This window comes from Perissodus microlepis, chromosome 6 (genome assembly GCF_051167445.1).
Source record: "Perissodus microlepis isolate ML-2025 ecotype Zambia chromosome 6, ASM5116744v1, whole genome shotgun sequence".
In the NCBI taxonomy this organism is placed as follows: domain Eukaryota; kingdom Metazoa; phylum Chordata; class Actinopteri; order Cichliformes; family Cichlidae; genus Perissodus; species Perissodus microlepis.
In genome coordinates this window covers 28648744-28879147 of record NC_140466.1, presented here as the reverse complement: position 1 = coordinate 28879147, position 230404 = coordinate 28648744, and the positions used below count along the sequence as shown (strand labels likewise).

The window sequence follows — 230404 nt, the reverse complement described above, 5'->3', positions numbered from 1 at the left end:
TAAAGATGTCAGATATTTGTAGTGAAGTTAAATGTGCCAATTTCCACTTAGAAGCAGTGGAGAAGAAGCCACAAATGTGATGGAAAGACCAAATAAAATAAAATAAAGTACAAATTCCTCACATTTGTACTTAAATGCTGTACTGTAGTAATTGTACTTAATATCATCTGGCAAAAATGACCCAACAACCTCAATGCAAACATCACAGTTTCTGAACAACTGAATGATCTACTTGACGCCTGAAACTACATTGAAAACACACATGACATATTTATATTTTAACAATCGAAAGTTCACATGTAGAAACACTTCACACCGAAGCAGTTTCTTGCAGAGCGGACTGTTTATTTTGAATGTTATTTTAATTTTATTATTTTCCATTACTCCGTGTAATGACTTGATTTATCCAACCAATGTAAGAGCAGACCTTCAGAGAAGTAGCAGGTCCGGTACAGGCATGTTCATAACCACCAACAAGCACACCATGAATCTTGTTGTTTTTGGCTATCACTCCACCACCAGAATCACCCTGAGAGCGAAAACATAAATTATATGTTTGTTCCAAAACATCTGATAATGATACAGATAAAATGTTGGCAGCATGGCAACTCACCTGACATGTGTCCACTCGAGGTTCTTTGTAACACATCGTGTTTCCATTTGGCCATAAGAATGCTGAATTACATGGAGTGAGGTTAAGCTCACACTCAACAACATACATCTTTGCACACTGGAGATGAGGCGGTGTACCAGGGACTAGAGAAAAAAATGTAAAAAACAAAAGCTACTGCGTGTTTCATGCAAGGAAATCAGACATGAAACATGCTTTGCCTCATTTCTGGAACAAAATGTGTTCTTTAAAAGAAGCTGAGCAGCATTTAAAAAGGAGGGAAATTGACAGTATATCCACAATAAAATGAAATAAATACTTTATGTCATCACAGTTTTCAAATAAAATGAAAATGTAACTATAACAGGCACACAAGAAAAATTAAAATATTATATAAACTAGAAAATTGTGAAATAATCAAAACAATACTGGTCTTACGTTTGTGGTAGGTTGCATTGACTGTATAACCACCAAAGCCTGCAATCTGAATGACACGCAGCCTACAAATAAAAAAAAAAAAAATAGTACATATCCATGTTTTGTGAGCACAAAATAAATCATCTGAATGGAGTCTGCAGGCTGGGTATTTCCAGTTCACTCTAAGTCAGCTAATCTAACTTTGCAGATTCAAACATTTTATTAAAACATTACATTTCCTTCCATTTCCTCATGCTCATGTTTTATTGTCAGTTATTATAGATCATGGATGTACCTCCTAAGCAGGTACCTAAAATCAAAACCAGAACCCTTTGCTCAATATTCAAGTCTTAGTTACATTATTGTTAATAAAGAAGCATTGCAGTCACTAATGGGGGTTTGTAACTTCAAAAGCATGATGACATTTTTTTCATAGACTACAGATGTTGCTACATTTTTTTTGCTCTTCCTGGATGTTTAAAAAAAACAACCAACTAAACAAGAGAAATACATATTATGTCAACATATTAAGGACTTCCAGAATTCAAACTTTACACTTAAAAAGTTACTCAAAACTCACTTTTTGCGACGTGTACATTTAGGTAAGTCAACAGGCTTAATCTTATTCTCTGGTGGGTCGATTTTCAGAAGCATGATGTCATGTTTTCCTGTTTGGTCCTCAAAGATTTTGTGATCAGTAATTGTCACCATTCTTCCTGGACGTGGATGAATTCCTACATATGCAGACATAGTCCTAAACAATGGAAATGGTAAAAGAACAAAATACCAGTAATGATTTTTGTCTCTGGACTGTTTTTTTTAAATATGTGAAACAGTCATTTCTCACCATCCAGGTTGATCTTTCCAGCAGTGAGCTGCAGTTAGAACCCACTCACTGTGGATCAGAGAGCCGCCACAAAGAGAATCATGTGTTTCATTAGTTGCAGTTATTTTTACGTGATACAAACGATCATTTTTCTCACAGCTATGGTCGTGAAAGATTCTCTTGTGCAAATCCACCTCTGTGCACACCGTGAAACCTGAGAGAAGAGTAATATACTTACAGATGGTTGGCTTACCACCTGAACAACATATTGTCTTAGCCAGGAGCCAGTTATTATGGTTGTAACCAGCAACATGGCCAGAAAAATGTACTAATAAAATTCACACTCTGAGACATTCTGAAAAATTTACAAAAACCTTGAGGCTGTTTTCCTGCCTTAGTGAACAAAGATATGAAATGCTATTTGATTTTGAGTAAGCTCAAAATGAAGTTCATTGTTCTGTGACATACAGCTGTCTTACAGCCTTAAAACTTTTTGTGTGGGCCTCTTTTAGTGGTCACTTATTGCACTCTTAGTTGTTAATACTCAATATTCAGTTTTTACCCATGCAGGTTAATCAGTCATGTTTGCATGGTTGTAAAATAAAAATATTCATTGTTAATTATTGATAATAAATAAGTACATAACCTAAGAAGTTGTTTCACATCCTCCTGGATCATATCTTGATATTGTTACCTTTTTAATAATAGCACAACTTTAATCAATTGAATTCTTTCACCTCAGGTGTCTATTTCCAAATCCACTCTAAGCTTCTTCAGAGCGGTTGGTGATGTGTCCAGGTGGCAAAGACCTTAAGGTCGGATTTGTGATATTTGGCTGTATAAATTAAAATATGCATACTATGTGATGTGATTCCAGAGAGATTCAGATGGTGCAAGAGGAGATTTAATGGTTCATTACCTGGACACAATTTAAACTACCATTTATCACAACTAGCTTGTAGCAGTATTTCTCTCTTTCTCTTTCTTTTCCACACATGCATGAGCGTGCAGTGGCATATGAGCACCTACAGAGTTAGTTTTTCGAATATATTTCAAATATGGACCCAAATTCAGAACTCAGGAGACAAAGGATGAACTCAAAGATCAGCTTCAATGCAGTAGCAAAAAATACAAAAACACAGTGGCAGGGCAGCAGGAGGGAAACTGGATACTAGCAAAACCAGGGAAACATTGAGGAAGGAAACAATACAGAGAGGGAGGACACAGCAACCAATTAAGACAAACTGAGGGAGTAAATACACAAGGAGCTCAGGACAAACAGGAGACACCTGGGAGGACAGCTGAACCTCAATAAGAAAATGAGACAAGCGACGTAAAACTTAATAAAAACCACAAGAGACAACAGACTAACAAAATAAGTAACTTGGTGTGCAAGAACAGAAACACAGACGTGACACAGAACGCAGGACAATGGAGGAAAATAAACTCACTGAACTATTTTTAATTACAAATTACAAAAGGAGATAGTCTGAGAAATAAGCTCGAAGCTACAAAATTCAAAGTAACCAGAACAAACTAAGCATAAAGATGAAAAGTGAAAATTTAAATCACAAATAAACTAAGAAACAAATTGAAACTATTTAATAATAACAGTAGTATCTAGGGCTACGTCCACACGTACCCGGGTATTTTTGAAAACGCAGATTTTTCTTTGCGTTTGCACCTTTCGTTACGTAAACGGCGTTTTCGGTCACTGAAAACTGAGATTTTTAAAAACTCCAGCCAGGGTGGATATTTTTGAAAACTCCGTTTTTGCGTTTACGTGTGGACGAGAAAAACGGAGAAAACGCAGCGTCAAAGGTGTGCGCATTTTTTGACGTCACACTGTGCGCCAGGTTATTGTTTCGGTGAAATGAATTTCTACAATGGCGGACTTACACAAAATACCATTACTGTTAATTTTACTCTCTGCAGTGTTTAAATGCTTACACAGTTACTGTCCCTCCACACATAGGACTCAGTTCTGCTTCTATGCGCCATCTTTGTTTACTCTTTCCCACCCAGGCTGACTTCTGATTGGCCAACATTTCTACACGGATAGGAATATAGCGCCATCTGCTGCTTTGGCATGTTCCTAGCAGCATTTTCCTTCGTTTTTGTGGACAGGATTTTTTTAAAAAACGAAAAATCTCCATTTTCAAAAATACCCGTGTACGTGTGGACGTAGCCTTGTTTTGTGTTTCTAGCTTCTAGGGATTCTAGAAATGGAAAAATGTACTTGATGGAAGGGAAGAGCAGTCATGCTGTCAAAATGTAAAGTAAAACATGAGTTGAATCTATCAATTTACACACTTTTCTTATTTGCCTTTCCATCATACTGTGTCATAATGTGCTATTTCTTCTCTGCTGTGCTGAATTTCACAATAGAAGACGACCATTTGGCAGCCACTGTGCAGAGCTGTGGCCCAACTCCAAATGTAACCAGAGCTCTTATCCATCCATTTAGTGGGTTTATCAGCAGTGATCAGTCCCATAGATATGGGCTAGTAGGGCCTTCTACACCTGCTAGTCAGTTCAGAAGGTTGTTATCATCCATTCAGATGGAGGATCACTAACAGGAGGATGGAAAGACTCCAGAATCCATTCTCACTGATCTCCGGTGGATACGGCAATGTTTACAAGTGAGATGATTTAAATGGACAGCATTTATAGAGTGACTATAAAAAGTCAGCGACTGTCAGTAATCACTCAGTCAGTGTTGGGAAAGTTACCTTTAAAATGTATTCCACTACAAATGACAGAATACATGCCCCAAACTGTAGTTTGTAATGTATCCCATTAAGTTACTCATTGTGAGTAACGTATTCTGAATACTTTCAATTACTTAATATATTAAAAGTCTAAAGAGCTCGGAAAGAAAAGCGTCTGGACTTCTTTAAGCTGCTTGAAAACGTTTCACCTCTCATCCGAGAACATCTTCAAGCAACTTAAAGAGGTCCAGACGCTTTTCTTTCCAAGCTCTTTACACTACGATGACCTGATGACTGAGAACCTTCACAGACTTAATATATTGTCATGCTTTTTACAACTACATGAATGTAGCGATCACATCCTGCAAATTCTTGTTTGTTTTTCTCTACTAATTGGCTGTTAAGCCCAAATCTCCCTGAATAGACAATATATTTACTGTAGAGGAGCAAAGACTTATGTTAACATAAGTTAACATAAGATGTTAAGATAAGATTTGATGTTAGCTTGGTGGTGAGTAGCCTTCAGTAATAATAAAAATATCACACAGCAGTAGTACATCCTAGATACTGACGGTAGTTTCAGTAGGCTAACGTTAGTTTTTAAAAACAAACTTACTTCCAGATGTTTCTTTAGGTTGGAGGTGGAGTCTTTGATGCTGAGAGCAGCTTGGTTGCTAGGAAACAGAGTTTGCATTGCAGGGTCAGATTTCGCCCATCCTTTTCTTCTTTAAATGTGAAGTGGTGTTGGAATTTCCAAGTAAGAAATGCATTCCTGCCCTGCTGCTGGCTCTGTTGTGCTGGCTCCGGGTCCATTGTGTAACTGACGGCATCAACATTAACAGTACATTCGAGCCTCTTATTACGTATTTTATTTGGGTTTCCGGCAATGCGTTTAATGACCAAAATTAAAGATGGGATATCCTAACATATGAAACAGAAAATGACCGCTGTGTAATCCATTTATTTCAGTAACTGTATCCTAATTATCACCTATTTAAATGGTAACTGTGACGAAGTGGTTACTCATATTTTGTATTTTACATACGTAACACCTGTACATGTATTACTCCCCAACACTGCACTCAATAATGTTAATGTGGTTGTGTTGAGTAATACTGCGAGTGCTGATATAAGAGCTTTGAGATGCATTTGTAGATATCACTACGTGTTTTACAGTCTTTGTGGTGCTAGCTTAAAGTTACGGTGTAAGGGTTAGCTTATATTGTGGTAAAGCGGTTACTATTTAAATGGTGTCTAGACAGAAATATTAACTCCTGTTATGACTAAGTTGCTAAGTTACTAGTTAATGAAGTTACCAGTAACATGGTTAATCGCATCCACAGATTCACAGTAAATATCCCGATTAGCTTCAATGGATCTATAATAAATTTCTAATAGTTCTAGCGCTTCATTTAAACTGTATGATACTCATACTTACCCAGAGTCAGTGTAAAATAAAATTCTACCTGTGTGAACAAAGTCTGGCTCCTTTAATCCTGCATGACAAACTTCAGGATGCAGGTTTATTGACCCACTTTCCTGCTGGCACACCTGTGACACCTGGGAGTCAGCTAGAAACTTACAGGAATGTTTACATCATGCAAAGACTGATAGACTCTGTAATACTGTAAATGATCAGTAACTTAGGTTAATACTAAACATTTGTGCCTCTCTGTCTGTGCTGAACCATTTATAATCAGGTTTTGAGTCAGGCTGCATTGAGTGTGGGACTTAAAAGCATTAGGCTTGAAGATGGTATGAAAATCTCTACTTACCTTCTACACTATATTTTTGTTACTGATTTATTAATACATTTTACATTGGGTTTTTTTGTTTATCAGTAGAGAGAACACAGATTTCAGAGGCGCAAAGAGAAGCACTGTTGCTTCATACTTAATACTTTAAAGCTGCATTAGGGGAAGACAAGAAGCAGAAGTACTTCCAGGTACAGCCGCAGTGAGGGAGCAGACACCTTACACTGAGTTCAGAGAAGTCAGAATTTCAAAAAGCGTCTGAAACAGCTCAGGTTCGGAAAGAAGCCTTTTATGTTGGGTGTTATAAAAAATATACACATATTTATAAATACATTTTATAATAACAACTATAATATTATTATAAATAGTAGTTATTCTCTTATTATTATAAATAAATATCAAACATTTCAGTTGATTTTCTATCACATATATTGTGTTAGCCCTGTGATAAACTGGCAGCCTGTCCTGCTTTTGCCCTGTGGCAGCTGGGATAGGCTTCAACCTCCCACTGTCACGATCCTGGGTCTTTTGACCCAGCGTTTTAAGTTTTAGTTAATTTTTGATGTTTATGGTTTATTTTTAAGTTCATTAGGTTATCTAAGCTCATTTGTTTATTTAGATTCCCCTTGTGTCTTCTACCCCTGTGTTTTAGTCTCCCTTTGCCCTTTATGTGTTTCATGCTGCGTGTCTTATGTTATCAAGTTTATATTGTCTTGTCTGCGTCTCATGTTTCCTGTTTTATTTTGAAGGTCTGTGTCCTATGTCAGTGTAGTCAGCTTTGCTTCCTTTGTCTCGTTATGTCAGAGTAGTGTCAGCTGTTTCCCCATGTGTTTCCACTTCCCCATAATCACCCTTGTGTGTATTTATTCTGTGTGTGTCTGTTCATTCTTTGTCAGGTCGTCTGTTGTTCCATGTCTCCAGGATTTTCCATGTTTATGGTTTTTGCAACGTTCAAGTTTTTTTTCTTTGCCTTTTGTGTTTAGCATTTAGTTTTCCCAGTTTAGTTCTTATTAGGTTCTTTCTTGTGTGCATCTGCCTTTTGTTTTTGTACTCTTTTATCAGCCACATTAAACGGCTCGCTTTTAACTTGACCGTGTTTTACCCAGCAGACATTTATTTCAGTGACTGTTTTGAATTTAACGGACTTTGGATTATTTCCTGTGCAGGGAAGCAGCAGGAGGGGAAGGAGGCTATTTGGGCTCAGATGACCCGGATAGCCACGGCTAACCCAAGGTTTCTGGATTTTTTTGCCTGATGATTTAAAGAACTTTGTTACTGCCTCAACCTCAGTAGTAATATAAAGGCACTTTTTTAACAAGTTCAGGAGCATTTCACTTTTCTTTTGTGCTCTGAAAGACACAGAGGCTAGTAGTTTTTAAAACAGAGTACCACAAACAACATGTATCCCTTTAGAAATAAACTTTTCTTGAGATACTTCTAAAAACCACATATTCTTAAGTAGCCACAATAGCACTGTATCGACCCCCCCAATGTTCTAATGTTCCTTTAATGCAACCTATAATTGTCTAGTAGCCACACAAACGCACTGCAACAGTAAGACTTGATGATTAGACAGAGGGGGTTACACGTAGGGCCCCAACAGTCAGCAAAACAAGTCATAAAACAATAAAAGCTGCATACTTATCAAGAGCATCCCAGCACACACATCCCAACTGTAGTTCCATAGTTTCCACCTTTTTTCTTTACAAACTGCTCTTTTCATCTCTCCATGTCAGAGGTCAACTGAAACCAAGTCCACCCATATAAAAACACCCCATCAGACACACAGTATTTTCCTCAGCACTTCACAACTTTCGCAAGGTATATTGTTTTAACTTTTTTTTTCGGACCCCAGACACAGCGGTGTGAGGTAGTTGGCACACAATTTGGCCATGTAGAAAGCATCGTTTGTTTGGAACGCGTCATCATTCATAAGAGTTTAATTTAATCTAACCTCATTTTACGAATCTACGTGGCTCCTCATCACTCGCCGATTCATCATTTTATTTAAATATCTGAATTTTCAGAATGGTGATCCAAGCGGGACACAGAGGCTGCTAGTTTTAACGCACCAGAATGCCGCAAATATAAATAAAAGCCTGACTATCCCGAGAGCCTAGCCGCAGCGACACTTTTCTTTCAAATGGATGCCTGCAGGTGTGTTGGAGTCGACTTTGCTACCCGCACAGAGCGTTTCTGACAGTCGGGCGCTGCTTATGCAATAAAGAAAAACAACAATACAGCATGTTTCTCTGCTCCAAGACATCCGCGGTCCTTTCACACGGTAAGCATGTCTGTTATACCCAGCGCATAAATGTCTGCATGTCAGCGCTGATTATTCAAACCCTGTTTAAAATGTGACACGTTTGTTGTCCAAAAACATTTCCTCTAAATTTGCAAAGTTACTGATTTAAAATCTGCTCTAAGAAATATTTCCTGTGATCTAAAATTTGGCACATTTATATTTGTGTCTGGCAACAACAGCAGCAAATGTGCTGTACAGCTGATTCTTTTGAGGGTGTAGCGCCTTCAAAGGTTGACGTAGGCACCATGTAGAGTTATAAAACGGGGTTTATTCTGGTCTCGACGACCCGGGAGAACTGCTCAAAGAAGAAAACGATTTTTTTTTAAAACATCACATCAAAATGCATTCTTCTACTTTGTGTAAATCAATCACAACGTAATTAATCACAGAAAATAAAACATTTAAAGAACACAAACAAAGTAAGCTGACCTCCAGGAGGGGCTAAATAGTCCTTTATGGCCTTACTATCTTTTTCTAACTTATTTCTTGCACTTATTTAATTTTGAACATTACTTTTTCCATGTGTGGAGCTAACCATGTGTGCTAGCAAAAAAGGGGCTGGGTGGAGACCCAAAAATGCAACCAACTCTACATTCCACTGTTCATCACCAGATGGTGCAAAAGCGCACGATCCAGACATAAAGCATCAAATCCAAAAGTCCTTTACAGAGGGTTTTTATCATTATCATTATTATTATTTATTATTTAACTAACTTTTTAAATGTTTCACACATTAAACATTAATGCATGAATGGGTGTGTATTTTAAAATGAAATACTTACAGAAGACATTGTTAATTATTAACAGCTTAATTATTGTGCTTTGTATATGATACATGTATATATAGTACATGCAGTATGACAGGAACACAGAGGTTTAGTGCCAGACTTCACATAAAAAGTATCAACTATGTTAGGATCCATGATTATCATGTGTGGTGTTAGTTTACATTAGTGGCTCCTCTCATGAAGGTGTGTGGATCTCTCACCTCTCTCCAAATTGTGGTTGTGTGTTTGATGCTGAAACAGATGAAGACTGCTGATTGGCTGAAGTAGGGTACAATATATATTTTTGGTTTTTGGTTTGGGCAGTGCTCACTGCTACATTAAATAAACTGCTGCTCGTGTGTGTTTGTAGGTTCTCAGTCATCCAGGTCATGGTTGTCTAAGGAGCCTGGAAACACTTCAGCCACCTGGAAATACCCAGCCTGCAGAGTACATCATATGATTTATTGATTTATTTTGTGTTCATGTCACATGGATGGATGTGAAATTAATTTATGATTGTTTTGTTTTTTTTGTCTGTTTCTAGAGGAGACGTCGTTCAGGTTGCAGGACTTGGTGGTTTTAGAGTAAATGCCACCGGCCACACACGTGAAGACAAAAGGGGACAGAGCCTTTCAGTCTGTTGCACCAAGGCTGTGGAACAGTTTACCACTACATTTACGTTTGCTTGACTCTGTGGATTCTTTTAAAAAACAGTTAAAAACTCTTCTGTTCAAACAAGCCTTTTGTTGATCTACATATTTTATATTTTTTACATTATTTACATTTGATCTTTTACATTGTATATAATGTCTATTGATTTTATTGTTTATTTTAATATTTTAATATTTGTGTACAGCACTTTGTGATTGTCTGTCTGTGAAAAGCGCTTAATAAATAAAGTTTACTTACTTACTTACTTACTTACTTACGTAAGACCATATTTTGTTTGATTATTTCACAGTTAATGCTAGAATCTGATTTCGGTTTCTGTGACTGTTTTATACTTACATTTATGGTTTTTGTTTAATACTGTATGAAAAACAAGTTTTTTTTCTTTTTGTAAATTTTGGAGTAGATATACTGTGTGCCAAGTTCCTTGTTTAAAAATCATTTTTTTACATAAAAAAAGACGAAACATCATTCTACTCAAAATTTTAGCTTTTGAAAGATTATGAATAACTTTTGTTCTTTTCCTTTTTCTCTAGTCCCTGATGAACCACCTAATCTTCAGTGTGCAGACATGTGTGTTGCTGACTGTGAGCCTACCAGATACTCTCAGTGTACTGCATATGTGCCATATAACAACAGGCTGTGACTGGAAGAACATCAAGTAGATGCATGTGGGGTTAGTTGACTGCTAATATTACTGTATATCATCTGTGTATGTTTTAGATATTTTGGGGAAAAATTGGGTTAGGGTTAGGGTTAGCACAAACTACATTTCTCTTCTCTCAGGGTGATTCTGGTGGTGGAGTGATTTACAACAACATGATTTATGGTGTAATCAGTTCTGGTTTTGAACGTGTCTGTACTGGACCAGCTGTTACTGTGAATGTTTGTTCTGACATGAGCTGGATAAATCAGAAAATTGCTCAAAATAATGGAAAATAACTGAATGAAAATAACATCCAGAATAAACAGTCATCTCTACATGAAACTTGTGTGCTGTGTGTTGTTTTTACTCTAGAATATCTTCATGTTAACTGCAAATTGTGAACCTTTTTCTTTGGTCTAAAATATTGTGTCAGATTTGCAGCTTGTGTGTGTTTGAATGTGGTGTCAGGTGTGTAGCAGCTCATCCTGTTGTTCAGAAACTCTCAGACTCACACTGTGAAGATGCAGAAAGGCTTTCTGATCAGACATGCCACCAATCAGCTGCAGGTCCTGAACATGATAAACTTCATAAATCTGAGCTGATTGTTGGGGGTGGAAATGTTTACATGGAGGCTGTTGGCTCATTGGTGTCAGATGAACTTTTTTTCAATCACTGCACTGAGGGCATTAAAATAAATACAGTAACCATCAAAATAAGTTTTGTTGATAAAATACATTTCTTGAAACCGTCCATTGTATTGTCCGAACTCTAAACACTGAATCCAATTTTCAAACTAAAAGCAGTGCTTTCAAAAGTTACACTAAAACAAAAAACCTACGAGAACAAAAAATAAACAAAATAAAATTCTAGTACATAGTGACATATGTGTTTTATTTCTCATAACACATCATTTCCATCTTGTCTTCAGTCCTGCATTTTTATACTTCTAAGACCAAAATGAAAACTAAACTCTTCATATTCACAAACACTATTTGTTTCAGGATTTCATCATGATTAATTTTCCATATGAGGCAGTGCTTTCAAATTACTTTTGAAGTAGTACAGAGAAATTACTCTTCTCCTCTTCTTTTAAATTGCATCAATATTTTCCAACTGAGCAGTAAAAGGACACAGAACTCAAACATGAAGCATCAACGTGATGTTTAGATGTCGATTAATATTACAATAAGACACTAAAGTAACTCGCTTTGAACACTTCAGTTTTCTCTCTTGATGCCGCTGTTTGTTTCCTCCTCCACTTGTATTTTTCTGCACTTCAGTGAATGTGCATAGCGCCCTCTGTTGTATGTTTGGGAGAACTGCACTGCATTGTCATCAAATGAAACTGTGCAGAGGTGGAAAATGAGCAAAGGAAGCACATCAACTGAAGAAGCTTCTTGGATCAGAAGTTAAACATCATCCAGAACCTTAAAGAAGTAAAGTCGCTTTCTTTCCAGGCTCCTTAGACAACCATGATCTGGATGACTGAGAACCTACAAACACACATGAGCAGCAGTTTATTTAATGTGGACCTGAGCGGTGCCCAAACCAACAACCAAACAATTTTTATTGAACCCTACTTCAGCCAATCAGCAGTCTTTATCTCTTTCAGCATCAAACACAAACCACACCTTGAAGAGAGGTGACAAATCCACAAACACCTTCAAATGTAAACACACATCACACATGATGAACATGGATCCTAACATAGTTGATACTTTTTTTGTAAAGCCTGATACTAAATGTCTGTATTTTATTTTAAAATACACATTCATTCATGCATTAATGAATTAATGACTCCAATACAAAACATTAAAAAAGTTAATTATGTAATTTAAAAAAAAACCCTCAAAAGAATCAGCTGTACAGCACATTAGCTGCTGTTGTTATCAGACACAAATACAAATGTGCCAAATTTTAGATCACAGGAAATATTTCTTAGAGCAGATTTTAAATAAATGGAGACATAAAGGAGGCTGGCTGAAGTGAATAAATAAAGCACTTTGGAGACTCTTGATGCGGTCTGTCTTCACAGATCGAGGCCTGTGTCTTGTTAAACCTCTGTGCACATCTGTCTGTGGAGGCGGGATCAGGGAAAAGAAGTTGCTACATGAAATTCGGATCTTCAGCTGGACTAATGTTGAGTGTAGCTGGATGTATGAGCATCTTTCAGGACTGTACAAATCCACAACTATGCATTACTTATAAACAGCTTACAGGGAGTGCAGAATTATTAGGCAAGTTGTATTTTTGAGGAATAATTTTATTATTGAACAACAACCATGTTCTCAATGAACCCAAAAAACTCATTAATATCAAAGCTGAATGTTTTTGGAAGTAGTTTTTAGTTTGTTTTTAGTTTTAGCTATTTTAGGGGGATATCTGTGTGTGCAGGTGACTATTACTGTGCATAATTATTAGGCAACTTAACAAAAAACAAATATATACCCATTTCAATTATTTATTTTTACCAGTGAAACCAATATAACATCTCCACATTCACAAATATACATTTCTGACATTCAAAAACAAAACAAAAACAAATCAGCGACCAATATAGCCACCTGTCTTTGAAAGGACACTCAAAAGCCTGCCATCCATGGATTCTGTCAGTGTTTTGATCTGTTCACCATCAACATTGCGTGCAGCAGCAACCACAGCCTCCCAGACACTGTTCAGAGAGGTGTACTGTTTTCCCTCCTTGTAAATCTCACATTTGATGATGGACCACAGGTTCTCAATGGGGTTCAGATCAGGTGAACAAGGAGGCCATGTCATTAGTTTTTCTTCTTTTATACCCTTTCTTGCCAGCCACGCTGTGGAGTACTTGGACGCGTGTGATGGAGCATTGTCCTGCATGAAAATCATGTTTTTCTTGAAGGATGCAGGCTTCTTCCTGTACCACTGCTTGAAGAAGGTGTCTTCCAGAAACTGGCAGTAGGACTGGGAGTTGAGCTTGACTCCATCCTCAACCCGAAAAGGCCCCACAAGCTCATCTTTGATGATACCAGCCCAAACCAGTACTCCACCTCCACCTTGCTGGCGTCTGAGTCGGACTGGAGCTCTCTGCCCTTTACCAATCCAGCCACGGGCCCATCCATCTGGCCCATCAAGACTCACTCTCATTTCATCAGTCTATAAAACCTTAGAAAAACCAGTCTTGAGATATTTCTTGGCCCAGTCTTGACGTTTCAGCTTGTGTGTCTTGTTCAGTGGTGGTCGTCTTTCAGCCTTTCTTACCTTGGCCATGTCTCTGAGTATTGCACACCTTGTGCTTTTGGGCACTCCAGTGATGTTGCAGCTTTGAAATATGGCCAAACTGGTGGCAAGTGGCATCTTGGCAGCTGCACGCTTGACTTTTCTCAGTTCATGGGCAGTTATTTTGCGCCTTGGTTTTTCCACACGCTTCTTGCGACCCTGTTGACTATTTTGAATGAAACGCTTGATTGTTCGATGATCACGCTTCAGAAGCTTTGCAATTTTGAGACTGCTGCATCCCTCTGCAAGATATCTCACTATTTTTGACTTTTCTGAGCCTGTCAAGTCCTTCTTTTGACCCATTTTGCCAAAGGAAAGGACGTTGCCTAATAATTATGCACACCTGATATAGGGTGTTGATGTCATTAGACCACACCCCTTCTCATTACAGCGATGCACATCACCTAATATACTTAATTGGTAGTAGGCTTTCGAGCCTATACAGCTTCGAGTAAGACAACATGCATGAAGAGGATGAAGTGGACAAAATACTCATTTGCCTAATAATTCTGCACTCCCTGTATTTTCTGCACATTCCAGCACATAAAATATATATTTTTTGTGTTTACACTCAGTCTTTCAAATAGATGCAAGTAAAACACAGCAGAAAATAAATAAAGTCAAAGACTAGCGGTCCTTTTGCTCTATTTTCACCTGTAAAGCAGGAGTAGGGTAGGCGGAGGTTTATCCTGGTGCAGGTGTGCCGCAGCGGTCAGTGGAAGAATCTGCGAGTTTCTCTGTGAATTTCCCATTACGTCATAGCGCACTCAGTGCTTGCTTGGAAGTTTAGGGGGTTTTTTTCGCTGTAAAAAGAAGTTTTCTTCCCATGTACAATGCTAATGGACGCTAATGTTTTTGTCACTTTTTATGGAATCAAGCTTAAAGTAAGGTCAGTACTTCCACGCTTTAAACGCTGCAGGCTCATACTCTCTCCTGCACTCCATATATGATCCATTGTTGATCTGCACACAGCTGTTGTCACAAACGTCACACATCACTGTCATGAGACATTCTCGCAAAAAATCACGGTTTTAGTAACGCAGCGTTCCTACGGGAAAGTAACGGTAATCTAATTACCGTTTTTGCAATAGTAATCCCTTACTTTACTCGTTACTTGAAAAAAGTAATCTGATTACAGTAACCCGTAACGCGTTGCTGCCCATCTCTGATGTTTACACACAAAGCTGATTCAGGTAATGCCAAACACGTGAGTGACACTAGGAGCAATTAAAGTCCAAGGGCACCTGTGGGTGTATGAAAAACAACTGAAGAAAGGAGTGAAACAGGGAAAACAATCAGAGCCGTGATAATAAACGTGACACATTTACCCAGAATGAAGACAGACTTTATATCTAGTGATTGCAGAACCAGCAGTACATCACTGATAACGCCTCTGTTACCTAAACATTTATTATTAAATTTGGCATCCATTCATCCATTCTCTTCTGCTTATCCTCATCAGTGTCGCAGGGCTGAGGGATGGAGCGTATCCGAGGTGCCATGGGGGTACAGTTGGGGCACAGGTCGCCAGTCTGTTTATTATTTAATTATATTGTTAATTGCGTTAGTTATTTAATTTTTTTTTTTTTCAATAAATAGATTTGGCAATGAAGATAAAAATATACATGGTCCAAATCATTTTTGATATTTGAACCAAATGTGCATGTGTGGCATCTCTGTTGTTGGAATTTTGTGGTTTGGGGGCTGACAGCCCTCTTTCTCTTACACATATACAGTTACATCTATTGTTAAGAGGGCACATAATCTCAAACAGCTTCTCAGCATTGACAAGGAAGTTATACCAAGGACACTTCCTTAATCCTGGGTCCAAAAAGCCATTGTTGGTTTATTTAACGATCCTTATCTTTGTTGATTTGTAGCATGTGTATCCATCTTATTCTTTAAAAGCTGTGCTTCTCTGTCTGTTTTTAAACAAGTCTTGTTGGCTCATTGTCCTGCTTTTGTCTGAATTGCATTACTGACAGAGGAACAGCAACTTCAACAGCATTTGGAAAAGGTAGAAACATTTTTTAATGGTACACAAAGTTATTGTTAACTTTATTTTAATAAGACAGACAGAGATACAGTGTTTAAAGAAAGCCTCCCCTTTTATTTGTTTATGTATGTGTTCTTGCATTTCAATTTAGTGATTTTTTTCTTATCTTCTTTTAATTCAAGATCATTTTACATGTGAGTCAAGTCAATATGAAAAATGTTGACTTGAGTCAACTAACAATACTTTATTGACTACAGCTTCTCACACAAGATACTACAGTATATGATATTGAAACCATATTACAAAAGAGAAACTGCACATAAAATTGTGTGTGAGCACAACATTTTAATAAAAAGGAAAATTACATTTTTGAGCAGTGATGATTAAAACAAATTTCAGAAATCTCTGCCATGGAAAAACTGTGAAAGAGGTATCCAGATTTTTTTTTAAAAAAGGAGACTATCTTAATGAATGTTTTTAAATACAGGTAAGGAATCCCAGAGAGTTGATTCTGTTCATCCAGTCACAGAATTTTAAGTGGGAAAAACATTTCCTCACCCATCGAGTCTCAGCTGACTGCAGGTTTACTCAAGCTTATAATATTATGCAAATCACACTGTTGTGTCCTGTACTGTTTATAAGGTTGGGGAAACCTGCAGTCAGGTGAGGCTGCATAATAATAAATAATGCAATTCATTTTTTCAGATCATCATGTCTTACTGGGATGTGACAGGGCCAGAAATTCAACAATTGTAACTATTTATGACTTACAGACCGTATTTTCCGCACTATAAGGCACACGTAAAATCCTTTAATTTTCCCTGTTCCTTGTTCCTTACATCCAGTGTGCCTTATATATGAATTGTGGTTGTGCTTACCGATTTTATGTGGTACACGGCTCTCAAAAATCTGTCAAAAAAAGTTTTAGAACAACTTTGGTAAGCTTCGAAGCGGCACCGTTCGATGGATTGTCGAAGCATTACTGCTAATATAGTCAGGAGCCTTGCGGAGTAATCAGGGTAAAAGTCAAACGAACACTGCTGCATCACTGAGAGTTAAAAACTGTCCAAATTCTTTCATCTTTAATAAAGTGATCAGCGTTGCTGTTTTACCAGGTGTAACAATTAAGTTTAACATCCAGGCATCCATGAAAACAGAATTTATTAAATTTAACCGAGTTAGAAGTTAACAGGAAGTTAGCTCGCTAGTTCCACCTAAACATGATATGCCATGTTCTGACTGAGAGATTTCTGAAAAAATTAAAACGTACAGCTCTGCTATCACTTCCAACATAAACGAAGACAGAAAACGAAACAGCAGTGACTTTTGTAGGGCTACTGAAGTTGGACTAGCTGGTATATAATGATGTGCTACGTGATCGCTAGCGACACAGCTATGTTAGCATAACATAAACACAGTGAAGCTGGAGCATGAACGCTAACTTATTTCCACTCTATAAAAGTTAACACCAGGGTTCCCGATGGTTAGAGACAAACGCAATCGCATGGCAGTATGCTGTAAACGCACCAAACTTCCGTCAGGAGAACAACTGAGACAATCCATCCACAATATGAGGTTAGTCATTAATATACTGCAAAAACATGGGAATAGAGCAGCTGCCAGACAATTCAACAGTAATGAATCAACGGTATGGAAGTGGAGGAAGCAAGAAGAATGAGTTGAGTAAACTTATCTGACTCTTTTGTTTCGCTTAATGCGCCTTATAATCCGATGCACATTATGGTCTGAAAAATAGGGGAGTTCCTTGATCATTAATATGCAAATTGTCAGTGGTTGATCAACAATCCACGGTTGTCCTTCTCTCCTGGAACGGCTGGAGCTTTCTATAGGCGCCTTCCCAGCTTTGACAAATGTCCAGCTGGGATAACCACATTTACTCCGGGCCTTCTTGATGTGATATTCTTCTGCTTCCCTGGCCACTGTGTCTGTGGGAATGGCGTTCGCTCTCTGTTGTAGCGTCCTGATGACACCCAGTTTATGCTCCAGTGGATGATGAGAGTCAAACCTTAAATACTGATCCGTATGTGTAGGTTTACGGTACAATGAGTTTTGATCAGTGGTCGTTGATCAATGGTCATGACAATTTGCATATTAATGATCAAGGAACTGACCTCCCAGCCAATTGTTCCTTTAGCGGTGCTAGTTTCAGTCATTATACAAATGTACTGTTTATAAGATTGGGGAAACCTGCAGTCAGCTGAGACTGAAGAAGTTGGATGAGTGACGACACGTTTCTCCCTCTGACAACGCTAGGTCCAGATGAATAGAATCGAACTTTGGGGATTTACTTACCTGGATGATTGAGCATGCATCAAGAAATTGAAAATGCATTTATTTCCTACTGGAATATTTTGGGGAATTAAACAAAATAATTTCTCTACAGCTCACTGGTCGAAGCATACACCAACCAGAACAGCATCGACTGGAAGGTAGGAAACATGTTGAGTGAAACATGCAAATCATATTATTATCACTGCAAACTGTTGATGTAGTCCTGTAATAATTTCTAGCTCCATGTTTAAAAGAGGATCCCATGACTGAACATTGTAAGGACAATATTTAAAAGAACAAAAAGAAGCGAAATTACCAGGCAACTACAGTAGAGCCCTACAAACATCATACATACGTGCTTGCACCCTTCCATTTATTGAGGAAGATCAACCCCATGCTTGCTTTAATACACAATTCAAAATAAGAAAGAATCACCTGCAATAACATGCACACACCATGCACTGTAATACACAGGCTAGATATAGTCGGGCTCACCTCTACGCATGGCTTGGGCTCTGGAACCAGTCTCCTGGAGAGGGGCTGGACTCTGTCTCAGTCTGCAGTTGCCCCTGGTGAGAGGCGGCGGGCTGGGGTGGGTATTCCAATATCCCCTCGGCTTGCTGCCGGTACGTTGGGGTTCTTCCCGGTGGATGAGAGGGTTTGTTCCCTGCACCTTAGGGTTGTGGAACAGGTCCTGACTGTCATCTGCGCTTATGCGCCGAGTGGCAGTTCAGAGTACCCAGCCTTCTTAGAGTCCCTGGGTGGGGTGCTGGAAGGTGCTCCACCTGGAGACTCTGTTGTCCTGCTGGGAGACTTCAATGCTCATGTGGGTAATGACAGCGAGACCTGGAGGGGCGTGATTGGGAGGAACGGCCTCCCTGATCTGAACCCGAGCGATGTTTTGTTATTGGACTTCTGTGCAAATCACAGTTTGGCCATAACGAACCTTGTTCGAACATAAGAGTGTCCATAAGTGCACGTGGCACCAGGACGCTCTAGGCCGCAGGTCGATGATCGATTTTGTAATCGTATCACCAGACCTGCGACCATATGTTCTGGACACTCGGGTAAAGAGAGGGGCTGAGCTGTCAACTGATCACCACCTGGTGGTGAGTTTGATCAGGTGGCAGGGGAGGACGCTGGACAGACCCTGTGCACCTAAACGTGTAGTGAGGGTGTGCTGGGAACGTCTAGCAGAGGCCCCAGTCCATGAGATCTTCAACGCATACCTCCGGCAGAGCTTCAACAGCATTCCAAGGGAGACTGGGGACATTGAGTCCGAATGGACCATGTTCAGCGTCTCCATTGCCGAAGCTGCTGCATTGACCTGCGGCCGCAAGGTGGTTGGTGCCTGCTGTGGTAGTAATCCCTGAACCAAATGAAGGTTGCCACCAGGCAGGAGGCAGGCGGGAGGAGTTCGGAGAGGCCATGGAAAAAGACTTTCGGACTGCCCTGGACTGGCAGACCGGGGTGGTGGTCCCCATCTTTAAGAAGGGGGACCGGATGGTGTGTTCCAACTACAGGGGGATCAAACTCCTCAGCCTCCCTGGGAAAGTCTATGCCAGGGTGCTGGAAAGGAGAGTTCGTCTGCTAGTCGAACCTCGGATACAGGAGGAACAATGCGGTTTTCGTCCTGGTCGCGGAACACTGGACCAGCTCTTTATCCTCTCAAGGATACTTGAGGGTGCATGGGAGTTTGCCCAACCAGTCTACGTGTGTGACAAAGTGGATGAGCAGTTGCAATGGTCTCCATTTGTCCCATATGTGTTGACCTTTTTTTTAAATAATAAAATGGGCTCTGGATACATTAAAGTACTATCTAATGGGTGATGAGTTTGTTTTGGAAACTGACCATCGTGCATTACAATGGATGAACAGAATGAAAGACTCTAATGCCAGAATCACTAGATGGTATCTGTCCCTACAGCCATTTTGCTTTAGAATCCAGTATAGACCAGGGCATAAGAATGTGGTGGCTGATTTTCTGTCGCCTTCCATGGAGGAGTGAGTGCCTTAAGGGGGGGAGTGTGACAAAGTGGATGAGCAGTTGCAATGGTCTCCATTTGTCCCATATGTGTTGACCTTTTTTTTGCACATTATACACATTATTCTGTTTCTATTTATTCGCTATGATTTGCTATTTGTCAAGTAACATTGCTTCACTCACTATCCCGGGTTTGTTTGTGTAAGCGTTCTGTTGCCGGCAAATCGAACATTCTGCAAATTACGGCAAATACTCAGTTACATGTTTCTTTATATTTTATTAAGTTATAGATTCAGTCTTCATGAGGGTTAGGTGTGGGGAAACGCCCGCCTGGCATTTCCTCATTTTAAAATCCTGATGATGTCACACATGACATCAGCAGGTCAAACCAAGTGGAGGGGTTTCTTTTTCCATAGAGATGCTTCGTTTTTTTTGTGTTAAGGTTTAAATGGATTTGTTGAATGTATTTCTGTTCATTAATATTGCCATTTAGTTGTGTAAATGTGCATATTAGAAGTGTGAAGAAGTTTTGTGTTTTTAGATCATCTGTGTAGAGTTTTAGATCCCTCAGTTTGAGTGAGTGGTACTGGCTGGGCAATTGAAGGGAAATTGATGGCCCTATTTAAAGCCAGTCTCTACCAGATGCAGCGGAGAGGAGAGTTGAGCCGTGTTACCAGATCCATGTTCTGTTGAGTTTTGTTAATAGAGTTGATTTGGGGGGAAGTTTTGTTAAGTTACACATTAAATTAAGTTCACTGTAAATAAATTGCTCACCTCTGGAAATCTGAAATGTCTGCGTAGTCTGCTTCCACCTTCCTTGACGTTGGTGTCTAACTACCCCACAAAATGTTTTGTGGACTTGGAGAAGGCATTCGACTGTGTCCCTCAGGGTGTCCTGTGGGAGGTGCTGCGGGAGTATGGGGTGTCTGGCCCATTGCTACGGGCCATTCGATCCCTATACAACCGTTGCAAGTGCTTGGTTCGCATTGCCGGCAATAAGTCGGACTCGTTCCCGGTGGGTGATGGGCTCCGCCAGGGCTGCCGTTTGTCACCGATTCTGTTCATAATTTTTATGGACAGGATTTCTAGGCGCAGCCAAGTGGCGGAGGACTTTCACTTCGGTAGCCTCAGAATCTCATCTCTGCTTTTCACAGATGATGTGGTCCTGTTGGCTTCATCGGGTGATGGCCTCCAGCTCGCACTGGAACTGTTCGCAGCCGAGTGTGAAGCAGCGGGAATGAGGATCAGCACCTCCACATCTGAGGCTATGGTTCTCAGCCGGAAAAAGGTGGAGTGCCCACTCCGGGTCGGGGATGAGTTCCTGCCCCAAGTGGAGGAGTTCAAGTATCTCGGGGTCTTGTTCGCGAGTGATGGGAGAAGGGAGCCGGAGATCGACAGACGGATTGGGGCTGCAGCTGCAGTAATGCAGACGCTGCACCGGTCCGTCGTGGTGAAGAGGGAGCTGAGTGTAAAAGCGAAGCTCTCAATTTACCGGTCGATCTACATCCCTACCCTCACCTATGGCCATGAGCTGTGGGTAGTGACCGAAAGAACGAGATCGCGGATACAAGCGGCGGAAATGAGCTTCCTCCGAAGGGTGGCTGGCCTCTCCCTTAGAGATAGGGTGAGACGTTCAGCCATCCGGGAGGGGCTCAGAGTACAGCCGCTGCTCCTCCACATCGAAAGGAGCCAGCTGAGGTGGTTCGGGCATCTGACAAGGATGCCTCCTGGGTGAGGTGTTCCGGGCATGTCCCACCGGGAGGAGGCCCCGGGGCAGACCCAGGACACGCTGGAGAGATTATATCTCTCGGCTGGCTTGGAACGCCTTCGTGTTACCCCGGATAAGCTGGAGGAGGTGGCTGGGGAGAGGGAGGGCTGGGGAGAGGGAGGTCTGGGCTTCTCTGCTTAGGCTGCTGCCCCCGCAACCCGGCCCCGGATAAAGTGGATGAAGATGGATGAATGGGCATTGTAAAAGGATCTTTACATTTTTTATTTATTTATTTTTTTAAATCCACATTTCTTGTCAAGTGTTTCACTTGAGTCCTTAAAGTGAGATTAGTACTTCTTCCAGTTTTTCACAACAATTAACAATTCAAATGTTGTGACCATGCAGGGTTTGGATATGGACAGCAAGCTGAGCATTCTCATAACCTTGTGATCAGCAAGTAGTTTGCTCCTTGATAAATACCTAAATAAATAACAAAGATATGTTATTTATCTTATACTAAACCTTCATATAGCCCCTCGTACACAGCCAAAACATTGAACCTACATTCTATCTGAGGGTCAGTAGATGGTGATAGCAGTTGTTGCAGTGGTCCTGTAGAAGTCTATAGGAAAATGGGTTTCTATCTTGACCTCTGTAAATACCTTTCTGTCGAGCTTATCTGCTCGGTCACTAATTTTTTGTCACATTTAATAATAATAATAAAAAGAAAGTAAGTCTACTTTATAAATCTTGGCCATACTGTACCTTAAAATAGAGGATTATCCATGGTATGAAACTACACACTCAGGCATTTTCACTGAGAAAGCTGGATATTTTCTCTGTTTCAGACCACTCTCTGTAACCCCTAGAGATCATTTTATGGGGAAACAATTTCTAAATTACACCGTCTGGCATCAACATGCCATATTCAAAGTTACTTAAACTTCAGCAGGATGATCATGTCTACGTGCCTAAATGTACTCCGTTGCTACCATTAGACTGGCTTATTATATATTTGCATTATTGAGCAGCTGAAAAGGGGGAAAATATTTTAATAACATGCATGCTTAATGATCTTCGTGTTTACATCTACAAACACGGTATACTACTTCAAACACAACACTAAGTCTCTCTTGAGAGTCTCTTCATGAGACTTTGTCTGTGTAATGTTTTTACAGTTTGAAAATGAATAGCCTGACTACTTAAAGGTTTGGATATTAATTGAAATTTTAAGCCTAGGTAGTGATGGAACATGTTTTATAGTGGATAACATAACTTGGTGTATGTACACACTAAGAGTTTACAAATAAAAAAATACAAATATGCAAAAGGAAGTTGATTTATAGGTAATGTATTTGATTTCACTGCTGAAAAAAACTAGTAAAAGATTTCAGGTATGTTTACACACAAAGCTGATTCAGGTAATGCCAAACACGTGAGTGACACTAGGAGCAATTAAAGTCCAAGGGCACCTGTGGGTGTATGAAAAACAACTGAAGAAAGGAGTGAAACAGCGAAAACAATCAGAGCAGCGATAACAAACGTGACACATTTACCCAGAATGAAGACAGACTTTATATCTAGTGGCTGCAGAACCAACAGTGCATGTCTGCGGGTACATAAAAAACACTTTTAAAGAGTTAACCCACACACAACAACACATAAATTGACCCTTTGGTTTGTGTTGACAGTAGTGTTAAAACAAACCCTGGAGAAAAATAGGACATGCAGTGGGCTCGTATCAGGCAGAATTGATAACACCTCTGTTACCGTAAACATTTGTTAATAAATTTGGCATCCATTCATCCATTCTCTTCTGCTTATCCTCATCAGGGTCATCAGGGTTGGGGCTGGCGCGTCCATAGAGGTAGAGGTGGGGCACACCCCGGACAGATCATTAGTCTGTTTATTATTATATTATTATTCACATTATTTATTTAATTATTAATTAAACAAATAGATTTCTCAATTAAGATAAAAAAATACACATGGCCCTAGTACTTGTTGAGATTTGAACCAAATCTGCCTGTATGGCATCTCTGTTGGTGGGATTTTGTTTATCTCTTACACATACACAGTTAATGTATAGTTAAGTGGGCACATTATCTCAAACAGCTTCTCTGCATTGACAATGAAGTTAGTCTAAGGACACTTCCTTAATCCTGGGTCCAATAAGTCATTGTTGGTTAATTTATTACTATGCTAATCTTTGTTGTTTTGGAGCACATGCGCCCATCTTATTTTTTAAAAGCTGTGCTCCTCAGTTTCATTTTTAACAAATCTTGTTAGTTTGTTGTCCTGCTTTTGTCTGTTGACCAGAATGAAAGGAGTATCTAGTGCAGAACCGACACTGGAGAAAAATGTGACATGCAGTGGGCTCCTATCAGGCTGAACTGATAACACGTCTGTTATCATAAACATTTGTTAATAAATTTGGCATCCGTTAATCCATTCACTTCTGTGTATTCTTATCAGGGACACGAGGGTGGGGGCTGGAGTGGATCCGAGCTGCCATAGGGCGAGCGGTGGGGAAAACTCGGGACAGGTCATCAGGCCGTTTATTATTTAATTATATTATTAATTAAATTTTTTATTTAATTATTAATTAAATAAGTAGATTTGGCAATGAAATTAAAAAGATACTTGACTCCAATAATTGTTGAGATTTCTACCAAACTGCATGTATGGCATCTCTGTTGTGGTTTGGGGGCTGACAGCCTTCTTTCTCTTACACGTACACAGTTAATGTATAGTTAAGAGGGCACATAATCTCAAACAGCTTCGCTGCATTGACAATGAAGTTAGTCCAAGGACACTTCCTTAATCCTGGGTCCAATAAGTCATTGGTGGTGAATTTATTATGATGCTTATCTTTGTTGATTTGAGCACGTGCACCCATCTTATTCTTTAAAAGCTGTGCGCCTCAGTCAGTTTTTGAACAAATCTTTTTGGCTCATTGTTGTGCTTTTGTCTGATTTGCGTCGTTGACAGAGAACTGCAACTTTTTGGAAAAGGTAGAAACATTTTTTTAAATGCTACACAAAGTTATTGTTCATTTTATTTTAATAAGTCAGAGATTTAAGATTCAAAGAAAAAAAGAGCACAATACAGCAGAGAGCATGAATACGTTTAGAAGCCGACAGCTTAAAGACTCAGTTTATTCTTGGAACATGTTTATACTTGTATATGTGTGTGTCTGTATGTATGTGTGTGTATGTTTATACTTTTTTTTCTTATTGTGTCTTCTTTTAAGTCAAGATCATTTTACATGTGAAATGTATTTTTAGGTATAATCCTTAGACGTAAACAAATTCCACCAGTACCACCAGTACTGGTATAAGTATTCCAGCTTCTCAGACGAGTTGGAATCAAGCACCGTGTTGTGAGAAATCACATCAGATGTGATGCCAGTGCACACAAAAGTGTTTTTCTCCAAATAACACGGTGTGTGAACAAAACATTTTAATGGCAAAGGAAAATGCCATTTTTTGAGCAGTGAGTAACTAAACAACTACAGCAAATTGCAGAAATATTCTGCCAGAGGTATTCAGAGTTAAAACAATAAACTATATATTTCAGAGAGTTGATTCTGTTCATCTAGTCACAGAATTTTAAGTGGGAGAAACATTTTCTCACCCATCCAGTCTCAGCTGACCGCAGGTTTATCCAAGCTTATAATATTATGCAAATCGTTAATTCACACACTGTTGTGACCTGTACTGTTTATTATGGGGCGCCGTTTGTAAAGAGAAACATGCTGAATATAATATATATAATATATTTAAATCTAAATGTTAAATGTTAAATCTAAATATTATATTTAAATCCAAATGTTAAATCTAAACGTTAAATCTAAATGTTAAATGTTAAATCTAAATGTTTAGGCTAACATGCAAATTTATTGTACGGATCAACGGAAATACCAAAATAAAAGCTTTCCGAAAACCTCCGGTGCAAAAGTGTGCCGGTAGTGGTCAGACACGTTCTCACTCCCTAAGCCTAATATTTTAGGCTAGGTCAACATTTTATGCTTTCGGGTATCCAACACGTTCCTAAATGACGGCATCGGAAAAAGGAGAGCACATGAGAACCGCTTGGACTCAATCTACACATGTTCGTTCGTTTTCTGAAAATCGCTTTGGAAAACACTATTTTACGTCATTTAACTGCTAGTTAAGATTAGGAATAAGGTTATGGTTAGGGATAAGGTTAGGTTTAGGGCTGGAACACATGGCTGGAACGTCTATTACGGTGGGACCGTCATTCCACTGGAATTCAGCCATAACCCGGCGCGGACCATGAGAAAGCACGTCCAGCGATTTAGCTGAAAACATCGGAAGATCCGTTTTGTCGGCCGTCCAAAGGTTCAGCAGTAGTGCACTCTCAGCAGCTGCAGTCTCCACTTCACAATCGCTGCAGCACATGTCCAGCAAAATCGCTGGACATGCTCGTAGGCAAGAAGTGAAGCAGCTCATCGCGGGGAGAAGTGAGGGGGAAAGCAGACACAATCTGACCACTACCGGCACACTTTTGCACCGGAGGTTTTCGGAAAGCTTTTATTTTGGTATTTCCTTTGATCCGTACAATAAATTTGCATGTTAGCCTAAATATTTAGTTTTCTGTAACATTTAGATTTAACATTTAACATTTACATTTAAATATAATATTTAGATTTAACATTTAGATTTAACATTTAACATTTAGATTTAACATTTAACATTTGATGAAAAGTTACAAATATTTTACTAAATGTTGTAAAAAAAATTACTCGAAAAAACATGTTTTTGTAAGGTTTTGAGCTAAATGTGGAAAAATGTTGCCGTTAATTTCAGCATGTTTCACTATACAAACGGCGCCCCATAGTTTGGGTTGGCGAAACCTGCAGTCAGGTGAGGCTGCATGTTTGCAAACATTTGGTGTTCTTTACTTTACTGAGAATCACCTGCTGTTGAAATGATGATTGCTTATGTCTTTATCTCTCTCTCTCTCTCTCTTTTTCACTGCAGCTATGCTGTCTTATTCAACCCCACCTCCTCTCTACCTGAGCCTCCTTATCTTTCTGTCCTGCAACTCCGCTGTTCTTTCCTGTCAGACTGGAAACTACGTCCAGTGCAAGGCTGCTCCTTTTATACCAGGTCACAACCTGGTGGGGGAGGGATTTGATGTGGTCACTCTGCGACGAAAGGGAGCCTACATGATTGATGTGAATACCTACCTCACCCCAAGTGAAACATGTACTCTCTGCTCCAACCCGCTTCAAGGCAACGTGCTGCAAAAAGTAAATAAAGATGCAACAACAAGGAGCCATTTGACAGTGGCACACACTTTATGTGTACATGTTCATGATCTGTCTTCATTTTCAGCTGCCAGTCTCTGCAGTGGACTGGCGTGCATTCAGCCGATGCAATGCCGATATTTACAGCAGTGCCCACAGCTCTGTTAGGTATAGTTTTATTACATTTTTATCATTGTTTAAAATTAGTGCATGCTTTCCAAAGAGAAATGTGCACAGTTAAATTGTGTTGTTTATACTCAGGCTCAACTGGGAACGCATCTGTTACCATGAAAAACAGTTGTGACAACTGAGTATCTTGTGGCTCAGCCATTGACTCTTTATCTAAAGATTTCCATCTGATTAAACTCATTCAGTCTTTGGCAATGATGAAATGAAAAGTCACGCTAATTTAATAGTAAGCATTTTGATTGCTAAACACCTTCTCTGGCCTAAACTCTCTTCATCATATTATTCACAGCTGAAAGTCTAATTACAATAACAGGTGTTCATCTGTAAATACTAACTTTCAAATTTTACAGTGATCGTTTACTTTGAATTGTATTCACAGCTCTTTGGTTGACACTTACACCTCCCAGGACAGTGCTGACTGGAAGGTAGGGCACATTTTACTATACTAATGATATATTTTACCTGCATCTTGGTGCAGTAATCACGCCTTCACAAGACTGCCACCTTGTGACCAAAAATGAAATGTACCTTTTGGCATCAAATTCAGAATCAATGTTCTGAAAAGAAATCAACGAAGTACACATTTACTCTCATACACTTCAACATCTCAAGACAATATTTATTTGACCCAAGTAGGAAAATTACATAATAAATTACACAATAAATTTATATTATGTTCAAACATGAGGCCATGTTTGAACATAAATTAGGATCTGGACAAATACATCACAAAATGTCTCAGTACTGGCGAGCTAAAATGTGAATAAAATGAAACACTTCTGTAAAGTCCCGTATTTGACTACACATTAATCATTTGTCTCATTTATTATAACAGGTTGGCCTAAATTTAGAGAAGTTTGTGGCTGCTAGCCTGGATGTGGGAGGAACGCAATCCACTGCCTATAACTTTGCTTCAGAAAGGACCAAAGAGGACCGCCACACCTTCAGCACACACAGGGTCACCTGCAACCATTACAGGTAGGCTGTGAATAACTCAGAATACTCACATAAATTCAGGTTATTCTGTAATCGTGGTTTGAAAAGCTTCTGTTGAGATCATTTACTAATCTGTCTCTTGTGTCCAGTTACCGAGTATCAGACAGACCACCTCTCAGCTCTGAGTTCAGTTCGGCTGTAGCTAAGCTACCAGGTTTCTACAACAGCTTCACCAGAGCTCAGTACAGTCAGCTCATACACACCTATGGCACACACTACATCCGCCAGGTTAAAACACACACACGGTGAATTACCTTATTTAAAAGTAATTTAAAAATTTTTTATAACAACAACTTTGCACCACATTGCAGGTTCACCTTGGTGGTCGACTGAGGCGAGTCATAGCTGCACGAACCTGTCTGTCCTCACTAAACGGACTCACCTCAAATCAGGTACATACATAAAGTTCATTATTTATACAATGCAAAATCACAACAATAGTTGCCTCAAGGCACCGGCTATTTTTGTGCAGAACTAACTAAACAGTGTAATAATATAACAATAAAAATAATAAGTACATTATAATACAAACTTTTCTTTAGTCAACTTTTAATTGTAATAAATATTCTCAGCTTGAATCTGTTAAGCAGAAGATGAGCAGACAAAAAGAAGGAAAATAAAAACATAGCTCTATTTTCTGTTTTCTACATTGTAGAGGGTGACTTTGCCTCTAAACAGGAAAATGAGCACAGTCAGATTCAGCAGGTGGGGGAACCCTAAAATAAGTTGTCGTGGCTCAGCATAGGGAAAAGAATCACAATTTTTATTGTGGGATCCAGCAGATTTTTTTAGTGTACAGGCTGTGATCAGTTTACCTGCGGCTCTGAGATTTATTACTCTTTGTGAATGTACACAACTGAATTCAAAATGTCAGCGGATATTTCATGAGTTGTCTTGGCTGATTTCCATCCTCTACTATGACAGTACACTATTTATATACTCAATGTAACCATGAGCACCATATCCACTGTGCACCAGTCACACACTGGTCTTTACTTTTAACCAGGTGTGTCCAACTCCAGGCCTCAAGGGCCGGTGTCCTGCAGGTTTTAGATGAGTCCTTGATCCAACACAGCTGATTTAAAAGGCTAAATGACCTCCTCAACATGTCTTGAAGTTCTCCAGAGGCCTGGCAATGAACTAATCATTTGATTCGGGTGTGCTGACCCAGGGTGAGATCTAAAACCTGCAGGACACCGGCCCTTGAGGCGGCCTGGACAGCCCTGTTTTAAACCCATCACAGTACAGCAAACTAACCTGTTTATCCCGCACTAAACTGCAGAGTGTTTTCATGCAGTCTTTAAATAATACCATTAATCTACCTCAGTTTGTTTGCAGCACGCTTCACAATATGAAAAAACATATTTTCAAATGTACAGACCCAATATCAGATTTACAAATATGACAACTTGTAAGGACACGTAACTTTAAATTTCCAGTTTGTCAAGCGTCACTTAGCAGTCCTTACCTTTAAATCTAACTTTTCTTCTTCCTCTCCTGTCCTGCCTTTTTTATCTTTCTCCATCTCTGAGTGTTGTGCCAAAAAACAAACAAAAAACAAACAAACCAAAACTAAAATAAAAACCACTCTAACTCCTGACGATGGCACACGGTTTTGCCTCTTTCATCTCTTTTTTTGGAACATGGTGATTAATACAGGATTGAATTTCATGTGTTACAGTTCAGGCTCAAGTCTGTTTGATGTTTGAAAGCTTGCATTGATGTAAAATAATAACTCTCCTGAAATATATCAAACAATATATCTGTTTTGAAAATGTACGGAGTAGAAAGTACAGATATTTGTTGACATTTTCTTTCCCTTCTTGTCCTGCAGGTCCACTCCTGTTTATCGCTGGGTTTCTCTGTTGGCTTGGGAAAGTTGCAACTATCTGGAAACAGAGACTCTTGCAACAAGGTCCTTCAAAACCAGGGTCTCTCTGTTACATACGTCTCTGGACTCCACCAACACTACACAGAGGTGGTAGGAGGCAATGGTTGGTTGGGAGAGTTTGCACTCACACATAATAACTCCCTTGGCTATCTAACTTGGCTGAAGACACTGAAGGATCACCCAGATGTTGTTTCCTACTCCCTTCGGCCAATCTACGAGCTGATGACAAATTATACACAAAAGGCAGGGATGAAAGCTGCCATTGAGCAGTACTTAGAGGACAATGCTGTGAAAAAATCACCCAGTGAGCCAAACTTTTGTTCAAACATTCCTAATCTGGCTTCCAACTGCTGTCCTCTGCAAGCCTGGAGGGGGACGCTAAAGGTTACCATTTTGCGAGCCTGGGACCTGAAAGGAGATCCAACTGGCCAGACTGAGGGGTGAATAGACTCTGGTCAGGGATTCAAATTTGGAGGTGGTATATCAAATAGACTTAATAATTCTTCTGTTGCTCTTCTTTCTTTGTTTCTACATACAGCTATGTAAAAATGTGGTTTGGCTCCATCTATAAGCAGACTCATTGGATTCGGTCAAACAATCCCCAGTGGAACGTGAATTATGATCTGGGCAAGGTCAGTAAAACCTTACTATGGATAATCATAAGTCTTTTGGGCTTACAGTCAGCAGAGTTAATTTACTTTTCAAACCTAAAAAAAAGATTGTTGTGGTTTGTCCCAATCAAAGCCATAATTGCCAAAGAAGGGTTGATACTTTTGTACCTAAACTGACAGCAAAAGGATTACCTTACATTAACCCAAATAACCAAACTATACTACCAAACTTATAGTTTCAAGTTTTAGTGGCTGTAAAACCTGTAAAACTGCTGTAACAACAAATTCCGTGATACAGTGTACACAATGACTTGGCAAGCAATAAAAGTAATATCAGCTATGTAGTGGTTTTGGACACATTTGCTACAGTTTTTACTATAATACTAAAATGCTGAAGGTAAATGAGCACAACACTTCTGCAATACTTACAACCCGCTCATTTTGTTAAAAGGCACCATGTGGATCCTGCCTTAAATGTCTTCTGCTGCAATAAGTTGATCTTGCTGATAAGGCGTTTTTCATGATTTATCATTTTATTTGGGAAGTGCCCAGATTTCAATAGATTTTGGGAAAACAATCAAGTATTCCACTATTCACAGAGCCATTCTTCAGCTAACCATAACTATATAGGTACTTGTTTCTAGGTGGTTTTACAGCCAAACAAAAATAATTCTGGGGATGGGCCTATAAAAGTCATCAATAAACTGATTAAATCTGTCAAGGAGACAGATTTAAGAGGAAAAAAACTGATATATGTGTGCCCCCCAGGAATTCACCAGTGTGTCTCTATCACAGATTAATTTTAAATCATTTTAAAGTTTCCAATCTGAATTTAAATGTAAAATATGATTTTAAAAAATATTTTATGAATTTGTCCAATTGTCCTTATTACTGTTTATGATTCACAAACCTAAAATAAAAACTGGAAGGATAAAAATTAAAACTCTTGTTTGATTGATTTTCTTATGAAGGTGGACACACACTCTGGTTTGAAGGTTGAAGTTTGGGACAAGGACGTAACGTATGATGACCGTCTGGGATCATGTTTCAAGTATCTTCAGCAGGGGACACACACAATTTCCTGTCCAGCTAAAAGAGGAGGTTTTGAGGTCCGGTACACTCTGACATGTGACCCTCATCTGGCTGGAGACCGGTGTAATCATTACAAACCATCTGCAAAATAACAAATGTATTTTGAGTTAATTAATGTAAAAATTCATGTGACTCATCAGTTTATGGATTTATTTTGCTACCACTAAGAGATAACTGTATTCAGTTTTTAGCCTTTATATAAGCTAAAGTTCAGGGCTGTATCCATATATTAATATTTTTAAATGATAGAAAAATCATACTTTTTTGGTTTTCAGTAGTTTTTAATTATAAATAATTACACACACACTGAATCAGCTGCTGTGTATTTCTACTAATATGTGAGTCTAATTTCAGTTGTGTAAAAATGATCAAATCCTTCTTGTGTCACTTCTGATTCAAATAAAGCCTGTCAAAAACATGTTCTTTGGGTCCTTAAAGGGGACACCTCTATTATAAGAGGTACCTCTAGATATATAATTCTTATTATCTGCCAGTATTAAACAAGTAAAAATATTCAGTCTCAGATAAGCTTCGGATATCCCACTTCTACTGTGGCCAGTACAATCTTGTTTCCAAACATGCGGAAAAGAGTTCACCACTCTGTCAAAAACTGGTTGAGTACAGAGTTCAACTATTTAGGATTAATGGTGTTTAAACCTGTGGATGCAAATATAACTGAGATCCAGAAACCTCTGCTGGGTTATTTCTTATTTAAAACGGGAACTGGTGAACTGAAAAATGGTCTGAATAACATGGATTTGAAATACATTTTGGCAGGTCTGCACAAAAACAAAAAAGGAGCCTTGGCCTTTTAATTAAAAGAGCTCTAATAAATCATGACAATTTTATAAATAAAGCAAGCTATATTCAGAATGCTTTATTTGGATTCTTGCAAATAAGAATCCAAATTGGCCAGAGGTGGCCCACACATGGGCCAGCACAAGGCCAGATGCAGACACACTGGTGGTCCTGACAGCTGACGAATTCTCCTTCGTCAGCCATCATGGCATCTTCTGCCCCTCCTTTGCAGGGAAGATGGAGGCCCCGTTGTCATTGTCGCACCACATCCCGGCTCATTCCTGTGGCTTCATCGGAGTCAGCTGACATCGGGTTGGCAACCTTGGACTCTGCAGTGAGTAGAACGGACTCTGCCATTTCAGTGAATTCTGTCACAAAGGACTTGAGGTTGGTGACTGTTACTCCCGTGCCTACTGGGACTATCAAGACTGCAGACAGTATTATTGATTCCACAGGGGTTAATGACTTAAAGATTCCCGAATTTTCTAAGAATAAAATTTTCCAGACCTCTCCAGGTGTTACATCTAGCATTTCCAGGCCAGCTGTTGTGTTTGTTTCTGGTGCAGCTGCCACGTAAGATGTGTGTTCAGAGCCAGGGATAATAAAGAAACATGTTTAGTTCCTGAGTCAGATCTTAGGTTGGAATAACTATGTTTCTAAGGAGCTAAACAATGATATGGCGGCTCCTATTGCTACTACTCTCATTGCATTCTTTGTTCATGAGCCAGCCAAACTGTACCCAACTTATTGCATGAATGACTCAATCCCCTAAAAGATTGTTTGCTGTGCTGAACAAAAAGCATTGTCAAGGATGGCTAATTTTACACCTGAACCTATGCTCTCTAAGGAGCTCCCCAGTCGTTTTGAGACCACAGCTTTACCCGTGGTTACTCCTGAGTCATCTCCTCTGTGTATTTCTGTGCCTGCTCTCAGGGTGGCAGTGCTCCGGCCTTTCCCTGCACCCATTCCAGCGCCTCGGGTGAGGGTGGCTGGGATTCTGCTGGTGCCTGCTCCTATCCCCAAGCCAGCTGAGCCTTCACCGGTCCCTGGACCCTTATCTGTTCTTTGGGTGGGGACAGCAGACGCCCAGCCTTTGCCTGTGCCTGTCCCGAGAGAGAGGGCAACTGTGACCCAGCTTGCTCCTGCACACATACTTACTCCTCGGGTGGGAGTGGCTGGCGCCCGATTTGTCCAGGCACCCAAGCCGGTTTCTGGGGTGAGGCCAGCCAGAACACAGTCGAACTCCACACCCGTACCAATCCCTGGGGTGAGAGCAGCTGGTGTACAGCAGGTGCCAGCACCCATTCCTGCGTTAGGAGAGTCCAACCAGCGCCCAGCCACATCATCCTGCTTGCCCCAAAATCTTTCATTTTAGGGGCTCAAAAGTAATTGGGCAAATTAAATAACTGAAAATAAATGTTCGTTTCTAATACTTTGTTGGCAATGACAGCCTGAAGTCTTGAACTCATGGAGATCACAATATGCTGGATTCCCTCCCTCTTAATGCTCTGCCAGGCAGCTTTCTGGGTTGGCTGTATGTTTTAGGTTATTTTAGGTTATTATCCATCTGCATTATGAAATGGCCATTAAAAACCATGTCCAATATATCATTATAATTGGAATATGTTTTAGTAAATAGGTTAAAAAAAACTTGCATCAATGTCCAAATATAGACCCTACTGTAACTGTATCCTTATCTACTCTTTTTTTTTTTTGTCTAAAATATTTCAGTTTCTTTGAGTTCAGCAATGCTCCCCTCTTAATCTCATCTCTACCTGAGCCTCATCCTCTTTTTGTCATACCACTCCCCTGTTCTCTCCGGTCAGATTGGTAACTACAGCCAGGGTTAGTCTGTTCCCTCTGTACCAGGACACAACCTGTGGGGAAGGGTTTGATTTTGTCGCCCTGCATCAAAAGGGAGCCTACATGATTGATGTGAAGACCTACCTAAACTCGAACACCTGTATTCTCTGCTCTGATGCTCCTCAAGGCAACAAGCTGCAAAATCTAAAGAAAAGGTTTAGTTAGCAGCAACTTAAACTGTAGCACATACTTTATGTATACTTCATTTTTAGCTGCCTGTGTCTCTAGTGGACTGGCGTGGATTCAGCCGATGCAAGACTTATATTTACAGCGGTGCCCACACCTCTGTGAGATATACCACTATATGATATTATAACTATTGAAAGAGTTATAGCATCCAAGGGTTTTTGTAAGGTCTCAGAGAACATCTTGGGGATCAGTTAGTGTCTCACGATGACAACTGGCATCTAAGTAAAGATTAAATGTTATTTTTTTTATCCTAAGACAAACTATGTAATTTTCATTGGACATCTCAGCAAATTGCACTGCACTTTCCTCTGAGTTATTGATTCTGTCACTAGTTTGCTAAAATTAATGTAAGTCTATATGCCGCAACCAACCAGCCAACCAACCAGATAACGTCCAGTTCCGTACTGAAAAAAGATGGTGCTAAATATGTTTTTAAATTTTTAATTTTAAGCACTTAAATCCAGTTTCACAGACAGTGTTACATCTATGTCAGATTTTGAGATCAGGACTTAATGGTGTACATTTCCTTTATACTCTTAAGGCTTAAAAGGAACATGAAATGCTACAAATATTGTCAGAGCAGCTATGGACTTATGTTATGTTATATTATATGTATTGTATATGTATTTTTGGTGTTGCTGCCACTACTCTGTGTGTGTGTGTGTGTGTGTGTGTGTGTGTGTGTGTGTGTAGGGATGCCGGTGTTTCTGCGAACACCGATTTGCGGGCGCCTTCAGGCCTGGTGGGTGTGGCCCTGGTGGCGGACTGGCCACACCCGAAGCCACACACCTGCTGCTGATCAGGGCTCGTCGGGGGAGCTACTTAGGAGAGCCTTGGAGCTCCCACCGACGCGGGATCATTGCGTGAGACTCCACGTTAGTCACCCAGTTTAGGTTTAGTTGTTTAGTGCATGCCTGCTATTGTTAAGTGTCCTGACAGCTGCCGCTATTGTTTCCCGCAGGAGGAGCGTGGGAGGCCCGAAGGGCAGCGAGCACCGGGAGTGCAGACACGGAGCAGAGAGCACAAGGAGGACACGACAAGAGAGTCTCGGGAAACACGGGGATTTATTGTTGTTTTGCACCATACACTGTAAATAAACGCACTGTTCGCACACAGAGCACCGCGCCTGGGTCCTCCTTCCTCACTTCTCCACGGTTGGCCATCGCCGACCATGACAAATATAAAGGCTAGATTGAACTTTGCTAAAAAAAAAAAAAAAATGTAAAAGAGTCAGCACACTTCTGGAAAAACATTGTTTGGACAAATGATACCAAGATCAACCTTCACCAGAATGATGGCAAGAAAAAAGTATGGAGAAGACGTGGAACAGCTCATGATCCAAAGCACTCCATATCATCGGTTAAAAAAAAGGCAGAGGCAGTGTGATGCCTTGGACGTGCAAAGCTGCCACTGGCACTGGGACACTAGTGTTTATTGATGATGTTACACAGGACAGAAGCAGCTAAATGTATTCTAAGGTGTTTCGAGACATACTGCCCGCCTAGAGTCAAATTGATTTTGTAAATGCATTTCATAATACAGATGGATAATGACCCAAAACATATAGCCAAAACTACCTAGGAGTTTATTAAAGCCAAGAAGTGCAATATTTTTGAATTGCCAAGTCAGTCAACTGATCTTAATTCAGTGGTTCCCAAACTTTTTTTGCTAGGCCCCCCTTTGTTTTACAAGAAAATCTTCTGTCCAAACCTGTCCATTATGTCCATTATGCTAGGCTCTGCACCAAGGGGCACGCCCCCTACTTTGGGAACCACTGTTTTAATCCAATTGAGCATGCATTTCACTTGTTGAAGACTAAATTTGAGACAGAAAAGCCCACAAACAAACGACAACTGAAAGCCGCTACAGTAAAGGCCTTGCAGAGCATTAAAAAACAGGAAACCCAGCATCTGGTGATGTCTGTGAGTTCAAGACTTCAGGTTGTCATTGCCAGCAAAGGGTTTTCAACCAAGTATTAGAAATGAAGATTTTATTTTCAGTTATTTAATTTGTCCAATTACTTCTGAGCCCCTGAAATGAAGAGATTGCGCTAAAAAAGGCTTCAATTCCTCACATTTTTATGCAGTCTCTTTGTTTCATATATGAAATTAAAGCTGAAAGTCAGTACTTAAACTGGATCTGAGTTGTTTCATTTAAAATTCACTGTGGTAATTTACAGAACCAAAATTAGAAAAAAGTTGTCTCTGTCCAAATATTTGTGACCTAACCATGTATAGGTAAGTTCTGAAAACTGCGCAACTGCTTATCGTATCTCTTCAGGTCTAAAAGGTTAATCCTTGAAAGTCTCATGCACCATAGGTTCGGTGAGATGAAGTGAGGGGAGATAAGAGATTTACAGTCTCCTGAGTTATACTGTAAACATTATCCCATCTCCACCAGACCAAATCTATCACTGTCACGCTGTCACTCTACGTGTATGTATGCATGTGTGATGTGTGAGGGACATTGGTATGCCTGAGCAAATGAGTCAGATAGGGTGTTAACTGTGCTGTCAATGACCCTAAGATTATAATCTCCCAATCCCAACCCCATATACTGAAATCACTACCACATATGGGCAAATAACTGGTAAAATGCAATAGTGAAATCCACTTCTGCAATATTCCTGTGTGTCATGAAATAAATTAGCTCAATTAATTATTTTGTTAATTTTCCAGTGTACAAACATACATGGGTATTTTACACATGTTGTGATTGGGATACATGGACCAATTCTCAGGAAACCTCATGGCAAAGCAATTCTACTGTAGACTGAATGGATTTATTAAATGTGCTTCCTAGTGGATGAATAACAAATACATAAAAGCAAATATTTCAGCTGGTTTCATACTCATACTGGCCTTGTGTATCAGCACTATTGCAATAATTCTGACAGATAAAGAAAAAGGCTTATTGAACATTGAACTATCCTCAGCTTGATAACACTGACTGTGCATAGGTTAGTTTAGTGGAACTTGTCCACCCCGTTATGTCAGAGCCCAGAACAATTTTCTGCATGCACCACACCCAGTGGATGAAACTGAACCAATCAGCAGGAGCTGTGCACAAAGTTCTCCTTTTATGGAGAGAGACTGCAGAACGGACCCTGATAAAATCCTGCAATTTACTGCCCTTTATTGCAGTCAAGTTCAGGTACTAAATCCTATGGGAGTGCAGCCCTGAGTCAGAGTTCACCTACACTGAAAACCTTTCCTCACACAGGTAAGACAACTGCAGATACCACTGAATGTCTTTTACTTATATTTTAAATACTCTCAAATTGTAAACATCACATTTCAAACAAGTAGTATCTTTTAATCCCATTACTTAAATTTCTTACTTAAGTTGAACCGATCATTAGAAACCATTTGTTATGTATAATGTTCTTGTTATGATGTCTTGATGTTTGCTCAATCATCCAGGTAAGTAAATCTCCAAAAGTTGATTCTGTTCATCTGGACGTAGCGTTTTGTGGGAGAAACGTTTCGTCACTCATCCAAGTGATTTCTTCAGTCTCAGCTGACTGCAGGTTTCCCCAATCTTATAAACAGTACATTTGCATAATGACTTCAATGGGCTGGTTTCAGTCATTCCAAGAGGATGCCATCTGTAGTTTGTAGAAATGTATTGACTAAGGAGTTGGAAAGAAAGCGTCCAGACTTCTTCAAGTTTCTAGAAGACATTCTACCTTTGATCCAAGAGGCTTCTTCGGTTCTAAAACTTACCTATCCCCTTGCCAGTCCAACTTTTCCCCTAAGAATTGCCTTAGTTTTTTTTTGGTTTTTTGTGAAATAGATTCAACAACGTACTCTTCAGAGAGATTCTGGGGGATACTGACTTAACAGGATTATACAGTTCACACCTAGACCCTATTTAAAATATCTTGAAAAAAAAAAAAACTGAACATGTCCACATCTGTCTTTGGATTGGAGGAAGCCGAAGAAGAACCTGAAGGGAAGCCACACAGGCACAGGAAGAATATGTAAACTCCCCACGGAAAGGCTGGTTTGGAACAAAGATCTTCACTGTGAAATGCCAGTGCTTTGTGTTGTTTATGCTACATTAAATGCCACAGCACAAAATTGAGACTCATCACAGCGGCCACTGGCTTTCCGATCTTCTGTTGTCCAACTAATAGGAGTTGCAGCTAGTGTGGTCTTTGTCTTTGTTGCCATCATATCAACTTGAAGGATTTTGGCTATGTGCCTCAAACATTAGGCATCAACAAGGCATTTTCACCCAAAGAATTGCAGCTCACATTATATTTTCTCTTTTTCAGATCACTTACTGTAAATCCTAGAGATGATTGTGTGAAAAGTATTCTTAACAGCCTTGTATAGCAATGGGCAGACTGAGCACTGGGTTTCGACTGAACCCTCTGCCAGCGATGTCAGATGATAAAACATACCACATGGAAAACACTACAGCTTAACAGCTGATCTAAAAATCCTTTCCTCCCTTCTTATTCCCTTCATACAGAAAATGGAAGACGAAATTGCCGCCCTCGTTGTTGACAACGGATCTGGAATGTGCAAAGCTGGCTTTGCAGGAGATGATGCTCCACGTGCTGTGTTCCCCTCCATTGTTGGACGCCCCAGGCATCAGGTACATATTCCTTAATAAACCTCACATACCTTGTAACCTTTTCATAACTGCTGACCTTTTCATAATCGCACTGCTCTTTGCATTCCTAGGGTGTAATGGTTGGTATGGGCCAGAAGGACAGCTATGTTGGTGACGAGGCACAGAGCAAAAGAGGAATCCTGACCCTCAAGTACCCCATTGAGCACGGAATTGTCAACAACTGGGATGACATGGAGAAGATCTGGCATCACACCTTCTACAATGAGCTGAGAGTTGCCCCTGAGGAGCATCCAGTCCTGCTCACAGAGGCCCCCCTGAACCCCAAGTCAAACAGGGAAAAGATGACGCAGGTAACAAGAGCTGACACCTTGACGAACTTCCCCCTAAGTCAGGAAACTGTTGAGCTGCAGTGCCCAACAACAGGAAACTGTGTTGCCACTCGGGTGTTTCTTCCCCTGCTCAATCTGTCTTTCCTCATCCTCCTTCAACCCTCCAGGTTTTTTCTCCAGGTGTCTGCATGAAAAAAAAAAGAAGAATAGAGCAGGTTGCGGCACTTTAACTTGTAGAGTCAGTGTAACAAAGGAGTTTTGTAATAAATTGCTTTTCTATAAAGTAATTTTACTATTAAAATTCAACCCAGTGTGCTGTTCTTTCTATACGACTGAACTAACACATGGAAACTTATTTCAGATTACTCTGACTCTTAGTTTCACTGATCATCTCTTTTCTCCTGCTCTCCTTGCAGATCATGTTTGAGACCTTCAACACTCCTGCCATGTATGTGGCCATCCAGGCAGTGCTGTCCCTGTACGCCTCTGGTCGTACCACTGGTATTGTCATGGACTCCGGTGACGGTGTCTCCCACACTGTGCCCATCTATGAAGGCTACGCTCTGCCCCATGCCATTGTCAGGTTGGACCTGGCTGGCAGGGACCTCACAGACTACCTCATGAAAATCCTGACTGAGAGAGGCCACAGCTTTACCACCACAGGTGAGAAAATGGACACAGTCAAGGAAAGATGGTTTACACCAGGAAAAAAAAACAGAAAAGCCTAAATGTAATGCGTTTTCTTGTCTCACAGCTGAGCGTGAGATTGTGCGTGACATCAAGGAGAAGCTGTGCTATGTTGCCCTGGACTTTGAGCAGGAGATGGGAACTGCTGCCTCCTCTTCATCCCTGGAGAAGAGCTATGAGCTGCCTGATGGACAGGTCATCACTATTGGGAATGAGAGGTTCCGTTGCCCAGAGGCTCTCTTCCAGCCCTCATTCCTTGGTAAGCAGCATCAGCTTTAAGACGGATTTCTGTGATTTGTTAAGCAGTTGTAGCTGAGTGATCACTAATGTTCCAACTCTCCACAGGTATGGAGGCCTGTGGTATCCATGAAACTACCTATAACAGCATCATGAAGTGCGATGTTGACATCCGTAAGGACCTGTACGCCAACACTGTGCTGTCTGGAGGTACCACCATGTATCCTGGCATTGCTGACCGCATGCAGAAGGAGATCACTTCCCTGGCACCCAGCACCATGAAGATCAAGGTAAAATTCTTGTTGCTCAATCCTCAGTCTGTGATTTTTAAATGTGGAGTGTTTTCATTGCTGACAACTCTACTTCTGCCCTTGCAGATTATTGCTCCCCCAGAGAGGAAGTACTCTGTATGGATTGGAGGCTCCATCCTGGCTTCTCTGTCCACCTTCCAGCAGATGTGGATCAGCAAGCAGGAGTACGATGAGTCCGGCCCCAGCATCGTCCACAGAAAGTGCTTCTAAACAGACTGCCCCCACCCCACCACCACCACCACCACCAAAACACACACTGCAAGAAAAACAAATGACTGGCTCTGCATACATGCCTATAGCACCAAACTGGTGCATGCCTAGCCGATACCTTTTCCATTTTTCCATCACTTTGGCTATGGCACCATGCTTTCTGATGGGGAGAAACTCTGCAGGAAGCATAGAGCATCCCAGGCAGTGTGAATTTGTACTTAGTTTTTCTGTAACAAACTCTTTTTCACTTGAATGTATTTCAAAAATAAGAAATGTTTCCAAAAAATACTGGAAATTATCAGTAAATTAGTAAATCTATAAATCCAACATGAAATATTATGGCTTCTTCTTCTTCTAAAACATTGAAATTCAGCAATTTCAGCTTCATGAAGATGTATCTGCCAAGATTTTTGTATTAAAATGGTTTAGCAAAATTGACAGAAAAGATTATCAGTTTTGTGATATTTTTCTTTAGTTTAGTTTTTTGTTAGCTTTTTTTGTTTTTGGTCTCACTTGCTTTACTTATTGAATGTGTTTATTATTTATTTTTATATCTATAGATATTTTACTTCTTGGTCATTGCCAACTGCACTGTTTTCTCACAGCACGACCGTCGGTGGTATACTTGGACTGGTAGCCAGGGAGGCTGCAGCACTTGATGAACTGAGTTGACTGAGCATTTGTCCGAAAAGATGAATGCACAGTCAACTCTAACTGAAACAGAAAAATAAAGAAAGGAAGCAAAACAAGAGAAATGTGTCCAACTGTCAAAGGAGGCAAAAGTACAGGCAGCTATATATATATATAAGCTGCTAGATGAAAAAAATACTGAAGCTACTAATAGCTAACGAACTTCTTGAACTTCTTTACTCAAGTAAAAGTGATAAAGTCCAGGCTCTAAAATGAACTCAGAATAAGAAAGTAAAAAGCATCTGTTAGAAGAAGCTCTTTTGGTGAAGAGATAGCCGTTAGTATAGCTATTAATATAAAAATACCAATAATATTAGTACATGGGAATGAAAACTTTTCTTTTTACTTTGCCTCCACAGCTAAACAGAAAAATCGGATGAGTCCGGGGTTAAAGGGGTATTCAACTTAAACCCTAAAACCGATTTTAGGGTTTAAGTGGGAACCCTAAAATCGGTTTTATTGGCTCATTGTGGGGAAAAGAATCACAACTCACAATACTTTACACTGAGGGCTCCAGCAGATTTCCTTAGTGTTCGAGCTGTGATCAGCTGCTGCTGCGAATAGGTTTACTGCTCTTTATGGATTTACACAACTGAATTCAACGAGATGCAACACAATATTTCACAAAATGTTTTCCCTGATTTTCGTTCCCTACACTGACAGTATACTGCTTATGATGAGATGAGATAGCCTTTATTTGTCAGTTGCAGGTCTTTTGCCCACAACCGAGATGACAGACCTTGCCGACCGTACAAACAATACACAAACATCACATTGGGGAGACAGGTCACGCTAGGTAGCGAGGAAAAAACATCGAAATGTGTAACACAAAAGGATAATACAGGAATGCACAGATATCAACACACCATAGCACAATAAACACAGACAGCAACATGGGAAAGTGTTCCAGTGTGTACATCTGATCTGGGACCGCTGCAATCTTCGACTGCGCCTCCAGCTGACCCGATGTCCACATCAGAGGGGAGGTAAGCGTTGGAGGTGGCGTTGGATCCGGGGTAGGGAGGGTGATGCGTCAGTGAGTGCTTATCAGTATCAGTATATGTATGTGTGTGCGTGTCCATAGTTCAGCTGAGACAGTGTCCTTTGCCCTGCCAGGCTAAGTAAACAGTCTTCCAGCCAACCCAGGTGGCCTTGTAGGGAATGGGAAGGAACAGACTCAACACAGTCGTTATCAGGGAGTTTTTGTTCGGCTCCAGCCTTGAGCCCACAGCTGGCGCCGAAGGGGTAGCCGGATTATGATGGTAATTTTTCTTTTGCAACAACTCATGAGAATTTCAAAGCTGTTCTTTAACACTCCAACACTGGTCTCTCAATCTCCCGTTGGAGAACCGCGAGCTTGCCCATGATGGTATCAAACTTGCGTTCCGTGGTCTTGTCATTCTTTTGCTCAGAGAGCCGATTCTGAGACCTCACGACTGCAGTGAGCTGTTCCACGATGTAATCCAACTTTCGCTCAAAGGTATTATTTTGAGCAGGCCTCTCCTTGATGTAACCCAATATACGCTCAGAGGTGTTATTCACGGCAGCTGTAAGCGTCTCCAAAGTCTTAACCATGCTGCTTTCAATGAGCCCGTTCTGAGAAGTCACGCCTCGTCCCATCGTTTCAATCCCAGCGGGCAGCCTTGGGGGGGTTTGAACAGCCGGTTCCGCTTTTTTTAATTATCCGATAAGCCAGGGCCAAGCCAGCTCCGATCAGCAAGAACCCTGTTATCATGGTTCCGAATAGGTAGATATCTTCAGCGTCCTCGATTGACAGTCCCGCCAGGCACACAATCCTCCATGTCTGCCACCCGTCCATTGTGTATCCGGCAGGGAAAGTCCCTCCAGGGCACTCGGGCTCTCCCGAGCCCAGACTTCTCATTGAGAAAAGGGTGTCAATAGCATTCAGAGACCAGTTGATCAAATCCATAATTCTCTTTAGGTTTTAGAAACAGACTGTGAGAGAGTGTTCCAGGGAAAGTAATACAAAAAAAACACAAGACTAGACAAGGACATAAGAACTAACCAGGGAAGATAAGGGAGAGGTGAGGAGAAAAAGTGCGTCCGCCTCCTCCGAGAGCCAAAAGGTCTTCGTATTATTATAGTATAAATCTTCAATTTAGTGAATGAATCTAAGTGTCTCATCAGTTTAAATTAACAATTAATCTCTGCTGCTCTGCACTTGATGTAACCTAACTGTGACCATTAACAGAGCCACTGTGCACCAGTCCCTACCTTGATGCTAAAGTACTGGGAACACAGCTTTTGAACAAAACGCTATTCCCGATTGTTAGGGGCCATTTTAGCGCCTTAGTGTAGTGCTGTAAATTATTAAATGAAATAAAAAAAAATTTCCAGTAAAGTTAAAAAGTATTTTTACTTGATAATTTCCAGCCTCTGGCGTCTATGTATGTGTGTTGGAGAAGCCATTGTGGCAGGAACATGGACCAAAAGGATTAAATCTGAGTAGCCTACAAAGTCAGACAAAGTTAGAACTGTTCTTTTCGCTACACCTACTGCACACAAACAAACTAAGGCCTCCAGCTACTGAGTTCAGTTAGACAGAGAAATATGCCACTGGACGTGGTCATTTCCCATCCTCCAGGGACAAAACGGATGTCATGTAACCCCCCCCCTTTCATCTACTGTCGGGGTGAATGGTTAATATGAAAATACTTTGGGCTATGACACCTTCCCCTTCTCACCCTCCGGCCCGAGTCAAACAGTTTCAGTTCCTGGCTTTTCAGATCAATCATTAAACCAATGTACTGTGGCCCCACACTGAAAACACCTTTCATTATTTCTCCCTCTACGTTCTCTGCCTCAGAAACTCAGAAAAAGACATTCAAGCTTGACACTGAGACTGCAGAGACAAGAGTATGGGGCATAGAGGCTTGATAACTAAACCTAAAGACTAGATAACAAAACTAAGAAGACCTGAGAAAACAAATATTAAACAGAGGGATCTCAATCATAATAACCAGAACTTGGAACAGAATCTTAACTTCACAATATTAAATAAACAGAATCAAAAGTCCAAACACATAAAAACTGTGTCACAGACCCAGGACCATGACATCTTAGTATTTTCATAACATTTTCATCTTGCAGAACTAACCAGTTTTTGATTTAAGGGGCATCTATCCATCCTGCAGTCTGAGATGTTGTAAGCTGCTGTGCTGTGACTGCTGTGACAGGAGGTTAATCTGGTTTCTATCTTGCTTTTGACACTTAAACACTGAGACACTTGATTAGTAACAATTTTTTGGCCCTGCGTGTCCCTACTTTCTTTTATAAATGTACCAATATAGCACGGACAGTCGTAACACCAGTATTAATACAGAAAGAAAACTGCTTTTTTATACTTATTGTGTGCATATAAACTTTGTCTCATCAGCTCTAGGGAACTTTATTATCACAGTCTTATAGGCACCTGCTTGATAACAAAGACATAATGCCTCATGACCTTGCAGCTTACAGTAATTTGTTTGTCATTGCACACACAATCAGGTTACAAGAAGGCTACAATCATATACCATTAGTATACAAAAGGTTAAGTGTGTTGAAATACAAGTTTTCCACTACAATGTTCATGTGTTCATGTGTAATAAATTGATAACAGGGGTAATAGCTTTATTTTGATACCAAACATAGGTATGTATGGGAAATTGCACAACTGTTAATCATATCTCATTCAGGCCTACAAGATTAATGAGTCCTTGAAAATCACATGCGCCATAGGTTAGGTGAAGAGAGGTGATGGGAGATAAGAAATTTATAGTCTCATTACAATCATGCTGTAAACATTAGCCCCCCTAAGTCGGACCACATGCATTTCTGGCACAGAGTCCCATGTGGTCTGTGCCCCCAGTGCATGTGGCCCCAAGACCCAGTGTCCTGGTATCTGCAAATGAGCAACAGGTAAATGCACTGGTGAAATCACATTTATCCCATTAATTAAATTATATAAATTAATTATTCTGTTAGGTTTCCAGTGCACAAATATGCAAGGGTATGTTATATGAGTATGTTATATGAATAATGGACATAATCAGGATTTATTGGCCCCATTCACAATACTTATAATGCCTATCAAAGTTATGCACACTGCGATAATTTGGACAGATGATAAAAATAGGATTTATTGAACACTGCCCGACCCCAGATAGTTAACACTGACAGTACATAGGTTAGTTTACTGGAACTTCTCTCCCCGTCATGCCAAAGTGCAGAACCAGTGACTGTATATGCCATACCCAGTGGATGTGTATGAGCCACTCAGAGTAACTCATGTGAAAAGTTCTGCTCTTATGGAGAGGGGCTGCAGCAGTCCTCCTACACTGAATACGCTCCCTCACACAGGTAAGACAAGTGCTAAATGCCAATGGAAGTTTTTCTCATGCATAAAATGTTTTCATTTGACATCTTTGTATTTTAAACACCAGGAAGTGGTTTTTTTTTTTTCACTATTTAAGTTAAAAGATCAGGTTTTCTATAAGTCCTCATTTTAGTTGAAATAACCACTTAAATCATACTTGTTATACCTTGACAGCTTTCGTAGAAATGTGTTGGTAGCTATGCGTAGACCACCTCTTGCCTTCAGAACTGCCTTAATTCTTCCTACATGATTCAAGCTCCAGACTTTACCGGAGGCAGGATACACCCTAGAGAGTTCAGCTGTCTCTCACAGGGTTGGCAAAGAAAGACAGACAGACATCCACATCACATTCACATCTACAGCCAATTAAGAATAACCTAATGATGAAGCCTCATCTGTTATTGGACTGTGGGAGGAGGCCAGACTACCCGCAGAGAACCCACGATTGCACAAGGAGAACTTTCAGTCTCCACAAAGAAAGGCCCAGGACCTTCTTACTGTGAAGCAACAGGTCATCATGATGCAAGTCTCCTGTTCCAGAACATCTCAAAGGTGCCGTCTTGGATTCAGATCTGGAACTGTGAAGGTCATTTGAGTACCAGTAACAGTTTGAGATGTTTTGAGCTTCGTGACATGGTGAGGGATCCTGCTGGAAGCAGCCATAAGAAGATGAGTATACAGTGGCTATAAAGGGACACGGTTTAACAAAAACTCTCAAGCAGACTTTGGTGTTTAAATGATGCTCGGCTGATACCCAGTGTACCAAGAAAATATCCCCAGGACCATTATACCACTACCAGCCTGAACCACTGAAACAAGAAAGGGTGCATCTGTACTTTCATGCAAACACACTACTACCAGTGAAATGTCACACCAGAAAGGTTGCCGGTTCGAGCCCCGGCTCGGACAGTCTCGGTCGTTGTGTCCTTGGGCAAGACACTTCACCTACCCCCTACTGGTGATGGCCAGAGGGGCCGATGGCGTAATATGGCAGCCTCGCCTCTGTCAGTGTAAAGTGCTTTGAGGGGTCCCGAAAAGCGCTATAGAAATGCAATCCATTATTATATGTGAGGGGGCAAACTCCTCAAGATGGGTGGTGGCCATTTAGAAGTCGGCCATCTTGGATACAACTTTTGTTTTTTCAATAGGAAGAGGGCCATGTGACACATCAAACTTATTGGTAATGTCACAAGAAAAACAATGGTGTGCTTGGTTTCAACGTAACTTTATTCTTTCATGAGTTATTTACAAGTTTCTGACCACTTATAAAATGTGTTCAATGTGCTGCCCATTGTGTTGGATTGTCAATGCAACCCTCTTCTCCCACTCTTCACACACTGATAGCAACACCGCAGGAGAAATGCCAGCACAGGCATCCAGTATCCGTAGTTTCAGGTGCTGCGCATCTCGTATCTTCACACCATAGACAATTGCCTTCAGATGACCCCAAAGATAAAAGTCTAAGGGGGTCAGATCGGGAGACCTTGGGGGCCATTCAACTGGCCCACGACGACCAATCCACTTTCCAGGAAACTGTTCATCTAGGAACGCTCGGACCTGGCACCCATAATGTGGTGGTGCACCATCTTGCTGGAAAAACTCAGGGAACATGCCAGCTTCAGTGCATAAAGAGGGAAACACATCAACATGTAGCAATTTCAAATATCCAGTGGCCTTGAGGTTTCCATTGATGAAGAATGGACCCACTATCGTTGTACCCCATATACCACACCAAACCATCACTTTTGTTGTGCCAACAGTCTTGGAGGGATCCATCCAATGTGGGTTAGTGTCAGACCAATAGCGGTGGTTTTGTTTGTTAACTTCACCATTCACATAAAAGTTTGCCTCATCACTGAACAAAATCTTCTGCGTGAACTGAGGGTCCTGTTCCAATTTTTGTTTTGCCCATTCTGCAAATTCTGTGCGCCGATCTGGGTCATCCTCGTTGAGATGCTGCAGTAGCTGGAGTTTGTAAGGGTGCCATTTGTGAGTAGCTAATATCCGCCGAAGGGATGTTCGATTAATGCCACTCTCCAGTGACATGCGGCGAGTGCTACACTGTGGGCTCTTGCTGAATGAAGCTAGGACAGCTGCTGATGTTTCTTCATTAGTGACAGTTTTCTTGCGTCCACATTTTGGCAAATCCAACACTGAACCAGTTTCACGAAACTTAGTAAGCAGTTTGCTAACTGTAGCATGGGAGATGGGTGGTCTTCTAAATGGCCACCATGGTCACCACCCATCTTGAGGAGTTTGCCCCCTCACATATACTAATGTGCCACAAACAGGACTTTAATATCGCCAACTATTCCCATTTTATTATGGTGTATCCATATAAATGGCCCACCCTGTATATATATATATACATATATATGTTGGGGAGCTCTGCTGTCAGATGAACATCCAGATGAACACAATCAACTAATCAACTACCTGGCACTCAGCACCTATTCTCCCCTACCCTCTATTACACTTACAGTTATAGGTAACTTTAACTGTAAATAACTTTGATTATAGTATAAATTAAAATCAGATGAGTCGTATCAGTATTTCCAGATTTTGACAAGAAACTATACAATAATTTTAACACAACATACTGTAGAACTGAAAATGTAACTTATCTTGAACCAAGGTTTAGGTCATTCATATTTGGTAGACCTGCCAAATTTTGGTGGAGATCAGGACAATTTCTGGAAAGTAAAATCTTTAGTGTTTTTATTTTTTACTTAAATTATCACCTTCAATCCAAATTCTGTTCAAGCCTATCTGGTATGGCCTCTGTTAATCAGAGGATCATGTTACCTTTGTGTGAGGGGTTCTAGTGTTAACAAGCACTTAAACACTTATACCTAACAAAGTAGCTGGTGAGTGGATTTTTGATGGTATGTAATAACTACGGTCATCGATGTTTTCAGTTTTGTAGTCTAACAAATCAGTATGTGTGGAAAAGTTTTCTTCCTTACAGTTAGCATCTGCTTTGGCAAGGCCTGCAGTGCTGGCTGATGACTGCAGGTCCAACTAATTTTGTAGAAGGAACAAGTAAAATTAACATTTTTGCTGTCATTGGACCTATGAAGAAAATTGTCATTTAAGGTCACTTAACACTGAACACTGCGCCACTGCGACATCCAGCATTCGTTCTCTATAACAACAAGACTTTTTATCCAGGCTATCTGCTAGATTTAACCCAGATTACTGCTTAACATCAAGTCTAAAAATCCTCTATTACCTTTTTTTTTTCCTTCAGAAAATGGAAGACGAAATTGTTGCCGTTGTCATAGATAATGGGTCCGGTATGTGCAAAGTTGGCTTTGCAGAAAATGATGCTCCACATGCTGTGTTCCCCTCCATTGTTGGACGCCCCAGACATCAGGTATTCCATCACATATTCCTCAAGAGTACTTTATAAACCTCAAATATCCTGTAAATTTTGTAACAATTGTTTTTTTCTTTGTTGCCCAGGGTGTAATGATTGGTATGAGCCACAAAGACAGCTTTGTGGGTGACAGGGCACAGAGCAAAAGAGGAATCCTGACTCTCAAGTACCCCATTGAGCACGGTATTGTTACCAACTGGGATGACATAGAGATGCTCTGGCATCACATGTTTTACAATGAGCTGAGAGTTTCCCCTGAGGACCACCCAGTCCTCCTCATAGAGGCCCCCCTGAACCCCAAGATAAACAGGGAAATGATGGCACAGGTAATGAGGGCTGACACCAGTTTCCTCCTACTTCTTCAACCTACCTTAAACTATTTTTTTTTTTTTTTTTTTGCCTTTGCAGATGCTTTGGGTTTCTATCTTTGCACTGTGATGCATCAGGAATGATGACCTGCAGCATGGGCGCTGCTGTTTATAAATTAGACCCATCAGACTTTAGCTGAAGTAGAAAACAAATGTTTAACTACACTGGTGTCTGCGTGAAGTAACTGTTAATAGCAGTGCAAATTACTGCACTCAGACTTATACAGTCAGTATAGCAAAAGAGTCATTTTATTACAGTATTCATGCTGTTGTTTCTGTATGACTAAACACATATGGTACATTTCATCTCAGACCACATTTTCTATTCAACCATCTCCTATGATGAATTTTATGATTTTAGATTTTATGGTGCAAAAATTAGATTTATTTATATGATTGTTGTGAAAATTTATCTTCATATATCAACTACTTTTCAAGCTGCACTACCCGTCAAAAGAACGCGCCAATTTTTCCAGTTTTTTATTGAAAATTATGTAGTTTAGTGTCTCATTGCACTCTGAAATGAAAGCTACAAATAAGCAATTGCAGTTAAAAATAAATCATGGAATCAATTTATAGACCAAAATGTATTCTTAACTTTTGACTTATCAAAGTAGCCACCTTTAGCAGATATAGCAGCTGAACATGTGGCATTCTTTCTACAACAGAAATCAAATACTGTTCAGAAAGTTCTTCCCATATCTTTTGCAAAAGTACCGATAAATGTGTGGCACTTGTAGGTGGCTTTCTTTCACTCTTCGGTCCAGTTTATCCCAAACCAGCTCAAGAGGGTTTAAGTCTGGAGACTGTGCTGGAGACCATGTTTTCAAGCTTAGCATCTTGTTCTTTTTTCCTGAGGGAGTTCTGGCATAACTTGGACTTAAGCTTACTGTAGGATGAACCCATGACCAACTAGGTGCATAGCAGAGGGTATTGCATAGTGCTACAGAATGCTGTGGTAGTCATTTTGGTTAGGATGCCTCTTACTCTATACAAGTCATCGACCCTGGATCCAGCTAAACAGCCCCAGAACATCCCACTTCCTCCTCCATGTTTGACAGTTGATGCCACACACTGTGGAATCATCCTTTCACCTACTCAACGGTGTACAAAGATTCTGTGTGATGAACCAAAGATTTCAAATTTATTAGTAGCACCAGCTTTCAAGGCTTGATCAACCTCCGTTGCTGCAAACTTATGGGCTCAAAATGTGGTCATAAATATTTTGTACTTGTAAAAAAGATTTGTATGCGTAAAAAAGATTTGTGTGTGTGTAAAAAAGATTTGTGTGTGTAAAAAGAATTTGTGTGTGCGTAAAAAAGATTTGTGTGTGCGTAAAAAAGATTTGTATGTGGACTTAGCCAAAAAAAACCCTGCAAGTTACAAGTACGAATTTTGACCCTATTTTTCTTCCTTTCATCTGATTGGTCAATGTCATGTCAATCACAAATGTAACAATCCAATCAGAGAACAGATGGGTTTGGCTGTCGGAGGGGCGCTTTTTTGAATTTCAGAACAATTATTATGAATTATTATATGTTGCACACTTGGATTAAAAGGAATTGAAACCAGTGTAGCTTCGTGAGTCCGCCTTTATCTTCTGTACATATATAGACATGGTTCATGGTTACACGTTTGCACACAGTCTCACACAGCTCTTGTTGGGCACACTGCATTATGGTGAGTGGCCTGGCATATTTACGCCCGCTAGAGCTGCTCATTTCAGGAGATACTGCCCCTTGTGGTGTAACGGAGGAATAACTACCCTTCCAGCACTATGTCTCATTAGAGACTGGGGCACACATTATTTTACAACAAATAAAGAAAATAACATATTTGAACAATCAGAACATTTTAACCAAACATTGTAAATAAAAGATTTTGGGGAAGGGGGGTCTTGTTTTTGTCAGTGATGCCTTGCTTACTCTTACATATAAACGTTAACATTTTCCACCATACAATATATGCAAATTGGAGATAGTTGAGGACAATAATTGTTTGGTTGGAGACAGAATGACCAATATGAGCTTATTTCAGAGTACTTTGGCTTTTAGTTTCACTGATGACCTCTTTTCTCCTGCTCTCCTGCAGGCCATGTTTGAGACCTTCAACACTCCTGCCATGTATGTGGCCATCCAGGCAGTGCTGTCCCTGTACGCCTCTGGTCGTACCACTGGTATTGTCACGGACTCCGGTGACGGTGTGACCCACACTGTGCCCATCTATGAAGGCTACGCTCTGCCCCATGCCATCCTCAGATTGGACCTGGCTGGCAGGGACCTCACAGACTACCTTGGTAAAATCCTCACTGAGAGGGGCCACAACTTTACCACCACAGGTGAGCACATGGACACAGTCAAGAGAAGATGTGTAAAACTAGGAAAAAATTTAAAAATCACAATAAAAAGTTGGGGGTTTTCTTGTCTCACAGCTGAGTGTGAGATTGTGCGTGACATTAAGGAGACTCTGTGCTATGTTGCACTGGACTTTGAGAGAGAGATTGAAAGAGCTGCCTGCTCTTCGTCATTGGATAAGAAGTATGAGCTGCCTGATGGACAGGTCATCACTATGGGAATGAGAGGTTCCGTTGCCCAGAGGCTCTCTTCCAGCCCTCATTCCTTGGTAAGCAGCGTCAGCTTTAAGACAGATTTCTGTGATTTGTAAAAAGTAGTCCTTAGCAAGGCTAACCTTAACCCCAAACTTTCCAACTCTCCACAGGTATGGAGTCTTGTGGTATCCATGTAACTACCTTTAACAGCATCATGAAGTGTGACGTTGACATCCGTAAGGACCTGTACGCCAACATTGTGCTGTCTGGAGGTACCACCATGTATCCAAGCATTGCTGACCGCATGCAGAAGGAGATGACTTCACTGGCACCCAAAAACCTAAAAATCAAGGTAAAGTTATTGCTTCTTATGTACTCTTTCATACTCACTCTTTTTTTAAAGGTGCTTCACTTTCACACGAACAAGGTAATTAACACTGTGCTGAATTTGTATGTCTGGCAGAATGTAAGTGCACTTCCTAAAAGTCTTCATTGCTGAACCCTCTTCATCTCTGCCCTTGCAGATTATTGCTCCCCCAGAGAGGAAGTACTCTGTATGGATTGGAGGCTCCATCCTGGCTTCTCTGTCCACCTTCCAGGACATTATTAATCCTTTATTTATCCAGGTAAAAAATCTCATTGAGATTAAAAATCTCATTTCCAAGAGAGACCTGGCATCATGGCAACAAAAGTCACATACCACATAGGTATATAACATTTAAAACAAATACAATATCCCATACAAACATAATGTGGATCAGCAAGCAGGAGTACGATGAGTCCAGCGCCAGCATCGTCCACAGAAAGTGCTTCTAGATAGACTGCCCTCAACCTACCAAAGCACACACTGCTACAAACCCCATAGTGACTGGCTCTGCATGCATGTCTACATCACCAGAATGATGTATGCCGAGCCTACACCTCTTCCATTTTTAATTCATCACTCTGGGTATGGTACCATGCACCCTGATGGGGAGAAATTCTTCCGCCTGAATTTATTTCCAAAATTAAGCCCATTGATATTGGAAAAGTTTGTATGATAACACTCAGTACATTAGTAAATTTATAAATCAAGCAAAATTCTATTACTTTTTTTGTTCTGCCTAATTTGCACAACTTCTGTTTTTTGCTTCACTATTACTTTATTATTACACATATGCTTTCACACTAATGCTCTTATTAACTATGAGTGTTCTTCCCAGTGAAATCTGGAAAATCTACATCTTACAGATTGAACAATTTTATAATATAGTGAAATACAGAGATTGGGTTAAGCTTCGTGAAGATGTATTTGACAAATTTTGGGGTGTAAAACACAACACTGAACACTGATTGAAAGTAGAGAGGCATTTCCTCTGAATACTTTGCTAGTTTTATTCATAGCCATCTGCTACAATGAATGGAGGGAAAGACTTTATCTTATTTTTCTGCAAATATTGATTTATAAAGATGAATTAATAGCACAATGTTAAGGTAAAAGCCATGCCCTAATGACTTAATTTTGTTTTCTGTATTAGTATTTTTTTATCAGCAGACTTTTCTTTTTCTTAGAGATGCACTGTATTTAGGTGATTAATGAGGGTTTCTTTTATTTTAATGCAAATAATTAATGCAAATATTTGTAAATGATGATCATTTTGTCTTTTGTCTGTGTCTGTTTACATTTCTGTAATAAAAACATCTTTGTCAATAAAATCAGTGAATAACTTTAAGTAAATAATCATGATCTCAGTATTGGACAAAATATTCATGATTGCCATTTTGGTAATCAAGTGCAAGCATCAGTGGTGCTCAGCATGTAGAAATATAGGTGACCAGCTAAATAAAGCTCGCTTTTCGTTCAAACACAACTCTACTCTCCGCATCTGCATCTGAGTTGTGAAATCAACACAATCGGAGCACCCCGCCGTGACACTATAGATAAATGTATAATTGCTATTTTGAGTGGCTGTAGCTCAGGTGGTAGAGCAGGTCACCTACTAACCAGAAGATTGGTGATTCTATATCTGTCTTTAAAAAAATTTAATGTCTGCCTTAAGCATTTATACTAATTAAGCTATGCAGAATACAGATACACCATTTATCTATTCTTTTTATACTGCTCATCTGGAGCTGGGCTTCAGCAGCCTAAAAAGAGAAATTCATGCCTCCTACCTCTCAGCCACCTCCTCCTGCTGATCACTGAGACATTCCCAAGCAGATCTGTAACCTCTCCAGTCCCGGGTCTACTCTGGGGCCACGTCCCAGCCTCACACCAGGTTATTTTTTTTCAGGTAATGTTTTTTGTTTGTATCAAATGTTCCAAAAGGCATCGTCAGCATTGGGATTATTAGCAGAAATTAGACGTGGCATGCTCTAGTTGGCTCAAGCTTCTTGTGTCAGACAGTCTCCAGTCTTCAGATAGATTAGTTGTAAAGAAGAAAAAATAAATAAGTCATGGTATAGATGTTTTAAAGGCAGAAACTATCCATACAGGCCAAAAACTTTTTTGTGCCATGTAAATGTATGTGAAAGCATATAAATATGCTTTAAAATACTGTTGAGTTGGACAGTTTCACCTGTTTGTCTGTGGGGATTGTCTGCCCTCAGGTGGCCACTATGGGAATTGAAGGAAGTCGTTTGGGCCAGATTGAAGTCTTTGTTTGGATCATGGAGACAGGTAACTCATTTGCCACCATTTGATGTTTTAACAACAGAAATGTTACCCTTATAATTATTGTTGAAATGAACTATGCAGTTGTCTGAGTGATGTAACAAGTGCAGTAGGCAGTGTACTGTATGTGTGTGTGTGTTTTTTCTCTTTTAAACAGATGCTCTGATAAACCTCACTTGTTGTCACTTTTTACTAGGAAAGAAGAGCATGTTAAAGACTTCAGCTCAATCAGTTAAACATATGGTGTTGTTAAAGCTTATAAAGTTACCAAGAAGTCCCTTGAAATCTTTGCAAAATAAAACACTTGGCTATGGAAGGACTGGGATCATAGAAGAGGGGGACATACTTTTTGGCTGTCACAGCCTGATAAAATGTGTAACACTGAAGTAAGACAGAGAGTGGTTACAAAGAGGAGATGGATTTTGGTACACTATAGGTCCAACCACAAACCTCCAGAAGATAACGAAGGTGCGCAAAACAGTTACGTAACAAAACAGTTATATAACTAAAACGTATTTTTCTCTTTAGTGTTATAATTTTGTTTACCAATTTCCATTATATTAAAGGAAGATCGGAATTATTTATCTAGCAGACAATCATTTGCATTAGTAACTTGAACTACATAAATAAAAGATATTTTACTGATTTTGCTTGAAATTGATATTAAAATGTATTCACTTTACTTTCAAAACGATACAATAGCGGGGTTTTCCAACATTCTAGGTTTATGCAACGAACATAGATCAGTAATGAGCAGCACACCGACGAATGAAAAGAAACTATCTGCTTTGGAGTCGCGCGTTCCTTTGCAGAACACAACAAAGTTGCGGTTCCTCGTGAGCGCGCCTTAGGGGACTGGGATACAATTATTGTCAGAGGTACTGCTTTGGCCTAATACCTATTAAAACTACACCTAACAGAGCCACACCTGTGCAGCTATATTTACAGAATACAGTCAGAACATTTCCTGCAAAAGATAACTTATACAGCTGAGATTTTATATTAAAAGGTTATATGGAGACAAAACATTAAACTGTGGAGCATTCCATTGGCATTTCAGTTTGCCAGAATTTTTTTCATTACAGAGCAGAGCCTGCATTTTAACCACGTGGACCGAGAAATATGAACACGTCTCACATATGTCACTGATCGTGCTGTTCATGTAGAAAGAAAGAAAGAAAGAAAGAAAGAAAGAAAGAAAGAAAGAAAGAAAGAAAGAAAGAAAGAAAGAAATTAGTCACATGGGTTACTCTGTCACGGTGACAGAACGAATAGAAGTGTTTAGGTAGTTCAGTAGTATTTTGTAAGTATGTTTCGTTTTATAAATACAGAATACAGATCGTGTTCAAAATAAGACACCGGATTCAAAATAGATGATACAGTGTGTGTGTGTGTGTGTGTGCGAGTGTGTGTGTGTGTGTGTGTGTGTGTGTGTGTGTGTGTGTGTGTGTGTGTGTGTGTGTGTGTGTGTGTGTGTTAAAGCTGAATAATTACATTTAAAAGCCAAATACAAAAAAAAAATTCCAGTTTCCAGTGGACCAAGCAGATTAAAATGAGTCATTTCTCCCCTCCTGTTTTTTAAGTTAAATATCATGGTCAGCACTGACAGCTGTTCCTAGTTCCTGATCTGCTGCATTAAAATTAAGTCTGTGTTCTTTATTTTCCTTTGCGATGTTGAAATGCTGGTGCTAGAGGTCGTTTGATAACGAACGTGCTTAACTCAAGCTGAACAGCTCATCTGACTCTCTTAGGTGCAAATGTAATGATAACATGCTGGAATAGGGCCTGCTATTCTGTGTCGTGAAGTCTACGTTTCGGTGTTTTGTAACTCCCCGTTTTATTTTGATAGCATCTTGTCTCATGTGCGCTATATTTCGTTTTCCTTCCACTGTCTTGTCTTACCTTATTGGTTTCATCTGTGTCCCCTGGCGTTGCCTGGTCTTTTCCTGATTGCCATGTGTGTATTTTGGCTGTAGCCTCTGTCTCTGCTCAGTTCTCTGCGGCGTTTGTCCGCACTTGTTGTACCTTGAGAATTTTTTGTTTGTTTGTTTGTTTGTTTTTTGCGGTTTAGACGGACTTTTGTTACCGGCTGTTCTTTGGATTATCTGCTCTCCTAAATAAAGGTTCGTTTTTTGCTTATTTTACTCTGTTTCACTATTTTACTGGGTTTTTTTTAGTCTGTTTTGGGGCCATGTTCTTCCACAACACAATAGACTTGCAAGGTTCTTGTGCATGCTCTCAGCATATAGCTCTGCACACCTGCGCACAGATCTAAAGACGGGTTGTGTAGTTGTGGTCGTTTGTTGCAGCTGTTTGAAATCTCTTTTGTCCCTGGAGCAGAGACGGTACATAAATTTGTTTCATGCTCTAAGGTTTCACTGAACCCGATACTATGATGCCAGTTCAACATACAGGATAGTTTTCCATTACCTGGATTGACTTTCCCTGACATTGGAAATTGGGATGAGCAGTTACACGAAGCTGGTTATTAGTTCGCCAAATTAACCCAGGGTGTCTCCTGCGCGTTCACATGAAATGGTGCTGTTGGCAGTATCTGACCAATCTAAAATGGCTGTTTCACAGATCATATGTATTTTTTGCCCCACAGTAAACAATTTCTGTGAGTGCCACCAACAATTAAATGGTGATTAAAATTTAAGAAAATAATAAATAAATAATAAATATTTAGTAAAATATCACGCTGTAAAAAGGACAAAAGATGAATTCTGCGTCAAACTGTTAATCTGGTGATTTAGGGCACAAAAATAAACATTTTAATGCAGTTAATTCTTATTATTGTCACTGAGTGCGTGCTCAGTGCTGCTTTTTCCCCTAAGGCGATGTCTGCACATTAGAGCTCTGAAACTTTAAACTGGCATTTAAACATTTAAGCCTACTCTACTTAAATGTTTAAATGGACTGTGCCAAAGTCTAATAACGCAAAACGCTTTAATTTGTCGCAGACCAAATGGAAATATATTTTATTGATTGGACAGGTGTTCTTAGTGCTGTTCTGCAATCCCAGTAGAAAGAAAGAAAAACAATGAATACATGCACATTCCCGTGATAATTCGATACGCAGTTTGCGCCTCATTTGGTGGTTTGAGTATGGTACAGCTTAACAAGCTGCACAACACATTCTCCTTGCAGAGTGGCGCACTTTAAAAAAACGAAGTGAAGACTCAGTGAAAACGTGGCTCTTCCAACCGATTTAAAACCGAAACTCTCGTATTGTTCTGCGATACTACAATCTATCCAATACCAAGTAAATACAAGTATTGCCAGTACTACCGATACGTTTAACTTATAAAGGCAGAGTGTAGAGAGAGTTCATCAATTTGCTAAATTCTGAACAAATTTTAATGAACACTGAATCACTGTGATTTTTACTTTCCGCAATAATCCGTGAACACAACAAGACACACCTTTCAGCTTTTTCATGTATTTTGAAACACTTTGTTGTTCTTGGGTTTTATTGGAGACCTGGAAGATAAATGTGTCTGGCTTTAAAGCACTTTGGGTCAGTTTATGTTGTTTAAATGTGTTCCATGATAAAATAACCTGACAGTCAACACAAAAAGGTGAGTATATTCACATCAACATTTTTCATAGTTCATGTTAAAGGTATATTATTTCATTTCCAATAAAATAATGTTTTCAACACAAATAGCTGGGCTGAATATATTATCTGAATATAGTCTATAAGTAATCATATTACTGTAGCAGGCTTTATGTTGCTGGTTCACCCAACACAACACAGAGGTGTTCAGTTTGTAGCAAATCCATTTTAATATTCCTTCAAATTTCAGCCATCACTTCACTTCACTCTCCACACACACACACACACACACACCATCTTGGTCCTGACATTCTAATGTTTTAAATGACAGGGGAGGCAAGTAAGATTAGCCAAATAACCACAGCTGCGTTAACCAGCCTCCCCCCAGCACTGCCCCTTAACCAACTGTACCCCCCACTGCCACTGCCAATATATGAACTACCTGGTTATAATTTCCCTCTGTGACAGTGGGCTCTGTCTCTGTGCGAGGGATCTGGGTCTGTCTTAACGATTTCCTTCATCCTCTCTTCATTTCTTTTGCTGCTTTTCTAGGACAAAGTTGTGTTGTTCATAGTCTTTCATATCTTTATATAAGTTCATAGGATTGCCAAAGTAGAAAACATCCTTCTAGCAGGCATCGTTGTTTGCAGTGTTTCGATTTACAGCTGTAAAGTAGCTCTATATATTGTTCCAATTTCTCACTTACTGCAGCTTGCATGGTTTTGCTTAGTGCATCTGAGTCATATGACTGTAGGACAACTAAACACAACTGAGCAGGGAAGAGGGAGCGGACAAGAGTGTGCCTGCATGAGAGGGAAGCAGTTTGCACAAACATGTCTCCTTTTTGATGATCAGTAGCAACATGCTGAACTTACATAAGAAAAACAAACTAACGCATTGAGCCGATCACACTAGTAACAATTCAATGTCAGTACCAGCATTAAATCGATACTATCGATATTTGGGTTGATCCACCCACCCCTACTGAACAGAACAATTTCAGTTTTGCAAAATCAACAACCTGCGGACGTAGAACTGTAGAAAAACAACATTTGTTTTGATTCTTGGCAGAACCATTCAGGTATCCTTTTTGTTTTTTTGCACTTTAAAAGTGCATTCATGGATATGGTCCTCTGCATATGTCTTATTTAGTGAGTCAAAAATGCACAACAGTGGTAGTACAGATTAAAAGTTAACAATTTTAGTAATGCTGGTGCTGCTCTGACTTTCAGTGTGGGAAATATGAGTTGAGAGGGTATTCTAGAAATTCTGACTTCTGATTATTGAGGAACACAGCAGCAGCCACTCACACAAAGAAGCAATTCATATGTTAAACTCAGTTTAACACAGTAAACTGAACATGTCCATCACTACTGTGAAAGAGACCAGGACTCTTTTTTTGGGCTCTGCCCTCCAGACCGTCAAAAGTTCTTTGTTTCAAGAACTGATCTATGAGTTACTTGTAAGAGCGTGAGACTGCTGCAATGTCTGCAAAACAGACACTCACGCATGTTTGATGGCTTCTTTGTTTATGAGGCTGCTAGGTGTCTGTGAGTTGTTGAATTTAAGTGAGTGGAACTTATAAATGTACCATTGAAATATATAATACCATACATACATACATACCATACATAATACCATTGAAAAAAATGGTTTGGTTGTGATTATCTTTTTTTGTCCAACTCCTACTCTCTATGCAGTGGTCTAGTAGATCTTTAAAAATGTTTATTTCTGAAGAATTGAGTGGTCAGTAGGTATGACCTGTTTCTAGTCTGTCTTTAACCTGGAGCCTAACCTGATCTGGAGCAGGTTCATAGCGTAAATTACCATGTCAATTTACCCCAGTAAGAAATGAACAACAATGAGCATTTATTTATTGAATTTCAGGATAAAAAGTTAATATTTTATTAATTAAAATGAATGGAGACAGATATAATATTGACAATTAGTCACCACATGTGATGTCCCAGAGCCAAAACCTATGATACTGCAATATATAATTTTTGTTTCATTACACAAATAAAATTTTTGTGCAATTTTTAGCCCTGTTTGCTGGTTATTGCACAGAATAACCACACACACATATTTAGACAATTAGCGACAACATTAAACATAATATTTACATTGCTAGCTTCAAACAAAAAAGAATGCTGGCCGGCATTATAATATGTTAATAGTATCCTAATGTAAGTATAAACCAATATTACCTTATTATTGTGGGCTACTACCATAAGTCAGTATACAAAAGTTCTAATGCACAGATTTGACCATTTTGGTAAAATCTGGTTGTCATATTGTTGCCTATATATTGCTAAACTATTAGTAATGGGTTTTGCCTCATAGGCAAGATTTTGTTTCCACATTATCGTCTCCAGTTTCTGGTCAGCTACATAAAGTTCCGTGTAATATTTCTTAGCTATTAGCTATAACCTCTGTTGATGTACAAGAACTACTTTGATATTATTGAATATTTTTTGTAATTAAGTGTTCAGTCTCTGTAATAAAATATTAAGCTCAACAGTGTTCAACACTGAGGTCTAGCAGAGTAAGCACAGAGTGCTTGGTCACTGACAAAGGACCTCACCAATACCACATTATTTCCAAGCTGTAACAGAAAGTGCTACCAATATTTTTTAATGGATTTTTCATGGCTTCATTTTGTTCCTTTTGACTGAGGTATGCAAGACTCAGTCAGAACAGTGACAGTTAAAATAAAGAGAATTGATAACCCCTGTTGTGATACCCAGACAAAACCTGTTTGCAAAACTTTTGTCATTTTGTCTGTTTTGTCTTTGACTTCAGCCATGCGCTCCAGTCCAACCCCACCTCCTCTTTACCTGAGCCTCCTTCTCTTTCTGTCATGGAACTCCCCTGTTCTTTCCTGTATGACAGTGAACAACAGCAAGTGTGAGTCTGCTCCATTTGTACCAGGCCACAACCTGATTGGGGAGGGATTTGATGTCATCACCCTGCGCCGAAAAGGAGCCTACATGATTGATGTAGCTACTTACCACAAACCAGATGGCACCTGTACTCTCTGCACCAACCGCAATCAAAACAAAACTCTACAAAAAGTAAATAGATAAATTGTGATTACCAGCAAACTATAGTAGATAGGTTATGTGCACATCTTAATCATGGTGTTCTGTTTTTTTATCTTCAGCTGCCAGCCTCTGTTGTCGACTGGCGTGCAATCAGCCAATGCAAAACCGATATCTCCAGCAGTGCACACACCACTGTTAGGTACAGTATAGTGTAGTATATTTGTTGCTGAAAGGACTTCATCGCAGAGATCATTGTCATCTCATTACTTCACCTAGTCTGTCACAATACCAGTTAGCCATGACAGACACATATTTTTCTTAGATGTCTGGTTGGCACTTTGTCTCTCTCCATTAAAAGGAAACACCAACAAAATTAAAGACTATTAACTTCTTTGTGAGTAAACTTTAATATTCAAAAAAGGATCAAATTATATTTCCTCCACTGTAGAATAAAACAATAAAGATGGGTGAATTCTTGTTACAATATTGGAAGGTAAAGTGATGACCAGGTCACAAATTTCTTGTGTTGATTATCAGCATTTTGAAATCTCATAGCAGTAGGAACAAAGGAACTTCTAATGCGTTCTGTCCTACACTGCTTAGGAGAAGAAGCCTGCTGTTTACATTTCTGACCCTTCAAAATATTATGGAGAGGGTGACTAGTATTTTTTCTCCATACACCTTTCCACAATAATTCCCAGTGAATCCACAGTCCTGCCCATTAATAAGCCAGCCTTCTTCAGTAATATGTGCAGCCACATACTATTCTTACTCACCATACTGCATTCCCATCACAGTGTAAAAAGGGGAGGGCAGTAAAATAGGGGATACTGGCAACAACAGTCTGATAGAATAGAAACAGCATCTCACTATATACACTGAATTTATATTTATTTGCTGGGGCACACTACAGAAACTCTCTAAATCCTTCAGGTTTCTTGGCTGTCATTTGGCAACTCCAAGATTCAGCTCCCTCCACATTTTCTATAGGACTGAGGTCTGGAGATTGGCTTGGCCATCACCTTAATGCTTCTTTTGCATGTTGGAAGACCCATCCATGACGAGCCTTAAGTGTTGTGGCTGACAGAAAAGGGTTCTCGACCGAGATTTTATGGTAAATAAAATCCATTGGCCCCTAAATTTGGTGAAGTCACCATTTAGCAACAAAACATCACCAAAACATAATGGTTCCCCTCCGTGCTTGACTGTAAAAAAATTTTAAAGAAATGAAACAAGTAAATAAAAAGTAATTCTTCTCCTTCAAATTGTGTCCACAGTTCACTACTTAACTCTTACACTGATCAGGACATCCACGACTGGAAGGTAGGAAACATCTTGCACTTACTGTTTGAAACAAAATTACTGTTTGAAACTACAAAATACTGTTATTGTAATTACTTGTTATTAAAACTAATAGAAATGCAAAATTTGTAAGCAACATTGCATGCTGATTTGTTACTCTTTTTTTTTCTTTTACAAGTGAAATGTGCACTGAATCAAACAGACTGTAATAACATAAAAACCTTAGTGTGCAAGTTCTCATCAAAAGGGCTGATTTGATTAAATTTTGGCTCACTGAGCTGTGTAAAGGTGATACAAATATGAATTCCTTGTCTCATTATTTCATTTAATATTTCTGATTTAATATTTTTGATCCCCAGAAAAAAAGTATTATATTCAAAGTAATTGAGTGAATGAATAATAAGACAGTATTTATTATATCTAATACTTTTATCTATTACTTTTATATTACATTGACTATTATAAAAAACAAAAAATGGTAATGAAATTACATTTCGATTTATCAGGCTGGACTAAATATAAATCCCATATCTACCAGCGTGGGGATTGGAGGAACACACTCCATGGCATATGCATTTGCTACAAAAAAGACCAAAGAGGACCACTACTCCTTCAGCACACACGCGGTCACCTGTACTCACTATCGGTTAGCTGTGAAAATCCTGGCATTACCACATATACCACAAGTTTAGATTAACAATATATAATTTCAGTTTTTAATAATTTACTAATCAGTTTCATTCTATCTAGTTACCGGGTATCAAGCAGACCGACTCTTAGCTCTGAGTTCAGCAGGGATGTGGCCAGTTTGCCAAGTCGCTACAACTCCTCCACCAGAGCTCAGTACAACGAGATCATAGATACCTACGGCACACATTACATTCGCAAGGTTAAAACACAGAAACACTGTTAATTCGATTATTTCAGGAGTAAAAACACTTTTTTATTAAAACTTTGTGCTACATTACAGGTTCGTCTTGGTGGCCGTCTTAGACGAGTCACAGCTGTACGAACCTGTTTGTCCAGACTAAACGGATTCTCCTCAAATGAGGTATATGAAGAACAATTGCCTGCACACAGTCACCAGACTGCATATTTCTGCTCCATATGAATAAGAACATAAGGGATGCTAATTTTTTTTTTTTTTTTTTTGCCAAAAACTGAATAGCAACATCATTCTTATTACATTTGTATATGAATGCAAGGAGCTTATTCCCTTCCAAAAGATATTCTCTCAGTTGTTCTACTGACCAAAGTGAAAGAAATTGTACCTTATCTCTATAATTGGCTCACAGTCCATCAGGAACTCTCTCTGCTGTGCTGAAAAACCTCTAGCTTCTGTCGCTGCCATTTTCAACATCAACAACAACCATAAACACGACAGCTTTTAACACTTATTTTGCCAAAAGTATTTGCTTGTCTGCCTTTACATGCATATCAACCTGAGTAACACCCCATACTTAATCCATAGGGTTCATTATGATGTCAGCTATAATAGCTTGAACTCTCCAGGTAAGGCTTTCCATAGGTTTTAGGAGTGTGTTCAAGGGAATTTTTGATCATTCTTCAAGAAGCACATTTGTGAGGTCAGACACTGGTATTAGATGAGAACTCTCTGCTTTAATTCATTGCAAAGGTTCTGTCAGGTTGAGGTCAGGACTCTGTGTGAGCCTGTCAAGTTCTTCCACACCAAACTCACTCATCCATGTCTTTATGGATCTTGCTGTCTGCACTGGTGCTCAGTTACTTTGAAACAGGAAGGGACCATTCCCAAACTGTTCCCACAAAGTTCGAAGCATGTCCAAAATACCTTAGTGTACTGAAGCATCAAGAGTTCCTTTCACTGGGACTAAGGGGCCGAGCCCAACTCCTGAAAAACAACCCCACACCTAGGGATGGGAATTGATAAGATTTTCACAATTCCAATTCCATTTTCGATTCTATTTAACGATTTGATTCTTTATCGATTCTCTTATCGACTCTTATTTTTAAAAAAGGAGAACACTAAGGTCGATTAGCTTAGAACTTTGTTTTATATCTTCTCTTTGAACAAGATGGGTATTTAGGAGTAACATGGCCTTACAAACCCAACAGTGAGATCTTAAGAGATCCACAGCCTATGGCTCTTCAATGGGGTGTCACAGGGTCCCCAGGAAAAAAAATTGTAAATGTAAAATAATAAAATAAATATTCTTCTGTAGCAATAACAAAGTATAACATAAATTATTCTGTAGCAATTACACAAGAATATCCAGTAATGTCCCTGCCTACAATTAAACACATTCACTTACTGAAAATCGGGGGCATCTGCTGTGGCAAATGGGTGCAAGCCTTTTACCACAAACTTAGTCACTGCTCGGTGACATTCGTCTATCCTGGACTAAAAGGAGACGCCACCGGTAGACTGCAGCGAGAACTGCCAGCATCTGAGCCAGCCAGACTCTGTCTGTCTCTCTCATCATGGTCACCTAAAAGCAGCGCACAGTAATGGCAGGTTTTGCAATAAGGCAGATCGCGCTAACATAATATGCACTGTTAGTTGATTATTTACCTGCCGCATTAACGGGAGAGGACGTGCAAATGTTACCGCTGCTGCTGGGTTGAGATTCACGAGTCCGGAGCGGAATTAAAAACATGACATTCATTTAAGGTTATCCCGTGTTTTGTGAGCAAATGCTTTTGCATATTCGTAGTGTTTCCTCCCTTAAATGAAATATCTACTTTTCAAGTATTGCAAGTTGTCCTGTTGTCATCTGTTCTCGTAAAGTATAACCTGCTGCTAAACTAATTTCCCCTTGTGGGACAATAAAGAAATTGAATTGAAAACTTTTGAGCATTTGAGCCACTTAGGCGCCATGTTTCCTGCCAGGTAAATGACGCTCCACAACGTGGTGACAATTCCAATTAATTGAAACAGTGGGAACCGGTTGTCAACAAGAACTGGTTTTCGATTCCCATCCCTACCCACACCACAATCCTCCCTCCACCAAACCTTCATGTCTTCCACAAATGTTTGTAGCATGCCTGGGTGCTTGATTATATACACCTGTGAACACGGAAGTTATTGGAACACCTGAATTCAATGATTTGGATGGATTAGTGAATACAGTTGAACAACGACTTACGAATACCCCATTTAACAAAAAATTCAAGTTACAAAGGCACTTAACGGCAATATTTCTGCCCGTGTTACGGCAAAATGCCCGTGTAACGAAATCAGCTGGCTCTGATTGGCTGAGCCTACAATACCCACAACGCCTTCCGAATCATGTGACAACCCCTTGCACTTCGCTGCTCCACTTGAACGATGTATTGTTGTTCTAGTTAGCAATTAGCCTATAGCCTATCGTTCAGCATCGCCTCACTCAAAACGCGCGATGGGTGCTTCGACTTACGAAAATTTTAGACTTACGAAAGACCCTCGGGAACGAATTAATTTCGCAAGTCGGGGTTCCACGGTACTTTTGGAAATGTAGTGTATTTTAGCCACTTCTGCATGAGAGCTATCAGCAGCTGGTTCTGTGACCCAGCAGTTTCAGTTGGTTTTCATCTCTTTTGTTATATTTTGAAGATAATGTGGAGGTTGGGATTATTATTAATTGGCTGTGAATTTTAGTTTAGTCTGTTTTATCCAGGCCTTCTGTGCTAGTTGTTTTGTATTTCTTGTCCACGTGTTTCATGTTGTAAAGCCTGGGTTGTCATGTCTACGTCTCGCTATGTTTCCTGTTTTATTTTGAAAGTCTCGTGTTTCTTTGTTCAATGTGCTTAGTTTTACTCTTCCCCTGTGATGTTGTTATGTTCATTTGTGTCAGCTGTTTCCCCATGTGTTTCCACTTTCCCTGATCACCTCCTGTGTGTATTTAGTCTGTGTGTTTCCTTCAGTCTTTGTCAGGTTGTTCTGTGTTCTTTCTTTCATGTCATGTCAAGTTTCAGTTAGTTCATGATTCATGTTTATATTCATAGTTTCCTGCATGCAGCTGTTCTGATTCATGTTCATGTTTTTGTCATAGTAATCATAGTTTAATTTCTCCAGTTTAGGTTCTAGTTTAGTTTTCGCCCCACTCGCCTTTGTTTTGTTTGTGTACTGTTCTTATCAGCCACAAGAAACGGCTCACTTTTTGTCCAAGTCACATTTCACGCTCCGCTTTAGTCTGCATTTGGATCCAGTGTTCTCTCTACACACAGTCAGCTCCCCACTGTCTGTGACAAGAACTTGCCTGACTAGTTCCACCTTGTGGCAAAGACTTTGGAACCCACATCCAACCGACTGCCGTTTGAAAATTGCTGAATTTACTTACATTTGACATTTTCTTCATTGTTATCTCTCCTTTCTCTTTTTTTCCAAGTTTGTTTTTCAAATTTCTCAACTGCCAGTGGTAGGGTATCGAAAACCGGTTCTTGTTGTGAACCGGTTCCCACTGTTTCAATTCCTTGGAATTGTTTGCCATTTTTGCAAACGATTCCCTTCTCGATTCCAGTCGCCCCGAATGACGTCACCACGTTGCGGAGCGTCATTTACCTGGCAGGAAACACGGCGCCTAAGCGGCTCAAATGCTCAAAAGTTTGATTATACTTTACGAGAACGGATGACAACAGGGCAACTTGTAATACTTGAAAAGTAGATATTTCATTTAAGGGAGGAAACACTACGAATATGCAAAAGCATTTGCTCACAAAACACACGATGACCTTAAATGAATGTCATGTTTTTAATTCCGCTCCGGACTCGTGAATCTCAACCCAGCAGCAGCGGTAACATTTGCACGTCCTCTCCCGTTAATGCGGCAGGTAAATAATCAACTAACAGTGCATATTATGTTAGCGCGATCTGCCTTATTACAAAACCTGCCATTACTGTGCATTTAGGTGACCATGATGAGACAGACAGACAGAGTCTGGCTCAGATGCTGGCAGTTCTCTCTGCAGTCTACCGGTAGCGTCTCCTTTCAGGCCAGGATAGACAAATGTCACCGAGCAGTGACTAAGTTTGTGGTAAAAGGCTTGCACCCATTTGCCACAGCAGATGCCCCCGATTTTCAGTAAGTGAATGTGTTTAATTGTAGGCAGGGACATTACTGGATATTCTTGTGTAATTGCTACAGAATAATTTATGTTATACTTTGTTATTGCTACAGAAGAATATTTATTTTATTATTTTACATTTACAATTTTTTTTCCTGGGGACCCTGTGACACCCCATTGAAGAGCCGTAGGCTGTGGATCTCTTAAGATCTCACTGTTGGGTTTGTAAGGCCATGTTACTCCTAAATACCTATCTTGTTCAAAGAGAAGATATAAAACAAAGTTCTAAGCTAATCGACCTTAGTGTTCTCCTTTTTTAAAAAGAATCAATAAGAGAATCGATAAAGAATCGAATCGTTAAACAGAATCGAAAATGGAATCGGAATCGTGAAAATACCCATCCCTAGCCAGTGGGCATGAATAGTGTAAATCAGGTGAATGGTGATTTCACTCTTGCCTCCTCCTAGCCGAAACAGGCATCAGGATCAGGTAAAAAAAGAGAGAGAGAAACACCTGATGACCTTTTAAAGACTTAATGAATTACAAATTGTTTCTGCTTTACTTCTTTTGGAATAATATGAAGAGTATGGATCAGTATCTGTATCTGTACACATCATTTACAAGAAATCATGTGATGGTTAGCATTGCCAAAACTTTTTACAATTTTCAACACTGAATGTATGTATAAGTAATTTGTTAAATCTGCATTTTAACAAATATCAACAAAGTAAATTAACAAACAGAAAATACAAAAAGACAAAGACCACAGAAAAATAAGTTACCATACCAGGCACAGGGCAATTGACCACACTGTGTACCCTCTGGGAGGAAAGCCACAACTGGCCAATACTGCACAAAGGTCCAGTGACAGAAGCTCAGTTCAGTTTGATTTATATAGCACAGCAAAAGTTGTCTCAAGGAACTGTGTTTATTGTAAGGTAAAGAACCTTCAATAATACAGAGAGAACCAGAACAATGAGACATGAATACCTTTCTTTGTTTAAACAAAGCTTTCTTATTACATTTCAAATTGGCTCTACACCCTAGGGTATTTTTAGGACATTTTCAATAACCCTTGAGTAACACATTTAGTTCCATGACATGTAGGCCTAACATCACAAGCGCTTGTCTTTGGCATGTGTTCCTATTTAATGGTAATCCTGCATCTTATGTCTTCTCCTGCTTTCTAGTTACACTCCTGCCTGTCGATGGGTGTCTCCATTGGCTTGGGAAAGTTGAATCCATCTGCTGTCCAAGGTTCTTGCAAAAACATCCTGGAAAACCGGGACGTTGCCACTAAGTACAACTCTGGTCTCCACCAACACTTTGCGGATGTGGTAGGAGGTAATGGGTGGTTGGGAGAGTTTTCACTTGCATATGATGACTCCCTGGGTTTTAAAAACTGGCTGAACAGCCTGAAGGATCATCCAGATGTTGCTTCCTACTTCATTCGCCCAATGTATCAGCTTATACCGAAAGGCGCAAAGAAGTCAGGGATGAAGGCTGCCATAGAGCAGTACATAACAGACAGTGATGTGAGTCAATCACACAGCGAACGAAATTGTTGGCGGGGCAATCCTAATCTAGATTTCAACTGTTGTCCTCGACAAGCCTGGAGGGGGAAGCTAACTGTGGAAATCATCCGAGCCTGGGATCTAAAAGGAGATCATCTTGGCCCAACTGACAGGTGAGACGAGCATGGTTAGGGATTAGGATTTAGAGATTTCTAAAGATTTCTAAATCTCTAGAATTTAGAGATTTAGAAATCTGCAATATTACTCATCTTTGTGTCTTTCTCCTACTCACAGCTATGCTAAACTCTGGTTCAGTTCCATCCATCATCAGACTGGCATGATCGAATCAAATTATCCCCAGTGGAATGCTTATTTTAATCTTGGACAGGTCAGTGAAACCTGACAACATATAAAGTCAAGGACCATATTGAAGGAATTTTAATACTGCAGGTTTGATGTACTGACTTCAATTAAATCCTATTTTTAATGCTATTTTCTCATAAAGGTGGACACACACAGTAATGTGTATGTTGAATTATGGGACAAGGATCTGTTCCATGATGATCTCCTGGGATCATGTTCCCGGCGTCCAACTCAGGGGACACGTATATTTTCCTGTTCAGCTAACAGTGGCGGCTATGAGTTCAAGACCATTCTGACCTGCGACTCACATCTCACAGGAGACTGGTGTCACCAATATACACCATCTCCATAATGAGAAATGCATTTTGGGGCTGCATGTCTTTCTTCTATAATCAGTTGAGATAAATCTGTTGAGTCACATGACTGATGGGTTTTTCCTTTCATTTTCCTCGTATATATTGTCCATTTTTTTTAAAAATTGATTTTCTTTTTAATTGTTGTCAGTCAGTTATTTTGATATATACATACATATATATATGTATATACATACATATATATACAGTTTGATTTTTTTTGCAGATTATACTTTATTTCAATTTGTCAAATACATGTAACCATTTTGTTTACCTTCTCAAACAAATAAAAAAAAGCACAGTAATGCTAAATTTTAAAAAAGAAATAAATGTCCTAACACAACAAAAAATTTTACATTGTAATATCTGTTAAACAAATAAAGAATATTATACTTCATGTCTAAGTGTAGGCAGGCCAAACGCAAGTTGTGTTTGGCCTGCAGATTTACAGATTTACAAAATTAGGAATTTCTGGGGAAATTATTTTTAAATTCAGCATCTGGTGATTTTAAAATGAGTTTGAATGACGTTATATACCCTCAAAATTATAACATGGTGAGCAACGACCAGTTTTGGTGGCAATTTCTGACAAGAAGTACTCTGTACAAAAGGCCCCGTAGTTACGGTTTTATTCTGTTCAGTTGTTAGTTCACCTGTAGTTTTTTAGAGTGACCAGTAGAGGTCACCCCACCGCTTTGTATGAGAGAGACTATGAGCAGGGAGAAACGTGGGCAAGGCACCTGAGCTTTTCTGCTCCAGATTACCAGCAGAGAAGTGGTCATTCCGTGAGAAGTGTGCGTTAATGAGCAACGTAAGTTTGTGATGTGTGAGGATGTGATAATAAGATGTGTTTGGGACTGTAACTGAGGTTAGGGGGGAAATTACTATGTTTCTGTCTGTGCCGTTAGCGGGCGCTAGGCTAAGCTAAGCTAACTCTCCTGCCGTGTGGTTGGGTATAACTGTGTACTGGGTTAGCTCTCTCAGTGGGTCTATACGTGAGTCGTGGGTAATATATGGGTTATGGTATTAAAGGGGATGTTAGTTTATTTCCCACCTGTGTTTATGTTGATGTACTCTGGAGTTATTGATGTGAACACTTTAGTAATGTAGTATTTTCTTTCTGTTCCTTTCAGAGACCACACACACCACACACATACCCACGCACCTAAGCCTGTGTGCAATACCTGCTCCTCTGACAATCCCTGTTACCTTCAACTGTGTGATGTCAATACAAGAGTCTGCACTATCCTCGGTGTCTTCATTGTCTCCCTTCTGAACATTCATCCGGGCCTTGAGCAGTGTTCTGGCCGACACTCCGGGGAGTGGTAGCGGCAAATCGGAACTAGCACCTTATAGTCCTCCCAGTCCAAGCTATCTACCCAACATACTCAGAATAGGTTTTCACACTTAGTAGCTTCTTGTGGCTGCTCCCTTACTCACAAGGGGTTAATACAGCGTGTGGCAGATGTTTGATTTGGCAAATGTTTCCACCAGATTCTTTTCCTGATGCACCCCCTGAGGAGTTTGTGTCTTCTCCCCAAACTGTAAAATATTACACTATGAACCTACTAGTTTTTTGTTGTTGTTTTTTTTTTTTACTGAGTAACATAGCTTAATTGATTTGCAAATCAAGCAAAGGCTTGGATAATGTTTTAAATTTTCATTACTCTTAAAAAAAATTTTAAATCATTGCCACAAACTAAAAATAAATACATTTCCCAAGTGCCCAAGGGGATCATTGTAGCTTTGCCATACTGGTCCACTTGATTGATCTTTATTATTTATTTATAACTTTTAAGTTATTAAACAGATATTTTCTCAACCAAACGTTGTGTTACACCAGATACCCGTATTATTAACTTTAAGGAAATGCTAATTTGAATGTATAGGGGAAAAAATCATCCATCAATCAATCTATCCATCCATTAATCCATCAACATAACCTCCATCTGTTAAATTTACTAAATCAGCATTGTCATATCAAACCTTTTGGAATAGCCTTCTGGATCCTATGTTTAAATGTGCACACCACATCAGATGTTCTGTAAACCACTGCAAACAATGCAGTGTAGTTTTTTCATAACTTTCAGCTTTCAGGTTTGTTTCTGGGGAACCACCTCCCAGTTTTTAAGATTAGGCTTACAGTTGGGGCTGCATTAGCTGCTCCTCCCTTGTTACACTGCAATAGGCCGAGGCTGCTCGAGGCCAGGCACGTGCAGAGGGGGCGAAAGGGGCTTGAGCACCTGCCCCTTTCTTGATGTGTGCCCCAAGTGCCTTTTTCTTAGGGGTTAGGGTTAGAGAACATTCACATGATGGGGTGAGCAACCATTGTCCAAAACACAGCGATGAAGACAGAGTGGAACAAGTTTGAAGGAAGAATAAATAGCTTCTGACCCTCCAGGTAATTGCGAACAGATAAACTTAAAAAACATATATGTGAACCATACAGTAGGTCTGTGTAATGGTTTATTGGGTAGAAATAGGTTCTATACCAAGGGTGTTTTATACAATTATATTTGGCCCATGAGACAATTTCTTATGTCAATTATTAATGGCTCGTGGTACGTGGGAGCCAAATCTTTATCCCTGCTGAGAATCTATAGTGTTGGAGTTTGTTTTGATGGGCACACCAGGGTGCCCAATCAGATGAAAGGAAGAAAAATAGGGTCATAATTCGTACTTGTAACTTGAAGCTTGAGTGTTTCACACGTATTTTTTGGCTAAGTCCACACACAAATCTTTTTTAAAGACACACAATTTCTTTTTACACATACAAATCCTGATTTACAAGTACAAAATATTTATGACCACAATTTGAGCCCATAGGTTTCTTTTGTAGAGTTTATAGAATTCCGACATGATTACATTGCTTTATTCTACCATTACACAATTCTGCTATTCCAACTTAATGTACTTGAGTTGGACCAACTTAATTATTTAATGATGAATAACCCTTTTTTTTTTTTACAGTTAAGTCGAACTTTATTTAATTGAGTTGATCCAACCCATTCAAATTATTTTTAGGGATGGGTATCGTTTAGGTTTTATCCGATACCGGTGCCAAACTGGTACTTTTGAAACGGTGCCGGTGCTTAAACGGTGCTCAAACCGGTGCTTAAAGAATGGAGAACACACACTTTGTCCAAAAACCTCTCATGTTTAGCTGTTTTTTTGTAAAAAGATAACAATGTTAGCCTTTTCTGCAGCTATAGGGTATATATGGTATCACTCTTGGCTGGAAGCAGTGCTTAAACAATGGAAAAAACACAAACTTTGTCCAAAAACCTCTCATGTTTAACTGTTTTCCACTTTTTCTTTGGTCATTTTAGCCTTTTTGGCCAGGGTGAAGGAAGTATGTGCCATCAAACTAGAAGACAGCCGCATGTAGCTATGATGATGTTTGCTAGTTCACCTTACATGCATTAATGTAATAACGTGGTTAGCCTACTCAACGTAAATTACACACGAACAACATTAAGCTACTCACGCAGAGAAGAACGGCTGCTGCTGCCATCATCATCCGTCATCATTTCTGCTACACTGGAAGGGCTGCGGGCCAGGACTCTACTCTTAGGGTTTTTGGGGGATGTTGCTAACTCCGGGTCCGATAACAGGCAACCCACCCGCAGTAGATGTGCTCGATGTGAGGTCTCGCAGCAAGCTATCAAATACAGCGCATTTCTTGGCTTTTAAAAAAACACTATGCGTCGCCAGGTGTTTTATCGGATTTGCGGTGTTACCTCCTTTGACAGTATCACAGTATCAGCTTAAAGCACTTGTTGCAGGCTGCTGAGTTTGCATCTTTTGCTGTGAAGTACAGCCAGACTTTTGACCGCTTTGCCTTCAGCATTTTAATCTGTAGCTCTGCTCTAAAAGAACGTACGTACCTGGACCCGCCTACTATCCTCGAAACGTAAAATGATTGGCTAGAATCTAAAGTGTATCACAGCTCAGGAAAAAAAGCACCGAAATGTGCGCTGCTTTTCGGTCTGGTTACTACCGTGTATGTCAAAACCGGGGCCATTATGGCACCGGATACCGGTACCCATCCCTAATTATTTTAGTCCAACAAAAATATTTAATCCTAGAAAGCCGTTTATTAACATGGAAATCCTTTCCATGATTTTTTAAAATTAATTTAAAGAGATATTTTTTGGAGTCATTAAACAAAGTCTAGTCTGGTTAACATAATAACTGATTACAAGGCTTGATACAGATTTTTATTTATATTTTTGTCCTTGATATGTTAAACCAATATAAGTAGCAATACTTTTTCTTTCTTTTTCTGCATCTTATAACACGAGTGATTTTCCTGTGGTTTGAAATCTTATGTGGTTCGTGAATTTTGCAAGTCCAGGCTACTAACCACTCTTTCTAGATTATATCATCTCATATTAAAGTTGCTGAATTTCATGCAGATCCTACACAATATAATGATGTTCACCATATAAACAGTTGTTTTGTTTAAATTACAAGTTATAAATGTAACAACCACCCAATTTTATTTTTTGAGTGCTTTATTCAAAGCACACAAGGTTTTCAGTTTGGCACCAGTGTTTTTGAGACTGCTTAGCTTTCCACCTGACTCTGCTCTCTCAGGTAAGTAAAAACATTTTTCTTTTTAGACTTGAATTGAATTCTTTTTCTTTATTTTTACTGCTTTCTACATTATACTGAAAACATCAAATATATGAAGCAAGATATGGGGAATTATGTAGCAAAGAGAAAACAGATAAATAACTCTAAATATGTCTTATATTTTAGATTCCTCAAAGTAGCCACACTTTGCTTTGTTGACAGCGCTGCAAACCCTTGGTCTTTTGTCAATGAGCATTATGATGTAGCCCCCTGAACTGGTTTTCACTTTCACAGGTGTGCCTGGCGGTACACAGCTGACAGCCCTATTTGACAAATGTTAGACTTAATATTATGGCAAGAACCAATCAGCTAAGTAAATAAAAATGACAGTCCATCATTTCTTGAAGAACTAAAAGGTCAGTTAATCTGGAAAATTGTAAAAATTTTCAATGTGTCCCCAAGTGCAGTCGCAAAACCCATCAAGCGCTATGACAAAACTGGATCACATAAGGACCACCCAAGGAAAGGAAGACCAAGAGTCACCTCTGCTGGACAGGATAAATTCATGCGAGTCTCAGAGATTGCACAGTAGCAAGACCTCAGATTAGAGCCCAGATAAATGCCACACAGGGTTCCAGTAACAGACACATCTCTACATCCACTGTTTAGAGGAGACTCATGATAACACAAATCAGGTGTTATGGTCAAATAGTTGCTAAGAAACTACTACTTAGAAAAGCAACAAGTAGAAGAGATTTGTTTGGGCCAAGAAATACAAGGAATGGACATTAGACCACTGGAAAACTGTGCTTTGTTCTTATGAGTCCAAATCTGAGATCTTTGGTTCCACCCCTTCTCTTTGTATGACAAAGAAAAGGTGAACTCTACATGCATGGTTCCCACCGTGAAGCATGGAGGAGGAGGTGTGACTGTGTGGGGGTGCTTTTAGATAGTTGAACAGTGGCACACTGAACCAGCATGGGTACCACAGCATCCTGCAGTGACATGCCATCTCATTTGGTTTACGTTTAATTGAACCCTCATTTATTTTTCAACACCCAAATACACCTCCAGGCTGAGCAAGGGCTGTTTGACCAAGAAGGACTGATGGAGTGGGAACTTGTTGGAAAACCATTTCTGGTGACTAACTCATCCACAGTCTGACTAACTCTCTCCAAAAAAGAGAATGTCAACCAAGGGCGTAGATTTGGCATGGACGGAAGGGACATGTCCCCAACAATATCCAGCGATTATTGAATTATCCCCACCAATAATTTGATCCCTTCGAGTAAAGAAAAACAAACCCAATAGAAAGAAAAAAAACGATCTGTCAACGTCTCATTCACCCAGCGGTGCAGAAAGAGTTAAATTACGTTCTCTACTGGAGTCCTACCTCATGTGACAAATATGGCCAATGTGATTGGCTGTGGCTTTCAGGGAGCTCTGTTTAGTTTTAGCAGTGGCAAGCCTGCGCTGCGAGGACCTGCAAGGAGGAGAGGAGGATGGCAGCAAAAAGGAAGAACGTGGATATAAGAAAATATTTTTCAAACAAACCTGTAAATCACTTAAAGTCAAGTTCACTCATAAAGTTACAGGCTATGCTAGGCTTTGGCCCACATCAGTCTAAAATTGTATGTAACCATGAACGTTTTTTGGAAACTCTCTGCACAACAGGCAGCACTATTAGTTATCTCAGTCTCCCAGAGTAGCATTTCTAATTTTGATTGAAACTGTCAGAAAAAACGGCAGCCTCGAGCAAGCCAGGATATTAGTTTACAGAGGCTGTTAAAATTATATGTCTTAAAATGTTGGTGACAATAATTTCATCCTAGTGGCACTGACATGTTCATAGGGTGATACAAGATCACAGGTGAAATTGGATGATGACTTGGTGGTTCATTACTGTATTTGAAGCACATGTGTGACTGCATGTATGTGGAATGTCTCACTGTTATTCATCAGGTGACAGAAGCAGCTCTGCCATGTTGTAGCTCGGACAGAGGTGAAGAGGCGAGGTCACAGGTGACTGACTGATGATTTGGTGCTATAGATTAACTAGTATTTATTATCATGACAGTTGTTAGGCTGCTGATGTAAATTGATTCATTAGTGTATATTTGGCAAAGAATCTGAATTGACATGTCTCACTTTTTATATGGCACGAATCAATGTGTTATTTTATCAGGTGGCAATATGTCCTAATGCAGTCAGGTGTATTATATACAATAGGATAAAAATAGAATACAAATGTTATATACAACTGAGTAAAAATACAACTTTGTCAGAAAAGAGTATTGCACTTAGTCTTATTGCACATGTGTGGTTTTGTGTGTGTTTGATCAGCTACAAAAGTCTTTGTTGTGGAGTCTGACAGCAGTGGGGAGGAAAGACCTGCAAAATCTCTCCGTCCCACATTTAAGTCCTTAAAGTCATATTCTTTTATTGTCATGACTGTATTTTGTATGATACCTGATTTATATGGAATATGGCTGAAGTAAACTAAAGTCTAAAATACTTAGTCAGTCATTTGTTTAATAGTAATTTAACATTATATAATTCACATATAAAACTATGAATTGTCATTTTAAATGGTTTAAAAGCATGTAGAATAGCATATGTAGGCAAGTATATTTCTCCTTTTTTTATCAAGAAGCAAAGACAAAAAGGAAAAAAAAGAAAGAAACAGGGCAGGGTTAGGTGGTTGAAACAACCGTCCCCACCAATGCCAAAACCAAATCTACGCCCTTGATGTCAACAGTGTGCAAAGCAGTGATGAAAGCAAATGTGTGTATTTTGAAGATTCTAAAATATATATATATTGTTTACTACATCATTCCATATGTGTTCATTCATAGTTCTGAAGCTTTGGTGAGAATCTACAATGTAAATAGTGATTTAAAAAAGAAAAACTATTAAATGAGAAGGTATGTTCAAATATTTAACTGATAGCGTATATAAAAAATGCTGATGTTATGCAATGGGATTGTGTACTCACATAAAAAAGATTTGATCTCGCATTTTTTTTGTGTGTCACGGTGTTCAAAAAACACAGCATGATAGAGCAGGTACCCATGAAACAACCATATTTGCTCCATATTTTCTATCCTTTCTAATGATAAGGGCAGCATGTATGAGGTAAATAGAACTGGTCCTAGCACAGAACACTGTGAAACTCCATAATTAAACTCAGTGTGTAAAGATAACTCTCCATTTAATAAATAATAATAACTGTAATAAAATATTATGGTCAACAGCATCAATTGCTGCACTGAGGTCTAGCAGCACAAGCACAGAGGCCACAATGGTCATTGTAATTAACTTTCCGGTGTCCCAATTATTGTTCTAAAGGGATGAACAAAATGTTGTGGGAATGTACCCCAAAAACGAAAACCTTTATTTTCACTAGTGATTTTAAAATTTCAATATGAATCAAGGCTGAAAACTGATTGGATTAATGTCTGGTGATCTTTTCTGTCTTTCTTCAATTTTGTAACACTGAACATATTAAAGAATGAATTAAGGCTGATTGGGACATAAGGTTCACTGGAACAGTTTAAATTAGACACACTTGTACTGTTTTCATCATATTATTGCTTCCATCACTGGTTTGTTCAATATAATAACTATATCAGATGAGAAATTAAACCCTGTGTAGTTTAAAACTTGAATTTACTCTGATGCGCGAGATCTTTTAATCTTGTCAACAAAATCCTTAACATCTAAATCCACAATTTACCATCTTGTAAAAATGTTTTCTCTGGTTCTGTTGCACATCTCCCCTGACACTCTCCTCTTCACCTCTCCTGTGCACCCGACCCGACTCTATGCACCCATGTCTCCCTAAACTGGTGTATTCAAATCTCTTGAACAATGTTGCGAACTTCACATGAAGTTTGTCGTCACAAAATCAAACTGATGCTGATCTCTTGAATGAAAAATAAACACTCACGAGACACAGTGACAGCATGTGTATGAGCTACCCTCACTACAAAAGCATCAGAGGTTCTTTCATTACACATCATACACACTTCTGCAAATCAGTGCTGTCTTGTGGCGACCTCTTGTGGCAAGAGAGCAGCAGAAAATATGCACATACAGCCAAGCTATAACTAAGCACTCATAGGCTTTCTAAAAAATGGAATTAATTAAATATTTTTGATTTCACTTTCTGTGAATGCATGTCACGTGCTGATGATGTATGAGTTTTATTTGGATAATGGCTTAGTGTGTGTTTTCTGCTTTAACTCAGATGCAGAAGGCTTTTGAAGACGCCTCCTTTGCTCTCAAAGTGGGAAACATGAGCGGCCCTGTTTTTACTGACTCTGGAGTCCACATGATCCTACGCACGGGTTGTCAGGAAGACTCCACATGTTGTACTTTCCTTTTCCATCATCAAGCACACATACAAAGTCTAACCTCAACCCTGCAGTTTTGTTTAATGGCACACACCACCGCAGTAAACAAAGCTGCAAAGCCTGCATCACATCATTTTAGTTGGGATCAGTTTGTTCCAAGCACCATCAAACAGGGGTTTCCATTTTAATTGGCAATAATTAGAAGCTGTGTAGGGAGTGTTAACAAGCGACTATCTTCTCAAAACCATAGACTGTGCATCGATTTTAAACTTCTGACTTCTAGGTGATGTGTTACCACTATTAAGTGCATTCGTAGTGCAGAGCATTAAAGGTAAACTTCTTTTTGGATCTTTTGTGTATCAGGTACTCAGTGGGGATGTGGCAGACAACATTAGAGGCTAACTTCAAGCCCATAGCACAAGTCACCATCAAGTGCAGTATCTACCAAGGAGATGCTCTGTCCCCACTGCTGTTCTAGGCCTTAACCCCCTCAGTGAGATCATCAATAAGGCTGGCTATGGCTACCAACTACAGAATGGTAGCCATAGCCACCTCCTGTACATGGATGACATCAAGCTGTATGCCAAGAATGAACGAGACATCGATTCACTGATCCACACCACCAGGATATACAGCAATGACACTGGAATGTCGTTCGGACTGGAGAAGTGTAGTCAGGTAACAAAGTGAGGGAAGGTAGTCAGAACTGAGGGGATATAATTACCAGAAGGCAACATTTCAGACATAGAGCACAGTTACAAGTACCTGGGGATCCCACAGGCAAATGGGAACCATGAAGAGGCCGCTAGGAAAGCTGCAACCACCAAGTACCTGCAGAGGATCAGGCAAGTCCTGAGGAGTCAGTTGAACGCTAAGAACAAGATCCAGGCTATGAATATCTACACCCTGCCTGTGATCAGGTACCGTGCTGGGATAATAAGCTGGCCAAAGGAGCAGATAGAAGCCAATGACATCAATCCAAGGGCCAGAGGGTGTGTTCGCCCAGGGCGCCAAACAGGCTAGGACCGCCACTGGTCCAGGGTGAGACAACGAAAATCCACGAATACATCAGGAAGATGGCCCAAACCGACCGCGTGCTCAGTGAATACCTCAGCCGGCAGAAACCCAAGAAAGAGGAGGAAGAGGAGGAACCATCATGGAAGGACAGGCATGGTACCACCGGCAGATAGAGGAAGTGTCTGACATCCAGAAGTCCTACCAGTGGCTGGACAAAGCTGGACTGAAAGACAGCACAGAGGCACTAATCATGGCAGCACAGGAACAAGCTCTGAGCACAAGATTAATCGAGGCTGGGGTCTATCACGCATGCATACATGGAACGCAACAACTAAGTAGCTGGTATAGTATACACAAACATCTGTGCCGAGTATGGACTGGAAGTCCCAAGGTCAAAATAGGAGACTCCTCCTAGGGTGGTCAAGAATGGCCGAGCTAAGATCCTCTGGGATTTCCAGATACAGACAAAATGGTGGTGGCTAACCAACCGGACATAGTAGTAGACAAACAGAAGAAGACGGCCGTAGTGATAGATATAGCGATACCGAATGAAAGTAAGATCAGGAATAAGGAACACAAGAAGTTAGAGAAGTACCAAGGGCTCAGAGAAGAAGCTCGAGAAGATGTGCAGGGTGAAGGTGACGGTGGTCCCAGTGGTAATCGGAACACTAGCTGCAGTGACTCCCAAGCTAGGCAAGTGGCTCCAGCAGATCCCAGGAACAACATCCGAGTTCTCTGTCCAGAAGAGCGCAGTCCTAGGAACAGCAAAGATACTGCGCAGGACCCTCAAGCTCCCAGGATATATATATTTGCTTGTTTAAGGTCTCCCTGGAAAACGTATAATGTCATTTATAAAATTTGTGAATATGAAAGAAGGATAATGATAGTACCAAGATTGAAAATGTATTTTCATATTAATTTGAATTTTTTTTTTTTATTATTAGGGGAGAGCGGGGTAAGTTGTCACACTTTTCACACTGACTAACTTTTACTGAGCACCATACATCACAACGTAATAAATGTTTCACCAAATGAAAGAAGGAAGTCTCGGGCACATATGATGTATTCATTACATTTTCATATCTTATCTCATTACAGAGTTGTAGACTGTTGAATGGAGAATGTGCACTTGTGACAATTTGCCCCATCGGCAGGTAAGTTGTCACACTAGATTATCTTAAAATAAGAACACAAATACTTAATTGTGATTATTGATTTTAATTGTTAAATTCAAACCAAAACTGGAAATTTGAACAATTATGCCAAGAGAATTTGGAAAAAAAACAATTATTTCAATCCAATACACATTTTAATCAAAACATTAAGTAGAAAGAAAACTTTAGTTTGAACTTTAAACTCAAATGTTCTCTGGCTTGCACATAAATCCATCATAACTGAATGGAATGCTGCAAATAACTTGCTTTACTTAACATGTTTATCCTCTGAACAAAACAGATGCCCTATTTCTGATTAATCAGACTCAACTTCAGAGTCACAATTCTGGCACACATAAATTGCCTGGCCTGAGGTGCAAGCATCATGGGCCCATTTGTTGCATTTTATGCATTTTACCCAGGTCTCTTTTGGACGACTGTTTGAAAATGGCTCCACACAGACAAGGCAGAAGCACTCTTCATCATCTGATGATGACTCTTGAATTATTTTTCTTCTTTTAGCTGCGTTGTTCTTCATAGGTCCAGATGTTTTCCCCCCTCGCATCCCTCTCTTTTGAAACAGCTTTTTGCTAGATTCAGCCTTATTCTTTTCTTTTTCTAGTTGCTGCTTCACTGGCGTGTCGGTTAGAATTGCTGATTTGCGTCGTTTTCTTCCTTTGCTGGATGGTTTTCGGCGGCCAGCTTTTGGATATGGCCAGATGTCCTCTGGAGTTGGTAGTCCGCTGTCAGTAATTGCAGTGCTGGGTAAGGGTGAGCTCGTGATAGAGATGGTGCTGGAGCTTGGCAGTTCAGAGTTGGTGCTGGGGCCTAGCAGTGCAGAGTTGGTGCTGGGGCCTGGCAGTGCAGAGGTAGTGCTGGGGCCTGGCAGGTCAGAGTTGGTGCTGGGGCCTGGCAGGTCAGAGTTGGTGCTGGGGCCTGGCAGTGCAGAGGTAGTGCTGGGGCTGGCAGTGCAGAGTTGGTGCTGGGGCCTGGCAGGGCAGGGTCCGGAATAGGGCGATCTGTGACGTAGGATGGTGCAAACTCGGCTTCCAGAAATACATTTCTGTTGTAAGGTTGAATCCCAGCCACCCTAAAACCAGCCTGAATGTTCAATGGGGTTGCAGCCAGAGGATATGCACTTGCCACAATCCCAGGAATGTCATAAATAGACATTGTCTTCCCAGGGTTGTTCCTCATCCAGGCATCACACATGCTGTTGATGTGCCTCTTTAGTGGCCCGTAGACAGACCTGTCTAATGGTTGGAGCCGATGTGAGCAGTGGGGTGGGAATGACAGCATGATTATGCCATTTTCTTTGGCATAATTGAGTCCATCAATGGACAGATGAGACTCGTGGTTGTCCAAAAGGAGTAAACAGGGCTTCTCCCTTGAACACTTTGTATGTTCATTGAAATGTTGCAGGAAGTCAACAAAGTGTGTGTCTTTCATCCATCCAGAGGAATTTGCCCCTCCTTTGCTGCCGGGTGGCCCGTTGATCAGGAAATGGTCACGGAAGTGGACACGCGGGAAAATAAAGTATGGAGGTAAACTATTCCCTATGGCTGAGACAGCACAGGCCAGTGTGACAAGGGTTCCCCTTTCAGCAGAGGTCAATGACCCTACTTGTTTGAATCCACGTCTGGCCAACACTTTGTCTGGTTTATGTACAGTGGTGACCCCAGTTTCATCAACATTCCAAATGTCTCCTGGTCCAAACTCATATTTGCATAACACTTTCTCTAAGTTGTCAAAGAAAGCATTGACATTCTCTCTGTTGAAGCTACTTGCCCTGGCAAGGCTAGTTGCTTCTGGCTTTCTCAGTGACAATGTTGTATGCCGCTTTAAAAAGCCTGTAAACCACTCTTTGCTGGCCTTTTCTTTTTCTGCCCACAAAGGCACAAACTTCAGTTCGTGTGCCACAGCAAACTGGTAGGCAAGCTTTCTGACCTCACTTGGTGACAGACCAAAATAAATGTCAGCTGACCTAGTAATATACTCAACAAGCTGCTTTTCCAAATCAGGGGAAAAAATCTTCCTTGGCGTTGTATAACTAACCATTGTTGTTGGCATGGCTGTCTGACTTTCAATTTCTTCTCTGGTAATTTTTTGACAATACCGAGTTAGAGTACGGTAATTTATGTCAAAATCCTTTTCTGTACTTCTGATTGATTTGTTCTGCATCTTTACCTGCCTGACTGCCTTTAACATAATGTCAGGTGGTGTTCTGCCACGCTCTGTCTTTCGTTGATAATTTCGAACCATCTTACTTTCTTCCTTCCTTCCTTAATTCCTGCCTCTCCTTCCTTTCTTCAAAAACCTTATTACAAATACAAATGAATTACAATATCACAATTTTTTGGAGCATTTATTTGTACTGGGGCAAGTTGTCACATGTGACGACTTGCCCCAAAGTTAATGAGACAACTTGCCCCAAACTGACATTTATGCTAATTTTGGCTAAATGTCAGGGTTAGCTCAACATAGCACATCAGCTGAAGTATCAAAAGACACATTAATGTCTCCTCTATTTTGTGTAAAAAAAATAATTTGTAACATCTATACCTAACAAAGTTGTACTGAAGAAAATTTAAAGTGATTTATTTTTCCTTTTAGGTCAAAAAAATAAAAAAGATGTGCTCACCTCAGATTAGAGCAGTCTTGACCACATGTGAACAGGAGGTTGACTATAGAAGAAGAAGTCACACAAAGTGGCTATTTCATTTTTGAGATAGAGCCTTCTAGTGTTGGAGTTATGAACAGTGTGACAACTTACCCGTGTGACAACTTACCCCGCTCTCCCCTATTATTTCTCTCCAGTGACATCACGTGCTTACAGGGATTCTCTCTATAAAACTGTATTTCTTTATCTTACACTTAAAAGTGCTTTGACATGATTATTGTTGTTGGCATTATATGAATAAAACAAAACTGTGTCCTGTGTGATTGTTATTGTTTTTGATTGTTTGTTTTTAAATGTGTGGAAATTTCTCCTGTATAATGTGGTGCTGTGTTTCGAGTCACTATCTTGTAGAAAGCAACCGTTTCTTAACAAGTCAGTCCACGGTGGGTGTCATGGTGTTATAAAATAGGGGAGGAAGCTAATGTGTTTAATTACAGATCTTACACGTTCTGATTACAAAGTCACCTCCAAAGTTCATTTTCTCCCACATGTTTGAGAAATGGTGTCATCCGCTTTCCCGGTATATTTTCATGTGTTCTGCATTTCCGAAACTTTTTTTGAACCTATAGACGTAAAACTTGTTTACGTGTTCATAGCATTCATTTTTAGTCTTTCGAGCACTCCTAGTGGGGCGTAAGTATAAAAGCTCTAATGAACTGCTCCCTCTCATGTCTCCATGCCGCCTGCGGTAATTTTCCTGTGTAGACTTTACGCACTGGATTCCTTCCTCTCATCTCTGAAATGTCGTGTGGAACAGCCTGGAGGCGGCGTAAAGCCTTCCCATCCGCAAACCTCTGTCCATTCTGCAGTACAGGACAGGCTGCCTCTCACACACACGTGTGTCTAATTTAGGTGAGTGTGCGGCGCTGTGCCCCTGACAGTGCAGCGGTTTCCGTTACAAGGAAATGATGGAGGAGGAAAGTTTCTGACGCCTCTCTGCTCTCTCTCTCTCTCTCAGGGACAGTCCAGAGGAAAGACTGGAGCTCATTAATCATTTGCGCAGTTTGCTCGTCCTCCTCGTAACATGTACATGTTGTCAGTGTAAAAAAAACTGCATGTGTTTTGGATTAAAAGGGTGTCCGACACTGAAATGTCTCACCATTGGAAATGCAGCTCCACGCCTGTCTGTTGCTTTTTATCGTCACAACAGGTAAGAACGTCCGCCCGCCGCTGACATGTTAGATGTTATTGTGCTATTTGCTATTCTTTTGTCTTTAAATTAGGTTAAATCAAAGTGTTATGCACACTGTCGGTATGGAATAGCGTTTTGTTCTCGGATCAACCTCAATATTATTGGGGTTAGTCAATGGAAATAAGATGTTCTGTAAGCTCTGAAATTCTCTGTCTAAATTATCCTTTTGGTTGTACTTCCCTCAGCTTATTCCCACAAATCCAATTTGAACTGCACAAGTCCAGCAAGGTTTTTCTCTTTCTCTTCTCAGATAAAGCGCTGGCCTCTTCATATCATCACTGTGGTGGAAATGTCAGCTTGGACCAAAAGACTGCTGGTCACATCAATCTCACTTTGGCTGGACTGTTTACTAACAGCAGCAGTCTCGACCCCATGATTCTGCAGTCTAACAAAACCTCACAGGTTTCAGTTTGCACTTGGGTGATAGATATCCCTTTGGGAGGGCAGGTACTCTTAAAGTTAGTATGGTTGGAAAATGGTTCAAGTATATCGGTGCGCTGTGTCTGGAAGGAAGAAGATCGAGCCTTGGCCAGCGGGGGCAAGGCTCTGCTGTCTGGTTGTGACAAGAACAAAGCCGCCCTCACTTGGACAGGAGCAGGACGTTCTTTAAATGCAGTTCAGCTGGCTTATTATGGTGAGAAAACATTCCTGCAATAACCAGCCACTGCTCAGTCCTATCACGAGAATCATAATGACATTTATTTCTGGTATTTTTAGAGCTGTTTCTGCCTCCTGATGTTCTCAGTGAATACATGAAATATATTCATGATTTACAGTAGGAGTCGGGTTCAGCAGTGTATAACTTAGCACGCTGTGAAAATGTGTTGTTCCAACTGTGCCGTGAGCTGGGAATCTGTAGGAAAGATCTTATCTCCCTCTGTGTGTTACATAGAGCAATGTTATGTTGTTGTGATTTCCACTCTGTCTCTTCTCACCCTGTCTCTCTCTGTTATTGTGTTTGTTCCTGGTTTTCCAGTCCAGGAAGATGAGAGGAATTCCTCGGAGGACCACTCAACCCAACATCCAGACCTAGACCCCACTCAATGGTTTCCAACAGGAACCAGCTTTACAAATAGTCCTCCTGTTGATCAAGAAGTGGCGAGAGGCACGAAGGAGGGCAGAGATCACACCTACGATGGTCTGGAGAGGAGTTTTGCACCTCTGTCTGTGTCTAGTGCCTCCTCTCTGGATCAAGGACTGCTGAACCCCACCTCACCCCAGCAGGGACTCCCTGTCGCTGGGAGAAGTGATAGGGAAACTCTCCCTCTTCCTGAGGAAAAACCAAACAATGGAGCGGAAACATCTGGAGCTGCTCACCTCACCGATGGGCCCATGGCTGCCAGAAATACAACACACCCATATTTTCAGCATGGACTTAGTGCAGGCCCCAATACAAGCACACCCTCAAACCCGACTGAAAAAAGCCTTCAAACTCTGATGGCATTGACAGAGGAAACAGCCAGTAGTTCAGCTCTCATGTTTGGCAAAGCTATACAAGATACATCCATTCAGACATCTAAAAACACAGGCAAAGATGTTGCCACACAAATGGATCAAAGAGTGTCCAGCGCCAGCGTTCCTCTCCGTACTTCTGCTCCAGCTGAGCTATCTTCCTCCAGGACAGGTCATACAGGCATAACCACACATGGTGTGGGTGTTAGTGGGACATCTGGAGATGAACGGCCTCATTCCTGGAGGAGCCAGAGAAGCACAGACAGACATAATTCTGACCTGACCTTTGCTGTCACTTCTGACCCTTTAAAATCCTCCATCAAAACACTGCAGGATGACTTCAGTGCACAAACCCACACTGAACCCACTGCATCATCATCATCTTCAGAAGTTTACAGCGGCACTCATTCATTCAACACCCACTTCACAGAGCTCAACAATGTTGTTAGCACTGTGGAGGCTGATCCAGTTCATCCAAACATAAGTCAAATTAACTCATTTGTATCTGTTGCTGCTGCTCAGACTGTCACATCTGAGTTGCCTGATAAGTTTGAACAAACTGAGATGACGCTCCCATCTTCCTCAAGGAGTCTAACAGACTCTCCTCAAAGCACAGAGAGCCCCACACATTCTGCTTACACGTCATCTTCATTTACACAGACAGACAAAGAGACACAAACGGCAGTAGAAAGCGCACGCAGAAATATCATTGATGCGCACCCGACTAGAAACACTACCCCTTCCCCACCTGGTATTACCAAGGCTTACAGTTGGACTTCAGGGTTCACCGATTCTTCTTCTACACCCAGGGCAGCGCTGACCGTGGGAGGTGTAACCCAAAACTCAGCCATCACAGGAACCACTGGAGTGACATACACTCTGCATCCTGCTCACACACTCCTACGTGATGACTCGCCCACAGATTCTACTGCTGTTGCTGTTTCATCATCCACCACATCCACAGAGTCCTCTACAGCTTTGTACACACTCCACACACACAGTACGTTTCCTGATAGTTCACACCCCGCTTTAACCTCGTCTGTGTCTCAGTCCACGGGCCACACAGTCAGCAAAGCCACGCCTTCACCTCCACGAATGTCACCTCCTACACACAATCACCCGCCTCCTCCGACTTCTACTAATATGTCACCAACACGTAACCAATCCCAACCCCTAATTATTACTACTACTACACATACTCCTCTCCCTTCTACTGTAACATTAGATTATGGAGATGGAGAAGTACATGTAGAAAAGTATGATAAGTTCTGGCAGTGGTCTCCCAGCAGCACGACCACACGCACTCCCACATCTGGACTACCACAGCAACCTCCACAGCGGGCAACCATGCATCCCAGCCAGGAGCCCTCTTCTGCTTTAACCGCCACACCTGCTCGAAGCTCCACAAACAGTCCCAAGTTCTACATCGTGCCAGATGAGCCTGCTGCCATCAGAGGTACTTCCCAAACACCACTGAAGTGTTTTACGTTTAGGTAAATATCCTGATTATATATCCAGAAGTCCTGAAATTAGTTTATTTACTTGTTCTGTCCAGTGGAGTCAGTTAAGCTGCTGCTGCAGATAGTTGTAGAAGAGCCCATGTTGGCTTCAAACGTCAATTTGGAGAACGACACTACTACCTGGGTGAGGGATTGTACAATAACACACACACACACTGGCACAAAAAAGCAGAAATAATCAAATAATTAAGTATTTTTGACTTCAGCTGAGTAGTTTTTACAGAGTTCTCAATTAAGGTTTCTTTCAGATGAAGCCATACCTACAGAAAGCCCCGGGGTTCAGCCGGCTGCTGGGAGTCTGGAGCAGGTGAGGTGGTGCAGACAAGCTGAAAACGAAAGGCACCTCCAGGCTCTTTCTAGGTTTCAATTAGCTCCACCTTGTCTCTCAATATGTACTGTCCATTTCTCAGTTGTGTGTGTTTCCTATCCCAGGTTATGGGACGTTAAATACATCATTGCCGCTAGGGGAAGATATAAACTATCAGACATAAGTAAACACAATTAAAACACCACAAAAATGCACCAGAGTTAAACATCATTGGGGGAAAAAAAGTGAAAAAAACATAATAAATTCTTCATCATCCTTCTGCATTTTTCTCCCCTTTCTTAAGTATTAACTTTTTTTTTTTTACCCATGCAGCTAATGGAACTTTGGAAACTAAAGTCAGTGTCCATTAAATTATGTAATGGTCTCTAACCTCTGTGTTGCTTTCCCGACATTAATTTTATTAGCTATCCCTCAGTTTGTCAACAGGGCTCAGATAATCTCCCGACTGGAATGTTTTGATCTAACTAAAGCGCAGTGGAAATTGTAATTGGGTTATGCTTTGGGATCGGTCACAGAAAGTTGCGTAAAAAGAGGTACAGAAAACAAATCTCCAGTTCTGTTTTTGTTCCAGTGGCCGTGCAGTGCAGAGCCTGCTGGAGTTCAAAACCAGCAGAGCTCTGGAGTGGCTCAGCATGACAGAACCCACATCACTGCTGGAGCGTACTGGACTAGCCCAGGCTGTTCGCAACAAGAGGACATTCAGGACTTCCAGGATCACCAACATCACAGTCGGAGGTAAACCCGTGTTCGGGTGCCTGTCTGCAGGCAGCTGACTGAAGCCCTGGTGGCTGAGCAGTTTGGGAGGAGTCTGGTTGCCTTTTCATGCACATTGTTCTTAATATCTTTCCGTTCATTTCCTGTCATCTTTCTGCAGAAGACCGGGTGTTTGTGTTTGTCATCAATGTCAAAAATTGACACCAAGATGTCCTGAGTTTCTTCATTAACCTGAGAGAAAGTTCCATTGTTTTTTAACGTTTTTATTCAATTAACCCAGATACAGGAAAACTGATGTAAACATCGTAACTCAGTTAGCCTGACTCAGTTAAGCTCAAAATCTAATTATGAAAAATCTAATTATTCTACCTGGCTTGGTCTAACAAACTTTTTCTTCTTTACTATAGCGTTGAGTCATTTTATTTGTTTCCATTTTAATGTTTGGCATCAGAAAAAATCTACAATGCAGAAGTGCTGCAGTGTAGTTTAAATAGTCGTTTGGTAAGAAACGCAGTAGGTTCAGTGATTCATTTTTGTACTGCATGCTTGTTAGAGGCATAACATGTGAGGAGAGCACATGCTACAGACATCTACACCAGAAAAGCAAGAGTGATGTCATGTAGCTTTAAGATGAGAATTATTCTAAAAGTGGGGAAACTTTATAATAAATTTTTATATTTCTCCAGGTGAGAAAGTAAAACCTTTTAGATACTGAAAATGTGGCCAGTTCATTTCCATTTTCAGGGGATGCTCAGCCATCGAAACTCATGTCATGAAGCACTTGATGTGCATTTCTTGTGCTGATGTTAATGCCAGAGGAAGTTTGGAGTCAAAGTGTTGGTGACTTTTACACACTATGTACCTCACCACTTTGTGACTTTATGTGATCTGTTACTTTGGTGACTGAGTTACAACTACCTGGTGTGGTGATCCCTTTTAAATGGTGGAAATCTTGGACGGAAGAGATTTGACAAATTGAATTATTGCAATGAAACCATCCTTGTAATAACAGTCCAACAGTCCAATTCAGTTAACTCTTTAGAAAGACACTTTTCCAGGGCCACACCTGTGGTCACAGGACTGAAAACAGCTCAAAGATCAAGCGATGTAACCTTTTGTCCATACAGTGCACATACTTGTAACAATTTTTGAAATGCGGATTACTGTTTAGACCAAATAAGAAACATTATCAGCTGGTTAATGGAGAACTTAATCAACAATTGTTAAGTTAAGTCTCAAGTATCTCAAGTACAACTGAAAATTCAGCCTGGTGACACATTAGCTTAATGTGTAATTGCATGATATTCACGTGTTTACTAAAAACTTCAGCGCCTGTCTGCTTTTTGGATACATGTATTATTACAGTGAGATCACTTTATGATAAGAAAATAAAAAATGGCACCACCTTTATTATTTTCTTTAATTCTTTTTAAACATGCCTTCCCCTCAGGTCTGCAGGGCGACATCTGTGACTGGTTACTGCAGTGCTCTGCAGGATATAAGTGTGTTTCCCAGCCTGGCACTGCCAACTACAGCTGTTCCTCAGTCTGCCACTTTGACTACTGCCACCATCACGGCATCTGCACACACCATCCACACCAGCTTCCAGTTTGCCGGTAAGAACGTTAAAAGGAAAAGCAAAACTTTTCGTTCATCCAGGAATATTTTGTTTGCATGTGTAAATGACTTGTATTTGGGCATTAGCTGCCTTGCAGGTGACGATTTCTGGTTCATGGGTGAGAGGTGCGATGTCAGGATGACCCGCGCACGTCTCATTGGTGCGTGCCTTGCCATCTTACTCATCATAGTGACAGTGATCATCATTTTGGCGTTTGTGGCAGTGCGACGCTATCGAGCAATTCTGATCCAGGCCAAAGTAGACCAGACTCGCAGCAGGTAGGAAAAGGCTTTTATTAAGACACACCTACAGTTCAGGCATGTGCATATTTTGTTAATTATACAATTTTTCTAATTTTGCCTTTCTGCACCACCACAGTGGATTTTTTTATTATTATATTTATATATTATATATTAATTAAAACTGAAAGATTGCTCTTCAGTCACATCTTGTTTGCTTTTAGATCCATTGTGGTTTTCACTGCAAAGGTTACATATTTTTTGGATGATAAGTATTTCCATAAACCTTAAAATTTATAGTAAAAACGTGCATATTTGTGACGTACAGTAAATCGCAGTAGTCACAATAGGTGAAAGTATTCTGTTGTGATCGACGAGAGAAAAACCAGAGACTGACATAAACGCACATGCTCTTCAGTAACTGTAAACACTCATTGCCACTAGGTGGCACAGTCTAGCTGACAACGCACATACTAAGGATGAAGGTGGAACTGGACTGCTGGCTCAATCTGAATGTCTAACCTCCACATATGCTGACAGCTGAGCACACAGACACAGTCATTGATACTGTGACATGTTTCATTAGGGTGCTGGGCCAGGAGATGAGGAATCCTATTAGACAAGATGTTCCTGAATGGAAATGCCTCCTACACAACTAATATTAGAGGTGTATGCATGGTAATATTAGTAAATCCAGCATAAATGCAATCTCAGTTCTGTATACTTTCTTTTCATATTAATGTTTGTTTTTAAACCACGGGTGTTCCTCCAAGTGTAGTCTGGAAAAAATTACCTTGTAGTTTTGGATGGTTCTAATATGATGGCGTGCAGAGACTTGGATTCAGCTTCATGAAAGTCTACCTACAAGGATTCTTGTGTCGAAGCACTTTTCATTTGAACCTTAATAACAAACTGAGACTGCAAGAGGCAAAAGCATATCGATCTTAATCAAGATACTGTTTGTTTGACTGAATGTTGGGCATGTACAAAGACAAAGATCTGACAGGAAGTAATAAGTCTGAAGCTAAGCCTTACGTCCAGTATGTCTACTTAGAGTAGGAAATGTGTGTTTTCCAGGAAATTGGGACCTCTTTGGAGTTATTTTTTTAAACATCCCAAGACTAAAAGTAGCTCATAATTGCCTGAGTTTAGAGAAACTTTGCAAAGCATTTTATTTAGCACAGGAAAATATTTTAAAATTAGCCTAAAAGAAGTTATCCCAGAGGATTTTTATACAAATAATGGGGAGGATTTACCTTTTATGACTATACTAAAACACTGCTAAATGCATTTTTTTTTTTTTTTTTTTTTTTTTTTTAAATTTGAGTTCATGATGACTCCAAATAGTATTCATTTAGTTATATAGCACCAAATCACAACAACAGTTGCCTTAAGGCGCTTTATATTGTAAGGTAAAAACCCTACAATAAAACAAATACATCAGATATGCTGAACAGTTCTGGCCTTTCTATAATCTGTGTGCAGCACTGATGAACAGAAATATCGCAGCTGTCAGTCACAATTGGTTATACATCTTAGAGCAGTAATCTCCTGCCAGTATACAGAGTGTACACAAACCCTGGTTGTAAACTAGAGTTCATTACAAAACTGCTGACAACTACTGGTTTCAGGGCAATGGCTGGGTTTTAAAGGTGTTTATAAGTGGAACTTACACTATTAAAATAACTTGGAAAAAATCACCTGTGCCCATTAAATGGTGATTAAGCGGTATAGTTTTATATTGTTCTTGATCCGCAATGTTTTAAACAAATCTGTTAATGTTTCTTCTTACCTGCTGATCTATTTCTGGTAAATGGAAAGTTATTCACTGGCAAGGAGCAGTCATGTGTCACTGTGACACATCAGTTCATTCATGAAACATAACATCATCTGTATGAGCGGGGTCATCTCCGACCTTTCTGTTGTCTTAGGAGTTCTTTGTTCCTCGGTGAAACTGAGCAGCTTTGTGAAGAGCTTTTAAGAAGAAACTATTTTTAGGGGTAAAATAAGAGCTTCTATGAATGCCACAGAGATAAGGTTCAAGTTATGACCCCACCTTGTAAAAGGGCTGTCTCCCATCGACTAGGTTGATTTTTTTTTTTTTTTTTCCTTCTTGAAATTTTGTTCATGTGAAACGTTTAAAGCTGGCACACAATTGTTAAAAAAAAGGAAAACCCAGATTGCAAAGAGAAGCAACAACAACAACAAGCACTGTACCCTGTGACCTCTCACGATTTTGTTTGCGCAGCTATCGCAGATTCAACCACTTTGATGAGCTGTCAGGTCGCTTCTGGTTGCGCTCGTGGGCGGGATCAGCAGACTCATTGGACAATCCTGCCTTCACACGCTCCGATGAGTTGCTGCATCTGCGAGCGCTTGACCGCCCCTGCTGTTACCACGACGACACGCTGTCACTGGCTTCCACCTGCCCCAGCCACGGAACACGAATCAACACAATCTACCCCCACAGGTATATACAGCACACACACACACACACACACACACACACACACACAGTTCATTGTCTGACAGTGAGTTGTGTGTTCCAAAATGTGGGAGAGTTTTCAGTGAAAAGCTTCTCTGTTCTCACCAATGCCACTCTTGAAGCTTAAAAACAAGCTTGGTTCACAGTTATCAGTGATGGTCACTGTGGTCACCTTGGAATATTTACGTTTTAAAGCCAGTAAAGCTAAAACTGTTTCTTACTGACATTTTTTTGTATTGACAGCATATGGGATATAAGGAATGCTATATTCGGATTCTAAATACCATGTTACTTTGGACCCTAAGGTCAAACTTTCATAAAATGTCTTTTTATCTTAAAACTGCTTAAAATTCTTCTGCCTGTGTTTGCATTGGCAGCATTTAGGAAATGATCCTGGTACATGGGGATTGTAAATCTCACATCATAGCTTGCATCCAAATATCATGTAACATTTGACCTCTGACTTCCCTTTTACATTTCAAATCTGCGTTTCTTTCAGTCTTACCCCAAAATGTGTTATAGCTTTAAAGAAATCGTTGTCAAGAGAATGAGCTGCCTAGTAAGAAATACACTGTAATAAAATATTATATAATCGGCTCAAGTTATTCATGTCCCAGTCACTCTCCAAATGCTCCAGAATGGCATCAACAGCATAGGTCAGGTGGGGAATATCGGACTCTAGTAGCCCGATAAATCAATTGTTAAAATAAGAAGAAGAAATTGAAACTAATAAATCACCCACCATATAGATGTTTTGGAGAGGGGGCAATCTATTTTTGTAGTGGACATGTTGTTGTTGTTGTTGTTGTTGTTGTTGTTGTTGTTTTTTTTTTAAGGCTGTAAAGCTGGCCATTTTAACATGGATGGGAGTCTGTGGACATTGACTCGCTTTTGGAGCCAGCCTCAAGTTGCCATTAGAGAGCATGCAGTATTTGGCACTTCAGCAGAAGCCGCAAATGCCTTCTGTTCGCCACCTCTGCATCTCACTAATACATGGTAGTTTCAATAAAATGTCAGATTTTGATTCATAAGCACAGAGTCCAAATTTCTAGTCAGTTCCTGGAGAGTTAATGTTGAAATGGAGTTTCTAATTAAACTCTGTGAGGCATTAGCGTGAGCTCTAAATGTGTGTGAGGTGCTTTTAATTGCCAGTTCCCACAGCAGCTAACTCTAATGAATGTATCATGTGCAGCAGAGGTTTCTTCAAGAAGTAGGATGTTAGGGCATCAGTGGACTGGGCCTCCAAAATAATCCAAACTAAACTCACTTCATACAGTTTGGGATAAGTTGAACTGGATAGGAAATGAAATGAACTATCCGTAATTAACTGCAGGACTTAACACAACATAATAATTAGTACATAAATGCAAAATACACTTGAGTCTAGTTTAAATGTTAATAAGTAATCTCTCTAAAAACCCACTCATTCAAAGATTTCACTACTCACTTCCCTAACTGTTGCTTAAAATATCTGCTAATTTGAACTTGAAGTGTTTAAATAATGTAAATAATCCTTTTGCACCCTGTAGTTCCCAGTATGGATGGAGGGGGAGTGAGATGAGCATGGGGGATGGTGTGCTGGACTCGGGTAAGGCCAGTGACCTTTCAGTGTGTAGCTGGCCAGTGGAACCCATTCACTGGACTCCATTTCCACTTCTGCAGCAACTGGCTTCTCACAGGACACCCACAGTGAGTGTGTGACTGTACATGTGGTTTCCATGAGAGTTTCGGTAAGATACAAATGTCTGCGTGGTTTCACAGTTTGAATGATGCGATGTTTCTCTATGAAACCAGGTCAGGGTGTCACGACCACGGTCCTACTGTGAAGGCATGGAGCTTGTAGACATGGGGAAGAGCTGGACTGCTTGACTTGCATATGGAGGATTCAATCTGTTCTGACACTGGTTTTTACAGTTTATTAATGCATTGTAAAGTTAAAATATTTGTGTTTTGTTAATAATAAAAAAAAAAGTAAGGCAGTAAATGTATAAATGTGTACACATTTCTTTCTTTCTTTGAAAGATTAAATCTGTTTCTGATGCTGAGATGTTAACTGCATGTCTGTCATGTGTGGTACAAGGTCTTGGAAAATGTTCTACTGTTACTCAGGGCATCAATATATTGTATTTACTTTTGGAATTAAAGCCATCAAAGGATATTTATACTCTACTTACTTTCAATAACAACTGAAGACTTTACACTTACAAATACAATAATAAAATAAAAACACAAAGATGTTCTCACATTTTAGTACAGGCTAATTGATTTAAGTACTAGCTGAAACATTTTTAGTTACCACCCCTGCTTTCTACATATTTTGCTTCCAAGGAGCAGGACTTTTTTGTAATTTTCCAAGTGGTCCTGAACAATAGTTCTCCAGGCTTTCTTCAAAGTTCCTATTTGGACACTGGCTGCTTCCTGACAGGAGAGATGCATCAGGATCTTCACCTGATCCAGTTGATCCATCGGTGGAAAGGTCAAGAAGTCATAGTTAAGGAAAGGAAACTGGGAGAAAAAGGTGAAGTGTGCCTAATTTCATAAGAAGTGTACTGAAAATCAGTGGCAGCAGGTCTGATGAAGGGGTAAATCCAAACTGGAATTTATGTATTTTTTGGTTCACATCATTGTCTTTTTATGAAGGAGGTAGGGAGAACGCTACCACAGTGAGTGTCTACATTAATCTGTAAAACACATTGGAGGCTCTGTCATGATTTGGAGCTGCATTTCAGCCAGTGGTGTTGGAGATCTTGTCAGAATTGATGGAATTATGAACACAGAAGAAGTGCTGTCAAATTTAGATCCACCATGCAATACCATCTGGAAAGCATCTAATTGGCAACAAGTTTATTTTTCAGCATGACAGTGATCCAAACACACTCCTAATACAGTAAATGCATACCTGGGTAGAAAAACACACAATGAAAGATTATGAATCGGCCTCCCCAGAGGCTGGACCTCAACATTACTGAAGCAGTGTGGGATCATCTTTACAGAGAACAGAACAAAAAGCAGGATAACAGAGAAACAAGAAAGCTTTGAATGTCCTTTAGAAAGCCTCCAGAACTATTCCTGAAGACTACTTAAAGTATGAGAAAGCTTGCCTAAGAGTTCAGACTATGTTGGAGAGTAAGGATTGTCATACAAAGTATTGACTTTCGAGTTCCTTAGAATTGTACAAACTCTGTTTTTGCCTAAACAAAATATAAAGAAATGAGGTGACACAAGCATAATACTGCATATCATTATTGTTCCTAATCTTGTAGCCCTGTATCTCATCTGTTAGGGGCCTAAAAGAAAGGTTGTGTGTCCCTGTGACTCTAAGATAGGACATAATATTTTAGAATTAAAAATTCAGTAAGCTTAAAGGTTGACAGAAGACTTCGTGCTAATGCCTTACATTATACACATGAGATGCATTGTTATTTCACAGTAATAAATGTGCTATTATTTACTAAATGCGGTTTCTCTGATTTTCATTTTAACTGCAGTAATAGCTAAAAGACCACTAACGACTTAATTTTGTGGCTTCTTCTAATCTAATATTTTAGTGTTTCATATACCTTCTTTCGTTCTCGTTTTTTCTACTGTAGCACAGGCATACCACACATACACGAGCCCCGCCCCCTCAATGCTGTGTATGAAACTCTGCTGGAATGTGACCATTAAACGACTGGAAACATGGTGAAGATTGAAACAGGTAAAGTATGCATACTGAGCATACATGGTGCTCACATACAGAAAAAGAGAGTGGCTGAATTGGAGACTTAATGGGAGTTTAAAGGGAGAGGGTGGGGAGAGAAGGGGATGAGTGAGAAGTGGACAGAAGCTACCTGCCAGCTTCTTCCATATACGGTCTTAGTCAGAGCTGGCCTTACCCAGGACTGTGAGTTTCTCTGACTGTGTGAGGGAGTGCCTACATTTGTGTGTTGTAATGCGTGCATGAGTCATGCACGCTGCCTAGTTTTGAAATTGCTCAAGGAAAGGCGTGAGATTGAGAAACTTCTGTCTGGATAGAGAACAAAGTTTAAAAGATTATTTTGTAAGATACATTTAATCATTTAAAACTGTGATTGAAACATAAATCGGATAAAGAATACAGAAGAAAATGTGAGCGGTAACAGACAAACATGGCCTTAAAAAGGGAGATTCATTCATTTCCTCAGAGTGGTCACATGACCGGAGCAGCGCATTCTTCCCCCCATGTGACTCTCTCCAATATCTCCTTATATGGACGTCATCCAAAGGAACTCTTAAAGGGATGGTGGTGCCCTGGGTCTATACTTGGTGTGTGTGTGTGTGTGTGTGTGTGTGTGTGTGTGTGTTTAGCGTCAATTCAAAGCAGGATAATGCTGAGCGGAAAAGCCAGTTCTCTGATCACCTGATTGCCTACCTACACCTAGCTCTGTGTGTGTGTGTGTGTGTGTGTGTGTGTGTTTGCATGTCTGTGTGGTCACTTCCTCCATCTGTAGAAGTGAGGCACTTTAAAAGCTTGCTTCCTGTGCCTTTTGGTGATCCAGCTCCCATATATCCTTATTAGGAACACACAGGGCCTGTGAGAATTCCGAGTGTAAGTTTATGAGGCTTTGTCCGGTGCCCTTATTGAGTTAAAGCCCATCCAGCCACCTAATCTCTGGTCAATTTATAAAATGAGCCTTGGAGGAGGATTTTCATTATAAAAATTAAAAAAAAAAAAATCAACAAAGCATTGAAATAGTTTCAGGCCAGAGGCAAACAATGGTGTGTGAAATACCTGCCTGTGTGTAGGCTGTATGCATACCAGAAGTGAATCATGTTCCTGAGTAATCAATCCAGGCCTAATTGTTTTTAGTTTGACACCTAATATAAGTATGTTCTGAAAATAACACGCCTGTTTATCACACGTCATTCACAAGATTAGCCCCGTAAACTCAATTGCGCAATTCCTGCGAGGTGATGAAAAGGTAAGACATTTACAGTCTCAGTTTTCAGTTTTATTTGTCATATGCAAGTTAGCACAGGGTCAACATTGCAATGAAATGTACTTGATGAGCAGAAGACAGTCACTCAGCAGACTGGTACAGTAAAAAATAGTAAAGAGCAAAATATTAATAAAATATAGTAAAAGAAAAAAGATTTAACAGTTAACAGACTAAATATATATATATATATATGTATATATATATATATATATATATAGTCCCGTTACAGTCATGCCCTAAACATTACCACAACTCAGCCTGGATACATGCATTACTGTCAGTCTGCACTGTGTGGGTTTGTGTGTGTGTGACGCTGGTGTGCCGGGGCAGAAGAGTCAGATAGAGGGTTAACCGTGCTGTTAGTGACCCTGAGATTAAACACCATCCCCAGTCCTGTCACCACAAACAAGCATCCTGCAAACAAATAGGAAATGGAATGGTGAAATCCTCTTCTGAAGCATTCCCTGACCCCGTGAATAAAATTAAGAGCACTCATTCAAGGGTATATTATATCACTGAGGCTATAATCAGGATGATCCTGGCATCGTCACAATGTAGAGGATGTAAAAACGACGTAACTATAGGCTGGATTAATTCAGTCTATTAAAGTAATAACTAATACATGCTCAGGGACCATTCAGTGCTTTGCAGCAGGGGTTGTGGGATTTGTCATCCACTAGTCTGTATCCCACTTATGTATTATTATCACATTATGGCAGACAGTTTAAAAAAAATCAGCAGGTTTACTGAACACTGAACGACCCCGGATTGATAACTTTTAGGGGGTATATGGGTTAGTTTAGTGGAACTTGTCCCCCCACTGCTATGTCAGAGCGCACAAACCATGATCTGCATGCGCCACACCCAGTGGATGGAGCCGAACCAATCAGCGGGCGCCGTGCGGAAAGTTCTCCTTTTATGGAGAGGGGCTGCAGCACGAGCCCTCATAAAAATCCTCCAATTTATTGGCCTTCATTGCAGTCAAGTTCAGACACTACATCCTACCGGAGTGTAGCGCTCAGTCACAGTTCTCCTACACCGAAAACCCTCCCTCACACAGGTAAGACAACTGCGGAATGTCGGTGGAAGTTTCTTCCTCACATTTTAACGCTTTAATGTAACATTTTAAACAGCGAGTGTTTTCTCTTTTTTTTTTTTTTAATATATCACTGCTTAGCTTACGAAGCAAGTCTTTTTCTCTTTCGAGACGTCTTTCAGGCTGAAGCCACTTGCTAGGCTTTACAGTGTTCCTATTATTTTGACCGCCACAGTTTTAACCATGTAACGGTTCGGTTTAGAAATGTGGTGACATGTTGCCGCTTATGTTTAAGTGGGTGTGAAATAACCTTGCCACTCGATGCTGTCATCACTTTGTAGTCCGACAAATCAAGACTACGTTTTAAGAAAGGAAAAAAGCTTGACCTTCTCGCTTACATGTAAGCATCCACTGTGGCAGGTCTGCAGCTCTGGTGTCTCCGGTTTCAAACATTCAAACACCAGACCAGGCAAATGCAGATTAGATGGATTAGGTTTATAGAGACTTTACTAATTTTGTAAGTAGAGCTTCTGAAATTAAGGGTTTTTGCTGTGTCACTGCAGCTATCAGTTAATGTGCAAATCCTGGTGCGTCTGCTTTAAAGAAATGTGCGAAGTTGGCTTTTGGTTCGTGTAACCTCGCAAATGCGGCAGTCACGACGTTTAGATATATCAGATTTAACTGTGATTTGTAGAAGTTCGTTCAGCTGCTAAAGGGTTTTCTGTGTGGTTAACGGTTATGGTGAGCTCGGTGAAGGGAGTGGTCGCTTGTCGGTGTCATTTGAGGTTCAGCGACACACGGGGCGGCTTCCGGGCCGGTCTACAGCAGTCTCTAAGCTGCATTCACTTTTGCCTTATATGGCCATGGCCAGCCCGAGTGAGAAACTGCCTTTGTTTCTCAGCTCTGGATTAGGACTCAACCTTGCGCCACTGCGACATCCAGCGTCCGTTCTCAATAACGGCAAGACTTCATCCAGGCTGTCTGCCAGATGTATCGCACACTGCTGCTGAACATTAGGATTAAAAATCCTTTCCTCCCTTCTTATTCCCTTCATACAGAAAATGGAAGACGAAATTGCCGCCCTCGTTGTTGACAACGGATCTGGTATGTGCAAAGCTGGCTTTGCAGGAGATGATGCTCCACGTGCTGTGTTCCCCTCCATTGTTGGACGCCCCAGGCATCAGGTACATATTCCTTAATAAACCTCACATACCTTGTAACCTTTTTATAACTGCTGACTCTTTCATAATCGCACTGCTCTTTGCATTCCTAGGGTGTAATGGTTGGTATGGGCCAGAAGGACAGCTATGTTGGTGACGAGGCACAGAGCAAAAGAGGAATCCTGACCCTCAAGTACCCCATTGAGCACGGGATTGTCACCAACTGGGATGACATGGAGAAGATCTGGCATCACACCTTCTACAATGAGCTGAGAGTTGCCCCTGAGGAGCATCCAGTCCTGCTCACAGAGGCCCCCCTGAACCCCAAGGCCAACAGGGAAAAGATGACGCAGGTAACAAGAGCTGACACCTTGACGAACTTCCCCCTAAGTCAGGAAACTGTTGCTCTGCAGTGCCCAACAACAGGAAACTGTGTTGCCACTCGGGTGTTTCTTCCCCTGCTCAATCTGTCTTTCCTCATCCTCCTTCAACCCTCCAGGTTTCCTCTGCCCTCAACTGATCTTTTCAGCTCTGCAGATGCTTCAGGTTTCTATCTCTGCACTGTGATGCATCAGGAATGAGCTGCAGCATGGGCACTGCTGTTTATAAATTAGACTGAGACTTGTGTTTAACTACACGGGTGTCTGCATGAAGCAATGGATGATAGAGCAGTTTGCTGCACTTTAACTTTTAGAGTCAGTGTAACAAAGCAGTTTTGAAAGTTTTCTATTGTAGTTGGCATAATACTCAACCCAGTGTGCTGTTCTTTCTGTACAATTGAACTAACACATGGAAACTTATTTCAGATTACTCTGACTCCTAGGTTCACTGATCATCTCTTTTCTCCTGCTCTCCTTGCAGATCATGTTTGAGACCTTCAACACTCCTGCCATGTATGTGGCCATCCAGGCAGTGCTGTCCCTGTACGCCTCTGGTCGTACCACTGGCATTGTCATGGACTCCGGTGATGGTGTGACCCACACTGTGCCCATCTATGAAGGCTACGCTCTGCCCCATGCCATCCTCAGGTTGGACCTGGCTGGCAGGGACCTCACAGACTACCTCATGAAAATCCTGACTGAGAGGGGCTACAGCTTCACTACCACAGGTGAGCATGAGGATAGTTTTTGAGACATGATCTGAGGCTTCCAGGTTTTTCTTATCTTAACTGTAATGTTTTCTTGTCTCACAGCTGAGCGTGAGATTGTGCGTGACATCAAGGAGAAGCTGTGCTATGTTGCCCTGGACTTTGAGCAGGAGATGGGAACTGCTGCCTCCTCTTCATCCCTGGAGAAGAGCTATGAGCTGCCTGATGGACAGGTCATCACTATTGGGAATGAGAGGTTCCGTTGCCCAGAGGCTCTCTTCCAGCCCTCATTCCTTGGTAAGCAGCATCAGCTTTAAGACGGATTTCTGTGATTTGTAAAAAGTAGTCCTTAGCAAGGCTAACCTTAACCCCAAACTTTCCAACTTTCCAACTCTCCACAGGTATGGAGTCTTGTGGTATCCATGAAACTACCTTTAACAGCATCATGAAGTGTGACGTTGACATCCGTAAGGACCTGTACGCCAACACGGTGCTGTCTGGAGGTACCACCATGTACCCTGGCATTGCTGACCGCATGCAGAAGGAGATCACTTCACTGGCACCCACCACCATGAAGATCAAGGTAAAATTCTTGTTCTGTCTGTTTTATTATAAGTTTATAATAAATGGACTGTATTCATTGCTGACAACTCTACTTCTGCCCTTGCAGATTATTGCTCCCCCAGAGAGGAAGTACTCTGTATGGATTGGAGGCTCCATCCTGGCTTCTCTGTCCACCTTCCAGCAGATGTGGATCAGCAAGCAGGAGTACGATGAGTCCGGCCCCAGCATCGTCCACAGAAAGTGCTTCTAAACAGACTGTCCCCACCCCCACCAAAACACACACTGCTACAAACCCAAACTAGCTCGGCATACATGCCTACACCACCACACTGGTGTATGCTGAGCCTACACCTCTTCCATTTTCCCTCATCACTCTGGCTACGGCACCATGCCCCCTGATGGGGAGAAACTCTGCGGGAAGTACGGAGCATCCCAGGCGGTGTGAATGTGTGAGAAACATGATATCCATTGTCGTGTTTGTGTAGGTCATTCCAGTTGTCTTTGTTCACCACCTTATTTGCCTCTATGAAGGTTTATTCTCTGGTGGGCTTGCTGCCCATCAGAACTGTAGTATTGCTTAATATGTAAATTATGTAATCTGAAACTTGTTTTGTTTTTGTACTTTCAGCCTTAAATGATACTTGGTCCAGTTTGTTTTTGTCATCATGCAAAAGACAAGGCTTGTACCTTGTATTGAGGTGTATGAAGGTTTGTGCATAGGGCTTTAAGCCTCTGGTGTACACAACAACCCAATAAAGCGCACATGTCTGACTCAAGTCTGATTTGGTCTTTATGTTGAATGCATCAAAGTAACCTATTCATCATTTGGCCTCAAACTGCACTCTGGGAAAGTTGTTTCATCTTATGTAAGATTTAGTAAAATGCATCTGGAAGAGACAGAGGCTTTGCTGGTATAACTGGCAAAGGTCAAGAGGTGTGACACCTGGAAGTTACAAACCATAGTGGATAGTAGGTTAAGTTTGCACATTTAAATTTAATAAAAGATGAACTCTACACCCTTAATTTCAGGGGCAACACTTGTGACTTCAGTGTCATAAATGCAGTTGTGTGCTGTAACAATAAACTACACCTGTCTCATGTTAATCTTGGCAAAAATGACTGAAACAATAGTGTCTTAAATGAGATCCAAGAACCAAAGCCTGCTTTTGTCTTAACAACACTTCAGCTTGCAGCTCGTAGGAAGGACTTGGGGGGTCATGTGAGGAAAGGAATCAAGGATGTCTAAATTAAGAAATGGGATAAGCATTTGGCGTAAATGACATTGATGGCTGGAGTCCATTTGGCTACTGTTTGCATGTCAGTATAAGGTGCTGCACATGCAACAAACGCTGATGCATCAAAGCCTCCATCCAAACACTGTATTATGTGAATTCTGTAGATTCTTAGTTTTCTCAAGATTTTTCTTTAATCAGTCTAAAAAAAAAAAAGAATTTAACACACACTTCAGTCTGACTGCTGTCAAGAGTTAAACAGCAAATTTTACAGTCATCAGCCTTCATGGCAGGCTGAATACTGAAGATGGATTTTGAGGAGTATAACTTTACTACAAAACTTTTCTTTATAGTGCCATCATGTGAATAACTGATTATGGGAAACAATCAGCTTTTTTTTTACATTAATGACTTTAGAAAATATATAAGATGTTATATAGTTCTATACATTAGGAAATATAAAGACTGCTGCACTGAAACTTTACTATCTTTCTGTTTAACACTAAAGCTAGCATACATTTGTCTTACCAATACTTTAGATTTGTGAATATTCAATAAATCCTGCATAACTCTCTTATCAATCTGCATGCCAAAGTCAGGAGTGCAGGAGAAGTAATATGTGAGGGTGGGGCATGTATGAAAACAGCAGGACTGGTGATTTGTGACTGGTTTAGCATATGAGACTTTTGAATTCTCCCTCAGACTGTCTTCTCGAGAGGCTTTTGATTCAGTGGAACCAGCTATTCCTCTCATAAACAGTTCTCTTACATCTGGTTGTATTCCAGCTGCCTTTAAACATGCTGTTGTGCAGCCTCTTATTAAAAAGAAGAACCTGGACCCTGCTGTTTTTTCTAACTACAGACCTATTTCTAAATTACCATTTCTGTCTAAGGTCCTTGGAAAAAAATGTTTTTAAGCAAATTCTGACATTTTTAAGCATACACAGTATGTGGGAAAAGTTTCAGTCAGTGTTAGGTCACATTACAGAGATGGCTTTTTTGAGAGTTCTTAATGATCTGCTTTTAACTGCTGACTCTGGCAGCCCTGCCATTTTAGTTCTTCTAAACCTGTTTGCTGCCTTTGATACTGTGGACAGCAAGATCCTGCTGTCTTGTCTGGTATATGTTGCCTCTAGGGCAGTGGTGGGCAACTCCAGGCTTTGAGGGCCGGTGTCCTGCAGGTTTTAGATCTCACCCTGGGTCAGCACACCTGAATCAAATGATTAGTTCATTACCAGGCCTCTGGAGAACTTCAAGACACGCTGAGGAGGTCATTTAGCCATTTAAATCAGCTGTGTTGGATCAAGGACACATCTAAAACCTGAAGGACACTGGCCCTGATTCACTGTGGCCCTGATTCACTGTGGCGACCCCTAAAGGGAGCAGCCAGAAAAAGAAGACAGCTCTGTTATCGCCCTGTATATTTTTTTTATATCTATCTAATAGCATCTATAAAAAAAATACAAAACTTTATTTAATGACTTTTACAAAAGAATTTGTATTTTATTGTGTACATTTATAAATTTGCAACTTTTTTAAAATTGAACCAGCAGGAAGTGTGTCCGTCGCAAAAAGATGTCCGACACGTGCGGCAGCATATATCGTCCGTGCAGCTAACGGTAACACAAGCGTTCAGCCGCCTGTGGTTTCACGCAGCAGGTTCACGGAACATGAAGCTCCAGCTGGGTGGATGAGCCTTTTTTAAAAACATGAGTGGGGATGTGTGCGGAGTTTCAGACGGCATGGATTACCAGATTTTACAGGTTGGTGAAGACGGCGTTCACAGTTAGTTAGCGGTGCTGCTGAGCAGATCAGCTCAAAGTAACGTTAGCGACAAAATGTTAACGCCGGTCAGGTAAGGTTATGCTCCAAACACTTTACACAATTATTTTTTTAATCCCGAATTTGGTTTACCGGCGTCGACAGTGTGTTGGAAATAAGTGTGTTTAGGTGTGTGCGCGTGTGGGTTTTTTTGTTTGTTTGTTTGTTTTGTTTTATCGAGAAAACCTGCTAAGCTCAAACGCCCTGGTGCTATAACCATTAAAAGGTTGTATTGTCCTGAAGTGGTATTATCAAATAATAAAAAAAAAAAAAAAACCTGGAACACAGTGACCACTATTACCATTTTCTATTAAAAATATTTCATTTTTATTTTGTTTTTGCTAAATAATGCTTCAGCTATAGTGGGGGTCATACTTTATGAATAAAGATAAACCATGGAGAAATGATTGTTTCTGATCGAGTAAATTGAATACTTAACACATACCCGATATTAATGTTTTTTTTTTTAAAAAAAAAACGTACAAAAATTACAATAAAACAGGACACATTAAAAGGAGAGCTGTACAACAGCTACATAAAATAATACTGTGTCATGGTATAAATTATATTGTCAATTAAATTCCTTCTAGAGGAATTTAATTGACTAATTTTCTAATTTTCTCCAAATGGCCTAAAAGCGCCTCTCACTGACACTGTGTGCTGTCTGGCTCAGGCTGTGTGCGATGAGGATACCTTGTCTTCTTCCTCCGTGGGGATGTCAGATTTGTCTGATGAAATCCTGCTATGCATCCTGCGCCATATTCCGGTGTGTGACCTGCTGCTGAATGTGGCAAATGTCTGCCAGAAGCTTAACACGCTGTGCCATGACAAGACCCTGCTCACAAATGTCAGCCTGTCTGAGGATTATTGGGTAACTTAATGCAATATTCAAGTTCATGTATGTGTACAACTTTCCATGTATTTAAAAAAAGAAAATGCCTCTGTAACAGCAAGTTGTATTCTAATGAAACATTAAATAGACTCTGTTCTTTATTTCTCTCCAGGCTGATGACGCATTGGTTCGACGCATACTAAAGCAGCTGGCCAATCATGTGCAGTCTCTGAGCCTGAATGGCTGCTACTGGCTATCTGGCTCCACCATGGAGCACATCGCACGCTGCAGAGGAGTGACGCACCTAGATGTCACCGGTTGTCGCATCACTTCACTTCGCCTGTCCCGTCTCCTCTCCTCCCTCGCTTTCCTCAAATCCCTGGCTTTTGACGTGACACCAGGCTTCAACTCTGCTCAGCTCAGCTCAGAGGCGGTGGATGCACTGAGCCGCCTGTCGGAGCTTAGGCAGATGCTGTTGACACCAAGCTACGGTGTAGTGCCATGCTGTGCCCAACTCCGCAAGTAAGGATGTTGGCCCTGACCCAACTGTGTTTTTTGATCCCTTCCCTCCTTAAACCCCTTTCAAATGCTTAGGAGCGGCCCTCTTCAAAGTCTAGAAATATTTGGATAATGTCACAGTTTTTATAGGTTCTGGCTCTCTGGACCACCATACTGCGTTTCCTTGAGGTGTTCTGCCAGTCCTTTAATACAGCCACTCTCTGATAGGTGTACTTTGATTTTTCTTTGATCTGCTTAATTTTCATGACATAACGAGGGAACATGTCTAATTAAAAAATCTATAAATAGCCTATAAAATGGCTGTCATTTGTAAATTATGTGACAGCTGTGAGTCTTTGGCTTAAAAAACAAAAATGTATGATATTTAAATGATACAGTGTTGTGTGCATTTGCTTGTCGTTGCACCGTAGGCTGATGTTGCAGTTTGACATCCCAGATGTGACCAAAGAGGGTGTCGGCGTTTGCTGTCAGTTAATGGTCGGTCAGAGCAGCGTGCCACATTACAAACAGCTTGAGGAGTTCACTGCCAGGCTGGCTCCAGGAGAGGTGAGTGTGTTGGGGCTTATGTCCATGAAACCTGTTCCTATATGGGCTTTAATTAACGCGTCTGTGTTGTCATGTTCTTAGGTAAACCAGACCCTGCTCCTCCTATACCTGGCAGTGTTCAGCGTTAACGTTCCGAAGCATCTCAGAGTTTTCCTTGTGTCCATCCCCGGCCCAAACCCGGCTCCCTGGCCTGCTGCTCCCTCAGTGGCTCAGAGCTTGGGTGAGCGGGGCGACCTGGTTGCCCTGCAGCTCCCTCGGTCATGGCTGGACTCTGCATCGCTAAAGCAAGCTCTGGAAGGAAACAGCCCCAAACACCTTAGCTTCAGCCGATGCCCGGCGTTGTGGCCACAGGTGTTCCAGTCGCTGTTGAACAGTGGTATAAGAGACGCCACGCAGCTGGTTAGTCTGAATCTGAGCGGGATCAACCACGTTCCTTATTCGGAGTGCAGGATTGTGGAAGATCAGCTGGCTGCTGGGACAATGAGCCAGCTGGCAGACAGCTGTTCCAACATTAAATACCTAAACTTGATGCACACACATTATCATCATGAAAACTCACCTGGGCTGGAAGGGGAAACCCACCTGTGTGCCAGCTTGGCCAAATTCAGACACCTGCTGTCTCTCACTCTCCCTGCCTGTGCCCTGTCAGACGGTTTAAATACAAATCACACGCAAATGCAGAACACTCATCTCTCTCCGCTTTTCCAGGGATTGAAGAAGGTTCCTCGTGTGGGCCTCCAGAATTACAAGCCTGCCTCAGAGTCCTCTGTGTCAGGGGACAGCACATCGGGGCTTGCTTTGCTGTTAGCTGGCTGCCTTTTTTTAGAGACCTTTGAGCTTATTGGTCCAGGCTTTGCTTCCACACTGCCTCGGCTTGAGCCGTGCACTCGTGCAAGCGTGGAGCCTCGTGGCATGTGCGCTTGGGCACGAGGAATTGGAGACGCACATTTGGCGGTGCTTGAGGCTCTGCCTCAATTGCGTCGCCTGACTCTGGCTGGTCTTCCTGGAGTTCTTAGGGGAACGGGACTGGTACAGCTGGCAAAGCAGTGCAGAGACCTGCGAGTATTATCCCTCGCCAATCTGGGTTCGCTGAAAACCATGAACTACACCGCTGCCTTGCTGGACACACTTAAACAGTGCACGCAGCTACAGGAGCTCAGGTAAGAAGATGACTTTGTGTTCGCTTTGTTTATATAATAGTATGAAGTATGCTCATAGTATGAAAATGTGCTTTAAAACTGTCTGATTTCATACACCTGAAGCAAGAACATTAACATCACTTAAATATTATTCGTATTTATCTTTCTTTTTTCCCCCCTATAGACTGTTAGGTATGCAAATGAGAGGATCTCATCTAAGAAGCACTAACCTGTATGACTGTCCAGCAGACAGTTGGCTCAGTTTTTTTTTTTTTTTCTGTTAATTTGGAGAAAAAACATTAAGGAAATAAAATTTGCCCAAAATTTAAAGTTGACCAAATTGACCTGCCCTTGACTCTCTTCAATCAAAGCATTTAATGTTAATTACCTGTCAAGTGTAATTTGTGAATTATGTTTTGGTTTTGAGAGGCTTTTAAACAAATAGGATATTCACTTTCCAGTTGTCCAATTGGTCTATATCAGGGGTGGGCAACTCCAGGCCTCGAGGGCCAGTGCCCTGCAGGTTTTAGATGTGTCCTTGATCCAAAACAGCTGATTCAAATGGCTAACTTGCCTCCTTAACATGTCTTGTAGTTCTCCAGAGGTCTGGTAATGAACTAATCATTTGATTCAGGTGTTTGCCCAACCAGTCTACATGTGTTTTGTGGACTTGGAGAAGGCATTTGACCGTGTCCCTCGGGGTGTCCTGTGGGAGGTGCTGCGGGAGTATGGGGTGTCTGGCCCATTGCTACGGGCCATTCGATCCCTATACAACCGTTGCAAGAGCTTGGTTCGCATTGCCGGCAATAAGTCGGACTCGTTCCCAGTGGGTGATGGGCTCCGCCAGGGCTGCCCTTTGTCACCGATTCTGTTCATAATTTTTATGGACAGGATTTCTAGGCGCAGCCAAGTGGCGGAGGGCTTTCACTTCAGTGGCCTCAGAATCTCATCTCTGCTTTTCGTGGATGATGTGGTCCAGCTCGCACTGGAACGGTTCGCAGCCGAGTGTGAAGCAGCGGGAATGAGGATCAGCACCTCCACATCTGAGGCCATGGTTCTCAGCCGGAAAGGGGTGGAGTGCCCACTCCGGGTCGGGGATGAGTTCCTGCCCCAAGTGGAGGAGTTCAAGTATCTCGGGGTCTTGTTCGCGAGTGTTGGGAGAAGGGAGCAAGAGATCGACAGACGGATTGGTGCTGCAGCCGCAGTGATGCAGAAGCTGCACCGGTCCATCATGGTGAAGAGAGAGCTGAGTGTAAAAGCGAAGCTCTCAATTTACCGGTCGATCTACGTCCCTACCCTCACCTATGGCCACGAGCTGTGGGTAGTGACCGAAAGAACGAGATCGCGAATACAAGCGGCGGAAATGAGCTTCCTCCGAAGGGTAGCTGGCCTCTCCCTTAGAGATAGGGTGAGAGGTTCAGCCATCCGGGAGAGTAGAGCCGCTGCTCCTCCACATCGAAAGGAGCTGGCTGAGGTGGTTCGGGCATCTGACAAGGATGCCTCCTGGGCGCCTCCTGGGTGAGGTGTTCCGGGCATGTCCCACCAGGAGGAGGCCCCGGGGCAGACCGAGGACACGCTGGAGAGATTATTTCTCGGCTGGCCTGGGAACGCCTTGGTGTTCCCCCGGATAAGCTAGAGGAGGTAGCTGGGGAGAGGGAGGTCTGGGCTTCTCTGCTTAGGCTGCTTCCCCTGCGACTCGGCCCCGGATAAAGCGGAAGAAGATGGATGGATGGATGGATGGATGGATAACTAACTAACTAACTAACCATGTGCATCTGTTTCTTAGGTTGGAGCAGCCCTACCTGAATGCGAATGCGTCGTTCTTCGAGGCTTTGTCCTGCTGCTCCCGACTGCAGCGCGTCTGCCTTATCTCACGCTGTGGCACTTTTGACCCATCAGCCACAGAAACTTTCATGGAGCAGTGCTGCCATGTCGTCATGTGCCACATGTTCATGGGCGGCACCTTAGTGATGTGTCGCACGCTGCAGAAAGCTCTACTGGACAGGTTGGTGACTGTGTTCATGTATTTAAAGCTAGGGGACATATTCTGTCAAAAGTTTTACCTGAGGGGTCTTTTCACTCGTTTTGTGTATTTTCTGGCTTCTTTTTTTTTTTCTTAAGGTTCTCAGCAGAGCGCCCGGCACTCAGTGTGGTCATCTATCCGTTACAACACGAAGACCTACCCTCGGTCATCAGAGATATCCCATTAACACTGCTGGACCGGATCACTTTGTTTCAGAGCCACGTGGCTCAACCACCACATTTATCACCATTGTGACCTCATCAGGATGCTTTAGTGTGATTGGTGCTCAGCAGTTGAGGTGCTCTCATCATTTTCTTTTTTTTTTTCTCTTGCACGAAATAAAATCCACAAATGATGCTGAGACTGAATGTCATCAGCACCATGATTTCTGTTTGTGTGCTCCACGATTGTTTACATTTACACCGGTGATCATCTTTCCAAGGGAAATAGATTCACTCAGGCTCACGGTTCGTTCCAGGATGTTTCAGATGCACTGCAGCTCTGTGACGGTTGTGGCTTCTCTATCACAAATCATTACAGTTCCTTTAAAATGAAGTGCCAAAATGGATTTTAGGATGCATTTGTATTTTAAACTTTGTACCAAATATCATAATAAAGTCTGTATAAATAATTTTTAATTCTTCCCTTGTCTGCTGCTCTTCCATTCATGTCAGGCTTTTTTTTTTTTTTTGTTTTTTTTTTTTGTTTTTTTTGTTTGTTTTTTTTTGGTTTGTTTTGTTTTGTTTTTTTAAAGTAACTAGTGGAATAGCTTCTTTTTTTTCTTTTTTGTGTTTCAGTGTACTCAGTTTGAGACAAAATAATATATTGACATCTCTTTCGTTTCAATATTCTCTGAGAACATAAAATTAGGTGGAGATTTGATAATTTATTTGATAAGTTATCATATTCATACTCAATTACCTTTTTATAAAGTGTATTTGGGATACAGACTTTTTAACACCATGTACAAAGTTCAAAATGAATTGGAAAGAAGCAGAAAGTCAAAATGAATCATCATATTTAATGTTCATGGAACACCATTTACAGTTAATTACTGCCTGTAATCTTTGACCCACAGAGCCATCAGCAGGAGCTCTACTCAGACCTTTATTACAGCCACTTAAAGATGGAGCTTCTTGTGTGATATTGGGCTCACCTACAGCAGTGATGACCTCAGAGAATATAATGTCATCACCCTGACAAGCTGTGTGGCTGTTTGAGCTGCATGAATATGAATCATGTCCTTCACCGTCAGTCTGACTCAAACAAAGCACACAGAAAGTGAGTGAGTAGCCATGGATACCCATTAGTCTGTGTGACTTGGTCAGGAACTATGACACACTAAAATGTACTGTAGGTAGGCTAGATGAGAAGGAAAAGACCGGTTGCCACCTCTCCTCGGTTACATTTTCAGGTTTCTTCCTGTTAAAAGGGAGTTTTTCCTTTTCACTGTTGAAAAATGCTTGCTCATGGAGGGTTGTATGATTGTTGGGGTTTTCTCTGTATTATTGTAGGGTCCATGGGACCATGATATACAGCACCTTTAGGGGACTGTTGTTCTAATTTGGCAAAATAGAAATAAAACTGAATTCAATTGAAAAATTAAAGATCTGTCCACATTCACATATCTGTAAACTCCAGCAGCTGCAAAATCTTTCCAAACTTCTTGATATCTGTGATTTCAGTCGCAGTCTCAAAAACACTCCGAACACTGCCGAAGCTGTCTCTCTTACACTGGGGTTGTAGATTTCTGATTTTTCTGATCAGCCACAGCAGCGAGTGCCATGCTGGCCTTTTAATGATAAAGACTTTAAGAAGAGAGAGAATTTTTATTTTCTTCAAAGGCAGCGTCAGGGTGCCATAAAGGCAGATTATTTTCACCAAGAGTACTTGACTTTTGTTGGTCTTGGGTAATGTACATGATTAAAAATTAAGATCCAAATATATGTATCTACAGGGATTGTAACAGGAAACAGGTGCACTTCTTTCCACATCACAATTCAGTGCTTTGTCTCAAAATAACAGCAAAATGCAGAACTTAGAAAAAACCCCAAAATACTTAGTTCCTTAATTTCAAATAAAAGCTAGCATTGATTATTCATACATTTTTTGCACTTTTTATCCACTTTAAAGTTTACTGTGTTGTGTTTAGTTGTGCTTAGTGTCGACATGGGACACTTTTCAAACTTTGTTGTGCTATTGTACTAACTATGACTGTGCAATGACAATAAAGAGTTCACAGTGATGGAAACATTCCTCAGAGATTTTGGTCCATGTGGACATGACAGCATCATACAGTTGCTGCAGATTATTCAGCTGCACATCCATGATGTGACTCTCCCGTTTTACCACCATGCAAAAGGTGCTGTACTTGATTGCTATCTGGTGACTGTGGACTCCATTTAAGTCCAACTCACCGTTAACTTAACTCTAAATCTTCAAGAAATCACTTTGATGACCTGAGCTTTGTTACATGATGTGTTATCCTACTGGACGCAGCCTTCAAAAGATGGGTAAAGCCTAGTCCCAAAGGGAAAAACAATGTCAGCCACAATACTCAGATAGGCTGTGTTAAAGTGATGCTCAGTTGATGCTAAGGGGCCCTAAGTTTGCCAAAAAATACTCACCCACACCTTTACACCATCACTACCAGTCCGAACTGTTATAACTAAACATATCTGTTTATGCCAAATTGTGAAACTACAATCTGAATGTCACAGCAGAAATCAAGACTCCTCCGCTCGGAAAATGTTTTTGTAATCTTCTCTCGTGCAGTGTTGGTGAGCCTGTGCGAACTGTAGCCTCGGTTTCCTGTTCTTAGCGCACAGAAGTAGCACCTGGTGTGATTCTGCATACCTTGGTTGTAACGAGTGGTTATTTGAATCACTGTTGCCTTTGTATCAGCTTCATTCTCCTCTGCCGCTCACAGAATATTTTCTCTTTTTCAGACCATTCAGTGTAATAAAAAGAGATGATCGTGTGGGAAAAGCCAAGTTAATCAACAGTTTCTGAAACACTCAAACTATCCCACCTGCCACACTCTTGACCACGTCTACATCCCTAAATGCACTGAGTTCCTGTCATGTGATTGGCTGGTTAAGTATTTGTGTTTACAAGCTTTAGCCTATTGAACTGAACTTGGAGCCCTCTGCTGAAATAATACCATAGTGTGACATGCTGCTGTATAGCTTTCCTTGCAAGGGTAATAATGCTGACTAAACTATCCTGCCTATTCACTTGAGGGTTTATTACCTATTTCATTTATGCCTTGCTTGACCCCACCTGACCCGCCACTTAGATATTAACTAGAACATTTTCCTGGATGTTTAGTAAATAGAAAGATGTGGCTTTAGCCTTCACCTCATTTCACCCCATTCAAAAGACGGAAAATGTACTTTCATAGCCAGCTGGAGGCGATATCAATCTATCTAAAGATTATGTGAAGCCTAAACACCACACAGGCGTACTAACATATTGTCGATGTAGTCGATCGAAGTGTGCCATCCTTAATTAACTAGACTGGTATTTTTCCACAATTTATGTAAACCGTTAATAGAAATATACTTTTAATTAAACTATTAAATTTGTTAATTTACTCCAACGATCTAAAAATAATCCCCCAAAAAGACGCTCATAATTATATTTGTATATCTACTATTAAGGTCTGGGTAAGTTTGTGTCATTGAAACATCGTGGTTGTACTCAGCTTGTTAGCAGCTAGTTAGTGCACCTTTAGCTAGCCTTGTAAGTGTAACACATTTTGTAGTTTTCTGTCAAAAGGAAGAAACCCGACATGATCCGTTAGCTTTTAACCAGCTCGCTAACACTAACAAACATGCTGACGTCCGTCGCCTGTTCGTGTGTGCGAAACGGGAGGAAAATATCGCTTCCTGCTGCCAGGCTGTGCACATTTTCAACCTTTAGGAAGTCACCAGAACCGCTAACTCTAACAGTTAGACGGGATGTGTCACAGCACCCTTTATCCAGGCTTCTCACACACACTCCCTGGCATCCTAGGCCCGTGTGTCTGTCAGCCCCCTCCCGAGGAGACGCGGACCCACTGGACTCCCCCTCTGAACCACTTGAATGGGAAAACTTCGGCTCTCTGTCTACCGACATGGCCTCCAGGAGGTCGTTCAGGAAAAGCAGCCCAGGCCTCCGGGACCTGCAGTACCGGGAAGACGGAACCAGGAACGAAGAAGAGCGAGAAGACGCCGGTAAACCTCAGAGGAGGCCCGTGAGGAGAAATACACCGTACTGGTATTTCTTACAATGCAAAAAGCTCATCAAAGAGAACAAGGTTAGTGTGGCTGAGCAGTTTTATGTACAAGTCTGTATCTATAGAATCTTTGAAAGATAAGCTTTCAGGCATGTTTTAACTTTGCTTAGTCAAAGGGGTGAGGATTGAGAGAAAAATTTTAGCTAGCTGCTGTTCTTTCTTTTCTCTGCTGATGTGTTTATAACCCTCCTCTGTGCTCTCACAGCTACAGGAGGCTCTGGATGTGTTCAGCAGAGACATGCTGCAGGGAGAGAGGCTGCAACCGGAGGAGTACAACTACACGGTCCTGATAGGAGGCTGTGGACGAGCTGGACAGCTGAAAAAAGCCTTCAAACTCTACAATGATGTAAGCATCTTTAATTTGACCAATTGAAATGAGATGTCAGTGTGCAAGGTACACTCTAACTCTAAGTTAAAATGTTCATGTTTGACAGTTTTAGAGTGGTGTTGATTCAGGTGCTGCAGTTTCCAGTTGCTGAATTGTGATGTTTGCAGATGACGTTGTGATATGTAGTGAGGCTAAGGAGCAGGTGGAAGCAAGACGGGAGATGTGCAAGGAGTAGAGAAGGTGAATGCCTGGGGTCAACAATCTGAAGCAACAGGCAGGGTGAAAGATTTAAAGGGAAGGTCTAAAAGAGGTGCTATGGTGTATGGTTGGGAGACGATGGCTCTGACTAAAGATAGGAGTAGTTCAAGGTGGCAGAGTTGAAGATGCTCTGATTTTCATCAGTAGTGACCAGGATGGACAAAATTCTAAATGTAGTGTATCACAGGGACAGCTCAGGTGAAGCAATTTGGAGACAAAGTTAGAGAGGCAAGGCTGAAATGGTTTGGACATGTGCAGAGGAGAGATGGTGGATGTAGTGAACAAAGGATGTTGAAGATGGAGCTGCCAGCGGGAAACAAGGAAGACCACAGAGAAGATGCATGAATATGGACCTCGCTTTTAATATCCACAAGAAGAGACTAAGATTAATACAAATGATTTGTACAATTGAACTGCCCCACATACCAGCTACTACAGCCATCAAAGTTACTATAAATTTATTTGTATGGCAGTCAAGATTTAGTGAGAAACATTACTTTAAATGCTGCAGGCTGCCAATCCCTCCATCCTCCAGATTTGTGTCAGGAAAACTGTGGCTATAATCACAGAAAAGATTCTAGTATTTTTAAAGCTTCAGACACTGATGCAAGACTCCTATGTGTTTGTGTGTTAAAATAAATTGAGGTCTTATTTCAAATTCAGAGGGGTTAAAAGCTTGGGGACTGCTTTAGTCCACTAATGCCATAGAAGAGCCAGCTTTCACAATCAGTTTAGTTTCGTTGTAGATGTTTTATTTTAAATATATTTAAGTGTGTTATTCATTCTTGTCCTTTATTCTGACAGATCGTTATACACAGTCAGAAACCCTCTCTGTAATTATTTGTGTTTATTTATTTTTTTCTCTCCTAGATGAAGAAGCGTGGTCTCACTGCTAACGATGCAACCTACACGGCACTCTTCAACGCCTGCGCCGAGTCGCCTTCAAAACAGGCTGGCCTGCAGCAAGCGCTGAAGCTAGAGCAAGAGCTCCGTCGCAAAAACTACCCTCTCAGCACAATCACGTACCACGCTCTTCTGAAGGCGCACGCCGTCACCAACCACCTTCAGGCCTGCATTTATACGCTCAGGGTAGGACACACAGCTGCATGTTTATAAGGGAGAAAACTCATCCATTGTCACCAAATTGTGTCTTATTCTGGGTTTGTGTGCATTTTGTAGGAGATGCTGGAGAATGGTCATGCTGTAACTCAGGAGACATTTCACTACCTGCTGATGGGCTGCTTGAAGGACAAAGAGGCAGGATTCAGGCTGGCGTTACAGGTACGTAATACTTAAGTGTGGGATGTTTTTAGGAGTAAACTTTAAAATAGCCCAACCAATGTTACTCTTGTTGATCTTAAAAATCTGATAATGATACATCAGGTGGTCATTAAACAATATTGATACTTGCTACACAAATGAGCTCATTCGTAATGTTCATTTCAGGTGTGGCGCCAGATGCTGCGGTCAGGGATTCGTCCTGACTCGCACAACTATACCCTGCTCCTGAGAACTGCCAGAGATTGTGGACTTGGCGATCCTGCCTTGGCCACTGCTGTTCTGCTGGGGACTGACTGTGAGGGTCAGAAAGGGAGCAAGGATGTGTCGGAGTCCAGGTGCAAGGCTGTGATAGACATCGACCTACTTGAGAGACAGTTATTTATCCAGCCTGAGCAGAGGAAAGACAGCAGTGAGATGCGACTCAGACATGACTCAGCCCATCTGATACCGGTCAGGCAAACAGTAAATGCCCGATTACCCGGAGAGTTAGTCGCCAACTCCTCTGCTCCTAACCTACTAGAACTTTTTGAGGGTAAAAGAGAAGCTGTGGTCTCCCTTGGCACTGTAGATAAAATGTCAGACAGGCTCGCCCTCATCGGTGGAGCTAAAGGTTTTCTAGAGAGGATGGAAGCTAACGGACTCAGTCCAAACCTCAGGACTCTGACCCTACTGGCCGACACGATGGAGCCAGGCTACCAGTCTCTGCAGGTGTTGTTGAAGGTCGCCAAACGGCATCAAGTGAAGCTTGATGTCGCGTTCTTCAACTCTGTGATTCACAGATCAGCGCGAGCCGGGGACTTGGACGAGGCAAAGGTAGGTGTGTGTGTGTGTGTGTGTGTGTGTGTGTGTGTGTGTGTGTGTGTGTGTGTGTGTGTGTGTGTGTGTGTGTGTGTGGCCATGTATGAAGTGTCTGTTGTTTTTGTTTGTGACGCCCATCCTGGAGCAACTTCTTAGGAGAAATAGACAACAGTTTTTCTGAGGACTATCTGGTATCTGTAAATCTGGAGGAAGAAGGAACACCAATTTTAAACTTGGGTAAACGTTAACAAAAGTGGAGTTAGAAATGTTTAAACTGTGCGTGCGGTTTTTCATACACTTCTTTCACTTTTCAGGCTGTGCTGAGTGTAATGAGACAGCGCAATGTAAATGTGGATCTGCAGACATTTGGGTGCCTTGCATTAGCCTGTGACCAACAGAAAGACGGCCTTCAGTTGCTGAAAGGCATAGAGGTGACAACATATGTTATTACACTAAATTTGGCTGTTTATTGACCTGAATTCTGTCTCTGGCATTGTTAGTGCAGAACTCGCCCCCTGCTGGTCAGTAGAAAGAATGCAGGGTTTAGGTGCTTGTGCATCTTAGTTTACTTTGCTCTATGCGTTTTTCCTCAGGAAGCAGGACTGAGGCCTAACGTCCACGTGTTCTCTGCTCTGATTGGCCGAGCGAGTCGCAAACTGGATTACGTCTACCTAAGAACAATCCTTAAAACCATGAGTGACATGAAAGTCTGGCCTAATGAGGTCATCATCAGACAGCTGGAGTTTGCTGTACAATATCCTCCCAACTATAACCAGGTCAGCATGCACCCATCTATACTGAGCACATCTATAATGATTGGTACATGAGTGTTTCCCACATATTTAGAGAAGGCATATGCTCTTTTCAAATAATTATTAGGATATTCCTTTATAAGTTTTTTTTTCTAATTCACAAATAAGTACCATATAATTAGCTGCCTCTTCAGTGAGTCTCTTATCACAGACTTCAGCTGGTGGCAAGCTCACTGAGGCTGCAGAGCAGAACAATTATTACTGGCTGCAGTCCAAAGCAGGCAAGTTGCAAGTCCAGCCAATGTTAAAATACACAGACAGACCAGTCAAGTAAAATCTAATTTGGAAACACGGGAATAAAAAACACTGTAAACTATGTTGCTCTAATTGAAGTGTGTATGCTGTCAATCTTAATGCCTCTCTGTTTACCGACTTTAGTGCAGTCTGTAAACAGACAACTTCTTCTCATTTCGTGGCACAACAAAGATCCAACTTGGAAGGTGACTGTATGACTCATGTTTCTTTCACTCTGGTCCCCTCACTTTTTGGCACCCTCTCCCCTCTCTCTATCCCAGTACAAATCCAGAAACAACTATCTGGTCCAAATTGACGGTTTCCGTGGTTACTACCAGCAGTGGCTCAAGCACATGCCTGCTCAGAGCGCTGAGGAGGAGCAGGGAGCGCTGCAGTCCCAGACAGATGCTGCAGAGCTGAGAACAGAGGCTGCAGATGGGCTGACGGAGGCCCAGAGGAACCACAGAGCAGCAGCCAGGAGGTGTCATACTCGCAACAGGGACGGGAAGAGCAGCAGCACGTCCGCTGTATGACTGAACTCCAGGAGATCATCACGACCACTCTTTTACCTGCTGCTTGTTCTGTAATAAACTTTATAACCCTGGATGGACTTGGATCAAAATAGTGGCTCGTGTGGTTGCGTTATTCTTGAAAAACAGTGATGTCATTGTAATTTATGTTCCAGTTTCAAGTTTTTTGGCTTGTTTATTGAAAAATAAAACTTCTTCATATTCATCTTTTCAGTTATACTGTCATTTTAAAGGTACCCAACCAACCCATTGGCTTTCAGTGACCCACACTGGTCATAAAATTTGTGGATTTCGGGTTAACTGATTATTAAAATTGATCAGCGTTTTGATAAACAAACTGCAGTTTCATAACGTTGTTTGGTGTGAGGATTACCTGCATTTGTAAGCAAGTTGAGGGCCTTTGTTAAATGTGAGGTTTGTTCAGTTCATTTGCATGAAGAGTGCATTTTCAAAGTCAACTTTTATCCAAACGAACAGTAAGCGTGAACCTGATGACCCAGAGCTGAAGATAAATCATCTGGCAATAAGAGGCAAACGCATTTCTGATTTCTAAAGCAGCTATTCCCAGACTCGCTGCTTCAGCCCACTCAAACCTTTAATCAGTACAGGACTGTACTACTTTGTGTTTTAATGGATTCAGTTTGATCTCCTGTTGATTTGCTTGAGACTGATTCTGCAGAAATGGCTTATATTTCCGTTCAGTTTCAACCTTCCTCCTGTGCTGACTGCTGGACAAGACCGAAGCACAGAGGAGGAGAGGTGTCTGGCTCGGTGTGTGGGCTGTATATGTGAAAATTACCTAACAGAAGTTGAAATTTTTATTTGGAGGGAAAAATGTAAACATGTACTTTACTTTTATACAAGCAATCTTTAAAACAATCAGTAACATGAATACATCCACATCAGTTATATATTTATACTGATCACTAACAGTGGTGAACCTGTAAGGGATCTGTGTTCAAGCTGCAAAGTGAAGGGCTGTGAGTGCAGGTCTGCTAAAGGAGGATCTCATACTATGCTCACTGATTCTCTATCTGACATTTTTGCTCTGTAACATTCGCATGAGCAGTCTGCTAGAGGTCATTTTGTAGAACTTTGGCAGTGTTCCTCCTTTTACTTCTTCCACAAACCAGTCCAGCTGCTGGGTTGATGACCTTCTACAGCTCTATCTAGGTATGCTTGTGTATTTGCTAATCTCCTGGTACTCCTTCATGCTTTTTAGTCTGTGTTGTGAAACATGGCAAATTTTGTGATGGCACATATGGAGCACATACCTTCCTGGAGGAGCTGGACTCTCTGCGCAACCTAAATTGGCTGCAAGTACTGTCTTATGTTACCAGCAGTAACAAGGACACGAACAAAGATCAAAACTAGAGCAAAAAGTCAGTCAGGAGCGATAAGGAGAGAGCAATGATCTGCGGCCATCACCTGCAAAGTCACTTCCTTTTTGGGGGAATTGTCTTGGTGTTGCCTCTCCAGGTCACCTGGGCCCTGTACTGACAGGGAAGTTCATAATACCTGGGTCTCTTTTCCCCATCGGGATTCTCTCACCCTAACAACAGCAGTCAGCATATAGGTTGAAGTCCCACGGTTTATTGATGTTGGCAGCATCTGATAAATCACATAATTTATGCATACTGAAAGTAACCTGCTATGAGAGGACAGAGTGCAGTAGCTGTGTATTAAAAGTGTTTAATGAATGGGTTTGGCATTTGAATATATCATTAAGGTCTATTTGATCCCAGGAAAGAAAGGAAGGAAAGTGTTAGTAAACAGATTTACCAATATCACAATTCTGGTAAAATCTGACAGATTATTATTGAGTATTTAATTTAATACATGTTATCTTCAGTGGTGTTTGACTGTCAGAGAGGAAGTAAAGAGTACATAGCAAAACTGAATTTAAACATGGTCCCGTCCGAGCATAGAGGTCGGACAGGAGGGAAGACGAACATTTGATTGGTCAGAAGGTGGTGAGCTCATACCTCAAACCCAGGCTTAACACTGATGTTAACCTGAAGAAGTAGCTTACATGCTTTCTACTTCCTAAGTGACAAAGTTGAAGAGACTCGACCGAGTGACCAAGTGTTCCCTTCATTTTTAGGAGCAATGTATTAACAAGATGATGATTTTCACCTTAATTAGACTGTTTTCTCTCTATGCGGGAGGCGGCGGTAATGCAACTCGAAGCTGTTACACAGCCGCAAAAAACAGAAGAAAGAAACAGCAGCAGAGGAAGCGACGCTATCACATCCGGTGACGCAGAAATTTCAGTCGCCAGGCGCGAAGGAAAGCGTACTTCGGCTTAGACACAAACAGTAAAACAGAACAAGGTAAGAAAACTATGGTTTACGGTACTGACGCGGTCATTTATGTGGTTTACGTTACACGTTCGCCTGCAACTAATAAAGCGCGAGGTCGACTTTTTTTTCTACGCGTTTCTAAAGGTGTAAAAATAAATAACTGTCCTCTTAAAAGTAAGAAAACCGTACTGTCCCTTTGTTAGGCCTGGCTGGAACAGTTCATGCTGCAGAATGACACAGTGTTATTGAGAAAGTATGACCTCTAAAGTTTAGATTCACAACAAAGCACACAGCTGAGCCTGTGGGCTAGCAGCCTTGGTGCATGACTGCAGGGTTAAGTCTACATTCATGCACGCATTTCATACTGCAGGTCTGCATCTGTGAACTAACTCATGGTTGGTTTTCCTTTTTCTGTTTCTTTTTTTTTTTTTTTTTAACCAGGCATTTCTGATGTGCACGCCAGCAGACAGTGGAGATATAATCATCCTGAGTAGTGATGATGACGATGATCATAAGGATGACAGAGACATGTCCTGCCTCATCGTGGAGGTGGTGGATGTGAAGGAAAAAGGTGACAGCGGTTTTAATTTGTTTGCTCCATGTGTTTGTGGATGATCTTATGACTAATCACTAACAGCCTCTGTGTTCCAGACTGCGTGTCCTCTCCCAGCACTCTGGAGGAAGACCTGGTCGTGACCTTCTCCCGCCACGCTGATGTGCTACCTCATGCTCGCTACGACTGTCCCATACACCCTTTTACGTGAGATACAATTTGAAATGACCATCAGTGCTCTTTACCCCCGTCTTACTGTGTCAGGTGCTCACACTGCTTTTCTTTGGCACGCTCAGGCCTACAGAGTTGGAGACTAACATGCCAGTAGACAGTAACCAGCTCATTTGTGATCAGTGCTTCTGCTACATCTGCGATAAGCTGGCATCATTGGTAGGTGTTAATGTTAACAGGACAAAATGTATCTGACCAGCAGTTTGGAGGGTTCACCAAACTGTATTCAGGGTTTTTTTTGCTTGTTTGTTTTGTCTCTTTGCTCTTGCCTACTCAAAAATTAAATAAATACATACTTTGTTTTTGTTTTTTTAATAACAGTGTATCAAGAAACAGTATAGGGGGAAATAAAGAATTAAACATTTTTTTGTAGTGTTATCAGCTCATTTTTAAGCTAATTTTGAATACAGGTCCTCTTCCACTTCTCTTACTTGTGGTGTGCCATAAGGTTCTGTACTGGGCTCTTATTGTTTCCGTTGTATCTGCTCCCTCTTCAGCACATTTTGGGCACCTTTAACGACATGACTGTCATCGCTGCTATCTGCTATGCTGATGACCTTCAGTTATACATCTCTTTTTAAGCTACAGATCCTGAATGGGTCTATGAAGAGTTGGATGGCAAACAGCTTTCTCCAATTTAATGAGGAAGTCCTTGTTTATGCCCCTGACTTATTTTTGCCTAAGGAAATGGAAGCTCTTGGTCCCCTTGCCTTGTTTGCTAAATTTCTATCAGGATTTGACATGAACATCACTTTGAGTGTTCATGTCTGATCTGTGGTTCACGCTTGTTTTTATCACTAAAGACATATTGTCAAGTCCCATTGTGTCACACTCTGACCTGGAAATTGTTATTTATGCATTTATTTCTTTACCCCTGGATTGCTGTAATTCATTGTTGTCTAAGTAAACACAACTCCCTGGCATGTCTGAAGGTTGGTCAGAGTGCTAAGTCTTCCAAGAGCTCTCATGGCACACTGTTGCTGACCCAGCTATGTCAGTGAAGTTTTACATCTGTATGTCCCCAGCAGGCCCTTGAAGTCATGGGGAGGTCTCTTACGAAATAGTGATTGATGTGCTTTTCTCGCTGGTTTTTCAGTGTGAAATGTGGTGCGTGAGCGGCATTTGTCACTGCAACAGCCACAAGAGGAGCGCCTTCTGGAGCAACCTCAGAAACCATAAGCTGCTGGGAGGACTGACTGCTTTCAACCTCACCCTGTCAGAAATGGACTCGCACCTCCGACAAGCAGGTGCAAACATAAAATTCATGCGAGGAGACACTCGAGATGAACCTCTTGTACTGTGACTTTAAATATATCTTACTAATGTATTTATTTATTTTCACTTCATGTCCAGTGACGTTGCTGCAGCAGTTCAGAGAAGAGCTCTCTGCGCTCTACTCGTCCTACATGAAAGGCGAGGCACTAAAGGAATATGGTCTGAGCCAAGAGAACCAACAAGGCTTCATCTACAAGTATGTTTCATAACACTCAGATTTTGATTTCTATATTGCAATGATTAGGAGCCACATCTGGACCAATTACACATCCATAGCTGTAAGAGATTCCCAATATGTCTATAAATATGTGGAGCATTTACATTGATTATTCAGGTCAGTGTTTTTACACTGTCTACGGAATGGGCATGGTCATAGCTGTCCGCTGTCTCTACCCTCTGCCTTTGCTGCACTGCCGCCACCACCTTCAACATGGAACTTCATCACTTTCCCCAAGTCAGACTTTTTAAGGCTTTTTAAGCTTCTTGAGCTTGCAGGTATACATCAAGCAGCTGGCTCGTAAATCACTTAATGCTCTGCTTTGATGTACAGTCCAGTTCACAATAATAAATAAAAAAATAATAATTATTTAGACATTTGACAGAAGGCCAACATTGAAGTGTGAACCACTGTCGTGGATCACCTTGTTCAGCACTTCCTTCTGGTCATTGGTCAGAGCATCACATGTCATGAGCTCCATCAGGTGTAGGAGGTCTTTCTAATCTGGTTGGTACAGTTTTTTGTGAAACCCATGCAAAGAAGAAGAAAGTAGCCATCAGTGGTCTTTATATTCACTTGGGCTTGAATTGTGGTCAATTCAATAAACTTTAGTTATATAGTGTCAAATTACAGCAACAAGTGCCTCACAAGTGATTTGGATTGTAAGGTAAAGATCCTACAGTTAGCCGACCCCTCACAAGCCAAGTACTTGGTGACAGTGTGAAGGGAAAAACTTACACTGCAGGAGAAACCTGCAGCAAAACAGAGCTCAGGAAGGGGCAGCTAACTGCTGGGACCGGTTGGGGGCAAGTCTGCCATATCTTGTTACGGATCAGGTCCATGCCTGGAAGTTGCTGTGACAATTTTTGCCTTGAACATTCCCAGTAATGAGCTTAAACTTGTGGAAAGACCAGCTATTCATCCTACAGATCGCCAAGGCTCACCTCAAAAACATGTCCCTTTAGACCATCTGAGGTCATTTTGGTTCCCTGAGTCCTGGTGACCAATATTGTTTAACACAGCTGATGCCTTAACATCAGCCATTCTTGGAGAAAGGGTGCACGCTTTTCTTTGCTTTTAGTGACGTATTTGGAGATAGTGTTATAAAAGCTTCAGTTTCTTTTCATAGGACTGCCTGGTTGTAAATCTGTGATTTTATATTTTTAATTATTTTTTAAAAATTATTTCTTTATTTATTGCTTGTTCTGTTCATGCATTACTGACTTCTCCTCTAAACTGTAGACACGCTGATTGTGATCTGCTGTAAGTAATTATTTAAAATGATATAAAATTGAAAAAGTCTGACGTAACGTTTCAGTAAGGTCAGCTGTTAATTTTAGCAGTGCAGTGCTGGAACGAGTCCACACACTTGTATATTAAGACGTCTCTTTAACTTTCCTTTGTTTTTTGTTGTGTTTGTTCCAGTTACTCACCGGTGTTTGAGTTTGTGTCCTCGTTCCTGAACCAGGCAGATCAACAGGACAGCAGAGCGGCAGTCATCATGAGCCTGGGGGCTGCTGAGGACTTTATTAGACATTTCCATTTCTCAGGGTACTTATTGCAGCATTTCCGCTTCTACACGCATTCCTTTTTTCTTCATTTTCAAATGTTTTTCAATATTTTTTATTCCATTTACAGGGGTTTCATCTTGGCTTCTCCAATGGCTAATGTTGATACAGCTAAAACGATGTTACTGCAGAGGTAAATGCATGCACGTTCACTTCTTGTGTTATACCTGTAGCTCATTCACCTGGATATTCATCTTCTACTTGTGTTTGTGTGTGCTTACCAGGGTAATAGCATTGGTACAGAGACAGATGGTGATGGCTAATTTTACTCCAGATTTCATTAACAAACTACAGGATTTTTGCAAGAAACTGCATTTCCCAGCTGAGCTGAGGAACATGAAAAACAGGTGTGCTCGCCTTTTAACCTCCAGGGTTACCTGTTACATGTATATGTTGTTGCTATAACTTGATGTTTGTGTGCTCCAGCCTGTGTGTTCGCCCCTGGAACGACGTCCTGCTCGTGTCTGTGATGAAGGGGCAGAACGTGTCAGGCGTGCGTAAGGACAAAGGCAAGAAAGACGTCCTGGCTGAACAGATTTCTGTGATTCTGCTGAGGACGGAGCTACTGCAGCGTCAGCGCAGGTTCGTATACGTGAACTCATCCACTTTGCTGTGTGTAGACAGCTGTTTAACTGTGTTGTTTCTGTCTGCAGGTACAGAGAACTGTGTCGATATCTACGAGTCGTCCAGACAGACGACACCGCACAGTGAGTACATGCACATGTTCCTCTGTTTTACTTTCCAGCAAAGTGCATTTTGTGTTATTCAGTCTATGCATAGTTTATTTATTTTAGTTTATTTAGTCCTCTTTTTGTTTCAGGGTAACGAAGACGGGTCAATTTTTTTTTTCAAATTACATCAGTGTTGAAAAATAATTGATTTTGAGATTGATTCATCTTTAAATATCAATATGGATTTGTCTTGTGCTAATTTAAATTCTGTTTCTTTCTGAATTGCTTCAGAGTTTTTGTGCTGTAACTTGAGTATACTTCTTCTACTACTGATGATAAGAATCTTAATAACCCCATGTTTGCCTACTGGTGGTGGTCAGAGGGCATAAAACATAACCAGCACTGAGTGGTGTTTTGGGGGTGAGATGAGGACCAGGCTTGACTATTTGTCGGCACTTTGTAAGAAAATCCTTGATCCAGGTGCAGGCGAGAGTGAGACAGTTTCCTGGATCAGGATATCAGTGTCGTAGGTTTAACGTGTTTTGTTCTACATTTACAAAGTAAAAACTATAAGCCGATCACCCCCACGCCACGGCCATTAGGAAGAGGGGAGGTTTGAGGCACTTGCTTCACATTTTCAATCTTCTTCTTCCAGTCTAGGATGGATAATCCATTTTTAATTAAAAAAGGGGAAAACTGTAGCTCTTCCATATTTCATAGTTTAAAACCCCATCTGGAGTTCATTAATTTGTTAAATATAGGTTCAGAAATGACTGTCAATCTGCAGTTACCATCTATAGAGAAACTAAAATCTCAACTCAAACATTTAAATATTTAGACACCAGCAGTGACATGTTGCTGACTTGCTGCATTGGATTTGTTTCTCTGTCAGGTTTCAGCAGATACAAGACCTCATCCCCTACTTCATGTGCATAGCTGGAGACTTTTCATCAGCTCTCACAAGTTTGTTCCCCTCGGTGAATGCTCCCGCTTCCCACTTTACTCCGGACCTCTTCCTCTTTTATCTCAAAGTCTTTGAAACAGCGACTGCACCAAAGCTGACACCAGTCAGTAAACCGGGAGAGCTCTGCTGTGCTGGTGCAGCGTGGGAGTCTATTGAAGGTCCAGCAGAGATGTTTTGTTTTTTTGGGGGGGGGGGTTGTACCAAGTTCAGAACTGACCCAAGTCAGTTTTGTGCTTGTGTCTGATTTTTCTTAGTGTTACTAATCACTCCACCACATTCCCAGCTTCAACTGTGCATCCACGTACACCTCAATAGAGATGTCGCACGCACAATAATGTCATGTGATCGCAGCTACAGCCCCTTAAAGTTATACTAACTGTGACCTCTGTGCTTGCTTCTGTATGACCGCCTCCTGTGAATCAGGTCACATGGGAATCTGATTTTGGCCACATAATTGCATCATTAATATGAACAGTTCAACAAAAAAAATCAACGCAAAATATCCAAATGAAGCAATGAGGTTTGCAGTGTAAACGTAGCGTCAGGATAAGATTTAGTATAAAACAAGGATTGATAAGAAATCTGATTCCCCTCTGTGTGTAGATGCTGTGCCGCTGAAACGTCATGAGCTGGTGAGGTTTGCTCTCAGGGCTCAGGGATGCTGCAGTGCTGTATATGCTGATGTAAGTTAAAAGCTCCTCATTCAAGTCTGAAAAATGTTTTTGTCTCTAGATATCTGCCATCTTTATTTCTTGGTTTAGGTACATTTTATACTTGTTAAAACCTTGTCTAGTATGTCCCATGTCTGACTGCATGTCTAATACTCCTCTGATCCAGTCTCTGTGTTGGACCAGTTTGCTCACGATTGTCAACAAGCCTTGCGGTTCACTCACTGCTTTACCCATGCCCAGTTTGCAGTTTCTGCAGGTGTGTACTTCTTGATTGTTAGAGTTAGACTTGCAGCTTTCTCCATGTTTCTCTGCTTTGTTTCATTCTGTATTTTGTCTCCTCAATGTCTGAATGATGAAGGAAGCGCGGGATGTTGTGAAAGGGATATTGCTTGATCAGAAGGGCTCCAATATGCAGATCCCACGATCCTTGCATGAGGTCAGTGCATTAACACTTACACTTCAGTGTTTAGAATTTGCGAGAAGTAAACAGTCCAATGTGTTCACAGGTGTATCCAGATCAGGCCTTGCTCCTGTTGGTGACGGAAGCTTTGAGCCAAAGAATCGTCGATTCCGTTTTGTATCCGATCCTACCTGTGCTCAACACCTTTCAGGTAGCCAACTCTTGCTTTCCTTCCATAGACGCCACGCCACTGTTTGTGCTTTCACATACTTAAGCTATATCATGTAAAGGGCTCTATTGGCACACGCAACAATAACGGTGCTATAATTTTGTGTAACTATGACAGTTTGAGTGTCTCTTGCATCTTTGTCTCGCTAAAGAAATAATTAAAGGTACTTTTCGCGGCTCCCTTATTTCCCAAGGCGTCGCCACAGCGGATGGATCTGCATCTTTTCATTTGGCACTGGATGTCCTTCCTTTTTTTTCCCTTTTCCCCCCTCAAATTACAAAACAACAGACGTGCATAACAAATAAGACAAGTACAGTATAAAGAAACATGGAAAAGCTTGGTGATCTGATTGTTTTAGAGAATCACTCTCAGCCTCACTCTTCTCAAATTGATTACAGGTCATTTTTTATTTATATAGCACCAAATCACAGGAATAGTCACCTCCTGCTATGATTTATTGGAAGGTAATACAGATGACCCAACCAATTGGTAACAGTGGGGAGGAAAACCTACCTTTTAAGACTTGGGGGGGGAACAAAACAAAAGACACACTGTGGAAGAGTCATAAAATCCACGTGTCTTCGGTTATTGGAGCCACACACTGTTTTCCCTCAGTTACTTTGATCTACAATTTTGTAGCTGCTCTCTAAAGAAATGTTTAAGATCCAGCTCTTCACTCAAGTCTCATCTGTGATGGAAACCACCTGTGACAGGTCAGATTAACACACCAGTAATGGATAAATAACTCTCCAAATTAATAAAAGCAGCTGAAGTTTAGTGTGTAGTTTCCAGCTGTTCACAGAAGTCTTTCTTCTGACATTATTACACTTAGGATGCAGGATGCTTTCTCTTAGGTGAGAGTGTTACTCGCAGTTAAACATATGACACCACAACTTTAAAATTGTATGCTTTGTCTGTTTGTTTGGGGTCACTATTGACTGAAAAGATTCTATAATTTCACACTTTGAATTCTCGGGGGCTGTGCTGTTGTTTGTTGTTTAATCAGCTTTCTTGTGTTGCAGGAGAATTCATGGGCCTTTAGGTGGCTTTGTGAAAGGTTTTCCTCCAGTGAAGAACATCTGAAAAGATTCTTTCAGGCGATTGCACAGGAGAGGGAAAACAGCAGGTATGTGAACAAGTCTTGAGATAAACCACTACAAATCTCAGCATCCTTTAGCTAATCAAATTAACTTCCAGAAACAGAAAAGCTTTGATTTAATACAATCCCAGTTCCCCAAAAAAGTTTGTGTGCGTTAAATGTAAATATAAAAATGGAGTGTGATGTCAAGTGGCTTTATTGTCATTCCAACCATGTGCAGTTGTGCAGTACACAATGAAACGAGACAACGTTCCTCCAAGACCGTGGTGCTACATATGACATAGAACAGATAATCAACACAGGACTACGTAAAGTGCAGTGTGCAAAAACAAAGACAGTGCAACACCAGACAGAACGATACAGACACAACAGTACAATAGAAATGTGCAAAAAGTAACTTGGTGTATGAATGTGTGTGATTCTGCAGATAAGTGCTTGGTATTGACGTGTATGAAGGTATGCATGTGTGTCAGTCCAGTTACTGAGTGTTCAGGAGTCTGACAGCTTGGGAAGAAACTGTCTCACAGTCTGGCAGTGAGGGCCTGAATACTCCAGTACCTCTTGCCAGAAGGCAGCAGGGTGAAGAGTGTGTGTGCGGTTCCTCCACAATGCAAGTTGCTTTGCGGATGCAGCAGGTGCGATAAGTGTCTGCGACGGAGGGAAGAGAGGCTCTAAAAGCGTTAGAGCTACATATTTATACCGACTCATACATTACCTCAGCACAAGTGGGACAAGCAAGGACTTTTTAACTATGAAATATTGTCTGATAAAGGATTTTTTTTTAAAATTCTAACAGCCATGTGATCATTTCAGCACTGCACGTGTGTCTGACTGAATCTCATTGTCATTACTTTTCTTGTTCCAGTGCATCCTGATTGCACATACTTACCCCCTGCAGAGCTACAGAAGTCTTAAACACTGTTTACAGCACTGTTGCCTTCCACAAAGGGTTAAATACTGTGGAGAGTCGCCAGCGTCTTACAGATGTCCGACTGTACCTGCGTCCTCACACCAGTTCATGTTGGTACAATGCACATACTTCTGTTATTCACCATCTGATGACAAGAGAATTGATATTGATTCACCTTTTTAATGTTCGTAAAATGTTAATATGTTACAGTTATAAATAAAAAGACAGTTTTATGCATTAGATTGCTGAATCGCTGCTTGAATATAAAATGATTTTATTGTCTCCACAGCAAGATAAACAACAGTTGTTGCTCTGTCATTTTATAAAGGCACTTTATTGTTTCAAATCGTGTGCTGTATACAAAAAAAAAAAAAAAAAAAAAATCACGGTTGGATTAACGGGCTTTTATGGAGTTCTAGTTACCACAGTAACTGATGGTGTAATGTGTACTTTTATAGACAAAAGTAAGGATTTTTTTACAAAAACGTTATAATTTTTTAATTCTAAGGAAATCCGTGGTTCCTGGTGCAGAATTGAATCTGCGCCCACACTGGCACTACTACAGTGGAAAAGAGGTACCTGAACCATATCAATTAAAAAAAAAATTGTAAGTGCTATGGACTGTTTCTGCTTAATTTGAAAAAGGAAAAAAAAAAAATCCTACAAATTCATAATCGAGGGATAAAAAAGGTAATCTATCTGGTGTTCATGCAAGCTAACCAGTTTGGCATAATAATGCCAACACTATAAATCCATTATCAATTCAGCCAAGAAACATTAGTGATCAGTTCACTCCCTGGCTTCTCCAGCCTGCACATCAAATATCCTTGGGCAAGATACTAAACATTTGCCCCTGCTGCATCCCTCAGTGTTTGTGCAAATGTGTGACAAGGCTCCAGTATAGAAAAATGCGCTGATTTGAATGAGGCTTGCAGTAAAAAGCACCTGAGTACTCAGTGGTAAAGTGTTTTAAAAGTACACATACCTTTACACCACATACAGCTTTTACAAAACAGTGCACACTTCTCCACCAATGCTTCACTTGAGACTTTGGTGATGGGTGATTCAATGTAATGCACTACCTTTCTGTTTAACCTTTAGCAAGAACCCATTGACATCCAACAGACCTGCAGGTTTACTGCATGGGCCGCATTATCATTAATAGTCGTAGAATAATTATAGGCCGCCAGTTATTTGTGACTATCAGACATGCTAAATGCAGGGTGACAGGTTTTTACAAAGTAATGATGTAATGGACCTACATGTCATGTGGATGTCATGCTGTACTCTATAGTAAACAGTACTCTATAGAGGTTACAGGCTTGCTTACATTGCACAGTGTTCAGATAAGGCTCAGTTTTCTTAAATTACAAGTTCATGTGTCATTAAGTGATAAGGCTGCCAGCATGTGGAAGGGTTTTGGTGCCAAGTGAGGCACTAGTGCAACGATGTGACCTAAATCTATATTTAACACTGCACATAAAAACATTTTTTTTGTACCGAAATGTTCACAGCAGCAGTTGATCAAACCTAAAAATTAGAGAAACATTGAAACATTCAGGGTTTCTCTTTCTCCGTCTGGACACCTATGATGTCATTGTGTTTCTGTGCATTTGCACTGAGCTGTAAGCAAATCTTAACACTGGAGGTCCACGTCCCGCATACCGCTGTTTAATGAGATGAGACAGATAGCTCATCACTCTCAAATCACATTCGCTGTGGCAGAGTACTCGTTCACACCAGGAATCCTCTTCTGTGTTACCCTTCTCTTTAGCAACGCATAGATTTTTAAAAAGAGGTATAAAAGTGTGCACCAGTACGTGATTGACCAGCGCAGCAAGGCAGCTCTCCAGATGCTGCAGGTAGGTGATGCCCCGGGTGATACCAGTGTGAGGATTGGCCAGTCTGCTGAGAAGAGAACCAGAGTAAGACGGGCACCGCAGCGTCCTCTGGTCGAGGTCCAGCAGAGCCACATAACGACTGTAGCGACTCAGAGAAGGAAGGATGGTGGAAAAAGAAGCTGAGGATGATCTGGTGCAAGAAACCATGACATGGATGTGACATTAATAAATTTCATTTATGGCCTGAAGCTGAAGAAGAAAAAAATAAGCTGTAGCCTTCTACACATGTCAGTTTACTGTCATTTCGGATCAACTTGAAGATACCTAGACACATAAACTATGTGTTACATAAACAAGTAAACAATGAAAAGCATAAACCTCAGCTGCTCAGTTTGTAAAGGTGGTGACAGAACTTAATGTTTCCAGGTCTGACCAATAACTGCAGTCATTCGCCTTAAATGGCCACCTGATTAAAAGCGTTTATATACAGTTAAAGCACCCAACTTGACAGCAGACAAACATGTTTACAGTCTGGGACAAAAACTTTTTGGCTAATGTCCCCTCCTCGCTCATTACAACTGTAGGGAGGGTCATACTTTTTAAATTTCTCTATAAGATCTCCAGTTAAACTGTATTTGGTTTAAAGTCATGCATTATTAATGGTTTGGCCAATTTGAGGGCTAGTGGATATAAGCCATAGCTGCCTGCTAGCTCTAACTTTAGCTCAATGAACTGGACATCTCATCGGTATGAGGTTGCTGACTTTTAATTACCTTAATGTAGTTACGAAACAAACAAAAAAAAAAAAAAACAGGACTTGTAATGTATTTTAACAAGTCTGTACTCTGGTTTTGGCGAGTGAAATCTTAGTATTATTTTATTTATACGTTAGCAGGCATCTGGTTAGTGCTGACCAGTAACCTAGCATTAGCCACTAGCCACCCTGTTACCGAAATATTTACTGCCAACTCAAAAATGAATACATAAAAATAAACAAACAAAACAGCAGGATGGCAGATAGCCCTCACCTGTGCACTCCCATCAGTCTCCAGGTGAGCAGGTCAGTCAGCTGAAGGGGCGTGGTCAAACACATCTTCACAGCACTTCTATGAGGACCAGGAGCAGGCAGGAAGAGGGTCAGAGCATCCACCGTCTTCCTGACTAGGTTCTCATCTCCTCCGATGACAACCAGTGGCCGGCCACTCAGGAGACAGAACACTGCATGCTGGGAGAACGAGTTGTGCTTGATAAACCTGAGGGCTCTGAGTCCAGCCTTTCTCCTCCTCCTCTTATCCCAGCAGATGTTGCTGTGGATATTTTGAATGGGGGATGGGGGCTCTGAAGATTCAGTGAAACTGATGCTGCTGAGTGTTGACTCCTCATCAACACTCAGCAGCCTCAGGGGAGGGCGGGGGGAAGACCAGCGATCCACCTCGGCCATGTAGGAACCAGGTGCAAAGTTCGCATTGTCCTGGGGAATCAGCCGCACCTTCTGGTGAACCTCAGGTGAGGGCTTCATCGCTTCGTCAGCTGTGGAGTAATAACAATATTTTATATGTTTTAAAAAAACCACAGTAATCAGCTACTTTCCCTAGCAATTAAGCGCTTTATTAAATGATCAGCCGTTATAATTTTAAATTATGTCAGAAGAAAAAAAACAAAACAAAACTATAAATTTACACTAAGCCACGATTACAAATGCATATTTTCCACATTTTTAAAATAGCTTCTCATTAATTTCTGTGTTGCTGCAGATTTTATTTAAAACGGATAAAAACCATACCGACAAAGTGAATATATGTTTTTCATAGTTTTATAGCATGGATGTAATAACGAGAGCTTGAGAAATGAATAGTTGTACAACGTGTTACCTTGCAGTAGTTTGGAGGTCTTCTCTTTACTATTGTCTTTGCAAAACTGATTCATCTTTATGGCGCCTGGCTGCTCTTTGATCATGATGTCATCAGTAACCATTGTTTGCTCCAAAGGCTCTTCACTTTCAACGCAACACTGATCTTCCTCATCAGGCCCATCATTTTCATCCTCGCCTACTGCAGCAGGTGCATTCAGTGTCTCTTCCTCTTGGAGGACTTTGTAAGACTTATCCTCCATCTGTGGTTCTTCTTCATTCTCAAAGCCGTTGCTCAGAGGCTGCAGCTCTGCTTCCTCCTCTGTGATGGCGGTGAGGTCTTCGGTAAGGATGGATTCTGTGGTGCTGAGCACTTCAATGCTGTCCTCGCTGTTGGCACGCTTTGCATAAGCTCGCGGGCGTCTGATGCCAGTGTCTACTGCTGCACGCCTGCTGCAACTCTCTGTCATTCCGACTGGTGTGTCTGTGGAAGAGAAAGGTTTTTGTTTCATTTTTTATTTTAAAATAAGCATTTAATCTGGCTAGATATGTAATGAAAAGCCGAAAGACTTTTTTTTCATTGATATTTCTTTAAACCATCATTTGTTCTTTAAATCCCAGACATCCACACAGGAGCAGAGGATCAAATGTTTGGTATGCATGTGTGGTTTTTAATTAATATAAGACAAAATCAAACATGTCAGAGTTTATTGAAAGCCACCCAGTGGACCCGATTAGACCTTTAGGTGGGCCGGTTCTGATATATTTGGCACTCTTGATCAACAACCAAGACACTATTTGTTTTTTTTGTTCTTATATGAATTGACTAACAAAAATACCCAATCCGCCAAACATTTATTTGAGAAATGTTTCCACACTGCCGTACCTCTGCTGTCGGCGACATGCTGCGTCATGTACGACTTCTCAGTTCCGAGCACTTCGATGCTGTCACTGCTGCTTACACTCCCCGTCATCTCTGTGCCAGGACCAGGCCCAGGGGTCAGTGTATGTGCTTCTGCTGCCTCCAGTTTGATTGGGATCTCCTCCACACAGGAGAAGAACGACTCCATGCTTGGTGGTTCTGGCTGAAACGCCCCGCCAGTCCTCTTACTCCCCGTGTCCTTCGGCAGCTCCACCTCAGTGCCCTCTTCATCAGCATCGTCCGGGCTCCATAGCTCAAACAGGAAGTTGGTGAGCGTTAGTCTCCTGGACAATGATTGTGTAGCATAAGTAGTTCGCAGGACACTTCTGTCACCACGGAGACGTCGCTCTGTGTCTTTGAGCCGGTCCGTCGTAAGAGACAGGTAGTATTCGTTGCAAAGCTCCTCCAGTGGCTTCAGGTGGTGCTCTGACTTGCAGGAGATGGAGGAGGGGGTGGAGAACGAGAAGCATGGCTCAAAAGGTGCCAACAGCAATGGATCTGTGAGAGAGGTGGCTGGGTCATAGGGCAAGAAGTCGGGCTGTTTGAGCTTCCTGTTTGGGTAAGATGCGACCTGACGAAGGAGCTCTCTGTGATTTAAGACTGAAAGCTCCACAGCTTCGAGCTCGTCACTTTCTCCTTCAGATTCTGTCAACCCATTTACCGTTGTCTGACGTTCTGCGTCCTTACGAAGGGTCAGCCGTCTGTACCTGAAACACAGGGAGTAACATGTGGTGAGCAGCCCTTAATTAACTAACAGTGGTGTCACAGTTTCAAGGCTGCCATGAACTACAAACTTCTGGAAAAAGCTAAATTTCTTGAGAAGACGAGCCACAATCTTAGCCAAAATAATCTTCTGTTTCAAGCACCCCGCAGGCTTTCAAGTGGGGTGCTTGAATCTGTTTGTATCAGAGATTATAAAAAGTCCAAAATAAATTCAAGCTTGCGCAGCTGAATTTTGTTTTTTAAAGTCATTAGATATTTTTGCTGTACAATCATCCACCCTGAAAAAAGAACAGTTCAAAGAAACCATTAAAAGTTCAAAATTACCATGACAACCATGCCCAAGATACTTCTGAGTCTACATTTCTGAATACACACTTATGTGGGTTTATACATGTTTTTTAAAACATAAAAGCATCCCTGAGATTTGATGACTGAAGAGCTGTGTTATAAGCAAGTGAGTGGATTTGTGTAAAAGTAAAAGATCCTACATTAAAAATCCATTTGATTTTTAGCTGGGGGATGCAGTTCTTTTAACAAAAAGAAGGTTAAAGTTAGCAAAAGGTTATCAGGGAAGGCGGGGCCTAATGTTAGACCTGCTAACCAACCCTGCACATTATAAGTCATTACTAGTGGAAGGTGGTATCCAGCTCCTTCCTCTTTCAGGTTAGGGTTAGGCTTGAGGCTAGGAATTCAAAGTTACAGTGAAATTATCACTAAATGCAGATGTGCCAAATAAACAAGAGGCCACACAGGAGGATCTGAAAAATAAGAAGCATCCTGTTTGATAAATGAAGTGATGCTTGAGCTTGTGACTGCTTCCTCTTTAACAGCTTCCCCTTTTCACCACTGAGATAGAAATTGAAGCATTTTCACTCTCTTCAGGCCGTCTTCATTATTCCTTCCAATTTATGCTCTTAATCTGCTCAAATTAAAGATATTTAGAAGTAAGTGGCTTGGATATTTTAGTACAAACAGTTTTGCACAGAACCGTCCAATTTAATCAAAGTAAAAAGTGCTGCTCTTACTCGAGCTCCTGTAGTTTTCTCTGCAGCTCAATAGAAAATGCTTGTCTGTTTCCCGTCTTGAGGCTTTCAGCTGCCTCAGAGAAGCGTGTCGATAGCTCAGAAAAGTTCTCCATCAGCTTCACCTGGTCCGAGCACACGTAGGCCATGCAGAAAGGGCGCACCATCCCCCGAGCCTCCAGGTCGTACAGCGTCAGGTGATGAACATATGCAAACGCATCCTCTGCTGAATCTCCCAGGATTACTTTGGAGTCCTCGCTGAAGTTGAGTCGGGGGCCGGGAGAGGATGGAGGGGTGTGGCCGGGGCCAGACGCTTGGTAATCCACAGACATGATGCGAACAGAGAAGTGGTTGAGGTCAAATGACCCGAGGACTCTGGAGTCCTCTGGTATTGTCAGCACAGGGGATGGACCCACCTGGAGACACAGAGCAGGGGGTTTGCAGAGATGTAATCAAATTAGTCACTAATCATCTGGCTTTAATTTTAGATTTGTGGATTTATTTAGGTAGTCCAAAATCACAAACTTGATTCAGGGGCTTTTACCACATATGGAGCATACCACACCCTCTGTTTATAGAGCCTTAAATAAGATGAAGAAAATGTCTACAGAAAAGCCATTCACAGTCATGAGAAAAACTCAACACACCCCATGACTTAATAGCTTGTAGAACCGTCTTTAGCAGCAATAACATGAAGTAATTATTTCCTCTATGACTTTATCAGTCCCTCAAATCATTATGCAGGAATTTTGTTCCGCTCTTCTTAACAGCATTACTTCAGTTCATTGAGAATTTCAGGCATTTGTTTCTGCATAGCTATGTGAGGTCCCATCACAGATTTCGATTGACGTGCACACTTTGACTGAGCCATTGAAACAGCTTGATTTTTTTCTCTTTTTTATTCGTTCTGTTGTAGATTTGCAGCTGTGCTTGGGATTATCGGCCTGTAGCACGATCTAGTTTGCACCAAGCTTTAGCTTTTAGACAACAGCCTCACATTTGACTCTAGAATTCCTTGATATACAGAAGAGTTCATGGGCATCTCAATGACTGTAAAGAGTCCAGGTCCTGTGGCTGTGAAACAAACCTAAATCACCACCCCTCTACCACCGTGCTTAACAGTTAGTATGAGGTGTCCTGTGTTTGGTTTTCTCCAAAGATGGCGCTGTGCATTACGGTCAAACATCACCATCCTGATCTCATCTGTTCAAATTTCCAGAAGTCTTGCGTTTTGTTCAGATTAAAGCTAACAAACTTAACAAGCTCTGCTGCCATGTTCTCTTTAGAGAGAATAGCCTTTCTCCTGGCAAAGCTTCCAAACACGCAATACTTGTTGAGTCTTTTTCTAATTTTACTCTCGTGAGCTTTTAACATGCCTGAGGTGCACACTGCCGAACGTGTATCTGTATGATACCGCTGGGAGCAGACATCCTAAAATGTACTTGTTTACAAGGGGCGGCCTTATAAACAGAAGAAAGCCGTTTTCAGATGATTTTTATGCTTTTTCAGAAATAAAGAATGATGACAAAATTAAGACTAATATTACCATAAATGCTTAAACCTGGTTTCTCATTTGTTGTTTTTGTTTTAATATTATTTCTTTACTTGCCTTTGTGTATTTATGTCATGCCATGTGTTTTATTCATCCTTCATCACTGAACCCCAGCAACAATGTGGGAAGTTGCACTTGCTAATTTAATATTTGTAACTTTTTTGATTCGGCGTCCCTCTGTGTGAGAGGTGGCTCGTTTGCGTGACTGACTTGGAGAGTATTTCCTGTTAATCATTCAGTAGTTCTGTCTTGAAAAAAAGATCTTAATCTTAAAGAGACTTCCTGAATGAATAAACGTCAACTCACTATCTGCTGCAACACAGTGATGCATAAGTATCTAGAAAACAGCAGGAAATATATTGTTTGTATTGGAGTAAACATGGTTGCACTGTAGAGAATGCAGCCTGATTATATGTGTGTAACAAGTGATGCCGTGCTATTATAATACCTATGTACCTTAATGCAGATAAAGCAGGGTTATAAACCTAGGCCTGGATTGTCTTTAGCTTTCTTCTGGGAATTTATAAATGTACTTAAACTTTTTTTTTTTTTTTTTTTTACAAAATAATCTTTAGCAGATGGGTTTGCAATACTTCAACACCTATTGTTTCTGAAGGAGAATCAGTAAATATGGGGGTCCAACTTTGGCGTATCCCATTTGACACTTTACAAGCTCCATATTTGTATTATTTAACTGTAAAATAGCTTCACATAACAGTTCAAAATAATCTTTCATTATCCTACACTTGATGTAGCCCCTCAGCTCATACCATGATTGACTGATTGTACATAAGATGACCATATTAAAGCTACCCCTTCTCCAATGCCTCATACACCTTTATATCAAGCACACAGGGATTACCTGCAGGTGTACTGACCCCATTATTCGAAGCTTTTTTTTAGTGTTTATGAGAATCCACCCTGTTAAAACTATATAGACAGAAAATAACCCCCAAAAAACATGGGATCCCGTTTAAAACAAGTGCGATCACAGTAAGAAACCAGCAGTTTTTGTTTGAATGAAGCAAACACACCTGCTCTGAGAACTCAGCCACCAATATGAAGTCTCTGTGAAACTGTGCTGCTGTGCTCCAGGGATGAGAAGAGGGGAAGCGAGGGACAGAGAGCTCTTCAGGTAGACCCTGAGCCTCCTGCTCGTCTTCCTCTCCCCCAAAGCCTTCCGTGCTGGTGAAGGCCAGCAGGTCCGGTGACCCGATCATCTTGACTCGGTGAAGGGTCAGCTCCCAGGAGGGTATCAGCGAGTACCTTTGATCTACTCCGCAGGGGAGGAAGAGTAGGCTACGGGCTCAAACACCGCCATGTCCCGGTACCGCCCAGCCTACAGTCCGTGAGTCAGCTGTTCACACGGGACCCAACAACAACAACCGCTACCAAGGAGGCAAAAAAATAAATAAAAACAGTTGCGCAATTGTTTGTTGCAACAAAACTATAATGTTATTGAAAGTTAACCAGATTGAAACTTCAATGTGGGTCCTCCTAACCACTGCGTTTCAGCGCAAACAAGCGGCGTTTCCACAAACACGCAGCACAGAAAAGTCGACGGAGAAGCGAAAGTTCCCTGCGGGCTCAAGTCACACGGTTTGCTGACCTTCTCCCGGGATACGCGTTCCTCTTTTTCTCGCAATTAGCAAGCTAACTTTGAGTCTAAAACATGTGCCTCGCTGTCGCATATCTGACTTGTGCCTCTTTGCAAATATTTAACCTTGTGACGGGCAGCCGCAGGGAGAGACGCCGAGACGCTCCCGTTCCTTGAGACGTCAAAGTGGGTGCTTTTAATGTGAAGCCCGGCGGGAGGTCCGCACTGTAGCCAGACTCGATAATGAACACTTCCGGTCATTGGTTTCAACTCAAGAGGGCACCTACAGACAAATACAAGCTGCAAAATAAACTCATGTGTTCATGAAGCTTGTCATTATCGGTGTGTGCTACAGTGCTGATTTAACGCTCTGATCGTTTTAAAGCCTGAATTATATTATACTAACCAGTCATTTTATTTATCTGTTCAGTTTATTTTAATGGAAGCACACTTTTTTTTTAACTTTACATGTCTACACAATAATGCAGTGTCTTTTGTTGTATTGTCTACTGCATTTTTTTGTGTCTTTAATATTTGGCTGGTTTTAGCCAAATTTTTTCTAATTTTGTGTATTTGTCAAAGGACTTAAAGGTCTACATAAATAATGTTTATCACTATTATTACTCTAGTTAATTGCATCACACTACACCCAACACAAAACACGGCTGAATCTGAACAATAAAACTAAGACATTGCATTAGGTTTAGAAAATTATACGTAGAGATTAAAATAGAAGTCAGCTTGCTCATATTAGAAATACTACCTTAAAAACAGAGGATCGACACTTAATTTGACTGAAGTAGTTCAGCCTACAGAAACCTCATTAGAATATATTTGTTTTTTAATCCTATTAAGTTCAGTTTTTTTTTGGCACCAAATCTTAGAAACAGTTCCTACCACAGGACAAACCTAACAATCAGATGACCCCTTATGAACAAGCACTTGGCAACAGTGGAAAAGAAAACCTGCCTTTTAAAAGGAAGTTGCCAGTTAAAAACACAGCCTAGCTTTTTGCTGCATAACTAATGGAGAGTTGTTTCTCAATTTTATCAAAAAGTCCATATGAACCTGAAGTAAGTCTGTAGTTTGAAAGCAAAGTGCTGTGTTGGGGTGATATGGTACTATGAGGTCTTTAAGGCATGATGGGACCTGATTATTTTATATGTGGAAAAGGATGTTTAATTTGTTTCTGGATTTAACAAAGAGTCAATAAAGACAAGTTAATACATAAGAGCATGTCAAATTATTTCAAAGGACACCTGTTATGTTTATTTCCAGCTCCATATTTTTATTGTTTTACTGGAGCAGCTTTGCATGACACACAGGTCAAAATTGTCTTTATTTAATCTTTTCTGGGCACTGGTGCCGCCTCCAAGTTCATCCCTCTTTAGTCCCTTATCCTTTAAATCCACCTTTCTCTTAAACCAACTTTCTTCTGAGGCTGCTCATCACAAACATAGGGTTTGAACCACAGGTGAGTGGGCTTCAGTGCTCACAGCTCGCTGAATGAATATACTGTAAGAGGCCTAACAAGTTTCTTATGCAATGGTTTGAGGTACCCACATGACTCATTTGAAATTCACATGACATGCCACCTTATAGGTTCATAAACGTAAAACACTTTTTAATGTAACAAAGTTACAGGAATCTAAATAAAAGCTTTTCATTTTTATTTGCAGTTTTGCTGTTCACTCACAGAAAAACTATTTCTCTTACGACCATCAAAGCACACAATTAAAATATTCCCACCACATTCACTCTGTATTTAAAAAAAAAACTGCATAAAATCATTAGGAAGGTTCAAAGCATAATTTAAAGGGTTATTATACCCAGAAACGACTCACAACAGACAGATGACTAAACAAGACAAAGAAAAATGCTCAGCACTTCAAACCATCATTATAATTAAATGTACACAATGAGTTAAATAAGCCCAACTCAGATACACTGGATAGTGCAGCAACAGCTGGTGGTTTTCATCATGTTATTATTGATCTGCATAGAGAACATTTCAGTGATCTAAGAAGATGATTCAGGGCACACACCATTAATCAGAGGATAAAGAAACAAGCCATACTCCTCTTCTGCTGTTGATATATTGAGCTGTGTAATTGGGAAAGATACCACACAAATCTAAAGGTCTGACACACCATTTCAGACATTCTGACAAATATTTTTTCAACTCTTTGCCTGTCTCTTTTCCTCAGAGTGCCTTGTTTAGCCTGATTGGCAAATCTGCAGCCTCCTTGTAACGTCTCCTCCACCAGCGTAGACATCAAACCATGGTGCCTGCCATTATGCCACAGCAACTGTGCCCTTTTCATTTGTGTCAAATATGGAGGCGCTAGACAAGGAGCCTTGAACCAGACATCACAGATAAGATTATTCCTTTGATCTCTGCATGTCAGAGCTTGAGAGAACTGACATGCTGTGGGTGTGCAGCGTTAAATAAGCAGTATTTCCGGCTCTGACACAGCACAGTAGAACATGAAGCCCATCTGGTCCACCTGGTCCTCTGACAAGCCGCTCAGCAGATTGACGGCTGGTTTAAAGTAACTGTGCAGCGCCCCTTGCTCGAGGTAGCCAATTAGCTCTGTGATACATTGTTGGAATCTTACATCCAAGCTGGTCTCGGACCAGTCGCTCTCGGAGTCGCTAAGGTGCAGGATGAGATTGGCCAGCGGGGTGGCTTTGAGCGGTCGCAGGGCAGGGTTCTGTCTGCACACCGCTTTGAGGATTTTAAGGGTGTGTTTGCGGTAGCCGTTGTCAGCTGCATCAAGCTGAGCCAGACGTTGAGTTTCCCACGGGTAGAGAGAGAGGTGCCAGGCGTTCACCCAAGGAGACGTAAACTCTGGCTGGGCGGTCAGGACCACATCGCCCTCGCTCAACAGAGGCAACATAGAGACAAACAAGGGCTGATAGTCGCTCTCTGCTCCTTCGACTGCATTTCCAGGCCTGCAGCATGACAACAGAGGAGTGTCAGTTCAATGCAAACAGACATTTCTGTAGAGTTTATTATTTTCTTAGTTATACCCATCACTCAGTTTGTTAGTATGTTTGTTGGTTAGATTACTCATAAACTCAGGTTTGAATGAAAATTATACTGAGGGTGAAGCTAGGTCCATCTTGCATCAAATATAAATATTTAGAAATACTTATACCTTTTGAGCGTATATCACAAACTAATCTGGACTAATACATCTTTCTAGATCCAGAGGCTCATTTCAAGAATGGTGTGTGCGCTTCGTCATACAATATCAAACTGTATTAATTAAGTGATGTCAGCAGTGAACTATTAAATACAACATGTTACTATTTAAAAAAACACAATTTTCAACAAATCAGCAGTTAAGCATGGGCACACACCGGATCTCCAATCTCAGGTCAGGTCCTCCTAGTACAGGTCTGACCACACAGTCCAAAGTGCTGCTGATTGACGGCCAATTCACAGTTTCCATGACAGCCTTACTGAACATGTTCACAACAGCTTCTGCAGACAGATAGCCGCCCACCAAATACCTGCAAGACACAAGTAGAGACCCTTGTTTCATCCATTTAACAGCGTCTCAAAAAACCCCAAATTCTATTAATTTTGCTTCTAAAATGGAAAGTGGAGGCCAATACACTATATTAATATGCTACACATGTGTTTGATTTAATACAGACATAAAAAAAAATGTGTGGTGATCACCTGTCCCAGTAGCTGCGTCCTTTGGGAAAATATTCTAGATTGATCCGTCGGACCATCCAGTGCAGAGGATGTGTGAGCAACGTTTCCTCTCCTGGGATGAGACGCCACAGAGAAGACTCCAGCTGTAGAGGCACCAGCAGGCACGCATGGTCTGCACTGACCACCTAAAGACCAGCACATAACAAAACAATTCCAAGATGTTGCTAGACAAAATCAGAGGCTCGTTTCCCATCAGTGGGAAATATATTTCTGTTGTGTATACCTGCAAATCATCCAGCAGAGAACCGCCGAGTGTCATATCACCCAGAGGCATGTCTGGGTGACGGCTGTGCAGAAAACCTTGGATCTCAGTGCAGATGTCCAGAGCCACAGACTGAGCCCTCTGCACCTCCTGGGGAGAGAGCGCCGCCCTTGTGTGGTAGTACTGCTGCAGACGCTCCTGAACAGTTCACATGATTTAAAAATCAGTTTTAATACTCCCTACTTTGTTCTAACACATCTATGTCTATTTATAGTCATCATGCAAGGAAACTCCCAAAGTTTATACTGCAACTCTTGATTTGACCATTTAAAAGCACTGCTAACATTTACTGAAGAAATTATTATCTTATACTAATTTCTCTGCTTATGTGGATGTTATGCACAATACCTCAGAGCAATGTCATGCTTGTCTGACTTCTTCTGTATCTTCTGCTTGCCCAGCACACACTGTTTTTTGAATTGGCAGGGCTCTTGGGGCTCTGTCAGCCTAATAGTGCATAATAAATATGTATCCCCTAAGCGCTGCACTTAACAAAACATGCTGGACGCGCATACATAAATGAGCCAACAGCAGCGGAGGAACTACAGAGCAGCTGCTGAGACTTCATATTCTCTCTCTTCAAGGGCTCAGAGGTGAAGTGTCAGAGTGTACCTGCAAAGTCAGGGCGCACAGCTGGAGCCTCTTGGACTTTGACTCCGGTTTAGTCTGCACGTCCAGCATCTGAGGCTGCTGGCAGAGATCAGCTGAGTGAAAAGAGAACAGCTGTGATATAATAACAGAAGGTGTCACACAGGATACGTTCTGTGTATTTGTGTGCCCACTTTCAGTCGCTCAAATACCTTTCTGCTGTTTGGTTGCCTTGGCGACATGCTTCATCACCACACCCTCTATGCCCTTCCTGATGAGTGTTGGGGAAGCAGAGACCAAACTCAACTCCTCCCAGCTCTCAGCCATCTTCTGCTCCACCTTTTCGTCATCTGCTGCGCGGCCTGCGCGCTCTATCAGCTGAATGAAAACACTCATTGTCACGGACGTGCAGCCACGCGTACACTCTACAAATACAATTACATACACCATCACAACCCACAAGCAAATAAACGTTGATAGACAGAACCATCCTCAGGACCCGTGCAGTCCAAAGTGCATGTAAGATTTTTATTTTTTTTTAAAAATGGGTTAGCATAGATGAGGGTGAAAGAATCATAAGAGATTATAATATTTAACACTGACGTAAATACAGCAAAGAAAATGGGGAGAGATGCCATAAGACATGATTTTTAGATCCATGTGTAATAGTGCAAAATTCAGATTTTGCACTATTACTTTTACTTGTTTCATCCCTTTTGCAACACAGTTAAAGTACATTAAGTAAAAGTACTCATTGTGCATAATGATCTTTTTCAGAATCACATACATTATATTATATTATTAGATCAGAATTTAAAATTATTGTTACTGGCAGCTACAAGAGTGATGTATAAAGGCGAGAAAAGGCAAAAATGATGAACAAATGATGAGGAATCTGTCATTCATCCCTTTAGATACACAATATTTCCATACTCACTGGGCTTGGGAAAGATGTTGTGATGTGGTACTAACAAACTCAAAAAGCACTCACCCGTTTCACTGCCAGTGTAGCGATCCCCAGCAGAGCCGCACCTCCAACTCCCAGAACCAGCCGGGCATTAGACAGCAGAAAGTCAATCACTACAGCGATGCCTTCCTCTCCTCGCCTCCGACTGCTCTGGAAGTTCATCTTCTCCTTTTTCGTGGTCAGCCTTTGGAAAAGGAGACGGCATGCATTTGGAAGAGCAGAAGGCAACACAAGATATGACTGACTGTCAGAGGGAAAACAACATTTTGGGGGTTTCTCTTCGTTTAGAAATAATTGTATGCAACAGCACTCTAAAGTGTTGAAGTCTGAATAATTCATGAAAGTGGAATAGTGTGCACAGCAACATTTCTATTTAATATGATGAATAACTTCACACACATCGAGCAGAGTATTCTTCAAAGATGTGTGGACACATTAAAGAAATAAACTGAAGCTTTTATACCTTGAATGAAGGGCTTGGTTCTTAATCTTTCAGCACTCTTTATGTCAATACTTCTACGAGCCACAGAGTATTTCTTAGAATGACAAAACCTGCTCTCATCTTTCTTAAAGCAGCATCCCTTCCCAGTTAAAGAACAACTAAACATGTCAGAAAGTGCTGGCAGAAACAGTGTTACATAAACAAACATGGCTGTGATTGTTAGTGGGAATCCTAACAGCTCAGTTTTGACATGCTTCAGAACTGTCACTGAGTTAATAGTGATGTAGTTACATGAAGAGAGCTTCACAGACTGGTGTAGCTGACTACACCATTCAGGGCTCTGCTCACTGCTTTAGTATCAGGAACTAAATATGTCTGCAAAGGTTGCCTTGAATATGGTGCAACTAAGGTCATATTTTAGACCTGAAACAGCCACAATAAAGGTTCTGTTTAAAAAAAAAGTAAGTTCACAGGATCAATGTCTGACATGCATTCGCCTAATTGGGCTTGATACAACAATATTCCTTTCTTTTTTCTTTCATAGCTAGGTGTTATAGACAGGCAAGCTAATTTAAAGCAGACTTTTGTGTCATGGTCTTTTTCCACAGGTGTAATCAATCCCATTAATTGTGCTCCTAAGCTCATTACAGTACACCAGCCCTTACTGATGACACCTGGGATTTTCCTGTTGTGACACATCAGTCTGTTGGTAAAACATCCCTCCCACTATGGAGGTCTATGATCCAGTGCACTGCAAAACTTCAGTTAAGGAGCTTGTTTAAACTGATTGTAAGCTTCTATAACTGAACATGACAGTGATAGAAATGTATTTTTAGTTTGTACAAAGCCGAAAGTTTGTTGAGCTTATCGCGTTTAGCTCCAGATGCCTGATATCCACAAATAGCTATAAGATATTACTCAAAACCATTTCAAACAACTCTGTGTCCTCGCTCCCTGCAAGAGGCACAGGGTCCCAAAACCAAAGGAGCGCTCTATTTATAGACCCAGTGCATCCCTGAGTCATCTAGTTACAGCACGTACAGCATGGAGGTGTCACTTTGACTATCAGAACAGAGGTCACTGTTCTGTTATCATCAGGTCAATACTTACATCAATATCCTGATTGCTGTCACAATAGTGCTTAATTATACCACCGCATTCAAACTGCTAATTTAAGCGTGAAAAAAAAATTAATAATATTTATTTATATATATTTATTTATATATATATATATATATATATATATATATATATATATATATATATAAATAAAACACTATATTACAGACACATTAGCACCACCATCAGCAGGATATCCTACTAGACTTCAACTGACAGAGGACCGTCTTTGCCGACATTCAAAAACAAAAACAAAAACAAACTCTACATTTAATAGCTGTGAGTGTGTGTGAATGGGAGGTTGTAAAGTTTTATTTTTGCCATTTTCACTTTAAAGCACTGCAAACCTGCACAGATTTTTAGGTTTTTATCTTAAGCACATTGAGCTTACATGCAATGAAACATCTTATATAAATAAACCTGCCATTGCCATTATATATGACACTAACAAAGACATTATACAAATAAAATGCAATTTTCTTCCTTTTCCATCTGTGTGATAGATTACTGACCAAAGACTAAACATATCACATGTTAAGTATGGCAAATGTAGAAAGGGCAAAGTTAGACTTCTCCCACAGGATTAAAGGATTTGCAGTTTATCCTGCTGACTGGACTGCCAGTATGTTCACCGTAAGAGTACTGTGGAAAAGTTTCTAATGTTAATTGACTTCATAATAAGAGTAGTAAACTGAAAAGAAAAAATCTTGGTGTGCTGATCTTTTGCCCTTAAAACAAACCTTCAAGATATTTGGCATCTTGGACAATTTGCCACAAGTCTTCTGAAGGTTTAATTTCTCTCAGAGTCGACTGTCTTTACATGAATCCAAGATGCTCTGATTCTGCTGCTTGCTAAAGAGAGTTCTTTGCCTGTTTTCATGTGATGTCACGATGCAGAACAGTGCAATGCGTTCTCAGCATTTCACTGACAACGTGTTTGGACCAAATTAGTGAATTTTGCAGAATGTGGCTCCAGACTTTGAGGAACCTTAACCATGCTTAAGGTTTGATTAACCCCCTGTTTAGTCCGTTTCTTTTATCTGTCTCTTGGTGCTTTTGAGAAAAAGTGTGGAAAGCAGGTCATGACAGAAGCATATGGTGTTGTTTCAACTTTTCTTACTCCTCTTTAACTCTCCTCTTCAGAAACAACTTTTAGAATCTGCTAATCACTCACCTAGTTTTATCTGTTTTGTTATCTTGTTTCTGTTTTTACCTCCAAATAATATTATATTATTGCGGTTACTGCTTTAGTCATGCTCTGGGTTATATCCAAACGAACTAATTGCTTGCATAACTGGTCCTTTAACAGCCTCCAAATACATTGGTGAGGCATTTTTCCAAAGGGAAACTTGGAAATTTAAGAGAGGAGACTTCAATTAAGTGTTTCTGTGAAACATCTGGAATCACTCAAACTTTTGAAGGTCTCACTACTAACGAGTTGTGACAGTATTTTAGCGCCGACCTCCCTTCTCATCTCTAGCCTTACAAAAACAGTCGAAAAATACGTCGACGGAAATGAGTAACATACTGACAGACAGTAAAGTTACACAGCTGTCCGAATAACAACGCAGACAAAAACAAAGCGTTTCTCATTGTTAGCAGCTAGCCAGCTGGTTAGCCTTGTTAGCAGTCCATTATATAAGTTATCTCTCCACCCTCCTGATAAATATGCTTACCACTCAGTGCGAAGAAAATGTGATATTCAGGTTCAGAACCATTGGAGTTTGACAGAACACGTCTTTTGATGCTTTTTTGGCAAATAAAAAAAGCCAGTCGACTGTCGTTTGCTGCCATAAATATGCCATAAACAGTAGCTAACAGCTGGTGGCTTCTTCTTCGTCTTTTTTTTTTTTTAAATTTCGGATATGATAATCATCGTTAAAGGTGCATTAGCGCCCCCCGGTGACGCTCTGGAACAACAGACCTTCAATAACTGTCCGGCTCTCTTCTGTACAGGTGTTCTAACTAATCGGGTTATTTCTATACATTTATCTGAATTTCCAAAAATAATGTAACATAGATAGATAGATAGATCTCTGATATATATATCATATCTCTATATATGTGATTTTATTTTATTTATTTATTTATTTTTAAACTGAAACATTTTATGCGTTTTACTTACTGACACAGACCCAAAATTCTTCAGGTACAAAGGCAACCAAAAGATGTATATCTTCATATGCAGATTATATATAACACATCTAAAAAAGGAAAACATTAAAGGAACACCTGCAGTGAATTTTAAAGGACAGCTTTTTTCCTTTTTGTGGTTCTCCCTTTAAGTTAAATCATCACTTAATAATTAACTATTCCAAAGCTATAAGATAAGATTTCAGTGAAGATGAAAGTTCTCTCCTACTCAAAGTGGCTGACAAGAAAGAAAGGTTTTAGACTTTTCAGCAAGCCTTCACTGAAGTTGAAGAATTCCATCAGTTCAACATAGTGTAAAAACATAAACAGCTCATTTGGATCAGATGTTAAATTCTGCAGTAGTTTGTAGAGGAAACTTTAGATGAATACCCTGACTTAGTTCATGAGGTGGAGCTTGTGAGGAAACTGCTTACGTCAGCTTTCTGCTTTGAAATAATAAAATGAGAGTACTCTAGATTGAAGTTTCCAGAAGAAATTGTATTTCTGATACCACAGAATCAGACCATTAAAAACAATGTTCATAACTGCATTTGTTTAGCAGTTTGCAGCGGCTGGAAAGTTTGCAGTAAATTGTAGTGACATATGTTTCAGCTTCTTACTGATATTAGATATAAAATAAGATTTCTCAATAGAAGCGACCAGTGTTGATCTTTTAATCTCAAATTCTGCACTTAAAGAATGTAACAAATACATATTTGTCAGTATGGCAGGCAGAATAAATAGACTCAGGAGAGGCAAATTCAGCTTTATTTCATTTAGCGAGGACCTTTGTCAGTCAAAACAAATGACAACTAAAAACCCATGAAACCATTTTATGCTCCTTCACTGTCCACACAATCATTTCAACTTTAGCCGAGCTACACAGAGCCATGAACACCCCACGTCCTGTTTTTAGAAAGCAATTTCTCCTCTGAACCAAGGTTATTTTTGCTCATATGTAACTCCATACTAAGCAGTCATCTAATGAGTACCTCTGCCAAACATGGCTGACTGGAAGCAAGCGACAAATTTATGTTTACACAGCAAACCGCAAGGAAATTGTTTCTGCTCAGACCCAAACTAAACAGGACATAATGGAGGTCATTCTGCTCAAATTAAAGTTCTGACTGACCCCAATTTCACCTTATTTAAAAGAGAAAAATTTAGATCTAGCACAGGACAGCAACAACGTCAGAATGAAACAGGAGTGTAAAACAAGACCTGAGTTTTTCCATTGCTCCTGAAATGGTGCATCACTCCAGCTGACAGACCAGCAAGAGAAGCCATGCGGCCGAGTTGAATCGTAAAACAAAAATCCAGGTTTCACGTCTGCTGCAACTTAAAACTGCAAAATGGAGGCTAAAGTGAACTGAGTGAAGTTACAGGTCAGAAACGTAGGTGCTAAAACTCAAACGCTCCATAAAAGTCCTCCAATCAAACACTATATAAACATATTGTACATTATAACAAGTTAGATTACAGCCCAGGGTTTCCTTTTTACAAGTCCATACTCCTTTCAGCTCTCAAGGTCTGTACATCTTGGTTACAAAAAAAACAAACAAAAAAAAAACAACATGCCAGTTTTAGGTATCTATGAACATACAAACAAAAAGTTTAATTTAACTGAACAGTTTATCAACAGAGCCTAACTGTAGTGAATAACTCCAAGTGCTGTAATAAGTAGCAGAGATGTAAGCTTTGTCTGCCAAAAACTAATCCAGACTCAAATCAAAAAGCAACAATATGATAACTGCCCTCCCTGTGCCAAACTGAAACAAACGGAGCAAGTTTGAATGAACAAATAATATAATACTGAAATATAATAATCAGCCATAACATTAAAACCACCTGCTCAAAACGGTGCAGGCTGCACTCAGTGTTGCCAAAACAGATTTGACCTATCATGCCATAGGGGTAGGGGTGTCTCTGATGGCGCTGTGATGCTAGCAGCAGATTCTTTGGCTGCCTGTGTGTCCTGCTAAGATGTTTTCCTCATTGCTGTTTGTCCTGCTGTGCTCCAGTGTTTAGCTGGCCAAAGTAACTTTGACATGAACGCCAGGACCCCGAGGATTCAAACGACGCTGTTCTGTAATGAGATCATCGATATGATCCTGTTCACCTGTCAGTAGTTTTCATGTTGTGGCTGATGGGCTTACATAAAAAAAACCAACAACCAGATATTCATATGTTCACATGTGAAAGGAGTCCTCAGTGGCGCCTCATTTTGACTTTGCGCCCTGAACTCTCCTGCTCTTTGTCGTAGTCTTGGCCGCGTCTCCTGTAGTTCTCTGAGGTGATGCTGTGACGATGACGGGACAGTGAAGGACGTCTGTTCTCCTCTTTATCCATCTCCAGAACCCTCGGCCTGGTGGAGTCACATTTGGGTCATTCATCACAAACCCTTTCATCGCACAGAGTTATCTTACTAACACACCTCACGTTTATTCTTGCAGATTCACCACCTCTGAGCCATGACAAAATATTACCGCTTAGAGTTCTGCTTAAGTGCTGCCCAGTTTTCCAAGTGGGTAGCGAGACCAGAGGCTAGTATCGTCCCTGACCTCAGTGGAAGACGCTTTTCTGTCACAGCAACTTAAAAAGCAAGATGTGACACCCTCTATATCTTTTTTTACTTTTTATTTCTTTTCTACATGTTTAAACTTGAACAGACTGTATGATGAATACCACTCACTGGTGTTTACACACATCATCTTGACCCAACATGGGATCACCTACTCTGCTGCACAGCCTGTCATCCTGACAGGAATCTTTTTTTTTCTTTGGCAGAAATAGGTAAATGGTTTTGTTTGTACACATCACACTTTCCACACATCTAATTATGCTGGCAAAAACAAGCATTGCTTGTACTGTCATGTCAACAAACTTAACCCTACAATATCTTTGGTCAAGGCTTTCTGCCTCATTTATTGATTGAGAAAGCGTTTGTTGTGCTGTTTGCCTGAGAATTAATTAGGGCCACTTAAAGAAGTACTCACACCGATGCCAACTGTGCATTTCATAAAAGACTCATTAATAGCCCTAGTTACTGTGACTTGAGGGGCAGACAATCTGCTTGAGACTAGCAGCCTCATTTTCAGGGGGCAGCTGTGAATTTCTAAACACTGGCTTTGTTAGAATGAATTAACGTTACATAAATACTGAGAGTGGCACCACTTGTCCAGACACTTATCAATGCTTCAGTTTAGAGGAGACTGGAATCAGTATGAATTTAATGCCAAACTCTGGTACCCTTTCCTAGCACTCACTGATTGCAGCCTCTATGTTTTCCAATTACATTTTGACCAGTTTCTCATCAGATGAAATACTTGTGCGCTGTTTTTAAAAGCTAGTCTGACTTTTCTCAGTTTAGTTTGTACCATGAAGACCTCTGGTGTGTTAGCACGTGCGGGTGGATACCTGTGAGCAGCATCAGGGTCTGCTTTGCGATGAGAACGTTTGGCTTTCAGGCGACCTGGTTTCTGTGCCAAAGAAGCTCTTAACGAGCTGTCAGAGCCCAGTCGAGGAGCGTCAGGTCTAGTCCTGCCAAAAAGAAGAAGAAGCAGAATAAGAAACACTGGGGTTGAGAGAGAGGTTTAAATTAGGATTGTCAATTTTTCAAAATCACAGTGTGTTGACTCACTTTCTGAGGATGATTACTGCACGCCTTTCTTTTATGTCCTGCGGTCGGATGCAGTGGGTAATGTCATCTGCTGCATAGCCACTGAGAGAGGGGAAAAGAGGCTTTTAGTGACTGCTCTCTGCAGCCCGTGGGAACTACACAAAAACACAAAACATGAAAGCAAACACAGCTATACTCACCTAAGCACGGTGACACTTCCTCTTCTCACAGGCAAGACAAACACAGGCTCAGACACCCGAATCGGTTTGAACTGGAAGCGGCAGCCGAAGCAGAGAGCGCTGTCACTGAAGAAGGACACGGACACGATGGGCCGGTCAAAGATGTGCAAAGGATCCACGTGTGACACGATGCAGCCACCTGGCTGATAGTCATTGATGACTGCACTGTTGACAAACCCCTCTGGGATGACTCCGTTTGTCACCAGCCGATTGATCACCAGCTCGTGCACCCAGCTCGGGATCTCATCCACTTCTCCTTTGCGGTACAGACGCTCCTGACCCGGACCACGCTTCTCCAGCTGGGCTCCATACGTGTAGCCCTCCCCGAAGAAGTACTTATTCCGAAGGGGCGCTCTATCCACGGTGTGCTCGCGGTAAAGTCCGGCCTCTGCCTGTGCAACCACCTCGTCGATCTTCTTCTCGATGAGGGCGCACTCCTCCGGCGTGAAGATGGTCTTCTGCTGGATGCTGCTCCTCACCCGGCGGGCCTCCTGCTCCCGGAGGTCCGTGCTGTCATCGCTGTGCTCGTACTCGTCGTCATCGGATTCCCGGTGCTTGCGTTTTCGGTGTTTCCCGTTGCTCGTTTCGTCCACGCACTTGTTTTCGTAGTCGTCTCTGTGCGGAGTCATGGATTTGAGCTTCTCCCTCAGGTCGGAGTATCCACTGGCTGCCATATCAGCCAAAACAAGATGACCGGCGTGCTGCGACGAGGGCTGCTAGCTAACAGATAGCACGCATCAGCACTGCATTTCAGCACCAATTACTCGGGGTCTTGTTAGCGTGAGCGGACTAGACGTCTAACAGATGAATATCACTTGCTTTAAAGGGTCCAGTTACTTTCTCGCAGCGCATAAAGTAGCTAACATTAGCTAAGCTGGTGGGCCACCCCGCGTCTGCATTGAAGTAACGATGTGGTGTGGCGGACTCTCTCAGGAAAACAAAGCCGTGGCAAATGCAGCACGCTCGGCCAGCAGAAACGCGAAAAATATTATCTGAGCGGCCTGGCTACCAGCTAGCGAGCAAGCAAGCTAGTAAGTTAGTTAGCTCCACTAGCCTGGCTGGGTCTGTCCGTCGCCGCCTGGAAAAACAGACAAACCACGCAGCAACATTTCACATGTCGCCGTTAAACTCCAGACCTCAGAGCTCCGCAGACGAGTCAGGTTTTAACTCCAATAGCCTGGGAAACGCATTGCTATATGTGCACGAATCTTGACCTCCTCTTAGTGTACACCAGTACAAACCGTCTCCAAGAAAAAGGCTGAAAATAAACTCGTGTAACCTGCCAGAAGTCTGCGCATGCTCGGTGACGATTTGACAGTTTGGGGCGGGGCTAAATCCATTTTGGGAGCCCCGAGGACACATTTTAGTCCGCTGCTACTAATTCTGTCCCACTTACCTCTTATTTACCTCCACCGAGTCCACACTTTACATCCAGATAGCTCTGTTTTTTTATTTTATTAACTCCGCTGGTTCTCAGTTTATATAGCAGATATACAAAGAAAGAAAACTGTACGACTAAAAAATAGTTTTTAAAGTTTTATGCAAACTTTTTATTTCATTACATATCACGAAGTAGAATAAAACAGTGAATATAGTGGAATAAAAAAAGTGTTGTTATACAGTAAAAATAACTACTTACCGGCCGCTATAGAGTTTGGAAGCAAGCAGTATTTGGCTTAACTCTCGCACACTGAAACAATGTATATTTTTAATATTATGTGTGTAAACGATGAAGTCAGTAAATACCTGATTGGGAGGAAGGTTGCTGGTTAAATATTTCACTTTTTCCCCAGCAGTGTATAGTTATGCACGTAATATAATAATCACTGAAGAAGTTCACAATTGTTTTTAAAAACCTGATTTATTGTGATTTATATATAATGTTTCTTGTTTTGATTTTTTTTTAACAAAATGTGCATTATCAAGGGCTGAATATAACAATAAAGAGTACAGTCAACTGTACTTATAAAAAAATATAAAACATGTAGCCTATCAGTTATAAAACTTTGTGAAGACACGACACCGGCCCTGCAAAGCCTCCCCACATTTCATTTACAGCTTCTGTACACATAAAACAGTTAAGTGCAATTATTAATGAGTCACAGATAGAAAAACAGGAAATTCGTCCAGTATTGAGATCCATTCTTGTTCTGCACTCATAGAAAGTGACCTCACATTTGTGTGTGTGAGATACATATAGCAAACACCTTAAGCTGAGAAGAGGTAGGCTATTTATGAAGGTCTCATGTACATTAGCGAGAGCATGTGCACTCGTGAAAGTTTGTGCGTTACAGCATGGTGATTTCGCTGGGTGGCAGAGTGAGCCTCTTCTCCCGCACCGACATCATGTTTTCCACCTGCATGGCGACGACTCGACACAGTTCCAGGCCCTGAGGATGAAGAAAGAGCGGATCAGAGCCCGAAAGCTGACTGGCTAAAGATGATCAAGATTCTTTAGATGTGTGGTTTGCATAATACCTGCTCCAGCTGTAGCTGAATGACACGTTGTGCGTTCATATCCCCTAAGGTGAGGTCTACATAAGGGTAACTGGTCCCAGCAGTGGGTCTCTGGGTGCGGGTGGACTGTATATCTGCCAGGGGGACCAGTGCCATCATCTCCTGCATGACAGAGACTAAACTTTTACAGCTGTCTGCTGAAATTACAGCTCTGCATATGAGCTCATCTTCTCGTCACGATGCGCTGAGTCATAAGCCGACCAAAGGTGTGTGTGTGTGTGTGTGTGTGTGTGTGTGCGCGCTCCTTACATGGGTATTTTTGTGGAGGAAATGGAGACCGTGTTGATTGACAGCAACGATACAGGGAGCGTAAAAGGTGGTGGAGCTGCTGCTGTGGATGTAGAAGAACGAAGAGCCGAACATGGGGAATGCACTGACCAGGCCTGAAAGCGCACAAGAAAAATTTGAGTAAATTTTCAATCTTGGGGTGAAGCAGTTGAGTTTTAGTTTAACACATTACTGTAGACCACCAGGTGTTCCTGCAGCGCTTCTTAATGTCCACAGCAATCTTACCCAGAAACTGTGCTCGGGCCTGGTGCGGGTTCAGTGCCTGTACTTGCTGCATATGCTGTGTCGCCATGGTAACCCACTGCTGGGGTGGCTGCTTTTTGAAGAGAGGTGTGGCGATGTACTCCGATAATTCGTGTCTGCAGGAGAGGGAGAACAGAAACAGAGTATCAGATAAACAGCAGTCTGTTTCACTCTGTGATTTCCCACATTTCTCCAGAAGAGTTTTACAACTCAGTGAGCTGCTCTTCTCCGCTTTAGGCTGTGTGTGTGTGTGTGTGTGTGTGTGTGTGTGTGTGTGTGTGTGTGTGTGTCTGTGTCTGTGTGTCTGTGTGTGTCTGTGTATGGGGGAGGAAGGATCGAGGATAACAGCGGTTAGAGCAAGAAGTCATATAAGAGTTTTTACAGTTGAGAAAGTAGAAAAGCAGTCATGCCTTTTAAACACAATAACTGGTGACTGCACCACAGTCTGTGCCTGCATTTACTAAACTGCTGCAAGTCGAGTCAGAATCCTCCACTTAAACATTAACATTACACATTATACCAGATTTTACTCTGTTTTCTTTCATGCAGGGCATTTTATGAGGTCTTTACTCTTAATTTTTCAGCATGACACTAAATTCTCGTTCCTTTATTTCACACCTTAATTGCTGTAATTTCTCACCACTAAAATGAGCATTAATACTACATTATAGATATAAAAGACCACAACAAATTTGGTCATTGTAGGGTGTATTACCAAAGTTTTTGATGGGAACAGAATTTTTTCATTTTAAAGTCTAACCCATCCAGAAATACTGGGGAAAGTGTTCATTCAACGTTCAAATATCAAGAATAACTTAGTTAACAAGTTATAAGAATTTAAAGGCAAAAACAAAACCGAAGTTAGACAAACATAAAGAATGTATAGAAACATGCTGACACTGTTTTTACTTCATGAATGACTTCCATCTACAGTCACTGAACACTTTATAAGGTACATCTTATTAATACCAGGCTGGATCTCTTTTGCCTTCAGGACTGCCTTCATTGTTTGTGGCAAAGATCCAACAAGCTGCTGGAACCATTCCACAAAGATTTTGGTTCATATTAACATGACAGTATCAAAGAGGTGCTGCACATTTGTCAGCTGCAAATCCAATATGAGAATTTCTCAATCTACCACATCCCAAAGGTGTACAGTGAAGTCATTGTCATGTTCATGAAACCAGTTTATGATGTTCTGAGCTTTTAGGCATGGTGCGTTATCCTGCTGGAAGCAGCCATCAGAAGATGGGTACACTGTGGCCATAAAGGGATAGACACGATCAGGAACAACATTTAGGTAGGCTGGGATGCTTGTGGCTAAACGTATGGCAAGAAAATAAGCCATTACACCTGCAGGCTAAATTGTTGACAGGATGGATCCATACTTGTACAAGTTGTATGCCAAATTCTGAATGTTATAACAGAAATCAGGTTTTACCAGACCAGATTTTGCCGATAATGGGCAAATTGTGCAAAAAAAATTTAGTTTCCTGTTCTTAGCTAACAAGAGTGCCACCCAGTGTTGTCATCTGCTGCCTGGAGCTTCTCTGTTTCAAGGTTCAGTGTGCTATGCATTCAGAGATGCTCTTCTGCATGCCTTCTGTGACTTTGTATCAACTCAGAACAGTCTGGCCAATCTGAACCAGAACTGTTGCTCGCAGAATATTTTCTCTTCTTTAGACCATTCTCTGAAAACGCTAGAGATCAGCAGATTAGCAGTTTCTGAAATACTCAGTTTAGCTCATCGGGCATGAACAAACACGCCACATTCAGTCATTTAAATTAACTTTCTTCAACCATGTTTATCTGCCTGAATGCACAGAGTTGGAGCCTATCCATGCCTGCTGCTAATATTTTCTTTTAATTGAGATTTGTTTGACATCAGGATTGTTAAAGTACAATAAGTTTGTGTTTTCAGGACAATGATTATCACTAAAGTAAATTGTTCAGAACAAAGTAAGTATGTAAAATTAAGTAAAATTGAACTCCAGGTTAAATTTAAAGTCCTCTTTGGGGCTCATTAGAATTAAACTATAACCACTTTCTCAGTGCTGCTGTTTCCTCACATGCTGGGAATGAAGATGTTGTCTTTGGCTCGGTGCTGCAAAGCTGCCAGTTTGGAGATCTGGTGAAACTGTTGATCGCTCACTTTTCCATGTGGAAGAACATTCAGCAGACCCTTACAGTAGTCTGGAAGGATCTAAATAATCACAAAAACAGGGTTATGCACACATGCATACACACAGGTAAACAGCAGCTACCCAGTATGTGCGGCAAATGTTGTACCTGGTTATAGTGCATGGCCACACAGAGCTCATTGTCAAACTTGAGCGGCTGAGTCCAGACGACTCGCCTGAACCAGAAGCTGTAGCCGGTGTCGACTAACTCGGCCTCTGTCGCCACATCCAAGATGTACTCATGCTTGTTCAAAGGACGCACATTCTGACCTGAACATGCAAATATGCAAAGTTTTTACACAGTGGACGTGCATATTTTCACACTGGCCACTGCTCACCCCCCAAAAAGGAGTTAAAACTATTGATACTCGTGTTCTGAAATGTGCTGTGCAGCCCCATGCTGCGTGACCTGCTGTGCTTTGGAAAAGCGCAGGAGCAAGAGCAGCTGCCAGCTGTTATCATGTGGAGATATTTAATGCTCAGGGAAGAAAAAAGACAACAATGGTGTTTGTGTATAAAGTATATGTAGTGTGAGAGCATTTCAAGTGGCTTAAACATTAAATTATTGATAAAGCAGAAGGAAACGAGCCATAGGGCTGTTCTTCATCACTTGTGTTTTTAAATACACACAAAAAAGGCAAACAACTGTAGAGAGAAAAAATGTTTACTTTTAGAGGTACAGTCATGTGAAAGAAGGTGCCCCTTCTTCAAATTATAAGGTTTTACAGATCAGGACATAATAATAAAAAATATAACATATTACACTTTGGCTAATTTACCTGCCTTCTCTGGCAGACCAGTCTTCCTGAGTTAAAATCCTGAGCATACTCGTTAATAAACCTTTTGAAATTGCAAAGCTGTCGGTCTCCAGGTTGTGTTTGAGTCCAGGAAACTGAGTTTCCTTGATTGGCTATGGCACTGCGTTGAATGTTTTCCACCTGTGAATAATCTTTCTCACTGTTGAATGGTGGATGTCAAATAGTTTAGAAATTTAAGCCCTTCCAGAGTTAACTCACACCAAAATGCTGCAGATGAGCAACCTGCCAAAACTTCTGCTTTAATCGAGTGGATCTGATTAGCAGCAGCCGGCTGCTTCTTACCCCATTAAGTCAGATAGAAACTATCACAGGTGTAATTAATTTTTCCGCACACTGCTTCTGCATTTTAGTGTAATTTTGGGTAAATTAAAAATGGCGCACTGCAATACGTCATGTGTTATGTTCACTGCGGGCTGTATTTACCTCATTTTAAGACCTGCAAAGGATTAGATGATGAGTTTTACCATCCCCTGACTTTCTCCTACAGCTAAGCCTCAGAGAGCAACTAACAGAGATTCTCAAAGAGCATAAATACAAAGTTTAATATTTATGTGTTTGTATGTGTTTGAGACAAGCTGCCCATGAGCATACCTCTATTGGTCACTAAAAATATGGCATATTCTTCCATAGCCTCCAGCTTGTGCAGACCCATCTCATAACACAGCTCCTCGATCACCTCCAGGGCAACCTAAAAAAACCAAAACCCAAACACAACAGTGTCAGTGCAGACACATGAATGCATCACGACCGCCTCGCTCTCATGATGCACACCAGTGACGGTGATAGTGGCAGCTGAGTACTTACAGAGCACGTTTTGATTTTCACGTGACGTTCGATACCCCCGGGGAAGAGGAACAGCTGACGTTTTGAACTCCGTCCCGCCTGAGGAGGCACGAACACATACACATGTAATACACTGCTATAGATTAAACTATACACACTGTATAAGTGGGGCTACTTCACAAGATCCTACACCCAATGAAACCTGTTTTTTTTTTTTAAATTAACAGCATGTTTTTCTCTCATTAGGCTCTCCTGTTTGTAGCATTCAGCCCCCCAAGCCTGCTGGTTCCTCAATAAATCTTTCAAAGTGGCTTCCAAGTTGCATCCTTTAGTTATTTGGTAAAAAAGCTGGACGCTGCACTTTTTGCCAAGTATTGCTGAAACAGGAGAAAATTGTGCATTTGTTGGGAATTAGTCTCACACTATAATCCCCAGAAGCGTGTCAGCCATTGCAACACTGTGGCTTTCTGATGTGTAATAGATTTTGGACAACAATCGAGTTCCCTGGCAAAGAGGAAGGGGAGAAAAAAAGCTTTGATTATTCAGACAATGCCTGCTGGTGGGATCCGACCATTGCTGGGTTTGGTCTTTCATTCAATTACAATAAAATAGAATATAACTTTTCATCTTTCAAAAGCCAATTCAGTTCAGCCAGCTACCTCATTAACTTACTGCTTACATTAATAACAGTACTGTAACAAAACATAATAGGAGTAAACTTCATTCTAATTCAAGGCAGACTGGGTTTGGAAATTGTGTCTGTCCTTATTCAGTTTGTAACAAAAAAAAAAAAAAGTGAACAAAGAGTGTACACACCCACAGAGGTGCAACGAAACAATGCAGACAGGAGCACAGCACTATTTAAGCGCTGGGGTAGCTTCAGCTTTGAATGCTCCCTAAACCTGACACCATTATTTTAGTACAATTTACAGCAAATAGTTTTGCTTTTTATTCATTTTATGCACAAATCAGCAAACGTGATAAACTGCGAGTGGAAACTTCAGGACATAAATTAAAGAGAGACACTGACCATCATAGCCTTCAGCTCCATGCTGTTGGGTGGAACAATGCGGCCGCCAAACTGGAACGTCTTCTTCAGATTCTGCTCGCACGCTTTAGCTATGCCTGCCAATTTTATAGGCAACGTTACACATTTACACTCACGGGACAGTAAAAGATGTGTGTTTGTGCGCGCTCGTTACCCTGATACTGCACTCCTGCGCTGCGAGAGGCCTGCTGCAGGTATTTGAGGAGGAAGGGCTTGAGGACTTCAGAGCAGCAGTGGAAAGCAGTCAGGATGTACAGCAGCCGCCAGCCTCGCTGGCAACTGTCGCTGTGGAGCACAGGAGTGCACGCTCGGAATCACAGGCTCAGTGATGAAAGAGGCTTGTACCGCGTGTGTCGGTGTGCGGACTTACGGTTTGGAGCTGGTGTTAGCGGTAAGCTGTTTGAGGAGCTGGCAGTAAGCCTCATCCCTCATCAAGGAGAACTCTCCTATGAGCTGAGCGGTGGATGGACGCACGCACATACACACAAAAATACATAGAACAGCATAAAAAGATTAGCCAGCTGTCAAAGAGAAAACAGCAGAGTAGACAAGGCGAAAAATGATCTGTATGTTTACCTTGAGGAAAGTGCTGACCACTTCCTGTTCTGTTAGCCCCCTTAATGGAGAGTCGCCCATGAAACGCATGATGGCTACATAAAATACACAACCAGGACACACACACACACGCACACCAACAACATTTAAACCTGAACTTCAGATGGTCAAATCACATAATGAAAAATTCCCCTCAAATCCGTTTTACGGGGAAAAAGCAGGAACCTCAGCTCTTCCTTTGCCGAGATGAACAGATATGCAGTAGATGGCACAGGATATGAGAACATCTCCTCTGAACAGAGGATCACTTGAAGCCCGGGTTGTAAAAAAAAAATCAGAAAATTATTAATGTAACTGAAGACAACAGAAGGTGAGAACTTACACAGGAAGAGATCGGCTGCCACTCTGTTCATGGCCGGGTCTGTGAACTCTATCAGAGATTCAGTCAGAGGCGTCTGCAAAGGTGAACACGGTACAAGAAAAGTTACGCGAACGACTCGGTGCGGCCGTAGTGTTACGACAGCAAAACTGAGAGCAAAGAAGAAGGCACCTTGGAAAACTTGATCATTTCAATGGGCTCCCGGGAGTCTCTGTTCTTGCTTTTGCTCTTCAGGGAATCTCTGTGAACACAGTCAGTCATGCCTCATGTTGCCTTTTAGTTCCAATAAAACAGAGCATTTATTTGAATTGCCTGAAAATTAGCAACCTTCAAATATGTATCTAAACAAGAGTACGCAAGCACTTTCGACACAACTGATTTCAGTGTACCTATGATGCAGATTAGTACCTCTCAGTGTTACATCATTTTAATATTCTATCATTGGAGCAGGACTTAGCATCATAAATTGTATTTCAATGCAGAACTTGTGAACACAGGAGCTCCTAAATGATTTTCAAAGTAAGTCAAGTATTTTTGATTACTTTCGATGCCCCTTTCTGATGCTCCTTCTCGGGCCATACCTCCTCATTTCAATCTTTTATCTTTGCCTAGTGAAATTTCTAACAGCAACAGGTTCGCTGTTCCTGCTGCTCAGCAGCTGCATCCACTTGAAGACTGTGCACTAAAATTAAGGAGACATTCTGTTGCTTCTAATGTTCTCACGCAGTGATAATTTTACATGAAAATACAGCCAAAATTACAACAGAGTGTTATTGTTAGGAAGTCTGGTGGCTTTGTCTATTCCCTGCTGATTACTAAGAATAAAAGATAACTAACACATCTTTTTCCTGTTCTGCTGTTAGAGCACGGTAAACTCATTCTGTGTTTTCCCTCACCCTTTCCCGCTGGGCGCCTGTCTGAAGTACTTCTTGGCAAACTCCAGCATGTCATATTTCGTGTCCTGCAGGGCACTTTCATCCAGATCTCCATCAGCAAAGCCATCAACAGAGACCTTCTGAAGGGCAAAGAGTGACAGTGAAAAACAACCTGAATTCAGTTTGACAGAAAAACAAGCAATCTGTATGTGTGTGTGAGTGTCTCTGAACCTCAATTGTTTGATCTATCTCATGCGCGGCCATGGTGGATGCTACGGCGACAGCGACAGCTGATGACACAGCGAACTGTCCCGCTCCACCTCGAGGCTCCGACTTTCGGTCCAGTGGAAGTGACAGGAAGTCAGGAGGAGCGACGGGATGGACGCACTCGGCGGGGAATGCGCCGGAGCGGCCGAACACGGCACCAAACTTCCAGCCTGATGCGCAGACAGAGCAGAGGGGTAACAAGGTGCAGGTGCAGGGCAAACACCTGATTGTTCACTGTGCCTAAACAAGCTTTTGCTTTACTGCAAATCCTGATCGCTATCGGCCTTTCCTCTACCAGCAGGTCAACTTTTCAATTAAAGTGGTCGGATCTTTATCTGCAGGCTTTTCCTTCATTTACAAGATGTGATCCCCCTCCCACCTCTCTGCTGCCACACTGATAACCTGGCACAAAAGGCAGTCTTCTCTCTAATTGTAGAGACACAGCACACATGGGTGCTTGGATTGATTAGAGCATAAGGCTAACTTATCTGATATGGGGCAACCTCCAACCCTCATCCCAAACATGACATGGTGCTGTAGCAATCCTCGAAGCTAAGCGAGTGATGAAATTAATCATCAATCAATTAAACCTTCAGTGGGAGACTGCGGCACCCACGGTGTGGGACGGAGAGATTTCGCAGGTCTTTCCTCCTCACTGCTGTCAGACTCCACAACAAAGACTTTAACTGATCAAACACACACATCCACTAATGTGCAATAATCTTTTCTGGCATCGTTGTATTCTTACTCAGTTGTATATAGCATTTGTATTCTATTTTTATCTTATTGTATATTTTATTCTATTTTATTCTACTGTATATAGTATTTTATTTTATTCTATTCTGTACAGTTGTGTACCGTACTTATTCTTATTGTATTCTAATTTTTGCTTCATAACTTTTGCACTGTCCACTTCCTGCTGTGACAAAACAAATTTCCCACATGTGGGACTAATAAAGGTTATCTTATCTTATCTTATCTTATCTTATCTTATCTTATCTTATCTTATCTTATCTTAATGCTGCAATATTCAATAGTTTAACCTGTCAGCTGGCTCATAGTTTCCAGAGACGCTGTTTGTTTTTTTCTTTTTCAGACTTATGTGAAAACTGGTTCAGTTTTCTGAGGAGAAGAAGCAAAGTTAGAAGCATGCAATTGTCATTTGTCAAACCAAGATTCATCCATCAGACTATCAGATAGAGAAATAAAATTAATCAATCCACAGAATATGTTTTGACTGCTCTAGAGTCCAGAGACACTTTATCTGACAGCTGGCATTTTGCTCAGTGATGTAAAGCTTGCATGCAGCTGGACAGCCATGGAAACCTATGCCACAGTTTCCATGGCTCCATAAATACAGATTTCGTATTTATGATAATGCCAGAGGAGGTTTGGAGCTCAACCCATCAACCTGCTCTGTAAGTTTACACCAAGTTTCTGTGGTTCCTAAATGCTTCCACTTTGCAACAGTACATGTTGCAGTTGATTGGGAAATATTTATGAGTGAAGAAATGTCACCAACTGACTTGTAGTAAAACTAGCATCCTATGACAGCTCCACACCCAAATTTAGGAAACCCTTTAGAACAGGAGTGTCAAACATAAGACCCGGAGGAAAGAATCAACAAGGACTCCAATCCCGCCCACCTGATGGCTTTGGAAATGTGAAGGAGGGTTTAAATTGTGTACTTTAAAATACAGCATTCCACTGATAAAGACCTCCCTGCGGCCATTCTTACTACACCAAAGTAATTATGTAAAAGATAAACAAAAAAATGAGAGAAAACCCATTTTTTTCCACTATCTACAATAGAAATCTCAGTCAGATTTTTGCAATAGACCAACAGTAAGATAAAAAGAAACAGAATTTCCTGTGAATTAATGAAAATTTGTTTTGTAATTACAGGACAGTCTGGGGATTATCGTGCTGACAGATGTCTTTTATTTACTTAATTTCTTTATCATGCAGGAAAGAAATGAGTTGAACTGTTGAACTTTCCTTCTTTTTTTGCTTATATTACGATATTTGACAGATTTAATGTGCAGTTAAACTTCTTTACAGTGACAGAAAGGGAGGTTTACTCATCCGGCAAATTTAGCAGTATGTGGCCTTTTACATAAAATGAGTTGGACATCCCTTCTGTAGACTGACCCAGTCTTTCACATATTTTTGTATGGCCAGACTGCGTAGCTAGGTGCATGATTTTATACTCCTGTGGCAATATGACTGAAAAAACCTGAATTGTTAATCTTCCAATTTTGATATAGTGCTCCAAAACAATGTTACTTTCCTTTCTAAAAATAAATAAAATTGTTTTAGCTTTTCATGTGGCTATAAGGTCACGTTTAACATCCTCAAGCAGTAAACAGGGCCGGGGACCAAATCAAAGAGAAGTGACAGAAGTAACTGGATAAGAAAACCGTTGTGTCTCAACTTTGGAGATCATCTTGTTTCAGGCAGAAGTAAAAGAAACATTGGCTTATAGGGACCAGCACTTTGCCCCAAGGTCAGCAGTAAGTCCCTTTTTGTGTTTCATAAGAACACACACGCAAAGAATCTTAAAAAAGAAAAAACAAACGCACATTTCAGGCACGTAGTTGATGAAAAATGTTTTATGCAGCCCATAAATCAACTTAACATTAAAGGTTAATTTATGTAAAAATATAGCTTTTTATGCTACCATTTAAGGACTGTGGTTGAATGAGAGCGGTCTGAATGGCGCGGGCAGAATTCACATGAATAAAACATGAGCATGGAGTGCTATATGAGCAATTTATAAGTTCTGAATTTAAGACCCCGAAAAACAAAACCAATACATCAGATTAAATTAGAAATATGCGCGCAAACTTCTGCTGTAGTTTGTCTTATCCACTGACTGCTTGACGTGACATTTGTGATCCCATTTCATCTTTTATGTCCTCAAGAAAACACATAAATCAATAGTTTTGGAACTGCATTGCAGTCATCCATCTGGAAAATAATTTTCTGATACAATATTGTATTTAAAGAGTGCCGCAGGCGCCGTCAACACGACTGCAGCTATTCTTCCCTGGCTTTAAAAATACCCTCACATCCCCAGGGTACACAGCGCAGCATAGGTTAGTAAATCCTTTAAAACCGTCATTTTGAATTGTCGCTTTGTTTATATTTGGGCCTCGTCCAACATCTGGGAACTCTGTGCAAAACTGATTGTTTTTTGTTATTAAAATAACAGGATTTCATAAATACCGAAGTCCTGAGTGTCTCTTTTGAGCTCCTCCAAAAACACAACCTTCTTCCTCACCACGCAGCCATAGCTGTACCCTGGAGAATGAGCAAAGGCAAATATGAGCTCATGAGTCTGCCGCAGATTCACACAGAATACAGCGTGACTTCCACACCAGTGCCTCACCTTTCTCCAGCCCATCCATAACCTGAAGCCTGATGATGTCACCTTTATGGAAACTGAGCATCGAGCGTTCATCTGTAACAAAGTTACGCTCTGCAATCACGTAGTCTGAGTCCTTGAGGGGGAAAAGGGGAAAAACACAGAAAAAAGAGCTTATTTTTGGTTTTTCTTTCTTTTTTTTTAAACAGCTCAAATACCTGTGTACGTTTTATATGTGTAATTGTTGTTTATCTTTGTGTATCTGGACATTGGCATAACCTACTTAAGCTGAATGTTTCAGGTGAATTGTGTGTGTGTGTGCTTTGTGCCTTTTTGATCTCATTGATGAACGTGTCTATGAGGTGTTTGACTTGTGGTGCCTTGGCTGAGAACAGTATGAGCTTCTCATTGGTCAGATTGAACTCCAGCATGTTCTCAGATGGGATGGTCACAAACAGGATGTCGGCATAGCTGGAAAAAAAGCGGAGTAAATATTTTAACAACAAACAACAAAAACAAAACAAAATAAAACACACTCTCAGACAACAAATTGGTGAGAGCTTGGAGATACAGTACTGTCTAAAAGTCTCGAGGCAACCGTCATTTCTTCTCAATTTTTTAGGTGGTCTGGTTCTCCAGGCTTTCTGAAGACCATTCAAAGTTTTCCTTTGAACACTGGCTGTTTTTTCCACTCATTTTCAGTCCTTTTCAGAGGAATGGTTTTTTGCGGCCTGATATATAAAGACATAATTGATTTCTTCAGTTTCATATACAAAAAAAGAAGCCAAAGAATAAAAGAAGTGTCAAGTAAGAAACTATCGATAGCAGAAAGTCATGTCCTAATAAATAGGAAAAACTATTCACTGACAATGGAAATGGTGACAGTGGAAAGAAGAAGCCATGAAGGAAAACAGGGAGAAAAGGCTGAGGCATGTGAAATTACACAAGAACTGGACTGAAAATCAGCAGCAGCAGCAACAGGTCTAATGGAGTCCATCCACTCTTCCGCTTACCCTTGTTAGGGTTGCAGGGCTGCTGGAGCCTATCCCAGCTAACTTAGGGCAAGAGGCAGGGTACACCCTGGACAGGTCACCAGTCTGTCGCAGTGCTAACACACAGAGATAGACAACCATTCACACTCACATTCACATTCACAACTATGCAGTTTAGAGTTACTAATTAACCTAACCCCAGTAACTGCATATCTTTGGACTGCAGGAGGAAGCAAGAGTACCGGGACTCTGGGAGAACCCACACAAACACAGAGGAGAACATGCAAACTCCACAAAGACCCCTCTTGCTGTGAGGCAACAGTGCTAATTCATTTGAGATGGGTTAGCACCAAATTTGAAAGTTTTTGGTCATCAGTATGTATAGAGGAGATCAAATGAGAGGTACAACAGTGAGTGCCTATAGCCATCTGTAAAGTAAAGGCATAACTGGACAGAAAAGTGAAAAACTATCAGTCACGGATTGGCTTCCCCAAGGCCCAGACCTCAACAGACCTCTTTTAAGCAGTGTGGGATCATATCAGCAGAGAACAGAAGGCAACCAACATCCTAAGAAGAGCTCTGAATGTCCTTCAAGGAGCCTGGAGAACTATTCCTGAATACTTCTTAAAGACAGGATGAGAAAGGTTTCCTAAGAGAGTTCAGGCTGTGTTAACAACTAAAGGTGTTCATACCAAATACTGACTGTCACGTTTGTTAGAATTGTGCAAATGTTGCTTGTTGCATTATGTGCTGTATTTCCGTGTATGTTTGGTGTATTTGTCTGTGACATAAATCTACACAGAGACAAACAAGCACATACGTGTACGGTCTTAGGACTCGGAAGTAGTCTGGAGCTGTAGCACTGCTTTTTACAGTCTTTAGCAGTTTGATTCCACTGTGGGACACTGACAATACCTGCACCCCCGTTCCTACACTACCCTGCAGAAATGTAGACAGAAAAAATATAAAAAAGTGTTATTAAAAATGAAAATTCCCCACCGACTCAGAAATCATACTGCCCTAAGGATTCACCGCCAGGCTCACCGAGGCTGGGAAGAGTCGGGAGAAGTATATTTCCCAGGTTTCCCTGGCTGCTGTGACAACAGTTTTCTTTACGTGCTCCTCCACTGGATCCATATTCTGTCTGACGCCGTGCTTAGCTGCCATTTGCACAAAAAGACACACACAAACTCATGAATGTCAAAGAGATTCAAGCATACGATCTTAAAAAATGTCTCCCGGAAGAACAGACAGACTACCAAAAAGAGCTTTCATTTTCTGCCTTTCATCCCGGGTGACGCGAACACACGCCTCTGACAAGGTGTCATTTACTATCTGGAGGACAGAGGAGAGCAGAGAAGAGGAATTGTTAGAAATTATTAAGACGAATCTTTCTATGATCTTTGTGTTATTAGTTAAACTTATTGAGCTCAAATGGGTTGGAAATTTAAAAAAGAAAGAAAAGAAAAGTTACCTGTTTGAAAATTAGATCCAGCACCAGGGGACTGTTGAAGCTGTCTTTGGGATAAAATACCTGTGAAGGAAAGGAAATGCGGTAGGAAGCGTGGTTTAATAGTGAGGAGATACAGGTCAGAATAAGTGGAATTTTTAGGATTTATATTTGTATATGTGCTCACTTCCTTCCTCAGATACAGCCTCCAGGGAACATTGGTGTAGGTGTAGTGCTCTTCATTGGTCCTCTGATGAAGCTGCGTCTGGATAGTTTGTGTCTCTACTGGAAGTTCTCGAGAGACTGCATAAAACAGGTCAGATTATGTCTGTGTTACCTCCAGTCAACACTCTTATTTATACATGAGGCCGTGTTCAGGCAAACCTGTGCTTTAAGCTACGCAAAGAAACTTTGCATTTCACTGCCCTCCTTTCCCTGACGTCCAGAGTAATTTATTATAGTTATCTATTTTGACGTTACAAAATGCAAGCATGACACAAAAGAAAGCAGTTTAATAAGTGCTTGCAATGTTAAGAAACCTTAAAATCTAAAAGATCATGTGTGGATCACAGAAACACAGAGTGAGGCAAACAAATGTTCTGACAGGACTATTTATACACATTGGGCTAACTGGGAACAAGGAATAGGAGGGGAAACCAGACAAGGGTGTTTATGCTCCCCATTTCTGTTTAGCACCCTAACCTGTGCTAGTTAGCATTATAGGGGAGGCTAATGTGAAGGCATTGAAGTGAATCTTTATGTCTGCTATTAGTTTACTACAGAAAATAGGGAAAACTCATTCCAACATTTTGTAAACTTTTTTCTTTTTTTTTTAACAGAAAGTCAAACGTTTCTTATAGTTCAGAATCTATGTGCCTTCAGGGTCATGTGGGGTCTCACTGCCTGCTTGCTGTGACAGTCCTCCCATTTCACAACTGTCATTATCCTGACCTTTAGAGAGCTATTACAGTTGTCTCAGCTATTACTTAATGTTTACAAGCAGGTAATGTGAGATGTCAGGAAAATTACAACTGACAGTCAAGATACAAAAGCCAGCTGTTAAATGGCAAAGTGAAGAATACTAAAAGTCTAAAAGAACATACAGATCACAGAAAAACAGGGGGAGGAGACCAATGATCTGAGAAGGATTAAGAGGAGACAAGACTATTTATACACACTGGGTTAACTGAGAACAAGGAACAGGAGGGGAAATTAGACACAGGTGAAAACATTCAGGAAGCAGGAAAAACGCTAATGCAGGGCAGGAAAGAAACCCAAGTGTTCAAGTAAAAGTGGAAAGAGAACTAATGCAGACTTTGCATTAAACAAAAGAAATTACTCAGGTGGAACCATGACATTAAGACAGAAACAAGAAAGATGGAGGAACAGACTGGGAAACACTGAGGAAACTAAGAACACAAATAACCAACTTAAAGAAGACAATGAACCCAAATGCAAGGACATTAACTATCCAGTGAGTAGGCCAAAACTTTATAATAACCAGATATCAAATTACTAGAAATCTATTTCAAATTCTCAGAGAAGCCTGGAACCATTAAAGTGGCATTTCCTAGATGAGGTCAGGAGGACAGAGAAGTAGATAAAAAGAGGCAAGGAGGCAACATAATGACCCAGTAATACCTGAAAACTGTTAAGAGACTCTTTTCTGGGTGCTTGGCCTTAACTTTATGTAACAATAAGCATATATGTTATTTTTTAAAAACATTAACTAAGCACGTGGCATAGAGGTTTGGAGGAGAAATAAAAGCTTGGGAATTTCAACCACTTTCTTCATAAAGCACTTTTCCAAATACATTATGAGTTACTTTATAAAGGCAAATTCAGATTAAGCAATTTAATATAGTGCGATGAATAAAAGCAGACCTCTGAAAATGCAGTAGGCAAACAAAGCCTGACAATAAATACTATAAAATGTGAAGTAAATTAGAGACATTATTGAAAGACTTTTTGAGAAGTAATTTAAAATTCGTCACTGACTGAACCAGTTTTACAGCTTAGAGTCCCCTGGTGAAAATAAAAAACACTCAGCTTTAGACTTGATCTAGTCATCCGAGTCCTTGCTGAGAATCTGGCTGGTTGGGCTCCAGTAATAATGCTCGTAACCAAGCAATAAAGCGCTTAAAATGTGATTAATAAAATCTTTAAATTAATTTCCCAGGCTGACTGGAAACCAGTGAAGGGAAGCTAAAACAGGGCTCATGTGGGTTTTTCTTTTTTATTCATCATTTATAAGCCTTGAAACACAGTTTTGAACTAAAATCAGGTTCTGCAGGTTTTCTGTGAGCCAGACAATATCTTCAGCACGTAATTTCTTCTTGTAAGGTCTATTTGATCTAAACAAAACAGAACTGTTCCCTCTCCTCTTTCCTCTCATCCCAGTTGGTCATGGTCGATCCTCTTTGAGCCTGAGGATTATAGGGTCCTGAGATGACTACTGTTGTTTGGTTAAAGCTGAGAATTTTCTAACAAGGGAAAGTGATTTAGCGTCATCTGTACACAAATCAGTGTATACCTGGAGGAGGTATGGGGAGGGGACGGGCAGGCGCTCTGGTCTTTGTGCTCTTGGTGGGTTTAAACCCTGCCTCTTTCACTGCAGACGCAGAGGGTGAAGCAGCAGCAGGACGTTTGGGCTGGAGAAACACAAAAACATTTTGTTATGTGACCTTTTACAGCTGTGGTCAAAAGTTTGCATCCACACAGGGTCAGGTGATGCTCAGACCTAAGAACAAAAGCTGTTAAGTACGGTGGTGGAAGCGTCACGCTCTGGACCTGTTTTGTTGCCAGTGGGACTGGTTTGCCTTGTGTGGATTATAGAAAATAAAAAAATAAATTCAAACTAAATTAAACCAGTTGTAGTTTTTTAAGTCATTAAAGCTGCATCTGTACAATCATTCCACCCAGTAAAAAGAACAAAATAAAAAAAAAAAAATTAAAAACCTTAAATTACCATGACGAGTGGATTTAAGCTTTTGACCACAACTGTATATGCTGCTTGCATTAACACGTGTGTGTGTGTGTGTGTGTGTGTGTGTGTGTGTGTGTGTGTGTTCACCTGTGGAGCAGGAGGGTTCTCCATCTGTGGTTTGAGGATCTGTAAAGCTTCATCGCGAGGTGTTTGCGTCTTCTTAAACTTCCCTTCTGGTCTCCTAAGTACAACCACACAGTGTCAACATCACACATTACGGTGCGCAGGGTTTTTCTACTACAAATACATCAAATTGTATAATCTGCGTTTATGTTTACTGAGTGTAAACACGATCGTTCTGGTGCTGCGTGCTTAATGCAGGCGTTAACATCGGAGCCGGTGTCTGTCGGTGCTTTGTTTACAGCTCGAGCTTTACAGCGTGCGCAGTTATTTCTGTGTCTGCAGACAGCATCAACTGCTGTGCTGGATTTACAAGCAAAGTTTATTGTAGGAAAATCTGATCACCGAGCTGATTCCTCAACACAGAACACGTGTTTGCGTGCGTGCGTGTTTGTGCAGCCTCACCTCTTGCCAGGTGGCAGTGGGTCCGGCGGCGGTGGTGGAGAGTTGTATCTTTTAATGATTTCTTTTTAATGAAATAAAACACGTCAACAGAGGGTGGTTTCAAAGTTTTATACAATATTTCAAGAATGTCAAGAAAAAGACTCGCTTATTCACATGTGTGTGTGAACCTGTCAAAAATTGCAGTTACCTTGGATATCTTGGCTGGGGATGACATGATCTGAAGTCTGAGCTGAATACTTCACCACTTCTCCAGCAGGGGGCAGAGGAGACGTCACAACCGGGGCTGAGGCATCCGCAAAAACAGATTAGATTTCCTCTGCTCTCTTAAATGAGAGTTCTGTGAGAAGCGAACTTCTCTCTCACTCTCTTACCAAATTTCCTGACTGGTTTGTCCTTGTTCACGGGGATGCCCGGAGCTTTTCTCAGAGGGACGCTGTCCTTGGCTGACTGAGCCTGAAAAAGCCACGCAGACACACACAGAGAGAGAAAACAGAGAGTTTGCACTCAAGATTCTGCAGATGTTCAATGTAGTCATCTGCAATTTTGCCGGAGAAGTCAGTTTGGGAGCAAAGAAAAAAGAAGCTGACAGTGTTTTTGGTGCAGACAAACCTGTGGATAGTCTGAAACTGTGCATAATGTTTTTTGGGGGATTTTTTTGTTGTTGATTTGCAATATTAAAAGATAGACATGCCAGAGTTCTGACATGAAGGAAGGTCTAAAATGAAAGGTATAAAACTGGTGGATCAAAGGACAATACAGTCAATGCACAGGGTGACATTTTTCCCTCTCAGATAACTATTTTCCCTTTGACCACTACAAACATGAGGATTTGTAATAATTTAAGAGGAAAAGTCATATAGACGCTGAAACAACTTTACATATCTCACTGTACAAATCAAAGCTGCCATCCCAGAAATTTATGTGCTCGGAGGAAAAAAAAGGGATGACCCGAGGATCTCATCACTTGACATGAACTTAGCAAATGTAGCGGAGACAGAGGGAGATATTCTATTCAGTTTGGTCTTTGAATGCCGCTGATGGATGGCTCTTAACTAGTGAGCTGAAATTTCACACTGATGGAATGTGCCTCAATCCAATGTAACTGCTTCGCCCATAACCTGTCTGAAATTTTCTCCTCAGAATACTTAATACACGCCACTTTACTCAGCAACGTGTGCCAGGGAAATAAAGATGGGCAAACTGTGAGAGTAAATGTTTGGAGGTAGGGATTCTGGGCATCACATCAAAGGGAGGATGAGACTGGCAACTAAATTTGTAATTTGCAACCAAAAAAACAAAACCAAAACAGTAACCAAGGCGGACACCGAATTTCACCTTATTTTGTCTTTAATACCATATAATCCGTCTGCGTCTGTGCATAAAGAAACGAATAAGGAAGAAACGTTTCGTCACTCATCCAAGTTCAGTCACAGCTGATTGTTCTCACCTTATAAAGAGATCTGTGTTTTCAGGGTGCTGTGCATAGTGTTTGTGAATCAGTTTACCCGCTCTTTAATGAATTAGTGAGTTTTTAGCTGAGATTCTGATGTTTCTGTGGATACCACACATATCTATATTTAAATAACAGAGCCAGTGAAACCAGATGTTCCCCCTCTGTCTCTGGTACTGGGAGCACTGGGGTTCAACCTTTCTAATAATATCAGGCGCAGCTTCATAACTCAAAATATTCAATTATTACTCTTAGAAAAAAAAAAGATACCACTTCAAAAATAACAGCCAAACAGTGTTACGGAGGATTGCAGACCCAGAGTAACCTCCACGAGTAAAACTAAGATATCAGAACCAAAGAAAAGTTGCAGCCGCCTCCGCAGCAGCTGTAGTCGCACAACTGCTTCACCCTCATTTGTCTGAACATTTGAGAGTAACTTTCAGATACGCTTGATTTCGATTGGCTGATTAGGCATAGAAATTAGTATGTTTACTATTGCAGATCTTTGGTTGATGCATTTATGTGTTTTGGTTTTTTATATTTGTTGTTTTTTTCGAACCAGCTGCTGCTTATTATCCTGACAACACATATCTTCTTTGTATTTCAAATAAACGGCTTCTCCTGGATAATGTCTCCTGTTGCTTTAAGTTCACGGCAGCCTCTTTTATACACTCGGCAGTGCTGGAATATTACGCAACGTGTCAGTGCGAACTGTTTCCTCACATGTCTCGGAGTTACTGACCTGTGCTGGTGGGTTAGCTTTGTCAGTTTTTGTGGAGGCTGGCTCAGGGTTAGGGTTGGCAGGGGAGGCCTGAGGCTGAGTCTGGGGACCGGCAGGAGGCCGAGCCTGAGGCTGTGACGGAGCCTGAGCAGAGAGAGGATGGGGGCGAGGCGGGATGTCTTCTGCAGCAAAGGGAGTTGGGGTGAAGTTGGCGTAGGGGCTCGGTGGCATGTTTGCATACGGGCTTGGCGGTATGGCAGCATACGGGCTCGTGGGGGCATAAGGGCTCAGAGGGTGATGGAACAGAGGACTCATGGGAGGGCTCGTGATCGGGGAGGTGGGCGGACTCGACACCGGGCTGCCGACCATAGCCATGGCTTGCATAGTCATCTGTTGGGCCTGAGAAACAAGAACATGACACATTACATTGGTAGCAGAGAGCAGTGGGATAGATAAACAGACGCGGATCCAAAACCGAGGCGCACCATGATGACGGCCTGCTGGTTCACAATCGCCTGCTGCTGCTGGGACAAAACAGCCTGCTGGGCATCTGGAGGAAAAACACAGTAAACAGGATGGAAAATCATGTTTGATGATTCCCCCCCATCATCATCATTCGTTATACAAACCAGGTGTTACAGGTGCCACTGCAGCAACAGGAGGCGACATCACACCTCCCACAGGAAGTACTCGCACAGCTGTGAACACAAACACACACAGCCATCCAGTTTCTGTCAGATGTTAAGTGTGTTTGTTTTATTTCACACGCTAATCATCTGTCAGGACTGTGGAGTTCGAAGGAGTAAATATTTAGCATGTGTGCCCATGTTTGTGACTGACCTCCAGGTGGAGGCGGTGGGCCCGTGGACGCTCCTTGTTGATGCCAACCACCACCAACTCCCCCAGCTCCCTTCATCCGGCTGGAAAGTCCTCCAGCTGATTCTACTTCCTGTGAGGATACACAAGCAGACTTTAAAACCACAGACTGTATATAAAAGATGAATATAGTCACCGTGAGGTCAAGCACCAAAGAGTCAAAGACATTTTTGCTCTAAATGTATTAAGAAACACTTCAAATACTTCGAATTTGGATTAATCGCTCAATCACACCTGTTGTCACTGATTTTCGGTCCAGCTCTTGTGTAATTTGTATAATTTGGCAAACCAAATGCATTTTCTCTGCTTCCATGGCTTTTTCCACAGACACACTTCCACTTAGACCATTTCTAATGAGGTTTCAGCAAAGTTCAGCTTCCTCAAATTTTTTAAGGACACACTGCACACAGTGCTGAGGTAAAAATTTTCAGCTAACAGCTCTTCGGTAATCACCTGTTGATGCACAAATACCATTTGATCCCATTCAAACTCTTATATTTGTCATTTTTCATAGATACAAAATAAGAAAATGGAACAAGTGCCTAAAGGTACAATTTAAAAGTAGCTTAACAAAAAAATAATTCCTCTGAAAATGTCAGGTTCAAGGTCTAAACTGATTTTTTTTTCTTTTTTTAAAGCAGCCAATCTTCAAAGAAAAACTCTGAAAGGCCTTCAGAAAGCCTGGAGAACTGTCCATTTTAAAAATCACAAGAAGGTCAGGCTGCTTGTAAGAAAATGTAGAAAAAAGAGGGATAGCTCAAAACTTTTGCACAGAACTCTCTATGTATATTTGTATGTGTATATATTTAAATATATATACAATATATGTATGTATCTGTGTGTCTGCTTGTTGAAACAGCATTTGTGCTTACAGTATCTTAGAGCGAGTGACTGTCTGCTGTGTGATCAGAGGAATCTCCCTCTTCAGTGTGCAACCGTTCCATCAGAAATCAGCCACTGACCCATAAATCCTCAGGAGTGTGTGCGTTTGTAGGCCATGTCTCATTAAAAAATAAGCCCTTCATTTGCCAAAGTGTCAGTCCCTCGTAAGCAGATCCCCTGGGTGGGAAATCATCGTGGCGATCTGGTGGCTGTGACAGTTACGGTAACTGGGTAACGGAATAGGTTGCTGGCCGGGAGAGGTCTGTAGAACACATCTGATACATGCTAATTCCTGTCAGCCACATCCGATAGCACGACTAACATTCACCACACCGGCGTCCAGAGGACTGGCCGGCCGACAAAGTCACGCATTCACTGCACCACTGCCCTGATAAAAGGCTTTAACTCAGTCTTCAGATATTCTCTGCAATCACACATTTTAGATGAAGAATAAGTGTTTTTACTGCTGTAAGAAAACTATTTTCAAGTGAAAAAAGCTTTTATCTGGTACAACCAGGCTAAAAAACATAAATCACCAGACACACTTTACTAAATATCCTCCTTTCTAGAAACATGCCCTAATTCCCAGTCACAGTTTTGCTGTAATTAACTTGGAGCTCACAGTTTGTGACAAAGACACTCAGGTTTTTGCTATTAGGGCCTCACATTATGATATTCACTCTCTACCAAACTCCCACTGAGTCTCGTGTTCCTTTTAAATGTTCTCAGTCTCTCGATGACGCCTGTTGAGAAGGTGTTGAATGTAAAACAATTATTGTTCTTCTTTAATTAGATTTTGCTCTCTTTAATGACTTTTGTCCTTACTCTCATTTTATGCACCTTATCCAGTTATGTTTTGTGTTATATTTTTACTATTATTGGTGGAAAAACTGTGGAAAAAATGGCTGCAAAATTACAAAAAGGTTTATTCGATCAAACACTAGACTTTCTGAACATCTCAGACCTACACGTCCATAGGACAGACCTGAAACTGGGTGCTTCTATTGGAAATTGCTCTCAGAGGTATATTCACAACTGTCTGTATGCTAGTGGCAAAAGTGCTCTCTATATGCATTGTACATCTAACTGACTTTTACCCAGTATACAGCTCATTCCTTGAAGGCACACTCCATGCCCACTTTCTAAAAATAGAGCTCTACAGAGATTTACAGTGACTGACAGTAAGTGGTTGATGGAGGAGTCTGCTTGCATGTGCAAGTGTTTCAGAGTGAATGAATTATGTAACTTACTCCAGCTCCGTCAGACAGCACGGGGTCAAACAGGCTGTCAAGATAACGATCCATCCCTCTGTGAGGCTCCAGGTCTGAGAGAGGGGAGAGGACTTTGAAGTCTGCTCCAGTCACAATCAATATGTGCACACATATGTTTGGTGTAGTGACGTACCTTGGCTGATTGCATCCGAGCTAGACATGGCTGTAGATATGACATCATCGTTCGTGTTAAAGCCACCCCCCAACAGGCTTCTGTAACACAATAAGAAAGAAAAGGCTGTTTAAAACTGGTGGCGACACCTTTACAGACTTTTAAAATGTCCTTTAAAGTTGTTTAAAGGTTTACTAACATGCAAACAATTAGTTATGTACACATCCAACAGTTCCAAGCAACTTTCATGTCTGTGTTTTTCTGGGAAGCTCCATTTTTGGTCTTTACCAACTGTCTTCAGCTAATAAAAGCTCAGCTTTGTGAACCAATGAGTCACTATTTGTGCTACTGCATTTTTATCTGGTGCCGAGCAGGGAGTGTGCAGTTGCTTTTAAGCAGGGGGCAACCTTTGCGATTGGAAAATGAAGCCAAAGAATTGGTGTTTGAGGCTGGATTCAAAAGTGAAAGTCAGTCCCCAGAGACTCACATGCCAGAATATCCAAATTCACAGCAGAAATCGACATGTTTCACCCTGGAACAAAAACCTGTTCTGGTCTCCATAGCAAATTTCTCAGTTCGTGACAAATGTTCAGTCTTCTTATTCATCTATTTAATTGCATTAATGATAGGTGGATACCAACCCAGAGAGCCATAACCAATAGCTACCTGCTAAGCTTCTCTGACAACGATCTGACAAAGAATACACTTTGAAGTCTGGGTGAGATTTAGCATTTTATTTGTATGCTACACAGTATTAATTAGCAAATATCTGTGTTTTTCAGATGCACTTTGCTAGCCAAGCTTGCAAACATTAGCTGATTATGCAGCATTGTAATCACTCAAGTGTCCCACTTCCAGCTTCAATAAAAGTAAGACAGCGACAGACAAAATGCTAAAATCTAACTTTTAAAACGTGGCTTCACAAATTAATCCCTGACATCATGCTGGCAACTTCCATCTTTTATATACAGTCTGCAGCTTAAGGAGTTTGTTTGTTTTTTTTTTTACTTTTTTTTTTTTTGCTGAGAACAGCTACAAACAATATTTACTGTTGTTTCTAACTGAATCACTCAGTTTGCAGGTACAGACAAAGGAAAGCATAATTTATAACTATACTAACCTTAAGCATCTGAAGTTAAAATACCTATGAGGCTAGAAACTTTTTGTATATTATTTCATCATACTGACATTTCAGAGATGTATCAGGTCAAGGTGGAGTTGTTTTTAAATCATCATGTATGCTTAGGTATTTGGGTTTAGTGGTTGTTAAATGATAAATATCTAGGGTTGTGACATCAATAACAGGGCAAGAATGAAGAAAATCTAAATTTGCAGTAAATAAATCTATATTAACCTTGTTGATGTATCCCTTAATGTTAGCCTTTTGTGAAATATTTAAAGAAAATTCCAGTGGGAAATTATTTAAAATCCTGTAACAATGGATCCAAAGAGCCTTGGTACATTTTTAAATGGAATTTGTGCTACCAGTGGAAAGTTGAATATTTCCAGCAGACCTGAAGTTGTATCTCAAAAGTATCTCAAAGTTATGAGTAAGTACAGCACCAGAGAAAATGCACTTATTAACTTCATCATCTTAAAATGTAAACAGTGACAAACTCAACCCCATAATGGCTGGATGGGTTCATGAAATCTCAGAGATTTCTGTGTGTGTGTGTGTGTGTGTGTGTGTGTCTTACATGCTGGCATTGGCCCGCACTCTGGTTGGTTCCTGTGCAGAGATGATGAAGTAGCTGCTGTGTTTGGGGAAGTCAGCAGGAAGTTCCAGATCTGACATCAGGTCCAGAACGTAGTCTGAGCCCTCTAACTCCACCCACTGAGCCGGCTCTTTCAGCAGCACCGACCATCCTCGACGGCCCTCCACCACACCCCTAGACACACATACACACACAGAGGCACACAATACAAGACTGTAATCTGTTCACTTGTCATCAGCTTTTCTCTTTTCAGCATTTCTACATTACCCAGTGAATTTTGTGCAAAGATGCTACCTGTGTTGTAAGATGTCTTTGGCCATCTCTTCTCCTGTTGTCCATGAATGCAGTGGACACAGAAAGGACACACCTGAAGAACAAATGTCCCAGAGTGAATAAAATGAACTGCTACATGCTGTGTTTGTCTTCCATTCTCCCTTCTGTATCGCTTAAACAAACTTCTCAGCGCCCTCACTGGTGTGTTTGGGAAGATTCCCACAGACACCAGTACAGCAAACAGGCACAAACAAGACCAGTGAACCAGAGCGAGTATCAGGTGTTGTCTAATCCTCAGCGGACTTGCCACGAGGCTCGAGGACAGATTAGCTGAATGACAGGCGGAAATGAGAGAGAGAGACAGCTACCGCTGTCATGCTGGAGAGTGCACACATTGACAGGGCTCAGGGGGAAATAAAGACAGTCAAGGTTGCCTCAGCTACAGGGAGTCAAATTGTACCAAATGACCAGTTCAATAGGTTCAATAATAAGACCACAACTCCTCCCATACAGATATAAATGTGGCCAATCTCACATTTTAGATGGTCTCCCGCTAATTTTAGATTACTCCGAGGCTTCAACTTTAATTTATCTTTGGAGAAAAGGACAAAATCATTTGTCAAACACTGTGGGTGGTGAGCGATGATTGTGTCGGTGTGAATAATAGCAGTGAATAATCTCCTTTGGACATCTCAGGACATTACAGAAAGATTCAGTTTTCACAGACCGATCCTGGGTAATAAATTCACAGTGCAATGCCTGCTGAATGTGGGAAAAAAATAGGACCATTCTCCTACATCATGCTCCTGACATGATACTTGACACCATCTAGTCTCAGTAAAGCCAGGGCGATGTCCCGGACATGAAAGCATGAGTCATTTTAACCTGGTTTTTGCCCTTTTCCCATCTTCTTTTACAAATAGGTAAAAAAAAATAAATAAATAAAAAAAAAACGCTTCCAAAGAGCAATAGAAAAGCAGCATCCTCACTGAAAGCGAACCAGAGGTACACAAGGAGGTGATCCTGAAAATGGAGATCCTCCAAATTTATATCAGGTAAGGTAACCTTTGATTGCATCTCATAGTTATTATGTGTGTACATGTTGCACAGTGTTGCTGCACCAGATTAAGAGCATTCAGTCAAAAAGGCAAAGGGTAGTTAGAAAAATATATAAATGCGATTTTTTCAACATTCTTTTGATCATCTCCCTTTTTGCTTCTTAGCAAGTTTTACAAAACGACAAAATGATTTGAAAATAGGATTGAGCTTAACTAAATTCAAAGAAAGTGAATATGCTGACTACAAATATAGTTGGTAGACCCAGGCTCAGGCTCAGGGGCACTTTGACACATCTCTAAAAAAACAAACAAACAAACAAAGCAAAAAAAAAAAAATATATATATGCTTGCATTCTCTTTCATAAAGGTTTTCATTGTGTGTTGTTCATTTTCTCACCATCGAAACAGTGCACGTGCAGAACCGTGTGAGCTTTCTTGCGATTGGCGGTCCACTCCAGTAGGCAGGGTGGGTACGTCCTGACATACTCTGGCCCGACACTGAGCCTCTGCAGGGCCTGAAGCAGACGGTGCTGGCACACACAGTCATAGCCCTCTGGCCCATAGTCAGACACAAACCTGCAAAACAACAACAAGCATGAACGAACACAAGTATCAGCACAACCACAGCAAAAATATACCAAGGAGCAAAATACTTCAAAAGAACAAATTAATTTAGAGCATAAAGATCAATAAACTGTTGCTGATAGTCATGGATGGTTTATATGTTGCAGGCTCATGTCTTACTTCAGCAGGTACTTTGCAAGCCTCTGAGAGGGCAGGAAGGCAGAAAGGCAGGAAGAAAGCAGGAGCCAGCCGCGCTCTGAATTTAGGATGTTAGGATTCCTCCACACCTAGTGGTACAAAAGACAGCAATGAAGTAAATTAAGAAAAAAATTAATTAGTAATGTAGTTTATTAGTAGACACAAAAAGTGGTTCTTACTTGATTTGCCACCTGAACCAGAATCTCATCTCTGAGGCTGGGATTGGCCAGTCCTCTTTGGATGATGTAGTTCCCAAACAGATTCTCCTGAGCCCCGTTCAAGTTTGGGTCACCCATGAACCTAAGTATCTATTAAAAGCACGGGTAGTTGGTAGTTAAGACATGCATAAGTAAAACTCAAGCCCCCAAATTTATAGGTTTGGTCAAAAAAGGTTTTACTGATTTTGAACAGTTGATGTCCAATTAAACTGATGGTTAAATCAACACAGATACAGTTAGAACCACAAGTGTTTGGACCAGGACAGATACTAAATCAAGCAACTAAGATGTGATGGAAGTGCAGACTTTGAGCTTTAATTAAGTGGTTTCATATAAATATTATATGAACTATTAAGGAACTACAGCTATGTTTATGCATATTTCCCTCAATTTATATAGTTTTATTTTTAAAACACCAAATCACAACAAACGTCACCTCAAGGTTCTTTACATTGTAAGGTAAAGACACTACAATAATAGAGAGAAAACACCTGCAATCAAACAACGCCCTACAAGCAAGCACTTGGTGACAGCGGGAAGGAAAAACTCGCTTTTAACAGGAAGAAACCTCCAGCAGAATACCATGACCGGTTTGGGGTGAGGGGAGGAAGACAGGACAAAAGACACACTTTGGAAGAGAGCTAGAGATTAATAATAACTAATTAATAATAACAGAGTGGTGTGAAAACACACTGTGAGTGAAAAGAGGTAAGTGAAGAAGAAACAGTCAGTACTTGATGGGAAGCCATGAAGGAGCCTAGACCTATTGCAGCATAACTAAGGGCGGATTTAAGGTCACCCGATCCAGCCCCAACTATAAGCTCCATAAAAAAGGAAAGCTTCAGTAGCTGCTTGATGCTTGCTTGTTTGTGGGTCCCTTTGCATTCAGTTTTGCCTTCACTAACTGAAAAGCATGCTCGGCTGGGTTGAGATCGGGTGACTGACTTTGGTCACTGAATAATATTTTCTTCGCCTGGACAAACTCTTGGGTTCCTTTAGGTCACTATCCTTTTTCACTGTGAAGCACTGTCCAATCAGTTTTGCAGCTTTTGGCTGAGTCTGAGCAGAGAGTGTAGCCCTGCACACTTCACTATTCATCCTGCTGCTTCTATCAGCAGTCACAACATCAATAAATACCAGTGACCCAGTTCCGCTGGCAGCCATACATACATGCCCATGCTGTAACATTGTCCCCCCATGTTTGACAGATAATGTGATATGCTTTGGATGGTGAGCTGTCTCTCTCCTTCTCCATACTTTTCTCTTCCCATCACTCTGGTGCGAGTTGATTTGGCCACTCCTAAAGTTTTTGCCACCTTTCTGACAGCCTCCTTCCCTTGCATGTCTTGGGACCTCGTATTGAGAGCTGAAGTGCCAGCAAATGCACCTTCAGCCACAGATCTTTTATCTGCCTAAGCTTTAATGAAATAACAAGAGACCCGGCTTCACCTGGTCACCTGCTTGTTTGAATGTTTGATTTAAAATCCACCGAGGTGTCATACAGAGGCAGCATTACAAGAAAAAGTATCATTTTCCAAAGACCTGTCGACTTAACTGTAGCTGAGGGATTTTTAAAGTGCCAAAAACTGGAGGACACATTCATTTGATTGCTTTTCATTTCCTGACATTAGATTTGACCTTTCAGCACCGCAAGGTTTTCATTTACACTGTAGATACCAGAGTTACCCAGCAGCAACTGAATGTAACTATACCAGAATGAAAACGTTGAGGGCTCCGTGTTTTAGCTCCTCATCCATTCGAATCAGGGAATTCTCCAGCGGGGCTGTCACCATCCCAAACAACGGCTCCTATAAACACACACACACTCAGCCTGAGAAATGATATATGCAGTCACCATTTACAACCCTCATATAAATGAGTCCTGTGACGCTTCCCATTTATTTAAACCATTCACAAAAATTTACATGCATTTCCTGAGTGCTTGTACTTTTCCTGTTGTAAGGGACATGAAGCTGTTTAGACAGTGATGTTGTGCAGACCTGCTTCCCCTGTGGTGACAAAAAGCAAGTCCTCTTGATGTAAATAATTACATTTTATGACAACCACTTGATTTAATGTTACAGTAAAAGGTTTATGGTTCAGCAAGTAGCAGTTATGTTTAGAGTTACAGAAAGTCTACATGCGATAAATGTAAGTCAGTGTAATGTCCTCTAACACGATCTGAACATAACTGTGCGTGTATCTTCATTATTACCCTAAACATAGCCCGGATGTAGTGTGTCATGAGGTAGTTGTTGATGTCCAGGGGCAGGGTCAGCTGGGGGTCAACCTGAACCTTTGGAGCCTGAACGACAGCCAAGCAGTCAGAATGCAGCTCCTCACCACCTGCACAACACACGCATACAAACAAAAGCAGCAGGCCGTGTGTGAGCACAGAAATACGACAGCAAATATTCTCGAGGCCACCTGCAAACAAGATGGAACACATCTTCTGATGGAGGTTTTTTATAGCACTGTCTTCATATCAGCAAGTGTTATATATGAGTGTGTGTGTGTGTGTGTACCTGAAGCAGCCTGTAGCAGGGCGGCCAGCTCAGCGGGAATGGGCAATGTTGTCACATTCACCACTTCTCGATTGATGCGATCCTGCACACGTTGCAAACACACACATACTCAAACATTTATACACGTACACGAAATCTTCTTTTACTCAAAATGCGGCCCTCCTCCCTTTGACGTATTCTCCCTACGTCCTCCCTGCCTCACCTCCTCCGCCTTCCTTGCAGGCTCCACCACTGTCTGACAGAAACACAACAGCATCATACTTGACACGCTGGTTCATTTTTTATTTGTTCGCTTGTTTTTAGAAATATGTAAATGTGTCCAGCAGTTTATTCAAACTGTGTGCGCCTACCCTCATGTAACGCTGGCGATTGACGATGAGCAGCACGACGGAGTGTAACCTGATTAGGTACTTCCTCCTCAGAGCAAAGTTTTTCCTGTTTAGGGGAAGGATTAACCATGAAGGATTTGAAAAGAAGCAAACAGAGAGCAGAGAAAACACTGATTTAATGTTCAGTACATAGAGTCATGGTAAAATCACTGACATATCAGATTTTAAAATTTGGAAGTTTTATGTTTTAGGACGTTATAAAAACAATCACGTCATCAGCAGGTCTTAAAATGACAAAAATACGATCTCAGATGAGCAAACAAATGTGACATATTACACTGTCATGCGTTTATTTGACAAAAACTAAAGCAAAATGCAGCAGCAGTGTGTGCAAAACGAAGATCACCCTTACTGCTTCCATAGGAATTGAGAGGGTAAGTAGCAGCTGGGTGCTGTTAATCAAATTGATCATCAGCGAATGTGAGCATCTGTTGTGCTTTTGCACGTTTCTGCTCTGGAGCATTCAGGTGTGAGAGATTGATAAAGTCATACAGAAAATGATTACTGTATGTAAATGTCTAAATGTGGTTTTAGACACTATTAAGTCATGGGCTGCACTTAGTTTCTCACACACTGCTTCTGCATTTTGCTTTAATTTTTGTTAAAAAAAAAGTAAAATAATGACAAAATTTAATATGTAATGCACTTTTGTTGATGTCAGGTTGCATTTACCTAATTTTAAAACCTGCTAAGTAGTTGATATCATTTTTATTATGTCCTTTCTTTTTATCATGACTGTATGTAAATAAAGAAATGAATAAAATTGCCATGTTTTTATTCAAAAGTCTGACATCTTACTCTAATAAGAATTAATGCTGCAACCAGTGTAACAAGATTTAATGTATCATTTCCCCAAATTCATCAGAGGGAGACCGGCCGCTGCTGAAATATAATTAATGTCTTGAAATGTCTGACCTTGAGTTTTAGTGCTTTTTTATTGATTTTTTACACACTAGAACAAAATGTAAATTGGAACATCTATGGGCTTTGCTGGGCCGGCAGCGAATCAGACATCTATCACCTTTGATGGATAAGTACAGCCTGAATCCTCTGGCCTTGTCTCCTCACATCAAGGACAAAGAAGCAGGTTGTCTGAGATAAGGTTTGACCTGTTTGACTCTGTGAAACCAAACCCCAAAGCCTAAATTGCCAAGTGCAGGACTGAAACTCCAGACTAAACAGGGCAACATGCTGGCTGCTGAAGAAAGCCGAGGCTCAGTCGACTTCCAGGAAAAGACTGATGATACTGATAGTGTTCAGCTTTAAGATTTTTAGAATAGAGAAATAAGACTGTGCAAATTTTGAGTTTTTCTCTGTTTTCTGTATTTTTTGAGGAGGAAATATACATACATATACACATATACATATATATATATATATATATATATATATATATATATATATATATATATATATACACACATATACATATATATATATATATATACATATATATATATATATATATATATATATATATATATATATATATATATATATATATATATATATATATATATATATATATATATATATATATATATATATATATATATATATATATATATATATATATAAGGACATTTGAAATGTGAAGTGATGATGCTTTGAAGCATTAGATGAAGGCAACACGATGGGCACGTTACCTGGCCAGGTAGCCTCTGCTACGAGCTTCAAACACAGTCAGAAAGCGCTTGAATTTGATGAAGTTCTTTCGGATGAAGCACGTGCGTGTGTATCTCTGCAGCGTCATGGCAGCGAGGTTCAGCACACGGTCACGCTTGCCCTCCAGCAGCTGATACAACTCCTCTTTCAGAAAAATCTAACACACACACACACAAATAAAAACTCATCTGTTTTTAAATCTAAAGCACGACATAGCTGACCTCATGATTTGTACTTGTGTGCAGATTTCTGCGAACGCTCACCTTACTGACACCCAGCTGATACGAGTCGGTCTTCACTGGGCCGAGTTTTTGGAGCATGGCAACACAGTTTTCTCCGTCTGCAGGTGGAGTATGCTTCAGGCAGAGCAGGGCTTTATACCTGCATCAACATGTGACAGTTCAGTCTGAATTCTGTGAAAACACCTAAATCTTGTGTATCTTTACTTATTACTTGCGGTGAATCTGAGAGCTTATTGGGAATCTGGGCATTCACAGCTTCGGTAACTTTTATCTGTGAATCTTATTGTAAACGCTGGACTGTGCTGACATTGTTTTTTTTTCTCAGACTACTTTGGCAGTGAACGGCGCTGTGAGATCAATTGATTTCAGCTGCTCTCCTACTGCAGGAGGTGACAAAAGCCAGATGGCTACTTCAGCGTGAAGAAATCTGTGTGAAACGTATTCTACCCAGAAAAAAAAGACCAATCATCTGAGCAATTTTTGAAAACTGAAAGCAGCGAGTGGAGAGGGCAGCAGAAACAATTTATTTGAGGAAAGGAAGCTGAGAATGATGATTCAAACATAATCAGCTTGGAGATAAGTAGGTGGCCAACCTCGATAGGAAGCTGTGAAAGTGCAGTCTGATTGGATAACCCTCCTTCCTGATGTGGATGGTCTCCATGATGCCGGAGTAATGCAGCTGAGTTTTGACCAGCTCCATGTCAAACATTCCTGGCTCCTATAACAGTACACAAATGTACATGCACACACACACACACACACACACACACACATATATATATATGCTTTTTTTAAAAACAGAAATTAATAAAAATCTAAACAAGAAAGCACTGCAAGCCTGCACACATCACCCAACTTGCAAATATACCTTAAGATGGTTTGGCTTGATGCATCGCACAAAATAAGGGTTACACCTGTCACAGATAGATGAGAATGAATGGATGGGTGAGTGAATAAACAAATGCATGAGCTGATGAAACCTGATAAACTGTGCGGGGAAGTCTACTTTCCAGCTGAAAATGAGAATGCATGGCATGTACTTTTATAGCTGGAGCTACATTATTAACAATTTCAGACTGACAGACCTCCTGAGGCCTCAGTTTTCATCTATTTGAGACATGATTGAGGCTAATAAGGCTGTCAGAGATAATCACTTTAGTCTAATGGTACACCACGGCAAAACAAATTGTTCAATCCACCTTTAGGAACAAGGCCATGATAGAGTGTGTGTTGTTTGATGAGAGCTGTGAAAGAAACCACTCCTTCTTTTGCTCATTGCCCACATCAAACACTCTCATCACAGACAATTTTATACATTTATGAAGCATCATTATCTTTTTTCACCAGTGATAGTCAGGACCACTTTAGTCAAAAGGAGATTAATATTTCCCACGACTGCGATTCATATTTGGTGGTGTGGCGCTGCTCACCTCCCCGTCCTTCCATGTGCACACGTGCAAAGCTAGAGGCAGCAGGGAGAGGACCAACGAGACTGTCTGTACAGAACTGACAGCAGACATGATACTGATTAAGTCAGACACACCATAAAAGGAGGAGATGGGGGGGGGCTTGGTACAAAGGGACTTGCAGATGATTCTTAACTGCAAGCAGAGTCATGGCTCAGTCACACTACAGCAAAAACAGGATGGCAACCTCATGGCAACTAGGAAAAACCGGACCTCTAAGCGACCACTTTTGATTGGAAGGTGACTGCACCAGTTGCCTGGTGGTAGGCAACCTGTCTCCAGACAACTGCAGTCTGGCTTGACTGCAACCACTCACATACAGACTGGTAAAAGTTGGCAAGTAACTTTCTAATTTATATTCTGAGTCAAGGTTAACAGGTATGCAGGTGTCTTTTTGCAATGGGGGACTCATCTCTCAGTTTGATTGTAATCTGGTTACATGTCTATATAAAAGCAGGTTTGCTGGTAACATGGTTAGTTTGCAAGTAATTTCTGAATATTTGTTTCAAATCTATGAGGTTGTGTCTGGAGTCTGAATGAAAGTCGTTAATGTGAATTTGATGCCAACAGATTTGTGATTTAATCCAATTAGTCACAGTTAAACACCAGATTATCACAAACAGATTTCACATAATTGCCAGATTGACCCTATTCAGCTGCACACTGGCTCAGTTGTATTGTTATTTTATCAGCATGTTGATCCACCAAAACCGCTTTAAAGACAGTAACTGACCTGATTCTCATCTTCAAAGCAAGCATTTAATTTTACTGCACACGGCTGCACTGCGGTCCACTGTTTTTCCTTGTGTGACTTTAGGATAAAGCTACTTAAATTGCCCACCCATTATGCGATTTGTCAGCTGGATGCATAGAAGACTGTCAGCTGAACATTCAGCTGATTCATCGCAGTTGTAGCTGAGCTTGACTTTGTGGTCCACCTGAACTGATGACAGGCTCAGTGTATTGTGGGAGTCAAAGAGGGAGAGATTTCAAAGAAAGCTGCGATGCAGTCTTCTTGTTTTAAAAAGATAAATGAGCCTAAAACCTTTCCATCTTTTCCAGCAGCTCTTGCAGGCTGCTTTGAAACTTTGCGCTGACCGTGTTGGCCTGATAACGGCGAGCCGCGCTGCTGCGCCGCACGTTAGACCGCTGCTGAGACAAAGACTCTGAGTGCTTCCAGAAGAGGCTCGAAACCATCTGCACACACAGAAAGACACAGATAATATCCACGTTACAATATCATGCTTCACCATACTTTAGTATCTGAATCAAATTTTTTTTTTAACATTTCCACTTCTCACTCTGTTCTTGCTCTGGGTGAAGAGGTCCAAAACATCCTGGCGCACCATATCAAAGTTCTTATCCAAGAATTTGTAGACCTGCATCACAAATCATTCAAAACTATTGCAAATTGATTCAAACCAGAAATTTACAGCCACATGCATGAACGACAGGGAGATTTTTATGGAACGGAAATATCTCTGGAGTCTGGTTTTGACAGATTACATTAGAATATGTTTAAAACATACCACACAGTATGCAAGCGACTACCTGTTTCACAATCATACTGTCCAAAGCAAGACATTTTGATGAAAAACCTAATAACCTTCAATACTATATCACATTCATTCATTATTATAACACAGTTTTTTAGTACTCCCGTGTACTACTTCACAATGATTTATTCACAATAGAAGCCACGCATGTGAACCTGAACAAGAATGGATGGAAAAAAATAGATGGATGGACAGACTGTTAATTCTAGAGCTGTTAAGCAATTAGTCAACTAAAAGAAAAATCACTCACTCAAATTTTCAATTAAAAATGTCATTTCAACAGCACCTGTGGCTCTTAGTCTGTCAGATGTGTGGATTTTGGTGTGTATTCATTTTAAATTGTTTAAAATCCTTACATCCAAGAACAATGTGGACTTTGGATCTAATGGGCACCTGTTTAACTCAGTGTTTGAGCAGGTGCACATATGCTATACGGCTGAAATGCAAAAGCCCCAGTTTGAGTCCGACCTGCGGCCCTTGTATGTCTGAATTTACCACAAGTGGACTCCAATCAAGTTGTACACACATCTGACAGATGATCACTGGCAAAGGGTGTGAATTCTTATTTATGTGCATGTTATATTTTAGCTTTTTATTTTAATAAATTTGCAAAAATTTCAAGCAAACTTTTTTTGTACTGTTTGTAGAATTCTAAAGTGGAAAATGAATTTAATCAGTGATTTGAAATAATGTTGTAATATGACAAAATGTAGGACAAGCAAGAAGCTGTGAATACTTTCCAGATGCACTTTATATGAGAATGCAAAAAAAAGAGGGGAAAAAAGGAAATGATCAGAGGAAGAACATTGAAAAAAAAAAAAGGCTATAAAAGAGATTGAAATGTTGAGAAATTAAAAGTTGAAAATGTTAAAAAGCAAAACACAGAGAAGCAGGAAAGAAAGAAAACAGGGAAGGCAGGAAGTACCTGGTAGGTGACCTTCCCTGCATAGTGTTTCAGGGTAAACTCTGGCTGTGGCATCTTTGGCCTGGCATAGAGTGGATTGTTTCCATGGTGATAGTGGCACTTCTGAAGGAAGGTGTGGTCTGTTGCCTAGCAATGATTGGAGATGGTTAATGGTTGTTGAGCCATGGAAACGAAACCTCTACAGCACAAACACATGTTTCCTGTGCGTGTCTGCGTGTGTGTGTTTGGCAGATCGCCTCAGTGGGTTTTTCATGTAACGGCGTGTTCATATTTCACTCCGAGCATCAGAGACTTATAATACATTTATCTCACTATGAGCTCAGACAGCTTCTTACACTGGGAGCCCCGGGAATAATGATAGCAGCAGGTAGGCAATTAAGTGAGCATGTGGGATAGTTTTGTATTGATTGAAGCTGGCTACAATACAGTCTCCTGGTTAATGAGAAATCCAATAGTGCAGGGTTTTTTTTCTTTTTTAACTCAATTTTTTTTAAAACTGAGATATGAAATATGAAGTTAGAGCTGTTGTTGGCTTGTGTTTTTTTTAACCGCACGCTTAAAGAGTGCAACTCTTCCAAAGTTTCCTGTAATCTAATATAAGCTTATTATAAGTGTGCTCGCTTTCTACATACTGAGTCTGTCTCAATCACTTGTTCTTCGCGCACTTGGGGCTTCTCTCTCCGTGGAGTTATAAGTCATTAAACACCTTTGTCTTAATTAAAAACTGCTTGTTTACCATTATTGTATTCACTTTCATATTGTATGTGTTTTTGATTCAATTTAAGCGAGTTCCAATAACTCTGGAGAAAACGGTTATTAGTTTAACAGGAATGGGCTTACCTGAGGGAAACCACACTGGTCGTCCAGTATGCGCAGTATCCCATGGGGCTTAGCAGCAATAAGGTCGAGGCATGCCTCGTTGTGGCCGAAGGGCTGCTGCTGCCATTTGATCTGCTCCCGCATGTACTCCTCCTACGCAGCACAATTCAGCACAAAACAAGCGCAAGATTCGTCAGGCTGGTGTGTGTAAAACTCGACTAACTCGCTGCTAATTATTTCTTGCTTTCTGCTATGATTTGTGAAAGATTTGATAGCCTGAGTTTAAATGTGCCTCTGGAAATCCCTCCTTTTTTAGACGGGTGACATGGGGCTACAACTGTGAAACAGGAATATAGGTTTCATAGTTTCATAGCTAGTTCATAGCTTCTGTATCATTAACACAAAACTCTTTAAGCTTCTCTGGTGTCATTTTAACTTTTTTGTTGCTACATTAAATTATCTTGTTGGCTTCAGTGATGAACTATGCGTTTTTTTTGTGTTGTTGGTTATTTTTGCTTTGTGGCTGCCTGTAAACTATTGTGATAGTTTGCAGGCAGCCTTGCATACATACAGTCACTGAAAACTTTATTGGGAACACCTTGCTAGTTTGTGCTCCTGTTTGACATTCAGAACTGATTTAATTCTTTATGGTATAGATTGAACAAGCTGCTCAGAAACAAGCTGCTGGAAGCAACCATCAGATGATGGGTACATTGTTGTCATAAAGGGATGGACATAGTAAGCAGCAATACTCAGGTAGGCTGTGGTGTTTAAACAATGCTCATCTGGCACTAAGGAGGCCCAATGTGTGCCGAGAAAATATCCCCACACCATTACACCAACAGCACCCTGAAGCATTGATACAAGGCAGGATGGATCCATTCTTTCATGATGTTTATGCCAAATTTGGATTCTACCATCTGAATGTTGCAGCAGAAATTGAAACTCAGTGGACCAGGCAACATTTTTCTAATCTTTTGTCCAGTTTTGGTGAGCCCGTGTCAATTATAGCCTCAGTTTCAGTGTTTAGCTGACAGTAGCAGCACCCAGTGTGGTCTTCTGCTGCTGTAGCCCATCTGCTTCAGGTTTCAAGGCATTGTGCATTCATTCTTTTGGATACATTGGTTGTTGCCTTCCTATCAGCTTAAAGAAGTCTGGCCATTCTGCTCTGAACTCTGACATCAAAACAACATTTTCACAGAGAAACTGCCGGTCATTTGATATTTTCTCTTTTTCAGACCGTTCTTTGTAAATCCTTGAGATGGTTGTTTGAGAAAATCCCATCAGATCAGCAGTTTCTAAACCATTCGGACACATCTCATACCAACAACTATGCCATGTTCAGAATCACTTAAATCAGTTTGAACTTCAGCGGGTGGTCTTGACCACATCTACATGCCTAAATGCATAGAGTTGCTGACATGTGATTGGGCAATTAGATACTTGCATTAATGAAAAGTTGAACAGGTGTACCTAACAAACTGGTCAGTGATGTCACTGATGTGAGCTAAATGGGAAATGAACACATTAACTTGTGGTTCTCTGACCTGCTCCTCCTGGAAAATGACCCTGTTAAAGTAGAACTGCAAAGTTTCATTGGCGTAGTTGATGCACAGCTGCTCAAAACTGTTCACCTGTAGCTCCTGGAGGACACACAGAAGAGACAACCGGGGGTTATGTGAGTCACTTAGCACACGGGTCAGCTCAGACACAAACACAGATGTGACGTTACTGCGAGTGCTCTTCAGTGTGACCTCAAATCCATAAATGTCCAGCACGGAGATGGAGAGGGCTTCATTGCGAGGGTAGACGCGTCCGTTGATGCGCTCCGTCAGCCAACTAAACAGCAGCGAATACAGGATCTTGGCAACAGCATCTCTATGAAAAACGCACAATAAGGTTTCTATGGAAACAGAAAACCCGGTTCCTATGGAAACAGAGGACATCTGAAACCCCCCCACCCCCCCGACTTCAAGCCCTGACGTCCTTTGTCCTCACATGCCTCTACCAAAGATTGGAAGAGAATATCACAGACTCTTCGCTCCCTCTCAGCAGTCTCCTGGTATGATTTTAAAGAAGGGGGTGAAAAAAACATGAGGACATTAAAAAGCCCTAAGATTTTCAGTTTTTTTTTCCCCCAAGCAGAGCAAGGTGCATCATGTTTAATTTAACAGATTGAGACTTTTAGTCACTCACTCACCTGGCATCCACAGCACTCTCCACTGTCAGCGGAGTATAGATCTTCTCCCGCACGGTATCCTGGGGGATCAAACACATCTCTGATATCTAACATCTATATTTTGTTACAGAAATAATCATATCTGTGGTGTGTGCACGGGGCTGTTTCTGCAAAAGTGTGCACCACTTACTGTCAGCTTGAAGGTGACAGATTTCTCTAGGCCCTCGGGTGAGACCAGCAGCAGCTCAGCCACCACCCTTATCTCCTGCGTGCTCACCACTGACGCGACCTCCTGACCCTCAGCCTGCGGGACACAGTCGCAGACACATACATATGGAGTCACTGTCATTATTACTGCCAACGTCATCCTCACCATTAGGTCGTGAAACTAAATACATGTTTGTGTTTGAAAGACAGACCAGGTGTGGCTGGAAGTAGATGTTCCCCAGATGAAGGACAGAGGAAAGAAGTCTGTAGATGCCATTTTGCTCCTCTGGGGTGAAACACAGGATGTCCATGGCACTCAGCAAACGCCTGAAGTCCTCCCCGTCATCCTTTCCCTCTATGGTACAGTTCCCTCCCTGCATGCATGGACACACACGTGCACCGTTAGGAAAAAGACATTTTACCCTCTTTAGGTCTAATTTAAGAGCAACTTATCAGCGATTTGAGTCTCTTGGTGCAGTGATGGAGAGGATCCACTTCAGGGTGTATCAGAGCACCGTGACCTCACTGGCGATTGCAGTTACGAGTGCAAAAGGGCTCACTTGTCAGCACACTTTCAGTCAGGGAGAGCAATGACACGCTATCTCTCAGCCCGGTGTTAAGTTACTCTTCAAAAAATGTTGTTGTAATTACCACAAACACACCGCTAACTGGGTGGGAAATAGTCCAAGATGAACACTACCTCATAAAGAAATACAACAGCACAAATCAGCTTGGAAATAAAGCCCACAGGTGCAAAAACAAACAGAAAATGTCATAATTATGAACAAATGGCCCTAATTAATTTTTTTTTGTGTGGAAAAAAAAACTTGGTGTTGGCAGGACAGCTGACAAAGAAGAAACAAGACTACAGCTGTGCCTGCAGCTTTGCTAGGCTGCTGATAACGTTAATCCTATTCACCAGGATAGGCTGTGGTTTCATGGTTTTAGCATCAACACATTTCAAAGGTCAGAAACAGTTGACTGTAAGCAGATATGGTTGCTCTGTTGTAATGCTGGGGGAGGTATTTAAATATAAAGTTGCTCTGTATGATCACTTCATCCTGTGTTAAATCATTTTGGACGCATTTTATAGGTGATAGTGTGATAATACCCTTTAATTAGCATGTAATTACCGTGGTGATAACCAAGTAACGACTTGGCATAAGCCATAGTTTTTAGATGAGTAATACAAGGGAGCAATAACTAAGGGTAATAATGTGGAAACAAATGAAACAACACCTATGAAGCAAAGCAGCTAGTACAGTATATTCTCAAAAACAATGGGAAATCTGTGAGCAATGAAATGGTCATATCTGTGCTGTATTAATACTGTGACATTAGTCTGATCTCTTTCAGGATGACCATCCATTGTTTAGGACTGGTTTAACAATGGCTGATTTTGGATCACACTACACGCCACCACAGTGGATTTTAAATAAAACAATCAACATGTAATCCAAGTGCAGACTTTCAGTTTTAGTTAAATGGGTTTCACAAAAAAATTCCATTAACTGTTTAGGAATTCAAGCCATTTTTTATAAATATATATATTATAGATAACGTGACACAGATGCTCTTCCAGGGCTTTACTGTAGCTGCCTTCAGTTGCTGTTTGTTTGTGGGTCTCTTTCCATCCAGTTTAGGCTTCAGTAACTGAAAAGCATGCTCTATTGGGCTGAGATCGGGTGACTGTCTTGGTCATTACAGAATATACCATTTCTTTGCCTCAAGAAACTCTTGGGCTGCTTTTGCAGTATGGTTCTTATTGAATTTTAGTCCCAAGACTTAATGGCTTAAGGCTTACTGAAGTAGCAGTTATGCTAATGGTAACTCTACAGGAGGTTAATGTCCTTGTGATTTTCTTTGATATCTGATGGATGTCTGCGTGTTTGAATCTGAGCACCTGATTGAGATAGTAGTAAGTCTCAGCTTCCTGCAGGTACAGCGAGTGCTTCTCGTGAGGAGGAAGGCCTGCCAACATCTCATAGAAGATGTGATAGTTCCTCTCTGATTTGGCCTGTGAATAAACACACATACAGAAAAAGTCACCCTGACACATGCGCACACACACTAGGACTGCTTAGCAGTTTAAATCTCTTATGACTGAAACGGACACACGTAATGCCGTTGACAGAGAAACACATATTTGAGGGATACTCAAAGGATGTGTGACCAGATGAAAGCGACCACGAAGAAAGTCTCGGGCTACATCTCTACATCTGTCTCTTTTTGTCTGTAGGACACAGCTGTCTGTCATTCAAAGCCATCCAGATATACGTCACTGTTATTAGAGCCACAGTATGTGAACATTTAATTCTCCCTTAGACCAGGCTTAGAGGTATATCTGGACTGTGGATGGCAAAAGCACATCACAGAGCAATGTTTAAATTTTACTTGAACTTTTACTTGAAATTAACAGTGAACTTAATTACACAGGTAAGACACTGTTACGACTTTGTGCTTGCCTGTTCTTCAACGCAAATGCCGTTCGGTGATGTGTAAGTGGCCTAGTACCAAGAAAGGTTGCTGTTGCAGGTTTTACAGGAAAAGTGAACAGTGTGCCTACTAGGATATGTAGCGCTAGGTTCAGATGGCGTCAGATTAATGGAAAGGAGTGCATGTCTGAATGGGGCTCATGACTCAGTGGTAAAAAGACTCCACCTGAGCTGTTGTGTGAATGCGTGTGTTTGAGAGTTTTTCACCTGAAAGACAATGCGTGACTTCTCCAGCAGGTACTGAGACGTTATGGCACCGCTGATTACACCCCTGGTAAAATTACACAGTCAGGTACACACACACACACACACATGCAAACACAGAGTAAGGCTGAGTTAAGTAACAAGTCATGCATGTGTAATGTGCTCTCTGTCACAGTTCTAACAGAAAATCAACTCCTTATCTAACTGTGCCAGTGGGACATATTAGCATATTCCCCAGTAAACCCAGTGTCACCAATTCTCTGTGTGCGTGTGTGTGTGTTTCTGTGTGTGTGTTATGATACAGGGATAACATTACAGATCTATAAAGACATTTCAAGTGACCAAAATGGGCGAGATAATGTATAACACAGAGTAGAGTCACAAAATAGACCGTTTCTTTATTTTATATATAGCCTCTTCATAAATGCTATAGATTACAGTCTATCTAACAATAAAAGCAAAAATATTACAAATAAAAAACACACTGAAACATCGGAAATCCCTTTTTGGCGTAACACCAACACCAAAAGGAAGCAGCTGAAAGAAGAAGAATGTTGTTACTACTCACTCGTCCATGTAGATCTGCGTGTATTTGCCAAAGCGTGAAGAGTTGTCGTTGCGCACTGTTTTGGCATTCCCAAAAGACTCCAACAGGGGCATGGCCTCAAGGATCTGCCCAGTCAGCACAGAGGGAAAATTACTATGAGCACTTTCAGTATGACGGCAAAGAGAGCAAAATATGGGGGAAGCGATGAGAATACTTTACCTCTATCTGAAGGCAGAAGATAGATTTAAAGACCACGATGTGAGAGAAAAAAAAGGTTAGTTTAAACTGTCTAAATATGAGCTTCATTCTGTGTCTGTCCACTCATACAAAACAATTGGACACTGGACATACCTGCTGTGTGACATTGCGTTTGTGGTGTATGGCTGTCAGGTAACGCAGGATCAATTTAGTGGCCTCAGTCTTCCCTGACCCACTTTCTCCACTGGAATAACAAAAACCACCAATATGAATGATTTATAGCAGTCGTTTTATGATGCCTTTAATCAGACTTTAATCAGCAGTTCATACCTGATCACTATACACTGATCTTTTTTGGCATCCATCATGGTGGTATATGAGAGATTAGCAATGGCAAAGAGATGACTGCAACACAACAAAAGATGTCGAATTAGAATAAAATCACACACACACACACACACACACACCAGCTGTGTGCATGTCAGCTTGGTGTGTGTAGAAGTGGCAGTGAAATCCATAACCAAACTCTCCCTTGGCAACAGACCATTAACAGTGTAAGGCGAGCCTGTTACTAACACCTGAGAGTGCTGGCCTTTAACACCTTTATTTACCGCCGTACAGGATCTCAGAGCACAGCTTACGACACATGTAGACAGATGTAGTGGGACAGCGTATGCCCACACAAACACAGCTGTAAAGGTTTCACTTAAAGGTTCAACCTTTTAACGGCTAGTGTATCACATTTGATACGTGGTGTTTTGTGAGTTTTTGAGACTTTTGCGTCATCAGTGTGAATTTTTTCACCCACAAAAACCAAAATGAATTACACAATACATTTTTTTTAAACTCATATAGATGCAAATTAATATTTTTCCTTTTTCAAAAAAATTGTTTCAATAAGCACTCCATTTTCAAACAATTGTGGTTCCAACTTTTTCTGAACCATGAACCATTCTCTGGCCTTTAGTTTTATTTATGCATCTAGATTTTTGGGTTAAGGTAACCAGGAGAAATTAGCTGTGTAGACGTCTGCCTTTCTCTAGAATAAAGTGTATTAAACTGCCAAAAACTGCATTTGAAAAAGTCATTAGCAATGTCTCTTGCAATGAATTACAACCCGTTTATTCCCCCAAAAAAGTTTCATGAAGGAACTATTTTCTTTATTCTGAACTATGCCAGCTCAGTGTATCACTTTGCTAGTGGCAGCCTGACCGAATGTAAAAAATAACGGCATCCTTTAAGCTGAACTATAATAATTTGCTTTATAAACAAAAAGAAAAGCTCCTGTCGACTTTTTCAGTTTAGAACTACAGGGCTAGTGCCGTCTAATTCATTATATTCTAAACAAGGCAGACATCTTCACATCTGATAAATCCAAAAACAGGTAGTCTACAAAAATAAATAAATAAATAAATAGTCTAGAAAGGGTGACTTCTTGCTAAATTCATAGGAAAATGCCTGACCTTTGTCATACTTCTGAGACAAAGTTAGAATTAAATCATTTCGAGCCTAATAATCTTGTGCAGTTTATTAATAGTAAAATACTCAAAAACGGCCTATCTTGCATTACCTCTTTGCAGAAACTCTAACAGGTCCAACACATGCAAAAGCCCAAACACACACACACACACACACACACACACACACACATACACAAACACAGATCTTACGGGGGGTTATCACTCAGTCCATGACCTTCATAAAGGAGCACCATGTCTGTCCCGTAAATGTTGAGCAACTTGTATGGATTCACAGACACAAGGATGCTGCCTATGTAGGTCTGAGTGGAAGACAGAGATGACAGAAGGACAAAAGGGAGGGTAAACGAACTGAGGCAGCTGGCAGTGTCCGTGACATTTTATGATATTATGTTATTTAATCTGCAAATGAGTGATATAGCATACATAGACAAGATCCTGGTCGTAGCGTTTCTTCAGGTTCATCAGAACAGTGGTCTCATTCAGCTCACTGAAATTAAACACAGAAAATTAAAATTCATGTCCTGAGCACATATTGTCCTGCTGAAGCAGCACTCCCACTCTCACTTTGACGTCCAGCATTAATTCGTTTTCAAAGACACTCAAGAGCTCTCTGATTCCCGAAGACTTGTAGTTAAAAACAAAACAAATATCTAATGTGGGGTTTTTGCTCTGGATGTGTTTTTAATAACACTCACATACTTAACATATAATTTACATAATTATAGTGTTTCAAAGCTTTTCAGAGCTTACAGGGACACTGGGAACAAACAAGCCATAGAATAAACTGTGTTACACTGTGCTCAGGGAATAAACTGCTTGTAAGAGTGTGATATAAGTAAATAAGAAGTGAGGCTGCTAATAATGGTTTGTGCTTACGGGAGCTGTGTCAAGTCCTCCATTCCCTCCGCCCAGCGTTTAACCCTGTGGCTTGTTGTGGGCATGCTTAGGATAGAATAGATCTGGACACACACATGAAATGTACATTAGTCAAGCACTCACAAATAACAAAGCCTGGGGTGTACAGTCAAGGCTCAATGCATAGCTGATGCAAAAAATGCAGAAATTCAGATGTTTGTGAACTCTATGAGGAAATACTGCTAGGGCCATTTAGCTTTAAAGCTTCTCAGTTATTGCTTGAATAATCTGTACATTATGCTTGTTCCTATGCCAATCTATTCTCCACCAATTGTAAAAAATTATAGAAACTTAAATCCTCCTAAAAATGGGTTAATCTTGCATTCGGGTACCTTGTCATACCAGCTTTGACCTGGTACTTTCGGCCTGGCTCTCTCTCTCTCCGGAGCCCAGTCTGGGTCCTGTGCCTTTCCATCCACAAATCGAGGTGTGGGTGAATATCCTTCTAACACCCCATCTTCTTTGTACATCGACCACTTAGATAAATTCTGGACAGTGCCATGTGGTAAAACCCTCTCAGCTGCCCAAACGTCCTCACCTCCATCCCCTCCTCCTTGGGCATTTCTGGCCCAGTGGCCTGAGCGTGGCCCATACGGAGGAATCACAGCATAGCGATTGTCCTCACCCTGCAGTCCTGTTGGCACCGCGTATGAAGCATAACGAAGCTGCTGGTTTTGAATGGCATCAGACAGGCTTGGATTGTGGAACCGCCGTGTGAGAAGTGATTTATCTGGAAGCCTAATGGACAAGAAAATTGATAAATAGCATGTAACTGTGGAATACTGGCAAAATGTGAACACGAACATTAAGTGGGCTTACTCTCTAGTATGTGGAATATACAAGACTAAATGCTGCAAAATGGTCAAAATCAAAGTATAAAAGAACCATCAACATATGCAGATTTTATAAAGTCAACTGGAGATGATTTGGGTTTGTCTGTTAGTTAGTTTAAATGAATCCCCAGCTTGCAGATTGATTTCCTAACAGGTTATTTACCTGGAAAAACCTAATCAGGTCACTTGTGATAGTTTCCAGTAACAGAATAGTTTCCTACCTGTAACTGGCGCCACGCATATCTTCCTTCTGCAGCGCAGTGTATAGGTTGGGAGGTGTAGGTTTGGGCACGCCTGTCAGCACAGAGTTTTCTGACAGATGATAGAGACCTGTAGAACGAAGAGCCCGGTTTTGCCTCAGAGCAGATGAAAGGTTTGGAGGCTGACCAGGGATTACCAGGGTCCCATCGGGAAGACGATATGATGCACTTCGAAGGTTTGCATTCATAAGAGCCTGAAGGAGGCAAAGGAAAAGCAGAGAAGTTACTCAAGAGTGCAGTTTAGGTCACTAAAATGTCCCCAATATTACACTTCATTTCAATAGTCTGTAATAGCTAGAATGTTATGCTTAACTTTAGAAGCAAAAAAATGCAACTAAAACAGCAATAAAAACATAAATAAAAGCAATACAAATAATGTTTACTTTATACTTTATTGAATAGTATAAATAGTAATAGTAAATAGTAATAAATAGTAATAGATTACTGTAGCAAAGCTAAATGATATACTATTTTTAACAGGTATGCACTTTAGAGAGATCAGGGCCAACTGGCTTCCATGGGTCAATGATGATGGTTCCATCGGGCAGGGTGTAGGACACACCCTTTAAATAAGGATTCTGCAAGGCAGCTGCCAGGTTGGGGCTCTTTGGTTTTCTTGGGTCAATGATAATAGTTCCATCTGGGAGCGTGTATGAAGCTCCTTTCAAGGCTGGGTTTTGGAGAGCCTAAGTTTTAAAACAGAGACAAATGATTTAGTCATCAGTGAATTAAAGAGGCACCTCAGGTCAACAGTGATTATTAGACAAACTGGAGCCACGAGAACTTTTCAAGACATGATACTTATACTTGTTAACTTTTACACAAGTCCTACTATGTGGCGAAGAGAGGGTGAGTTGAAAGAGAAATTCATAGCACATAACATATCAATAACTAACCTTGGTCAAGTTTGGTGATATGGGTGTATTGGGGTCTTGAACCCCTTCTGGTAATTTGAATGAGGCACTCCGCAAGGCGCTGTTTTGGAGGGCACCGGAAAGGTTTGGAGAGACAGGTTTGCGAGGATCAATGATGATGGTGCCATCTGGCAAGGTGTAGGATGCACTTTTGAGGTAAGGGTTCTGAAGTGCTGCTGCGAGATTGGGGGACTTTTGTTTCTTGGGGTCAATCACAATGGTCCCATCGGGGAGAGAGTAGGAGGCCTCACGCAAAACTGGGTTGCTTAGGGCCTTAGCCAAGTTTGGGGAAATGGGTTGCTGAATGAGCAAAAACAAAGAGAGAAAAATGTATTAAAAGATTCCTTATTTTGAACAAACAGATGATGAAAAGAATGAGTTAAGAAAGGAACATAAGACATGGATTACTTGCTGTCTAGGATCTATAATGGTCCCATCCGGAAGAGTATATGAAGCAGTCTTAAGGTTCTGATTCTGAAGAGCTCTCGAGAGGTTAGGAGACATTGGCTTCTGAGGCATACGAGGGTCCTATGTGGGTAGAGGCAGAGTGTGAATTAGAAGAGTATAATGTAATGAGGCAGCTGTTGTTGTAGCCTACATAACTGACATATTCCATTTACGTACCCTGATCGATCCATCGGGCAAAACATACGAAGCTCCACGAACTTGCTGATTTTGCAGGGCATGGCCAAGCAATGGGGAGGAACGTGGATCTGCATATGGTGAAACCAAAGTTCCATCTGGCAGACGGTAAGACGCTTGCATCAACTGTGGGTTTTGCAGGGCACTTCCTAATGCTGGGGAAGAGGGTGGTTTGGGTCCATATGGAGATCGTCTGAGTTGCACAGGAGTGTGATAAGAAGCTTGACGAAGGTTTGGGTTCTGCTGAAGAGCACTGTGGAGCTGAGGCCCAGCTGGTGCATAAGGGTTACGACGCTGCATCATAGGGGATCTCATAGTTGAGACACTCTGCAAACCAGATCGGTTTTGCAGTGCATCATGGAGCAGCGGCGCAGGGGCAGGCTCAGAGATATAATCATATGGCATAACAACAGTTGGTCCATATGGCAAACTGAACTGTGTCTGATAGGAAGCTACGCCTCTTAGTGCCTGTCCATGTCTCATGGCTTCAGGTAGCACTGGAGATGGAGGTACAGATGGGGGATAAGGGGATTGAGGTCTATAAATAGGAGATACATAGGACGCTTCTCTCACTGCCTGGTTTTGCAGAGCTCCAGATAGTACTGGAGAAGAAGGGGACAGAGAAGGTTCAAGAGGTGACACTGGCCTTTGTAAAGGTGAAACATAAGATGCATCTCGTAGAGCTTGATTTTGCAGAGCCCCAGACAGCATAGGAGATGAGGGTGCCATAGGCTGACCATAAGGTGACACTGGTCTCTGGAGTGAGGGGACATAGGAGGCATCACGAATAGCCTGGTTTTGCATTGCACCAGACAAAGTAGGGGACAAGGGAACATAAGGGTCTACTTCAGGAACCATATCCTCCATCCCTACCATTTGGGCTACCTGAGGTCCAAGGGGGGATGAGAAGGAGGCTTGTCGGAGAGACTGGTTCTGCAAAGCACCAGAAAGCATGGGAGAAGATGGAGCTACAAATTGATGTGACTGTTGAGTGTAAGGATCAGCATAGGCCATAATTTCTGGTGTGTAAGTGGGCGAGTGGACAGCACGAGGGGGCAGGAGGGGGGAGGGCTGACGGGAGACTCGAGGAGAGAGGTGCGGGGACGCGGAGTGCGGTATGTGTTTAATGGACAACTGTGGGGAAGGGGGTGGCATACTTCTTACTGACCGCTGGGCCACAAGTGGACGTCCTCGAGCAATGGGACGAGGAGGTAATCTTCCAGATTCTCTTCTCCTCAAGGGAGCACGGTGGACCATGTGAGGGGAGTGGAAAGGAGAGGAGTGAAGCGAGGAGTCCACTGTGAGAACAGAAGACCTATTGCTTCTTATAGAGGAGGCACGAAAAGGACGCACATTCTGGGTTGGTGGGGGCACTGGACGTCCTCGGAGACCCATAGGGGAGGGTCTGACAGTACCTAAAGGAACATTTCCACCCATCCTAGGCCGGGCCACTGGTGTTGGATCCCTAAGCAGTCGAGTTGAGCGGCGAGAAAGAGTAGGGGATGATAGGTGAGGCCGGGGCCCAGCAGGAGATAAGCTACGATGAGATGGGGAAGGAGATGGTCTTCTGCTGAGCTGTGGAGAGAGGGGGGGAGATACATGAGCAGGAGAGAGGGTAGGAGATGGTGACCTAAGAATCTTTCTAGCTTCAAATGGGCTGCGGGCAGGACTGGGTGCTGGTGGAGGACTTCGCCTTCTCATGGAAGCACGAGGTGAAGAAGGTGGAGATCGTCGCCTCATTGATGGTCTTGGTGACGGTGGGGGACTATGCCGGATCATTGAGGCACGGGGAGAGTGGGGGGCTGAAGGACCTCGAGCCAGGGGAGAGGGTGATCTCTGAGGTTGCATTCTACGACGAGCAAGTGGGGAGGCCATAGGCGAGGAAGGAGGTGAGAGTTGCCTAGACATAATAGAGGGCGGTCTTTGGGCATTAATTAAACCACTCCTCATGGATGGCTGTGGAGAGGGACTGCGTCTTTGTGCAAACATAGGAGAGGGCACTGGGGAAGCCATAGCAGAAGGATGACGTTGCATTTGTGGGGAGGGCATAATAACAGAACGGCGGGATGGTGTCGGAGAGGGTTGAATACGGCGTCCCGGAAGAGGGGACATGTTCGCTTGCTTAATGATCATTGCAGTTGGAGTAGGGATGGATGGTGGGCCATAACCCTGCTGCTGTGGCATCATCATTGGGTCAGTCATCATCTGCTGCTGAAAGAACACAAAGCTTTATGTTCAAAATGGAAACATGGACTTTAGCCTAGTAATTTACAGGCTGTGAAAAGCAGTTATCAGATTTGCAAGCTGATTTTGCCTGGAATATTATTTTTCATCAAGAAAATGTTACACTAATTATTTCAAAGAACTATTTATCACATTGTTGGTCATAAGCAAAAAAAAAGCAGCTACACCTGTCTAACATTGGCTTATTGATTATCTATCGCTATTTCCAGTTCAAATGAAATGAAATGGTTTAATGCTGCTATCACTAATCGTTTAGTGTTACATGTTTAGGTTTTAGTACTCAGAATCTAAAAATAGAAACATCCCATCTCAGGATGCTGAAAAAGTAGTTCATGCATTTATTACTTCTAAACTGGACTATTGTAATTCATTATTATCAGGCTGTCCTAACCCCACCCCCCACCCCCCCAAAAAAGAAAAGCCTTCAGTTGGTAAGAGCACTGACAGGGACTGGAGGGAAACAGAGAGCATATTTTTCCCATACTGGCTTCACTTCATTGGCTCCATATTAAATCTAGAATTAAATTTACCATATTACCCCAACTTCTCTCTCATACTGCTGGTTTACTTGTGGCTCCCAGAGTATTTAAAAGTAGAATGGGAGGCAGACACTTTCAAGCCACTCTTTTATGGAACCAGCTCCCAGTTTGAACTTGGGAGACAGATTCCTGCTCTACTTTTAAGATTGGATGAAACTGGATCATACGACCCCAAACCCTCCCTTAGTTATATTGTACAATGCTTAGGCTTCTGGAGGCTTCCGATGATGAATGTTTCTTCTTCACTCAGCGCTATTCACTCTCTTAGTTATTACTAATCTCTGGCTCTCTGCACAGTGTGTTTTTATTTTGTCTCCCTCCCCTTGCCCCCAACCAATGGCCGTCCCTCCCTGAACCTGCTTCTGTCGGTATCTTCCTGTTAAAAGTGAGTTTTTCCTTACCGCTGTCGTGGTGGTCTGATTGTTCCCTATACAATTGTAGAATCTTTTCCTCGCAATATAAACCACCTTGAGGCAACTGTAATCGTGATTAGACACTATATAGAAAAACTGAATTGAACAACGTTGATTTTCTTTATTTATGGAATATGTTACTGCCACATTTCTCCGTGTGGTGGGATTATTTAAAACAAGAGAACTGTGTAACTTGAAAGGGCAGTGCATGTGTACTCTTTTGAATGTCCTATTTTTTTCCTTTTTATATTCACATTGCAATATGAATCACACTGAAAGTCAGCAAAGACACCCTCCTGTGACTCTCTAGCTTTAAGAACGTTGTCAGGTTCAATGACACAGCACAGCTTGAATTACCTGTGGTGAAATCATCTGTTGTTGTGGCAGCATCATTTGCTGTGGCATCATTTGCTCTTGTGGTGACATGATTTGCTGTGACATGATTTGCTGTTGTGGGAACATCATCTCTTGTGACATCTGCTGCTGTGGCAACATCATTTGCTGGGGCATCGTCTGCTGCTGTGGCAACATCATTTGCTGGGACATCATCTGTTGTTGTGGCAACATCGGCTGCTGCTGCGTTAACATCATTTGTTGCTGTGGTGACATAATTGGCGATGACATCATTTGGGGGGACATACTCTGCTCTTGTTGTAACATCATCTGCTGCTGCGGTGACATGACTTGCTGCTGAGGTGATATCATTTGAGGGGACATCATTATTGGTTCTTGAGGGGGCAACAGATTTTGCTGAGAAGACATCATTATTTGTTGTTGTGGTGACATTGCCATCTGTTGCTGTAATGACATCATGCCACCAGGCTGACCTGGCACGAGAGGAATCTGGTCTTCGTATTGGATTTCTGACATGTCTTCAAATTCTGGATCAGGCGGCAAAGTTGGTGGAGGAGGCAAGGTAACATCTAGACGTTCTTTCCCGAAAAGGCGCACTTGAGGTCTGGGAACTCTAAACGTCATCTCCCCCCCTTGAACTAAACTGCTATCATCTCCATACTGATCCATCTGGCCAACATTCTGGTTTCCATACAGATCCTGTCCTTGACCTACAACTTGGTCTCCAAACCCAAACACCTGTTGGCTTCCTGGAGGGAATCCAATTGCCTGCTGGGAGCTGAAGTCTTGGTATGGCATGCCAACATCAGTATAGCTAAGTTGATAGTCCTGCGCAAATCCACCTTGCATTCCCATAGATGATACATAAGGGTTCTCATAATAACCTGCCTGTCCAATGTCATAATAGCCCACTTGTTCGCCACCATAGTAAACTCCCTGATTATTTTCATCATAATAGCCCTGAGTCTGAGGGTCAAGGAACCCATCCACCTCTCCTCCATACATATGGTCATCACCCATTACTGCATAGTAGTCCAGACCCTCATCACCATACATTGCCTGCTGCTGCTCGTAAGCATAGTAATCAGCAGAGGAATAAGGGTTATAATAATCCCCCGTGCTCTCATCATAAAGAACACCAGGATAGTATTCTGCATTTGGATCATTGAATCCTTCATCCTCATAGTAACCAAGGTCTTGATATCCTGCTCCCCCTGCCCCATTGTCATTGTCATAGTAACCATAGTGACCATGATTTCCATATGCTGCCTCATCTCCATAACCGTCATCATACCCTTCATATACTTTCTGGTATCCGTACACATCTTCATCATGCTCATAACCATTGTTTTGGTAACCCTGGAGATAACGTCGGGAGCTGGCTTGCCGACTGTGAGCTCTACGCCCTTCCCAGCCATGCTGTCCTGAATTTTCCCGCATTTTGGTGGACAGGAAGCGTTTCGTCAGCCAGTTAGTTGCCGCTGCAACCTTCCCCAACAGTAGACTTCTGTTCTTGAAGTCGTCAACAGCCCCATCACCGTCCTTTTTCCCAAATAAGCCTTTGAAGAAGCCCCCTTTCTTCTCATTGGAGTTGTTCCCTCCCAGGCGAAGCAGCATATAGGTTGGCTTCTTCCCACCATTTGCCTTCTCTTTGGCCTCTTTCTCCTTTTTCCTCTTTTTGCTGGCCTTGAATCTCATCATGAAACGAGAGGTGTTCTTCAGCATGGACTTGCGACGTTTCTTCTTAGCAATTCGTGTCTTTCTCTTCCCCAAACCCAGGAATAAACGTGAAGTACTTTTAAGCTTCTTCCTGCTGTTCCTGCGTCGCTTGAAGCCTGAAAACTTCATGAACATCCTGGACATGTTCTTTAGACCTTTCCTTGGGATTTCTTTCACTGGAATCTGTGGCGTTTCCTCTTTCTTTTTGCCCTTTTTCTTCTTTGCGTCAGCATCGGATTTCCCTCCTTTATGGTGGCGATCGTCCTTGGATCTTTTTTTGGATTTCCCATAATCCTCATCATCCTCATCTTCCTCGTCATCTTCATCTTCATCCTCATCATCATCCTCCTCTGAGTCTTCACCCCGTCTAGACTTCCCCACTTTCTTTCCTTTAGCTCCCCTGCCTCCTCGCCCCTTCCCTCTCCTATCATCCTCTGAGTCTTCCTCATCCTCTTCATCACTGAACTCTTCATCCTCTTCATCGCTCAGGAGCTCCTCCTCTTCCTCCTCAGACTCCACTTTCTTGCCTTTCCCTTTGTCTTTTCCTTTCTTTCCATCATCTTTCCCCTTGGGCGGTTCCTCTTTTCCCTTCTTCCCACCCTTTTTATCATCCTTTCCACCTTTCTTATCATCCTTGCTGGCTTTCTTGTCGTCCTTCCCTCCCTTTTTGTCATCCTTCCCTCCCTTTTTGTCATCCTTGCCTTTCTTTTCCTCCTCCTTCTTTTTCTCTGGTTCAGGTTTTCCACCCTTCTTTGCGTCCTTTTTGGGGTCTTTCTTGCCAGGCATTTTGGCTAAGGGCACACCATGCCCTCTCTACGAGATGCAATGGAGCTGACCTTCAAAAGACAAATAGAAAGACATCACATGTGTAGAGTTTGGAAGGCACCACTGTGAGAATGTCTCAAGTTCAATAAAAGGCATGTTGTGTTTCAAAAAGTCTGACCTTTAAAAGACTCCTTGCCTTATATGTGCCTGTTTGACTTTGTGCCAGAGCTATATGCGGGTTCTGTATCTGTGTAAGGACAGGTCCACCTGGCCAAAGCAGTTTGACACTGCCCAGATCGGGTCCCCATGAAGGCTTCTGTGCAGGTAGATAGATAGACAGACAGATAGATGAATGTCTGCAATCTCACACATACAAATAAGACTAACATTAATATTGCTATCACATTCAGAAACATGAGTAAAATGCATTTAGTAAGATAAGTCTTAGCACGAATACTGTCGTAATATCATATCCTTTACAAAGTGGTTAGAGCTCCTATCTCTATATTACAATATAAAGACATCATCTAGAAATGTCCAGTTTCCATACAGAAATCTCTTAGCGATACACAACCTCAGTGAAAAGAGCCATCATCTATCAATGTCCAGCTGTACTATAGGCTTTAAGGTCAGCTCTAAATGCCTTCTGTAAATTGCAATTCTACATTAGTATGCAACGTGTTGACTGTAAACCTCACTGCAAACTCTTTGAAAGGAGATTGTTACTGTGTTGATTTTACTCATTTCCACACAGTTTGATCCCTACGGTGTTTGCGTTCGTGCAGATGCAAGCACTGAAAACACACAAACAACATATGGAGCTGTTTCACCAGCTCCAGCTCTACTCCCTCTACGGTCCAGTCAGTGCTTCATCTGTGGACTTGAAGTTAAAGCCGCAATCATTCATCCAAACCTTTCCCGTCATAGTCACCTCCACTTCACTGACAAAAAAAAATGTCACAAAAGAGGAAGTGCTGTGCTCTTGGCTGGGGTCTGCAGTCTTCAAATCTGACGCGTCCTGTTTGCAAGTTTCTTCTTCAGCAAAAAACTCTGGGCAAATGTCTTTGGGTCACACCGAGCTTCTTCCTCTGACCTACTCTGTCCTCTGTTGCTCACTACAACACATTCTCTCACTCAACACGCCACTCTGTTCACCAAGCCCTCCTCAGAGTGTGTGACAACCAATGTGCGTGTATGCGTGTATATGTGTAGGTTTAAAGAGTTCCTTTTGGCAGCTCGTAGAAGGAGTCTTAATTTGTCATCTGGCTCTACAGGTGAAACTTGAGATCTCTGGGCGGCTGAGGGGGCGGGGCATAAATAATACAAAAGGTTGAGATAGTGAGAGAGAGAGAGACAGAGAAGGATAAAGAGAGATAGACAGACATGGGATGCATAAGATAAGCCTGATTGGCAGTAAAATGTCATCATCCCCACAAAGATGTAATAACAACCCTGACCTGACCACCCAGACACACATTTATGCAATCTAACCTTAAATATTCTCTAACTCTGTTTCCTGAACTCTGTCAGCTGTGTGCATGTGTGTGTGTGTCCTGCTCACACAGGCTTCTTTTCAAGAAATATTATATTTAAACAGCCTCAAAATGAGCAATGCAGCCACCACCAACCTACTTCCACATACGTAACAGCAGAAGAAGGAGCAGAGGCAGGAGAAGCACCCACTTGCTAGAGATATGACGTCTTCCCTCTAGGTATCAATGACAGAGGAATGACTCTCACACACACACGCACACATACACAGAGAACCAGTGAAGGATCAGTAACAGGGCTGTGATTATTAGTGCCATCAACCAAATTATTCCTCTTCGAGAGGGAAGGGGTCGGATTGCTGGATCAGTCCTGTTACAGAGTATAGGTGTTGGGTTGCCAGATCCTGATCTTTTGGTCTCTGGATGTAAGTCTATCTGATCATTACACACCAGGAAAGGGCACAAGCAGTGCATGTGTGCACAGGGTTGCTCATAAAGATGCCTTTGAGTGGGTGCACGTGTGTATTAAATAGATGGAGAGTGTGATGAAAGAGTGTTTTTTTTTCTTCCCCTGGCTTTCCCACAGTTTGTTTCAAACTGTACATCCGCCTTTGAAGGAGAATGAAAAGCCCTTATCAAATGTGAAAAGCTCTGAGCTGCAGCCAGTCTCCCTTTTCCCAAAGCAATCGCTGCTGGCAGGTGGTCCTCCATCTTTTGATAGAATTTGCGGAGAAGAGACAACATAGAGAAACTGGGATAAATGCCCGGGAGGGGGCAAAAAAAGCAGAGTTATGACAGAGGTGGACTTGATGAGGCTCATCAAACGCATTCAGGTCCCAAGGGGAAGCTGTAGACCATCTTTGTCACTTTGCACACATACATCCACGCACACATGCACACACACATACACACACAGTAATCTGCTGCTATCTAGTGGAGCAGCATTACACCTGCAGCACTTCTTGTAGTCAGGAGTTGGTCGGATATCAGGTAAGTTTACAGGCCTGTGGCAAAAAGCTTGCACAACACACAGCAGTTACCTAACAATTCTGCATTTCCTTACATAATTTAGTTTAGTCTTATAATAACTTGCTGGGAGAAACACCGGGCAATCCAGCTCCAGGAAAAACATTATACTGCAGGAGAGAATAAGACCCACCAAAGCCAAAGCATGCAGGCAAACAGATAGATGTGCACTGTATGTGGGAGGCATGGAGGGAGGGGGAATGGGTGTGGATTTATGCACCTATAACCAACCTTTCCCTGGCACACACCAGACCTCGGGAACGGGCAGCCTCACGTTACTGGAGCTCCATATTCACGTTTCACCATCCTCCTACGGGTCAAAATAGAGCGAAAGACTAAAATCAAAATAAAATAAAAACAATCCCCTTTTTAATTTAAAAAAAAAATAAAAATCTTAATTACTCACACAGCTTTACTCCTTTGCTGCTGCTCTAGCGGGTCTCGAAGCAGTAAGGGTCGGTCTGCAGGGAGGAAAAGTGTGCCACCGGGAACGGAGGATGAATATTTAACGACCGCTATTCTTCGGCGGCCGGGGGCTTGAGTTCCACACACTCCGGTGTGAAGAGATAAGGTCCCCCGGATGGGCAACAGCAGTCATATGCAGGGCGATGCACGCTGATGTAAAAAATAAACAAGGAAAGCACGTGACATTCATTCTTAATAAAAACGTAAATAAGACGTGAACCTAATTAATAAACTCCCCCGCTTATTTCAAAAGATGGAGCACCATTAAGTGGGTAAAAGTTCATTTCCCCTGCAGTGTACCTGCCTGCTGGTCGGAGCTTTGCTATACAGTGCGCGTTTTTTTTATTTTATTGTTACAATAAACACTTCCTCTCATCCGGACTCAGCAACGGTAGGAAAGTGTGTCATGAGATGGCTCAAGGGGGAAATGGAGCATAACAGATGAAGGTGAGAGTTACCACAACAACAACAACAACAACAACAACAACACACACACACACACACACACACTCACACACACACACACAATGTGCCATTAACGTCTCCACATGAGCAATCCTTCTGCTGCCCGCCAGATGGACCCGCCTGACAACAAACAAACTGCAGAGAGCCACAAACTGCTGCATCTCCACTGGATTCACTCCATAACCCAGACGACCTTGCCGTCTCCCCCCCACACATGACCGGCTGGCCCGGCTGTATCAAAACAGGTCTTGGCTTTGATATAAAACCCACTGTGGCGAGACGCGTAGCAAGAACACCTCGCCGGTGTTTAAGGAAAAAAAATACACACACACACACACACACACACACAAACAAGCCTTTGGCTACATCGGAGCTATTTTTGGCACTGTTAAGGAAACAGTGACTTACATGCTATAGGGTTCAGCCAGTCAGCGGATTTGTTCGGTTTTTGGTTGATATCTTTCATAGTTGTTGCTTCCAGACACAACAGGTAGCGCAGGTAATGCGAAGTCGGCTGTCTAGACTCAGCTCGTTTTTTAAAAACCATATTCAGAGCTCTCACTGTGAACAGCTAATGTGCACTAAACTCATCGTAGACGTATGTCATATTTAGTGTCACATAGATGACGGGCTGAATCAGGTGACCCTGAATCCTTAGTTGCGCTGAAATAAGTCTTGGCTGCTGGGGTCCTCCCATGATGCACCCTGTTTCTTCTTCACTCACCTTCTCACTCACTATGTGCTGCATTTAATCATTAGTTATTATTCATCTCTGGCTCTCTTCCACATGTCTTTTGTTTTGAATTACCTCCAACTTGTTACGGCAGATGCCCGCTTCTCCCTGAGCCTGGTTTTCTTCCTGTTAAAAGGGAGTTTTTCCTTCCCACTGTGGCCAAAGCGCTTGCTCATAGCAGGTCGTGTAATTGCTGGGTTTTCTCGATTTTCTCTCCATTTTTGTAGGATCTTTACCTTACAATATAAAGGCGCGTCAAGCAACCGTTTTGTTGATTTGGCACTATGTAAATGAAATTGAACTGAACTGAATGATGGATGTAAAATAACCAGTAAAATATAAAAAGAGGGAAAAATGTTTTGCTCAGAGAAACAATTTGATAGTGTGCCAAAAGTGGAACTTTGGTATTGCATGAGGAAGTCAGGAGTGGCAGAGGTGTGGAAAGGCGTAAGGAGCAGAGGTAGCGAACGTAGTTTAAATACCTGGGGTTAACCATCCAAAGCAACAGGTGGTGCACAAGAGAAGTGAAGAGGAGAGTGCAGGCAGGGTGGAGTATTTGGAGGTGAGTGTAAAGGGTGAATGTGAGTACATCAGAGGGACAGCCCAAGTTGAGTGTTTCTGAGAAAAAGTGGAGATACCAGGCTGAGTGGGCTTGGAAATGGTTATATTGGACAAAGGATGTTGAACATGTAGGAAGACCACTGAGAAGATTCATAAATATAATGTAGGAGGACATGCAGAGGGTTGGTGTGACAGAGGAGGATGCTGGTGATGGGAATGGATGGATAGGATGAAATGGAGACGGATGATCCACTGTGCTGACCACTGAAGGGAGCAGCCAGGAGAAAAAGAAAAATGGGTAGTTTTAATGTCTTAAGGCTTTCCTCAAATAAATTGCATTTTTAAAGTGCTGGATAATTTCAGGACTCCAAAAATTATTTGAGCAAATGGGAAGGAATCAATTTCAAATTTTGGTTAATTTGAAAAAGGTTAATTTGATCTGTAACCTGTGAGGATTGATTTCAAGCAGACATTGCCTCATTTTAGAATAAAAAAGAAAAAGAGAAAAACACTGGGAACCACTGTATTTGGTAAATGATAGCAGAGGGTATGACTCTCTCTCTCTGTCTCTTTCTCTTTGCATGCTTCTTTAGTAATTTTCAGAGAGCTACCGGGTGGCAACAGCTTCGAGCATTTGTGCTATTTTTTTCTCTTTGGATTAAAACTTTGCTTGAATTATGTTTTGGAGCTGTTACATCCAGAAGTTACTGCGAGAAATTGTTGCTCCCCAACAACAGCTTGCTCTGGCCCCGAAAACAGTAAATATCAATCATGCTTGACATGTTCCTGGGCACCTCCGGAGTGAATCAGTCAAGGAAAGTTACAGTGTCACCCCACACGCTGGAGCTGCCTTTCCGGAATGACATATAGAGCAAAACCCAGTTACTCGAAGGTCATGCATCAAGTTACAGGAGTGGTATCAGAAGATAAAGATATACTGCTATGTGAGTGGAGAAATATTAGTGCAGAAGAATATAAGAGATAAACTTTTTTTTTTAAGGAAGAAACTAAATGCATGGCTTCTTAATGAAAAGCAAAAACTCCCCACAAAAAGCCCTCCCTTGCTTACTTACCTTTCGAGTCTGAAACGGATGCGGTTGTGACCATTCTTGCTTACCAGGCTTTGCTGGGTGAACGACAGACGGGCAGAATAGCAGTGAGTGGATCGCCAGCATTAGTTTTCCTGCTGAAGGAGTCGGCAGAGTCTCGAGCTGGAACAGCTGTTCTGAGACAAGCAGTCTCTGTAGCAGGTCAGAGGGTGAGTGTAGAGAAGTCCCACTGGGACAGAAGGACTGTGTATGTGTGTGTATGCGTGCGTGTGTGTGTGTGTGTGTGTGTGTGTGTGTGTGTGTGTGTTGTCTGCATGCAGGAGAGACAAATCTATAGACTGAGACGGAGAGGAGCAGAGAGCTGGGAAGAGAGGAAAGCAGCAGGGCTCATACGTTCATATCCACTTAACAGAGGCTCCACCTGGATAGGCTGGATCGTGGAGGACAGCGAGGCTGTCGGAGTAGCGCGGGCCCTGCTGTGTGTCCATCAGTTTCAAATAAACCCTGCTGCTTCTGCTAAAGTGTCCTTGAGTCACATGTTGAATCCCTTCCTGTTCAGAGACGCACTTTCCTGCTGTTGAACTCCAAACTGCAGTGAATTTGTTCCTGCCACTCACATAAAACTGCTGTTTTTGTGCATCCACAGGCCAGATTGGAGACTCGCAGGCAATGTATCCAATCAAACGCCTTCTTCAATGAAGTGTGAGTTTGAGTGTGTGTGTGTGTGTGTGTGTGTGTGTGTGTGTGTGTGTGTGTGTGTGTGTGTGTGTGTGTGTGTGTGTGTGTGTGAGGGTTAGTTAATAATGACAAATTGTCTTAAAACATCTGAGAGGTTAAGAAAGGATGTATGACAGTTACTTATTGACTTACATAGTGAAGAAGACCTGCTGTGGAGAAATTTGAAAATCTTTTATGAGGGAGAACATGATTTTCTGTAAAACAAAATTAAAAAAAAGAAGGACATTAAGTTATATATAAGTTATAATAGTTAGGTCCATGACTATTTGAACAATGGCACATTTTTATATAGCACATTTTAAATCAGACAATCAAGATGTGATTGAAGCTTTAATTCAAGATATCATCAACATTTTTAGAGGCCCAGTGGAAATCGCTAAATGCTGTGCTTCCTCCTTGAGATGCTCTGCCAAGCCTTCAGCAGCCACCTTCAGCTGTCGCTTGTTTGTGGGTCTCTCTGTATTCATTTTTGTCTTCAGTAATTGAAAGACATGCTTTATTGGGTTGAGATGAGGTGGCTGACTTGCTCACTGAAGAGTTAGGTTGAATGAAGAGCTTTCTAGTCAGTTTTGCAATGTTTGGCTGAGCACAGAGTACAACCCTGCACACTTAAGAATTCTTTCTGCTACTTCTGTCAGCAGTCACCAGGGGGGTTTAAATGGGCTGGAACGGACCGGAACAGGCCGGAACATTCTAGCACCTTCAATTAATGAGCCATTAAATCTGATTGGCAGGTTATTGCATATTGCTGCTGAATGAGTTCATCTTTTTGTGTGCTGCAGCTTGGTATTGCCTCCGGTGACAACATCAAGATACTTCCTCAATAATAAGAAAATAATAGCATGCTCGGTTGGAAATTAGTTTGCAGTTGGTATACTGTGATGCAGGCTAAAGTGGTAAACTTCATGTTGGACTTGTACAGAGCAGACATGGTGTTCAGGGTCAATGTTAGGTCTCTCAAAGAGAGAGGGAAAATAGTGCAAAGAATTAAGGTGGGAATTGACTCTCCTGGCTGTTTTACTCATCATCAGTAAACACCAGTGACCCAGTTCCACTGGCAATAATACAGTGAGCACTGCCTCCACCATTTTTGGCAGATGTGGTATGGTTCGGATCCATACTTTACTCCTGCCATTATTCTGGTGTTTTACCAGATGTGTTCTGGTAAAGAATTATGTGGCTTTCCTGTTTTTGAGTGTAACCAGTGGTTTGCTTCTTGCTGTAAACTTCCTACATTTCCTCCCACAAGGGTGGTTCTTGATTGTAGACTGCGGCAGGAAAACACCTTCTTCCTGAAAAATGTCTTAATTTGATGTGAAGTTGTTTTTCTTAACCATGGAAAGAATTCTGTGATCACCCACTTTATTTATCTTTTTTTGTTGGTGTTGGTGAGTGGGCAACTGCATTCCTTTTTCTTTAAGAATGCACCACATTTTAAATGTTGCTATTCCCAAAGTTTACTGTCATCAACATCTGTTTGGACCTCATATTTATTGAGACTTCAAACAAAAAACTACCAAATGCAACTTCAACAGCTGGAATCAATTCCAGATATTTTATCCACTTAATTTGTCATGAAATAACAATGGAGCAGCTCTCACCTGGCCATGAAACTGCTTGTCAGTCTGAAGCCTCTGAAAACATAAAAATTTATTTAATTCCTCCACAGTTCCTGCAGTAGTTTTGTTTTGTGGTGTGTGGGGAAAGATTTACAAAAATTACAAAAAATCAAATGTGTGTGAAAGATGAACAAAAGAAAGTCAAGGAATGAAATTATCACAAAAGAAACAAATGACTGGTGTGGACCAATGGGAATATATCAGTTAGTTTAGTAAAAAACATGTCCACTATAAATGGACTAATAGGTCATAGATACAGCACAGAATAGCATGTACGCCAAGTAGCAATCAAGAAAACTCAGAAATGCATTTATTATCCCTAAAGCATATGTATATTTATCGCCCTTTGTTGTCTTTGTACATGTACAACAAAACAAACTCAAAGTAACAGCCAATCATGTCCCAGATAATATCAGTTTGTGACAATATACCTGTATGGGGACATGATAAATGATTGTGCATGACGGATTCCATGTAACCCCATCATCTGTGGATTTTCTCAGTTGCATGTCATACTCTGATTATTGTGTCCGCATTTCTACCTGATTTTGTTTTTTGTATGGTTTGTTATCACCAAAAGTTAATATTTTACGAATAAAAAAAAAAATCTGCGGCTCAGAATATTTTGAAAACAAAACAAAACAGTCGAACATTTTAGAGTTTTTATTTGAACGTTTTAGTGTAATAAATGAGGAAAGAGAGCAGGATTTACTGAAAGTAGACCTAATGAATTAAGGCTTTATTATGAGAAATCTTGGCTTTGATTTTAATGACTAGCAACCTCCCGTCACAGGATGATATCTGACTGATTGGTTATCTCTTACAGATAATGGAAAGTAACGTTATTTGTCTCCTCTACAGCTTCCGGGAATGAGCTTTCATTTACTAGAACAAATCTCTGGTATTTATCTACATTCACAACATTTATTACAGCAAACCCACTTAGCTGTATTTCTTGAAAGGGGCTATTAAAACATGATTCAGTTTCAGCATCTCTCCCCTCTGGGTGTTTTGAAAACACAACATTGTAAGTTCGCTTGGTGTAGCTTTAGCTCTACTCCACTATTGAGAACATGAGAGCAAAGGGGCAACAGAGATAAAATTATCATGTTGTTTTCTGCACAGCAGGTGATTATTTGATCATCGGGAGCCACTCGGTTCTGAGATTCGGCTTTCATGTCAGGATGGTACTGTGGAACAGAGATAACACCTGTGTTGGCACTCGGAAGCAGAGAATTGGAATTTATATGAAAGCTGACGCATCTTGTAAGCTTGTTATATGAAGCCAAATTACAATTTCTGATCTTTTTAAGTAGAGGAAAGTAGGCAGTCCACCCATAGTTGATTTTCTTTTTTATTTAGACATGGAGCAGAGACACCTAGCAGAAGGGACAGCTGTGGCCTTAGACTTGGCAGACTTGCTGCTTGCTTTGACTAATTGTACTGCAATCTGAGACATTTATTCATATTACGCCTAATATGTGGAAGATGTGCAGCTGTGATTTATCAAATTTTTTTCTCTTCCCCTTTGTGTATTGATGTTCGGGACCAGGCAGGTTCCATAAATTTATATTCAGAAGGGCTAACTTCAACAGATCGGCAATAACACCACACCCCGCAGAGAAGACATTAAAGTACTGCATGGTCTACAAAGAGACAGTATAATCATTTTTTTCAAGACAGCCTTTAAAATGGACTTGGCATTTTAAACACTCGTAACATGTAATGAAATTTAATGTGAAATCAAACATTCAGGTGAGCATTAAAAGAAGAATACAGTTTCATCCTCCAGTGCCCTTTATTAGCTCGTGGTTCACTAGCTGGGACAAATACTTCTGACAAAACCTTTCACTGTGTTTGGTTTTTATGACTGTGCTCCATTGCTCTTGCCGTTGTTGGAATGGTTTTCGTGTTCTCTGCCCCTACATTTAGGATGCTCGAAATTTAGGTTAGCACTGTAACAGGTGTCAGACTCAGAGGCAGAATCAGCGGGTAGGAGTAAGTATGAGAAAAGAAGCTTTACTAGGCATAAGGCAAGATGTAGGTCAGAAACAGGTAGGCAGTCAGCAGAGGCAAACAGGACCAGAAGCGTTCGGGCAGGCAGCCAAAAGTCCAAAAACTAGCTGGGTTCAAAGTTACCAATGCAAGCAGGCACACTGGCAGGTGGGTAGATGCAGAGAAAAAGGCTGCAATAGACAATTTGGAGAAGAAAGTTGAACTACTAGGAAGCTACATATAGCGTGGGTCTAATGGGGTAATGAGGTCCAGGTTTGTCGACAGGTTCGGTTAAGTAGTGAAGGTGGAAATATCCTAAGAGGCAGTGGCTAAAAATCAACACAGTGCATTCATATACTTAACTGTGCTACTCCTACTAATGTCAGCAGGGTTTCTGTGCTCTGCTCATAAAAACATATTAAATGTGGAGCCTCAAAAATTAGGTTGTATCTATAGCAGACTTGAAATGAGACCTGCAAGAAAACACAGCAGGTAGTGGGACAAAAATAGGCTTTTACTTGTCAAAAAGACAGCATTTAGGTCAGTAACAGGTAGCCGGCCATCAGAGGCAAACAAGGCCAGGAGGGATCAGGCAGTCAGCCAAAAGTCCAAAGAAAAACTAGCTGGGGTAATGGTCTCTGTCTCTGAAGACAGCAGGCTGCAGCAGACCTTTTCAACGCTGCACATTTTAACTTGGCAAACGAGAAAAAGCACAGGTGAAACTAATTTCATTAAGTTTGGTTCCATCAAGTGTCCCAAAGAGGCCAGCATGCACAGTGCAGCCATTTTTAATTGTATTAACGCACCTGCGCAGACAACATGACAAGTCAAACTGTCTACTGAGCCGGTAGTGGGCGGATTCTATAGAAAATAGAGAAGTGACTAGCTTTTACAAACAGAATGGAGCCGAGGGAGGGAAAAGCTTCCAAACTAATTACATTTATTTGATTAGGAGCGTCGTTATTATACAAGCTTAGTTTGTGACAAGCTGTTCGCACTTTGAATGGCGTCTTGGCCGTGGTGGTGGAGCAGAGGTGAAGAATGATCTGAAGATATGGAGCGGGGCTGCTGATGAGCTCAATCCAGCGAGCGTTGGCTGCTGGTTCTGAAACTGGAGCTGAATGTTGGCGGATGAGGGCTGCATTGATCTGACACTAAAATGACAGCTCCCGGCAGCAGTTTCACAGGTCATGGCAAGATCTGATTGATTTAACAGAGGGGAGAATGCTTTCAGTAAGCAGATGTGATGAATTCAGAGAGAGAGAGGGGGAACATGTAAGTAAATATTGAAAGCATGAGACTGAACCTGCAATATTACTGGGCTGGTATATACACATACCGTGCAGCTGGAGTAATAAGGTTTGGCTGTGCAGGTGCAGAATCAGGTTTGCTTAGGAGTAGAAAATCAGTGCAAAAGTCTTGCAGTGTGAACTGGCATTAACTGGAAAAAGCAGTGGCTATGTGAGAAACTGGCAGGTTGGTGAGTAGCACCAGAAATAAATACAAACAAGTTAATAGGATAAAATAAAAGATCACTGAAACTACATTAAGGAAGCGACAGTTTTAATTTCAAAAGTTCCACCACTGGATCTGGATTCATAGTGTCTGACTGCATCACAGAAAGACACATTTTGAAGAGTTTCTCTAGTAAAAGCTTCAAGTTTCCACAATGCACTTGCCTTATTTTGGACCAGGCTTGGCTCCCAAACTAGTTGCAATTTCACAAATTGTGGTTGCAGGTAAAAAAGCTTTGAACTCAGAAGCTTTATAGTTTTTTTTTTTTTTTTACCCCATCATGCATAAAAGGCTGATGGGGTATTGTTAAAACGCCGTTGGGCAGGTGGGACACCCAAGTTTGTGAATGCAATAACTCGAGAATGAGGCGATGCAGGATTTTGAAATTGATGCCATATGTGCAGCTACTAAAAATCTCACAAAAGTTCAAATCTCAGTGACTTTGAACTCAAGGTCAAAGTCAACTTTTTATGAAAATCACAGAGAATTTTCAAATTTATATCATCAGTGCATCTGCTAAGAGGCAGAGGGGTAACACTGGCGACGTAACCCGTCAGCTGGATTTCAATACTTTTAAAGTGTTGAAATCTAAAAGCAAAAACAAAAAAAAACAACCCAAAAGCTCATGTCAAGCCCTGCATGGAGTACAGTGAAGGTCAAACATTTAAGAGAAGGCTAACCTTTTGTGTGCTGAGTTGCACTTTCTGGATGAATTCTGTTTGGCTGCCTCGATTTCAGGGTCCTGGTGTCATTCACGCTTTCTCACACTGAGAGAGCCATTGTTCATTTTACTAGTAACCATGTCCTAATGTGAAAAGGCAAAATGACTTGTTAAGATACATTTGAAACCCCATAATATGAAAGAAAAGCATATGCAGGTTAACACACCTGCCAACCATTTGTAAATTAACCCCTGCTATTGCCTTTAGGGACCCCCCACTCCTTATTAAAAGCAGTCACCCAGTAGAACAACAGCGGCTGGTTAGCAGGCAATTATCCTTACATTGCATGCTTTTCAAATGACCCCTTCCCCCTCTGACTTTTACAGGATGCCTATAAATGTTTATAGTTCACCAGAGCGTTATGTTCATTAGTTGCATGCTCTTTGTCTATTTACAGAAATTAAACAAGTGCCTAAAAGTAGAGCCACGGACAAGTGATCAAGTGATGCCCTCAACAACCCCCCAGCCCCCTCATCCCACGCTGTGCTCTCTCTCCCTCCCTCTCTGTGCATGGGGAAGGCACAGGGCTCTCTCAGCTCGCTGCTGGTCCCAGTTGGCCACTCATGATGGTCAGTCCACCTACGCCACAGTGTTTTTGCCAGTTGCAGAAAAAGCACAGGCAGCAACAATTGTAATCAGGATGCATGGGAGAGGAGAGCCATCAAAGGTATTTCTTGAGCAAATTCTCCATTCCACATAGACTCACACAAATCCTCTGAAGTTGGCACGTGACTAATTAGCATCGAGATTTTGCCAAAGCTGTTTACGCTTTCTGTGTCTCTGTCTGTCGCACACCCCTCTGTGGGGAAGAGTAAATGCATGGTGTAGCCTCCAGTAGCAGCTGGAGAAAGTCGGCGATAATGTCAAGAAACAGCTGGAGCAAGTTCACCTCATTTAAGGCATGACACACTCACTTGTTTACTTATGACTCATATGCACACGTCTCCGCATACATTGCTGTGTCACGTGAATCCAACCAAACTAATTACCTAATTGGTACATATGCCGTGTTTGTGTGTACATATCTGCATGTTTAACAGGGAAGTATACCAGCAGGAATCCACTGACAGGATGCTGATTCTAGCAAATGATATCCATTCTTCTTTTACACACAGTACTGTATGTGCTTACAATCCAAACAGCTTGCCAAAGTGGGGGAAAAAAATCCACATAATCTCATTGTAATGGATACAGTTTGGGGTTTCTCGCACAAAACATTTTTTCGGAGTAACATCACAGCTGTCCCAGTTTTCTCCAGTTTGGGGGAGTGCCCGCTTTTAAGCCTGGCACTTCTGAGGAGGACGGATTTCTAAAAAGTGCTGAAGGGGCACTTGCTAACACTTTTAGTAAGAAATATATGATGAGACATTGAATATTTGTGGAAATAAATCAAAAGTATGTAATTCTACAAAAAAAAATAGGATTTATACCACTGACTGCTCTGTGAACTGCTGCAATGAAATTTCAAAAGGCACATCAAGCTGGAGTCGGTTACATTTAATGATTTGCTGGTGTGACCAGACACTGACGTTACTGTCATTTCATTAAGTACACCTGAATTACTGACAGGTGCCAGACAGGCTGGTCTGAGTATTCCAGTAACTGATAATCTACTGAGATTTCTCCACACAACCATTGCCAGAGCTCACAGAGAATGGTCTGAAAGAGAGAAAATATCCAGTGAGTGTTGAGGTCAAGGGTCAGAAGAGAATCGCCAGAGTGCTTTGAGCTTGTAACAAGCCAACAGTAACTCACATACTACTTGTTGCAGTCAAGGTACGCAGACAAGCATCTCAATATGGTCAGAGCCCCTGCGTAAGTATCCGTTCATCTTGTGCTTTTGATTAAATGTGAAGATGTATTTGTTGTTGTTATTGTATTTAATTGTTTTAAACACATAACTCTCTTCTTCCATATTTCTTTACACACCGTTTCTCCTGCAAAAGAGGGAAGCTTTAGAAAATAAATTCCTTTACAGTTTTTACTATTTCTGCTTTTGCTTGCAATTCTAAGACCTGGTGTCTTTAGTAGGCCATCCTTTTCTACTGGTCATTGGAGCCCAGGTGCTGCACTTAAAATATGGTACATTAAGAGAAAAATCTCTGCACCTAACCAAGTTCTAAACTCTGGTTATGCCCCTGCACGATGCTACTCATGTCCCCTAAAAGCAGGATTTCACATGGACTCCCAACAATTGCACAACAGAAGCTTGGAAAAACACTGCCTGTTGTGACAAATCTCAATTTCTGCTGTGACATTTCGATGTCAGGGTTAGGTGGTGTAAACAATATGAAAGCATGGTTCCATCCGGTCTTGCATCAACAGTTAGTGGTGGCGGTGGATGGTGGTGCAGACTTTACAAACTTTGAGCCCCTTAGTACTAACTGAGCATTGTTTAAACTCCACAACCTGCCTGAGTGTGAGTGCCTACCCATCGTCTGATGACTGCTTCCAGCAGGATAACACACCCACACCATGTCACAAAGCTCTCTAATGTGAAAAGTCTCCACAGTCAACAGATCTCGATTGAGCAGAAGACCTTTGGGATGTGGTGGAACGGGAGTTTCACATCATGGATGTGGCACCGACGAATCTGCAGCACCTATTTGACGCTATCATGTCATCAACATGGATCAAAATCTCTGAGGGGTGTTTCCAGCAACTTGTTGAATCTATGCCATGAAAAATTATTGCAGTTCTGGCAGGTGGTCCAACCCGCCAATAGCAAGGTTAAGTTAATGAAGCAGCCAGTTAATAAGTAATAGCGACACTAACTGTATGTCAGTCCATAACAGCATGTTTATGACATTCTCATGGATGCAGGGTATCACAAATAAAAGTGGCCATCTGGTACCCAAGTACAAAGCATCGTAGAAGATTGCACAGTAGGTGGAAAACACCGACGACACCGACGGGAGACAAATGATCCCACTGGAGCCATAATAATGTGGCCTTCACTGATCACATCGACCACACCATATGTGCAAGAAAATGCTACAGCATTACCTTACAAAGAGGTAGGTGTCTGTGTGCAAGAGTGTGTGTGTGCAAGTGTGACTGCATAATGTCGCCACCCCACAATCCCTCTGTGGTCCTTCAGGAGATGCAACAGATGGACGATATCCTCACAGAGCCGCAGTTTCTCATTCAGGAGAAAAATGTCTCAAAAACCAATCTGCATGAAATTACACAATAACCAAGCTGAGACACAAACGGGGATTAAAACAGTCATTTGCCAGCACACTGAGTGGGCACTTGTCTGAGCAAACTGATTGATTGATCAACTTAAAAATTCAGCAAAAAATTATAAGCACTAACTTTATAAAACCGTTTTTGTATCCCTTTATTAGTTCGGTTGTTTAAACCTTTTAAATCATCATGTTCAAGATTTAATGCAAGCGATTAATGGCAGAAAATGACTTAATCACTTGCTCAGTGATTTGTCACACTTGTGATCAAGGAATATCGATTGGAACAGTAAACCCACGACGAGGGAATGCAGCCCAAGCTGAACTTTCACAAAGTGACTTGATCAATGGTTAAATCTCCTGACAGCAGTTCAGTTAATTGTTCAGTCTATCCCGCTGCCAGTGCCTCAGGAATTCTTTCCGTTTTAATATTTCAATAATTGCTCCCTCTAAGACTTTGAAAATAGAATATTTTACTCGCTCTTCTTCACAGCATCCAAACAAATAAGCCCACACTCTTTTCTTATCCCCAGAGAAGCCAGTAACCGATCATTTTCTCCCTATTAACCCGATTTGCTGATGCTGGCATTCAACCTTAACATTCCCCACCACCACCAAGAACTCAGGATCAGCAGTTGGCTGATGGCCGGGCTGAGGGTTTTATGTTATTATCTGGTTATTGGATTCATCCCCATAATCGGCGAGTTATCCCCAGATAAACTTATGCCAATCTAGTCGAAGCTTAATCAACAACACTAAACTGATAAGCTGCTCTCCTGACTGACATCATCGCATGTATTTTTTTTTACTTGTCAAAGTTCATGGAAAACAAGCGAAACAAGTACTCTCGTGGCTTTTAAGCGTTCAAAGGGGATCTAAAAATACATCACTGGAGTGCTATAGTTCATCTGTAAATATTTGCTGGTTCTGGTTATCAGTTCTATCCAGCGTCTCACTGAGTCCTTTGCAGTCCCGTGTGCTAACACAAACAGCCCCTCAAACACTTTAGTGAAAAACAGCCCAGTTCCATTTTTTCCCAACAGCTAATAAGTTCTGACAAACCTTTTAGCATTTTAGTAAATCTCGTATTTAGAGGACATACTGTCTGTCCTCATCAGGAGATCTGTGGTAATCTGAAAATTAATAATGCTTCAATCTCACGGTCAGGCTTTTGTTATTGCCAGTAAGAGATTTAATGCACCCTCTGGCTACGCTGATAATAGAAAGGTCATAAAAAGTTACAGCCTCAAGATGAGCTATTTTAAATTGTTCTGTGGACTGGACCAATTAGTTTGATTTGGCTACAGTCTCCAACATTGAAATGCTCTATTGCACCAACTTCTTGGCTGCAGTGCCCTGAGTACCCAACATACACTCCGAGCACCCGGAGAATTGAACGCTCGATACACACGCAATATACAAATGGGATTTCCTGTAGCTTTGCAGATTTCCAAGCTGTCAAACCGAGTACCAGAGAGTGTGCCCTGGTGCTTTAAGTGCAAATTAGCCAGCACAGTCTAAATATGTACTTCCCCAGATATACTAGATTGCATAATTTCTGCATGTTTTTGCAGGTGTTCAAGGCTGTTACTCGAGTGGGCCATGTTGAGGAGTCAGTGTACTCCCTGCTCCTCTGTTTGTGTGCCATAACACTGCAGAACAGGAAGGCTGTGACCTCTATACGACTCCCCTGTCTGTCAGATGCAACTTGCTGGTTGCTTTATGAAACCTGGAAATTATTCTTTATGTATTCAAATAACAGTTTTAGGGATAGTTTCAGACAGATACTGTATCCAAAGGTTTTCTCAGCCTAATGACCAGCATTCCCAAAGGCTGCTAACTAAATGTGCTGCACAATTTCTGCAAAGTTCCCAGTAATGCTCCCACAGCTTCATAGTTTAATACAAGACAAAACCCATTAAATTTATATTAAATTCTGAGTTATATTTTAATGAAATAGTGACATGTCTCAGTTTAAACATTTCATATATTTTCTATGTTATAAAATATGGGTTTGTGAGGTTGATGAGATCATTGCATTCTATTTCTATTTACATTTTACACAGTGACTGACCTTTTTTGGAATTGGGTGTATAGATCCTGTTGAACAAGGTCTCTCTTTTAGTAATCTTGGCTGGAACGAACTGAACTAAACAGCGAATAAGGGAGGGAGCAAGAGGTGTGTTTGATTTAAAGACTAACTTCATGGCAAAAATACACGCAAAAAAAAATCATCTTCTTGTCATGACAATCGTTTTACCAGCTACTCTGTTTTTTTAGATGTTGGAAGTCGAAATATATGAAATCCGGTAATGTTTTTCATTGACTTGTAAGAAAGATTTACAAAATGAACATCATGTTGTATTTGTGACTGCAAACTAGCAACTGAAGTCAATGCAACTAAACTGTATGCGCCTAACAGCCATCCTTTATTTACATTCTATGGTATTTTGGTACTAAGCACTAAATCTATAGCACTTAGCCCGGCTTTTGAGGAACTAGAATATCTTTTTTACTTTTTACACCACTGCGAACCAGTTCAGTTGCATGTATGTTGGACACAGATTTATATAATGTACTGCATGTAGTGAAGACTTCATGGGAATTTAATAGATCGGCACTAAAGATTAGTCTCACCACTTCAGTGATCACAATATTCCCTTCTGTTCCTGAGATATAGGGTTGAGTAATGGCAAGAAAAGTGTTTTTGCAAAACATTAATATATTATGTTGGCCTTTGACCTTTTGGAAAATGTCATCACTTTGTCATTTTTTCTTATTAATAATTTGTGTTCACTTCTGTGATCATTAGCATGTGAATTCTTGAACTATGACCAAAACGTCACACTGAAAATGTGACCTTTGTCAACTAAAATAAATCTATTCCTCACACCTCAAAGCTGTTTTTAGGCTGGTTGTTTTAATATTGTGGCTGACTGGTGTAGGTATGGCTGGACAGACAAGCCCTAAGTCAGTGTACACCGTTCTGTATATGTATGGCTTTGCCTGATTGTAGCATTGCAGCAGAAGCTCCACTGATGGAAACTTAAGTGTGATAACAGCCCAGCAAAGCACTCAGGCAAATTCAGTATTTATGGGGAACGTTAAAGCAGTGATGTTGGTCAGTAATTACCCTTTTATTGGATTATTTCAATGCAAACTGTAGGGTGCTTCTAAGTTGATGCAGGTAAATAACTTTTTAAAATGACTTAATAATAATGCTGCATGCTGCGACACATTTTTCACTGCACTTTTAGTAAGTAGTTTCATATTCACGAGTATAGATACTAAATAAAGAAAACGTATACGCATATTTCCCAAACTAGTGTCTTTAGCATATTTTGATCCCCTGCTGAATTTGTAAGTTTGCTCACTTACAAAGAAATGAACAGTATCTTATTTTTATATTAGTTTCATTTGAATGGATCTTTCATGTCTTGCTAACTGCAAATTCAGCAGTGAATCAAATAATTATTTAATTTCCCCGCTGTGAGTGTATTTTTTTTCCTTTTTATTTACAGTAACTATTGAAGCTGAGACCCTGGCTTGCAGGGATATTTCGCATGGAATTTATACATTTTGAACCTCTTGTTAAGGAAGCTCAGATGTTTCTCATTTACAGTATATTTTACTCTTTTCTAATGATATTCACAATATGAATTATTCAAATCCCCAAGCTTAACTTGTGCCAATTACTTAGGCTGAACTTCCTTCAGTTTAAAAAGTCTAAATTGCTCACCTGATTAATGCTTATTCGGTTCGACTGTTTCTGAAGTGGTTGAGTTTTTGTTGCGAAAATGAAGATGGGCAATTTTCATGAACACAGGTATCGTTGGAGCACTCCAGCACTTTCTAATTTCTTACCTGCAATTAATTGTTAAATTATTGACTGACCTTTTCAAGTTGAGGATAATTGCTGATGTAGCCAAGTGGAGAAGACACAGCAGTGCATCACTCCTGGCTAATTGATTTGGCCGCTGCACTCATGAACTTTTCACTGACATCAGCAGTGTGACAGCGAGTAATCACCCATCAGTTTTTGAGATGAGCGGTTCTCTAAGGTGTCTATGAAATCTGAATGCTTGATTGTGCTGAGAATCGGGCATAACCGAGCTCCACATACTGCCCCTCTCTGGCTGGAAGCAGAGCCGTCTGTGGGAGAGCTCATTCCAGGTCACCCACTCTCTGTGGGCGAGAGAGCGAGAGAGGGTGGAGAGTGCAAGAGAGGGAGGGAGACAAAGTAAAAAAAAAAAAGGCAGACCAGAGAGAGAGGGAATATCTATAGCTCAGTAAGTGCCAGATATCACATCGCTGTGTTCCAGATAGAGAGCCTTGAATACATTTCAGTTTATTTTGTTGCCATTTATTGACAGAGTGATTCATTTCCTGAGCCTATATAAAGCCATGTACTGTAGCTACAATGAAGTGTCTTTGCTGTGGCAGCGCCTCGTCTGAGAAGAAAATGAACAGTCATTGTCTAAAAGACAAATTCGTCCTGTATGCTTGCCTCTCCCTTGAGCTCATCGTGCAGCCAATTAAGCTGAACGCAGCCCACCTACTTTCTTTACCAACCAGCTTACATCCAGTTGTTTTCAAGTGTACACGTGAATCATGCTTTTGTGGAATTTCTATATTGTTTGCCTGACAATCAAAGTGTTGATGAGTGTCAGATAATGTCTAGTTTGAGCTCGGAAGAAGTTGCCAGTAAATTTAAATTAAATTAAATTTACAAAAAGCTTGGCAAGCCTGTGTGGCTGCTGGAACTATGGTAGATGACCATGTGTGACAATCAGAAAAGAAGACAAGAAAGCAAATTCATAATGCTTTTGTTGAAAGCACATACACATTAACAGTAAAAAAAAATAAGATAAAAATTACAACCCAAAGTGTGCCATTATTACTTGTTGTCATGGAAACAATGCAGTTTTTTTTAATTATTTAAAACACACACAAAAAAATCAAGTTTACAGTTGACAGTTACAGGCTTTAATAGACCAGCCAGCTAGCTGTGCAGCTAATCAGCAGCACGCGCTTCAAAAAGTTTCCATATTGCGTCACCGGTGTGCAGCTGCAGAGGGGCTGCGCGTGCCGGGTAGGTGCGATCAGTGGGGCTGACGTCTGTCGGTCTGAATGAGCGGCTGCCTGGTGTCCTGCACCAGGCACAGGTGTTTGTGAATGGGGACTTCGTAGTGACAAAGCACAAACCCTTATATATCTGTGTTGGGCGTGTCTGCCATAGCAAAAGTGGTGACACTGAAAAAGTCAGTTACCATGGATACAAAAATTGCCCACATCATTTTTTGTCAGAGGCCTTGTATAATCCCTTTCCTTTCCCTGTAATTTATTTTATTTTAGTTATTTTTATTATTATTTTTTTTAATGTATTTATTTGTTTGTTTGTGTGCCCGCGTGCTGGTTTCTTAGCTGGAGCTGCTTTAATTGGACTCCTTTTCCCGTTTCCTCTGATTCATTCCAGGAATATTAGAGTGCGGGGCTTTGACTATTAGCCAAACAACATTAGTGAAATGAGCTTTTGTCTTGAATAATTATACACAGTGATAACAAAAGAGTTAGCACGCTGTTGACGCACCGCACAGTGATAATGGGTTCTTCCTTGTTTTTCAAATATTTTATAATCGCACTCGTGCTATGAGCTATTAGCAACACCCCTGTGAAATTTAATCAGAGGGCACAGATGAAGAAGCAAAAGGCGGCTCATTGTTTGAATGCTGGGAGCCAGATCTGAACTTGAGCTGTGTGTGTGTGTGTGTGTGTGTGTGTGTGTGTGTCCGGCACTGTCTGGGCGGCACGACATGCCTGGGTAACTTCTATTTAGCGTGCTGCTGGCCAATGAAAGATGCATGATGACTGAGACCGGCAGTTATAAATCTATTACATCAGCAGGGGTGCGTGTTCACGCTGTTGTAACTCTATTGGTTTCCCATCAGCTGCTTAAATACCCAGACTGCACACAGGACACTGTGCAGTCCATAGTCTAAATCACAGCCATCCTCAAGCCTGTGCGCATGCAGAAAGGTCGCGTCCCCGAAATTACAACAAGGAGGTCTTTCAGGCATAAATTCCCTTGAATGAGATTAAGGAAAATACGGCTTTTAAAAGCTTATTTATGTGGTCAGGAGAGAAAAAAACAAACGCATGAGTTTATTTCCTTGGCAACAGCCTGGTGTTTAAATATAGAATGAGACAATCGTACTCCATTGGGGCAATTTTTTGTCTTTTATTTTGTTTAAGATACCAAGAATGAAAGTCATTGTTAATGGCATCACACAACGTACATCTCCCAAGGCAGTGTCTGAGTCTGGCCTGTCCCACCAGGATGTCTCTAATGGGTAAATAGCAGTGGGAGCTGGTGGTGGGTGGGAGAGTCTGAAAGCAGACCTATTATATTCGAAACCGGGATTTATTATTCCTCAAAAGAAAAAGAAAAAGAAAAAAGTAAGACCATTATCTACTTTTGTGTGGTCTTCTCCCTTCTTTTTTCCCCCATACCCGAGTTATGCAATCATGTATTTCTTTTATTCCAAGCCTGGGAGGCTCGAGCTCTGACGGAGGAGGATAGAGGACCTCAACAGGTGGAGATTTTTCTTCCTTTCTTTCCTTTTTTTCGTTCTGCTAGGGATATAAGCGGAGGTGGAGGAGGAAGAAGAGGGTAGTGAACTGTTCCTTAATAATAAGCCCTCTGATCTGCTTATGCTGCGCTGCTTCTTGCCTCAAAGGGTAACTAGGCTTATGACAGCCAGTCCTAGTAGAGCCCCGGCCTGCTAACATGACCCCATGCAGGATCTACACCATCTGTCTGCAATGGGACTCCAAGGCAACACTCAGAGGGAGATGCAGAGAGAGTGATGGAGGTGGGGGGAGGAAGAGA

General features: G+C 41.2%; 13 protein-coding genes, 1 long non-coding RNA gene and 2 pseudogenes across 20 annotated transcripts; 10 read left to right on the top strand and 6 right to left on the bottom strand.

Moving 5' to 3' along the window:
* Positions 1-370: 370 nt before the first annotated feature.
* LOC146385877 (trypsin-like) lies at positions 371-1777 on the bottom strand. Its single transcript, XM_084930024.1, has 4 exons — positions 1608-1777; positions 1049-1110; positions 614-756; positions 371-529 (listed from the first exon to the last, which is right to left on the bottom strand). Exons 1-4 carry the CDS (start codon positions 1775-1777, stop codon positions 371-373), a joined length of 534 nt encoding a protein of 177 aa, XP_084786150.1.
* Positions 1778-25892: 24115 nt separating this feature from the next.
* LOC146385876 (perforin-1-like) lies at positions 25893-32415 on the top strand. Of its 2 annotated transcripts, XM_084931866.1 has the most exons (11): positions 25893-26507; positions 26776-26832; positions 26950-27221; positions 27307-27386; positions 27787-27832; positions 28243-28385; positions 28493-28631; positions 28715-28795; positions 30238-30734; positions 30833-30926; positions 31877-32415. In XM_084931866.1, exons 1-11 carry the CDS (start codon positions 26366-26368, stop codon positions 32087-32089), a joined length of 1764 nt encoding a protein of 587 aa, XP_084787992.1. In that variant the 5' UTR covers positions 25893-26365; the 3' UTR covers positions 32090-32415. The 2 variants fall into 2 exon arrangements, with proteins under 2 accessions (XP_084787992.1, XP_084787993.1); XM_084931867.1 differs by lacking the exon at positions 26776-26832.
* Positions 32416-39321: 6906 nt separating this feature from the next.
* On the top strand, positions 39322-41285 carry LOC146385875 (actin, cytoplasmic 1-like). The gene is made up of 6 exons (XM_084931865.1): positions 39322-39452; positions 39542-39781; positions 40177-40423; positions 40515-40706; positions 40793-40974; positions 41062-41285. The coding sequence occupies exons 1-6, from the start codon at positions 39330-39332 to the stop codon at positions 41203-41205; spliced, it is 1128 nt and encodes a 375-aa protein (XP_084787991.1). The 5' UTR covers positions 39322-39329; the 3' UTR covers positions 41206-41285.
* Positions 41286-49526: 8241 nt separating this feature from the next.
* On the top strand, positions 49527-53384 carry LOC146385874 (actin, cytoplasmic 2-like; annotated as a pseudogene).
* An 8200-nt stretch (positions 53385-61584) lies between these two features.
* Positions 61585-70377, top strand: LOC146385873 (perforin-1-like). Its single transcript, XM_084930023.1, has 9 exons — positions 61585-61854; positions 61944-62023; positions 63102-63147; positions 63633-63772; positions 63877-64015; positions 64097-64177; positions 69339-69835; positions 69957-70050; positions 70168-70377. The coding sequence occupies exons 1-9, from the start codon at positions 61585-61587 to the stop codon at positions 70375-70377; spliced, it is 1557 nt and encodes a 518-aa protein (XP_084786149.1).
* A 711-nt stretch (positions 70378-71088) lies between these two features.
* LOC146385872 (uncharacterized) lies at positions 71089-71624 on the top strand. Its single transcript, XR_014800405.1, has 2 exons — positions 71089-71189; positions 71512-71624. It is a non-coding gene; the product is annotated as an uncharacterized LOC146385872 (long non-coding RNA).
* A 13199-nt stretch (positions 71625-84823) lies between these two features.
* Positions 84824-97137, top strand: vap (vascular associated protein). 3 transcript variants are annotated; one of them, XM_084931860.1, is made up of 12 exons: positions 84824-85014; positions 85121-85312; positions 85605-85988; positions 86331-88262; positions 88362-88450; positions 88575-88633; positions 89226-89389; positions 90819-90984; positions 91073-91264; positions 93474-93695; positions 95240-95399; positions 95505-97137. In XM_084931860.1, the coding sequence occupies exons 2-12, from the start codon at positions 85270-85272 to the stop codon at positions 95577-95579; spliced, it is 3486 nt and encodes a 1161-aa protein (XP_084787986.1). In that variant the 5' UTR covers positions 84824-85014; positions 85121-85269; the 3' UTR covers positions 95580-97137. The 3 variants fall into 3 exon arrangements, with proteins under 3 accessions (XP_084787986.1, XP_084787988.1, XP_084787987.1); XM_084931862.1 differs by lacking the exon at positions 85605-85988 and having other exon boundaries at positions 84825-85014; XM_084931861.1 differs by lacking the exon at positions 84824-85014 and having other exon boundaries at positions 85058-85312.
* Positions 97138-99606: 2469 nt separating this feature from the next.
* On the top strand, positions 99607-103286 carry LOC146385870 (actin, cytoplasmic 2). The gene is made up of 7 exons (XM_084931864.1): positions 99607-99728; positions 100763-100888; positions 100978-101217; positions 101726-101972; positions 102057-102248; positions 102353-102534; positions 102622-103286. The coding sequence occupies exons 2-7, from the start codon at positions 100766-100768 to the stop codon at positions 102763-102765; spliced, it is 1128 nt and encodes a 375-aa protein (XP_084787990.1). The 5' UTR covers positions 99607-99728; positions 100763-100765; the 3' UTR covers positions 102766-103286.
* A 2039-nt stretch (positions 103287-105325) lies between these two features.
* On the top strand, positions 105326-111264 carry fbxl18 (F-box and leucine-rich repeat protein 18). Its single transcript, XM_084931863.1, has 7 exons — positions 105326-105509; positions 106241-106438; positions 106572-106921; positions 107329-107464; positions 107546-108624; positions 110390-110608; positions 110725-111264. Exons 1-7 carry the CDS (start codon positions 105456-105458, stop codon positions 110879-110881), a joined length of 2193 nt encoding a protein of 730 aa, XP_084787989.1. The 5' UTR covers positions 105326-105455; the 3' UTR covers positions 110882-111264.
* Positions 111265-114287: 3023 nt separating this feature from the next.
* On the top strand, positions 114288-119351 carry ptcd1 (pentatricopeptide repeat domain 1). Its single transcript, XM_084931859.1, has 8 exons — positions 114288-114926; positions 115111-115251; positions 116362-116580; positions 116671-116772; positions 116938-117585; positions 117885-118001; positions 118164-118346; positions 118898-119351. Exons 1-8 carry the CDS (start codon positions 114462-114464, stop codon positions 119147-119149), a joined length of 2127 nt encoding a protein of 708 aa, XP_084787985.1. The 5' UTR covers positions 114288-114461; the 3' UTR covers positions 119150-119351.
* A 2034-nt stretch (positions 119352-121385) lies between these two features.
* On the top strand, positions 121386-130301 carry LOC146385866 (uncharacterized). Of its 4 annotated transcripts, none has more exons than XM_084931856.1 (18): positions 121386-121479; positions 121891-122020; positions 122101-122209; positions 122299-122392; positions 123330-123480; positions 123587-123704; positions 125151-125276; positions 125364-125426; positions 125518-125640; positions 125720-125875; positions 125947-126000; positions 126857-127086; positions 127532-127611; positions 127766-127855; positions 127958-128035; positions 128106-128210; positions 129251-129354; positions 130193-130301. In XM_084931856.1, exons 2-18 carry the CDS (start codon positions 121900-121902, stop codon positions 130200-130202), a joined length of 1812 nt encoding a protein of 603 aa, XP_084787982.1. In that variant the 5' UTR covers positions 121386-121479; positions 121891-121899; the 3' UTR covers positions 130203-130301. The 4 variants fall into 4 exon arrangements, with proteins under 4 accessions (XP_084787982.1, XP_084787984.1, XP_084787981.1 ...); XM_084931858.1 differs by lacking the exon at positions 130193-130301 and adding an exon at positions 128868-128941 and having other exon boundaries at positions 129251-129311; XM_084931855.1 differs by lacking the exon at positions 130193-130301 and having other exon boundaries at positions 129251-129373.
* Positions 123879-124732, bottom strand: LOC146385867 (small ribosomal subunit protein eS1-like; annotated as a pseudogene).
* Positions 130302-130587: 286 nt separating the features above from the next.
* Positions 130588-140050, bottom strand: smcr8b (Smith-Magenis syndrome chromosome region, candidate 8b). The gene is made up of 6 exons (XM_084931854.1): positions 139181-140050; positions 136598-137010; positions 134814-135556; positions 133950-134411; positions 133107-133608; positions 130588-132268 (listed from the first exon to the last, which is right to left on the bottom strand). The coding sequence occupies exons 1-6, from the start codon at positions 139364-139366 to the stop codon at positions 131824-131826; spliced, it is 2751 nt and encodes a 916-aa protein (XP_084787980.1). The 5' UTR covers positions 139367-140050; the 3' UTR covers positions 130588-131823.
* Positions 140051-141396: 1346 nt separating this feature from the next.
* mief2 (mitochondrial elongation factor 2) lies at positions 141397-148706 on the bottom strand. The gene is made up of 8 exons (XM_084931853.1): positions 148528-148706; positions 145315-145474; positions 144536-144701; positions 144348-144439; positions 143697-143873; positions 143435-143598; positions 143110-143262; positions 141397-142698 (listed from the first exon to the last, which is right to left on the bottom strand). Exons 2-8 carry the CDS (start codon positions 145450-145452, stop codon positions 142188-142190), a joined length of 1401 nt encoding a protein of 466 aa, XP_084787979.1. The 5' UTR covers positions 145453-145474; positions 148528-148706; the 3' UTR covers positions 141397-142187.
* Positions 148707-149734: 1028 nt separating this feature from the next.
* On the bottom strand, positions 149735-154154 carry alkbh5 (alkB homolog 5, RNA demethylase). Its single transcript, XM_084931851.1, has 4 exons — positions 152804-154154; positions 152625-152705; positions 152402-152524; positions 149735-151349 (listed from the first exon to the last, which is right to left on the bottom strand). The coding sequence occupies exons 1-4, from the start codon at positions 153514-153516 to the stop codon at positions 151193-151195; spliced, it is 1074 nt and encodes a 357-aa protein (XP_084787977.1). The 5' UTR covers positions 153517-154154; the 3' UTR covers positions 149735-151192.
* A 211-nt stretch (positions 154155-154365) lies between these two features.
* Positions 154366-212410, bottom strand: myo15ab (myosin XVAb). Its single transcript, XM_084931852.1, has 76 exons — positions 210872-212410; positions 210697-210775; positions 208128-208265; positions 205469-208020; positions 201898-204126; positions 201682-201801; positions 201256-201573; positions 200848-201045; positions 200321-200553; positions 199599-200004; positions 199228-199310; positions 198775-198838; positions 198541-198650; positions 197201-197275; positions 197015-197114; positions 196694-196797; positions 196129-196192; positions 195330-195443; positions 193639-193800; positions 193410-193523; positions 193241-193299; positions 192795-192918; positions 192588-192683; positions 191062-191193; positions 190222-190347; positions 189042-189119; positions 188786-188937; positions 187143-187188; positions 186868-186992; positions 186296-186413; positions 186014-186189; positions 184329-184413; positions 184181-184213; positions 183979-184060; positions 183669-183799; positions 183166-183261; positions 181415-181543; positions 181218-181324; positions 180871-181049; positions 179437-179509; positions 179125-179316; positions 177449-177528; positions 177295-177368; positions 175127-175235; positions 174916-174984; positions 174772-174836; positions 174308-174685; positions 172487-172568; positions 172303-172398; positions 172116-172176; positions 171678-171771; positions 171138-171255; positions 168792-168907; positions 168629-168688; positions 168414-168489; positions 168199-168314; positions 167975-168093; positions 166492-166633; positions 166187-166298; positions 166024-166098; positions 162760-162965; positions 162550-162668; positions 161825-161894; positions 161657-161729; positions 161296-161369; positions 161090-161172; positions 160874-161004; positions 160702-160796; positions 159693-159770; positions 159480-159576; positions 158180-158340; positions 157960-158093; positions 155873-156006; positions 155609-155742; positions 155321-155461; positions 154366-155232 (listed from the first exon to the last, which is right to left on the bottom strand). The coding sequence occupies exons 4-76, from the start codon at positions 207968-207970 to the stop codon at positions 155131-155133; spliced, it is 13209 nt and encodes a 4402-aa protein (XP_084787978.1). The 5' UTR covers positions 207971-208020; positions 208128-208265; positions 210697-210775; positions 210872-212410; the 3' UTR covers positions 154366-155130.
* Between the last annotated feature and the right edge of the window lie 17994 nt (positions 212411-230404).

Excerpts from the sequence above, each read along its gene's own strand:
- LOC146385877 (XM_084930024.1), bottom strand. The coding sequence starts at position 1,777 with ATGTCTGCATATGTAGGAATTCATCCACGTCCAGGAAGAATGGTGACA. Across the intron at positions 1,111-1,607 it reads AAATGTACACGTCGCAAAAA|GCTGCGTGTCATTCAGATTG; the intron begins GTGAGTTTTGAG and ends TTTTATTTGTAG. Across the intron at positions 530-613 it reads CTCGAGTGGACACATGTCAG|GGTGATTCTGGTGGTGGAGT; the intron begins GTGAGTTGCCAT and ends TTTCGCTCTCAG.
- LOC146385876 (XM_084931866.1), top strand. The coding sequence starts at position 26,366 with ATGTCCAGCAAAATCGCTGGACATGCTCGTAGGCAAGAAGTGAAGCAG. Across the intron at positions 28,386-28,492 it reads GTCACCTGCAACCATTACAG|TTACCGAGTATCAGACAGAC; the intron begins GTAGGCTGTGAA and ends TCTTGTGTCCAG. Across the intron at positions 28,632-28,714 it reads GCACACACTACATCCGCCAG|GTTCACCTTGGTGGTCGACT; the intron begins GTTAAAACACAC and ends ACCACATTGCAG.
- LOC146385875 (XM_084931865.1), top strand. The coding sequence starts at position 39,330 with ATGGAAGACGAAATTGCCGCCCTCGTTGTTGACAACGGATCTGGAATG. Across the intron at positions 39,453-39,541 it reads TTGGACGCCCCAGGCATCAG|GGTGTAATGGTTGGTATGGG; the intron begins GTACATATTCCT and ends TTGCATTCCTAG. Across the intron at positions 40,707-40,792 it reads CTTCCAGCCCTCATTCCTTG|GTATGGAGGCCTGTGGTATC; the intron begins GTAAGCAGCATC and ends AACTCTCCACAG.
- LOC146385873 (XM_084930023.1), top strand. The coding sequence starts at position 61,585 with ATGCGCTCCAGTCCAACCCCACCTCCTCTTTACCTGAGCCTCCTTCTC. Across the intron at positions 63,148-63,632 it reads AGGACATCCACGACTGGAAG|GCTGGACTAAATATAAATCC; the intron begins GTAGGAAACATC and ends TCGATTTATCAG. Across the intron at positions 70,051-70,167 it reads CTTATTTTAATCTTGGACAG|GTGGACACACACAGTAATGT; the intron begins GTCAGTGAAACC and ends TTTCTCATAAAG.
- vap (XM_084931860.1), top strand. The coding sequence starts at position 85,270 with ATGCAGCTCCACGCCTGTCTGTTGCTTTTTATCGTCACAACAG. Across the intron at positions 91,265-93,473 it reads GTAGACCAGACTCGCAGCAG|CTATCGCAGATTCAACCACT; the intron begins GTAGGAAAAGGC and ends TTGTTTGCGCAG. Across the intron at positions 93,696-95,239 it reads AACACAATCTACCCCCACAG|TTCCCAGTATGGATGGAGGG; the intron begins GTATATACAGCA and ends TGCACCCTGTAG.
- LOC146385870 (XM_084931864.1), top strand. The coding sequence starts at position 100,766 with ATGGAAGACGAAATTGCCGCCCTCGTTGTTGACAACGGATCTGGTATG. Across the intron at positions 101,218-101,725 it reads ACAGGGAAAAGATGACGCAG|ATCATGTTTGAGACCTTCAA; the intron begins GTAACAAGAGCT and ends CTCTCCTTGCAG. Across the intron at positions 102,535-102,621 it reads CCACCACCATGAAGATCAAG|ATTATTGCTCCCCCAGAGAG; the intron begins GTAAAATTCTTG and ends CTGCCCTTGCAG.
- fbxl18 (XM_084931863.1), top strand. The coding sequence starts at position 105,456 with ATGAGTGGGGATGTGTGCGGAGTTTCAGACGGCATGGATTACCAGATT. Across the intron at positions 105,510-106,240 it reads TGGATTACCAGATTTTACAG|GCTGTGTGCGATGAGGATAC; the intron begins GTTGGTGAAGAC and ends TGTCTGGCTCAG. Across the intron at positions 110,609-110,724 it reads CAGAAAGCTCTACTGGACAG|GTTCTCAGCAGAGCGCCCGG; the intron begins GTTGGTGACTGT and ends TTTTTTCTTAAG.
- ptcd1 (XM_084931859.1), top strand. The coding sequence starts at position 114,462 with ATGCTGACGTCCGTCGCCTGTTCGTGTGTGCGAAACGGGAGGAAAATA. Across the intron at positions 115,252-116,361 it reads CCTTCAAACTCTACAATGAT|ATGAAGAAGCGTGGTCTCAC; the intron begins GTAAGCATCTTT and ends TTTCTCTCCTAG. Across the intron at positions 116,773-116,937 it reads GATTCAGGCTGGCGTTACAG|GTGTGGCGCCAGATGCTGCG; the intron begins GTACGTAATACT and ends TGTTCATTTCAG.
- LOC146385866 (XM_084931858.1), top strand. The coding sequence starts at position 121,900 with ATGTGCACGCCAGCAGACAGTGGAGATATAATCATCCTGAGTAGTGAT. Across the intron at positions 123,705-125,150 it reads CAACAAGGCTTCATCTACAA|TTACTCACCGGTGTTTGAGT; the intron begins GTATGTTTCATA and ends TGTTTGTTCCAG. Across the intron at positions 128,942-129,250 it reads ATGGAAACCACCTGTGACAG|GAGAATTCATGGGCCTTTAG; the intron begins GTCAGATTAACA and ends CTTGTGTTGCAG.
- smcr8b (XM_084931854.1), bottom strand. The coding sequence starts at position 139,366 with ATGATCGGGTCACCGGACCTGCTGGCCTTCACCAGCACGGAAGGCTTT. Across the intron at positions 135,557-136,597 it reads AGAAAACTACAGGAGCTCGA|GTACAGACGGCTGACCCTTC; the intron begins GTAAGAGCAGCA and ends CCTGTGTTTCAG. Across the intron at positions 133,609-133,949 it reads GACCTCCAAACTACTGCAAG|CTGACGAAGCGATGAAGCCC; the intron begins GTAACACGTTGT and ends ATTACTCCACAG.
- mief2 (XM_084931853.1), bottom strand. The coding sequence starts at position 145,452 with ATGAACTTCCAGAGCAGTCGGAGGCGAGGAGAGGAAGGCATCGCTGTA. Across the intron at positions 144,440-144,535 it reads GGCAACCAAACAGCAGAAAG|CTGATCTCTGCCAGCAGCCT; the intron begins GTATTTGAGCGA and ends CTTTTCACTCAG. Across the intron at positions 143,599-143,696 it reads CTCTGCTGGATGATTTGCAG|GTGGTCAGTGCAGACCATGC; the intron begins GTATACACAACA and ends GCTGGTCTTTAG.
- alkbh5 (XM_084931851.1), bottom strand. The coding sequence starts at position 153,516 with ATGGCAGCCAGTGGATACTCCGACCTGAGGGAGAAGCTCAAATCCATG. Across the intron at positions 152,525-152,624 it reads GCAGTAATCATCCTCAGAAA|GACTAGACCTGACGCTCCTC; the intron begins GTGAGTCAACAC and ends TCTTTTTGGCAG. Across the intron at positions 151,350-152,401 it reads GACCCTGATGCTGCTCACAG|GCCGAGGGTTCTGGAGATGG; the intron begins GTATCCACCCGC and ends TGACTCCACCAG.
- myo15ab (XM_084931852.1), bottom strand. The coding sequence starts at position 207,970 with ATGCCTGGCAAGAAAGACCCCAAAAAGGACGCAAAGAAGGGTGGAAAA. Across the intron at positions 166,634-167,974 it reads CGAGTCCTAAGACCGTACAC|CTATGCCGACATCCTGTTTG; the intron begins GTATGTGCTTGT and ends CTTTTTTTCCAG. Across the intron at positions 166,299-166,491 it reads TCATCAATGAGATCAAAAAG|GACTCAGACTACGTGATTGC; the intron begins GCACAAAGCACA and ends TTCCCCCTCAAG.